Source organism: Pelobates fuscus, chromosome 1 (genome assembly GCF_036172605.1).
Source record: "Pelobates fuscus isolate aPelFus1 chromosome 1, aPelFus1.pri, whole genome shotgun sequence".
In the NCBI taxonomy this organism is placed as follows: domain Eukaryota; kingdom Metazoa; phylum Chordata; class Amphibia; order Anura; family Pelobatidae; genus Pelobates; species Pelobates fuscus.
The window spans coordinates 415,230,901-415,519,258 of record NC_086317.1 but is presented as its reverse complement, the minus strand read 5'-3'; the positions used below and the strand labels follow the sequence as shown (position 1 = coordinate 415,519,258).

At 42.6% G+C, this 288,358-nt stretch overlaps 2 protein-coding genes across 8 annotated transcripts; one reads left to right on the top strand and one right to left on the bottom strand.

Annotated features, from left to right (window-relative positions):
- The first annotated feature begins 60,533 nt into the window (after positions 1-60,533).
- PCBP2 (poly(rC) binding protein 2) lies at positions 60,534-91,800 on the top strand. Of its 4 annotated transcripts, XR_010084474.1 has the most exons (13): positions 60,534-60,817; positions 68,782-68,947; positions 70,178-70,234; positions 70,362-70,478; positions 70,574-70,705; positions 70,800-70,928; positions 72,722-72,796; positions 77,227-77,268; positions 77,585-77,660; positions 78,689-78,744; positions 79,964-80,133; positions 86,392-86,468; positions 91,386-91,800. XR_010084474.1 is itself a non-coding variant. In XM_063428460.1 (12 exons), the coding sequence occupies exons 2-12, from the start codon at positions 68,879-68,881 to the stop codon at positions 91,420-91,422; spliced, it is 960 nt and encodes a 319-aa protein (XP_063284530.1). In that variant the 5' UTR covers positions 60,534-60,817; positions 68,782-68,878; the 3' UTR covers positions 91,423-91,800. The 4 variants fall into 4 exon arrangements, 3 of the variants coding, with proteins under 3 accessions (XP_063284530.1, XP_063284529.1, XP_063284531.1); XM_063428460.1 differs by lacking the exon at positions 86,392-86,468; XM_063428459.1 differs by lacking the exons at positions 86,392-86,468; positions 91,386-91,800 and adding an exon at positions 83,841-84,553.
- A 41,043-nt stretch (positions 91,801-132,843) lies between these two features.
- MAP3K12 (mitogen-activated protein kinase kinase kinase 12) lies at positions 132,844-274,974 on the bottom strand. 4 transcript variants are annotated; one of them, XM_063428456.1, is made up of 14 exons: positions 274,709-274,974; positions 178,153-178,627; positions 177,429-177,612; positions 170,357-170,548; positions 169,834-169,992; positions 154,541-154,699; positions 153,220-153,328; positions 151,565-151,674; positions 145,085-145,201; positions 143,770-143,895; positions 141,496-141,928; positions 139,517-139,587; positions 137,612-137,885; positions 132,844-137,286 (listed from the first exon to the last, which is right to left on the bottom strand). In XM_063428456.1, exons 2-14 carry the CDS (start codon positions 178,568-178,570, stop codon positions 137,212-137,214), a joined length of 2,427 nt encoding a protein of 808 aa, XP_063284526.1. In that variant the 5' UTR covers positions 178,571-178,627; positions 274,709-274,974; the 3' UTR covers positions 132,844-137,211. The 4 variants fall into 4 exon arrangements, with proteins under 4 accessions (XP_063284526.1, XP_063284525.1, XP_063284528.1 ...); XM_063428455.1 differs by lacking the exon at positions 274,709-274,974 and adding an exon at positions 182,183-182,239; XM_063428458.1 differs by lacking the exon at positions 274,709-274,974 and adding an exon at positions 179,185-179,217.
- Positions 274,975-288,358: the final 13,384 nt, after the last annotated feature.

Here is a 288,358-nt window from a genome sequence, read left to right as displayed (position 1 = left end):
TACACATATGCATTTCAAACACAAGCGTGTTCTCCTGGCCTTTTAAAAAAAAAAAAAATGTATTCTTTCTTTATTTTATTTTTTCGTTAGAACGGGGGTAGGGGGCACAGAAAGGAAAAAGGGGATGTCATCCAGTACATTTTCATTTTACATTGCATCAATGAGGTACACGTATTTCATTTGTGGCGATGAAGTCTGTGGGTTTGTTTTAGTTCTTGTGGGCAATACAAAAAATAGTGTTACTAGTTATCCCTCGCTTTGCCCTGATATAGTGGCTCTCTTAGATTACATCTGTTATTCTCCTGGCTTTTTAAATGTCTGCCCCCTCCACCTCGTAAAACTGAAATAAAATCTTTCTTTCCACGTCGTGCCAGTCTCTTCATGGCCATCACTCCTCCCCTGGCTGAGGTCATCATTGACGATAATCTTACCCAAACCAATACTTCCCCATTGGGAGGCCACTCTGCGCCAATTAGCATCTCCTAACATCTCCTTAATCTACTTCTATAGGGAGCGTCTTCATGCAGAGTGTGCAGATGCTGAATGTCAGTCCTGCAAAAGATTTTAAGACTGTAATAGAAAGCACCTCTAGTAATGCTGTGAGTGACAGTGACCTTAGGGATAAAAGAAAAGTCAGTATTTACAAATGAAAGACTGCAGACAATCTCCTTGCATTAAAACCACTACATTAAGCTAGTGATTCTGGTGCATAGATTGTCCCTTGAAGAATGTAATCATATTTATATAAAGATTCTCCTTGGATATTGATACATTGATTATAGGTTAATATGGTTAAAGGAACGCTTTAAGCACCATAACCAGTACAGCATGTTGTGTCCCATATTATAAGTGGTCAAACCATTTTTACACAATTAGACTTCTCGTCTCACGTCTGCCAGGCACCCTTTTCCTGCACTGCTTAAATGGCTTAAAACCGTTTCAACTATTTTCAAGGGGCGTGAGAGAGTAGGGTGCCAGAGCACTCCTGACACCATAACTATGGTCTTTGGAGTGTTCCTTTAATGGGGCAACTGCCTTGTGCAGTTGGTGTGGTACAAAACCCTTAATGAGGAGGTGAAACTATAAATCTAAAGTGGGCTTATTAACCCTCTGAATACTCTTACCAGGAGCTGAATTCACAGGTTTGTATGGCTGTGAGTCTTGCGGAGTATCCAATAAAAATCTCAAGTTACAGAGAATCAGAATAAGAAAGAGCAGACAGGTAAAAGTGTATAACAAAGGTTAAAGTCCACTGAGGGACAGACAAATAAAACAAGTAATGGATCAAGAGGTCATGAGGATATGGGTAAATCTGTATCCATGCATTTTACCTGATGGATCCAAATGTAATTTGCAACATATAAAGTTATATATCACATCCTCCAGTAAATGTACAGCAGTGTGCTATAGCTCACTGATACACGTTAGAGCAAGAATGTCAAACTCGCGGCCCATGGGCCGCATGCGGCCCTGCGGCCCACAATAGGCATCTTTGCGGCCCGGTGAGCTCAGTGTTATAGCAGAGCAGGCACCTGCTTTCCCCACATGTGAGTGTGTCGGTGTGTGTTTGTGTCTGTCAGTGAGTGTGTTTGTCTGTTTGTGTCTGTCTGTGAGTGTGTGTCTGTCAGTGAGTGTGTGTGTGTCTGTCAGTGAGTGTGTCTGTCTGTGTGTCTGTCAGTGAGTGTGTGTCTCTCTGTTTGTGTCTGTCTGTGAGTGTCTGTCAGTGTCTGTGTGTGTCTGTCAGTGAGTGTGTGTCTGTCAGTGTTTGTGTATGTCTGTCAGTGAGTGTGTGTGTTGGTCAGTGTTGCATTGTCTGCAACTGACAGTGGAGTACACCACATTCTGACGTGACATCGACGTGCTCCACCTTCACAGGGTTTCAAAAAGTAGCGGGAGGATCATATTTGGCACAGGGTGTGGATGGCACCATTTGGGATATACCAGAGGCTGGACTCTGGAGTCGCATACTGGCAGCGGCAATGTGAGTGGAGTCTGCTTGTTGGCTAGTGGGGGGTACTGGTATTTAGTATATGGAGGGGACTCTGATTTAGTAGAGGGGGAGGGACTGGGAGTTAGTAGAGGGGGTGCTATGGTTTAGTAGAGGGGGATGCTGTTTTTTTTTTTATACTGTATTTTTCAAAATAAACCTACGTTTCTATGAAAATTTAAGTTAGCTTTTTTTTTTTGCAGCCCACATAAACTTAAACCTTGTTTATGTGGCCCATGCTAGACTTTGAGTTTGACATGTCTGCGTCAGACAGTTATCATGCATGTATAAATATATCGTTTTTCAGTGGTGACTAAAGCATATATGTTTCTCTTCAAAGAAGTGAAAAGTCAGGATGTTGAGTTGTGGGGTCCCACGGGTCTTTGAACTCAACCACAAATGTACTCTTTGGCTTCTATAATCATGTCTTTATTCAGAGCATCTACAACTGCCCCTTTTGTAAACCATTGCACTCTCTGAACATATGAGTGTCTTTGTAGAGAATCACCATTTTAAAAGATTGTGTCCTAATAAGAGGACCTGATGGTATGACAGCAAGTACCTTCTTCAAACTGTGCTGTCCATTTACTTCTCATTATTTTTCTGTACTCTGGTCTGATCAACTAAATAAAATATTGCAGCCAGGCAACAGAGCGGTCGTATTTCTTGGAGCTCCTGCTCTAACTCGCCCTAACGAAGCTTTTATGGTGGAACCCAAAACTCAAAGACACCTCAGACCTTGCCTACAACTGGCTGAAGCGTTATGGGACGCAAAACAAAAAAAGCGAAAGCAGACAAAGGCTCCCAGGGGAGAGACATCGGTGACATGCTGCGGAACTCGCAGCAGGACGCGTGGTCCAAAATGGCGCCGGCCGACGACTTAACCTCCTATTCCTCGGAGGACTTCACACCAGACCTCCTGGATGGACCACCTTATGGCTGCATACCAGACCGCAAAACGGCGCCTCAGAGGACCGGGGACCCGGTCACTGCAGACCAAATTAAAAAGATGCTGGCGATTCTCCGCAAAGACCTAGCAACAGATATAGCTGGATATAAAGAGGCCATAGCAGGGGCCACAGCCAAAATCTCCCAGCTGGAGACCCACTCTACCACCCAAGACACCAGGCTCACAGAGGTGGAAAAGCAAGTAGCAGACTTGGCACGGCAACAACTAGCCACATCAGACAGGCTGGACGCTATTGAAGATCAGAGGCGGCGGTACAATCTGAAGGTCAGGGGGATACCCGACTCGGTCGACATCGCTGACTTACCTCACTACGTGTGGCGCTTCATAGAAAGGTTGCTTCCACCAAGGCAGGCTAAATCCCTGAAGCTTGACGGCATGTTCCGGCTGCCTAAACCGGCCAGAGCGCCGGCAACAGCGACGGCTGACCTCATCCTCAGATTCCAAGCACTCTCCGACAAGGCCACACTCCTAACAGCCTTGCGAAATAAAATGCCCATCTCATTCGAGGGCTCCTCAATTACAGTCTTCCCAGACCTCACCAGGAGCACGCTTACCTGGAGGAAATCATTACAACCTCTCCTGCAACACCTTCGTGCCAAAGATATCCCCTATAAATGGGGTACACCACGAGCTATCATGTTTTTACACAACGGGACTATCCTCAGAGCACAGGAGTATAAGGAGCTAGAAGCACACCTACAATCCGCAGGCATCTGGCAGACATCACCGCCGAGTAAACCGGGACTGTCCCCGCTGAATCCGGCCACCATTCGGGTCTTTACCCCGAGAGGGCAACGAGGAGCCCCACCAAATAGCTCCATCACCTGAGTGAGCAGAAGCTGAAACACCCATGGGGACTTTTTGTGTTCCACCATTAATAACCTCCATGATTGCCACAGTTAGAGAATGTTTTTTTGTTAATATGCCTTGATGTTCTCCTTTATATTTGTTTATTCTCTTTATTTTAATTTTCTTTTCCTTTTTATTGCGCATCCTGTACCAAATTAACAAAGCCTCATAGTCCTATAAGCGACCAATCACACTGTACCATGAGAGAGTAACGAGCACATTGAGAGGACGCACTGACCTGTTCACTAGCGCCCTGCATACTGCACGGCTGAGTAACCACTGCCGCTCATCTACTACTACTACCATCCCCTCCTCCCAGAGAACCAACTTTTAAATGCCGTACACATAGCCTAGTGTAAGGAGGTACAAATTTATTGTAGGTACCATCAGGCTGCCCTCTACTTTTACCACACCCACAAGGGGTACCACAATCGATGTCACCTACTCTTGACTTGTTTAATGTATTTAAAATATAAAATGTGCTATGTCTTTAAATGCCATCGAATGTTTACTATTGTTGACTGCTACGCTAGCAATCGCTGTTGGGGCATTGCTTGCCTACTTGTACCCTAAATGCACAACTAAATAAAGAATAAAAAAAAAACCTAAATAAAATATTGAAAACTCACACAGTTGATTACTACATATACTATTTAATTAATGAATCATACCCTCTGGTGCATCACACCCAATGGTGATGACAAATCTTCCACAGATGTAGTGAACTTTGATATTATGAAATTTGTGTATACATTGTTATCTCTTGGAAGAACTGTTCCTTGTTAAACATTAAACGTGCATTTAAAAGGGAAGTTGTGAAGCTGCAAAAATTATTCAGTTGATTAATAGTGATGTCCCGAATGGTTCGCTGGCGAATAGTTCCTGGTGAACATAGTGTGTTCGCGTTCGCCACGGACAGCAAACATATGCGATGTTCGGTCCGCCCCCTATTTGTCATCATTGAGTAAACTTTGACCCTGTACCTCACAGTCAGCAGACACATTCCAGCCAATCAGCAGCAGACCCTCCCTCCCAGACTCTCCCACCTCCTAGACAGCATACAATTTAGATTAATTCTGAAGCTGCATTCTTTTTTTTTTTTGTATTTTTTTGTGTTTACTATACATTATGCTCCATAGCCAGAAACCTGTGTTTATTATACATTATCCTCCCCATAGCCAGTAACCTGTGTTTATTATACATTATCCCCCCATAGCCAGTAACCTGTGTTTATTATACATTATCCTCCCATAGCCAGTAACCTGTGTTTATTATACATTATCCCTCCATAGCCAGTAACCTGTGTTTATTATACATTATCCTCCCATAGCCAGTAACCTGTGTTTATTATACATTATCCCCCCATAGCCAGTAACCTGTGTTTATTATACATTATCCTCCCATAGCCAGTAACCTGTGTTTATTATACATTATCCCCCAAAGCCAGTAACCTGTGTTTATTATACATTATCCTCCCATAGCCAGTAACCTGTGTTTATTATACATTATCCCTCCATAGCCAGTAACATGTGTTTATTAGACATTATCCCCCCATAGCCAATAACCTGTGTTTATTATACATTATCCCCCATAGTCATTTATCGTTGGACCTAGGCAGCATGATGTCTTAGGCCGGCCGAGAGAGTGAGTGAGTGAATAATATAATATATATGTTCAGAAACCTAATAGTAATATATGTAAATCGGGTTCATGCAAAGAGGGTGAAAATGTATTAAAGAAAAACACACTTATTGCATCAAATTTACAAAGCTAAACTTTTAAAAGTTTTCCTCATTTCTTTCTCGGGATGAGGAATATATCGGTTGTAGACTGAGGATTTCCATCACGAGGCTTCCAAGACCCGAGAGCACCCACCTTCTTCCCAGCCAGAGGCAGAGCTTGGGGTTCCAGATACCCCCACAGTGGCGCTCCAAACAGACGTCCTTACGGTGAGTACCCCTTCTTCCCCTCCCGCTCAGGTTCAGGTAGCGGGGAGGTTAGCCTTGTTTTATCACAGGTGGGTGGCACTGACCTCAGGTGCTTGGGTACTACAGTGTGTAAGGGGATATCGCCTAGAGTTCGTTTCAATGCCTGTCCAGTTTTGTCCCCCCAGAGAACTGTCTCTTCCACCAGATCAGGACGAGATGATTTCCGCGGAAGTCGTGGAAATGTTGTCCAAGGGCGCAATAGAGGAACTGCCGTTCGCCGCGAGAGGCTTTACGAGCAACTTGTTCCTAGTACCAAAGAAAGGGGGTGGAGTTCGCCCCGTGATAAATCTTCGCCCTCTCAATGCTTTCCTGCGTTACCAACATTTCCAGATGGAAGGCATACACTGCCTCAGAGACCTTCTACGCCAGTCGGATTGGCTGGCCAAACTGGACCTGAAGGACGCTTACTTCACGGTTCCCATTGCTGCAGACTGCAGGGACTACCCACATTTCACTTGGCATGGCCGACGATGGCGCTTCACCTGCCTGCCTTTCGGTCTCTCTTCGGCTCCTTGGTGCTTCACCAAGCTCTTGAAGCCGGTGGTGGCATTCCTCCGAACCCGAGGGGTCCGCCTCATTATTTACCTGGACGACATTCTGATCTTGTCCCAGTCAAAGGCAGACCTCCTACTACACTTGGAATGGACGACCGACCTTTTACAAGGTTTGGGATTTCTGATCAATTGGGACAAATCGGTCCTGACCCCCGCCCAGTCGATAGAATTTCTGGGCTTCAAAGTGGATTCCGTCCAACAGTTTCTATTTCTACCGGATTCCAAGATGAAAGCCATCCAGAAGGAAATCCGGAGGGCTCTTCGTGTCTCGGACTTGTCAGTAAGACAATTGGCGAGAATTATTGGCCTCCTCGCAGCCTCTATTCAGGCGATCTTCCCGGGCCCACTACATTACAGAGCCCTTCAACGGCTCAAAGGGTCACACCTTTGACTGGGCCACTCCTACGAATCTCGGATACGCTTGGACGCGGAGTCCAGAGACGAGTTAGAATGGTGGTTGGCACACATGGAGGCGTGGAACGGGAGAGCCATTTTCGGTTCCGCCCCGGACGTGGTGATAGAGTCCGATGCCAGCTTGCACGGCTGGGGTGCTCGTTGTGGCGACGTTTCCACAGGCGGCAGATGGTCCGACACAGAGAAGTTGCTTCACATCAACTGCTTGGAACTCCTGGCGGGGGCCTTCGCGATCCGCAGCCTCACCCCAGAGCGGGCGAATTGCTGCGTTCTTCTCAAGATGGACAACGTGTCAGCGGTACGTTACATAAATCACCTCGGGGGGACCAAATCCAAGATGTTGGCGATTCTAGCGAAAGAATTCTGGCAGTTTTGCCTTTACAACAATGTCTCGGTGACGGCAGAGCACATCCCAGGTCTGGACAATTCGGGGGCAGATTGGAATTCCAGACACTTAAGAGACTCTGGAGATTGGCGTTTACACGCTTCTGTGTTCCGGAGCATAGCCGAGTTATGGGGAATGTTCAGGTTAGATCTGTTCGCTTCGAGACTGAACACGCAGCTCCCGAAATTCTTCAGTTGGAGGCCGGATCCGGCTGCCGTGGCGACGGATGCATTTCTCCAGGAATGGCCTCGGGGTCGCCTGTACGCATTTCCCCCATTCAACATGATCGCTCGCACGATCTCGAAGTTGGTTCGGCACGACTGCTGTCTGGCACTTGTCACCCCTCTATGGAGGTCTCGACCATGGTTCCCTCGGTTGATGGAATTGTCGATAGACTACCCTCGATTGATACCGGTCTTCCCGGGAACTCCTTCTGGATCCGGATGGGAACTCACACGAACTAGTGTTACGACACCAATTACCCCTGATGGCGTGGTTCCTTTCAGGGGACCCTGGGTTGTCCCAGACGTTCCGCGATCAACTCTCATGCTCCTCGATAACGCCTGGGCTCCGGGTACACGAGCAGCTTACCGAGCTTCATGGAGATCGTGGTCTGGTTGGTGCCTGGAACGGGCAATGGATCCCGTATCTGCCCCTCTACATTTGATCCTGGAATTCCTCACGTTCCTGTTCGACTCGGGCAAGGCTTATCGCACGATCAACCTCTTCAGATCGGCCATTTCGGCCGGTCATAAGGGTTTGAACGGTTCCCCTGTTGGCAGACATCCCTTTGTGTGTCGCCTTCTCAAGGGTATTCGCCTTGCTCGTCCCCCTCGACCTCGTTTCTCTGCCTTTTGGGATGTCAACATTATGTTGCAGTTTCTATCATCGTGGTATCCTAACCAAGATCTGACTCTTAAACAGTTGTCGTCCAAACTAGTGATGCTACTCTGTTTGATTTCTTGTAAGAGGGTCTCTGATGTCAGAGCCCTGGATTGGGACGCCATTGCCTTTACTCCGGAAGGCGTTACTTTTGACATATCCAGAAGGACTAAATCCACATCCAAGTCGTTTACTTACCCTAGGTTTTCTGGTTGTCCGGCGCTCTGCCCGGTGGACTGTATCAAAGTTTATCTGGATGTTACACGCCCCCTACGTTCATCAGAACTACATGCATTGTTCACATAAATCGTCCCACCGTCCGGTCTCGACACCTACCCTGGGACGCTGGTTACGATGGCTATTGTCTTCGGCAGGTATAGACACCTCGGTGTTCACACCTCAGGAACACCCTGTTCACACCTCAGGAACTACCCTGGGGCGCGATGGCTTCGAAGGCATCTACGGTCGGTTGTCGTATGGAAGACATTATGCGGGCAGCAGATTGGTCGCGGGAATCGACCTTTCGAGAATTCTATTTCAGACCAATTGAACACATCGCATCTCGGGTGATTGCACAGCTTTGAACTTGCATAATATGAGCCTCCGTGTCTTTAATAAAATTCCCAGATTTTACTAGTAACATGACGTAAAGTCATGATTTTATTAAAGACACGGAGGCGAGTATTATTCCCTCCCACCCTCCCGGTGTGGATTTGGGATAGGAGATGCTCCGATACTATTCAGGTATGTTTTCAATTAGGTCTGTTTTTATATCATGTTTATATCATGTTTTAGATGATTTTGTACGTTTTATGCTGGTTTCTAATTTTAATATATTCTCTATTCCAGAATCCAGTTCTTTTATTTGTGACTCCTCACAGTTAAGTTTGGTAAGTCTACAGTTTTGAGTTTGGAAATTACCATATTTTTCTATCTCTTTTAGCTTGAAGTTATCACATTGTTTCCCGTTTCCTGTTTGGATCAAGTGGGACATCGTTCATCTTACCTGGTCTTCGGTTTCGCAAGAAAGAGGGGGATTGTGGGAGACACAGGACTTATATAGCTACTTCCTCTACTATGTGATTGGTTGCCTGTTGTGCCTGTTCAGTTTTTTTTTTCACTTTTGATAATATTTATATTCCTCTATCTTTGCTGCTGAGGAAATAAAGAAAGAGTTATGCATAATACTCGCCTCCGTGTCTTTAATAAAATCATGACTTTACGGCATGTTACTAGTAAAATCTGGGAATTTCTGCTTACTGTTATGAGCTGAGCTTAAGCTTGCTTTCAAGAAATGACTGTGTAGGGCAGGGTATGACTCCCAAACTGCTTGTATAGCTCTCTGGCTTGAAGCAACCCATCTAACTGAAAAAACTTTTCCAATTTTAAGAATTTGCACTTCTAATTCTTTTGCACATTCTGAGAGCTCTGCCAGATTTTTTGGTGACTGATGATACACAGCATACAACTTCTCAAAAAATGATGTTACATGATGAAGACCAGGAATAGAATCAATTGTATCTGAAATGCACAATTCAAGCCTATGACACAAGCAGTGCCATTTCACAATCTTTGGATATTTTTGACTGAGTCGTTCCAGAACACCCGACTTTCTTCCAAGCATTACACTTGCACCATCACTGCAAGCCCCAATCCAGTTCTCGGTAAGAAAGTCATTACTGAACCCAAATTTAGAAAGACAACCTAGAAGAGTGGCTTCAATAGACTGTGCATCTGCTTTAGGCAGATCAAGCAAATCGAGAAAGGAAGTGACTGGGTCTTTTACGTTAACAGAGGCACGAATATAAACTATTAACACTGAATGGGTAGAAACGGTTGTAGACTAATCAATATAAACAGAAATTTTTGGAGTCTGCTCAACAATTGCTTTGCAAAGCTTTTTTCTCATTTCACTAGCAATGAAATCTATTATTTGTGCTGCTGTGTACTCACTATGGAGAATACATCCTAAGTCAGCTCCATTTGCAACCTGCAAGCTGATAAGATCTCTGAAGTCTGTGAACGGGCGATTTTTTTTCGCACAAAAGTAGGCAGTGCGAAATACCTTAGTAGTGGACGCAAACTTATGCTTCTGCTGTTCAGCAATACTGGATTGCAGAATCTCCTTTCTGGATACTGCTTGGATATCTCCTGCCTTTACATGTGCTTCTGAAATCTTATGTATGTGGATTTTTTTACGTAGTGAGGTCAACATATCTTTTTTTGTTTTGCCATATGGTGTAATTGTACCAGTGCTCCATTCTTTAGAAATGGATACACCCTGTGAAACAGACACTCCAAGGTGTTTAACCTCGCGACACACTTTGCACCCTAAAAGACCATTGTCTACAAACAGCCAAGGGTACTTTTTTTAAATTCTAGCCACTGATTCTGGTCCCAACATTCTGGAAGAATGTTATCACTGACATCGGCATCTTCAGCTACATCAGTAACCATGTCCACTACAGCCGATTCACTGACTGGTGTAGTTTCTGCAGCGGACACCACCTCCTGAAGCAAAGGCTCAGACTGAGTGGAGCAACTTGCAGAATCAGCATGTGATTTTTTATTGGATGCCTTCGTGAAGAAATCCGTAATGCTGCTTTTTCGTTTGCTCATTTATGTACAAATAAAAACAATTTAAAAAAAAAAATGGTGTTAAAAAAATGTATGATAAAAAGACCTCTTTAGGTAAAGAATTCCCCATCCGTTCTGTTATTACCTCTTTTTGAGAAAAACTCTTTCCTCTGTTGTCTCTGCTGGCAGTGGTGGGGTGGTCCGGTGACTGTGAGGTGCAGGGTAAGGCACAAATCAGCACAATTGGATGAAATAAAATGAATCATTATTCTAAAAATTATTTAAAAAAAAAAAAAAGGATCTAACAATTAGTCTCACATATTAGTCTCCAGTCCAGTGGATGGTACACAGATATCAGTTATTTTAAGGACTGAGCCAAATGTACACGTTGTGATCAAAACAAAACGTAAACAAAAACTGGAATTTGTGCTATATATGTCTGTTCAGGCGTAATTCGCCTCTTCATATTATGTGCACCTACACTTATTATATATAATTTTATTCAGGGGAGACAGGGCTTTCATTTAACATCAAATATTTAGGTATGAAACATAATTTAATATGAATAAAATATAAAAAAATTGGAAAAATAAGAATTTTAAAACAAATCTTAGTTCTACATGACATTTTAACTGTGAGTGTCATGATACTGTTTGCTTTTACTGCAATAATATACACATATTTGTATTCAGCGATGTCTCACGTGTAAAACAGTTCCCCCTATGTACAGGTTTTATGGTGTTTTTGGAAGTTACAAGGTCAAATATAGCGTGTTACATATTTCAGTGTTTTCACATTGAAATTCACAAGATTGGTTTTGTTGCCTTTGAGACCGTATGGTAGCCCAGGAATAAGAATTACCCCCATGATGGCATACCATTTGCAAAAGTAGACAACCCAAGGTATTGCAATGGGGTTTGTCCAGGCTTTTTTAGTAACTGTGACTAAGTGGCTACTAAATAAGACTGAACATACCACATTTGCAATACCTTGGGTTGTCTACTATTGCAAATGGTGTGCCATCATGGGGGTAATTTTCATTCCTGGGCTACCGTACAGTCTCAAAGGCAACATAACCAACCTGGCAAATTTCAATTAGAAAAAAAACTGAAAAGCAAGCCTTATATTTGACTCTGTAACTTTTAAAAAACCCATAAAACCTGTACATGAGTGGTACTGTTATACACGGGAGACTTCGATGAACACAAATATTAGTGTTTAAAAACAGTAAAACGTATCACAACAATTATATCGTCCGTGTAAGTGCCATTTGTGTGTGAAAAATGCAAAACAGGGGGGCGGGGCCGGGCCGCCAAGCCGCATGGAAGCAAAGCACCAGGGCTCCTCGCCCGAGCCCCGGAAAAAGGCGACAAACTCCCTTGCAGACTACTCCAAAACCGGATTACTCACCGCATTAACACTGGGAATTTCCCGAGCTTCTATTCGGTACCAGACCGGGGCCAGAAACATACCGGGAGCACCGGAGCTGTTAAGCCCGGCCTATACACCATCTACAGGCACGGACAGCCGCTGAGTATGAACCGGCAACTGATCACCCGACCAGATACACAAGCACACCAGCTCCACGGGTCCTGATGGGGGACCATATTGGCGAGAGACGCGGCCCCGCTCCGCCCCCCCCCCCGGCCGGTGGGGGCGAACCCGGTCCCATGGAGGCGCCATACTCCGAGGCAGGAAGCGCCGCCCGGAGACAATGCTGCTCTCCTGTACAGGCACAGGCTGCCTAGATGTGGCCCGCCTGGAAATGACACCCGAAATCGGAAGACTTGCTCACACAGCCAACCTCATGATGAGCTCCACTGCCTCTCCCTGAAAGGATCGCCTGCCTCGCCTTGAGAAGCTCTCATATTGATCCGGCACCCGCAGGACAGGTGGGGCGCTGGGGGAGATGCACGCAAGTGGTGGGGCCCGATGGGACGCTGCTGCGATGCCCGGGAGATGTGCTGGCCTGAGGTGGCGGCTCTGGGACTACGCCATGCCGGGGACGGGGAGCCGTTGCCCCTGGGTTTTGAGGGGGGCCTGGAGGCAGCTGTCCCCAGCGCTGTGAGCCCTGGGGATCTGGGACACTGCGACCTCCGGCAGACCGGTAGCTGAGAGGACAGTCGTCACATGCCCTGAGAGGCCGGTGTTGGGTGAGACAAGCGTCGGCCTTCGCCCCGCTGAGCTGGGACTCTGGTGGTGAGGTGGGGGTGCAGGAGCCGACTGACACGCAGACCCTAGGTGGGGGGGCCCTGTGGACTGGTGGGTCTCCGAGTGCCCGCCGCGCTATTGAGCTCTCGGCTGGTAATATGGCGGGGCCTGGAGAGATGCTGGCTGATGGCTGGCGCCCCCGCGGGCCTCCCGCGGCAGCGGCTACGGGTGGTTCCCCTGCACGTGTGTGTCTTACCTACGGCCCCCCTGTAACCAGTGGACTTGATCAAAAAGCAAAGAAGAAAAGGAAAGGGATAGAGGAAGGAAACCATTAGGAATTCCATATATAGCATGTTTGTTTCGTGTTTTTTTTTTTTTAATTATTTTTATTTATTTTATTCTGTTTTTATTTTATTTATTTCTTTTTATTTTATTTTATTTGTTTACATATCTATGCATTCCTCTCTACTTATCGCATATTCCGCATAATTGGATGTTCTTCTTCGGTTTGACATAGATGTTATACTTGTTAAAAATTCAATGACTGAACTTATGCATAATCTCCGCAAGATACCTATATGGATGCATGTATAGACCTGTAACCAAAAACCAGAGGCCCCAATCTGAAAGAATAGCTCAAATCTAGCAAACTATTATTATTATTTTTTCTTTCCTTTAATTTTTGCGTTCCCTTCCAGTCTCTTTACATAATACGGTGTAACTATGCGTCCACTATGCACCACTATACTGGGCGCTGCCACACAACAGACAGCGATGACTCCTCATTGCCTCCTGACAGCAGCCCAGTATAGTGCGTTAGTCAAGTACACGCTACCTATGCTGTAATACCTGCATGAGCTAAAGTTTTAGCATTTTTAATCAGGAGCCCAATTATTTATACATGCGCTTTTACTATAAGGATGCATAGGTGCAATTATCCAGACGCGCAGCACCACACTTTAGTTTTTCCCGGCATTCAGTCTGTCAATCCGCAACGCACATATCCGCTCCCTTTACATGTTGCGCCCATCTTGTGTACATGAGAGGTCACGCAAGCCTCAGCGAAGGCACCCAAGGGCTTCTCACGTTGACCTGCCCGATACATGTAGTGCATTCCACACTGCATAAAATTAGCAATAACATCACTAGACAAGGTGCATCGCAGGTCAGCGGCTCAGAATTTATAAGCATGGAACATACAGATGACTGATATTGTGTGGTACAACTGTATTTAGCCTCTGCGCAGGCACATATGCAACTATTATTTTCCTTCACTTAAGTGCTCACTAAGAATTGACCTGGACTATTGATTGCTTTACTTAAGGTAGGCCTGTTAGTGCCATAATATACATACCTCAGTCAAGACTTAGTCGATAATCATTCTTTTTTTTTTTTTTTTTTTTTTTTTTTTTATTATAAAAAATATTTTAATATATTTTTTTTTTCTTTTCATTTTTTTTTTTTTTTTTTTTCTCTTTCATGATGTGAAATCCCACACCAACTACCTTGCCCAAGAAATGAGCCAGATAAATGTTATCAATTGCCTTTATACTGCTATAACTGTTGGAACACAGCACTTAAACGCTGCTTTCTATGTTTGATTTAAGTTCAGATTTATAAATACCTGTAAAGTTTATGCACGTTTAATATACATTAGGACATGATAACTGAGCATTATTCGCTTCTGATATAATATAAAGTGATAATTGGCCTCTGCGCAGGCCCATGTACATTACTAATCCTTCTGAATAATATGCCTCTGCGCAGGCAACATTGCACTCAACTTCACCCTTGAGAGGTTTTTGACGTTATTTTGTGAGCACAATAAAAACCATTTAAAACAAAAATGCAAAACATGTCACTTTCACTGACGATATCATCGCTGTAATACATTTTACTGTTTTGAAACACTAATATTTGTGTTCAGCGAAGTCTTCCGAGTAAAACAGTAGCCCCCATGTACAGGTTTTAGGGTGTCTTGGAAAGTTACAGTTAAATATAATGCTAACAAATTAAATTCCCTGGACTTTCAGCCTGGGTTGTCAGGCAGGTCCCACAAATTTTAATTAATAAAAATACCTAATTATGTAAAATTATTACATAAATATATACCGTATATACTCGAGTATAAGCCGAGTTTTTCAGCCCATTTTTTGGGCTGAAAAACCCCAACTCGGCTTATACTCGAGTCAGAGTCTGTATTATGGCAATTTGCATTGCCATAATACAGACTGGGGGGAGAGGGGGGCTGGCAGAGCTGTACTTACCTTTCCTGCAGCTCCTGTCAGCTCTCTCCTCCTCCGCGCCGTCCGTTCAGCACCTCGGTCAGCTCCCAGTGTAAATCTCGCGAGAGCCGCGGCTCTCGCGAGACTTACAGTGTGAGCTGATAGAAGGAGCTGCACGGACGGCGCAGAGGAGGAGAGAGCTGACAGGAGCTGCAGAACAGGTAAGTTACAGCTCTGCCAGCCCCCCTCTCCCCCCCACTGAACTGCCACTTCACCACCAGGGAAGGAGAGCCCCCCTCCCTGCCATATATCAAGCAGGGAGGGGGGACGAAAAAAAAAAAAAAAAGAAATAAAATTATAAAAAAAAATTGAATAATAAAAAAAAAAGGGGTATAAGGACCACTATGGGAGGGGGGGGTATAAGGACCACTATGGGAGGGAGGGGGTGGGTTAAGGACCACTATGGGAGGGAGGGGGGTATAAGGACCGCTATGGGAGGGAGGGGGGGTATAAGGACCGCTATGGGAGGGAGGGGGGGTATAAGGACCACTATGGGAGGGAGGGGGGGGGGTAAGGACCACTATGGGAGGGAGGGGGGGGATAAGGACCACTATGGGAGGGAGGGGGGGGATAAGGACCACTATGGGAGGGAGGGGGGGGATAAGGACCACTATGGGAGGGAGGGGGGGATAAGGACCACTATGGGAGGGAGGGGGGGTATAAGGACCACTATGGGAGGGAGGGGGGTATAAGGACCACTATGGGAGGGAGGGGGGTATAAGGACCACTATGGGAGGGAGGGGGGGTATAAGGACCATTATGGGAGGGAGGGGGGTATAAGAACCACTATGGGAGGGAGGGGGGGTATAAGGACCATTATGGGAGGGAGGGGGGGGGTATATGGACCACTATGGGAGGGATGGGAGGGGGATAAGGAACACTATGGGAGGGAGAAGGGGGATAAGGACCACTATGAGAGGGAGGGGGTGGGATAAGGACCACTATGGGAGGGGAGGGGGAAGTAAGGACCACTAGGGGAGGGGAGGTTAAGGACCACTAGGGGAGGGGTGAGTCAGGACCACTGGGGGGGGGGAGTGAAGGAACACGGGGGTGGGGAGGTAAGGACCACTGAGGGAGGAGGAGGGGAAGTCAGGACATATGGGGGGGGGAGGGGGCGGCAAAAATTTTTTTGCCTACGGCGGCAAATATCCTTGCACCGGCCCTGCACACACTGCATTCACACACTGCATTCATGCACACACACACTGCACTCATACACACACTGCACTCATACACACACGCTGCACACTGCATTCATTATACACACACTGTAAATAAATATTAAATTAATATATTTTTTTTAGGATCTAATTTTATTTAGAAATTTACCAGTAGCTGCTGCATTTCCCACCCTAGTCTTATACTCGAGTCAATAAGTTTTCCCAGTTTTTTGGGATAAAATTAGGGGCCTCGGCTTATATTCGGGTCGGCTTATACTCGAGTATATACGGTATGTAGAATTATTATTTATATATATATATATTTTTATATATATATATATATATATATATATATATATATAGATAGATAGATAGATAGATATCTATATATATATATACAGGGAGTGCAGAATTATTAGGCAAGTTGTATTTTTGAGGATTAATTTTATCATTGAACAACAACCATGTTCTCAATGAACCCAAAAAACTCATTAATATCAAAGCTGAATATTTTTGGAAGTAGTTTTTAGTTTGTTTTTAGTTTTAGCTATTTTAGGGGGATATCTGTGTGTGCAGGTGACTATTACTGTGAATAATTATTAGGCAACTTAACAAAAACAAATATATACCCATTTCAATTATTTATTTTTACCAGTGAAACCAATATAACATCTCAACATTCACAAATATACATTTCTGACATTCAAAAACATAGCAAAAACAAATCAGTGACCAATATAGCCACCTTTCTTTGCAAGGACACTCAAAAGTCTGCCATCCATGGATTCTGACAGTGTTTTGATCTGTTCACCATCAACATTGCGTGCAGCAGCAACCACAGCCTCCCAGACACTGTTCAGAGAGCTGTACTGTTTTCCCTCCTTGTAAATCTCACATTTGATGATGGACCACAGGTTCTCAATGGGGTTCAGATCAGGTGAACAAGGAGGCCATGTCATTAGATTTTCTTCTTTTATACCCTTTCTTGCCAGCCACGCTGTGGAGTACTTGGACGCGTGTGATGGAGCATTGTCCTGCATGAAAATCATGTTTTTCTTGAAGGATGCAGACTTCTTCCTGTACCACTGCTTGAAGAAGGTGTCTTCCAGAAACTGGCAGTAGGACTGGGAGTTGAGCTTGACTCCATCCTCAACCCGAAAAGGCCCCACAAGCTCATCTTAGATGATACCAGCCCAAACCAGTATTCCACCTCCACCTTGCTGGCGTCTGAGTCGGACTGGAGCTCTCTGCCCTTTACCAATCCATCCATCTGGCCCATCAAGACTCACTCTCATTTCATCAGTCCATAAAACCTTAGAAAAATCAGTCTTGAGATATTTCTTGGCCCAGTCTTGACGTTTCAGCTTGTGTGTCTTGTTCAGTGGTGGTCGTCTTTCAGCGTTTCTTACCTTGGCCATGTCTCTGAGTATTGCACACCTTGTGCTTTTGGGCACTCCAGTGATGTTGCAGCTCTGAAATATGGCCAAACTGGTGGCAAGTGGCATCTTGGCAGCTGCACGCTTGACTTTTCTCAGTTCATGGGCAGTTATTTTGCGCCTTGGTTTCTCCACACGCTTCTTGCGACCCTGTTGACTATTTTGAATGAAACGCTTGATTGTTCGATGATCACGCTTCAGAAGCTTTGCAATTTTAAGAGTGCTGCATCCCTCTGCAAGATATCTCACTATTTTTGACTTTTCTGAGCCTGTCAAGTCCTTCTTTTGACCCATTTTGCCAAAGGAAAGGAAGTTGCCTAATAATTATGCACACCTGATATAGGGTGTTGATGTGATTAGACCACACCCCTTCTCATTACAGAGATGCACATCACCTATTATGCTTAATTGGTAGTAGGCTTTCGAGCCTATACAGCTTGGAGTAAGACAACATGCATAAAGAGGATGATGTGGTCAAAATACTAATTTGCCTAATAATTCTGCACTCCCTGTATATCTATATATATAATTTTTTCAAATTCTTTTTTATTTATATATAGGTATAGATAGTTATGTACATAACTATCTATACCTATATATAAATAAAAAAGAATTTGAAAAAATTATATATATAGATATATATATATAAATAATAATTCTACATATATATTTATGTAATAATTTTACATAATTAGGTATTTTTATTAATTAAAATTTCAAAATACACGTATAACTAAATAATATATATATATATTATTTAGTTATACGTGTATTTTGATAGCAATATATATATATATATTAATTTTAAAATACAGTTAGAACGAATTTACACACACATATATTTATTTATTTATTTTTATTTTATTTTTAACGTATTTACATACTTATTTTATATTATATATAAATATATATATAATGAAAATTATATATATATTTAATTAATATCATTGTACGTGTACTCCAACCCCCTCTCCAACCACCCAGCCCCCATCTGCATCCACCCAGCCTCCAAACAAGTAATAGTAGCTCCCCTTATAAAATGTACTTACAGTTCTGAAGACTCAGGGCTGGCTTGGCCTCAGGGGTGCTGGCTGGCTTGGCCTCAGGGGTGCTGGCTGGCTTGGCTTCTTCTCCCTCCTCACCGTCACGGTCTAAATATCAAAATACACTTAGTTAAAGGACTGTTTGGGCGTTCTATGCCGTCCTCCGGCATTTAGATCCGGTTCCCTAAGGACAGCATAGAACGCCCGCCGTCCTTAAGGGGTTAAACAAATGTGGTGATATTAGGGTTATTTGATTTATTTTTACACTAGCCCCCTGCCCCCTCCATTCACCCTTCCCCCTTCTCCATCTACCCTTCCCCAACCACCCAGCCCCCATCTCCATCCACCCTACCCCCCCTCTCCAACCACCCAGCCCCCATCTGCATCCACCCTACCCCCCTCTCCAACCACCCAGCCCCATCTGCATCCACCCTACCCCCTCTCCAACCACCCAGCCTCCATCTGCATCCATCTACCACCCCCCTCCAACCACCCAGCCCCCATCTGCATCCACCCAACCCCCCCCTCCAACCACCCAGCCCCCATCTGCATCCAACCACCACCCCCTCCAACCCCCCAGCCCCCATCTGCATCCACCCAAACCCCCCCTCTCCAACCACCCAGCCCCCATCTGCATCCACCCAAACCCCCCCTCTCCAACCACCCAGCCCCCATCTTCATCCACCCAAACCCCCCCTCTCCAACCACCCAACCGCCATCTGCATCCACCCAAACCCCCCCTCTCCAACCACCCAGCCCCCATCTGCATCCACCCACCACCCCCCTCCAACCACCCAGCCCCCATCTGCATCCACCCAAACCCCCCTCTCCAACCACCCAGCCCCCATCTGCATCCACCCAAACCCCCCCTCTCCAACCACCCAGCCCCATCTGCATCCACCCTACCCCCCCTCTCCAACCACCCAGCCCCCATCTGCATCCACCCAAACCCCCCTCTCCAACCACCCAGCCCCCATCTGCATCCACCCAAACCCCCCCTCTCCAACCACCCAGCCCCCATCTGCATCCACCCAAACTCCCCCCCTCTCCAACCACCCAGCCCCATCTGCATCCACCCAAACCCCCCCTCTCCAACCACCCAGCCCCCATCTGCATCCACCCAAACCCCCCTCTCCAACCACCCAGCCCCCATCTGCATCCACCCAAACCCCCCCTCTCCAACCACCCAGCCCCCATCTGCATCCACCCAAACTCCCCCCCTCTCCAACCACCCAGCCCCATCTACATCCACCCAAACCCCCCCTCTCCAACCACCCAGCCCCCATCTGCATCCACCCAAACCCCCCCTCTCCAACCACCCAGCCCCCATCTGCATCCACCCAAACCCCCCTCTCCAACCACCCAGCCCCCATCTGCATCCACCCAAACCCCCCCTCTCCGACCACCCAGCCCCCATCTGCATCCACCCAAACCGCTCCGCTTGCATAGTGAAGGCTCTGCTCAGGAGGAGGATGCCGCTCCGCTTGCATAGTGAAGGCTCTGCTCAGGAGGAGCACTGGCTGGGCTCAAGAGGCAGCTGCCCTTGTCCTGCAGGAGCAAAGGGAACGGCGTTCCTGCCATGAAAAAAGTGCAGGAACGCCGTTCCCACGCGTTCCTGCAGGACTCGAGCCCTGGATACAACCCAATCTTAGGAGTAGTGTTCTGATGTAGAAGATGAATTTAGCCGTAGTCAGAGGGATTCAGTGAGAGTAGTGGTGAAATGTGTGTGGCATGACTGAGTGTGGGTAAGTAAGAGTCAAGTATTTTAACTGGGCACGAGTTCTAGGTGGGATAAAGTGGTATAGCGGATGGATGAGTAGTTTGGTTCGTTTAAGAGGATTGTAGAGAAAGTATATAGTGATCATGATTTTTAGCGATATCCAATATTTTTAAGGTGGTCCCAGTGCCACCACTCATATCTGGTGTCACAATAGCTTGCATTTAAAAAAAACAAAAACTTTTTTGACTGTAATATAATAGCAGTCAGTTTCCTTCACACGTGTGCGTTTCAGGGCCTGCCAGGGCACAGTGTCACACCAGTGCAACTCATATCTGGTGTAACAGTAGTGTACATTAAAAAAAAAAATACAGGGGGCTTGTTCTCACCTTTCGGGGACCCTTGGTGTTGTACGTGGCTGGGTGGAGGAAGAGACCTTCAATGACATCAGTGAGGACAAGGAACGGGACATGGCTAGCTTGGTATCCAACCTTGTGCAAATGGGGAGTTTGCGGTTGTGCAAATGGAGTGTTTGCGGTTGTTTGCGGTGCGTTAAACGGGGAGTTTGGTCTGTCACTGTGAAGCGGGCGTAACCCTTACACTACCTGATCGATACAACATCATACCTGATGTTTTAAAGCACGTTATTCCAAACAATTTAGGAATGTTAGGTGATTTATGCCCTTTATGGATTAAAACCAGACTCTGCATCAACTATGTAATTTTCCATGGGAGTTTTGCCATGGATCCCCCTCCGGCATGCCACAGTCCAGGTGTTAGTCCCCTTGAAACAACTGTTCCATCACTATTGTGGCCAGAAAGAGTCCCTGTGGGTTTTAAAATTCGTCTGCCTATTGAAGTCTATGAAGGTTCGCCGGGTTCGCAAACATTTGCGGAAGTTTGCATTCGCCGTTCGCGAGCGGAAAATTTCATGTTCGCGACATCACTATTGATTAATTTTAACATACCTTCCTCAGCCATTGACAAAATTGCCCCATTCACCACCTGACACTATAACAATGATATGATCATAGTACCTTCAAAAAATCTCCTGCTTAGAATATCTGGCTATGAAATCCAAGTTCTCTATGCTGCACTCCTATATCTCTGCTATCTAACTTGCAATACAACTCTACTTCTCGAATAACCTCACTGTCATCCACCTCATCCAGCTCTTTGTGTTCTTCAATACCTCAATCAAGTTAAAAAATGTATGGTCAGTATATTGATTGTATTTGATAGTCTGCATTTAACAGAACAGACATATAAACAGGGCTCTAGAACAGGATGCTCCACCACCTCCACCTTTGGTATAAAGTACTAAAATGGAGGAATAGAGACAACTAGAGAAGCAGACACTCTCCACTCAAGGTTGATTGCAGATGTACACCGACACCTAGACACACTGGCTGAACCTTGGCCTACATGGCGGATAGCAAGCAACAGCTCATGTATCAGTAATACGCGATGAGCCCCTGCTGGAGATATGAACTCCTTTGAATTTACCTTACATACCCACTATCCCAGGTCATTTTGCTTTGATGGTGATGGTGGCCTTGGTGTCTGGCCCCCACCCGACAAGTTGATAAATAACCTATATTTTATAGGGACAACCTAGGGGCCATGTCAACCCGCAAGCATAGAGTCACTAGATGTCTATTTATGTGCTACTGTTTACTTAATTTATAAGCAGTATTTGACAATAACTTATTTTTTAGCCACATTAACAAGCTATTGTTTTCCAGGTATGCAAACTGATTGTGCTCCAACTCGTCTACCGCCTTCAAAGTAAGTATAAATTACAGTGCCTTATTGGATGTACACTGGTATGGTAAGGAAATGGCAGTGGAACAAACCTATAGCATAAGCACCAATACAACCTCAGTCCCAAAAAAACTATGAAACTAAAACATCACTCACAGGGGGTTATACAAATAAAATAACTAAAAAGATTAGTAAAATAAAAAAATCCACACAAGATAACCAACTTTAATTAAGCTATTCATTGCACTGTTAGGTATTTGATAGGACAGGTACCAATTAGGTATAAGACAATCTCGTAGTCAGGGTAAGCCAAGGTCGAGGGCAGGCAGCGCAAGTTCAGGAACGGTATAACAGGCAGATAGATCATCGGGCTGCATGGAGATCTTGACTCTGGCATGGTATATACTATATAAGGTGGGTTTTGCTTTTCTTTTACTTTTTACTTACCTTTTTTCAGTGCCAAGTCTGCCTCTGCTTACCTCTCCACCTCTTCTGACATCATCTACAAGGCATGGTTCTTCAGTGAGGCTTCAATCTAACGCTCCTCAAAGGAAAGCATTTGAATTTAATGCATTGTATTAAATATCACGGGAGCAGCAGAAGCGCCTCTAGTGGCTGTCTGCAACGTTTTACACCCAATCCACATAATTGGTATCATATGGTCTGGGTGACTGTAGTGGTCCTTTTGCACAAATAGAAAATGGATCAGAAAAGAGAGAGATTTTTATAGATAGAAATGTTTACAAGTAAAATACAATAAACATGCTTTGAAGTATTTTATTTTTGCCGAATGGGACAGCTGGTGCAGATAAATGATTTACAAGGTTGCTTACACTGAAAGCAGTGCAGCTGCACTAAGAATCTCTCATGTTATCGTTCTGTGACTGATAAGCAGTTTGAGATGTATCATAATCAGGACTGTCTATAATATGAAGTGGACCCTGGGCAAAACATTTGATTGGGCCCTGCACCTCCCCCCTCCCCAATTACACCCAATCACACTTTCCACTGCATTGCAGTGGGGGAACTAAAGTAGAGAGATTCAAAACATACTTACACTGCCATTTATACTGCCAGACATAGTGACACATACACACACAGACAGACATATTGACATATTCACAGATACATACTGACATACATAGACATACTGACACACAAATCTATACTGGCAGACATATTGACACACACACACAGACATACTGAGACACACACACACACACACACACAGACATACTGACACACACAGATGTATCTACCTGGCCTACAGTCCTAAAGTGCAGTGGCTTTATGTGGACACTTCTTTCCAATTTTTCTGTCTCTCTGGCAGGTGCCATAACTACGTGAACACCACCCAACAGAGCTGACACCCAGGAGCTGCTAGGGAGGGCAGGTGAACTATTGTTATTCTGTCTCCAAGAACGTTGTGAAGGAATGTGAGAGCTGAGCATTTCCCTACTCACTTCTTACATCTCTTCTCCCTCACTTTGATCTGGGTGCAAGACCTTGTAGTGGACACTAGTGGGACATGAATGAGTCCCTCATAGAGGCCTTGCAGCCCAGCTTATTATGAAGCAAAAGATACACCAAAACCTAATGGGACAAATGCTCAACTTTTGCACCTTCTCTCACCTAAATTCCCAAGTATGATCCCATTTGTTGAATGAAACAAGCAGGATGGAGTTAAAAATAATCATTTAATAAAATATATGGGTGTGGGGTGTGATAGGGGAGTAAAGCAGACAAGGTTAGGCGGATTGAATGAATGTATCTATCTATGTCTATATATGAACATACAGTATCTCACAAAAGTGAGTGAGTACACCCCTCACATTTTTGTAAATATTTCATTATATCTTTTTATGTGACAACACTAAAGAAATTACAAGTAGTAAGTGTACAGCCTGTATAACAGTGTACATTTGCTGTCCCCTCAAAATAATTCAACACACAGCCAATAATGTCTAAACTGTTGGCAACATAACTGAGTACACCCTAAGTGGAAATGTCCAAATTGGGCCCAATTAGCCATTTTCCCCTGGTGTCATGTGACTCGTTAGTGTTACAAGGTCTCAGGTGTGAATGGGGAGTAGGTGTGTTAAATTTGGTGTTATCGCTCTCACACTCTCTCATACTGGTCACTGGAAGTTCAACATGGCACCTCATGGCAAAGAACTCTCTGAGGATCTGAAAAAAAGAATTGTTGCTCTACATCAGGCATAGGCAACCTTCAGCACTCCAGATGTTTTGGACTACACCTCCCATGATGCTTTGTCAGCATTATGGATGTAAGAGCAATATGGGGAATGTAGTCCACAACATCTGGAGTGCCGAAGGTTGCTCATCCCTGGTCTACATAAAGATGACCTAGGCTATAAGAAGATTGCCAAGACCCTGAAACTTGCAGCACGGTGGACCATACAGCGGTTTCACAGGACAGGTTCCACTCAGAACAGGCCTCGCCATGGTCGACCAAATAAGTAGAGTGCAGGTGCTCAGCATCATATCCAGAGGTTGTCTTTGGGAAATAGACATATAAGTGCTGACAGCATTGCTGCAGAGGTTGAAGTGGGGTAGGGGGGTCAGCCTGTCAGTGCTCAGACCATACGCTGCACACTGCATCAAATTGGTCTGCATGGCTGTCTTCCCAGAAGGAACCCTTTTCTAAAGATAATGCACAAGAAAGCCCGCAAACAGTTTGCTGAAGACAAGCAGACTAAGGACATGGATTACTGGAACGATGTTGTGGTGACATTCTGTCATCAAACTAATATGGTGACCAGGGGTCATGTGACCAAGCTCATGTATGCCTTTCTCACACTGGGATAAGCTTTATCCTTTGATATGGTAATTCAATACCTTTACAGGTCAGGAAAGAGATAACCACTTCCCCCTATCCCCATTCCTTCCTGTTCCTTCTTGGCTGTGCTACTAAGCAGACCCTTAAGCAGACATGGGCTAGTTTTTATCATGGTGAACTGTGAGTGGGATCTGGTGATTTTATAAGATTTAGTTGTTATTGTTAGTTACGGTAGGTTGTTGTTGCTGTTGTTGCTGTTGTTGTTGTTGTTGGTATAGTTAGTTAGACTGTGTGTCATTATTTGTATGTTGTTGTTGTTTTGTCTCTGAATAAATATTTGTTAAAGTAGACGGACCAGAGTTTATATGTGTATGCGTACATAATAATTTATAGAGTTTGGTAATACACCCAGGGCCGGACTGGCCCACCGGGATACCGGGAAATTTCCCGGTGGGCCGTCGGCACCTGGGGCCGGGCAGACATGTGGGTGTGCTGGCGGCCGCTGGAGGTACTTTTCTGGCGGCCGCAGGGGAAGCTGTGCTGTGTCTGCTCTCCAGCGCGCTACTGAATGAGACCGGGGCCGGAATATGACGTCATATTCCGGCCCCGGTCTCATTCAGTAGCGTGTGAGGGCGGGGGAGCAGACACAGCACAGCTTCCCCTGCGGCCACCAGAAAAGTTCCTCCAGCGGCCGCCATCCCTGCACTGGCGGATCCAAGGGGGGGCAACGGGGCAATTGCCCCCCCCCGAGAATCCGAGGTTCTCCCTCTCCCTTGCCGGCTAATGCAAGGCTGGCCTGTCCAAGCACCAGCCCTGCAATGTGCCTTCATGGACCGGAGGGGAGATCAGAGATCTCCCTCTCCGGTCCGCAGGCACTGTTTGCTGGCCGCCGGCAGGGGAGGGAGAGAGAGAGGACCTGGGAGAGCTCAGTCTGCAGCACCTCCAGGTCCTTCTCTCGCGAGCACGGAGCGTTGCCATGGCAACGCTCCGGATCTCGCGAGAGTGAACTCTAGCCCTGGAGACAGGGGCTAGAGTTCACTCTCACCACATGGACCACCAGGGATTCCCCACCGGACCACCAGGGATCGAGAAATGTTCCCCCCTCCTCCCTAAACAAAGGTAAGAAGGGAGGGGGGACATTATGTATATTTAAAAAAAACAAAACATTTTATCAAATTTAAATAAAACCATTAAAAAAAGCCCCACATCCTTATCACACACATACCCTACAAACACACACATACACTGCCCCCCACACACACACATTGTCCCCCACATACATAGACTGCCCCCATACACACACATTGCCCCACATACATACACTGCCCCCATACACACATTGCCCACCATACACATACACTACTGATCCCACACACATACACTGCCCCCATACACACATTGCCCACCATACACATACACTACTGATCCCACACACATACACTGCCCACATACACACACATACACTTCCCCCATACTCACACCCTGATACTACTCTGCCCTTCCTACTCGAAGTTGACGCTTCTGAGACGGGGATAGGTGCTATCCTGTCCCAAAGGTTAGGTGTGGATAAACCATAACATCCATGTGGGTATTTTTCCAAAAAATTGTCCGGCACTGAGAGCAGATATGACATTGGTGACAGGGAACTTCTAGCGGTTATCATGGCCTTAAAGGAGTGGAGACATTTATTGGAGGGGACCTTGCATCCTGTTACTATCTTAACGGATCATAAGAACTTGTCCTATATTGGGGAGGCTAAGCGATTATCCTCAAGGCAGGCTCGTTGGTCTATTTTCCTCACTCACTTCAATTACATACTCACATATAGACCTGGTTCTAAGAATTCTAAAGCCGATGCCTTGTCTCGCCAATATGAACCTTCTGCTGTATTTGAGCCGGTTTTGTCCTCTATAGTACCTAAGTGTAATATTATCGCTAACACAAGTCTCAAAATCCATTCTCCGCTGCTTGCCCAGATCATGAAGTTGCAACATCTGGCACCTAGACAGACTCCTGCGTCAAGACACTTCGTTCCTCCTGAACTCCAACTGGAGCTCTTACAGTGTCTTCACGAGAGTAAGGTTGCTGGTCACCCGGGCATTCGCAAAACTTATTCCTTGATCTCTAAGGATTTCTGGTGGCCTTCTTTACGGAGGGATGTTAAGGATTTCATCGGAGCTTGTGAGGTCTGTACTAAGACCAAACTACCTCATTCACTTCCATATGGTCTCTTACATTCCTTGGAGATTCCAGAGAAACCTTGGTCCTGTTTGGCTATGGGCTTTATTGTGGATTTGCCTGTTTCTAAAAGACAGACTGTTATTCTCACGGTGGTTGATAGGTTTACCAAGATGGCACATTTCGTACCCTTACCTAAACTTCCGACTTCCCCTGAATTGGCGGAAATATTCGCAAGAGAAGTTTTTCGCTTACATGGGATACCTTCTGAAATTACTTCTGATAGAGGTTCCCAATTTGTTTCACGTTTCTGGAGATCATTCTGTTCTCAACTAGGCATCAAATTTAATTTTTCTTCTGCCTATCATCCTCAGTCTAACGGAGCTGCTGAACGTACCAATCAAAAAATTTAACAATATCTGCATTGTTTTGTTTCTGAACACCAGGACGACTGGGTCGGTCTGATTCCTTGGGCAGAGTTCGCACACAATAATCTCGTTTGCGATTCAACTCGCTCTAGCCCCTTTTTCATGAATTATGGCTTTCATCCTTCCATTCTTCCTTCGGTTTCTTCTTCCCAAGGGTTACCGTCGGTTGATGTTCATGTTGCCAATCTGAGGAAGTTGTGGGATCAGACTCGACAAATTCTCCTACATAATTCCTTACTCTACAAAAAACACGCTGATAAACGCAGAAGGGCGGCTCCAAGTTTTGTGCCTGGGGATAGGGTATGGTTGAGCACTAGAAACATTCGTTTGAAGGTACCTTCTATGAAATTCGCTCCTCGCTACATTGGGCCCTACAGGGTACTGACTCGAATTAATCCAGTTGCGTATCGCTTAGCGCTTCCATCTGCATTACGTATCCCTAATTCTTTTCATGTTTCATTGCTGAAACCGCTAATCTGTAACAGATTCTCCTCCAAGGCCTCATCTCCTCACTCTGTTCAGGTTGAGGGTCAGGAGGAGTACGAGATCAACTCCATCATCGATTCTCGTATCTCTCGGGGGAAGGTCCAATACCTGGTTGACTGGAAAGGATATGGTCCTGAGGAGAGGACTTGGGTACCCCAGGAGGATGTCCATGCTCCTCGTCTTCGCAGGTCTTTTCACTCCCGATTTCCGTCTCGTCCCGGTTCCTTCCGCCCGGTGGGCGTTTCTGAGAGGGGGGTACTGTCAGGGTACCTGTAGTCTCTACCTTTGAGAGGGGTAGAGACTTAGACGTTTTTCCTTCCAGAGACTCTATTTCTCCAGTTCCGCGAGGGAGCTACTTCCTTTTATGACGCGACGCTCAATAGCCGACGTCATGACGCTAATCCAGCCCGACCTGTCACTCAAGTCCGGAACACGAATCAGGGCTCATCGGAGGCGTGATTACTCTCTAGAGCCAGGGTATTTAATGGAGCTTTCCGCATTTGCTCATTGCCCTGTCGTGGTTCTAGCTAGTATAGTCACACAGTGCTCTTGTATCCTGATTGTCTTTTGGTTCTGACTCGGCTTTGTTATTACTTCCCTGCTTCTCTGTTATCCTTTGACCCGGCTTACCTATCGCTTACCTGTCTTCTCCTTCCCTCGACCTCGGCTTGTCTTTGACCATTCTATACGTAGTTCTTACGTTAGTCCGGCCATTCTAAGGCCCGGTATACGTATCTATCTACTCTTTGTACTCTGCGTGTTGGATCCCTGCCCCGATCCTGACACACTCCCCAAACTCCTGGAGTTCCCATACAATACTGAGAACTTCAGGAGGTGTTTAACAAGGCTCAATCTGATGTATTGCCTTCCCACAGAGCATTTGACTGTGCCATTAACCTGTTTCCAGGCGCTATGCCACCTAAGGGGCAGTTTATGCCTCATCTCCCCAGGAGAGTAAAATAATGGAGGAATACATCAAAGAATCCTTGAGCAAAGGACACATAAGAAAGTCATCCTCACCAGCTGGTGAAGGATTCTTTTTTGTTGAGAAGAAGGGTGGTGAGTTACGCCCTTGCATAGACTACAGGGCACTTAATAAAATCACTGTAAAAAATGCATACCCTATGCCACTCATTTGCGAATTGTTCGATAGACTTCAGGGAGCTAAAGTATTTACTAAGCTTGACCTTAGGAGCGCTTACAATTTGGTTAGAATTAAAGAGAATCATGAGTGGAAGACGCCCCAGCCGTATTCCAAGACTTTAGAAATTATGTACTCAGGGAATTCATTTACTCATTTGTCTTGGTTTATTTGGACGATATTTTGGTGTATTCCCCTGATCTTCAAACTCACCACTCCCATGTGAAACAGGTTCTGCAGACGTTGTTGAAAAATAAACTTTATTGTAAATTAGAAAAGTGCATATTTGACCAGCCTGAAGTCCACTTTTTGGGTTACAACATCTCTGCATCGGGATTTCAAATGGATCCTAAAAAACTAGAGGCTGTACTACACTGGCCATTACCCTCTGGTTTAAAAGCCATTCAAAGGTTTATTGGTTTTTCCAACTATTACAAAAGATTCATCAAGGGATTTTCTTCTGTAATAGCCCCCATCACTACTATGACTCGCAAAGGGGTTAGTAGCACGGTATGGACCAAAGAGGCTGTGAATGCTTTTGAGACTCTAAAACAAAGATTTGCCTCTGCGGACATACTAAAACATCCCGACATCAGTAAACCTTTTATATTGGAGGTTGATGCATCCGAGACAGGGATAGGGGCTGTTCTCTCTCAAAGAGAAAGCCAGGGAACACCATTGCATCCTTGTGGCTACTTCTCCAGAAAGATGTCTCCTGCTGAGCGCAACAACGATATTGGCAATAGAGAACTGTTGGCCATTATTCTTGCCATCAAGGCGTGGCGACATCTTTTGGAGCGTTCCAAGGATCCCTTGTTGATCATAACCGACCACAAAAATCTGGCATATATAGGGGATGCCAAACGTTTGTCTTCCAGACAGGCTAGATGGTCACTGTTCCTTTCACGTTTTAACTTCCTCATTACTTATAGACCTGGTTCTAAAAATACCAAGGCTGATGCCTTGTCCAGGCAATTTGATAATGAGTCAGCTCCAGAACAGGTGACATCTCCTATTATTCCACCAGAGTGTATTATTGCTACTACTGTCCTCTCACTGTCTTCTCCACTGCTTGGCACCATACTGGAGGCCCAGCCTCAGGCGCCCAGTGGTAAACCGTATGATAAACTGTTCGTTCCCCTATGTGAAAGGGTTAATATCATGAAAGTGTTCCATGACAATATAACTGCTGGACACCCGGGCATCAATAAGTCCACTGCCGCGATCACTAGATTATTTTGGTGGGATTCACTCAGGAAATATGTAAAGGAGTATGTGCAGGCATGTTCTGTGTGTGCAGTTTCTAAGGTGACTCATGCTCTTCCTTGTGGCGTATTGCAGCCTCTTCCTGTTCCTGAGATTCCATGGTCCCACTTATCCATGGACTTTATTGTTGAGCTTCCTAGCTCTGCTGGGTTCACTACTATTCTCATGGTTGTAGACCGATTTTCTAAGATGGCACACTTCATTCCTCTCAAGAAGTTGCCATCTTCGCAAGAATTGGTCCTAATTTTCATACGTGAAATTGTCCGTTTGCATGGCATCCCTCACAATATTGTGTCTGATAGGGGCTCTCAGTTTGTGTCCAGGTTCTGGAGGGCGTTCAGTAAACAATTGGGGATTGATCTCTCCTTCTCCTCCTCCTACCATCCACAGACCAATGGTACAGCTGAGAGGGCTAACCAGTCATTAGAAGTTTATTTGCGTTGTTTTATTAATAGCACACAGAACAATTGGTCCGAACTACTCCCGTGGTGCCGAGTTCGCTAGAAACAATGCTGTTCATGACTCCTCTGGACACAGTCCATTTTTTGTCAATAATGGTTGGCATCCTACGGTTCTCCCTGCGGTATTTTCTGATACTGCCATTCCTGCTCTGGATGAGCGTCTGGCCTCCATTCGGTATACCTGAGTTAAGGTTCAAACTGCTCTAGGAGCTGCTGCTGAACACTTCAAACATTTTGCTGATAAGCGTAGGAGTGCCAACCCGGTGTACCAAGTGGGGGACCGGGTTTGGTTGTCATCTCGCAACATCAAGCTTAAGGTCCCTAGCATGAAGTTTGCCCCCAGATTCCTTGGTCCCTATAGAGTGCTTCGTAGGATCAATCCAGTGTCTTACTCTCTGGCTCTTCCTGCATCTTTAGGGGTTCCCAACACTTTTCATGTGTCCTTACTCAAACCTCTTGTCTGCAATAGATATACTGTTCCTTGTGTTCCTCCCCCTCCAGTGGTGGTGGGTGGTCAGGAGGAGTATGAGGTATCTTTTATCGTAGATTCTAGGTTTTCTCGGGGCACTTTACAGTACTTGGTTGTTTGGAAAGGTTATGGTCCTGCTGATCGTTCTTGGGTTTCGGCTCCTGACCTGCATGCGGGCCGTAAGATCTGCACTTTTCACGCCAAATTTCCTCTCAAGCCTGGTCCTGCCCGCCCGGTGGGCGTTCTTCAGGTGGGGGGTAATGTCACGTATTCATCCGCATATAAAAATGTGGTTAATGACATTTAAGCAGCAACCTAATCCACAGAAGGGTTAATGCTGAGCAGCAATTATGCAAATGAAACCTGGTAACTGAATTTGGGGTCAAAGGCCGGTTACAGCCTATCAGATCTAGAGGAGTGGTATTTAGGCCCAGTTCTCATCCTGCTCAGTGCCCTGTTGTGGTTTCCCTTGTGGTTGTGCGAGAGCGCGTTCCTGTTTATAGTTTTCTATCTGTTTTTTTGACTTTGGCTTTGTTTATTGACTTCTCTATATTCTGGTATCCTGACTCATGGCTTTCCTCATCGCTGTGTCCCTTTCTGTGTTCCCTGACCTCGGCTAGTATTTTTGACTATTCTTTGTACGTTAAATCCGGCCATTCTAAGGACCGGTAATACGTTACTTATTTGTCATCCGTGCTATACAGTTCTACGTGCTGGATCAAACAGTAATCCTGACAAGTCACTAGGGTTCGACATCAACTTGACGCCTAGGTATCTGATAGAATGCGGACTGATCTTGAGACCGGTTACCGTTCCAAGCCATGCAGCCTCTGCTTCCGACATCATCAGTGGCATTTCCAGTTGATTTTATAGCTGGAGACCTGTTTATATGACTCCAGCAGCTCCAGTAGTCTAGGTACCGACACGTTTGGGTCTGTGAGTCATCCGCATACGCAGGTACTTTAAATTCCTCATTCACTACCTTCAGTCCTTTAATGTGTGGGTGTGTCCTAATGAGACGTAGCAGGGGCTCTAGGGCTATTATAAACAGAAGAGTGGATAAGGGACAACCCTGTCGTGTACCATTCTGCACCATTCTGCAGTACAAAATGCTGTTGTTGCTCCAGGCAGTATGGTCTGGGCTCCGGGGTTCGTGTAAAGAGCCTTGACTACTGTCATAAAGCCTGTCGGTAGTCCTATCCGGTGCAAGAGGGCAAATAAATAGTGCCATTGGATTCGGTAGAACGCCTTCTCTGCGTCCGCGTGTGTTTTCTTATAATTGTCTCGTGTGCACAAAGCCCACTTGGTCCGCATAAATATATTTGGTGAGAAGTGGGTTTAGGCGGGTGGCCAGCAATTTGGTGTATACCTTTAGATCAAAGTTTATGAGGGAAATGGGGCGGTAATTGGCAACGTTTGTTCCATCTCTCCCTGGTTTAGGGATGAGTGTAGCATCTGCTGTGGATAGGTCGGGATTTGGTCCCTCTCCCTCCATCCAAGCTCTGTACATTGTGTTTAGGTGTGGCACTAATTCCTTTCGCTATGTCTTGTAAAAGGTGCCGTCTAACCCATCTGGAGCCGGGGTCTTGTTCTCCTTTCGTCCCACAATGGCTCTATCCACATTGTCAGCCTCTATGGGTGCACCCAGGGGATCTACCAGCTCCCCATTCAGTCTCGGAAGTTGGACTTTGTCTAGGAAGTCCGTGACTGTGGCCTTGTAGGTCCCGTTTTCCTCTGTTCAGTGTGGGGGAGTTATTATATACTTCGGCGAAAAGGCATGTGAATTCCACGTTTATGTCTTGGGGATTGTTAAGGACTGTCCCATGTGCGTTTTTGAAGGCTGTTATCATGTGTGTTTTATGTTTAGGTCTAAGGGCCATTGTGAGCAGGGTGTCCATTTTATTGGACTTTACATAGAATAGTCTTTTTGATCGGACAACATCTCTGCTCACGTTATCTATCAGCAAGGCTCAGATCATTCTACGGATCTCGCTCAATTCTAGGGTCGCGGTCGGGGTTGCCGCCTGTTTGTGCTTCATTTCTGTTTTATGCAACTGCTTTTGCAGTTCTGTCAGTTTGTCATATTTTTTTGTTGGGTCACGATTTTTATCAGGAGCCCACAAAGGACTGCCTTGTAAGCTGCCCATAACGTTGTAGGTGATATATCAGGGGTTGTGCTTGTCTGAAAGTATCGTTGGATTTCCTGTTGGACTTGCTCTGTGTCTCTAAGGAGGGAGTTATTTAGTATCAATCGCCATGGAGGGTTCGTATAGTTGTATATATGCGTGGTCGGACCAGGATATGAGTTTGATCATGGATGTTTTGATCCACTGCATACCAATCTGGTTGGTGAGGAATAGATTGATGCAGGAGTAAGTGGTATGTGCTGCCGAGTAGAATGTAAGAGAAGGGGAGGCTCAGCCATCGGGCACCCTAGTGAAGCTAACATCGATATAGAACATTCCATTGTAACGTAACTGTGGGGGTAAGTGGTTTCTGCCTATTATGGTCTTGTACTCCTCTGTGGGGTCCGTGTCTCAGAGCTTGTTTTTGCTTATGGGGGTCTGGACTTGGTGCCCTTTGCTTTGTCTTTTTAGTTATCAGTGTTGTCTTGTTAGTTTTTTTGTTCATGGTGTCAGTGCTCTTATGTACTTTCATGGGGGAGCGGGGGCTATGAACTGTTACTTCCTGTATAGAGGGGGACTGGTTCCATGCTGGGGGTGCACCTCTCGACTTGTGGGAGCCAGCATTGTGTATGTTTCCCTGGAGAAGGGGTGCCGCCCATAACCATCGGGTATCTCTATTTGGTCTGTAACAGAGGCTCTTGGGGTACGGGTGTCCACCTAGGAGCACCCGAGGGCAACAGGGGCACCTGGAGCTGCCTGCTGGCCTCAGGGCAGTCCGCAGCCAGCCACTTCCTGAGGGGGGGGGAGGTCAGTGCGCATGAGGGCGGTTAAAGTGCCCATTCTGGTCTGTGTGTCGCCGGCAGTTGGACCCTCTCCCCAGCCCTGGGTCGGTCAGCAGAAATAGTCACATTATCTTTTGTCCCTGGTTTTCATTCCAGCCTGCGGAGGAGAGTGGATGGGGCGACATCTTGAAACAGCTGCATTTCCGTCCTGTTGTGTGTGTAGGCCTGTGTCCTGCTGTATTTCAATATGGCCTCCTTTGTCTTGAAGTAGTGCCATTTCATTATTACAACCCTGGGTGGGCTGTTTTTCAGGCCTCTGGCTCTGAGGACAACCCATAGATGGTCAGGGATATCTGGCAAGCTTTGTCAGAAGCAGATAACAAGGCCAGTTTCTATGTCTGTTTCTCCTACTGTTTCTGGCAGGCCTCTTACACAGAGATTGTTCTTCCGTGATCTGTTGGATCTATGCAGGAGCTTATTAGTGAGGGTTGCAGCACAGTTGTGGGCAGTGACCACGTGCTTCATGCGCCTCTCCATTGATGTAGTGCTTATTCCTATGGCATGGATGTCGGCCTTTACTTCTTTTGCAGTGTGGTGCGGTCCATGAACAAGTTATCCAGCCAAGTATGTAATTTTTCTACTCAAATGCAAACAATGTTTCAAGTTGATAAAATGACTCAAGAAAGATCTAGTACAGAAAATTTTGAAATGTTATTGATTAAAATACTTAATCCTTATAACTGCAAAATGAATACTAGATAAGAATTATTGCCTTGTATTTTTTGGATAAACTTTTATAATATATATATATATATAATAATTTTAATATTATATAATAATATTAATACAAAATATAATCATTATATTAATGTAATATTTTGAAAAAAATGTTTAATAGTTTTTGATAAATTGACATTTTTTTAAAATATATTTTTGCTATTTTAATATTTTTTAAACAAGTATTCTTAAGTTTACAGAAAACTATTAAAGTGACGATACGGCCCTGGCGTCTCTGGCCATGAAGGTGGACCAGTTGCGGCCTAGTATCATCTATGGGATTCTTCCCAGTCTCTCCGCGCTGGAGATTCAGTAAACACTGCTTCTCTCCTGCCAGTAAACACAGCTTCTCTGCACGCTGGAGATTCAGTTGGAAGCGATACAGTCTTGGCGTCTCTGTTACCAAAGGCGTAACAGTTCAGACCTTGCATCGGCTGTGCAAACTTCTACCTTAAGCACTAAGATGCTGTTACTTGAGTTGCTAATCCCTCAGCAAAGAAGGATACAATGCAGAGTTGCTCTGGGTATTACTGGAAACTCTAACTAAAAACATAATACATGGAGAAGTATGTAGGTACAGTAATTTTATGGCAGTAATTTTCTTTACTGTAACTCCCAGCAGCAAAGAAACAGTTAACAGCAGTGTAAAAAGTTTAACCAATCAGAATGCATTACAGTAATATAAGCTGTCATCAGGCTCCTCCCAATTCCTCTTTCTTTGCTGCTTAGCCTCCCAGGTGAGTCTATTCTAATTATACTCCTATTAATGCTCTATTTTAGCTGACTAATATATATTGTATATTATTTTAATATTTCTCATACAGTTTTCCTTATCTGTTTCTGTGCTTTTGCTTCTATTTACTTAGGTGACATGGGCTGACACTCCAGTCAACCTACAAACTCAGATTACCTCACATTTCTTCACTCTTTAATTTTATCGTACTGTCAGTTTAATTACTAACACTTTCCCCGCAGCGCCCGGCATTTTGCCGGTCCGCTCAACCGCTCAGTTTCCTCACACACTATGTGTGTTGCCCTGGCGTCTCCATAGAGACGCGTCCCGCCTTTTCTTTTTTTTCATGCCGCGGCCATTTCTATCATTTTTTTCCCGGGCTTCCCTCCCAGCGCCATCTTGTGGCAGGCTTATGCGCGGCAGTTCCCTCGCATTTCGGCTCTCACTGCAGAACGCGACCCAGCCGTTCGGTAAGTACATTTTTACCTCTTAAAGACCCTTTAGTTTAAAAAATTAAAGGTACATACCCAATACTCAAAATTTCCATTTTTTTCTTGACAGCTTTCCGCATAACTACCAACACAGCTTACACAAATCCTTGCTTAATTCTGAGGGTTACCCCCTCCAGCCTTTATTCTGAGGGTGACCCCCTCTAGCCTCTCCTTCAAGGGTGACCCCCTTTGCTGCCTCTATACAGGGTAATCCCTATATGATAACACAGGCACATACCTGTTATTAGATCTTGGACACTATATTGTCCTTCTCTCCCTGGGTGAACCCCAATGATAAATTGTGGACGAACCCCACTGTTACAGGATAATTGCTCTCAGTCTAAGTCCACCGCCTCATTGTAATTAGTTTGTCTGCAGAAAAAAAAAAAAACTATATATATATTGTAAATATAATAATTAATCTCTTTTGTGGTGACCCCACTGTTACTGACATTATGTCGGATGTGCCAGAACCAGCAGTTTCTGCCGAACTTAAGGCTTGGCTATTCAATTCCATTACTGAATCTATACCTAAAGCTTTAGCGGCTTTCCGAGGGCAGCCAATCCCAGCCCCTACGGCGACCATTGCCCAACTCTCAGACTCCGAGGATTCTCACGCTTCAGAGCAGGAAGAAGCCCCTCGCAAACGCCCTTGCAAGGGCGATAGTGCCACCGCCGGTAAAGGCAAAGCGCCTGCTAAACACCCTAAAGTGCCCTATTCTAAACCCAAGCATACCACCTCCCAACATGATTTTGACGCATTTGAGGGTTCAACCTCTAATTATAATCTCCAAGTATTAGACGAATACTACGCAGAACACTCGGATACTGAGGCTCTGCATCATAATACATTCCGCGACCTTTACCCTTCCGATTCTGCTACTAATGTACCCCCCCTCATACCTCTAGAGGAATTCCAATTGGAGTCTGATCTCACGGATACCTTATTTGACACCTCTGGCCGCCCTTTATTTGACCCCAGATGCATCAGGCACCCTAGATCGGCCGAATGGACGCCCCCGGACCACATTGCCAAATACTGTAGAATGTGGCTCCGTCGGCCTTTAGAAAAAGAGGTGAGAGCCAAATTAAGGGCAGAATGCCCACGCCCCACTATCCCAGACAAGGTGGCCAATACACCCGAATTCGACCCTTTCCTTTTGACCTTTCTAACCAAGTCAGGGAAAGACCCCCGTAAGGGTCTAGAACAGGGTCTGAAAGCCACTCAAGACAAGTTGATGGATGTGGCGGGCCCGTTCATACAAATCTTCATTATTGCAGACAAGGCTTTATCATGTGGCACATTTGATGCACATATGGTGCGAGAGTGGGCACAAAGGGCCTTATGCCTTTTAGGCAATGCCAATGTGGCAATATCAACTGAACGGCGGAAGGCCGTCCTTTATAAAATCGATGCCAAGCTTGCCGAATTGGGCACTAAAGAACTTGGTCCAGAGGCTCAAGGCATGTTATTTGGAGACAAGTTCATAACAGAACTAAGTAAGCACATCTCTGTTTTTACTATGCTGACAAAGGCACAATCCTCCATTCGCAAGGTATTTCGCACTCAGCGTTTTTCCGGAAGAGCTGGTCGCTATAGAGGCCGAGCGACTGGCAGAGCCGCCTTCACAGGCTACAGGCCTCGACCTTCAGACACCTGGAACTCGGGCAATACCCGATTCCACCACAGGCAATTTTTTTCCCTCTCGCGGAGCTATCCGAGGACGTGGATCCGCTTCCCTCCGCGGTCGCACTGCTACAGGTAATGGACCTTCCTTATTCTCATATTCCTATTGCAGGCCGGTTAACCCTTTTTTCCCAACAGTGGTCTCAACTCACTCAGGATCCTTGGATCCTTCAGACGGTGTCCGGGTTCCACCTGGATTTTTCAGTCGAACCAATACAAAATTCTCCTCCTACCCCAATCAAAATGTCACTGTTAGACGAGTCGACTCTACGGAGCGAACTCGACGATCTATTCACCAAGGGTGCGATCGAACGAGTTGTTGGCCCACAGATCTTCATAAGCAACATGTTTCTAGTAAAGAAAAAATCAGGAGGTCTACGACCTGTCATCAACCTGAGAGATCTGAACAGGTTCATCATATACCGTCAATTCAAAATGGAGGGGATCCATTTATTGAGAGACCTACTCTCCGAGGGAGATTGGTTCTCCCGCTTCGATCTAAAGGATGCATACCTCACGGTGCCGGTAACACCAGCACACCGCTGCCTCCTTCAGTTTCGTTGGGAACAAGCACTATGGCAGTTCACCTGCCTCCCCTTCGGCCTATCTTCTGCACCCTGGGGCTTTACCAAACTAATGAAACCAGTGATGGCCTTACTGCGCTCCCAAGGAATCCGCTCCATAATCTATCTGGACGATATCCTCCTCATGGCACAGGACCAAGAAACTCTCCACCTTCATACAAGCATGACCTCCGCCCTATTGCAGAATCTTGGCTTCGTGATCAATCACCAGAAATCATCTCTAACACCGTCCCAGACGATACAATTCCTGGGATTCCAGATAGACTCTGTTCAAGCAGTCCTTCAACTTACCGGGCACTGCAACGACTGAAGACCCAATACTTACATCAGTCGACGTCCTACGACCAACAGATCACACTCACGGATGAAGTCCGGCTCGAACTCCATTGGTGGCTACAACATATGGACGCTTGGAATGGAAGAGCCATTTTCGGATCCCAACTAGACTTCATCCTGGAATCGGATGCAAGTCTGCTCGGATGGGGCGCAACCTGCTCGGAAAGCTCTACAGGAGGCCTCTGGTCCCACTCGGAACGAGCACTTCATATCAACTGCCTCGAACTGATTGCAGGCTCATTCGCAATCCGCAGTTTCGCTAAAGATGTCTACAACTGTTCCGTGGTGCTGAAGATGGACAACGTGTCCGCAGTCCGTTACGTGAATCATCTAGGAGGTTCCAAATCGAAGATGCTCTCAGATCTGACCAAAGAATTATATCAGTTCTGCCTAGACAGGAATATCTCCCTGCGAGCGGAATATCTACCGGGATCAGACAACCTCGTTGCAGACTGGTTCTCCCGACACTGCAGCGATTGGCAACTGAATCCACAAATATTTCACCGTCTCCAGGTCTGCCGGGGACCATTCAACCTGGACCTCTTTGCATCTCGCCTCAACAGGCAGACGGACGCTTTTTACAGCTGGTTGCCGGATCCAGCGTGCCTTGCAGTCGATGCCTTCCTACAGACGTGGCCGATGTCCGGGGCATATGCGTTCCCTCCATTCTCCATGATTCCACGCACACTACAGCACCTCAAAACTCTGGGTGTCAAGATAACACTAGTGACCATAGGCGTGCGCAGCCTATTGCATTAGGGTGTGCACCCTAAAGCACAAGCACACGCCGCATATATATATATGTATATATATATATATATATATATACACATATACACATACACATATACACACACACACACACTGCTGTGTGTGAGCTGTGTGAGTGTGCTGTTAGTGTGATGTGTATGTGAGGGTGCTGGTAGTGTACTATGTGGGTGAGGGTGTTTGTGTGTGCGTGCTTGTGAGGGTGCTGTGAATGTGCTGTGTGTCAGGGTGCTGTTTGTGTGTGTGCACTTGTGAGGGTGCTGTAAATGTACTGTGTGTGAGGGTGCTGTTTGCGTGTGAGGGTACTGGTAGTGTGCTGTGTGTGTGTTTGTTAGGGTCCTGTTTGTGTTTGTGAGGGTACTGTTAGTGTGCTGTGTGAGTGTGAGGGTGCGGTTTGTGTAATGTGTGTGAGGGTGCTGTGTGTGTGTGTGTGTGCTGTATGTGTGTGGGTGCTGTGAATGTCTGTGGGTGCTGTGAATGTCTATGGGTGCTGTATGTCTGTGGGTGCTGTATGTCTGTGGGTGCAGTGTGTCTGTGGGTGCTGTATGTGTCTGTGAGTGCTGTATGTGTGTAGGTGCTGTGTATGTCTGTGGGTGCTGTATGTCTGTGGGTGCTGTGTATGTGTGTGGGTGCTTTATGTGTGTTGGTGCTGTGTATGTGTGTGGGTGCTGTATGTGTGTCAGTGCTGTATGTGTGTTGGTGCTGTGTATGTCTGTGGGTGCTGTGTATGTCTGTGGGTGCTCTGTATGTGTTTAGGTGCTGTGTATATGTGTAGGTACTGTGTATGTCTATGGGTGCTGTGTATTTGTGTGGGTGCTGTATGTGTGTTGGTGCTGTGTATGTGTGTGTGTGGGTTATTGTGGGGGGTGGAGGTGGGGGTACATTACTTAATATCCCCCCTCCCTTCTTACTTTATGTAGGGAGGGGGATCCTTCCTTGCTACATTCCCTGGTGGTCCAGTGGAGGTGTGGGCAGATCAGTTATCCCCCCTCCCTTGTTACCTTATGCCTGGGAGGGGGGATCCTGCTGCTGCCATCCTTCCCTGGTGGTCCAGTGGAGAGTGAACTCTAGCCCCGCAGGGCTAGAGTTCACTCACGCGAGATCTGAGCGTTGCCGCGGGCAACGCTCAGATCTCGCGAGAGGAACCCGGCGGAGCTGCTGGCAATAGCTCCGCCGGTCCTCTCCTGCCTCCCTCCCTGCATGTGGGTCGGTGGGGAGGGAGGCTGAGAGCAGAGCCGGCGCTCGGATAGCGCCGGCTCTGCATGGACCGACAGGGGGGATCCTGAGATCTCCCCTGCCGGTATCACTCCATAGGCGTGCCGCGGGGATTAGGGTGTGCCCAGGCACACCCGGCACACCCCGTGCGCACACCTATGCTAGTGACCCCGCTATGGCGGGCCCAACCATGGTATCCTTACCGTCTCCAGGTCTGCCGGGGACCATTCAACCTGGACCTCTTTGCATCTCGCCTCAACAGGCAGACGGACGCTTTTTACAGCTGGTTGCCGGACCCAGCGTGCCTTGCAGTCGATGCCTTCCTACAGACATGGCCGATGTCCGGGGCATATGCGTTTCCTCCATTCTCCATGATTCCACGCACACTACAGCACCTCAAAACTCAGGGTGTCAAGATAACACTAGTGGCCCCGCTATGGCGGGCCCAACCATGGTATCCTTACCTCCTGGAAATGTCAGTGGACTTCCCCCTGCTGCTACCCAACACCTGCGACCTCCTCAGAGACCCGACAGGCAACTTTCACCCATTGGCAATCCAGGATCATCTCCTCCTAGTGGCTTGGACCGTTTCAGGGGATCTTGGAATGTCTCAGGCCTTTCGACAACTGCTCAGGGACTCCTTTGGGATTCATGGGCCCCAGGAACCAGACGCTCTTACATCTCTGCATGGCGCCTATGGAGTTGCTGGTGCTTGGAAAGGGACCTTGATCCCTTTTCAACATCTATAATTAATATTATCAATTTCCTGTCGTCTCTGTTCGACCAGGGTAAATCCTACCGGACCATTAACGTGTTTCGGTCTGCTATTTCTGCAGCGCACGTTCCTATCGAAGGTTCTGCATTAGGCAAACACCCGTCTGTCTGTAGACTCTTGCGGGGCATCCGCATCGCTAGACCCCCGAATCCCAAATATAATCAATTCTGGGACGTGGCCATCATGCTCACGTTCTTGGAAGCTTGGCCGGACAACGAGGCGCTCTCCCTACGCCAATTGTCAGCCAAATTAGCTCTCCTCCTTTGCTTGGTCTCCTTCCGAAGAGTTTCCGACATCAGGGCTTTCGACTTTCATGCCCTCGATTTCATACCGGAGGGGGTACACTTTCATATCACTAGACGCACCAAGACCAACTCATCTACTGTGAGCTACCCTTACTTCTCGGAGAAACCCCTCCTCTGCGTAGCCCGGTGCATAAGACACTATATCGCTTGCACTACCCCTCTCAGAGCACCTACTGGGCCCCTCCTGGTATCTTATGTACGACCTCACAAACCAGTCTCGTGCCCTACCATTGCACATTGGATTAAATGGCTCCTAGCCCTGGCTGGCATTGATCCATCTTTCGGAGCTCGCTCGGTTAGAGGTGATGTAGAATTATTTAAAAATCTTTATTGAACTTGTACTGAATTATTGTACTAACTCCATTTTAACCTCACACTGTGACAAACCTCCATTTTGTCCTCATTACCTGACAGATCCTCCATTTTAATCCATTTTAAACTACATTACATGACAGAATTTCCCAGTACATTTAATACAATGAACAGAGACTGTATTTTCTATAAAGACATAGCTGACTCCGGAATTATTGAATCTCCTGTAACATGCAACAAAGTATAACCAAGGCCAGAGCCAAGGCCATGAGAACACTGTACTAATGAAATGTTCTATTCATAAAAGAACCTTGCACCTGACCACAAGATTGACATCACTGACTGTGTAAAATGACGCTCAAGCCCCCCTTTCCACCGAGTAAACCTCATGCTGGGAAAGATGGCGCTTGAGCCTTCTGTCCACACCCGTGTCCAGAACAATACCACCTCCCGGTGGGAGGACACCTAGCTAGTCACTCAAATCCCTGAGCCAATTAATAATATTGATGGGTGGACACTGATATAGTCACATAACATTTAATCCAATTAATGATGTTTATTTGTTATTATCTGATATTCAATGATGATGTCATTTTGCCTTTAAAAGGGTCTGCATACCCGTTTTCTAACCAGATGCCATTAAATTTTCTGAAGTGCTTTTAACCTGAACTCCATGTTTCAGTGTGAACTTACTTCTGCGTATACGCAATTTAATCATCTCAGATTTGGACAGGAACAGATAGACATTTAAACATATTTGTTTATTTCTAAATTAATCTACATCAATTTGGCGCATTCCAACGTGGGGCATCGGGCTATGTCTGGCCGGTGAGCCGTCCTAAGGAAGACGCTGTTGGACGGGGGAATCCGGGGGGAAGGAAGGGAGACTGATCACCTCCAAGTACACGGTAGAGACTTCTGCAGAGCCACCGGTATGTTCCGGCCCCTTTGATTGACCCGTCCACGTGTCTGTGACTGCTTCCCGGGAGGACATCAAAGACAGGTAATATCTTGCCCGGTGTCTCGTTACTCACTTGTTTACCTGCATTTAGTCTATCTGTTGCCTGGGTGTGTTTGAATTGGCCTGTTTTAGTTAAGTGCCCGGGTTGAGTGTTTATTTGTTTCCCCTTTTTGGGATAAAAGGGGGGTGGACCTGTGGAAGTTTGCCTGGGGGTCCTGTGTTTGTCTGTTGCCCCTTTTGGGATAAAGGGGGGGGTGGACCCGGGGGATTTGCCTGGAGTCCTGTTGCCTGTTTACTCCTTTTAGGAGCCACGTGGCTGTGGCTGTATGGAAAAAGGGGGGTTGACCTGTGGAAGTTTTCCTGGGGGTCTTCTTTGCCTGTTTACCTCTTTTAGGAGCCTCGTGGCTGTGGCTGTATGGAAAAAGAGGTGTGTTGGAACTGTGGAGATTGTGTAGACTCATAATTTCCTGTGATCCTTCTTGTGTCACTTTGATAGCCTAGCTAGCCTCATTGTGCACGTAGCTCTGCTGCAGAGCGGTGGTACCCTCCAGCTTTGAGCGCTGAGTTGGAGTCATTCCTGATTTTTTTATTTATGGCGGGCGGATTCAAGCAGGCATTGCTTGTCTCCCGCACCACGTGGTAGTGAGACTTATGAGTGGGTTCATAGGGGCACTACGGGAGTGAGGATAGAGGTGGCCACACTTTGTGGACTGCTATAACGAGGGAGGCTATACAGGATTCGGGTCGGAGATGGTTGCTGTTTCCTGTGGCCGCTGGTAGTGAGACTTACGAAAGAGCGGGGACACTACGAGGTTGAGGGAGGTGACTTTGGTCACACGAGTAAAGGAAAGGGATTACTGTTGATTTTATTTGAACTGTGATGCATGCACTGTATTTCAATTGAACTGTTGTGTTTTTTGTTTAATTGGGAGTCATTCAAACTCCTGTGTCTGTCTCTAAAATTCCACTTTACTTTTTTACCTTTTCTATACTTTCTTAGTTATATACACTATCCTCTCCTATTTCTATTGTGAGAGAAGTGATTGGTCACACACTTCTCACCTCGCTCCAATTAGTGACTAGTCTACGTTTTGGGAAGACGCACTTGGGGGGACCCACCCCTCTCGAGTGGCAGTCCACCATTGTAGACACTCTGTTTAAAACCTTTTTCCCCTATATCTGGGACGCCTGTATAGGAGGGGAATGGAACAGGGATTAGAAAAGCCCAATAAAGGGCTGGCTAGCGCGTGTGATCTAGTTGAAGATAGAGATTGCTAAAGTGTGTAAAATTGCTGTGCCTTCATGTGGTAGATTGCAGCCAGAAAGCTGGCGTAGATTACTGACAGAGTAGCAATGCTATTCAGCAGGAAGGTTGGGCTGAGGAAGAACTAGATCACAAAGGGTTAAGAATGTATGTATATCATAATAATTGGTTTTGTATTTTGTATTAGCCATTACCCTGGTAGAGGGTGGGGGTTTTGTATTGAGTTTCACTGAGAGTATTATTAAATGTTGTGTTTTTGTGTCTCTTTGCTTTTGCAATAACTGTAACGTGGCTATCCTTCTGTCTTGTTACTGTACAGCATTGACATGGTTAAAGAGATTCTGCTGGCAGTCTCTCTCTCCCACTTCCCCCGCCTTCCTCTCTCTCTTGCTTTCTGTGAGACGTGAGGGGGGTTTGCGTGAGGGGGGGGGTGCGTGCTTGCAGATTCAGATTTGTGTTCCGTAGAGTTACTACTGATAAGACTTAGCAATGGAATTTTTGCTAGAAAATATTCTAATTGTGTATTTTGCTACTTACATAGGAGTGATGTGTCGTATAGGAGGTTTCTAGGGTTTGTGTATTGTTGTTGTTGCCATTTGTGCGACGCCAGCAGGTTCCGTGGCGTTGTATATGTATTTGGACGTGTTGGGTGATTAATAGCTGGTGAATGATGGGGGAGGTTAGTTGCATCCCGTGAGTTTATTTTTGCACCATGTTATTTCAAAGCTTCACGGGCTGTTAAATGTATAATGTTTTCATTTGTCTTATTTAATCCGTCAAGTCTGTCCATAGTTTAGTATTTCATTTTGCCTAACAGAATGTTGCTTCTCTGATTTATTTTTATTAAGCTATAATTTAGTGTAAAGCTACTGCAAGCTGAAATGCCCTAAAAGAAAATGGCCCCTAGAAAGAGACACGTCAGTCCTGGCTCCTGCCCTCACTCTGCCCTTAGTGAGGTCATATCCGCCCATATATCGTGTCAATTCGAGATCTACTTCTACCGTGCTCATCTTATCCTAAGACATGCTGTCTTCCTTAATTCCCACATATTATGAACAAAAAGTTACAATTACTAAAATTATCCTACTCTTAGTTTCCCTATATCAGGAAAGTGTCTGTGACAAGTAATGGTTAATATGTAGATAGAATATATATATGTCTATCGATTCGCGTATAAGTAACAAGTGTGTTTGAACTTTGTAAAAAAAAAAATTGATAACATGCTGGAAGAGGGGTTATCTTAAAGAACATTTACTAAAAGAAGTTTCTAATAAACAAAGATTTCTTGAACAAATGGTAATACAATTAAGGATTGGTTTCAAAATGTTTTGATCTAATTGAAAAGGAACCAGTTAACATTCTAAGCATAACTATTAACAAATGAATAAGGTGGGAGTGTGTTCCAATCTGTTTTTTACTGGATAATGTTTGCCTCCAGATTAAAAGACTGACTAACATAATTTTTGTTGTAAGCCCAGATATTTTATTATTGCATATGCATAGGAATTGAGACTTTGGGCATTATAGTGTATTAATTCTAGATCTGTTACCAGCAGCAAGTGCTTAGCCTTATGCCTATCCCACGCATGCTTAAACACTTCTACTGAGTTAACCTCTACCACTCCAGTTGGAAGGCTATTCCATGCATCCACTACCCTCTCAGTAATGTAATACTTCCTGATACTATTTTTAAACCTTTGTCCCTCTATTTTTGAGACTATGTCCTCTTGTTATGGTAGTTTTCCTTCTTTTAAATATAGTCTCCACTTTTACTGTGTTGTTTCCCTTTATGTATTTAAAATGCTTTTATCATATTTCCCCTGTCTCGTCTTTTCACCAAGCTATACCTGTTAAGATCCTTTAACCTTTCCTGGTGAATTTTATCCTGCAATCCATGAACCAGTTTAGTAGCCCTTCTTTGAACTCTCTTTAAGGTATCCATGTCCTTCTGAAGATATGGTCTCCAGTACTGTATCCAGTACTCCAAGTGAGGTCTCACCAGTGTTCTGTACAATGGCATGAGCATTTCCCTCTTCCTACTGCTAATACCTCTCCCTATGCAACCAAGCATTCTGCTAGCATTTTCTGCTGCTCTATTACATTGTACATTGTCATTAACAGCCAGAAACTGGAGAACAAGAAATGTGAATTAATGTATAGCTATTTATAAGCTTAACAAAATCTCCATTATCTTTTCCATTTATTTTGCAGAAGACAATGTTATTTGTCTATTTTGGATGTTTTAAAAATACATTATCAGTGAAGAGTAGAATAAATTTTATCCAATTTGCGAGACATAAAATTGTGATAGTGTATATTTGTGATATAAGTAGGAATTACATTTTGAGATGTTGGATATAAATTAATAAAATAAAGAACGAGAGTCAGGGATAGCGTCTGTCTCCACGGGCACAAGTCTGGTGTGGGAGAAGTGGTGGGCTAGCCGCTGCGGGACACCCACGGAGTGAAACGTTCGAGGCCTGTGCAGACAAGATGAGCATGTTAGCCTTTTATTATTTTTCTCTAGGGAAAGCATATGGCCAGTTAATAGTTGTTGTACATGGGCTATTTGCAGCCTCCATTGCATTTCTACTGTCTGCTCCCTTACCTGCCCACCCCCGCTTACTCCTTCCACCGATCCCTCCCCTTCATCTACAGTCTCCCACTTTCTCCTCCTACTCCTCCCTCTACTCCACCTTCTCCTCTCTCCTCCTACTTCTCCTCTACTCCTCCTCCTACTCCTCCCTCTACTCCACCTTCTCCTCTTTCCTCCTACTTCTCCTCTACTCCTCCTACTCCTTCCTCCTGCTCTTACTCCTCCCTCCTCTTCCTACTCCTTCCTCTACTCCACTTTCTCCTCCTACTCCTCCCTCTACTCCACCTTCTCCTCTCTCCTCCTACTTCTCCTCTATTCCTCCTCCTACTCCTCCCTCTACTCCACCTTCTCCTCCTCTTACTCCTTCTTCCTCTTTCTACTCCTCCCTCTACTCCACTTTCTCCTTATCCTCCTCCTCTACTCCACCTTCTCCTCTCTCCTCCTACTTCTCTTCTATTCCTCCTTCTCCTCCTCCTACTCCTCCCTCTACTCCACCTTCTCCTCTCTCCTCCTACTTCTCTTCTATTCCTCCTTCTCCTCCTCCTACTCCTCCCTCTACTCCACTTTCTCCTTCTACTCCACCTTCTCCTCTCTCCTCCTACTTCTCCTCTATTCCTCCTTCTCCTCCTCCTACTCCTCCCTCTACTCCACCTTCTCCTCCTCCTACTCCTTCTTCCTGCTCTTACTCCTCCCTCCTCTTTCTACTCCTCCCTCTACTCCACCTTCTCCTCCTCCTACTCCACCTTCTCCTCTTCCTACTTCTCCTGTCCTTCCTACTCCACCTTCTTCCCCTCTCGCTCTATCCACTACTCATTCCTCCATCTCCCCACTACCATTTCTACATCAATCCTTTATATGCTTCCTCCCTTCTTATTTCTTACCAATTTCCTCCGCTCATAGACAACTCTGCCTCTACCTGACAACATTATACTTTGAAGAAAAGTTGCTCTGGCCACTCTTCCGCCACTTCCCAGGGGGGAATCCAACACTAACGAAAAATTATTCTAACGAAAAATTATTCAGACATGAAAGAACTGTATTGGGCACTCTCAAGGAAATAGTGCGGTCCTGACCCAGATTCCCATGGAAGTAAGACACCTGTAAGGGAGGTGGCTGTCCCTCATGTTTTTTCTTCACTAAGTCCCCAGAAATCTCATGAAAGGAACCTGACTCATTAGAACAAAACATGAACAATCAATTTACAACTCTCTACAGAGGGGGGTCAGCAAGAGAACTGTAAATAGAAAGACAAATACCCCCCAATCTCACACAGAAATAGGTGAGGAAACCTCTTCTACTGCTCCTCATGGTTGCTTTGAACAGATGAAAGAAGAAACAAGACACCTTTCAACAGAGCATGCAGTAGCTTTACCAGATCCTGACTCCACTCTGTTTGCGGATAAAGAGGAAAGGTACCATACTGGATTTGCTGTTGCTACAGAAGATCAGGTACGTCAAGCATCTTCACTTTCCTCACTCACATCTGCTCAAGACGCTGAATTGACAGCCTTCTCAGTGGCATACAAAATGCCTGAAGGAAGACATGCCAATACCTACACTGACTCAAGATATGCCCTGGGTGCAGCACATTATTTTGGATCAATCTGGAAGATAAGAAGCACCACTCAGCTGACTAAAAGCTGCCAACCAAGCCACAAGTGCACCAAGGGAAGTGGACAGAATGGTGTCCGCTAAAGAAACTTCTATACTCACCATGTAGATCCTACCTACAGATCTCAAGCTTCTGAAAGAATGACAAGCAGCTGCTGACCCTGAAGAAATACAAAGCTGGAAAAACAGAAAGGGGCAACCCTTGAAGACGGGCTGTACTCCAACACTCTCAAGCTCTGTTTACCCAAAAACATGTACTGGGCAGTGAGCCCATGGAACTTTATACCTATCCAAGACCCTCATGAACTCTTTGATCTCTAAATACTCTAAAGCACCTAGCTAACTCTCAATATCCCTTTCAAGAATCCAGGTGACAAAGAGCTGCTGGGTCAAATATGCACTAGTTATAATAGACATTTTGTCAGGATGGCCAGAAGCCTAGCCGGTCATCAATGTGACAACCAAGACCATATACCCAATAGTGCATTGTGAAAGTTGCAGAGATCACTCAGTGGATTCATTGTTCAGATTCAAGACTCTCTCTCTCTCTGCAACATGAGAAGTAACATTTGTTGATTTTGACACACTTTTGACTCTAAAGGATAAATGACTTGTTAAAAAAAAAAAAAAAGATACCAACAAGTAGGTGTTTGATGGCCATAATAATGCCTGACCACCTGCCATCGATGGAAAGCCGAGGACCCCAAAAGGAGACCTCGTGAAGCTAAAGAGATCCAAACGCCAAGCTTCCTCAGGATTATTTGCCCATCCTGAGTTTGTGGTGATATTAATATTGACTAAATGATCCGAGTCCACCTACGCTGATGTAGCGTGGGACAGGTTTAATACTACAATGCATAAGCGAATGTGCCCTAGCCAAGGTTATTATGTCCATACACATAATACATGACAAGGTACTCTTGACACACCACATTCATGCTTCAGAACATAAAGAGGAGCACCCCTCTAAAGGGAAAGTTTGACACATATATATATTGATGCCATAGGTGTGCCAAGGGGGGTACCAGATGATTTTGCAGTAAAAGGAAAAGTTTGAGTCCATTTTTCCCAACCGTCACTGCTAATAATAATATTTTGATTCGCATTTATTATATCTATTGCAACCAATAACGTTTACCTGTCACCATGACTTGTTGTGCCTATACTCCAGATAACACAGGTCCATATGGTAATGTAAGCTTGTCTATTTATGATGTCCCTCTGAAGAACTAAGTAGACTTTAAGAACCGTTACTTCAAAGGGTTTTGTGCCTTTGGGCTAACCTGTCTTCTGAAACTAACCAATAAAGTTTATCTTTTTTAGAATCTAACATTTCATAGGGGGGACTGATGTAGAATTATTTAAAAATCTTTATTGAACTTGTACTGAATTATTGTACTAACTCCATTTTAACCTCACACTGTGACAAACCCTCCATTTTGTCCTCATTACCTGACAGATCCTCCATTTTAATCCATTTTAAACTACATTACATGACAGAATTTCCCAGTACATTTAATACAATGAACAGAGACTGTATTTTCTATAAAGACATAGCTGACTCCGGAATTATTGAATCTCCTGTAACATGCAACAAAGTATAACCAAGGCCAGAGCCAAGGCCATGAGAACACTGTACTAATGAAATGTTCTATTCATAAAAGAACCTTGCACCTGACCACAAGATTGACATCACTGACTGTGTAAAATGACGCTCAAGCCCCCCTTTCCACCGAGTAAACCTCATGCTGGGAAAGATGGCGCTTGAGCCTTCTGTCCACACCCGTGTCCAGAACAATACCACCTCCCGGTGGGAGGACACCTAGCTAGTCACTCAAATCCCTGAGCCAATTAATAATATTGATGGGTGGACACTGATATAGTCACATAACATTTAATCCAATTAATGATGTTTATTTGTTATTATCTGATATTCAATGATGATGTCATTTTGCCTTTAAAAGGGTCTGCATACCCGTTTTCTAACCAGATGCCATTACATTTTCTGAAGTGCTTTTAACCTGAACTCCATGTGTCAGTGTGAACTTACTTCTGCGTATACGCAATTTAATCATCTCAGATTTGGACAGGAACAGATAGACATTTAAACATATTTGTTTATTTCTAAATTAATCTACATCAGAGGTGCAGCCGCCTCCTCGGCACTCATAGCTGGAGGTTCCTTAGCGGAAATTCTATCCTCCGCTGATTGGTCTAGAGCAGGCATAGGCAACCTTCGGCACTCCAGATGTTTTGGACTACACCTCCCATGATGCTTTGCCAGCATTATGGGTGTAAGAGCATTATGGGGGATGTAGTCCACAACATCTGCAGTGCCGAAGGTTGCCTATCCCTGGTCTAGACGAGGTGGCCGAGTGGTTAAGGCGATGGACTGCTAATCCATTGTGCTCTGCATGCATGGGTTCGAATCCCATCTTCGTCGACTTTTCTACAAAACTCTGTTCCTCAGAGAACTTTGTAAACTCACGATTCTGGAGATAAACTGGAGGTAATCCGAGGTATTCAGGAGGATAAATAAAAAGTTAAGGTTTGTTTGATTTAAATTATTCACCTCATTGGAATGGCAGACTTAGTTCATTGTAATAGTTGCTTTGCATTTGTTTCACGTTCCACTTTTTGGAGGTTTGGTTGTTGTCTAATCTGTAGACAGTTCTCTATTTTGCGGCAGGAGATTGTATTTTTGAAGTCTGAGATTTGTAAATTATCTGGTAAACAAACTCAGGCTGGAACTGCTGCAAAACCACTGCCGCAGAGACATACTAGGAATTGCAGATGGATTACTGTAGGATCTGGTAGACTTGGAGTTGTGGATAAAAGGCATATTGCACAGTCTGTTGCTCTACATAATTCATTTTCTGCACTTTCAGAGTGTAGTGGTGTCGTGGAGAGAGGCACTGAGGCTACAGGTGTTGTGCAGAGAGGCACTGAGGCTAGTGGTGTTGTGCAGAGAGGCACTGAGGCTAGTGGTGTTGTGCAGAGAGGCACTGAGGCTAGTGGTGTTATGCAGAGAGGCACTGAGGCTAGTGGTGTTGTGCAGAGAGGCACTGAGGCTAGTGGTGTTGTGCAGAGAGGCACTGAGGCTAGTGGTGTTGTGCAGAGAGGCACTGAGGCTAGTGGTGTTGTGCAGAGAGGTACTGAGGCTAGTGGTGTTGTGCAGAGAGGCACTGAGGCTAGTGGTGTTGTGAAGAGAGGCACTGAGGCTAGTGGTGTTGTGAAGAGAGGCACTGAGGCTAGTGGTGTTGTGAAGAGAGGCACTGAGGCTAGTGGTGTTGTGAAGAGAGGCACTGAGGCTAGTGGTGTTGTGAAGAGAGGCATTTAGGCTAGTGGTGTTGTGCAGAGAGGCACTGAGGCTAGTGGTGTTGTGCAGAGAGGCTTGAAGACTATGGTGAGGCCGAATAGAAAGCAGTTGTTGGTGGGGGATTCCATCATAAGAGGTGTGGAGATGGACAATGGTGGTCTTGTGAGGTGTCTTCCCGGAGCTACTGCTCACAGAGACAGGAGACGTATCTGTAATATTGTTAAGCAAGCAAAGCAGGAAGGGGAATTGGATGTACTTGTCCATTTAGGGACAAATGACTTGGCTTGCAATGAGGTTTCAGAGGTTAAGGAAGTTTTTAGTGTTTTTGCCAATGATATACGGCAGGTTGCTTCCACATTGTCATTCTCTGAAGTTCTGCCTGTGCATAACACTCAGAATGACAGGCGGATGCGTATTAGGGACTTTAACTTGTGGCTTGGTGAATGGTGTCGGGAGCAAGGATTTGGCTTTATTGCTCATGGTAGCTCTGTTTGGAATGGAAATAAACTGTACAAAAAAGATGGTTTGCATCTTTCTCAAAAGGGAACAAATGTTCTCAGTGAGCAGTTCAGAGGTTTTGCTAGGATGTATTTAAACTAGGAGGGGGGGGCAAAAGGGTGATAAAACATCAATCCAATTGTCCCCCAAAACAAGGACAGAAGGTGCCTGTAGCAAGTGTGTTAAAAAATGCTAAGCTTAGAGTCATGTCTACAAATGCTCGCAGTTTAGGGAATAAGATCCATGAACTTGTGGCAATAATGGCAACTGATAGTGTAGATTTAGTCGCTGTTACTGAGACATGGTATAATGAGAAAAATGACTGGGACATAGCAATACCAGGGTACTCTTTATATAGAAAAGACAGGGAAGGCAAGAAAGGGGGAGGGGTGGCCCTGTATGTAAAGAATAGCATAAAATCTAGCCTAATAAAGGTTAGTGAGGCGAACATAGAGTCAGTTTGGGTTACGTTAGAATTTGGTAATCACACAGTAACTCGTGTAGGTGTGATTTATAGGCCCCCAGGACAAATTGAAGAGTTAGATAATCTACTAGTTGAAGAAATAGCTAAAATGACAATGAAGGGGGAAGTTATCATCATGGGTGACTTTAATCTTCCTGATGTAAATTGGAAAACAAAAATAGCTACTTGTGCCAGGAGCACACATATTCTAAACTCCCTACTGGGATTGTCTCTAAAACAAGTCGTTGAGGAGCCAACTCGTAAAGAGGCCATACTAGATTTAGTGTTAACAAATGGAGATTTGGTATCAGATATTACTGTAGGTGAAAGTTTAGGATCCAGTGATCATCAGTCAGTGTGGTTTAATATAAGAACAGTGACTGAGTCACACCACACAAAAACAAAAGTTTTAGACTTTAGAAAAACAGACTTTTCCAAAATTAGAATATGTGTAAAGGAGTCATTATCAGACTGGAGCAATTTAAATGGAGTCCAAAAGAAATGGGATTATTTAAAAGTTGCACTACTGAAGGCAACAGAAAATTGCATTAGGCTTGTCAGTAAAAGCAAAAAATTCAAGAAACCACTGTGGTACTCCACAGATGTAGCCAAAATAGTAAAAAACAAAAAGTTAGCCTTTAGTAATTATAAAAAAACCCAGAGTGAGGAAGACAGAATGACCTATAAGATTAGGCAGAAAGAGGCTAAGCAAGTTATAAGAGCTTCCAAATCACACACAGAAGAGAAAATAGCACAGTCAGTAAAAAAGGGGGACAAAACCTTTTTTAGATACATAAATGAGAAAAGAAAAGTAAAACAAGGATTAGTTAGATTAAAAACAAAAGAAGGAAGGTATGTAGATGAGGATAAAGGTCTAGCTGACTGCCTCAATGAATATTTTTGTTCGGTATTTACAGATGAAAATGAAGGAAAGGGACCTCTGTTAAAAAAAAGGATAAATGAGTCATTTATTACACGTGAGTTTACAGAGGAAGAGGTTCTATTTCATCTGTCAAAAGTAAAGACAAATAAGTCAATGGGACCTGATGGAATACACCCAAAGCTATTAAAAGAGCTTAGTGGTGTACTAGCAAAACCATTAACAGATTTATTTAACCAATCATTGATAACAGGAGTAGTCCCAGAAGATTGGAAGTTAGCGAATGTTGTGCCCATTCACAAGAAAGGTAATAGGGAGGAGTCGGGCAACTATAGGCCAGTAAGCCTAACTTCAGTAGTGGGGAAAGTGATGGAAACCATGTTAAAGGATAGGATTGTTGAACATCTAAAAACACATGGATTTCAAGATCAGAGACAACATGGGTTTACTTCAGGGAGATCATGCCAAACTAATCTTATTGATTTTTTTGATTGGGTAACTAAAATTATAGATCAGGGTGGTGCAGTAGACATTGCTTACCTCGATTTCAGTAAGGCTTTTGACACTGTTGCACATAGAAGGCTTATCAACAAACTACAATCTTTGAGTTTGGATTCCAATATTGTTGAATGGGTAAGGCAGTGGCTGAGTGACAGGCAACAGAGGGTTGTAGTCAATGGAGTATATTCGAAGCTTGGGCTTGTCACCAGTGGGGTACCTCAGGGATCTGTACTTGGACCCATTCTCTTTAATATTTTTATTAGTGATATTGCAGAAGGTCTTGATGGTAAGGTGTGTCTTTTTGCGGATGATACTAAGATATGTAACAGGGTTGATGTTCCAGGAGGGATAAGCCAAATGGAAAATGATTTAGGTAAACTAGAAAAATGGTCAGAGTTGTGGCAACTGACATTTAATGTGGATAAGTGCAAGATAATGCATCTTGGACGTAAAAACCCAAGGGCAGAGTACAGAATATTTGATAGAGTCCTAACCTCAACATCTGAGGAAAGGGATTTAGGGGTGATTATTTCTGATGACTTAAAGGTAGGCAGACAATGTAATAGAGCAGCAGGAAATGCTAGCAGAATGCTTGGTTGTATAGGGAGAGGTATTAGCAGTAGAAAGAGGGAAGTGCTCATGCCATTGTACAGAACACTGGTGAGACCTCACTTGGAGTACTGTACACAGTACTGGAGACCCTATCTTCAGAAGGATATTGATACCTTAGAGAGAGTTCAAAGAAGGGCTACTAAACTGGTTCATGGATTGCAGGATAAAACTTACCAGGAAAGGTTAAAGGATCTTAACATGTATAGCATGGAGGAAAGACGAGACAGGGGGGATATGATAGAAACATTTAAATACATAAAGGGAATCAACACAGTAAAGGAGGAGACTATATTTAAAAGAAGAAAAACTACCACAACAAGAGGACATAGTCTTAAATTAGAGGGACAAAGGTTTAAAAATAATATCAGGAAGTATTACTTTACTGAGAGGGTAGTGGATGCATGGAATAGCCTTCCAGCTGAAGTGGTAGAGGTTAACACAGTAAAGGAGTTTAAGCATGCGTGGGATAGGCATAAGGCTATCCTAACTATAAGATAAGGCCAGGGACTAATGAAAGTATTTAGAAAACTGGGCAGACTAGATGGGCCGAATGGTTCTTATCTGCCGTCACATTCTATGTTTCTATGTTTCTATCCACCTTCTGTACCTTTTATTTTAGACATTCTCCACACGTTTCTCTGTCCTTGCTATCTGTGCGTTAAAATAGCAAATATGAAGCCTCCTGTCTTGCCATAAAATTTGGGATTATTCTAACTCCTAGTGACCGAATAATCTAAATTTTATTAAAGACAGGAGACGAATATTTTCCCACCCTGGATTCTTTTTACCCACCCTTCTAGGTAAGTATCCTGTACTATCTCCAGTTCTAACTATGACTAACATCCTCTCTTTTCTCTAGCCTATACTCATTAAGTCGTTATTATATGCTAAACCCGCTTTCAATTGTACATTGGTTCATTATATTCTAGGTGTGTCACTTATTCTACATACCACTCAGTTAATTATCATAAGTTAGAGCTTGCACTTAAATTGGAAGTCAGTTCACTGCATTTATTTGGCTTTTCTCTTGCCAAAGAGACCATACTTTCACGATGTTTCTCCTTCCTCCTAGTGTGAAGATCACTTGCCTTCTGTCTCGAATCTACCTGCGGGTTGATCACTACCTTCATCCTACCGGATACCTACACCGTTACCTGTTCATCGTTTTAATGGTTCTACATTTACATGGTTGACTCTACGACTGTTCGGCTACATCAAGAAAGAGGAATTGGGAGGAGCCTGATGACAGTTTATATTACTGTAATGCATTCTGATTGGTTAAACTTTTTTACACTGCTGTTAACTGTTTCTTTGCTGCTGGGAGTTACAGTAAAGAAAGATAAGCAAATATATATAAAATTTAGATTATTCGGTCACTAGGAGTTAGAATAATCCCGAATTCCAGTGGGAAAATGGCCAGAACCAGCTCTTGCAACACCATGGGGCTTCTTGATCATCTTACTTTACGCTTAGAATAGGCAGGATGTGACACAGTTGACTCAGTCCCACCTCCCACTGTGCTGGTTAAACATTGTACAATGGCTTGCAAGGTACATTTCCTAATCCCATCAGACAGAATGGCATCTAACTGAGGCCATCTGAGACAAAGAGTTACTGAACACATTACACATGCACTATTATTATTATTGGTATTTATGTAGAACCAACTTATTCTGCAGCACTTTACAATAACTAGCATAGCGGTTTCATTTCCCACTTGTAATCCTACATGTTACTATATGGTAGAACACGGATCTACAATATAACACTATCATGAGATTATCATGCGTCTGCCCTGGCATTATGAACTACATACACTCTAGTTCTTCGCCTGCATGCATTCCTTTGCTACCAAAGGTAGCAAAATGGGGATGCAAGTTCTAAAATGGAGAAAGGGAAATAGGGCAAATAAGCCATTTGTCCCAATTAAATAATTTAAAAGGCTTATCTAAAAATATTAAATCGATACTTATGTTTGATGACAGTATATCTTGATACACACCAAAACCATTTAAAAATGGCAAACATTTCTCAAAGCACATTCTGAAAATGAGAAAATGTCTTATTGTGGCCAGCCTAAGGCACACCTTTGCATTAAGTATGCGGTCTAATCAGCATCTTGATATGCCACACCTGTGAGGTGGATGGATTATCTCGGCAAAGTGCTCACTAACAGAGATTTAGACTGATTTGTGAACAATATTTGAGAGAAGTAGGCCTTTTGTGTACATAAAAAAAGTCTTAGATTTTGAGTTCAGCTCATGAAAAATGGGGGGCAAAAACAAGTGTTGCGTTTATAATTTTGTTCAGTGTAAGTACACATAGTTTGACTGGGCCCATACAGGTGGGTTTAGGCAGATTTTATAGGAAATTCATACAACGTTTCGACTCCCAGAAGAGCTTTTCTCAAGCTGGAGAAAGGCTCCCATGGGAGCCGAAACATTGTATGGATTTCCAATAAAATCTGTCTACCACTACCTGTATTTGCCCAGTCTGACTTTTTTCATGATTATTGATTCACTAGGAGTGTTCTGCCCTGGTCTAGAGGCACTATGGATAAGACATTTAAGCAAATGCCACTTTGTGCATATTGAATAGTAGTTGCCACACTACTACTAAGTAAAATGTATTTAGGGTGTCAAAGTAGGCAATCATTGGTGGTATGTCTGGGTTCCATTTATTTTTTTAATCAGGCACTGCACCCTGTTCAGTTAGTTAGTTTGATCCAAATCCTAACTAGAAAGAATGTAAAGATAGGAAAAGTGAATTCTGTAATGACAAGGTGAGGGAGAGAATGAATGGTAAAGTGAAAATGTTAGGATAGGTAGGGTATCTATCCTAACATTGGATGCCAGGGGGTTTATTTTTGTGACCAAACATGCATAACCATTTTATTGTGAGGCCACCTGTTGCCAGAGATCCCATAAAAGAAGCATAGTAATTACTGCAGTATGATTGTCCCATCTGTTGCCGTTTTCTAGCAGAAGGGGGAAATTGTGTAAATCAGAGACTCCGCTAATACAATAAGTACAGCAGGGAAGTATAAACGTGGAGTAATATTTTGGTAACCAAATGATATAGATGCAAAATGATGAACTATTACAATATTACGGCAGAACCTTTTTTTAATAGTGTAATCGTAGTTTGACAAGCATTTGCGTATTCTAACTTTGCATATTCTAACCTGTATGTAGAGGGGTACTTGCATACTGCTTTCTTTTTGCTTGTTTTGTTTCCTAAATTACATTCTATTGTTTCAGACACTGTAGAAAATATATGCCAAAATTATATTTAGTCGATGGTGTATCTCAGCTGTGACACCAGAAAAAAAATGCTTTTGATAAGAAAGAAACCAAAATACCAATCCACATTTACTGGATAGTGAAGCAGTTTTCCAAGTGTAAACAAAACCCATTTTGTCACAAGTCCTACACTTAGAGGGACCAGTAGTAGGATCCTACTAGACAGGCTATCTTAGTCTAACTGAGCATGTGGACCAAAGTATCTTTTTAGGGAAGACAACAGAAAGCATCAAGATTAAAATAAAAGTAGAAAAAATATCTGGGGTCTGAGAGATTACAAGTAACAAGAAACAGTCTTTGGCTCACTGGCTGATGTATGAGTTAAATGTATCACTTTCAGTGGATGTTTTTCCACAGCAACAAAGAAAGAAAATATGGTTTAAGTCATGGTAATGGCAAATAATACATTTAATTCATAAAGTTGCTGCATCTTCTGGATCCGCTTTTCCCCTCTTTCCTCTTAAAGCGGCCCTGTCATGGCCGAATCCCGTTCTTTTTTTTTAATCCTCTCCTGACTCCACTACATCTAATTGTCCCCCCAGTCACCCCCAAATGCCCCCCATCTTACCTAATTTTGCATCTTTATTTTGTGCCTGGACTTAGGTCCTGGGCACTACCATCTTTGTGTGGGTAGATGAAGTCTCTGTGGGACACGTCATCTACCCACACTATATAGCGCTGTGAAATTCCCGCGCATGCCCAGTTAAACACTTGGGCATGCGAACAGGAATTTAATCTATTCATTCATTCGTCAGAAAGGCAAATAAATAAATAGAAATTTCAAACGAATGAACAAAGACCTCTTTGTTCGGTTTATTACAAGGAGGAAGCTACCGGCATGCAGCTTCCTCCTTGGAATATGTAAAAATAGAAGCGGCAGAGAGCACTGCTCCCTGCCACTTCTTAAGTCGCCCATGTTCTCCCTCCCTCTATGGGGGCTAATATGACCCCATAATAGGATAAGGGAGATTAAAATCTCCCGAATGCCCCTACTCGCACATGTCTACTAAACAGTGAGCAGCCACTGTGCATGCCCCCAGACTTATTTGCTCTTTTTATGCCAGTTTCCCACCCAGTGTATGTTCCTGGCGATGTTAGCCATTATTGCGCCATTTTTTATGCCGCCGCGTCTTTCAAGCAGAGCAAGTCACATTATTATTATTTATATAGTGCCATCAGATTCCGTAGCGCTGTACAAAGCACATCTCCGTAGAATGCAATTCAGATAGTTTGGTTTGATGAAAGACCAGATTATGTCTAATTCATATGGATGTTCATTCACAACAAATTCCTATGTTATCCCTTAAAAGTCCTTCAAATAATTTCCCAATTTGTGATATTAATACATCAGATCTGTAAATGCTGAGCTGAGATCTAGGTTCTTACATTTACATATGATAATCCTAATTACAATTTAGCTTGCTCCCAAATATATTTTATCTCAGGGAAATATTAGTACTACTCGTTACTGGAGCTGGTGTGTCTTTTACTCCTCCAAAATCACGGTTAAAATAAAGCCATTCCCACAATGTATTTTTCAGCCTCGTTCCACCATCTTGAACCATCCTCCTATAGATGCTAATAGACGCCGGAAGTGTAGCGGCAGCCATTTTGTCCTATTGAGCGCGTCCTTCGCAGTCTCCTTACCCCCTTCCCGTCAGCCATCTTAGCACACTGTAAGCCGCGCGCCGCTACAAGAGTCCGCACGCTAAATACAACCGTTACTGCCTTTCAAAGATTGCAGAATAGGCTTGCTCTATTTGTTTCGCGGCAAAAAAACACAACAACAACAAAATCCGTTGTCATTATTAATCGTTTTATGTTATAACGTCGCCATATTTGTACACCCAACAATTGGCTTCTACGCCACTTCCTCCGAATGTCTGATTCAAAAATGGGTGTAGTAAAATGTCTGCCACTTTCCCGTTATTTTTCTGTTTGTGTGCAGATCGGCCTCGCGCTTTTCGGATTCTTAGTGCGACCCTCAGCGGCTGGTACACAAGTCCCGGCATGCTCAGCGTGCTGGGAGTGGCAGTCGATCGGCCGTTGAGGGAGCCCCATTTCTATGTCTCCCATAGTCTATAATAAGGCGCCTGTTATACACTCTACATACACATATATATATATATATATATATATATATATATAAAAAATGACCCCCCCCCGCGCTCAGTCTCTCTCTCTCAGAGCGCCCCCTGGCGGCCAGTGGTTCCGGCTTTGACTTCCGGTGAGGGCGGGTTGATAGCGGCCAGCGCCTCCTCTCCCCTCCCAGACCAGCAGAGGCAGCAGCAGAAGCCGCAGCTCCCGCCAGCCCCTCCCGCCGTCGCCATTCCTCGCCCGCCCGGCTCTCTCCTTCCCTCCCTCCCCGGGGCCTCTCGCCTCCGGATCGCTCCTTCCTCCCCATTCCTCCCTTGTTTTTCCTCCCCCCTTTCTCCTCCTCCCTTCCCCGTCTCTCTCTCCCCGATCACTCGGTGTTTCCCGCCCTCGCTCCTCACGGCGGTCATCTGTCGTCCTTTGTAACTTGGCAGGTAAGCGGCGGTCAACCTGCTCCGTGTGTCTGTGTCCCGCCCATCCGGCCCGCGCTGTCCGGTACCGGCCCCCGGTCAGTCAGGCTTTGTTTATTGCCGCAGCTGGCTAGGCCCGAGCTCATTGTATTGGGTGCTCCCACCATGTGAGTCGGTCATGGCAGCCCGTTAACCCCCTCCTCACTGGGATGGAGCCTGGCCACGTGACGAGCACGCTCCCAGCGATGATAAATATGGAGCACCTCGCTGAATGGAGCTCTCCTCCTCCTCCTCCATGGCAGCTCCATGTGGCTATCACACGCCCCTGAGTGCGGGCACCTCGGCCATGCCCTGCCCCTGGAAGGTGACTGGGCTGCCCTGCATGCATTACTGTGCGGGACATGGTGGGCTGTTTAAAGGGCACATTTCAGCACCTGGCTTGATGGAAACCAAAAAAAATAATCATAGAGAAATTGTGGATGTTCCCAATGACCTTTGAATGTTCTCTTTAAGAATAATGCAGCTTATTTCGCTTATTTTAGTGATCTTATTACCATGGCAACATGAGCCATTAAAAAAAAAAGTAATATATTGTGTGCATTATTTATATTTATATAAAAAATATTTTTTTCTTTGCATGTTTAACACTTGCGTCTAATCCGTTTGTTTTTATTTTTGTTGCTTTTCTGGCATAAGCATATCCTCACACCACAATTTATATTAACAGGCTTTGTAGACTCATATTTTTGGCCAAGGATGCTATGTTGGTATCTAAGATAAGCAGAAGTGGATTATGTTGCCAACCCCCCCTTTTTTTGCAATTTTTTTTTTTATTCCAAACGACCTAAAAAAGCCTACTTGGATGAACACTTAATGTTTTCTCCCCTTATGCCCCCCCCCCCCCCCCCCGATCTGTTAAAATGGAATTATTTAATAGAGCAAAACAGAGTTCATATCTGCCTAATATTGTGTGTTGCTCCAGTATTCTTTGTCTTGAGTCAGATGTTAGTAGCAAGTCCAAGATAGTAAGTTGATATGGAAGTAGACATCAGTTCGTGCTTTTTATAACGTCCGGTATTTTGACTTGCAGGCTATCTTCTATTGCCTATGCCAGTATGTTTGTGCATTAAAATGTTTCTGATGGAATTCACTACAGCAAGAAAAGTGTTGCGAAATCTGTTGGCACTATACACATGTTAAAGGGACACTATAGTCACCCAGACCACTTCAGCTCAATGAAGTGGTCTGGGTGCCAGGTCCCTCAGGTTTTAACCCTTCAGATGCAAACATAAGAAACTGCTATGTTTACATTTGGGGGTAATCCAGCCTCTAGTGGCTGTCTTCCGGACAGCCACTAGAGGCGCATCTGCGATGCTGGATGCAAATTTTGCATCCATCGCACAGAGCGTCCATGGGAAAGCATTGAGAAATGCTTTCCTATGGACACTGAATGCATTCGACTCCACTGACGGGGGACCTGACGTCAGACTGGGAGGAGAGGTCACAGACGCTGGAATAAGGTAAGCTGCTGAAGGGGTTTTAACTCCAATGCCACGTGTGGGGGCACCCTCAGGGCACTATAGTGTCAGGAAAACAGCTTTGTTTTCCAGAGACTATAGTGATCTTTTAATAGTGTTAATTTACTGTTAAAATACTTCCTTATAACATGGGTTCAGGGCTCAACACTTCCACTTGCTAATAAGCATTGGCAAATGAAAATTGTAGTCCTGGCATTTACACACTCGGTGAGCATACAGTGTGGGGTAAATTTTAGGCTTGGCAAGTAGCAAATAAATTAAAAATTTGCAGCCCTGATAAATTGATTTGGGTTTGTAAGTCAATGTATTTGCACAGTATACTTCTTACAGGGTTATTCACTAAACTGTTGGGAATTGATATTACATTTGAAATTAATGGCTGAAATAGCTGAACTGGTAAACTTCTGGCTAACATGCTTACATGTGTCTAATTTGGTCGTCATTGTAAAATATGAATTCCCAACAAAAGTGTTGCTCAGGCACTTTTACCTTTTGAGTTTCTCTAAAAAAAAAAAAAAAAAAAAATTCCCCCTTAAAACTCAAATGTTCGTTTGTTTTACAATTTTGTTCCTCCTTTGTCATTACTTTGCTTCCAACACTTATTAAAGTTGCCCTGTTCCTTTCACTACATATCGGCTGAGACACCATTTGATTCTTTCCTGGTGTGGTGTTAACTGGAATGTGGCGGTCACCTTAAACATTTCTCCTATTGTTTCATCTTCCTCTTTCAGAATCTTTTTGTTTCTGATCTAGTTCTTTAAAACATAACAAAGTAGGGACTATTTTGTCTTATATTTTTTTTTTGTTTTTCTATGCTTGACAAATGTGAGAAGGGTGGGGCCTAAAGCAAACTTAAAGGACCACTATAGTGCCAGGAAAACATTCGTTTTCCTGGCACTATAGTGTTAATAGGTCCCCCTCCCGCCGGGCTCTATGGACTCTGGTGTCTTCTCACAGTGCGAAGCGCCTCTAGCGGCTGTCAATGAGACGGGCACTAGAGGCTGGATTAACCCTAATGTAAACATAGCAGTTTCTCTGAAACTGCTATGTTTACAGCAGGCAGGGTTAACCCTAGATGGACTTGGCACCCAGAACACTTCATAAAGCTGAAGTTGTCTGGGTGCCTATAGTGGTCCTTTAATTTACCATGTCAAGATTGGCATTTTAAAAAGACACATGGCAGTCCCCACTTTGTCGGGATTTAAAGAGGACTAGATCAGAAATGAAGAGAAGACTAAAACAAATTCTGAAAGATGAAATGATAGTAGAAAGATAAGTTTGTGACTGAGCCACATTAAAGGACCACTCTAGTGCCAGGAAAACATACTCGTTTTCCTGGCACTAGAGTACCCTGAGGGTGCCCCCACCCTCAGGGACCCCCTCCCGCCGGGCTCTGGAGAGAGGAAGGGGTTAAACTTACCTCTTTTTCCAGCGCCGGGCGGGGAGCTTTCCTCCTCCTCTCCATCTTGATCGCGACGTCATCGGCTGAATGCGCATGCGCGGCAGGAGCCGCGCTCGCATTCAGCCGGTCGCATAGGAAAGCATTTACAATGCTTTCCTATGGACGCTTGCGTGCTCTCACTGTGATTTTCAGCCACTAGAGGATTTGGAGGCTGGATTAACCCTCATTATAAACATAGCAGTTTCTCTGAAACTGCTATGTTTATAAAAAAAGGGTTAATCCTAGAGGTACCTGGCACCCAGACCACTTCATTAAGCTGAAGTCGTCTGGGTGCCTAGAGTGGTCCTTTAAATGAAACTGGCATGTCATGTGTCCTCTGTCACGCTGAATAGAAAACTTAAGCATTTCCTAAAAATAAAATCTGTTTAGGAAACTCATAACGACTCTTGGGCTTCATTGAAGTTCATAAGCCATAAAGAAACAAGACAAAGTAGAGGCTACTTTGGCTTTTAGTAAGTGTGTGCCTTGACAAAAGACTGAGCTAGATCCATCAGGGTTTTGTCACTTCCCCCAGCCTTCACAGGCAGTGGCTGTGAAATAAAGTATTTTCTTGCATCGTGAAACCTTTTATGGAAGCTCTCATGGGATCTCTTGTAGACATCAGTGTTGTACTTTTGTGGATGTGCAAGAGTACCCTACTGATGTTGGCTCCTGGTTAATGAAGCTTAATATTGAAAATGGACAGAGCCCTGCAGGATTTCGGGGTTGGGAGACCGGCCGCATCTCCCGCTTCAAATACCATATAAACTTCTAAACACTGAAGTGGTTATTGTGTGATAAATAAGATGTTTGTCAAATTTTTTACATTAAAACGCTCTTGTATGTAGGACTAATTTCTTGCGCAACTGTAATGCCATCAAGACCTGTCGAACTACCTTAGCCGTGCGCTCCCTGAAAATAATGCTTACCTTAGAACGTTCGTCAACCAATCAGATTGAAGCCTTCAACGGCCCTGTAGTAAAAGGTGATATAAATAACCCACTAACTCCTTGCTGATAATTATAGACTCACCTGTTGGTGTCCTGAAAGCACACACATAAGATATAAGAAAACATGTGACGTGACAGTTCCTCTTTAAGTCTATTATCATAATTCTTGAGGAGCATTTGTGTTGTCCATGGACCAAATATAAACTGAGAAGTCCTATCGTAAAAAAATCTTGCAATATATCTTGGGTTTTGTTAAGAAAATAGGTTATAAAGTAAAATAAAAACTTATTTGGAATTGCAGATTGTAGGCCAGAATTATCGCAATAGGAAATTTTAGTCTCTGACCAAAAGAATAATTTCTGGTTTAAGTCCCCAAAAATATCTGTTTTTAAAATAGCATTGCTTATGTTGGAGGATTCAATTTTGTCTCTCCACTTGTGGTAGTGGACTGAAAGTGGTGTTTGGCATGATGTACTTATAGGATTAAGGTGGATTTGAGTTTACACCTTTTATTTTTTATTTTTTTAATATTTTTATGTGCGGTTTACAGAAAAAAAGTAAATCTGAGGGAGAAAAAGCCCAACACACTGAATGAAAAGTAGGAGCCACCACTTAATAGCACTATGATCACTTTGATTTGATGGGGTCATGGTGCTTGTTTGTACATACAAAGATAATGAACTTTGCTGTTAGTCCATCTCTGGCAGTTTTTTTTAGCAACCTGGAAATGCTGCTAGTAGGAAAGAAGTGAATTAAATGGTTAGTTTGAGCTGCAACATCATATGACAAAGTTCACTTGACTATTGCAGTGGAAGCGCCTCTAGTGCAAAACATGACAGCCACCAGACAAGTTTTTAACCCTTCAGGGTAAATATTCCATGAAGGGTTAAAATGGAGGACCACTGCCCCAGACATATTCATTGAGATTAAGTGGTCTGGTTGACTTTCATAGTCCTTTAAACTGTACAGATGTATCTGGGAAAATTTAAAGGGACACTACTGGCACCCAGACCACTTCATCTTTGTAGTCTGGGTGCAGTGTCCTTGTCTCCTTAACCCTTCAATGTAAAACATTGCTTGTTTACATTAAAGGGTTGACTGGCTTTTCATGCCGTTTAACTCTGTGAAATGACGCTGGGCATCCTTACACTTTGCATGAGGACGTCCAGTGTGTTGCAACCCCCCCTCCATCCCAAGGAATGTGTATTGGGTTCCCGCTCATGCTGATGATGAGGGAGCTTGGCGCTGGAATAAGGTGAGTGTTTAATGGATTGTTTAACCCGCTCATTGCCACAGCTTTGTATTCCCAACACTAGTGTTTGACTATCAAGTGTTAAGTCTGCATCTTCTCTAAATGCATAGTTTTTTTTTTTTTTTTTTTATATTTTAATATTGCTTCTGTTATTGACATTCAAATTGGAAGCAAGATGTGCAGGTTGATTTCTATAAGGGGCTGTTTACGATAAGCATGTCTGGTCTGCTCATAAGGTGGGTGGGGAATGCCTGACCAGGGATGTGCTAGCTACAGCAGGCTGATGGGTACTCGGGTCAGCCAGTGCACATAATGCTCCTAAATTGCTCTGGGATTAGCAAGTTTGATGTCCTCTTCCACCATTATGGTGCTGGTGGTGTCCCTTTAACCCCTTAAGGACCAAACTTCAGGAATAAAAGGGAATCGTGAGGGATGAGGCATGTCATGTGTCCTTAAGGGGTTAAAGCCAGCATCTAGCATGAACCTTCTCTACTGAATGTTACACTTGTAATTCTGCAGTTTCCTTAACTTCTTGGGCTATTCCCTGTCTGTAAGTTACGGTAATATGCTTCCTCACACTTCTGCCATACTGCTGGCCAGAGGATGGTGACATTTTTATAACGAGTGGCTTATTCTCTGTATCTAGAATTGCGTGAATAATAAAGAAAATATCTCTCTCTCTCTCTCTCTCTCTCTCTCTCTCTCTCTCTCTCTCTCTCTCTCAAAACTTGTAACGCTTTAGTGATAGCTTTGCCATAAGCCTAAACTTTGCGGTTTTTATAATTCACAATGACTTGGGGTCTAGTGAGTAAACTCCCTTATAGTTTTAGAGAAAACGTGTCAACACACCGTACGCATCGATAGTGTCGTTTTAAATAATGCTGCATTATAATTGGGGATTGACCGATACTGATTTAAAAAAAAAAAAATGTGTAAAAAATGTTAGAGCCGATAATCTGAACTTTTAGGCCGATAGCCGATGACTTACTGATGTTCTGTACATTTACCATTTTGAAAAAAATAAACTATTTCTAAAGGTAAATGCACAAAATATACATGCTGTGTGTAGTGGATGCAGTGTGTTTAGACGGAGCTGTGTTTGTGTAGTGTTTATATAACGAATGCCGGTGTGTAAAGTGAATGCACTGTTTGCATTTAGTATATACGCACACACTACACTGCATTCACTTAACACACGCTACATTCACTATACAAACACACACTTTGCATTTAGTATATACGTACCCACTACAGTGTTTGTGTATAGTGAATGCAGTGTTTGTGTAGTGTTTATATAATGTAGTGTTTCTTTAGGTATGGAATTTAGGGGGGAGGGGGCATTTTTTATGTCAAACATTTTTTTGGTCCCTCATCCCTGCTTGTTACCTGGCTAGGGCAGGGGGGGATGTGGCATGGACTGTGCAGTGGGGGCCCACAGCAAGCGCTAACTTACCTTCCCAGCAGCTCCCCTGTGTAAATCTGCAGTACTCGCAATATTTGCATTGGGAGCTGCTGGGAAGTTAAGTAAGCGCTTGCTGCGGGCCCCCCATAGACCGCCGGGCTTGTAATGGGCCTGGCAGTTCTGGTATGTATTTTCAGCAATATCTGTATCTCTGTTGGCTGATATTGCCAAAAATACAGAATATTGGCCAGACTGATTATCTGTCGATCCCTAATTATGGCATTTTAAGAGTGCTTGAAACTCGTAATGCACTTTGGCTTGCTGAAATGCTGAGTGAAGAGAATAGTGTGGCAGGAGCTCTGGGCATTTGCCTATCAAGTGGCAGGCAGTTGCTTAGAGCTCGTCTTGCAAGGACTTCTTATGCATTGGGAAGTCTCATTGTAAAGCCCAAAAGTCTGGGCTGGGTTAGAAGGGGTATAGTGCTCTGGAATTTGTTGGTGCTTTATAAATAATGGGAAGGTTCACAAAGACTGCAGCTTTTGTAAGCGGTTTTTACATTTATCCACAATGAAAAATGGATAATTAAAGGACCACTATAGGCACCCAGACCACTTCAGTTTAATGAAGTAGTTTGAGTGCCAGGCCCCCCGTAGTTCTAACCCTGCAGCTGTGCGCACTTGGTCACCAGTGCCGGAGCACGGCACTGGATTAAGGTAAGTGGCTAAAGGGGTTTTAACCTCTTCAGCCCAGCGGGAGGGGGGACTTAATAACCCTTTTGTGCCAGGAAAACAACTATTTTCCTGGCACTACAGGGCTCCTTTTAATGCATGTTTTCATTGGGGGTATGCTTACTAAAAAAAAGGTTTTTTCCCCCCCGCTCCTTCTCCTTACTACTATACCAAGTCTAGCCTTTTTGATTAGAAAAATGTCCTGCCTGGGGTGTACATTGGATAGCATGTTGAATTCTAGGAAAACTCTTTTAGGTGTGTAGGCACATCCAAGTTTAGCAATTTGATCAGCAAGGATTTGCCAGAAAACTTTACCTAGGATTGTAGATGTCTAACTACCCACAGGTCACATGCCTGTCTTTAACCCCTTAAGGACCAAACTTCTGGAATAAAAGGGAATCATGACATGTCAGACATGTCATGTGTCCTTAAGGGGTTAATAAATGTTCCATATCTCCCGACTTTAGTGCAAGAGCAACATCTAAAAGTGTTCCCTTGGATAAGCCCGAATAATTTGTTCTTGGAATGTAAATTCTTTCTAGCATGGCCCTCTTCTATCAATCCACATTACTTGGTGATTTGTCACCACTGTATACTTGTTGAGCACTGCAGGGTATGTTGGTGCTGATTGTCACACTAGAGTAATTTATTTGTGGAATTTGGTATTTCATTTACAGTTTGTGTGTTCTAGTCTCGTCTTATCCTGTGACCAAAGATCTGACTACTTTGTACATCTTCTGCGTATTACCTTGACCTGCAAGAACTCTTCTCACCATGGACACTGGTGTTATTGAAGGAGGATTAAATGTTACGTTGACAATCAGGCTGCTCATGCATGGCAAGGTAAGTGCTCAATCCAAGTGGCCAATGGAACACTTTAAAGGCAAGCTGCTTTATGTTTAAGGAACCTTGAGGCAGAGTGCAACTTGCTTATTTTGCTGCAGCACTAATTTAGCTTTGTCTTTGGCAAATGAGTGGGACATTCTGTGTTTCAATAGACTGCATATACAACAATTTCTTTCAAAGACTAAAGGAGCACTATTGGCACCAGAACCACTATAGTTTAATGGAATTGCTCGTGGGCATAGAGCCTGTCCTTTTATGAAAAGGCAGTGTTGGTACCGCTTTTGTTCAAGACTGCTTCTAATGACTCCCTCTCCTTGCTACTAGAGGGACTTTAAAGTAGGGATCGACCGATTATTGGTCTGGACGATATTCTGTATCGTCGACAAGATTGGTATCTGCCTATAGAAATACCGATATTGCTGATAATACGTACCAGGAGCGCTGGGCCCGCAGCAAGCTCTTGCATGCCTTCCCAGCAGCTCCCCTGTCTAAATCTCGAGTCCCATGGCCGTCAGAGCATTGCCACGGGTTACGCAGGCCCGCGAGAGTTAGACGGGGAGCTGTCGGCCTGAAAGTTCACAGATAATCAGTATCGGCTCTAAAAAAATCCATATCGGTCGATCCCTACTTTAAAGACTGAAGTTTACTGAATGTTCACCATAGAGATGCTGAAATGCTTTGTATGAAGAGTGCCTCCAGAACACCTGCATTGCAAAGACTTCTTATTGAGCTGCATTGGGAAGTCTGATTGGACAGTCACGAAATTTGGCTTCTGATGAGATCTGCAGCTTTTGCAAGCTGTTTTTAGAGGATACCCCCAATGGAATAATGTGTTTTTTTTTTTTTGTTTTTTTTTTTTGTTTTGTTTTTCTTCCACTGGGGGGGTATATCTTCTAATCAGAGGTATTTTAAAATGTAAAAAAAGTTCTCTCCAGCTTATTCACCTAAAGACCAAATGCAGCTGGGTGGCACAAGTAAATTGTCAACTATCTAAAATGGTTTGACTACTTATGGTTCGAAGGCACTCCTAGTGCGATAACCAGTATAGCTGTAATGCTTTGCATATCTAGGACATCTTTCTGCATCATTTCAAAATTAATAGATCAGATGAATGAAATCTAGTTAGAAACTGCTGAAATGGATTAATGTCTTATGCATGGCAACTAAATGCAATTTCTTTGATTTTTAAAGGTTAAAAATTATTTTTTTAAATCTTCATCTTTGTAGGAGGTTGGAAGTATAATTGGAAAGAAAGGAGAATCTGTGAAAAAGATGCGTGAGGAGGTAGGTTTAACCCTTCTAGTGAATGTGATAAGGCAACATTGATTTTGTGTTTTCCACCTCTTCCAGTGTGTTGCCTAAATGTTAAAGAAACAAGTGTCCGTTCTCCTAGATCTATTTTTCTTTTCAGAGTGGGGCCCGGATAAACATCTCAGAAGGTAATTGCCCTGAACGAATTATCACTCTTGCGGGACCTACAAACGCCATCTTCAAAGCATTCTCTATGATCATTGAAAAACTGGAAGAAGTGAGTTTTCTTGTGTATGTATATATGTGTTGTCAGTCAGACTTGTAATATTTACTTGATAAGCCATTTACTTCTGTTTCTTTTCCATTTTGTAGGATATTAGCAGCTCTATGACAAATAGTACTGCATCCAGCAAACCACCTGTGACGCTGCGTCTTGTGGTTCCTGCTAGTCAGTGTGGCTCCCTAATTGGGAAAGGCGGTTGTAAAATTAAAGAGATTAGAGAGGTATGTATTTCTGCCTGTGGATTTTACACTTTTGGGAAGTCTCTTGAACTGAAATGCTGGATTGACTTTTCATTTGTTCTTCCCTTGCCATCAGAGCACAGGGGCTCAGGTCCAAGTGGCTGGAGATATGCTTCCCAACTCAACAGAGCGTGCAATCACTATAGCTGGCATTCCTCAGTCCATCATTGAATGTGTCAAGCAGATATGCGTTGTCATGCTGGAGGTGAGACTTGATAGTACAGGTTTGAGGTTCCTAATTTTCTGAACAAAGTAATTGAAAAGATTCTGAGCCTTTACATTACTGGAAAGTAAGTGACTTGTTCATATGTGTAATACAAATATTTTATTAAATGTATAGACTGTCTGGCTTATAGGCTTTGTCCCTGCAGTCTCAAGCCTCTTACTTGACCTGACGGTGACACCCATGTTTTTAATTTATATAATTTTTTTTTATAACTTTCTGCTTTTATTGACCAATAGTACAGTATGTATATCTGTATACAAAAATAAAACCACAATCTCCACACTATTAAATGTGTATTGGTAAATTCAAAATGTGAGGCATGTAAATGGGAAGAAACCACAGCTCAACAACATGGATCAGAGTTCAGTGTCCAACAGCAGTATTGGACAGTTTGTAGCATGAGTTAGGCTGCCTGAACAATATTTTCCAAAAAGCTCCATGAATGAGGAAGAACACCTAAGGGAAGGACCGGGCAAAGATTGTGATAGAGTAACATAGCTGGCAATAAGACTTGGATCAGTGTAAGGTTGTGTAAAGCACCAAATGGCACAGGGCACGGAGGGGAAAAGGAGCCGGGAATGTGGATATATGGACATTGAGAGCAGCTCAGGTGAGGCATTATGTCCCAGGATATCCCGTGCATACCTGAATGGAATCTGTGCGCGCTAACACACATTCCCTTCTTCCCCAGAGGTTGCTGACATTTCAGAAAGCCAATTTATCCAGTGGAACCATGTATTAAAGTGATTGTCTGTCTGTGGCACCAAAACTGAGCTACTCATTAGAGCGGGGACTAATGTTTAAACGTCCTTTTATTACAAAGTATGTTTTACATTCATAATTTCTCCTCTAAGAGCTTGCAGGAGCCTCTGGTGTGTGATTTTTAAAGTTCAACTAACAGCAGAAAACATACTGTGCTCTATTGTCCTATTGGAAATTAAACACCCCATTCCCAAGGAGATTTAACTCCTAAATAACAGCTTGCTCAGTGAGACTGCAGGAGGGTAATATAGAAGCACCAAAAGAAATTTAGCTATTGAACTGAAGACTTTCCTGTGCCCTACCTACTTTATACTGCATAGCATCCCATGAATGGAAGCCTAGACTTGGGTGAACAGGAACGAATCTGACCCTTTCATAAATGTCCCCCAATCTGAGCTATGGCTACAGCATACGTTTTGCTGTTTTCTGAATAGACGTCTGAGAGAACCCTTTAATGGAAAGCCCAGACTGATGAGAAATTCTTACTAGATGCTTTATTTCCTGATAGTCAGCTTGGCTGGCAAGCTGTGATTGTGTTTCTTGCTGTCAGGATCACCTTCTTGGGCCATAGAACACTTGCTAATGTCTGTATCAGGCATAGAAAGTTGCTTTGTAAGCATTGACCAATAACCAAAGGCAAGACTACTGAGTAATCCAGGAACCATTGGACCTATAGGCTGAGATCCCACAGGGACCTAACATGCAATGTTGCCAGTCTGCCAAATGATTAGTTTATGCCTGCTAGTAGTGCAGTCTACTGTGTACGCTCATTTTAAGCTAAAATACTTGGCACTTAACTTTGAAGTCATTGTAAATGGTGATCACTCATTTCTCTGTTAGGCAGAAAAGTTGGGATTATAGTGGTTCCCTCATCTAATACTGTAGGGTTTTTACAAGTATTTATTTTAATGTCTATTGAGTGTGGCTTGTTTATAACTGTATCACACACTACCGCCTTGTTTACATTTTTTTTTTTTCTTCTTTTCCCTTAACTTCCTTACATTGACTAGTCTCCTCCAAAAGGAGTTACCATCCCATATCGACCTAAGCCTTCCAGCTCTCCGGTTATTTTTGCAGGTGGTCAGGTAAGAATACTTAGATCTGCACTCAGATTTTCCTGCATGTTTTATCTCCGCCTTAATATCAGCAGTTTGCGTGGCTTGCACGGGATCTGTGACAAAGCCTTTCTCTAGTATTCAAATATCAATGATGTTTTGAAAAGGAGTAAGCTGTAAATTTTAAATTCTGTCAGGTGGAATTCAATGACCATTACATTGTATCATTTGATTTATGGACTACAATACAAGCTCTTACAATTTTGCATATTGTGAATGTTTACACCATATCTAATACAGAAACCAGATGTCATGATTTTTAAAAGCTTGGTGGGTGCACATTTGATTTAATATGAGCCCCCAAGACATTAAAAGCTTTTTTTTTTGTTTTTTTATTTTGCAAGTGGCCACTATGAAAATCCTTCTGAGGAAGCGTAGCTGCTTGGCTTTCCACTGGATGCATGTGTAAATATTATACACATAAATGCAATTTTTGTTTTTACATTTTATTTTGCACCCTTCTTAGTCACTTTCTACAATTGTTTCTTAATTCTAGCAGTGATGCATCTTTTTGAACAAAGTGTAAGTGTCTCTGATGGAAGTGCCTGCCTTACAGTCTTCATTTTATTTTACCATGGGTTACAATCATGGATCCAAAATGAGTTAACTTGGTGCTCAATGAGCCCACCACAACTGAATGGGAAATAAGTTAAATACTTGACTAAAGCAGGAAATGTGACTGGCTGAATACATCTACTCTGGAATAAAACCAGTCTTCAATACCGTTTTTGTTCTGGAACTGTAGTGAGTCCTCCCTTTATGAGCTTGCTGTGAGACTCGTTTTGTAATGCTTTAATTCCATGGAACAAATGACTGTCCCGCTCAATGTTTGGTTTTATTTGTAGGATTATTTTTTTTTTTTTCTAATTGAATCTTTCATCTTACAATGATTTCCACATGACCCTATTGGCAAGCAATGCACAACAGTTTCTGAGATCTAAAATTGAAACTCCCGTGTAAAATTGTCCCTTCTGTTTTGTAGGAGTGTTTAATTTCAGCCATAAATCATGTGTATCTGCAAAGATATGGGGTAAATATAGTGCCTTAATCTCATAGTACACCTCCTGGCACTAGAACGGCTCCATCCCATAAAACCAAAAGTGTGTGTGCGCACACAGTAGAAAGGTTGTAGTTTAACCAAGTGCAATTAGTCTTTGTCAAAAGATGATCACTGTTTCAAACCGAAAGTAACACAACAACCTATTGATATCTCAGGGTAAAGAAGAAAATGCATAGCGGAATTACTTAATTTTATTCAAAAAAATATATATATAATAAATATAGGCGCCAAAGAATTATATAAACTTGGTGTTCTAGTCAAAAAGTTTGCAATGTAGTCTTAGTTCTTAAAAAATAGGATAATTGTAGCAAGGACAGATAACTTTGCAGACCAAGGATTCCTCATTTGGACCCCAATGTTAAATGGGCACTGGTGAAACCTTTTTTTTTTTTTCTTTGTCTTTTCCTGGCAGGGTCCAAATGAAGGATACTTTAGTTTGCAGAAAACAAATGCCTGTGTATTCTTCAGGTATCTTGTCTTAGGAATTGACCAACAGAATACTAGAGACAGAATTTTCTGGATTTTATTTTTAATAGCTCAGATGCCTGAATGCTGTGATTGTGTAATCTGACTTAGTTTTTTTATTATTTACTTTTGTATTCTATAGAATATGAAATTCTCATATTTTAATTTTGCCATTCAATTCCCAGAAATACCCATTTGATGCACTTCTGTTTTGTTACATTTTGTCACTTTTTTAAAATTTATTTTTGAAAGAATTCCTCCACCCCTCCCCCTTCTGGTATATGGATTTTAACTTTTAAAAACGTTTGTAACAACGTTTAGATTTTAAGCCATAATTATCTTGGAAAAGAGTCTGAGTCCATGCGGTGAAGCCTCATTAATGTAAACTAATAACTTTCTTTATTTTTACAGAACACATTAAGCTATACATTTATGGCATTGCTTGTATGGGTTTCTTGTAGATTTTTATACACTTTCAGTGCCTTCCAGATTATGCTTGAAATTAAGTTATAATCCTGAATTGGCTATGTCTTAAGGTTTAATTGAGCAAAGCATGCCCCCCCCATATAGAAACAAGGGAAAGTGTTGGTGAAGGAAGAGCTTTGGCCAGTGGTCTCATTTTGGATCTGTGACTACTCTCCTTTCCCATGGTTTGAAACTCTGGTGTCTGTCCTTTAACAATATAGTTGTGTAGGTTAAAGTTCCCATGATGCTCTGTCAGCCTTCTATCTGACTGAGCATCATGACCTACAGCTGTTCTAGTGTCGGACATCAGAGTATGTGATGGTGGGGTTACATTTTAACCAATGAGGACTGAGGCTTTTACTTTTATCAGAGATGACTGAATCCCATTTTCGCTTTGTTCAACAGGTTTCACGCCAGCCCGGAGGGCACGCATGTGAGACTGACCTGTGGGAGGGGCGAAGGTCCCACACAGGGGGGGTCTCCCTAGATGCTGTGGATCTCCATGGGGTAGGTCCTGATGTATTTATCTTGCTGTTTGACCCTTATGTATTGAGTTTTATGGGTGTAAAGTATTAACATTCTTGTTTTTGATTAGTGGGTGGCTTCCACCTGACAGTTTATGTAGTGCGAACTATATGCTATTAAGGTATTTGTCACAGATCATATGCAATGTAACAAGCTTCAAGTAAGAATATTTGCTTAATGCTTTTTGTTCGGATGGTTCCTAGTTATTACAAATATTAACTGGCCAAATGACCACTTTTACCAAGTCCTAATCTACACTGGTAACACTTTGAGAGATTTTCTTTTCCTTAATGGGGCATTATGCAAAATGAGCCCTTTATGGCACTGGATTTACCTCTTAAACACGTGTATTCCTGACGCTTTAGTATCCTTGTGGCCATTTAGGTGACTGATCCCCACCTGCAGGGAGGGAATAAAAGTACTTTTTAAATCATGTTTTCTCCCTCTCAGCGCTGTTCCTGCCTCTTTGTCTGAGATCATGATCTCAGACAATCCAATGCTGTGCCATAGGAAGACATTGGGATACTAGAGTGCAACATTGTGGTCTGTCTGAGACCATCTGATTCAAATAGTTTCATTCCTCAAATGCTTCTAGTGGCTTTCTGTGAAACCGCCAGTAGTGGCACTTAACACTATATCTGAAAACATTTCCTTTTCATTTATTTTTTACTGTACAGTGTTATCATTGCAGGGTTTAAGGATGGGAGGCATGGCACTCAGACAAGTTCCTAGAGATGAAGTGACCCAAGTACCTATAGGTTTTTAATTGGTGGCCTTTTATACCATCCTTTCAATCTGTTCCCAAAAGAAGTTTTTGAAGTGTTCTGTTTAACATCCGCAGTTTATAGCCCTGTGTGTAATATGAGCAAGATGTTAACATTATTCATGATGTAGTGGAATTTTAATGTTTATTTTAGGGGGTAAAATGCACTATTAAGTTATTACTGTGTCATGGTGTGCATAACATTGCATAATGTAAGCCATAAAACTATATCTATATAATAATCTAGCAAAATTTGACAACTGGGGAAGTGCTATCTAAAGTGTGTTCTTGCTGTCAGACCTCTGCCAATAATTGACTGGCCTTGAAGGACACTGCTATATGCAGTTGTCCTAACTTCCTGCACAGCAACTAGAGTGCATACATTATCTACACCAGTGCTAGCTACATAAGTATAGAAGCTGAATGGCTCATTCAAATTCCAGCCCACTGAGCCTTATTGGTAAAGTGTTTTCAAGCAGGACCCATCAATCAGAATTCCATTGTTGCCAGAGGTGGATGTTACAATGACGTAGCACACGTGTAGCTGTGGACATGCAACAGTGCTTTGTAATGTATTAACCGTATCGCTTCGATATATCTTACCCATAGGGGGAGGCCTTCAATTAAAGTGAACTTGCATGCCTGTATTTAATAATCATTTGATCTGTTAACTTGTGGAAATCATAATGCTACTGAAAAGCATAAAGAGAAATAAAAAACAAAACTATCCTATTAAAAAGAATGGGATTATCTCCTAAATGCTGCTCAAACTGTCCGTTTCCCAAAAAAGCACAATGTATGTAGAAAGCTGAAAAGCGCATTAAAAACCAGGAAAAGTAATCTTACAGAAATTTGCTCGGAAGAGTTAAATTGGTATAGAAATAAAAGGAGTAGACTTTAAATTTTGTGTGCGTGTGGTGTTTTGGTGTTCTTACTGCACAAATTTTCAAGAGATCTGAATTTTGCACAAATCACTGTTCCTCCGTGGTTGAAACGTTTTCGGCTTGCCGCTGTCTGGATGTTTAGCAGTATCTATGCTTGGCTGTCACTCAAACACAGCTAGCTGGCTGCCACTTAGTTTTAATAGTACTCCCTTTCCTCCTTTTTTTTTTTTTTTTATAGGCCTACACCATTCAAGGACAGTATGCCATTCCTCAGCCTGATGTAAGTTTGCTCTTTGCACTTGTCTGTTGGTGAAAGTGAGCACTGCCCACATTAACTTCTCATGTCCTTGCCTGTTTCAACCTTTAACCACCATCTTTTCTGTCTAGCTGTCTTTAGCTTTGGCCACAGCAATTTTTTTTTTAGAGATTTGTCAGATAATCCATATGTTAGTATAATTATCCAGTTGTGTTTTTTTTTTTTTCCTTAAAACAATCCTTTAGAATGTCATCCTATTATTGATCTACTTCTCTTAAACTTTGTATTTTACAGTGCACTGTTTACCATATCTGACTTTTACTTAAATTTTATTCTGCAGCTGACCAAGTTGCACCAGCTGGCAATGCAACAGTCTCACTTTCCTATGTCTCACAGTGGCAACACCGGATTCAGTGGTAAGGTGTATTTTTAAAGTTTGTCCTGCTTAGTTGTAGTTTCTTATGTTCCAAAACCTACAATTGCCGATTCCCCCCCCCCCCCCCCCAAACCGGCAAATTATAGAACCTAATAAGGGAGTCCTAAAATCTTGTGTAGAAAATGAATTTTCTCTCCCTGTTAAATGTCTTTTTAGATCTCCTGTAGCAGGGGTTGGCAACCTTTGGCACGTGTCATCCAGATTTAAGAGCACTATATGGTCAGGAATACAAACTTGTATTCCTGACCCCTATAGTGTTAAAATCACAATTTAGGTCCTTGCCCCTCTTAAAAGGTAAAGCTTGCCTTATTACTAGCTTGGGTCTGCTGACCCTACCTCTGATCCGCCTCCTTGGCTTACATCATCAGAATTGATGATCTCATCCGATCGACTGAGATCGTCAAGGGGGCTGAGCCAAATGCAAGCTTGGCCAATCAGAATCTCCTCATAGAGATGCTTTGAGTCAATGCATCTCTATGGGGAAAGTTCAGTGTATCCATGCAGAGTGTATGCAGCACCGCCACAGGAAATGCCTCCAGTGGCCATCTGAGGTTTGACCACTGAAGGTGTCCTAGGGAGCAATGTAAACACAGCATTTTCTATGAAAAGGCATTGTTTACAGCTAAAAAGCTGCAGGTGCTCACTATACTCAACAGAACTACATTAAGCTGTAGTTGTTCTGGTAAATCTATAGTGTCCCTTTAATTGGACAGATTAAGAGATCCCTTATCGCAGATCAATTGTACCACTCATGATCTATGGCGACATCAAATCACCTCTATTTAAAATAGTGGTAAAACAATATTGCCTTTCCTGTCCTACAGCATAATATGAACATTAAAGGGTACATGGAGTTGTTGCTTGCTAATCGATCTCTCAGGATGGTATATATAACTGCCATTTAATGGCTCCCCCAACCCCTGCCCCCTGTATGAGATTTAGCTGACCTGTATTAAGTATTTATTTTTGTTCTGTGATGTGCAGTAATCGAAGCATGTTATTTTACAGGAGGCATTGATGCATCGGCTCAAACCACTTCTCACGAACTCACCATTCCAAATGATGTACGTATATATATATATATATATTTTTTTTTTTGTACATTTCATTCTCCCGTCTTGTTACAAAGGCTCTTATCCTTCCTTACTGCTTTATTCACTTTACTAGTTTTACCTTGAAGTAAATTTGGTTGGAAGAAGTGGGAACATGCTAAAGTAAACTGCTTACACAGGTTTCATAAGCCACTTGTCTAAAAAAATTTTTAATGATATCCAAAGTTGAACTGAAAGATTGTATATAACAGTTTAGTGTGTTGGTTAAAACTAGACCTGTGCAGTTCGGCCCGAATGGAAATTCAAATGAATTTCGGACATTTGGATGCGTCTGACGTGCCGAACTCCTATATCAATCCAACCGTCCTCTTATCTCAACCCTACCCTTGCCCGAATTGCCCTGAATTTTTTTGCCCAGGCACATAACTTTTTAAAACCTTAAACTGTCTGGATGGTGAGGTGTTGTGTAAAATTAAACAGTTAAAAGATGCAAGCTGGTTGTGAGATCAGCTTGTATAAGATGCCACTGGGGTTGTTTTAGAGATGGGGGTAACCCTGTGCCTTACTCCCCTCCCCCCTACTTGTAGTTTTATTGCCACTCTTGACGGTTAGTGTGCTTCCTTAGCAGCTATATATCTATATCATCTGAATTGGAGGGGATGGGACATATGTTGGCAACATATGTCTGATCTGTTGCAGATCTAATTGCCAGTTATGCTAGCTGAATTTGACTCTGTAATAGAGTACATCTTCTATGATCAGCCTTGTCTGTCTAAGCAACCCCGCAAGTGACCTACAAAACAAATATAGTGAAAAGTATAGTTAACAGCCTGTGGCTTACAAATTCCAAAATGAGTGTGCTTTACATAGTTGCTCTAATGGACTCTTATCTTTCCTGCTGGTTTCCTTGATCTTTACCGAAGACAGTTTGACTTCATAGATGTCTACCGATGACATTCCTTTTATGTCCTAGAGAGGGCAGACAAGATGGCTGGGCAGTTCAGTCGTATAGTAATTTTTGTTGTGTCAACAGATGAGGCCACCCCCCTATGCATGACGTGTAGAATATTGCTATATAAATAGTCATCACTCTTTAAACAATTTAGTTAGTGTAAGCACTGCAAATTATTATGCAAATTTGAGAAAATGAAATTTCAGCCCATAAGACACCATGAAATAAAAGCTCTACTATAATCTCTCTACTGATTTTTTTTTTTTTCTCTCCTTTTAGTTGATCGGTTGTATCATTGGACGTCAAGGAGCTAAAATAAACGAGATTCGTCAGATGTCTGGGGCACAGATTAAAATTGCTAATCCTGTGGAAGGTTCTACTGATCGACAAGTGACTATCACTGGATCTACAGCCAGCATCAGCTTGGCCCAATACCTTATCAATGTCAGGTAAGTTCCCTACATTAGTGTGGGGAAACTAAGGCTTGTTTTATTAGTTGTCATGGTGGTATGCTTTTCTTTAAAGCCTCTTTTGAGCAGACATTGTTCTAATCTTATTGTTCAATAGAAACGTAAAATTCTATTTTTTATTTTTTTTTAATAAGAGTAAGTCATACATAGAACACTTATGCCTGAAGGGATTGTTACCCAGAACGGCGTGATTTCATTTAGTAACCATTATTTTACCATATTTCCCAGGCCATGTACAAAGTATTGATAGGCAGGGAACGGGTGGAATTAATGGGATTCACCAAGAAAACTAATGACAACCAAAATTCTGGTGTTCCTATCTCCCATCACACCTCATGATACATTTCATCAATAAAATACTTTGTATATTGATGATTTTCTACTGTAACCCTAACCTTTGTGCTTTTGCTAGTCTGACAAAGATTGGCTTATCTGCCTACCTCGTTTTAGCAGTGACTGATATCTCCATAGGCTTTATAGCAACTGGTCCCCAGTTGTATTAAATTTCCTGTTTCTCAACTATCTGAGCTGTAATCCTAAAAAAAAAAGTAACTGCATAGTTCTATAAATTGACTATCCCATAAGCAGTGCATCCACGAGCCACACTATTTGAGGGGGGAGGAACTAAAATAAAAATCCTTGTTCTAGTAAAAATATGCCTCTGGCTGCTTTGCATTAATTTGTGTGAATGTTTTCCATTTAGAACTTAATTCTCAAATGAGATGCTACTGTGCTCCATTGTGCACAAGTACTCAATTCGGTCCTGCTTACATTTATAGAACAAACACAGTAATTCAGTACTCCATACTCCCTCAAGGCCTGGCAGTGGATTTTGGATGCATGAACTTTGTTTTTAAATGAAGTGGGATTTTTGTTTTATTTCCTCCCTGCCCACAACCACACTGTGCATCTACTTTTTTTTTTTTAAAAAAGTCTGTCGTTTAAAATTGGCATTATAATAACTGAACTGGCATGGCTAAGATCCCATCCAGTTGGGTTTTATTCTAAACCCAATTTTTGTAGGGAACACTTCTGTAGGCGACCCCCTCTTTTTTTTTTTTAATCACATGGCTTCCCGTAGGGTCACCGCATTAAGAGCTGTGCTTGAGTTGCTATGGGGAATACACTCAGAATCTGCTAAACTATTTAAAGCATGTAACACAGATCTTCATTAAAGGAACACTATTGCATTATGTATACAAACCTGTATTCCCAATGCTATAATCTCTAACAATACTAATGTTCCATTTCCCTGTGAGAGCTCAAAGGGTATAAATCTTGCTTGCCTTTTTTTTTTTGCCCTTTTTGTGCCAGTCTGTCCTACTGGCTTGCCCCTTGGCGTTCATGGGTGACCAGTGCGCATGTACTGCAAAACACCACACTGCACCAATCTGATGGTCTCTGAGACCATACCTATAGTGTTAAACTTGCCCCCCTTATATAAATAAAAAAAAGGCACCTTATTTCTAGCACAACGCAGGTCTGCTGGCATTGGCTCTGCCCCATATGTCTCCTTGGCGAAGAAGGTGGGGCATAGCTAAAAGCAGCCCTGGCCAATCTGCATCTTCTGAGATAAATTTAATCAATGCATTTCTATGGAGAAAGTTCAGAACTGACCCAGGTAGCACCTCTAGTGGCTGTCTGAAGAGTGGCCACAAAAGATGTTACTAGGCAGCATTAACCCCTTAAGGACCAAACTTCTGGAATAAAAGAAGAATCATGACATGTCACACATGTCATGTGTCCTTAAGGGGTTAAAAAGCCTAGAGGGACAGACTATACTCTACGGAACTACATTAAGCTGTAGTTCTGGTGACTATAGTTTCCTTTTAACAAAAACTAACGTGTATCAGAATCCTTCCATCTGAAGGCACAGTAGATATGCAGAGGCAGTTTCCTTTGTTCTGAAATGATAAACTCACACAGAGGAGGAAACAACTAGGTAACTTTTTTTTTCCATTTTATATTTATGTGGGTTTTCCCTCTTCCCAGCAGCAGTGTAGATTAGAATTGAGTTTGCTTGGAACTTATTAACATATAATGTGGATGACCAAGTTCACACAGACTTTTAATGGAACAGTCCATAGGGAAAATCGTATTTATTAAATATGCCCAATAAACACACAAGTGCACCTTTTTGCTTTTTAATTTTCTCCTTGTACCGCTTTTCCCCTTTGGGGGGTATATCTGTAAAAAATAACTCTCAAAAGCTGCAGATCAATGGCCTGCAGCCTTTGCAAGCTCTCTCCTCTTTTCCAGTACAGACTTTGTCTTTGCTGGGAAAAACTCAAATCCATCTTTTCGTTGAGAAGCCTCTGCTGGAGCAATAGTGGCTTTACGATGCATGGCGCTCTGACAGATGCCCAGACATATAAACTACTTCCGCAAGCTAAAGTGCTTTGTGTGTGGGGAGTGGTCCTTTTTACATTTCTGTAATGAAAGTAAGCTTTCCAAATCATCTTAGTAGTGATCTAAAATAACATACAAATTGCATGCATTTTAAATTGCATTTCCTGCAGTGAACAGATTTATTTTGCTAAGCAGACTCTTATAAACTGCTGCCACTTGTTATTGGTTAGGGAATACCTTTAATCTGCCGAGCATGTCTCCAGCCATATCGGGTGCTGGTGTAAAATCACATATATAGAATGCATGTTTTTGTAACCCTATTTTGTTGCTGCTTCCGTCCTACATATTTGTCCCTCTTTGGCAGCACTTTCCCGAAATAGGACACCAATCATTATGCCAACACACTGGCTTCACACTATGCGGATCCCAGAACTGAGTGGTCACTTTTTTTTTTCTCTCTGAACCTATCTTGCAAAGTGTGATGCCGATTCACTAGAACAGGGTTGTCCAAACTCTGGCCCTCCAGATGTTGAACTACAACCCCACCCCCCCTGATTCTTTGAATGAAATAGCCAAAAAAATCATGGGAGTTGTAGTTCAGAAACATTTAGCAAACCAGAGTTTAGAGAACACTGTAGTAACTAGAGGTTAAACACAACTACAGCACATGTGCTGTAGTTGCTATGATCTAGAAATGCTGGCTGCATAGTTGTATATGCAGAATACCAATGGACCACAAATTGTGTAGATGGAATTGCATATTAAGTTAACTATTGTGTGTATCGTAACGGTCCACATTAGAATAAATATATATATATATTTTTTAAACCTTGTTTAAACAGTCTTGGTGGGTTTGATCTACCTGATTGAAAAGCTGCTGGCACACTGTAATGTTGGCGATCACAGCCATATATCTCCAGTAATATGAACCAACTAACAGAGTAGAAGAAATGCTGTTTGATTTGTCTTATTCTGTGATGTTAGAAGTTATTTTCAGGAAGATTAAATATTCCATCATAAAACTGTTCAGTGAGGTTGTTTATGATAATGGCTTGGCAGCATTTAATTTTAATGTACTGAGTGATTTGCTTTAATTCCAAGAAAGTTCTAAGTAACTTTTTAATAAAACAGTGGAACGTCCACATTTAGACATGTGGAACTTTACAAATTGCTATAGTCTCCCCTGGCATATAGTGTAAGTAGTACACTTGAATACTCAGTACCACTTTGCTTGCACACAGCTTCCATTGTTATCCTCCTGTGCGCCTCCGTTTGTTCCTACCCTCCCACCCACCCGTTTTTGTTTTGTTCCCTTTTTTCTTTTTCCTCTGTTACAGTCTAGAAACCGCTAAACCCTCCTCCTCCCAGAGCGCCACGACCCCTGACCTTCTCAGCATCTCTCAACCCTCCACCCCTTCTGCCCCCATCTCTCTGCTGGCTGCCACCTCAGCGGGGGGTGGTGAACCCACCTCAGTCTCCACCTCCTCTTCCTCCTCCTCGGATACACCTCCCAATCCCTCGACTGCCCCCTGTGTCTCCAATCTGCTTGACATGAAACCTGTCCCGCTCCTGGCTCTAAATGTCGTGTCCACAGCCTCATCCTCTGCTGTTCCTGCCTCTGCCGCCCAGATGTATTCTAAAGTGAAATCGGAAAAGCAGCGATTTTCTCCCTACTGAGTTGCCTGTCGTATGAATTATAATTGACAGAACATACAAGTTTATTTTAACGAATTGTCAGATTAAATTGTTTATGCTGTTGATCCACTGTAATTCATTTAGTGCTAGATATCAGAAGAGTATATATATTTTTTGTTTCCCCTCCTTTTGAAGATGGCTTAGGGACATAGGAGGTTGGTACAGATAAGGGAGGCTTGCTTCCTGCCTCTCATATTTTTTTTTTCATTTTATTTGTAAACCTACACGTAGTGTTAGCTGTGTTTTTATTGCTTAAATCAACAAATTTAAATGTGTTTAGCATTTACTGTGAGGTATTGTTTTAATAAAAACAGCCATTGGTTTGTTAACCATACAAGGCTCTAGTTGTAATATTTATGCTGTTTTGAGTGTTGGGTGAAGTCCTTTACGATAAAGCACTTTGCACAATGTAGGTTTGATCAGCAAATTAAACTCATTAACGTGTCATCCACAAATTATGTGGACCAGAAATTCACATTTGGGTAGGTATAGATTTAATATGGACAATGTGTTGGTGAAACTGCTGCAAATGTATAATAGTATCATTTCCTGAAAATGTCTCTCCCTCTGATGTCTTTGCCTACATGGCCTTCAGGTTGGTCTCCCACATTAAATTTTGCTATGGCACTGACAGACTCCCCATTTAAAGTTGCTTAACAAAAGATTTTGGTATTGGATATGATTTGACCAAATACCATATTAGTAATGGATATTTTGGTCTCCCTAGATGCTTTAAAGTTCCCATGATGCTCTAGGTTGTAACCTCGTGGCACTTAGTGGAAAAACTGAATTTAAAAACCTAGTTTTCCAAGGCTAGATAAAGGTCACTTCCCAGCGCTTGGAAGTATTACTTATAGCTCATAATGTGGGGGTGTCAACATTATATAATTGTGGTGTATCAGTCGGGAGGGAGGTGATGGAGCTAAACTGCCTACTTATGATCAAAAATCCTTAGTGCAGTGTAATAGTGATTAAAATGTTCTTTCTGAAACTCAATCACTCATCGTAGATATTTTTCTGCCTGCTAACCCACATAAACTAGTATACCTATTGGGGATCAACAGATATTGGTCTGGCCAATATCCTGTATTCTCAGCAATATCTGTACCTGCCAATAAAGATACTGATATTGTCGATTATGCAGGCCAGGGCTGCCATCAGGGTCCGGGGGGGGGGGACCAGTACACTCTTACTTCCCTTCCCCGCAGCTCCCTTCAGTACCCCTGACTAAAACTCTCGCGAGTCCTGCAAACGTCAGAGCACTGGCACAGGTTAACGTGGCACGCAGGCCGCAAAAGTTAGAATGGGGAGCTGCTGGGAAGAGAAGTAAGAATGTAGCTGGGTCCCCCAGGACCACCGCGGACCCCCCAGGGAGCACCATATCCCCCCCTCCCTGGCCAGGTAAGAAGCAGGGTGGGGGGGACTAAAACAAAATGTAAAAAAAAAAGCGCCCCCCTCTATTTTACACACATTACATAACTACACAGTCTGCATTCATTATATACGCACTGCACACACTGCCTTAGCTATGCGCACTGCACACACTGCCTTAGCTATGCGCACTGCACACACTGCCTTAGCTATGCGCACTGCACACACTGCCTTAGCTATGCGCACTGCACACACTGCCTTAGCTATGCGCACTGCACACACTGCCTTAGCTATGCGCACTGCACACACTGCCTTAGCTATGCGCACTGCACACACTGCCTTAGCTATGCGCACTGCACACACTGCATTAGCTATGGGCACTGCACACACTGCATTAGCTATGCGCACTGCACGCAGTGCACACATTCTTGAAAACATAAATTCTGACTGGCATGTACATTTTATGCATTTACCTTAATTAAAAACAAAAAAATTGGCCAAAAAATAAACATGTTCAGTTAACAGACTTGTATAGAAAGTTTATTTTTTCAAAATGGTAAATGTACAGATTATCGGTAAGTTATCTGCCTGAAAGTTCAGATTGGTCAATCCCCAATTCCTATCACATAAATTGTATTTATTTTTTACACTTTTGTACAATCTTAACACTATACAGTCCCACAGATGTTTGAACGCTTTTATAGGGGATCTGTCACTTCTCAGGATATTTTTAAATTGTTTACTTATTCCCTCGATTGAACAAATTTGTGGTGGGATAAAAAAATGGATATCCTATTTATTTTTATTTTTTTCATCCTGCAGCTGTATACCTCCATCATAGCAAACAAATAAAAAAGGATAAATCAGACTCCATTCACCAAATTGCTGCTGCTGGCCAGGTAAAAGTCTCAAGACAAAGAAAACAATGGGTCAGTTATCACAAAGTTGCTTTGGCTCTCTCCTGTGGCGCAATTCCTCATGCCATGGTTATTTATACTAATAAAGCTGCAATGACTTGTGTACTCTGCTGGAGCATGGTGTTTTTGTGGTAACCAGCTTAGTGTTTTCTACCTCCACTGTAGCCCCATGTCAGTCATTGTTATAAGCTATATATTTTTGTTATAAGCAATCTTTGCAGTCAACATAGAGAAAGCGTACAGAGAAATAAACGGTTTATATTTCTCTTCCTCTGCTATGCGTGTCCTGATAGTTTTATTTAATAGAATGTGTTTCAGAAAAGTGACAATTCCCCTTTAAAGGCCCAAACTTTATTCAAATCTACATTGAGACAATACCGCTTTGTCAGGTTGCCTCAATCCATATTGATATTGACTTTGCTGAGAATTCTAAAAAATTATCTGCCATAGACCAGCAGTTACATTTTTTTTTTTAAACCCCTTAAGGACCGAGGACGGTTCAGGACCGTCATCGGCATTTTTGCCTTGCCGACGGTCCTGAACCGTCCTAACGGTCCAATGTACTTACCCGATCGCCGTCGTTCCCCCGGCGGTGATCGGCATTGGTCACAGTGTGGGGAGACTGTCTGCAGCCCAGACAGTCTCCCCATGGCGGATTAGGACCCCTGTGGCCATGTGATCGCCCAACAGTCCATGTGTCTGCCTGCAGGGGGACTGTCTGTGCTGACAGGCAGTCTCCCTGCAAGTGTAAAATCCTAAAAAATATTAAAGTTAAAGTTAATAAATAAAAATAATAATTATATATGTGTGTATATATGATATATAGACATATATTATACCTATATAATATACGTCTATATATCATATATATGTCATACTAAGTGTATTTTTATATTAATATGTACATATATTAATATAAAAATACACTTATAATTAAATTACACACGTGTATATATAATATATATAAACTATATATTGTGTATATATAATTATAAAATACAAATAAGAAGTAAATTAAATTAATTAAAAAAAATGTAAATACAAATTACAAAAAAATTCTATATGAAATTTTATTCTAACTGTATTTTGATATTAATATATATTTATATCAAAATACACTTAGAATGAAATTGTATATATCTATGTATATATAAATAAAAATATGGAATATACATATGTCCATATACAAAATTACATAATTATATAAATATACACGTAGACTTCAAATATATAAATATGCATATATATTTAAATTCTACATGTGTATTTATGTAATATTTTTTACATAATTAAGTAATTTTATTGATTGCAATTTAAGGGACCTGCCTGCCAACCCAGGTCGAAAGTCCAGAGAATTTAATTTGTTAGCACTGTATTTTACCCTGTAACGTTCTACGACACCCTAAAACCTGTACATGGGGGGTACTGTCTCACTCGTGAGACTTCGCTGAACACAAATATTAGTGATTCAAAACAGTAAATCATATCACAGCGATGATATTGTCAGTGAAAGTGACTTTTTTTTAATTTTTCACACACAAACAGCACTTTTACTGATATAATTTTATAAACACTAATATTTGTGTTCAGCAAAGTCTCCTGAGTATAACAGTACCCCCCCATGTACAGGTTTTATAGCGTTTTTGAAAAGTTACAGGGTCAAATATATGGGTCAAATATTTTTACATGGAAGACATTTGCAAAAGAAGACAACCCATTGTATTGCAAATGGTGTATGTCCAGTCTTTTTTAGTAGCCACTTAGTCACAAACACTGGCCAAAATTAGCGTTCAATTTAGTTTTACTTTTTTCACACACAAACAAATATGAACGCTAACTTTGGCCAGTGTTTGCACCTAAGTGGCTACCAAAAAAGTCTGGACATACCCCATATTGAATACCTTGGATTGTCTACTTTAAAAAAAAAAATATGTACATGTGGGGTGGTATTCAGAGATTTATGACAGATAATAGTGTTACAATGTCACTATTGATACATTTTAAAAATGTATGTTTTGAAACCGCAATATCCTACTTGTACTTATAGCCCTATAACATGCAAAAAATAGCAAAAAGCATGTAAACACTGGGTATTTTTAAACTCAGGACAACATTTTGAATCTATTTAGCAGTTTTTTTTCACTAGCTTTTGTAGATGAGTAAAAGATTTTTCACATAAAAGTCAAACATGTATTTTTTTAAATTTTTCATCATATTTTTTCTAAATTAAATTACATGAGATTATATAAATAATGGTATGTAAAGAAAGCCCCTTTTGTCCTGAAAAAAACAATATATAATTTGTATGGGAACCGTAAATGAGAGAGCGGAAAACTACAGCTAAACACAAACACCACAAAAGTGTCAAAAAGATGCCTGGTCGCAAATGTACAACATCGCAAAAACAGTCCGGTCCTTAAGGGGTTAAACTACTAAAGATCAAAACAAACGCTCCACATAGGTTTAGAATTTTTGTTTGCTGGTATGGTAAGGGTTGAGTCATACTACAAACATTCAGGTCTTAAACAATGGAGTGCCCCAACACAGCCTGGCAAGCCACATGCGGCGAGAAGAAATGGATTTTGGAACTAGACTAACTGAACATTTAGTTGGGCACTAAAAAGAGAAATCTAGACAGACCAACAAACTGGTGCATTTAATACAAATTTCTCAACTCCTGTAGTACAATCTAAAAATGTCACGAATCCAAAAGTTAGATTTTACCGATCAGCACCACTAAAGTGTGAACAGTTACAGAAAGTTATTAGCTAAATTTGTAGATTAATTACTTTAACCTAGAAATTTGTCAACATGAACAATGAATTTTTAAAATTGTATATCTAGGAGAGAAACGTAAACCTGTTTGTTAAAGCCAACCTTATTCCCCATATTTAAAGCACAAATAAAGCTCTTGTAAATGATGGGTGAATCACTTGAGGAAACCCAACTGTCCTGTTAAGTTCCTTGCACTGCATCATTACCCTTTCCCTTTGTGTAGCAAGACTACTCTAGGAAAAAAAGACCTATACTGTGTCTAAACTGAGCAATTACTGTAGATTGCAACTGAATGTGGTAGCAAAACCTCTGGCCTCTTGTTGTCCCCAGTCTTATTTTGGGACATCTGCTTAACCCCTTAAGGACCAAACGTCTGGAATAAAACGGAATCATGACATGTCACACATGTCATGTGTCCTTAAGGGGTTAAAAGTGGATGTCTAAGCAGCTTCAGTAATCTTGATCTAAATCCTTGCTGGTTTTGTCTGTGCTCGGTAAGTATTCTGCAGTTTGAAGTGTTTAAGATCTGACTGCGATTTTTGATTTAACACCTCATTGTTTAGAGCCCTTCAGTATCATTCACTAGAGGGTGAATTCAAGGTGAATGTCAAACTTAATGCCAAAACAGCAGACTTGGAAAAATTTCTATACGTCAGCTATGATTTGTGTTCGGCTTATTTGGCGTAAAAATTTAAAATTCATTTTGAATAAACTGATACCCTGCCTGTGAATTTGAATATGCTAAGGGACCCGTGTTGAATTTGTAGCCACTGATCATTTTTGGAACATAGTGCATGCCATCTAAAATGTGTAAAGAAGGTAAGTTAACTTAATTGATATGTGCAGACATAAGACTTTAAAAAAAAAAAAAAAAAAAAAAAAGCATATTGCATAACTTACAACTCTGAAAATGTTTTCATATATTTGAGATATATATTAATATATATTACACACAGTGTAAAATGATTTGGTGAAGTGATGCAGGGAAAATTAAAATAACCGTTTTTTAAATGTACATCTCTAACTGCCTTTAGTTGTTCGCTGTGTTTCAGTCTTTTTAGCATTGTGCATCTTGTAGTATTCTCCTCTTGGCCAACCCTGGTTTAGTTTCTAAAATCTCCCTTGTTAGGCCTTTATACATTAAGTTATGAAATAGACAGTATCAATTTTCATTTTATTCACCTGTTTAAGCCGTTGATCTGGTGCTGGAGACCCTTTTCCTCCCGCTCTTAGGAACCACAATCAATGTGTGTGGTTTGTGCTCCTGAAACTGGCTGTTTTGTTGGCTTCATTAATTGATAAAGTTGGTTTCAAGGACATCTGGCATAATTATAGCATAACCTTCACGGCTTTAAAAGAGCACTGCACACACAGCACTTCAGCTTGCTGAAGTCATTTGTGTCGGCACTGTCTCCTTTTTATTTGCAGCTTAAAAAAAATTAAAATAAAGAAATTTCATAAAGTCACTTTTATGAATCATTGCAGAAACTCCTCCTTTGTTAGACAGCTACAGATGTTCTATTCACTTTCTTTTCTATAGAGCTAACAGAAGATGACAGCATGTGCACATGCTTTCTCCCCCAAATCACAATGTACCTATGAGCATGCACATCCAGAGAGCTAGTTTTACCCTTTCTTACCAGTGGCCTCCCTGGAAAGCTTTGTGCCTGTGGCTCAAAATCTGTTTTCTGTGTAACAGGCGAGCGGGAGGTACAGTTAATTGAATAATTGCAAGCAGTTTTAAGATGTACAATTATTGGGGAAAATGTCTAAAATGTGTTTTTTTTTTTTTTTTTTTGTAGTGCCTAAACCCCCCCCACCCAAATCCCATATGGAGTGTTCCTTTTGAGCTGTTACAGCTCACATTTAAAGATTGCTTCCCATTTCTGGGGGTTATTTTCATGCTTTGCATTAGAAAATGACATTTAATGTGTAATCAACATGATCCTGACTGCTTGTGAACAGGTTACTGTTACCTTTAGTCTCTTAAAATCTTTTTAATTCCTATTCTGTATTTCCCTACTAATGGTTACCATGTGTTGAAGGTTTTATTTATTTTTATGTAAGCCAGAAATTGATGTTCGTCAAGCTTATGTTATATATTTTTTTTCCCCCTCCTTATAGGCTTTCCTCAGAAGCTGGTGGCATGGGAAGCAGTTAAACATCTTCCAACATCACTCTCCTGTATAGATCACTGTCAGTCTGCATAGCCCTGCAAACTTTTTTTTTCTTTCCCAGGTTTTAACTAGTTTGCAAACTTTTCAGTTCCCTTGTGCTTTCCCTCATCCACTCGACCACTCAATGTTTTTTTTTTCAGTTTTTTTCTTTTTTTAACAAAATGACAATTTTTAAATTGTTTTGGTTTTCCTCCAGCTGTTAAAACCTGCTGATACAGATTTTAGTTTTATAAAAGTTTGTCCTGTTACTTTATTTTTTTGGTCAAAATGTAAAGAGTGGGGTATTAAATGCATTTCAATTTAGTTCTGTAACGTCAGGATTTTTTCAGAAAACAATTAAATAAAGACGGACTGGAATTTGATTTTTGTGCTTTCCCTTCCACACAGTCTGCTACAGAAAACTGCACGTCCTCTTATAACCTTTTTACTAAACTTGAAGTTTACAGTGAAGACCTGGTAATATGTTCTATGCCACTGAAGTGGGATAATCATAGTGTAGAGCTCTAGGTTCTTAGGTGAATTGTATAGAGAAGTGACTGATTTTTGGTTTACCTTGTTAATTAGCGTTTTCTCCTAAACATCTGTTAGTTGGCAATGATTTTATTAAATTTGTTATGGGAGTCACACATTTCAGGAACAAACTTTATCGCACATGTCAGAATATCTACAGGAAATATAAATTGCCATATGGATTTATACATTATTGTAACTGCCAATACAGTGTGTTGAAGAGGGAAAACCCTCTAAATATTTCAACACGGTTGAGTTGGGTACATAGCTCCATATGTATATTGCACCCATTGAAATTAACTGTAAAACTGAATAGATTACCGTATAAGCAGAGTTTTTCAGCACATTTTTTGTGCTGAAAAACCCAACTCGGCTTATACTCGAGTTAATGTCTATTATGGCAATTTACATTGCCATAATACAGACTGGGGGCTGCAGAGATCTTGCTTACCTCTCCTGCAGCTCCTGTCGGCTCTCTCCTCCTCCGCGGCGGTCCGTTCAGCATCTCGGTCAGCTCCCAGTGTAAGTCTCGCGAGAGCCGCGGGGTCATAGTGCGGCTCTCGCGAGACTTACACTGTGAGCTGACAGAGTAGCTGCACGGACCAGCGCGGAGGAGAAGGGAGCTGCAGGAGAGGTAAGTGCTCTCCGCCAGCCCCCATCCCCCCCACTGAACTGCCAATGCCACTGGACCACCAGGGAAGGAGAGAGCCCCCCCCCCTGCCTTGTATCAAGCAGGGAGGGGGACGAAAAATAAATAAATATTAATATAATAAAATAAAAAAATATTAAAATAATAATAATTAATTAATAAAAACAATCAAAATGCCCACATACACATACACAAACACACTGCATCAAACACACTGCGTTCGCACGCATACACACACTGCGTTCGCACGCATACACACACTGCGTTCGCACGCATACACACACTGCGTTCGCGCGCATACACACACTGCGTTCGCGCGCATACACACACTGCGTTCGCGCGCATACACACACTGCGTTCGCGCGCATACACACACTGCGTTCGCGCGCATACACACACTGCGTTCGCGCGCATACACACACTGCGTTCGCGCGCATACACACACTGCGTTCGCGCGCATACACACACTGCGTTCGCGCGCATACACACACTGCGTTCGCGCGCATACACACACTGCGTTCGCGCGCATACACACACTGCGTTCGCGCGCATACACACACTGCGTTCGCGCGCATACACACACTGCGTTCGCGCGCATACACACACTGCGTTCGCGCGCATACACACACTGCGTTCGCGCGCATACACACACTGCGTTCGCGCGCATACACACACTGCGTTCGCGCGCATACACACACTGCGTTCGCGCGCATACACACACTGCGTTCGCGCGCATACACACACTGCGTTCGCGCGCATACACACACTGCGTTCGCGCGCATACACACACTGCGTTCGCGCGCATACACACACTGCGTTCGCGCGCATACACACACTGCGTTCGCGCGCATACACACACTGCGTTCGCGCGCATACACACACTGCGTTCGCGCGCATACACACACTGCGTTCGCGCGCATACACACACTGCGTTCGCGCGCATACACACACTGCGTTCGCGCGCATACACACACTGCGTTCGCGCGCATACACACACTGCGTTTGCGCGCATACACACTGCGTTCGCGCGCATACACACTGCGTTCGCGCGCATACACACTGCGTTCGCGCGCATACACACTGCGTTCGCGCGCATACACACTGCGTTCGCGCGCATACACACTGCGTTCGCGCGCATACACACTGCGTTCGCGCGCATACACACTGCGTTCGCACGCACGCACACACCCTGCGTTCGCACGCACGCACACACATCCTGCGTTCGCACGCACGCACGCCCTGCGTTCGCACGCACGCACGCCCTGCGTTCGCACGCACGCACACCCTGCGTTCGCACGCACGCACACCCTGCGTTTGCACGCATACACACACCCTGCGTTTGCACGCACGCACACACACCCTGCGTTTGCACGCACGCACACACACCCTGCGTTTGCACGCACGCACACACACCCTGCGTTTGCACGCACGCACACACACCCTGCGTTTGCACGCACGCACACACACCCTGCGTTTGCACGCATACACACACACCCTGCGTTTGCACGCATACACACCCTGCGTTTGCACGCATACACACCCTGCGTTTGCACGCATACACACCCTGCGTTCGCACGCATACACACACACTGCGTTCGCACGCATACACACACACTGCGTTCGCACGCATACACACACACTGCGTTCGCACGCATACACACACACTGCGTTCGCACGCATACACACACACTGCGTTCGCACGCATACACACACACTGCGTTCGCACGCATACACACACACTGCGTTCGCACGCATACACACACACTGCGTTCGCACGCATACACACACACTGCGTTCGCACGCATACACACACACTGCGTTCGCACGCATACACACACACTGCGTTCGCACGCATACACACACACTGCGTTCGCACGCATACACACACACTGCGTTCGCACGCATACACACACACTGCGTTCGCACGCATACACACACACTGCGTTCGCACGCATACACACACACTGCGTTCGCACGCATACACACACACTGCGTTCGCACGCATACACACACTGCGTTCGCACGCATACACACACTGCGTTCGCACGCATACACACACTGCGTTCGCACGCATACACACACTGCGTTCGCACGCATACACACACTGCGTTCGCACGCATACACACACTGCATTCGCACGCATACACACACAGCATTCGCACGCATACACACACACTGCATTCGCACGCATACACACCCTGCATTCGCACGCATACACACACACACCCTGCATTCGCACGCATACACACCCTGCATTCGCACGCATACACACACACCCTGCATTCGCACGCATACACACACACACCCTGCATTCGCACGCATACACACACCCTGCATTCGCACGCATACACACACCCTGCATTCGCACGCATACACACACACCCTGCATTCGCACGCATTCACACACACCCTGCATTCGCACGCATTCACACACACACACACACACACACCCTGCATTCGCACGCATACACACACACACACACACACACCCTGCATTCGCACGCATACACACACACACACCCTGCATTCGCACGCATACACACACACACACACACACACCCTGCATTCGCACGCATACACACACACACACACACACACACCCTGCATTCGCACGCATACACACACACACACACACACACACACCCTGCATTCGCACGCATACACACACACACACACACACCCTGCATTCGCACGCATACACACACACACACACACACCCTGCATTCGCACGCATACACACACACACACACACACCCTGCATTCGCACGCATACACACACACACACACACACACACCCTGCATTCGCACGCATACACACACACACACACACACACACCCTGCATTCGCACGCATACACACACACACACACACCCTGCATTCGCACGCATACACACACACACACACACACACACACCCTGCATTCGCACGCATACACACACACACACACACACACACACCCTGCATTCGCACGCATACACACACACACACCCTGCATTCGCACGCATACACACACACACACCCTGCATTCGCACGCATACACATACACACACCCACACACACACACTGCATTCGCACGCATACACACAATTAACAATTTCTTTAGGATCTAATTTTATTTAGAAATGTACAAGCTGCTGCATTTCCCACCCTAGTCTTATACTCAAGTCAATAAGTTTTCCCAGTTTTTTGGGGTAAAATTAGGGGCCTCGGCTTATATTCAGGTCGGCTTATACTCGAGTATATACGGTAACTAGGTAAACTACTTTATCCACTTTTTCTTATCCGTTAAAGGGAAGTTAACCTGTCTGCCTATAAATTGCGCTCTACCTTGCCATGTATTTCACAATTTACATTGGTAGAGGAGTTGCCATTTCTCAAATTTGGAGTTTGCTCCTAAGTTGGTATTGCCTGAAAGATCGTTGGAGCAAGGCTCAACACTTCTACTTGCTATATGACTTGGGTACGTGAAAATTTGTTTTCAGTGAGTAGGCATTCTTCACCCCTGGTGAAGTGCGTGTGTCATGCATACATACATGGTGTGGGGATTTTCAGGCCTGACTAGTAGTTCACAGCTTGAAATTTTAAGCCCTAAAGATTGTTTTTCCTACTTTATTAACTGAATAATGCAATCTGTTAAGGATGTTGCTGCAATTTCATCAGGTTGTGGAAATTGACACTGGTGTTCATAGAAGTGATGTGCCATTACACGTAGAGCATCTGAATCTGTTTATTTGGTGATTTATCTTAATGGAGTACTCATGTTTGAACAAAGTTTTGCAGTTACCTGTATTCTTTTGGACAATGATCTACAACGGTAATACACAGTACTTAAGGGTTTGGTTAGTGTTTATCATTATGAAGAAATGTTGGTAGCTTTTTATTTTATGGGGATTTTTATTTTATTTTTTATAAATTGCTACTTTAAACATAAGTTGACATGATACTTAGACATACATCACATTAAGGGGTTAGTACTGCTTCTTAATGATTGGTCTACCAGGTGTCCCATCTTTGTCAGTGACCAACTGGTACTTTTGTCACTGGTTCAGTACTAAGCAAACTGAGCATTGTTTGCAACGAGAATATAGATAGACCTGAACCACTCCATCTGTTCTGTGGGAAACTTAAAGTTCTGCCTATTAAACTCAAAACTGCTAGTCAGAAACGAATGAGCTTTTGTGCAAGTGTAGATAATTATGGTGTGGGTTTGTTTTCCAGAACGTATTCTGCAGCAGTACAATTGACTGTGTGAGATTATACTGTGACCTAGATTCACATTGGTTCAAGAGAAGCCAATTGAACAAATTGTTTAAAGCAAGTTAAGGTATTTGTACCAAAACTGCATAAACTTTAAATATTTATGCATGTACTACATCCATGTTTTTGTGCTTGGCTGCCAGGTTCACATGTAATCTGGGAATTTCGTCTGAAAACCACTGGTACACTGTGCTGCACATGCTTTAGATCTGCAGCTTCCTGTCAAGTTGTGAGCAAAGAAAATCTTGGCACATTTCCCAGCTAGGTAATTTACTATAGTTATTCAGAGTTCATATGTCTGTTTGTCTGTTACAATTTATTACAGCTTCTAATAAGATTGTAACAAACTATATTAAAACTTGTCAAATGATTAACAAATAGCACATTTGTTAAGGGTAACATGGGATTGGTCACAAAGGTAATCAGCCATTTTTAGAGCAATAGTTGTAGTCAACTTATTTTGTCGTCCATACTCTTATCTTTCTCCACATCGTATGGTCACGGTCATGTGGTATGAAAGCCAATTTTTAAAATATCACTCATAGGTGGGGAAATAAGGTAAATTTGGCACCAAAAGTCATGAGCCCCCTCTTGAATTGATGTACAGGTAGTTCCTGACTTTACAAACTAATTGGTTCCGAAGCGTAGTTCATAAAGTGAGAACGAATTTCCCATCGACACAATGTAATAAACACGGGTTCCGTTCCTGACAACAAATTTTACCATTGAAAACCTAAATTAAGTACAAATACAACATGAAAGCATAGCAAATATGTGTATGTTGGAGGAATTTTAAAGGCATGCATACCATCTTGAAATCTTTAAATTATCAATCCTCATACTATTCAATGAAGAGACATGCTGCACTTGTTGAATGAGGAACCTCTCTTGAGTCCTCCTACTTAATTATCAGCTTCCCCCTCTCCTATATCACTTTTCTTTTACTAATTTTTTTTTTAGAACTTTTCGGTTACTCTTTTTTTACAGCTCCCAAACTTTCTTCCTTCTCACCCTTTTCAGGCTTTTCAACCCTCCTCCTGCTCCTTACTATTGATCCCATTTGAATGAGGAATTGATGAGTACAAGGCCTCAATGTCCAAGCTACAAAGTTTAGCCAGAGGTGGTACCTCAAGATTGGCTAGAAGGGCAAGAGTCTGTTTCGTATCTTGGAGGTAAGATGGAAGTTTTTCGACAAACGGTCTTAAGATTTTGTCTATGTAGATACTCCCATTCTGTGTCAGGTTCTCTACTTACTGCTCTAGAAGACGAAAACACCTATAAAGTCAGATCCCACCAATGACTTTCTTACAAAGTACAAGGAGATTTTGGACAATGGCCGCAGTGGAAGGTTGCTATCAGGGGATGAATACGAATTCATCCTCAACCGGTACCCTAAGAGCAACTTTCTACTGCCTGCCCAAAGTGCAAAAAAGCATGACTTCACCCCCGGGTTGTCCTATAGTCTCGGGCATAGAGAACCTGACACAGAATGGGAGTATCTACATAGACAAAATCTTAAGACCGTTTGTCGAAAAACTTCCATCTTACCTCCAAGATACGAAACACTCTTGCCCTTCTAGCCAATCTTAAGGTACCACCTCTGGCTAAACTTTGTAGCTTGGACATTGAGGCCTTGTACTCATCAATTCCTCATTCAAATGGGATCAGTCACATTAACCACTTTCTAGGACAAAGAAGCGTTTCTGCGAGTTCACACACCACATTTTGTCTTGAACTACTCGAATTTATACTCACACAATTATATTTCTTTCAAGAACAAATTTTACCACCAAATTAGGGGGACTGTGATGGGGACAGCTTGTGCCCCATCGTATGCCAACCTCCATTTAGAGTGGTGGGAAGAACACCTATCCCAACATACAGGGATTTCCAAATACCTCTCCTTTATTTATCTTTGGCGGCGCTATATAGATCTTAATATCTTAATTGTGTGGTTGGGTAACATTGAGGACTTTAATGAGCTCGTTCGGGTTTTCAATATCAATGGTGAAAATTTACAGTTTACGAATGAGTTTGGGGGCTCAAGCCTAAATTTCTTGGACCTAATGATCTCCATTACGTCAGAAAACAAGATACACACTACTCTTTATCGTAAGCCATCTGCATCCAATAATCTCCTGAGATGGGACAGCTTCCACCCGACACCCCTGAAAAAGGGTATTCTTACTGGCCAGTACCTCAGCATTCGACGTAACTGTAGCACCATCAAGGAGTTCAAGATTAAGGCCAGAACACTAAGGGAACATTTCAGGGCAAAAGGGTATCCCAATAGATGCCTCAAAAGAGCATATAAGAGAGCCCTTGATTCAGACCGCAAGAACCTGATCTGTGAGAACACCCAGAAACCACTTGATGAACCTAAGGGGCCTATACGTCTGATTGCCACCTATGACGCAGGCTGGGAGAACTTTAAAAATTCCCTAAGTCGCTTCTGGCCTCTGCTAACAAGTGACTTACACCTACAGGAGGTGCTAGCTCCAAATGTCACCATCACAGCCCATAGGGGAAAGAACCTACGAGACCTGTTAGCCCCCAGCCACCTGAAAACTACAGTATCTCCCAGAACTTGGCTCCAGACCCCCCTAGTGGGAACCTTTGGCTGTGGAAGATGTATCTCTTGTAAATTTATAAAAAAGGACTCTAAAAAAGTGAAAGCCTAGAGAAGGTGGAATTTAATTTAACTTCCTTCTTTAACTGCAATACAGCGGGTATTGTGTATCTTCTGACTTGTGAATGCAACAAAAAATATGTGGGCAAGACATTCCGTCCCTTTAAGAAACGGATACAGGAGCATATCAGATCATGTAAGAACTTGACAGCCCTATTTCAAGACATATTCGTGAATACCACGACAGCAACCCAAAAGGGTTGCGTTTCTGTGGCTTGGAACTAGTCAAAAGAAACCCCAGACGAGGAGATTACGACAAATTCCTTAGACAGAGGGAATGTTTCTGGATTTACCAACTAAAGACCCTGAGCCCTCAAGGCCTGAATGAAGGGTTTTCCTTTACTCCTTTTCTTTAAACACCCTCTTTACATATTTTCTTACCTGGAAATTTCTTTGAAAACAATACTCACTAAACATCTCTATTAATAACTCTGTAAATATCTGGAATTAGCCAACAAATGATAACTGAGTACACAATCTTTGACTGTTAATATCTATTAAGCAGGATCTAATAAAGATCATCTGGAAATATGGAACCCTTTTGTAAATACTACCCACTGAATATCTCTGTAAATAGCTAATATTATGACTGTAAATATCCAGAAAACAGGATCTACTAAATATCTCATTCTGTGTAATTATGATCCTACCTTATATGACTGTAAATATTTGATAAATAGGATCTAATAAATATCCCATTTTTGTAAATAGGATCCTACCTCACTGCAAATATCTAGTAAACAGGATTTATAAAATCTTTCACCTTCATGAATACGCTTTACCATTGATGCATACATATTTCTATTGGTAGGCTATTTAGCTCATTAAACCTCTCATGTTTTTTAATATGTACAGCTTTATTTTCTTAGAAAACGTAATACCAGCCCATCTTTAGGGCGCCACAAATACCCCATTGCCCTCTCCTTCCATACCTATTTAGGTTAGGAGACTGTGTTTTGTCTTATGTTTATCCCTATCTGGCCACTAAGTATACACTTGCTTAAACACAATATAGATACATTTCCTGTATCTTTCGTTACTTTAATATGTACCTGGTACTGCCCAGAACTAGGGATTTCAGGGGTTAACATAAGCAACTATCTGGTCACTATAGTACATACTTATATACAATATAGATACATGCTCTGTATCTGCTATATGTACTGCCTGCTACTCACAGTCAGGGACCTCAGGGGTTAACTTAAGCCACTGCTTGATACAGCGATCTGGCTCGCTGCTACAAGCCCCTTTCGGACACATCATCCAATCCGATTTCATTGGACGATAGCCCCTCCCCTCCCCTCCTCTCTCCGTGGCGGCTCCTGATTGGCCGTATGACGTACACGGAGAGGCGGGGCTCCGTTTTAAAAGTCTGGCGGGGTCCAGGCACTCTTCTGCTTCTGACAAAGGCGCCACATAGTGCCGAAACGCGCGTCAGCAAGGACGCCAGATTTAGGCTTCTAGGCGACTACTATGCCAGATTTAAGCTCTTAGCTTTTTTTATTTTTCACCACTGGGTTTTGTTCACGGGTTGTGGGTCATGTTGGATAGTCTAGTCAGCTCCTATTTCGGGAGGACTGGTGTCTAGTAAGGCTCAGTATTCTCTCATCTTTAGATAGGTGATTTAGGGTGGTCTATTGCCCTAGTACCTAACTATGTTGTGAGACAGGAGATTTAGGGACTCCTTACAAGTCTACCCACCCTTTGACTATCTTAATTAGGTCTCTCTAAGCTGTAATTCAGGTTTTTTTTACACTGCCTAGCCACTTCTGATAAGGGTGGCTTTTTGGGTGTCAACAACCGGTTGTCACTGTGGCTACTATATATAATTATTATATATTTTTCTCAGGTATAAGATACTTGGCACTTCTAATTGAGAGTTAATTTCAACTATTAACATTCTATCCATTTGGAGTTGCCTCCTTTACCTGATTCTATTATATGGTCTAATGTCTACAAACTAAACAGTTGTTTCTCACTACCTTTAGACCTAGCGCCATGGTGGCCACAGGTACACGTACCTCAGGTGTAAGATATTTGGCACTTCAGGTTGAGAGTTAATTTGTTTATTAACACATCTATCAATCTGGGGTTGTCCCCCTTTACCTGACTCTACTATACGGACTAATGTTTATAAGCAAACAGCTTAGATTATAGGCTCAGGAAGGTGCATCGTTACTCATATATGATTTCAGGGTTGCTCCTACTATTAGTAGCACCTGTTTATATCATATGCACTCATTCCATAGGTAGACATTTCTTACTGTCCCTATCATCTCCAATACCTAGAGGAGTGACTTCCTCCTCCATTATCTAGATAATTTCTATCTTGATAACCACCTGACACCAGGCACTGACCTTAAGTTGTTCCCATATATATTTGCACTATTTAGACTCCATCTACGACCTAGACCCTTAGAGGGTAGCACTGTCTGCCCCTGTCTTTTGTTGTCTTTATGTATTTCTATATTAAAGTTTTTTTATTTTCTTCCCAACACTGTATAAATCATGACAATTGAGCTATATACCTCTCTATATGGGCACACCTCTGGTTAATGTGTGTTGGAAGTTGAATCTGTTCTCCTTTCCAGCTACCTTTGACATCTGGGGATCCTTTTTTGATTCATTACTCTGGGTTATGCCCATTCTGTTGCCCATTTAGTCCTATTTTGACTTTAGAGCTGGACTTTGTCTAACCCTCTATAGCCATTTTCTTCTAAACTTCTTGACATAAGCCTCACCACAGCTAGCTGAATATGTTGTGACAGTCTTTCATCTTTTGTTTTTTGCTTGACATAAAGAGCTATTATTACTTCTATTCACACATCCCATAGCAGCTCGATCAAAAGGCCATGGTCATGTTATAGTTTGTATAACATATACCTAGGACGATACCACGGGTGGCACTTTCTAAATATACTAGTACCCACCATATCCACTACTCTACCCTAGTTGGCACTAGACCTGACGCTAGATATATATACTGTTTTATATCTTTGTTTTTAAAATAAAAAAATGTGCTGATTTCTCCTTTGCCAAACCTGTTATATTTTGTTTGACAGATGTGCCTGCCTGGGCTGGTGTGGCAACACAGGCATCTTTGTAATATTGTGCACATTTTAAAGCACTTCGGAATCTGTTGCCGCTATATAATTCGCGATAATAATAAAAACAAACGGTGATATCACACTTATTTATAAAGTGCCAGCAAATTCCATAGCACGATGGACTAACAGATGCATAGTTTTTCCTGTCTGTCCAACTTGTCTGGTTACAGATGGGTTGAGGGCCTTGCTCAATGAGCTTATATGCTAGACTCCGCTAGAGCGAGTGGGGTATAATGACACAAAGGATAAAAGTAGTGGGTATCAAAGTAGGTTGCTAGAAACCTATTTACTTTTTAAGGAATAGTGACTGGGTAAAAGTTTAACTGAGAAGGGAAGGGAGTTCTGCAGCCCTGGAGAAGTCTTGAGGGAGAACATCAAAGGTGGGAGTATGGTCAGAGGATGGACTTCAAATCTTTGGCAGAGTGCTGGGGCCTAGACAGGACATACTTGTGTATTGGGGGAAAGGTAGGAGCAGCATTATATAGAGACTTGTATGCATGCATCAGAATCTTAAATTGAACCCTATTTCTTACTGGAAGCCAATGTAGGGATTGACTGAAGGGGTTGGGGTGGGATTGCAATGGTGTAAGATCGGAACACGTAAGGGGCCTCCCCCACTGTGAAGGGAATTGCAGTAGTCAAGGTGATAGAACTGCATGGACCAGCACCTTAGATGCGTCCGGTGTTAAACAGGGGCGTATGAATGTTATGTTTTTTGAGATGGAAGTAGCAGGATTTGACTATCGACTGGATGCGAGGGGTGAAGGAGAGGTCGGAGTCAAAGAGAACAGCTGGGCAGCGAGCCTGCGAGGTAGAGGAGATGGTAGCTTTGTTGACTTAGAAGATGACTGACACAGCAGTAGCAACACACCAGTTGAGGGATGAAAGACCAGAGATTTTGTTTTGGACAGGTTAAGTTTAGGGAAATGAGCAGCCATCCAGTTTGAAATAGCTGAGAGGCAGTCTGACACGAGTCAAGATGGCAGAGAGGACAGGTAGATTTGCGTGTTATCCGCATGTAAATGATCACTGAAGCCATAGGAACTGATAAGTTTACCAAGGAAGGCAGTAGCGATAGACTACGGTAGGTAACATTCGCATCTCATGCCATGTTATAAAAGGCACAGGACGTTGTAAAAGTTCTCTTAATGTGTAATTGAACTATAGGTTTAAATTTAAGAAATTCAACAGCAAATGGAACAGAAAGGAATCCTTATTCTATTATTCTTCATCAGGAATAATCCAATGCAAAAGTAGAAAAAGAACAAACACACAATCAACAGTATTTGATGGAGTATTGTACACAGTACTGGAGACCGTTTCTCCAGAAGGATATTGATACTCTAGAAAGAGTTCAGAGAAGGGCTACTAAACTGGTTCATGGATTGCAGGATAAAACTTGCAAGGAAAGGTTAAAGGATCTTAACATGTATAGCATGGAGGAAAGACGAGACAGGGGGGATATGATAGATACAGTTAAATACATAAAGGGAATCAACACAGTAAAGAAGGAGATATATTTAAAAGAAGAACAACTACCACAACCAGAGGACCTAGTCTTAAATTAGAGGGGCAAAGACTTATAAATATCAGGAAGTGTTACTTTACTGAGGGTAGTGGAATAGTCTTCCAGCTGAAGTAGTAGAGGTTAACACAGTGAGGGTGTTTAAGCATGCGTGGGATAGGCATAAGACTATTCTAGCTATAAGATGAGGCCAGGGACTGATGAACTTATTTAGAACATTGGGCAGACTTATCTACTGTCACATTCTATGTTTAACAGGGAGGGCAATTAACTCAAAAGCAATATCATAAAAATGGGAGGGATAACTTTTATAATAAAAAACCCAAAACAGATCTAAAGTTCACGTGTGCTGGGGGTACAACTTTTACCCCAGGGCATTATTAAAAACAAAAAACACCACTCTGGATCTGCAGTGTTTCAAGATTGATTCCTACCACCATGCTTCCTTCAAAATGCAGAAGTGGTTGGAGTAACCCTTTTAATCCATTTCAGATCCACTTCAGGGGTTTCACAAACTTTCCCTAGAACTGAGTGCATTCAGCCCGTAACTTAACCCCAGGACATTTTGTCCAAAGGACAGTGCCCCCTTTGTAGCAAATATGTCACCATATTATTTGCATTTATATAGTGGTAACTTATTCTGCAGCGCTTTACAATATAAAAAAAAAGGGAGACATTTAACAATAAATGAGACAATTACAAAATGTTGCAGGAAAAGGACCCTGCTGAAATTAGCTTAGAATCTAGTAGAGATCGTGTATAGAAACACAACAGGAAGTACTTTAAGGCGGATAGCCACCAAACAACAAGGTGAGTGGTGGCAGAACTGAAAGGTGAGAGTGAAGATTAGGGGGGAGTCTTATGGGGGTAGGCAGTCTGCTCTTCAGTAGTCCTGCAAGTGTGAGCGGTAAGGCTGCGAGCAACGGACAAAAGAAGGTAATCGGCTTAGCAGAGAGACAGAGAAGGGACGTACCTACGAATTCGTGAAGAAATGGAAGAGGCTAATGTTTAGAGCTTTATAGGTAAGGGTTAGTGTTTTGAATTGACTCCTATAGGACACAGGAAGTTAATATAAGGATTGATGTGAGAAAAATCAGCATGACGCCAGCATTCCTTATGGACTGTAGTAAGGCAGTATAGTTTCTGGGGAGACCAATTAGGAGAGAATTACATTAAGCAATGCAAGAAATTACTAGAGCATGAACATGCTTCTTGGCATGTTGCGTAAGAAAGGGTCAGACGTGGGCAATGTGTTTAAGGTGGAATCGGCAGTTTCTAGCAACAGCCTGGACATGAGGCCAGAATAAAAGTTACCAAGGCAGCTTGCTGGGAATGGCTGATGCGGGGATCATCAACTTGCAGGGAGAGCTAAAGCAGATTAGTATTATCAGGAGGAAAAATAAGCTCATATTTAGAGAGATTGAGTTTCAGAACGCAGGAGGATATCCAGGCAGAGATGGAATAAAGACAAGTGGTGACTCATTCTAGAACCGCGCAAGAGAAATATATCTGGGCGTCATTGGCATACAGGTGTTAGCGGAGTCCAAGGGAATTAAGTTTGCCAAGAGAGGCAGTATAAAGAGACAACAAAAGGGGACTCAAACCGAGATAGGATGAGGGTATGAGGTGTTATTAGAAAAGGAGACACTGCAGGAAACTTGGGAGAGATGGAACGTGAACCTCAAGATTACAGTGTCACAGAGCGAGGGATTGTAGAGTTTCAAGAAAAAGGACATGATCAACCGTGTTAAAGGCAGCAGAGTGGTCAAGATGTATTTCTCTTAAGTAGTGGCCCTTGGATTAAGCTGCTCTTTGATTAGTTACTTTAATCAAAGCTGTCGCCGTAGAGTGAATGGGGCGGAAGCCAAATTGAAGAGGGTCTAAGACAGAGTTTGAATTGAGAGTTTCAGAAGCTGGGAGGATTATGAGCTTAGAGATATAGGCCGATAGTTGGAAAGGAAAGAAGATGGATCAAGAGATGGCTTTTTTAAGACAGGTTGTGGCGGAACCAGCCCCGCCACTTGTGCCTGGAGAGGACTGCTTGCCAGCCTCTTGCCATGTGATTATGGTCCCTGGGAGGTTTTGCCCTTGAAATAACAGATTTGGGCATAATGGATTTTTGTTGTGCTGCTGCTGGCCCTTTAACGCCCAGAGAAAAGGATTTGTACTTTTAAATTGGCACTTCGGATGCCGTTGAAGTGCCGAAGTAGTCGAAGTGGCCGCCATTCGAAAACCGAACACGTGGCGGCGGGCATTTTAATTTAGTCGAACGCGGTCAGCGGTGTGTGCCACTGAATCTATGGAACTAAAATCGGCTACCCATTTGCACGAACACCGCTGACTGTTACCTTCTCAGGAACTTCAACGCTTCGACTGGAATCGACAATTCGATTGCACTGTTAGACTGGGCTATTTGCACGAACGGCCCCGTTCGTGAATTCGAATGGGACTTAGACATTTTTCTGTGTGAAATTGACCGACCTCATAGCCCAAATCTATGGAACTGTTTTGGGCATGAAAATGTGCTTGCGGTCGGTCAAAAAGGGACTTCCAGCTAACTTTTTAAACCCTGGATGGAATTGGCTGAATTTTGACTATGTTTATAATTGAAGTGTGCTGAGTTTGAATATGTGATCTTTATGTTTGTGGCATGTATATTTTGGAAGTTAATATTTTGTAAAAACTGTATTTCTCTGCCTGTGATAATTATATTACCCATTGGGTTCAGTAATCATATCACAGGCAGAGGGGATGATTTTGTGTGGGAGTGTCTGTGTGTATGGTACGGATTGATTGGTTGTATTTCAAAACCCTGTGGGTAGTACTAGGTTTGTGGATTGGGAATAAAAGAGGCTGTATGTGCCAGTACAGTCAGTTCTGCTTGACCTCAAAACGAAGTGTCGTCTCGTTATTGGGGGAATTGGATTGTATGCTGATTGCCAGGAGTGTAAGCTGATTGTATGCTTTTCCTGTTTAGCGGTTTACAGCATTTATATGCTTGAGAGCATTCGTATGCTTCTCCGGTTCGGTGGTTGTGGTGTCTGCTGCAGTGCTTGGAGTCCTCAGGAAGCGCTAGGAGCATCCTTCAACGGAGGTACCCAGTCGGGGTGCCCGTCGATCCGTTACACAGGTATGATGGTAGCATGCTTAAGGGGGTGGGGATTCCAGAAGAAAGAGAGCAGTAGAAGATGTGCATTAGGGACAGTATAAGGGGAAAGAGATCTGATAATATGAAACAGGACGGGATCTAGCGGACAATTAGTGTGGCAAGAGGAAAGTGGAAGCGCAGCCACCTCCTGTTCAGTAGCCAGGGTGAAGGCCTGAATGGTAGGAAAGGCATGGTCCAAGTGTGTTTGAGAGAGAGAGAGGAGCGAAAGGGGGATGAATTCTTTCCTTAACTGGTCAATCTTGTCTGTAAAATAGCATGCAAAGCTGTTGGCTGAAAAGTTAGTTTGAGGAGTGGCCACAGGGTGAAGAAGAGTGTTTAACGTATCAAAAAGTGTCCTGGGATTGCAAGAGTATGAACTAATGAGAGAGGAAAAGTGCAACTGTTCAGCAAGAGTGAGGGTTGCGCTGTACAAACGCAAAATAAATAAATATAGAATTTAAAAAAAAGTCTGGTGCTGAACTTCCTCTAGCAGCGTTGAGCTGAACTGCTTATTCTAGCCTTTGGCATAGCAAAATAAAGGAGTTCAAATTAGTTGGGGAAAAGAACCCAGGAAATTAAAAGGAGATAAAATTTAATTCTGACAGAAAATATGTCCAAATGGAGCCAACAAAAGCCCAAAGAGCTTAAAATTGGAAGTGCTAACTGAACAAACTTCTGTCAGGTAGAGACTCTACAACACCCACAGCTGTTGCCTAGCAATACACTATATCCTGAGGTGATTTATGTGCTCCTTCAATCAAAACAAGTCTTAAGAGGCTCCTAGGATAATGAACAGCTATTGGGCTGCAATAAAATGGTGGTGAACAGCATTACAATGTTCACTGCGCCAGTGAACAGCATTGACACAACGAACGACTGTTCTCTAGTGCTACTGATAGTTACGAGAACAAAGAGGCTCACAAAGCAAAATAAAAGCAAACCAATGCACAAAAAGGCACTCAAAATGACAGAGAGGGAAGCAGATCGTAAGAGGAGACGAAAGCTAAGGAAATTAAGATGACTAAAATAAAATATTACAGGAGAGTAGTATAGCAATAAACAGAAAACAAGTTAAAGGAAATAACAAAATGTATGCAAGAAGCAAATAATAGTAAGACATATGACACTTATGGAGAGGAATAATAAAAGGCAGTACCTTGATTGACACTCTGAGGAGAGGCAAAAAGAGGACCTTTTAGACATGAGATGTCATTGGTTACTGTCTGTGATGTCACTGTTTATAATTCTTTTTTTTTATTATGAAATTTCAGTTCACATACATATTCAAAAGATTGCATTGTTATACAAATGTAACTCGCAGTAACAATTTGTATACAGTTGTTTTAAACATTTTGAACTATTTGTACATTGTTGTAACAATAAAGGCTTTGGAATGTGAACCTTGGTTTTAAGCGCTATAGAGAAAAGGAGTCTGATGGGGGGTGCAGATAATGATAAACTTAAGGATAGAGTGGGAGGGGGGAATAGAGATAAGGATCGAGTTACGCACGTTTCAATACAGAAATAGATAGATACTTTGAAGAGTTGTTAGATTGTCTGTTGTTTATATCGCTTTCTCTGAACATACCAGGGAATCCCTCATTCTTATAGTATCAGTTGCTATTGCTATTCGGGCTCGTGGTTACTGTCTTTGGTCAGTTTTCCCCTTTCAATCATACAGACCCTTGTTTGCGCGGCTGTCGAGGCTTCCGAGATTCTCTACAGTGGTTTGTTTATCTCAATGGCTTTTTCCCATGTGTCCCATGCTAATTTAGTTTTTTTGGTGCGCTGCTAGTCTGGCTGCTTTTTCTGAGGTTTTGTTTTGTTCCACCAGGTGAATGCATTCCGCCAGAGCGGGGATGTTGTCTGTTCCCCATTTCCTGTTAATCACTGTCAATGCCGCAATGTTAATTTGGAATATTAAGTAGCGTAGTGCCTTCAGCAGCCCCCCCCCCCCCCCCCCCCGGCTAGTTATGCAGCAAGTAGGTATCTGGGTTGTGTGGGAGGTGTATACCAGTTGTGTTTCTTACCAGCTGTGACACTTGTAGCCAGTATTGTGCCACAGATGGGCATTCCCATCATATGTGGAGCATGTCGCCTGAGCCGTCAGGGCATCTCTGTAGCGTTACTTACCTTATCCGGGGGCTGGCCGCGGTTCCCTCTTCAAGCCGCGCGCGGTCCTGCGGCTGTATGAGCCGCGCGCGGCTCATCCGACTCTCCGAACAGGAAGACGGCAGTGACCGCGAGATGCGGTCACGTGTCCCGCCTGCAGCTAAGAGCGCGCCGCGAGTCTCGGGCGCGCTCTTAAAGAGACAGTGGGAGCCTAAATTGCAAAAAGGCTCCCATTGGCTCCTGTCATGCCAATCACCCCATACACTTACCTTTTGGGGGTGTGGAAGTGACAGGAGCCAATCACATTAGTTTGAAGGCTACTTATACTTACCCTTTTCCCTTAGTTCCTTGCCCTATCGTGGTTTCTGCTACAGTTCCCTTTAGTGCTTGTTGTGTTTCTCCGTATTTGACCTTGGCTTTGTATTCTGACTTCGTTTTCGCTTTATCCTTGTCTGTACTGTTTGCCGGCTTGCTGATTCCTGTGTACCAGACCCCGGCTAGTTCTCGTTTACGCTGTCTGTTTGTGCCCTTGACCTCGGATCGTTCCTGGCTCTGTACTTCTCCTATTACGTCGAGTCCGGCCACTCTAAGGTCCGGTAGACGTATCTCTCCTCTGTGCTGTCTTCTGTTTGGCTGGATCCTGCGTGTAGGGGTATATTCTCGTTACATTACGATAGGGCCATGGACCCCGCAGATTTAGCTCAACAGATGGCGTCCCATGAGGCTAGATTTGTAGAGCAGGATCACTGTATGGATCAGATAGCTCAGGCTCTCCAGACGCTCTTAGCTAGAACCATTCCAGCAACCGCACCTAACCCTCCTACACCCCTGCTTCCTGAAGTATCCACTTTGCCTACTACTTCGGCCCATTTAACACCTCCTCCTAGGTATGGAGGGGATTCTAAGACTTGCAGAGGGTTCATTAACCAAATAGTTTCATTTTGAGATGTATCCACATTCATTTCCGACAGAGAGGTCTAAAGTTGGGTTCTTTATGCACCAACTTACCGACAAAGCACTTGAATGGGCAAACCCTATTTGGGAGGCTAATGGACCTATGGTGCATGCCTTTCACAGTTTTCTTACAGCTTTTCGCAGAACTTTTGACACTATGAAAAGGTCTAAGAATGCCGCAAGAGCATTAATGAGAGTTAAACAGGGTTCTAGGTCTGTGGCTGATTTCACTATTTCAGTTTCGTACCCTTGCCTCACAGGTAGATTGGACCAACAATGGGTTAACTACTGCCTTCATGGAAGGCTTATCAGACTCTATATTGGATGAGGTAGCAGCTAAGGAGCTTCCTGTTGCCTTAGAGGACCTTATTGACTACCTCATTGATATAGATAATAGGATTCGTGACAGGCTCTATACTAAGAACAGAAATAGACGTTTTGTTACACCTATTCACCCCAGAGTTAATACACCGGAGAGTGTAAAAGTATCTGAAGAGGAACCTATGCAATTAGGGGTTGCCAAACTCTCTGATAATGAAAAATTACATAGGTGAAGGGAGGGACCTTGCCTATATTGTGGTAAGAGAGACCATATGGTAAAGGAGTGTCCTTTGCTCCCGGAAAACTCTCGCACCTAAGACCTTATAGGGGACTGGCCTTGGGTGTGATTTCTAAGTCTCCTACATTGCCTCCTAACCGACTGCTTCTCCCTGTTTCTTTACATATGGGAGAGAGTTGTATAGTTGAAAATATATACGCCCTGGTTGACTCTGGGGCAGCTGAGAATTTTATAGACTCTGGTTTTGTAAAGAAAAACAATATTCCCATCAGGGAGAAGGAGATACCCTTGGCCGTTGAGGCCATAGATGGTAGACCATTGATATCTCCAGTTGTTACTCATGAGACTGCACCGCTACACATGTACACAGGGGTTTTACACTATGAAACCATTCGGTTCCAGGTCATCACCTCTCCCTCTTCACAGTTGGTGTTAGGGTATCCATGGTTACGTGCCCACAATCCCATTTTTGACTGGGAGACAGGGCAGATAAAATCATGGAGTGAAGCCTGCCATGAGTCATGTACTATTGAAGTCACGCCTGTGAATTCTATCAATGTTCCTACCATTCCTCCTTTGTCTACGGCTATACCCTCTCAGTATTTATCTTTAAAGACTGTCTTTGATAAAAGAGAGGCTGACAAATTACCGCCTCACAGACCCTACGATTGTGCTATTGACTTGTTGCCTGGCACTATACCTCCAAAGGGCAGGGTGTACCCCTTATCGGTTCAAGAAAACCGTGTCATGGAGGAATATATTAAAGAATCATTAGACAAGGGATTTATTAGGAGATCCTCTTCTCCGGCTGGAGCGGTGTTCTTCTTTGTATCAAAGAAAGAAGGTGATTTAAGACCTTGTATTGATTATAGAGGTCTGAATAAGATCACCATCAAAAATGCTTACCCTATACCTTTAATAACAGAATTGTTTGACAGGCTCAAACATGCTACGGTATTCACCAAACTAGACCTTAGAGGAGCGTACAATTTAATACGTATAAAAAAGGACCACGAATGGAAGACAGCATTCAACACTAGGTCAGGTCATTATGAGTATACCGTCATGCCATTTGGGCTTTGCAATGCCCCAGCCGTATTCCAAGAATTTATCAATGATGTCTTAAGAGACTTTATTCACTCATTCGTTATTGTGTACTTGGACGACATTTTAATATATTCTACAGATCTACATACTCATCACAGACATGTTACGATAGTTTTAAAGACCCTTCTTGCTAATGGCCTTTATTGTAAACTAGAAAAATGTCTGTTCGACCAATCCGAGGTCCAGTTTTTGGGGTATTTGATTTCCGCTAAGGGTTTTCGTATGGATCCCCGGAAGCTCGCTGCGGTCATAGAATGGCCTCTGCCGCAAGGTCTGAAAGCCATCCAGCGTTTTCTGGGTTTCTCTAATTATTATAGACGTTTTATCAAAGGTTTTTCGTCTATTGTAGCACCTATTACCCGTATGACAAAATAGGATGGCAATACTAGTGTCTGGTCTACCGAGGCACTTCAAGCTTTTGACTTTCTTAAGACTGCGTTCGCCTCTGCACCTATTTTACAGCATCCTGTCCCCTCATTGCCCTATATACTTGAGGTTGATGCTTCCGATATAGGGGTAGGTGCTGTCTTATCCCAAAGAGAGTCTCCTGACAAGCCATTGCATCCTTGTGGTTTCTTTTCTAAACAAATGTCCAAAGCAGAAAAGAATTATGATGTAGGTAATCGCAAACTCCTTGCTATCATTTTAGCACTCAAAGAATGGAGACATTTGTTAGAAGGCACTAAGGATCCCATCCTCATATTTACGGATCATAAGAACCTGTCCTACCTTAGCGAAGCTAAAAGATTGTCTTCCAGGCAGGCTAGGTGGTCACTGTTCTTGTCTCATTTTAATTATATAATCACCTATAGGCCAGGTGATCGGAACACTAAAGCGGACGCTCTGTCCAGACAGTTTGAAACTATTGACAAACAAGAGATTGATGTTACTCCTGTCATCCCCCCAGACAGGATAATAGCAACTACGATATTGTCTATTTCCTCGTCCCTCTTGCAGGCCATACAAGCGAAACAAAGCATGGCACCCAGCGAGAGGCCTAACGATAAATTGTTCGTTGACGTTCCCGAGAGAAGGGATATTCTGTCACTGTATCATGATACCAAGACTGCTGGACATCCTGGTATATCCAAAACGGTGTCAGCTGTTTCTCGGTATTTTTGGTGGGATACCTTACGCAAGGATGTCACTGATTATATAAGTGCTTGTACTACTTGTGCATGTATGAAATCCTCTCGTAGAGTTCCTTGTGGGCTGTTGCATCCGTTACCCGTTCCCGAGAGACCTTGGTCTAATCTATCAATAGATTTTATTGTTGAATTACCCCCTTCGAATGGTAACACAGTCATCCTAATGATAGTAGATCGGTTTTCCAAAATGGCTCACTTTGTATCTCTTCGCAAGTTGCCCACTTCCAAGGAACTGGCTCTTATCTTCGCTAGAGAAGTGTTTCGGTTACATGGTATTCCCGTATCTATTGTATCCGATAGGGGTATACCATTTATTTCCAGGTTCTGGAAAGCCTTTTGTTCGGAAATGGGTATTTCTCTCTCATTTTCTTCCGCTTACCATCCCCAGTCTAATGGAGCTGCTGAACGTGCCAACCAGTCTCTGGAGCAGTACCTCCGTTGTTTTGTGTCTCACCATCAGGACAATTGGTCTGACCTGCTTCCTTGGGCTGAGTTTGCTCGGAATAACGCCACTCATGATTCTTCCGGCAAAAGCCCTTTTTACGTTGTCTATGGCCAGCATCCCGTTGTTCTTCCGGCTGCATTCTCCTCACAGGGCATGCCAGTTCTGGACGAGCATTTGGCTGGTTTGCGTAATACTTGGGAGCAGGTTCAGCGTTCTTTGGTGGACTCTGCTGCCCGCCAGAAGGCTCAGGCTGACAAGCATCGCAGAGCGGCTCCTTCCTATGTTGTGGGGGACAGGGTTTTGCTTTCCACACGGAATATTCGCCTCCGGGTGCCTTCTATGAAATTGGCTCCCCGCTTCATTGGTCCTTTTCGCATTATACATAAGGTTAATCCTGTTTCTTATGCCTTGGGTCTGCCTAAGAATCTGCGTATACCTAATGTCTTTCACACCTCGTTGTTGAAGCCTTACGTACGCAACCGCTATACCCGGCATACTCCCCCTCCCCCTCCTGTCTCTGTGGAGGGTCATGAGGAGTTCGAAGTGTCTGCTGTTCTTGACTCTCGTTTCCTTAGGGGTCGGCTTCAGTACTTGGTACATTGGAAGGGTTATGGGCCTGAGGAGCGCAGTTGGATTTCTGCGGATGCTGTTCATGCTCCCCGCCTTGTGCGTTCTTTCCATTCGCGTTTTCCTGCCAGGCCTGGTCCTGCCCGCCCGGAGGGCGTGTACTCTGGGGGGGGTACTGTAGCGTTACCTTATCCGGGGGCCGGCCGCGGTCCTCTCTTCAAGCCGCGCGCGGTCCTGCAGCTGCACGAGCCGCGTGCGGCTCATCCGACTCTCCGAACAGGAAGACGGGCAGTGACCGCGAGATGCGGTCACGTGTCCCGCCTGCAGCTAAGAGCGCGCCGCGAATCTCGGGCGCGCTCTTAAAGAGACAGTGGGAGCCTAAATTGCAAAAAGGCTCCCATTGGCTCCTGTCATGCCAATCACCCCATACACTTACCTTTTGGGGGTGTGGAAGTGACAGGAGCCAATCACATTAGTTTGAAGGCTACTTATACTTACCCTTTTCCCTTAGTTCCTTGCCCTATCATGGTTTCTGCTACAGTTCCCTTTAGTGCTTGTTGTGTTCAGTTGTGTTTCTCCGTATTTGACCTTGGCTTTGTATTCTGACTTCATTTTCGCTTTATCCTTGTCTGTACTGTTTGCCGGCTTGCTGATTCCTGTGTACCAGCCCCCGGCTAGTTCTCGTTTACACTGTCTCTTTGTGCCCTTGACCTCGGATCATTCCTGACTCTGTACTTCTCCTATTACGTCGAGTCCGGCCACTCTAAGGTCCGGTAGACGTATCTCTCCTCTGTGCTGTCTTCTGTTTGGCTGGATCCTGCGTGTAGGGGTATATTCTCGTTACAATCTCCAGCATTTGTTGGGCACTTTGGGGTTTATATGGTGGAGTCTCTTTGGTACGAAGTACCACCTATATAGTAGTTTTCTGGCTAGTTCTACATGATTTGAGCATAGGGTTAGTTTTGTAGGGGCCCCAAATAGTGTTTTCCATGTTTCTTCACGCCCGGACGTCAGGCATATACCAGGGATATCGTTTTCTTTGCCGGGGTTAATTTCATTATCATCCTCTCAAAGCTCATCAGCCACTGCCCATTTACAAGTTTTGTCGCTGGAATGTAGAGTTTTAGGAGCCACGCTCGTATTTGGAGGTAAGAGAACATAGCTGTATTTGGTAACATGAACTCTTGTTTAAATAATTCTTTATTTTAATTTCCTTTAGACAATAGAAAATATGAAGTAAAAAATACAATAAGACAATGACCAAGTAAGCATCATATTTAGGATACGCAGATATTTTAGATATTGTATGCAACTCCATTCTTTTATTGGGGATTCTTGGTTCTAGCCATAAACATAAAAGACAAATACAAAGAATAACAGAATCCCAATTTTAAATCAAAACACCAGAGAATAATAATAGGTCAATCCTCTTCAATATATCTCCACAAATAGTATAATTATCAGTTTTATTTTGATTATTTCTACTTAAATTACATTCCATCTTACACTGACCTTATTTCAATCTGGGGTTCTTCCCTTATACACAAGTATGTCCCGTCTAGGCCCTTACGATCTGCTGAAGACTTATGTCTATCTTCTGCCCGTAATCCCTCCTCTGATGCTCGCCTTTCAAGATTTCTCGAGGGCTGCACCGTTCCTGTGGAACTCGCTTCCCTCCTCCGTTTGATGCTCACCCAGTCTCCACTCCTTCAAAAAATCATTAAAAACTTGCTTCTTCCTAAAAGCGTATCAATTAAACTGTTAATAGCTCCCGACTGATTCCTCTTCTGCAACTGTCACTAGTCTAATACTATCCTTACCTTTTTGTGTCATTTTACCCCACTCCCTCTAGCATGTAAGCTCATTGAGCAGGGCCCTCAACCCCTCTGTTCCTGTGTGTCCAACTTGTCTGGTTACAACTACATGTCTGTTCGTCCACCCATTGTAAAGCGCTGCGGAATTTGATGGGGCTCTATAAATAACATGATAATAATAGAGTATAGGTTTCTTCCAGTCCTGAGCTATTATCAGTGTGGATAGAACTGAACATAAGTGGCTAAATATCTATCTTCTTTTGGCATCTGTGGCAACCTATATGTAGTAAGAAAGCTTCTGGGGAGAAGATGATGGGGTACAAGCCAAGACTTCTTAATCGTCTATGGATTGTATCCCAGAATTTCTTAATTATAGTGCAATTCTACCAAATATGTATAGAATCGGACCCAGGTTGGCCACATCTCCAGCAGAATGAATCCCATGGGGAATACATTTTGGCTAACTTACTTGGAGTTAAATACCCTCTAACACTTTATAAACCTTTTCTGTGATACTTGGTGTACCCAGGAAGTAACATTCCTAATTGATTTATGTATGTCTGCCCCGGAGATAGCTTTATATTAATGATATTCTTACTTTTGGTAGATACTCCTGTTTTTCTTTGGTTTAAGGGATCAAATAAGCTGTCTAGACTTTGAAATTATTAATGTAAACGGTATTTGTGCCAGACATTTATCAAAAGATCTATTAAATTAAAAATTTAGATTTCTAAGTGTTTATTGAGAAAATGTTTAACTTGAAGATAAGAAAAAAAAAAAAATCTTTATTAGAGAGTGAGAAATCTTCTTGCAATTTGTTAAAGGATTTAGTATATCTATCTACAAGGAGATCTTTTAGTATTTCTATACCCATGGTTTCCCAATGATTTATGTTCAGGTCTTGTACATTAGTCATAACTATTTGCAGCAGTAGGTAAATCCGTACCCTTTCTTGGATTTTGAGCATACATTTAGCTGAGTTCCAAAAGTGCTGTAAATTGTTTATTACAATAGATTTCTCCCTAAAGTCTTTATAGTTTGTAACCTGAACGAACGGGTCAAAAAAAGGGGCAAAATGGTAGGTATCTCCAAATGATCTGATTTGATTTGGCTCCAGTATTATGTATTATTTGTATATTGAGATCTTAAAACATGGGTCAGTGTACATGCGTGATGATGATCACTCATGTTTGGGACTACCAAACCTCCCCTGTTAATATAATCAGATAAGTACTGTAAGCTAATTCTAGTTTTTTCTTTACCCAGATAAAGCTATTGAAATCAGTTTGAATCATTTTAAGCCAGTAATATGCCCTTATTGTATTAATCCTGACAGTCCAAGAGATATCTAATTTTAATAGCAGAAGAAAATGTGCTTCTATAATTCTCTCTGGATCTGCCATTATTTTTATACCTAAATAATCAAGAGGACTTCCTGCCCAAATTAAATTATACTTTTCCATTATATCATTTTGTTATGGGCAAATGCAAATATTACAAGTTTTAGAATGAAATATTGTATTCCTCAAACTGTGTACTTTGTGTTTAAGAGATATTGCAAACTGACAAGGTGTTAGAAATGGAACATATTGTTTTTCATGCATGTCTCTTTAAGCAATAACTTCCTACTTACCTTCAGTGCATAATATGTTTACACCATTTTGTCCCAGACGAATTACAATAACAATAATGCATAAACAAGCTTCAAGGCTATGCTACGACTCTTTCAGTACATAAAATACTGTGGTAACCCTAAGTAGAGAAAGATGTTCAGACTTTAAGATACCATCTTGACCTAAGTCAGAAAAATGTCCATGACATTTACACCCTTTAGTTATGGCCTTGTATTTTTGCCAAGTTAAGGGAGGTCCTAAAATGAATAAAAGTAAAAGAAGTTACTTTTTCATATATGAACTACGGTGACCCTAAAATGAAGACACCGAAGGTATAAATAGGTGTACTTTTAAATGTTAGGGAACATTTTTTACATTGTTCTTACATTGTTACCATATTATTATGTTATAATTTATATAGAGCCAACAAATTCTGCAGCGCTCTACAGTGGATAGACGAACAAACATGTTGTTGTAACCAGACAAGTTGGACCCACAGGAACAGAGGGGTTGAGGGCCCTGCTCAATGAGCTTACATGCTAGAGGGAGTGGGGTAAAGTGACACAAAAGGTAAGGATAGTATTAGACTAATGACAGTTGCAAGAGAGGAATCAGTCTGGAGCTATTAACAGTTTAATTAATACACTTTTATGAAGAAGTGGGTTTTTAATGATTTTTTTTTAAGGAGTTGGAGACTGGGTGAACATCTAACGGAGGATGGAAGTGAGTTCCACAGGAACGGTGCAGCACTCCAGAAGTCTTGAAGGCGAGCATCAGAGATGGGAGTACGGACAGAAGATAGACGTAAGTCTTCAGCAGAGCGTAAGGGCCTAGACGGGACATACTTGTGTATTAGGGAGGATAGATAGGTGGGAGCAGCATTATGTGGAGATTTGAAAGCAAGAACCAGAATTTTAAATTGAGCCCTATATCTTAGAGGAAGCCAGGAAGATGAGCCTCGCCGCCGCATTCATTATGGACGGTAACGGTGCAAGTTGGGAGTATGTAAGACCACTGAGAAGCAGATTACAGTAGTCAAGGCGAGAAAGGACAGTGGAATGAACCAGCACCTTTGTCGCATCTTAAGTAGGGTTGGATGCGCGCAATGTTTTTCAGATGGAAGCGGCAGGATTTGGCAATAAGATTGAACATGAGGCGTGAAGGAGAGGTCGGAGTCAAAGAGAACACCTAGGCACAGTGGCGGATCCGGGAGGGGGCAACGGGGCACTTGCCCAGAACCCGAAATTATAAGGTAGGCCGAGGCTCACCCATGCTGCCTAATGCAGGGCTGGCACTGTCCAAGCGCCAGCACTGCAATGTGCCTTCAAGGACTGGAGGGGAGATCAGAGATCTCCCTCCCCTGTCCGCAGGCACTGTGCTTGCAGCTGGCAGCGGAGGGAGAGAAGACCCAAGAGCTCAGCCTGCAGCTCCTCCGGGTCCTTCTCTCGTGAGCACGGTTACCAAGGCAACGCTCTGGATCTCGCAAGAGTGAAGAGTTTATTCTCACCACTGGGACCACCGGATTCCCCACCGGACCACCAGGGACATAATATATATTTATTTTATTAAATGAATAAAAAACATCATTAAAAGCCTCCCTACCCTCCTTCCCCCCATACACACATTGCCCCCCACACACACACACTGCCCCCTATACACACATTGCCCCACAAACATACACTGCCCCACAAACACACACTGCTCCCCCATACACACACACACTGCTCTCCCATACACACACACTGCCCCACAAACACACACTGCTCCCTCATACCCATACACACACATTGCTCCCCCATACACACACACAGCCCCCCATACTCACACACTCTGCCCCACAAAAATACTTTGCCCCCATACACACACACACACTGCCCCACAATCATACACTGCTCCCCCATTCACACACACACTGCCCCACATACGCAAACACTGCCCCACAAACATGCACTGCCCCCCCATACACACACTGCTCCACAAACCTACACTGCACCCCATACACACACTGCCCCACAAACATACACTGCCCCACAAACATATACTGCCCCATACACAAATTGCCCCACACTGCCCCACAAACACACATTGCCCCACACACACTGCTCCACACACACTGCCCCCCCATACACACACAGCCCCACACACACTGCTCCACACACACTGCCCCATATACACACTAGATGGAGGAAAGACCCGAATTTCAGTTTTCGTCAAGTTGAGTTTAAGAAATTAGGCAGCCCATCTAGTTAGAAATAGCAGAGCGGCAGTCAGAGACACTAGTCAAGATGGACGGGGAGAGATCAGGAGAGGACAGATAGATTTGCGTGTCATCCGCATAGAAATGATATTGGAAGCCTAAGGAGCTAATGAGTTTACCAAGCAAGGCAGTATAGATGGAGGCAACAGTTTTGCAAAGGATCAGAGAGCACATAAACTCTGGAAGCAAAGATAAGGAGCTACCCACAATGTTGTGGCACAGAAAAGCAAATGCTATGGCTACTCTTGGCAATGATTCCCCTATCTCCCTAACAGACGTGGGGCACTCTCCATAACTGAGCCCACTGATCCTGTTAACATTTAATAAAGACCCTCCGAGTGCTTGGACCTTCGTTGCAAAGGAGAAATGTATCCCTATAAAGATGGTGCTTGGCAATGCGGCTGTGAAGGATCTTAGGGAACTATTGGAAGATGCTGCACCAACCCCTATGCAGGTACTTCGATATTCCCAACTGAAACATTTTCACTGTAATCTGCCAAATAAAACCCAAGTGCACCTTGAATTTCCCTGGTTTGAAGACCTCTGTGTCGGAACTGTGACCTTTGAAGTTCCGTTTTCGACAAGTTGAGGTTAAGAAAGTGGGCAGCAATCCAGTTAGAAATACAGAGAGGCAGTCAGAGAAATTAGTCAAGAGGGGCGGGGAAAGATCAGGGGAGGACAGATAGACTTGCGTGTTATCTTCATAGAAGTAATATTGGAAGCCAAAGGAGCTGATGAGTTTACCAAGGGAGGCAGTATAGATTGAGAACAGTTGGGGACCAAGGACTGAACCTTGGGGGACACCAACAGAGTGAGGATGGGAGGAATAGGCAGAGCCAGAGAATAAAACCCTAAAAGAGCACTGGGTGAGGTAGGAGGAGCACCAGGAAAGAGCAATATCTTGTAGACCGAGATTACGGAGGATGAGAAGAAGCTGTTGACGATCAACAGTATCAAAAGCAGTGGAAGGTCAAGGAAAATTAGGATTGCGTAGTGACCATGAGATTTTGCAGCAAATGGATCATTTGATACTTTGGTCAGAGCTGTTTCCACAGAGTGCTTAGCGCAGAAGCCAGACTGAACTGGGTCGAGCAGAGAATTGGACTTGAGGACGTCTGTGAATCTCACATACACAAGTCTTTCAAGGATCTTGGACGCAAAATGCAGTAGCGACATAGGGCAGTAGTTGGATGGGGAGTTAGGGTCAAGGTTGGGCATTTTTAGAATTGCATGTTTGAAGGGTAATGGAAATATGCCAGAGGAGTGGGAGCTGGCTTTACCAGTCGTATTGTTCCTTTTCGGTGGGAGGTGAGTGGGGGAGTAGGGGGTGGGACGGTGTCGGGAGGGAGGTACATTGGAGGGGGGGTTGTTGTCGCTGCCCCCCCTGGGATCCTCCATCTCTTGGGAGGGGTGGTGGGTGGGGAGGGAGTGGGTATGCGGACTTTGTTGTTGTGGTTTGTTCTGGGGTGAAGTTGTGGTTGCGGTGGCGCGGGATTGTTGTAGTGTTACCACGGTAGGGAAGCATGTCCTTCTATCCAAGGGTCCCAAATTTTATGGAAGGAGTTCGGTGTGTCATGCGTTTGTGCTGTTAGTTTGTCCATGTCAATACTGTCCGATATTTTGTAGTGGATCTGTGTTTGTGTGGGATGGACCATGTTTCGGCTATCGCCCTGCGAGTGGCTAGGGCTATTCGGGCGATGAGTTTGTTTTCGTTGCGGTGAAGGGTTCAATGAGTTTTGAGAGTAGGAGAGCCCAGGAGTTTAGGGGGACTGGTCTGTTTAGTAGTCTGGTTAGGAGGGACGTATGGTTTTCCATAGGGGGACTAGCTGCGGGCAGTTCCACCAGCAGTGGAGAAAGGTGCCGGTTTCACCGCATTGTTTCCAGCAGAAGTTAGAGGAAGTGCGTTTCATTGCCGTGAGGCGTAGGGGGGTGAGGTACCATCTGAAAAGCATTTTGTATGCTTGTTCTTTATGGGTGACACAGATCGATATTGATTTAATTGATGTCCAAATTTCAGACCAGTCAGTGGGGTTGTCGGGGGGTCCAAGATCCTTTTCCCAGGCTGAGAAGTATGGCAGAATAACTTGGGAGTGGTGTGTGGTTAGTGTTATGTATAGATTGGATATCTGGCTTTTTCGTTTGAACTCGGTGAGAGGTGAGGTAGCTGCCAAGCGGATTGTGTCTGATGTGGCGAAGCTGCAGAGTTGGAGGAATCGGAAATGGTCAAAGGAGGTTAGGGTGTCAGAGTTGGGGATTTCAGTGTATTGTAGCAGTTTGCCGTTGGGGTACAGATGTCCTAGCCTGACTATGTCTCTTTCCTCATAGTGTGCGTAGTGTTGTGGGGTTAGTCCTGGTGGGAATAGCTTGTTGCAAAGGATAGGGGTAAGCGGTGAGAGACCTGTGGATATGTCGAATTTGTTGCTGAGTCAGTCCCAGAGGTCTAGGGAGTAGGTGATGGCAGGTGAGGTGGGGGTGGCAGTGGTCTGTGCTGTTTGGGGAGCCACATATATTGGGAGGGATGGTCTCTAGGTCCACCCATTGTTTGTGAGTTGGACAGAGGTGCCAGTATTGGATTTGTGCGAGGTGGGAGGCGTGTTGGTAAAGCAAAAAGTTGGGAAGGCCCAGGCCACCTGAGGGCTTGGGTACATATAGGGTTGAGCATCGTACCTGGGGTTTTCGTGCCATTCCATATAAATTGATCTATAGCAGTCTGTAGGTGTTTGAGGTTGGTTTTCTTGCAGGGAATGGCTAAAGCTTGGAAGGCGTATAAGAATTTGGGGAGGAGGTTCATTTTTACAGAGGCCACTCTTCCTAGCCAGGAGATGTTCATGGTTTTCCAGCGTTGGAGGTCTTTGTGTGCTTTACGAAATGGGGGGGGTAGTTGGCCGTGTATAGGGAGGCCGTGTCGTTGGTGAGTTGAAGGCCTAGGTATCTGATGGCTGTTGGGTTGATGTGGAAGGGGAATTTGCTTTTTAGGGCGTTAAGGACGTTGTCGGGTAGGTTGAGGGGTAATAAGTCAGATTTGGTTGCATTAATGAGGTATTCCGAGATTGTTGAGTATTCTTGTAGTGTCGTCTGGAGAGCTGTTATGGACGGTTCGGGGTTGGTTAAGGTTAGGAGTATGTCGTTTGAATGTTTCGTCCCTGACCTGTAACCCTTTGATATGTGGGTTCTTTCGTATGGTCTCTAGAAGGGGCTCCAGGGATAGGGCGAATAAGAGAGGGGAGAGAGGGCACCCTTGACTTGTGCCGTTTAGGATTGGGAAGGAAGGGGGGGTTGTGTTGGGATATAGTAGTTGAGCGGTGGGTTTGTGGTACATTGCTTGTACAAATTGGAGAAGTTCGGATGGGAATCCGAACTTGTTGAGGATTTTGAAGAGGTATGGCCAGAGGAGGCGGTCAAACGCCTTCTCTGCGTCCAGGGAGAGTATTATTGTTGGGAGGCATCTGTGGTTGGCGTACCATATTAGGTCTATTGTTCTTCTTGTGATGTCTGGTGCTTGTCTGTGTGGGATGAAGCCTACTTGATCTGAGTTGATTAGTTGTCGTAGAAGGGGGTTCAGTCTATTGGTCATGACTTTAGTCATTATTTTTAAGTCCACGTTTAGTAGGGAGATGGGGCGATAGTGGCCTGGGTCATCATGTGTTTTTCCTGGTTTTGGTAGTAGTGTGATGTTGGCTTGGGTCATGTCTGGGGGTAGCGGCTCACCACACAGCATGGCGTTGAAGACCCTTTTGAGTCTGGGGATGAGTATGTTGCTAAAGGTTTTGTAGTAGATGGCTGTAAGTCGATCTGGTCCCGGGCATTTGTTAGGTTTTAGGGGATATATTGCTGTTAGTTCTTCCGGCTCGATTTCTGCGGAGATGAGGGCTCTGGCTTCGATGTTAAGTGAGGGGAGGGAGAGTTTTTGGAGAAAGTCGTCTGTAAGTGAGTGGATGAGTTCAGAGGGGGGGTCGGGTGTGTGATTGTATAGTTTTATGAAGTATTGCTGAAAGGTTTTGCCTATCTTATGTGGGATTTCGCTGATTGTGCCATCTGAAGTGCGGATTTGTTTTGTTTCAGTCAGGGTTTTGAGTTTCTTGGCTAACATAGAGTCTGCCTTGTTGCTTTTTTCATAGTATTTTTGTTTTGTCCATGTGAGTGCGTTAGTGGTTGCTGAGAGGGAAAGGCTTTTGAGTAGAGCTCTAACTGCTGTTAGTGGGGGTTTTTTTTGTGGAGATTTTCTAGGCTGAGATTTTCTAGGCTAGGCGGCCAATTTCAGTTATTGTTTCCATTAGCCGCTTGTTGTGTTGTTTTGGCTATGAGTTTACCTCTGATAACGGGTTTATGGGCGGCCCAAAGGGTGATCGGCGAGGCGACCGAGGGCTCGTACAGGCTGAAATATTCAGTTAGGTCTTTTGTAAGGGTTGTAGTCACTAGTTTGTCGTGAAGGCGTTGCGGGTTTAGTTTCCAGGTCCATGGTCTGGTCATGTTGGGGATTGAGAGGGTTAGGGATATGTCGGCGTGGTCCGACCATGTGATGTTGCCTATGGAGGTGTGTGTGACTCTGGTGGTGAGGTTGGGGGAAATTAGGAAGTAGTCAATACGGGAGTAAGAGTTGTGGGGGTGGGAATAGAATGTGTAGTCTAGGGTCGAGGGGTGTTGAGCCCTCCAGATGTCCAGGAGGTTATGTGTGTTCCGGAAATGGGAAAAGAGGGTGTCGTTAGTAAAGGGTCTGGTTCCTCCAGTGGGTCTAGTGGAGCGGTCTAGTATTGGCGTGTTGGTTGCGTTGCAATCGCCGCCTATTATGGTGAATGTTGTGGTGAATGTCTGGTCTGGGGTTGTGGGTGCGTATAGGGAGGTGATGGAGTAGGCCGATTTTGCCTGTGATCGTCAGGAATCTCCCTGATTTGTCTGGAAATGCCTGTATGTCAGAGAGGGGGCAGGAGGATTTGAATACTATTGCTACTTCCTTGGTTTTCATGTCCGGTGAGTGTGCTGAAAAGAGCGGATGTAGTGTTTACTCTTGAGTGGGAAGTGCTTATGAGAGGTCTTGGATCAAGAGAATATCTGCTTTCTGGCTGTGGGCCCAGCGTAGTATGGAGTGGCGTTTCTTGGGGTTGTGGTGTCCTCCCCCCTGGCCCCCACCCCTCAGCGGCGGGTGGGGGCCCTAAATACTAATAAGTACACCTACACAGTCAGATGATGACAATATTGCAATGTATTAAGGGAAATGCAGTGACATAACATATCTTGAGTATTCAATTTGTAAACTAGTTTTCTCGTGGTGATCAGACACTGATATTGAAATAAATCTGTAACCTGCTTTATGGCTATTAGCTATATGAATACCATAAAGCTATACGAAAAGATGTATGCTGTGATATTTGGAGAGCATTGGAAGTCAAATGCCTAATTATGTAGGTAATGCCAAACATAAATTAAATGTTCTTTTTCTAACTCAGTTAATTAGCAAAAATATGTAAAGGATCAACCACCTTTACAGCTAATGTTTTTTGTTATTGTTAAAAGAAAATTCTATGTTCTTCTGGTCCTAATTAATTCTAATCAGGTAATTATAGTTGTTCCCACTTGTCTTTAGATGGTGGTGGCAACATAATTAGATTGAAGTAAATTGCTTTGGAGAATTTTGTTTACATGGATAACTGCACTTCTGCCAGAAATTTTAACTATTTGCATGATTGCTCAATACTGATTTCTGGCAGTGAACAGGTCATTATATAAAGTATCACTCATTGCATTCTATTCTTTTATTTATTAGGATAAAAATAGTCCACATTGCTGTGCACAACATACAGAAATTGATGAGAAATTAAAGAGACACTATAGTTACCAAAACAACTTTAGCTTAATGAAGCAGTTTTGGTGTATAGATCATGCCCCTGCAGCCTCACTGTTCAATTCTCTGCCATTTAGGAGTTAAATCCCTTTGTTTATAAACCCTAGTCACACCTCCCTGCATGTGACTTGCACAGCCTTCCTAAACACTACCTGTAAAAAGTAATCTAACATATCCTTTCTTTATTGCAAGTTCTGTTTAATTTAGATTTTCTTATCCCCTGCTATGTCAAAAGCTTGCTAGACCCTGCAAGAACCTCCTGTATGTGATTAAAGTTCAATTTACAGAGCAGGAGATAAAAGTGTTTAAGGTAAATTACCGTATATACTCGAGTATAAGCCGAGTTTTTCAGCACATTTTTTGTGCTGAAAAACCCCAACTCGGCTTATACTCGAGTCAATAGTCTGTATTATGGCAATTTGCATTGCCATAATACAGACAGGGGCTGTCAGAGATGTTACTTACCTCTCCTGCAGCTCCTGTCAGCTCTCTCCTCCTCTGCGCCGTCCGTTCAGCACCTCGGTCAGCTCCCAGTGTAAATCTCGCGAGAGCCGCGGCTCTCGCGAGACTTACAGTGTGAGCTGATAGAGGGAGCTGCACAGACCGCGCGGAGGAGGAGAGAGCTGTCAGGAGCTGCAGGAAAGGTAAGTACAGCTCTGCCAGCACCCCTCTCCCCCCCCCACTGAACTACCAATCCCACTGGACCACCAGGGAAGGAGCCCCCCTCCCTGGCACGCTAGCAAGCAGGGAGGGGGGACAAAAAAATGTCTAATTGTAATAAAAATAAATACATTAATAATATACCAAAAAAATTAAAATAATAATAATACAACAATAATAAAAATAGTAATAAAAAAAAAATAATATAACAAAAAAAATTAAAATAATAATAATAAAAAATATATTAAAATGCCCACCCCCCACCAAGGCTCTGCATCTCACACACACACACACACTGCATTCACACACACACACACACACTGCATTCATATACACACTGCATTCATACACGCACTCATATACACACTGCATTCACACACACACACACACTGCACTCATATACACACTGCATTCACACACACGCACTGCACTCACACTGCATTCATATACACACTGCATTCATATACACACTGCATTCATATACACACTGCATTCATATACACACACTGCACTCATACACACACACTGCAAATAAAAATTCAATTAATATAATTTTTTTAGGATCTAATTTTATTTAGCAATTTACCAGTAGCTGCTGCATTTCCCACCCTAGTCTTATACTCGAGTCAATAAGTTTTCCCAGTTTTTGGGGGTAAAATTAGGGGCCTCGGCTTATATTCGGGTCGGCTTATACTCGAGTATATACGGTACATCTGATTGAAAGTTAAACCAATTTTTGTTTCATGCAGGCTCTGTCAATCACAGCCAGGGGAGGTGTGGCTAGGGCTGCATAAACAGAAACAAAGTGATTTAACTCCTAAATGGCAGTAAATTGAGCAGTGAAACCTGAGAGGCATGATCTATACACTAAAACTGCTTCATTAGGCTAAAGTTGTTTAGGAGACTATAGTGTTCCTTTAAGGCAAACTGGTTGCAATGGTTCTCTAAACTCAATTATCTCGCTGGCTCAGAGGAGGAGTTATACACTGTATGAATTGAATGCCTGTGTTCTCATTAAACCAATGTTGTCCCAGCATTAAGCTTTGTCTCATGTGTGGGTTATTATGCGACACCAGCGATATTGGAACCTGTGGATTATTGGCGTATTATTTTATGGGAAAAGGATATGCAAGACGGTGATACCTTCTCAGACCGTCACAGAAACAAAGCTGTTTTCCTGGCACTGTAGTTCCCTATAGTGCCCCCCTCGGCACTGAAGGGTTTAAAACCCCTTTGGTCACTTACCTGAATCCAGTGCTGATGTCCTTCGGCGCTGGGTCAAGCTCCTTCTCTGCGCTTGCATTAGGCATCCCCATAGGAAAACATTGTATTAATTCTTTCCAATGGGGATTTAGCAGACGCCTGATATCCTCATGCACAGCGTGATGACGTCCAGCATCAATTAGACGACTTTTGGTCGCCTAACCACCCTGAAGTCCCTCTAGTGGCTGTCTGGCAGACAGTCACTAGAGGTGGAGCTAACCCCTCAAGGTAATTATTGCAGTTTCTGAGAAAATGCAATAATTACACTTGCAGGGTTAAAGAAATTGGGATACTGCATCAAGACCACTTCACTGAGCTGAAGTGGTCTGGGATTCTGTGGTGTTCCTTTAAAAAGCGCACACTCTGACACATACATTCACTGACAGACACACACTGGCAGATACACACTGACAGTCACACACACAATGACAGACACACAGATGTCATTGACAGACACACACTGGCAGATACACACTTACAGTCACACACATACACTCAATGACAAACACAGACTCACTGATTTGACACACACACATTCACTGACACACTCATACATTCATTGACAGACACACGCACACTGACACACACACTGACACTCATTGTCAGACACACTGATAGTCACACAATCAGAGACTCTCACTGATTTGACACACACAAACACACATGCATTAACAGACACACGCATGCACTAACAGACACTCACAGGCACACACACAGACATATAAACTCACATTTACACTCAAAGACATACACACACACACACTCACAGACACATACACACACTCACATTTACACTCGAAGAAACACACTCACAGACACACACGCTAGCAGACACATACACACTCATACACACACATAAATACTCACAGACATACACACACACATTCACAGACATATGCACACTCACAACTACATAATGTAATTAAAACATTTCCACCCAGCCTCCCTACCTGGAGGATCCAGTCCAGTGGAGCTGCTGTGAGGCGGGCAGCTACCCATACGAGGCGGCAAGGGAGCTGTGATCTCTCTGCTCTGCTCCCTCGCGCCGCTCAGGCTGTCTACTGATGCTGGGAGCCGGAATGACGTCATATTCCGGCTCCCAGCATCAGTAAACGGTGCGCGAGGGAGCAGAGCAGAGCGATCACAGCTCCCTCGCTGCCTCAGATGGGAAGCCGCCCACCGGAGGGAGGGTCTCTATTAGCATTTTTCCTGTGTGCCCGATGGCCAGTGCGGGCATGAATAAGAGTATTGCCAGAAGACTCGATGGATAGAATATTGTATAGCAACCAGATATCAGCTCAGTATATCCTGCATCTGTTACCAAAGAGGAGTCCTAGCATTTAATGGAGCAATTTAGTGGTGCAAGTTATGTAAAAAGAATACCCATGGACAATATTTAAGCTGTATCGTCACAGCCGTGTGTGCCCAGTTCTAAGCCCAGTTTACCAACAAATCAGTATTTAACCAATTCTTTAAATGTTACTTTCCAGACTTCTTGTCAGATTGATGTAGATTGGACTTACTTCAATTTTCTGTCTTACATTCAGAACAACATATACCATACCGCTGAAGCGTCCCTATTTTGGACACAAATCCTTCTGTCCTGCTTTCTTTTCTACTTTCTAATGTCAATAAAAGTGTTTAGAAATCAGTCTATGGAAACACATTGTTCTTGTTCTGAATTAAAGCGCACCTCTCATGCCCCAAACAACTCATGCTCATTAGATCAAGCATGAGATTTCATCTATATATTGTGCTAGCAAATGTATAAATTATGAGACAAACCTATTAAAAATAGTTTTTTCTCCCAGCTGTCAGTCAATGCCTCGAGGTGCCACAGAAGGTCCCTCTGCTTTCCTCCCATAGCAATCGCATGCACTGCGGTTGCTGTTAAAACACCCTAGCCGAAGCTTCTAGAGCTGGCTAGGAAGCATAGGAACGGGATGCCGTGATGTCACTCTGTTCTGTTACTGGCTTCGAAGTCAGTGTGCCGACGTCAGTAATGAGATTTGCCCTGCTTGGGGATGTGTCCCAAGCAGGGCAAATCAAAGAAGAACAGTGGTGGAGTGGAGCAGCAGTGGAGGATGGTCTGGAGGTGGGTGTTACGTGAAGAGTAACACCCGCTAAGCATGAAGATGGCAGCCCTGGAACAGAGGAAAACTGAGAAAATCGTTATATTTTACATTGAATATGCCATGTATCTTTGTGATATATGGTGTTTTCAATGTATATGGGAGTGATTTAAAAGGATACTATAGTCACCAAAACAACTTTATTTTATTGAAGCAGTTTGGCTGTATAGATCACGTCCCTGCAGTCTCACTGCTCAATTCTCTGCCATTTAGGCGTTAAATCACTTTGTTTATACAGCCCTAGTCACACCTCCCTGCATGTGACTTACGTAGCCTTCCTAAACACTTCCTGTAAAGCGTAATCTAATGTTTACATCTCCTTTATTGCACAGTGTGTTTGATTTAGAATTTCGGCACTGTTAATAGTTTGCTAGACATTGCAGTAGCCTTCTGTAAGTGATTAAAGTTAAATTTACAGAGCAGTAGATAAAAAAATTTAAAGTTAACATGTGATTGAAAATGAAACCAGTTTGTTTTCATGCAGGCTGTGCCAGTTACAGCCACGGGAAATGTGGCTAGGGCTGCATAAACAGAGACAAAAGTAATTTAACTCCTAAATGACAGAGAACTGAGCAGTGAGACTTCAGAGGCATTTAATCTTTCAAGATTATTTTCTTTCAGGAAGTGTTCCGGAGGATGGCAGATGTGGTTCCTATATTCAAAAAGGGTTCAAAATCCTTGCCTGGAAATTATAGACCTGTGAGCTTAACTTCTGTGGCTGGTAAAATCTTTGAAAGGTTATTACGGGATAATATTCAAGAATTCCTTGAAAAGAACATGGTTATCAGCAAAAATCGGCACGGTTTTATGAAGCACAGGTCATGTCAAACTTACTTGATTGCGTTCTACGAAGAAGTAAGTAGAAGTATAGATCAGGGTGTTGCAGTGGATGTGATCTATTTAGATTTTGCCAAGGCATTTGATACAGTTCCACACAATAGATTAGTGTTCAAACTCAAGGAAATCGGTCTAGATGAAAATGCTTGTTCTTGGGTAGAACATTGGCTTAAAAACAGAGTACAAAGAGTTGTCATTAATGGTAAATTTTCAAGCTGGACAGAGGTGGCAAGTGATGTCCCTCAGGGGTCTGTTCTGGGACCCCTTCTATTTAACATGTTTATAAATGATCTTGAAGACAGCATTGAAAGTCATGTTTCAGTGTTTGCAGATGACACAAAACTTTGTAAAATAATACAATGTGAGCAAGATATTACTTTGCTGCAGAGGGATTTAGATGGAATGGGGGACTGGGCACTCAAATGGCGGATGAAATTTAATGTTGAAAAATGCAAAGTTATGCACTTCGGCGTAAAGAATACACAAGCAACGTATACCCTTAATGGAAGCGAATTAGGGATAAGAACACACGAAAAGGACTTGGGAATTGTTATAGACAACAAACTATGCAACAATGTGCAATGTCAATCAGCAGTGGCCAAGTCCAGTAAGGTATTGTCATGCATGAAAAAGGGCATTCATTCTCGGGACGAGAATATCATTTTGGCTCTTTATAAATTACTGGTAAGACCACATATTGAATATGCTGTGCATTTTTGGGCACCTGTTCTAAAGAAGGATATTATGGCACTAGTAAAGGTGCAGAGGCGGGCTACAAAATTAATAAAAGGAATGGAACATATCAGCTATGACGAAAGGTTAACAAATTTAAACCTATTTAGTTTAAAAAAACGTCGCCTGAGAGGGGATATGATAACATTATACAAATATATTTGGGGCCAATACAAACCATTGTATGGAAATCTATTCACAAACCGGACCTTACATAGGACACGAGGCCATGCGTTTAGACTGGAAGAAAGAAGATTTTGTCTAAGGCAAAGGAAAGGGTTTTTTACTGTAAGAACAATCAGGATGTGGAATTCTGAAGAGGTGGTTTTATCAGAGTCCATACAGATGTTCAAACAGCTACTGGATGCATACTTGCAAAAACAGAATATTCAAGGATATAATCTTTCAATGTAGGGTAATAACTGCTTGATCCAAAGATTAATCTGACTGCCATTCTGGGGTCAAGAAGGAATTTTTTTCCTAGCTTGTTGCAAAATTGTGCTTCAAACTGGGTTTTTTTTGCCTTCTTTTGGATCAACAGCAAAAAACAAATGTGAGGAAGTCTGAACTTGATGGACGCAAGTCTCTTTTCAACTATGTAACTATGTAACTATGATCTATACACCATTACTGCTTCATTAAGTGGTTTTGGTGACTATAGTGTAATGGGTTCAGTTTAAATTTTAGTTGCATAAATTGTTAATACAACATATTTCAGAACAGCACACTCCTGGCAACACCCCTAAAATGAAAGTGTACTTCTTTTTCTATTTGAAATGTTGGAATTATGACACACTCTAAGCAGTTTTCCCTTTTCTATCTTTTTAAAATCACCGTAATCGTTGAAAAGTTGTTACAGAAATAAGAAAGGATTAAATGCTTTAAAAGTCATACATGGGAGGCCTAAATGTGAACCTTTTAAGGTCTTTATTTACATAAGGATTTCATGTCTGTTATAGAGAAGAGAGTCTCACAGAATGCCACAAGATCTCCCAGTGGTCAATGGAAGAAAGACATATGTCATGGAATCCATCAAGCGAAGCAGAAACAGACACCACATATTGGGAGGCATTGGGAAAAATGGATGTTTGGAAGACCCGGATATTCCTTCTTGTAACCAATAAATTCACTTGGAATTTTTATAAACAGTCATACTTGTAGCAATAAGCCTCCCATCAATATGTTTTAAAACAAACAGGGAGATTTAGAAATGTGTTGCCAAAGGTAAGTGGGGCACAGCTCTAAAAATTAAAACCAAGGAATGTTCCAGCTAATTCCATTGGTTGCCATTGGTGACTGTTCCGCTTTTAGAATTATGCCCCACTTTTCTGACTGTAACACTTTTATAAATATCTTCCAGTGTATTCAGCTCCAGGAGTATTGACTGCGCAAACTCTTCAAATATCATCACGTAAATGAATGTATAACACACAAAGGGAATATAGAAAAATAAATAGAAATAAAACACAAGAGCCTTTATTATTTTAAATACAAAATCTTTGTTTTTTTTAATAGGTGATGTGCAGGGTCAGTTGCCAGCAGCACCAAAGTCCTGCCATTATCGCAATACATACACACTACAATGCACCAGAATGGTAGGTATGGAATAGCACTGTGAGTGAAAGGTGTCAGGAGGTCAGCCGTATGGGCAGTGTGTAACAATTACTTAAATTGGAATAAACTTGTTGGAAACTCCTCAAGCAGCAAAAAAATGTTTGACTAGTGCAAGACAAGGTGCAGCAGACAGGCAGCAAGTTATAAGATGCAGTTGGCGAATACTCACTACCAGTAAATTCATTGCCTCGGTTCCTTACTGCACCCCACTGCAAAAGCTAGAATTGGGAAGAGTTATGGCTCTGGTGCTTATAGCTCGAATTTGTAGTTTTATTACTGGTCGAATTCATGACCCTCTCTACCCATTTGGTATAACAGATTGGTGGTGCATTTGTACTAATGAAAGTGATAACTTTTACTTTTGTGACTTGCAGCTAAAGAAAAATAAAATAAAATTAATTCTTTCCATATTATACACTATAATCTGTCAATGTTTCAATGTCAATGTTTCAAGCGTGGTAAAGTTAGGTAAATCAAGGGTGTCATATTTTTGGATCAATCTATGTACTATGTAACAATGAGACCAGCTAGATTTTTGTAACATCTGTTAAACCTCTGATATATCAAGCGTTGAAACCTTAAATTTTTATTCTACAGCTTTTGTATAGTGTTAAATATAAATATATATAGTCTTTGGTCTGATTATTTCATGGAAAAGGGTACTATGACCTAAAGATTAAGGAGAACTATCTAGCTGAAAATGGTAAAGTTACAGAAGACGGATTCATTCTGTTTATTGGATAACTTCAGAGTTATATAGCTGCAGGCATCCAATTAACAGGCTTCATTATCTTTAATGTCAATTCTAGCTATTGTATCATGGTTGTTTTTTTAAACGAAAGAGGCCGGATTATACTGTGGAAAAAAGGAAACAGGTTTCCAATGCAAAATTTAATTCTGCAGTTAATCGAATTGGCAGCCATCACGAGAATCAGTCACAGCATACACCCACCTTTATGTACCAGAAAAATGGGCTCCCAATAAGTAAATCAGCAAGATAAGTCCCCTTATTCTGTAAATCTGTAGCTTCCCTTAATGCACATTCTTTTTAACCCTGAAACCACCAGTTTATCTTGTCTCGAAAATGGAGAGACAAGCAATGCTACTCTGGCAGCTAAAGATTTAACGGAAGATTATTTGTTAAAGTAAACTATGTTGATGGCAATAGTTGCATTTGTTCTGGAAATAAAGAGACATGGGCTATCTTCCAATGGGCTCCCATGTCTTGAACATCAGTCTGTACCGGTATGATAATTTCTTAATCTGATGAGCTGATAGATGGATTATATCTGTGAAAATATATTTTAACTAAACATATCCAATCAACGTTTGTTTAGGCATAATAGATACTACAGTGAAACAAGAAAGAGGGAGATTGTTTAGTTACAACAGGATAAGTGGGTATTGGGAGGTTTGGAATAGTAACAAGAGGGACAAGATACATTGATGAGTATTATTTCTAAGGGTATTCTAGTACTAGACACAAACGGACGGATTCTATTAACATGGATATACACACCCTGGTTTGTTGTTATATCAACCAGTGATGATTATGCTCCCATAGTGAATACAACCCCGTCCGTAATGTGCAGACAACAATTCTACCTTTCATGCAGCTCCTATCAGAGTAAGGCATCTGCTAAAACGAAATTACCCTGCATAAGCCACCCGTGGGTCAAGGTATCAATGCTGTTGTGACAACTGCACCATTTACTGTGTGCTCTTTCTTTAAGATCTGTTTCCAGGGAAGGGTCATGCAACCTACTGCCCTCTAGGCATTGTCAAACTGCAACTCCCATCAATGGTAGCAAACGGCAGTCTGGCTTAGGGTGATGGGAGTTCCACTGTAACAACTTTTAAGGCTGAGTGATTAATTGATGTAAATATATATATACATGTGTGTGTATATATATATATATGTATATATATATAACATTTTCAAAGGGAAGACATATATTTTACTCAGGTTACGGACACTTTCAAGTGTGTTTTAATTTGAGCCATAGCATAGCACACTGTAGGGTATATGGAGACGCACCTTCCCTGAAACCCTTTGTAGAAAATTTCTCTGATAACCTGTTCTGTGCACGAAAAGAACTGCAGAACATTGCTCTATTTTAACATCTGCTTTTTTTAAAGCAACAATATCCAGGGGTTCAATGTGCAACCAGTACTTTGTACTGAATCTGCTGTTTAACATGTTCAGAAGAGTGCTCTTTAAACCCCATAATGGAAATATTTTATGGATTCCAGTTGGACCTTCCATGCAGGCCAGATCTACAGAGCGTAGCACCATTAATACATTTCCTAACGACCTCCACTGCGAATGGTTATAGAGGAGCATTATTCCTGTAAACCCTTTCATGCAAACACAAACCTCAAAGGATTGCTATATTTACATTTTTGTGCAGGGAAAGCGTTCGGTAGTGGGCACCTTAAAATAATTAGCACCCTGGTTGTCAGAAGGGATTTTATAGGAAATATTTACAAAGGTGGAAACATTCCGGGTTTAAACGGGTCACTTGTCTGGGTCAGTAAACTCAGAAAGTTTCAAATTCGTAAAAAGTTCTTAAGACAGCATTTTGCTGAGACAGAATTGTATAATAAATATATGTGTAAATGTCACCTTGAAGCAATATAGCCTAGTTTACATGCAATGCTCTGTTTTCCATGTTAATTGTTAATGTTCTTCTCCAGTGTTCAAGAGAGTAAATGTAAAGACATTTTCTTTTATCACAAACAGCCCAAAATGTGAGGTATTCTTAAAATGTTATTTGAATCTAAGTATTAAGTATCAAGTAATCACAACATTTACACATATATTTGGGAATACTTCATAATTAGCTTTTTTGTTAGTTGAAGTCTCACTATTACTGCAAAGTTACTGTAGCCCAGATATGGCTTACAAGTTGGTTTTGACTGCATGAAAATGTTATTACATACACGGCTATTCAACTGCAGCTCATCGGCTGCAGTTTGACTACACCTCCCATGTTCCTTTGCAGAGGTGATGTAAGATGACTATATCACCTATGTATCCTGGAATGCCTAAAAGAAAACACATACAACAGGGCTGTAAGCAGCAAAATGTAAAATGGCAATTTACAGGCTTCAGTTTATCCAATACAGCCCTGAAGCATGCATTTAAAAAACAAAAAACAAAACACATGCTTGCATAAATAGGCAGTAGGATTAACCTGCGCTGAAAATTAAGGATTATGGAAGATGTAGTCCATGACATCTTGAGGCCTTAAGCTGAATAGCTGTGTTGCTAGACCTGTAGTATACTACATTATTGATTTAACAATAGATATACAGTCCTCAGTATTAAGACATTGGACATTACCCAGAATGCATTGTTAAAGCCCTTCTAGCAGTCTAAATGGACAAGAAAAATGTAACTTGAATAGCCAGCCTGGCCATGTTTCCCCTGACAGAGCTAAGATCCATGTACTGTTAGGAGGTTCGTGAATAGTGCTGCCTGGCTGTATGTCAAATTCTCACTCTGCCAGAGGATCTACAGCAGGGGTGTCTAAAAGGTAGATCCCCATTAAAACTACAGCTTCCATGATGCTTTGTTATTCTAAAGGCATGCAAAGCATCATGGGTGTTGTAGTTCTATAACATCTGGGCATCTACGTCTGGGCACCCCTGATCTTCATTAATTATTATTCCCTGAAGGTCACTCACAAATCCCTGTGGTTTCTATGCACCTCCTAACCACATATGGAACAAAAATCTGCCCCGGTAGACGTGATGAAGGGGGGCACATTTAATTGCAGCTCTGCAACGGTTAATATTGTAACATGTGCCTTTAGCAGCTGCACTGGTTTCCAATTCCCTGTCTGTATTATAAAGATGAACCTTTCCCTGCACAATGAGATTAAACAGTAATGTGTTATGTAGACTTACTCAGAAAGGGGTTAACAGTCCACTTCATACCCATTAACTCCTTTACGGCCAGTGCAAACATTTCCCTGTAGCAGCCAGAATGTTGTCTTCTCGACACTGGCTGCCTTAAGGTAACAATTGTTTTTTTTGCTATCATTCCAGTGCTTCTAAACTTTGATCCTCTGCTAGATGTGAGGGGATTGTGTGTGTGTGTGCGCGCTGGATGTGTTGGGACCATAGGAATAGGTGTGGCTCAGTCTATTCACATATTATGTATTATATTTATAGATAATATTTATATAAATATTTCCTTTATATACAAGGGAGGTATCTCTGCACTGGCATCATGAGGTTGTTGCGGCCAGCGAATGGTCAAGTTCGGTGCTGTCGCAGTCAGAGTCATCGTAGAGGCCGACGTTCTGTGGAAGAAACAATAATCAGGTTAATATTACAAAGAGAATGGTAGAGTATATAGAATCGGTCCCAAGAGGCCCTCTTTTTGATGTACATTTATTAGAGTTCTAGAGATCTAGAAGGAACCCCAAGATCTAAAGGAACCTAGCTGGGCAGAGCTTGGTTTGTATTAACTTTGTTACAGAAGAATTATGAAAATTCAGAGTAAACACGGCATACTTTGAAAAATGACAGATGTACATTTAATAAATTATGATATATTTTCAAAATACATGTATGAACTGTTTTGTTACTGCAACATTCTACAAATCTCTCCAACCCAAACCTCACCTCTCCTGCGGTTTGCTCGTTGCTAAGCTGAGTTTTCACCTTCTGGACCACAGCTTCTTTTTCAGAGAGGCCATCAGATTGGGTCAAGAGGTCCAGTGGAGGTTCAGAACTCTGAGACACGAGATCCTCGGATCGGTCATCTTGGCGCTCATCAGTGTTGGTGCTCAGCACATCAGGGGTCACACTATGTGAGGGATCAGTAGTATTTCCTTCTTCACCATCTGATAAATTTTCTGAGCTGGGGGACTGATGCTGAGACATATTCGTCTGCCATCTGCATGGGTGAAAGCACAAAGTTAATTGGACCTGCTCTAAAACTGAACATTGGAATTACAGTCAAAAAGGCAGGGCACCTCATCGCAAAAGATATGTAAGAAAACCAGCCGATATAGGCACCTAGTGATAGTAAAAGTCAAATGAGTGGCAATGTTTGGACTGTACAATAACTTCATAAGGACTGACTTGATGGCTCTGAAGAGTTGAAAAATTGTTACTCCTTTGAAAAAGAATAAAAGCAAGTAGGGTTTATGGCTGACAAAGCTTGATAGAGATGGAGCATTATATGAGCTTCTGCTATCAACTTTTGCAATATCTCAGCAGCTATCGATAGTGACAGAGTTTGGAAAAGAATCATGAGAAGTTCTATGGAGGATCCCATAGTCTCAAAGAATTTTCCAAAGAATTCTGATTTGTATTTTAACATGGGCCCCTAGAGAATGAAACGCCAGACAATAAAGCAGTGTCCCTATAAGGTAGATAGAAATGTCGATGATTGGAGACCCAGGTGAGTATATCTCCCATTAGCCTTTCATCCATGGCTGTCACACATCAAGTAGGCATATTGCCTTATGTGTTCTTTGCAAAGCCTCTGAAAGTGGCAGAACTGCTTTAAGACATGGTATACTTTTAAAGACTTAAGAAAAAAAAATACTAAATGGAAATGTTCATTAATAACCATTAAAGGCACCTTCAAAACATGTGGATGACATAAGTCATGTTCAATATCACAGTCACAATGATGAGCTTAAAATATTGGCTGGTTAGAGGAGTGGTAACATCAGGTCAGACCACCTCACCAGTAAGTGTCCTTGGATAAGACACCTAAATTAATATATCTGCCTAACTCCAAGTTCTCATTTGCTTGACAAGGAGCCTTCTCCGCCTCTAAATATCCCTTTCTTTAATTGTAAAGTGCTGAGGAATATCTCAGAGCTAAATAAATGTTAATAGTAAAATCACACTGACAGCATACTGTCATTAAACTACATTTCAGAATGGTGCTATTTTAAATGTCACCACTAGGGGTAAGGGAGGCATAGATTCAGATAGGAGCTGGGGCAAGAAGTGTGGATATGCAATAAATGAATAATATAATAACCATGGATACTCCTATATTTGTCAGTACTACTGTGCATCCCAAACAGTTTATTGGACGTGTTTCAGAACAGTTAGGGAACACGAACCATGCCGTAGGTGTAATTCATAAAAGGAGAATTTAAGGTTTAAAAATAATAATTAAAAATATATATTTATACTCGAAGAGCTCTTTTACCTTCTCTTAGATTACCATTATATATGGATAGACATGGCTGCATATGTATATGCCCATCCACTATTGCTGCCCACGTCAGTTGGCACAACAGCATGTAGAGATGATTTATTTAGTTATACAGTCACCAACAGACTAGTACTATCACGGTGCCAAAGACAGGACATGTAGTGTAAGTACATTTAATGTTAAGTCTCTTTCCATATATACATTTGCTCACTGTTTGGAGAGTGCAATGTGAAGATGACAATTTGAGCACTTTAAAACAGGACTATTCCATGACAGAAATGACAAAGTATTTATTACCAAGATATATGGTTAGCATTATTCTACAGAGACACACAGAACAGCCTTACCTCTGTCTCCTTTCCACCTCCAGTTCACTGTCGACCTCACCTTCTTCTTCCTCCGAGGACTGACCTCGCTTCTAAAAGACAAAGAGAAAGCCTTTATCTGCATGACTGGTCTTTCTGAGTCAATATTCAAACCAATACACAGGTGACCTTGTTCATTAAAGCCTTTCGTTCTAGATTATGGGCATTGTAATATACAGCTATCGTATCAGAGATTTATTATGGTAGGATTATAGTGTGCAGAGCTCACCATTTAGATACAATTTCCCTAAAATATTATTCAATCAATCACAATATATTTCAACATGGACATATTAAAAAAAGGAGAAAGGGAACATTATTGCACCCTGTATAAAATGATAAAGGAACACCTGCTTAATTTAGGAATAAACATCTCATATTCATAAGGAGGACTTTGGTGCTACATTTCTACCCTGGTACGTTTCTTCTTGACCAGGGAATACAAGAGATCAAATTGATAAAAAAAAATAAGAATGTGTTATTTAATAAAAAAATTGAAAAAAAGAATGCTCACAATGTTAAAGGAAGACTATAGTCACCCAGACCACTTCAGCTCAATGAAGTGGTCTGGGTGCCAGGTCCCTCAGGTTTTAATCCTTTAGATACAAATATAGCATTTTCAGAGAAACTGCTATGTTTACATTTGGGGTTTAGCCAGCCTCTAGTGGCTGACTTCCGGACAGCCACTAGAGGCGCATCTGCGACGCTGGAGGCACATTTCGCCTCCATCGCGCAGAGCGTCCATAGGAAAGCATTAAGAATGCTTTCCTATGGACACTTTGAATGCGCGCGGCACTTGCCACGCATGCGCATTCGGCTCCGCTGACGTCGGCGGGGGAGGAGAGGTCACCAGCGCCGAGGGAGCCCGGCGCTGGATTAAGGTAAGTTGCTGAAGGGGTTTTAACCCCTTCAGCGCCACGGGAGGGGGACCCTGAGGGTGGGGGCACCCTCAGGGCACTATAGTGTTAGGAAAACCGCTTTGTTTTCCTGACACTATAGTTATCCTTTAAGTGCTTAAAATTGATCACTTCTGGTCAAGGGTTTTCTGTGGCTTCTAATCACACTAGGATGGAAGGACATGCACTGACATCATCAAAAACCTGGGACTAGACGTGTCGCGGTGGAATAAATGTTGTGTTCCAGTACACAAAAATCACAGTGGACTTTGGATTCTTTTCTATGTCAAACTGAATTAACCATTTTATTCTACTTTTTTTATTAATAAATATTGTGATTTTTATAATCTTATCAGTTTGTTTTTGCTGGTCAAGAAGAAAAAGTACTAGAAGTGGTAACGGATATTGCTGTGGAACTGCTAAAGATTGACCTTGATTCAATAAAATTGTGGGGGAATTGTATCATTTTGTTGAGTACTGTACACTATATTGTCACTGCTCTACTTGTTTGTTTGTAGGTTACTAGGGACCCTATAGTGTATATAGCAGCTACTCTATCGTTATATACCTGTCTATTACTTTTGTTTCTTTTTAATTTGAATCCGAGGGAATGCCTATGTCTGACACTTCATTCTATCTGCCAAATGTCATTCATTCTCCTGGTGGCTAATAATAAGAAATATGAAGTCAGTTAGTGGAGCTGTGTTAGGGTTCCATTTAGCAAAATGAGCAAATACTGTCACAAGCAAATAGGCTCTCAGCATCCCTAGTTGATTTAATTAATCAATCAATCAATCAATCGTGAAAATATTATCCATCAGTTATCCTGCATATGTCTTGTTAGACTTTAAAAATGTCAAGAAATAAGGAAAATTAAATAATTATAAAGTATATTTACTGAGGTGCTTATTTAATATGAGCTGCAAGGTATTTGAACAATTCGACAAAGAATGGGTTGGTGGCTTACGTTTGTTGATGTCATTTCTAATAGCCTTAACAGCTACGTGTTCATTATTATCATTTAGAACATTATGTATCTTTCTTGAGAATGTTGTGTATTCCAACCTGGCTCCTGGTGACGGCTGCTCTGTACAGCATTGCTGCAGGTGTCAGGTGCTGCCCCCCTCTAGATGCTCTGCTCCCTGCTGCCCGTCCTGAAGGAGAGTCTGGGCTAGGAGGTCCAGGAAGAGAACGAACAGGAGAGCATTCTGCACTCTGACTTCCCCTACGAGCTTCTGCCTCCAGAGGGGTACATAACAGATCAGGGCTGGAAGAAGACAGAGGGTGAGGGTCTCGTGGTGGGGTCTGGCTTGGTGGAGTGGGATCTGTGGTCACTGCCGCTCTCAAATTAACCATGTCTTTTGCTTTGCGGTAACGTGGCTTTCCACGCCGGCCACGTCCAGGTGAAGGAGGGAGTTTCTGGCAACCAGAAGGGGTTGATGGAGACAGAACAGATTCCACTTTCGGGAGGAGAACTTCAGACTTCAAAATGTCTGGCCTAAAATCAAGATTGAGGATAATAAACGTAATTATTTGAAATTTCTATTGAAATAATGTTGGATGCACAAAACACTACATAATGATAACTTACGTCTTTTCTTGGTGATAAAACCACCAACATAACTGACATACAATACAAACAGCTTCCAAATAGTACATTCACATTTTTGGCAGTTTGACGGAAATGCTTTATCAAGCTCTCCTTGTTCTGTTATGGAACCCAGCATGGCATCAAATACTTTTTTTATCACAGCAAATGGCACAGCAGAAATAAAATATACCCAGTAATTTCTATAAATCGGTGTAATAGTTGTAGGTATATATTTGACTCACAGTTCGTTGTAGTATCGACCAATTTAGGCGCAGAACATAATGATATGAATGAAATAGCTCTTACTCATAGCACGCCATCAGAGACTCGAAAACCAATCAAAGCACATAAAATGAATTACTCAGACATAACATAAAGCCAAACATCTTGAATTAAAACGTAATATTAATTTCCAGTGCATTATTAAAATCACAGAATCCCCAAAAGGCAGCAAAAAGAAACAGGTGTAACTTACTGACAGCAAACTAGAATATTAAGTTTGATGTGTATTGTACCAGGCAGGGCGCTACATCATAAACAATGTCTGCCCATAGGCGTTAAGCTTAACATTATAATAGCTGCCTATGAGTTGCCTTTGTGTATTTTTGCTGTCTTTTGGCGGTACTATAATTTCTTATTGCACTGGAAAATAAATGATAAGCTTTAACATAAGATCATTGGCTTTCTATTACCTTTGGATTCATCTTATCAATGTGCTTTATTCAATTTGAATAGTACCATAGAACCACCCAATGTAAACATCTATGGTTGTAGGAAGTGCAGGAAAGGTGCTTACAGAATTACTAGGGGTAATAAATCCCTTTGTCGAATATTGGTAGAGGTTCAATTTAGTTTAGTTGCAGGGGAGAATTTGGAGAAAAATGATGTTTCTTATTGAATGGAGCCTATTTATCAGCTTGAACCTGAGAAGGCTAATGGTTTTGTATACTGACTAAACAGAGAACTCCGGTGAACTGAAAATAGAGTTTGCTACATTTAAACCAATATTTCCAAGTTGGAAACATATCGGAGCTAAAAAAGATTTCCACGTTTGACTATTATCATCTTTACTCAAATTTACTGTTCTATTCACCTGCTCTCAGTATTGATCAAATTAATGGGTGATAGTGAAATATTGTAAACCCTGGATTCAACGCATGATGGAGGCTGTTTTTTGGACAAGTTTAGAGTTACACTCAGTGTTAAAATGACCAGAAATGTAAAAAATAATAAACCTTTAAGGAAATCGTATGTTATTGGTGAGTGTTGCCCAACATATTGTTGCTATAATGAGTCTTAATGGCCTGGAACAGTCCACCACTAGACCGAGGGGGTTTTAGACCTCAATTTACTAAATAATAGAATAAAAATAGCAGAGTTACAGAGATTTACACATTAAACACTACATTTAAATGAAATAAAAAGTGAATTGCAAAATCTAGGCCAAAATAGTTTATTTAGAAAAAAATCTTCAACTAAGGTATAGTCACAAATGAACTATTTTAGCCTAAGTTTTGCATTTTGGTTTTCAACTTAATAAGATTTCTTGGTGTTTAGGGATTAATTTGTAATTGAGTACGTTTATCAATTACAAATACGGTATAAGCATTCTGAGAAACGTGCAGGAAGAAAGCGATGTGCGTAGCATTTCTTTAAAACGTTATAGTTAGAGCTATTACCCAGGAGTGAGTCCACCGCCTTGAACATATGAAATTCCCGTAACAATAAAAAAAAAAACATGTTGTCACCTTTTTCCATGTGGGGACAGTTTCTGAGGCACGTTCCGCTTTTTGATTAATTTTTCCACTGTACTCGATGGGCGAGGCTGCTTGTGAAGGAGGGCTGGACATTTCTTCTCCAGGATCTGCTCCCTCCTAAAGAAAATGTAATAAGCCTTAATTAATACAAATCTCAGTCACCGACTCCATGCCAAAAATATACATAATATTGCACAATATAAAAATTCTGTATATAATAACAACTGAACCGATAACCCTTTTGTGATTGTATATGTGCAATAGAAAAGACCCGCTCTTATGCTTATCCGTCTATCTGTCTATCTACATAATGTGTCAATCCTCTCTACCTAGGTAGTACTTCCGTTGGTGGCAGAGCTCCTGGATCAAGGTTAAATTATACAGATTTCTACTCAAGTGCACTGAGTATAAATTGTGCATTACACCATGCAGGAGGCTGCAATGAGTTCTCATATGCACATGATATGAATTCTAGCAGTATTCTGATTGGCCGATAACATCCAGTTAGAATAACGCTATGATTCCAAATGTGTCAGTTGCAAATATGTGTGTGCACAAGCTCGAGGATCAAAATCTCAAATTCTCAATGGTCAATTTCCTGTCACAGACTGAAATGCTGCATACAAGAGACCCGCAACTTTTGCAAATGTTTTTTTAGATATACCCCCAATGAAAAATGTGCATAAATAAATGCCTGCAAGTTTTCATTGTGAATATATCTACAAAATAATGATACAATTTTTTTTTTTTTATTTAAATGCTTTTTTTGCTTGTTCCTTTAAAGGACCACTATAGTGCCACGAAAACAAACTCGTTGTCCTGGCACTATAGTGCCCTGAGGGTGCCCCAACCCTCAGGGTCCCACTCACGCCGAGTTGAAGGGGGGTTAAACACTCACCTTTCTCCAGCGCCTGGCTCCCTCGGCGCTGGGGACTCTCCTCCTCCTTCGGTCGTCATCGGCTGAATGCGCATGCTCAATGCTTTCCTATGGACGCTGGCGTCTTCTCACTGTGAAAATCACGGTGAGAAGCGCGGAAGCGCCTCTAGCGCCTGTCAATGAGACAGCCACTAGAGGCTGGATTAACTGAAACTGCTATGTTTACAGCAGGCAGGGTTAATCCTAGATGGACCTGGCACCCAGACCACTTCATTGAGCTGAAGTGGTCTGGGTGCCTATAGTGGTCCTTTAACCCCTTAAGGACCAAACTTCTGGAATAAAAGGGAATCATGACGTGTCAGACACGTCATGTGTCCTTAAGGGGTTAAGGCAATGCGGGTACGTGAATTATAAAACAATGGTTCTGACCTGAGTAACTCCCTTTCTTTCAGTTCCAGCTGAAGCATGAGAGAATTGAGTTCCACATATAGTGTGTTGGCTCTCTGTAACTTGCGCTCATAGTGCTCTCGTATATCCAAAGCATGCCTGTGGAGGAGACAAAATGGGGCATGAGGACAGTATTAGCCATAGCTGGGAATATTTTGGACCTTCATTATAAATTCAAACCTCAAGTTAAAATGCCAGATTCCTATTATCTAAAGCACCAAATGTTTCCTTGGATTTGCCTTGCACCCTGGCTGTGCTGCAGTGCCATTTGAATGCACTTGGGGTCCTTTTTTGAAGAGTCCCATTACCCATACTGTACCTGAAGAGTCCAGACATGATAAAGATTTACGTGAGATCTACTAGTGTGCGAACAAGGCAGTGTAATGTTAAAAATGGACATTCACAGATATTTGGTCAAAAACTTTATGGGGAAAACATTTACTAGTTTGACTCGTGGTGAAAAGAACTAGCATAACTTGAGGGTTCCAACTTCCAGCCTAAATGATTTCCTTCGGCTAATGCCTTCTTATGTTAAATATTATTATAAGCATTTACATAGCTCTAATCAGCAGCTCTTAACAATTATAGAAAGGGGAGATTTAGAGGGTAAGAAGGCACAGCTCACAGCTCAAAGCTATGAGGATTTGAGGTAACCGGATATATATCAAAAGGTGTCTACAGGTTATACTAGTAACACTCTCTGCCATCACATACAAATTCCTCTGCTACCTCTTGTCTCATCTCCCAAGTTAAAACTTTAAATTGTAAGCTCATGGGCAGGTTAAAAACGGTTAATATTTGCAAGTCTGCCTCATTAAATGGCAACCACCAATCCGCCATCATAAGTTTCAAACAAAGAACAACAAGGAATCGTTAATGTAACTGATACTGTTAGTGTTAGTTATTGCCTAAATGTACATGAACACATACACAAACAGACCCATTCATACATTCACTTCAAACAACTTCTATCCACACATATTGCAAACAGCTCCCATCTACACACACGCTGTCACAAACAGACCCGTATTCAGACACACACAATGAAAATAGCCCCTATCCACAGAAAACCAGCCCCTATCCAGACACACACAATGCAAATAACCCCTATCCACTGACAAAGTACAATACAAACATCCCATCCACACATACACTACATAATAAACTGCCACTGCACACACACACACACACATACTAATATCTCAAACAATGCACTACAGACAAAAGCACGTTTTTGTAGTCTCTCCCCTCCCCCCCCCCCCCCCCCACATGTATCAACACAAGCAACCTCCTTACACTCACACAACACCATAAGGAGCCATGAACCACACATATGCAAAAACTGCTAAACTGCTACACTGCAAGTAGCTTCCCCCGACAGCATGTCACACATATACAAAACCCTTTCTCGGCCCTCACCTGCTTTTGTCCTCTAGTATCCTACCAGACACCAGGGACACGTCACCAGGAAACACAGCACAGACATATAATTACAGGAGCTTGCACTGCGCTAATAAAAAACACAGCATTTAACCCATATGAGAGCACTTCAGTAGGGCTCTGCACACGGGCAGCCCTGCAGAGACAGCAAAACAACATGCCCACTTTCCATGTGTATGCCTAGTGCCAGCCTCTTCTATTGGGCTGCTCAGCCTTTACATGGTCAGGCTAAGTACTTGTGCTAATCTGACCCGGTATATCACTTCGCATATATATATGTGTGTGTGTGTGTATGTGTGTTTGTGTGTGTGTGTAAAATAACTTTCAATGCTTTTGCAAATATAGGAAAAACTGTATTTTAAGTGAATTCTAATGGTGAAAATATTTGTACATGCAAATGCAGCCTTTTAATGCTGTCAATTAATCTAAACCACATAACTCCTACTCTCATCATGCTTTACCAATAACCAGTAAAATGTATGGATTTTAATATAGAGGTTTTACTTGGTGTGCTGCATTTCATAGACAACGTACTGCAACACGCAATACTCTTATTGTAATTATAAAGAATAAGATTTATTTGAGGTCTATGATGTGTGTTCTTGTAAAATGTAATGTAAAGCGTTTATGTGCTAAACTCAGATTTTGCATGCTTAGAAATCAATTTGGTGAGACATAGTGACTCTTGAGGGAGAAAACCAAAGTTATGGATATTATGGAACTGGAAAAAGTGCAGAGGCAGGGTACAAAATTAATAAAAGGAATGGAACATTTTAGCAATGAAAAAAGGTTAACAAATTTAAACCTCTTTAGTTTAGAAAAACGCCTGAGAAGGGATATTCTAACATTATGCAAATATATTCGGGGCCAGTACAAACCATTGTGTGGAAATTTATTCACAAACAGGACTATACATAGGACACGAGTTCATGCGTTTAGACGGGAAGAAAGGCAAAGGAAAGTTTTTTTTTCAGTAAGTACAATAAGGATGTGGAATTATCTGCCTGAAGAAGTGGTTTTATCAGAGTCCATACAGATGTTTAAAAGCAATTAGATGTATATTTGCAAAAACGTGATATTTAACCCCTTAAGGACCAACCCTTCTGGAATAAAAGGGAATCATGACATGTCACACATGTCATGTGTCCTTAAGGGGTTAAGGATATAATTTTTAACCCCTTAAGGACACAACTTCAGAAATAAAAGGGAATCATGACGGAATATTTCCGTCATATGTTCTTAAGGGGTTAAATTGTGTGGTAATAGCTTCTTGATCCAAGGATAAATCTGACTGCCATTCTGCAGTTAAAGGACCACTATAGTGCCAGGAAAACATATTCGTTTTCCTGGCACTATAGTGCCCTGAGGGTGCCCCCACCCTCAGGGTCCCACTCCTGCCGGGCTCTAGGGGGTGGAAGGGGTTAAACTTACCTCTTTCTCCAGCGCCGGGCGGGGGACTCTACTCCTCCTCTCCTCCTCCATAGCGACGTCATTGGCTGAATGCGCATGCGCGGCAGGAGCCGCAAGCGCATTCAGCCAGTCCATAGGAAAGCATTCTCAATGCTTTCCTATGGACGCTGGCGTCTTCTCACTGTGAAAATCACAGTGAGAAGCGCGGAAGCGCCTCTAGCAGCTGTCAATGAGACAGCCACTAGAGGCTGGATTAACCCTATTATAAACATAGCAGTTTCTCTGAAACTGCTATGTTTATAGAAAAAAGGGTAAATCCTGGCTGGACCTGGCACCCAGACCACTTAATTAAGCTGAAGTGGTCTGGGTGCCTATAGTGGTCCTTTAAGAAGAAATTTTTCCTAGTTTGTTGCAAAATTGGAAGTGCTTCAAACTGTTTTTTGTGTTTTCTTTTGGATCAACAGCAAAAAACAAATGTGAGGAAGGTTGAACTTGATGAACGCGTGTCTCTTTTCAGCCAATGTAACTATGTTTGAGCTTTTTTGCCATTTGGTTTTCAAATTGCTATTTAGTGAATAAACACTGTATGAGTTTTATCTTTTTTAAATGCGTATTTCAGTGGTGCTTTAATTTCACTTATACATTTCACCTATACATTGTATAGATACTTACCTCCCCTGTATGAAAAAAACAATTCTTCGTCATGGAGGTCTATAGAGTTGACTGACCGGGAGAGCAGGAGAGAGCTCCAACAGACTGTCATTATAGTCTATGCCGGCAAAGCATCCACCGCGCATGCCAGACCAACGCTCAGATGTTGGTTTGCTGTGTTTAGGAAAGTGTCCCCAAGCAGGGCAAATCAAAAAAGAGCAGCGGGACAATGGCAGGCTGCATCAAAGATGAGTATTATAGTAATGTAATACCCACTGAACTGGTGTCATGGTAACAATTGTTCTTCCTTAAAAATGTAAAAATAATATATTGTTTATCTCCATGATGACAGGATGAAATTTTGCCACCTGTTTCACAATTGATTAAAATCTACTTGCATAATCCAATGCCTGCCTATAGGGAGCGTAGGTTTACTTTGTAATTGTTTCATTTTTCAACTTATAACCAATAGCTCTTATATTAACTACAAAATGGCATTCTACGTTCAGTTAATCTCTATAGGAGTTGTTGCTCAGCAAGTTGTTGTTGTTTTTTTAACTGGTGGATATATCCACTGTTACAAATGTTACATATAACGTTTTATAACTTTTCTCAACAATTTTTTTTGGTTCTATAAAGCAGAATGCTGGATCTACTCAGTAACAATCTATTTGAAGATGAATTGCATATTTAAGAAGGTTATTCACTGTACAGTGATTTATTTAGTTGACAGCTGACCTGCAAATATAAGCAAAATATCTTCACCTCCTGACTCTGTTATATTCTGTATGTAAATTACTTGTCAAATATCCCCATCTTATAATCGTAAAGCACTTCAGAATGTGTTTGCGCTATATAACTGCTAATAATAATGTTTGGCTGCTGATACATGATACTGATGAAGGGGCTTGCTTGCTGATAGAGAGAATGGTGGGATTTGCTTGATAATACAGGTGAGTGTGTGGGGGGTAGGGGGTATGGTTGGTTGTATAGGTAAAGGGAGGGCTTTAATTGCTGATATAGAGAGGGGGATGTATCTAATTGCTGGCAGATGTCGAGGATGGGGTTTGACTGTTGGTAAAAGTAAAGGGAGGACTTTGCGTACTGAGACAGGTGGAAGGAGGGCTTTAATTGTTGATGCCAGTAGAGGGAGAGCTTTAGTTGTTGGTACAGATAGAGGGAGGACTTTGGTTGTTGGTACAGGTAGAGAGAGAGCTTTAGTTGTTGGTAAAGGTAGAGGAAGGGCTTTGGTTGTTGGTACAGGTAGAGGGAGAGCTTTAGTTGCCGGTACAGGTAGAGGGTGGACTTCGGTTGTTTGTACTGATAGAGGGAGAGATTTAGTTGTTGGTACAGGTTTAGAGAGGACTTTGGTTGTTGGTACAGGTAGAGGGAGAGCTTTGGTTGTTGGTACAGGTAGAAAGAGGACTTTGGTTGTTGATACAGATAGAGGGAGAGCTTTGGTTGTTGATACAGATAGAGGGAGAGCTTTGGTTGTTGGTACAGGTAGAGGGAAGACTTTGCTTGCTGGTACAGATAGAGGGAGAGATTTAGTTATTGATACAGGTAGAGAGAGGACTTTGGTTGTTGGTACAGGTAGAGGGAGATCTTTAGTTGCCGGTACAGGTAGAGGGTGGACTTCGGTTGTTTGTACTGATAGAGGGAGAGATTTGGTTGTTGGTACAGGTTTAGATAGGACTTTGGTTGTTGGTACAGGTATAGGGAGATCTTTGGTTGTTGGTACAGGTAGAGGGAAGACTTTGCTTGCTGGTACAGATAGAGGGAGAGATTTAGTTATTGATACAGGTAGAGAGAGGACTTTGGTTGTTGGTACAGGTAGAGGATGAGCTTTAGTTGTTGGTACAGGTAGAGGAAGTATGTTGATTGTTGGTACAGATAGAGGGAGAGCTCTGGTTGTTGGTACTGATAGATGGAGGGCTTTAGTTGTTGGTACAGGTAGAGAGAGGACTTTGGTTGTTGGTACAGGTAGAGGGCAAGCTTTAGTTGTTGGTACAGATAGAGGGAGAGCTCTGGTTGTTGGTACAGGTAGAGGGAGGGCTTTGGTTGTTAATACAGATAGAGAGATGGCTTTGGCTGCTGATTTTCAGATAGAAAACACTAAATACAATACCGTTTGTGTTTCCTGCCTAAATACATAGCCAAAGTAATGCCCTGGTAGTTAAAAAGCCTGTATGTCTGGATGGTCCTGAAAAAAAAAAAATCAAGCACAAAATTCCACCAAACCTCGTCTGGGACATTAGACAAAAATACAGCATTGAGGTGTTTTTCACCAAAACAAAAGTCTTGGCTTAGTTAGCAGGGGTTCTATGTTAGCATCTATGGACCTGCTACCCGTGGATATTAGGGTAGGTGACTGAGGGGCTGTTAGCTTAGCTGTATTCAAAAAATGTCTAACCCAGTCAAGCACAGTTCTGCTGATGGCATAATAGTGACCAATGACAATATAGTAAGTGATAAATCCTGGAAATCTCAAGGACACAGTTTATTTTTAACCATTGGATACTGCACTATTAATGGGATGTATGGTATACTATGATTTTAATCATAGCATTAGATGTGGCTCATATATGAAACCCATATTGAAATTAAAATACTACAGAACATAATTAATAAATGAATAAATAAATGTTTCCTTGGCCTAGGACTGTACCTAGCATTTATTGTAAACTGGCTATTTTAGAGATAAGATCACTATGATTGAATATAACTCACTACTACTCAGCATGGTGTATTTTTCATTAGGAAAAAATATAATTTCAACTTCAGGGTAAATTTCTACAATTGTAATATTTATAACAATTTAGATGCAGAATGGGGCCCTTGGAATCTATGTTATGTTATTTCTTTTAGCTAATGTAGACTCTTTCTGTTGCTATAAACACCCTTGAAAATTATTAGATATTGGCCTTATGCAGCAAGCATCACTAGCCCCTAAAATCTCACCGGAGCTCCTCACGACGTCTTGAGATCAGCTCTTCTTCAAGGCGTTGCAAACATGTCCCTTCTGATTTAATTTTCTCAAAATGTAGTCTCACCTCATCACGCCATTCCACCTAAAACAAGAGTTACAAGACATTTTTAAGGAGAAATAGCACGTAAGGAGCTTGTGTTGGAACTGGTCAATAAATATCTATTAATAATACTTAGAAATATATAACTTTTCAAGTTCCAAGAGAACAATACAATTTGCTATTTAATCATCATAACTAATGTCCCAACCTTATTCCCCCTATCACATGCTACTGAACAAAAAACAGACACTGTATATGACAGGTTATGACAGTCCGTAATTGCTGGTTGCAACAATACTTTTTGATCGGCGCCAGCAATTCCATCCTCCTCCCCTTCGATCCTTGTGTGTGTTGAATGCACCATTCAGACACCTGACATGCTTCCATACAGCATGCTCTAAGTGCACGTCCTTAAGTGCCGACAACATCACTTCCAGTTATGAATTGGTCTCATCACCTGGGTAACCTCATTCAACACATTTTGGGATCGAGGTGGTGACATGGACCAATCAAAACCTAGGTAACACCATTTAGTCCTATTATGTCCCTGGTTCTGTGTCTTATCATGGTTTCTACCTTAGTTCCCATCATCTTGTCATCTTGTGACATTCGATAGGGCCATGAACCCTGCAGGGATGGGACCACAAAAGAACAGGTTTCATCATTATATGGATACATTTGCTCAGGCTCTCCAGACATTGTTAAACAGGACTGCTTGTCTATCCTCAGGCAACAGAGCGCCTTTACTCCCACAGGCCATCCCTGTTGTTTTGGAGGGTTCCAAAAATAATAAAAATTTACACACATCTGACAACACCTCCTAGATATGAAGGAGAGCTGAGGAGATCATAAGGTGATCGACACACCTGGTTGGGTTAACAATGCAGCCAAGGCTTTGATGAGAGTCAAACAAAGAAATAGATCAGTTGCTGACAATCCAATTTAGTTCCACACACTAGCATCCAAGGTCGATTGGACCAACAGTACGTTGATGTCTGCTTTTATGGAGGATGTTAATGACAACATCTTAGACAAAGTGTCAGAAAGAAACTTACCTGAGAACTTAGAGGATCTTATTGATTATCTTATAGACATTGACAATCGTATGAAAGAGAGACATAATGCTAGAAATAGACCGAAACGCCCTGATTTAGCTGTTACACCCAGAGTCACTGATAATGATTTCCCTACACCGTCTGAGACAGAATCTATGTAGTTAGAGGAAACCAAACTGTTGGAGGCAGAGAAACAATACAGAAGGAAGGATGGTCTCTGTTTATATTGTGGAAGGAAAGGACATCTAAGGAATAATTGTCCGGTTCATCCGGAAAACACTTGCCCCTAAGGTCGCTCTGGAGATCAACCTTGGGTGTGACATCTAAGTCCCCTTTCTTTACTCTGAACCAATTTCGTCTCTATTACTTTGAAGTTGGCTGACAAATCATTTTTTATTCAGGCTCTTATTAATTCTGGAACAGCTGACAATTTTATAGACAACCAATTTGTCAGATTACTTGCTATAATACATTTGTTTTGTTTAAATGAAGCAGATTCTTCTTATTAGTATTTTTTAATCCCTGTACTCACCTGTGACTTGAAATATGTCTCCTGGGCTGTGGACAAGACATCAGCAGAGGCAATATCCAGATGTAGAAGAATCTGTCGGAAAGAGGGTCTGTTTCTTGGCTTGCTATTCCTAAGATGGCAAGAAGAACAACGATCCATAAAGACATATTTAGGATCAGCTAGGCTGTGTTTTATTAAAAAAAAAAAAACCCACACTAAATTCCAGTGAGTGAAGAGTAAACACAATTGCAAAAACAAATTTTTTTTTAAAAAGTCTACTTGGCTATAGTAACAGCGTGGCTACTTTGATCTGAATTTTGCAATCTGGGTTTCAAATCACTACAATTTGGTGTGTGCCAATAAATCACTAAGAAAAAATATTATGAGGGAAGGAGAAATCCACTTTTTTTAGTGGAGTGGAAAGTGTTTATCACAAAAACGTTCTGAAGTGCGTGATTTTAGACAACTTAGAGCAGATTAACTCGAGGAAAAATTTAACTGATGCCCACATTTTTCACATGTTGTTATAGAATACCCACTTGATGAGACTGACTTTTTTCACCAACATAAGGGGCCAAAGCATAGTCTGAGTTGTATTCAATACTCAATACTTGAGATCTACCTTTTGGCCACCCCTTCTCAGAGGCATATCTACTGAAAATATTGCCTATGGTGGCCAAGCACTGAAATTGCATCCCTTGTGGCCAGTGTCCAAATATTTGACACCTTTTAGATAATTTGGACTAACTTTTTTTTTGTTTAAAAATAACAAACTGTATGAAATGTGTGTGTTTGTTTTGTTTATGTCTGTGATGTGTGGCGTGTGCTGACTGTATGCGGTGTGTGTGGGGTGACCTGGTTGTGTGTAATGTGTGTGTGGTGTGTGCTGGCTGTATGTGATGTGTGGTCCAGCTGCGGATAGCTCTGCCTGGTGGTCCAGCAGGCAAGCATGAGGTTTGCACCAATGCAATTGGTCCCTTGCAGTCTGGCACTTAGTAAGTAAGATTGCAAGTTGGAAACATTGGCAGCTGCATTCTGACTCACTAGATACGGCCGTGCCACATAAGAGCCATTAATGAGGTCTGCATTCGCCGGAGGTGTAACTCTAACGTTGCTGGCCTGAATCCCCCACCAATGCAGTAAAATATTAAAACAAACTGTTTGCCTGGCCGCTGCTCAGTGGCGCCACCTTAAAGTGGTGCCCAGAGCAAGTGTCATAACTGCCATACCAGAGGTACACAAGTGGCTCCTGTTTTATGGGGGTGGCAATTATTATTTTTTGCACCAGGGCCCTCTCTAAATTAGTTCCATCACTGCAATGAAATGAGAAGTGGACACTAACCAGCACTGTCGCAAAAGGAGCTTGAATCCATCAGGACAACTTGATGGGACTGGGAGGTGCAGGCTATTGCTTCCAACACCCCAGATGATGGCTGAGGAATCCACATCCTTGTATGGGATTTCGCCAGTCAGAAGCTCCCAAAGAACGACCCCAAAAGACCTGAGAGACAGAAAGGTAAAAATTAACATTATTTAATAATACAGAATGGCTAAGTATCATGAAGATACATGCATACTGCTTTCTTATTAATATTATTATTACAGTGCTTTGCAATTACAGAGCGGTAACAGAAGGTAATTGACGAATAAAATAGTGTTGGCTGATACAAGAGGTGACGAGGACTCTGCTCAATGATTTTATAATCTGCCTATTTTCTGGTTCAATTTGGATTTTTAAACCAACTCACAATAACTGTAACACTAATGTATGTAGGTTCTGATATGCCAGTAGATTAAAGGGGAATTCCAGTAATCCGCTTTACTGTAATGAGTGTTTATATTTAAAACTAAGAGTTCAATGCATCAAGGTATTCTAGCCCGGTGGAAGCTAACTGCAGAAGCTGCAGGAATTCAAAATAGCTGCATAGGAAATATTCTCCAAGTCAGCAATACTTCTAATTCAGCTATTTTGGTCTAAAATGTGAAATTCCCTTTGAATTCAATTCTCACTTTAGCAAAACTCTATTGCTGTTAAATGCATTAGAGAATTGGTCCCTTTAAACTGATGTACTTAGATGAGTTTGAATCCATAATTGACTTAACATAACTAAGGACAACATGAGGTTTAGTGAATAGGCCTGCAATCTGCATTGTAACACCACTTGTTTTCATTGTTGTTAGTTACGCTGTGCTGGATGCAATGCAAAATATCACCTGAAGGGTGCGCTTCAGCTATCGTAAAACATTCATAGTAAAACAAATGAATTCTTGAGTTGGTATAAAAACAAACACAGATGGTTAGATGATGTTCTAAGATATAAACCTTGATTTATTATTTTTCGATAAGCTTTCAGATTATTTAATATTTTAGGTAAATTTTTATATTGTTTTAATATTTTGAAAACAATTTTAATAATTTAATATTTTGATATTTTTTTTTTATTTATTGATATATATTTTTATATGTGACATATATTTTTTTTAGATTCATGTTTTTATAATCATGTTGAAATGTATGTAAAAATATGAAATCACTTACGCCCCCAAGTCACTAAGATGAATTAACACAAACTAAAATTTACTGATTGGTGAGTTTTGTAAAAACAAACAAACAAACAAACATATAATTGATTGCCTCACTCTAACTTATTAAGATATCATTGCTGCATAGTGGATTCTAGATCACAACTCTCTGATTTGACTTTCATACCCTTTGATGTACCTTCTAATGAAAATCAAGTCAAAGAATTATGCATACCATAACAATAGTCCTACAGGATGTGGGGGATCAATTAAGCCCACAGAACCTCAGAATATATGTAAAAAACAAAACAAAACATGTGATTGCAGTAAAACCTCCTAAAGACCATATTATTATGTATTTAATATTTATATTATTTACTTCTAAAATGCCAATATATTCTCTAAGTCTGTTACATGAGCAAAAAATGCTTGAGATTTTGAGTGTATACACATACATATAAGTAGAACTTTTTCCTGGTGTAAAATCCTCATTCAATGCAATATTACATTATTTACAGAGTAAATCACAGACTGCAGGTCTAACACATACTGTGAGGGGACAATGTGTGCAATATGAAGCGGAAGCAAACTTCTGCAGAGAAATGGTTAATTGGCAGATAGCTAGGCTTCCTTATGAAAGTGACTTTTTATATATTTTTTAAAGGAATGGGTTGAGGCCATTTTTTCTGAGACTGATAAATATAGAGTTGCAATGGTCATAACTAATAGTTCAGTTTGAATGTCACACCACCAGCTTCCAGTATGAGTACTGTACCAGTGGTCGGGGGAATAGGGAAAATGAAGGAGATGGGTTCATTTAGTTTAATAAAGGATTACACTCCATCACTTAGGAAAAAAAAGTGGCCCATATGTTTTCTTTATCCCCCAAAGTCTTTATGAATGGCTAGCATCACGTTAAAATTAGACATTCTCCAGATATCAAGAAGGCTCCCCTGGTTCCTAACCAGTGGAAGAAAGCATTGACCAACGTACCTAGAGTCCCTACAGCCCTGTAATTTATTCTAACTTAGGCTCTTTATTTTATTTATTTATTTATTATTTTTCCCTACCTCTCGCAGTAAGTAATGGTAGGGCCAGCACAGATCCCACAAATGTCATATGTACCTATTAATGGTCATAGACCATAGGTAATTTATTATAATGAAGCTTTTCAACCCGCCAAAGGCCGAACTATCATTTCTCTCAATGCTTACAAAGGGACAGAAGCCTTTAATCCATATTTAACCAAAGATAACATCATACATTGTCTCCTTGTTTATTTCATGCATATATCAATGTAGTTTTTTCTAACAGTAGAACACAGCAGTGCAGGGCAAGGGCAAAGATCAGTGAATATAAAAATCTATATATATAATATTTGACATGAGGAATGAGCACAGTTTACATGAGATGATATTTCTGTCCCTTTATGTACTCTCAGTTAGGAGGGTTAGCAAGGACTAATCTCATGGGGATAGGGCTGGTGCAGCTGGTGCATTCATTAATTCCTTGTCTCTGCTTCTGCTTATAACCCTTAACCTCGTATAATGCTGTCACCATCAGATATGAGGAGGAGTAAATGACTGTCAATCAATCTCCCCCTTTATGCTAACAGAAGGGATGGCGAGAACAAGGGAGGAGAGCGAAGATGGGAGCATATGGGAATAGAAGAAACTGCAGCAAGAGAGCAGAGAAAGGGAGAATGTAATTAACACACTTAAAAGGGTCAAAGGATACACAAAAATCAGAGGGTGTTAAAAAACAAAAAGGCAGATGATGGATCGCCCAATGAATAGTTGTGTGCGTTGCTCTGCCGGCACAGTTGACATACTCATTATAAAATGGACATGAAGGCATTAAGCCGTAACAGACTCTGCCACCATCGCCTGTCGTCTCCCTAGAAGCACTCTCACCTGGCATTTTAGAATGTTAGTTAGAGATTACCAAAGCTGCTGCGTTCTTAAATGGAACCAGCAGGCTAGTTCGACATCTCATCAATAATTCACATATTACATTTGAGCGTCAAATGGCTCTATTTACAAAGAATTCTCGGAAGGACAACAGTCAAAAATGTTAATTTTTTTTAATAATTTTAAATGATTCTGTTAAAATCACTCCACTGCACATTTAATTTAATATGTATTATTAAAATGTGGTTACAGTTATTTTAGCAGTGTTGATGTACCTTAAAGGAACACTATAATCACCTAAATTACTTTAGCTAAATAAAGCAGTTTTAGTGTATATATCATTCCCCTGCAATTTCACTGCTCAATTCGCTGTCATTTAGGATTTAAATCACTTTGTTTCTGTTTATGCAGCCCTAGCCACACCTCCCCTGGCTATGATTGACAGAGCCTGCATGAAAAAAAAAAACGGTTTCACTTTCAAACAGATGTAATTTACCTTAAATAATTGTATCTCAATCTCTAAATTGAACTTTAATCACATACAGGAGGCTCTTGCAGGGTGTAGCAAGCTATTAACATAGCAGGGGATAAGAAAATCTTAATTAAACAGAACTTGCAATAAAGAAAGCCTAAATAGGGCTCTCTTTACAGGAAGTGTTTATGGAAGGCTGTGCAAGTCACATGCAGGGAGGTGTGACTAGGGTTCATAAACAAAGGGATTTAACTCCTAAATGGCAGAGGATTGAGCAGTGAGGCTGCAGGGGCATGTTCTATACACCAAAACTGCTTCATTAAGCTAAAGTTGTTCAGGTGACTATAGTGTCCCTTTAAATAAGGAAAAGGTCACGGAGAAGCATCTTAGTGCAGCATGTTTTCCATGATGCTCTGATATGGGAAATGTTGTTGTACTAAATATTGACAATGTTAGCTATCACTGGTATAGTCATTTAAAATACATGAATTTGCTTCATGCTAATTATTTCTCTGTTGTGTTTGATAATTTTAAGGTGTCCCTGTTTTTTTTGTTATTTTTTATTGTTTCGTTATCCTTGGAGCGGAAGATATTATCTATACAATTAAGCTTGTCCAGTATAATAATAACCTGTTTGGGGGCTATCGTCTATGAGGTTTTTCTACTGAAGGTTAAAATCAGTCAAAACTATTTGGAAAAAAAATGGTTTACGTCAGTTTCATTTAACTTAAGTCAAATTCAGAGGAACTTCACATGTGAATACAATTTTGCTAAACAAGTCGGTTTAGTCTTAAATAAATCAGAATTGGGACTAAATAACCCAAAACAGCACAGAATTTAAGGACGAATACCCTTGAAACTGATTTCTGAACAACTATAGAAAAATCCGCAAAAATAAATAAATGCATAAATGCATAAATAAATAAATCAGAAGGCACAATTACAATAAAACATACATAACTAACAGTTGTATGTCCCACAATCCTGTGAGTAATGCAATGATTTATAGACATTGTAGCTTTCAATAGTTCAGAGTTCCTCTGTTAAAGAGACACTGTTGGTACTGTCTCTTTAACTGAGGAGCTGTGAGTCTGAACCACTGTTCCCTGTCATACGTGTTTTTTAGAATAAAATGTTTATCTTGTAAATTCCTGCGGAATATATTGGAGCTATATACATAATTGCAGTTGTAACTAATTGCTATGATTGCAGTGGATATAGTGTCTGGAGACCCCAATCCTTTCATTTAGAGGTAAACTGCTTTTAATAATTTCATGAAACACTGGCGTTAGGAATACATGTATGTATTCCTAACTCTATTGTTTTAATCTATCTATAAACTAAAAATATATGTGAAAAAGCACAAAAAGAAATGCATTTACTTATTCCTTCTTAATACAATTTAATCAGCTCCTCAAAATGCGTTCTCATGCTCCCTAAATACCACGTGTAGAACAAAAATATCAATGTAAAAGGAACACAATCTATCCTAAACTCATCCTTCCAATCCATAAAAACAAAAGTGATACCAAAAAACACATGCTCACAATTACATGTGATTAGCCCTTTTGTATTTGCACTTTGTGTACATGATATATAACCCATGAACATGGGCTTTTTGGTAGAACTTTTGCTTAGATGTATTGGAAGTGTTGGTTTAAGATATACTGTATTCTGTTTGGGATAAGCACTCAACCTGTTACATTATTATTTTTATTCTATCTACATTAGTGTCCTTCCCCCCATGTGTGGGTTTGAATGGTGAGTTTTACTTACCTTTCAGCTCTCGCCTAACTAGTCCCCATCCTGCCGCTTCCCCTCCTTGGCTTAATAGTCCTGATGTTCTCAGCCAATCCAATGCCTTCCTCAGCATGGCTAAACTCTGTGCTGTGCCAATCATTTGGTCGAGTTTCACAAACATGTCAGTGTCAGCTGACCGCTTTCAGCATCACACAGCACCCACTCCTGGTATGAATTGGTATGACTAAGGAAGTGTAAAATCTTTGCTTTAGCCATACCTCCAGTGGGGGCCAGGCTGTGGGTGACAAGGGATGTTTATTTAGTGTTAAACTGCTCAAAAATGGTTTACCACTAAATGGAGAGACACCACCAGGAGGGATTCTAATCCAGAGCTAATTTAGTTGAATTTGGGTTGCTCCATTCTATTAGTCGTTTTTTATATGTTATTAAGTCTAGAGAACTCCATAAGAGTTTAATCCTCCAGATTTGTATTGCTCATTTTTTTATTTTATAAATAAACCACTTTGCTTAGTTTAGAAGCATTCTGTATGCTCTTAAAAACTAATCCTACCCACCCCCAATTTCATTTCACATCTCCAACATGTCAAGTCTACGTTAGCGTGACACCTAGTTTTACCCAATACCTTCTGTTGTGTATCTTGTATTGAACCTCTCTCAAATTCAGGAAATTAGTATATTTATAAGTTGTTGATAAAGATGATTCCCATTCTTGATGTTTAAACTCTATACCCAAGTCACAAATCCCACCTTTGTTTTAGCCCTGCAGATTGTTTTTGAATTCATTTTATACATATCTTGTGCACATCTTTTAAATAAATCCTTTATAATTGATCTCGTTAATAATAAAAAAACAAAAGACAAACCCCCCCAAGTTTTTAAGATGGAAAAAAAAAACCCACTGAGTCTATTTGTAAATCCTGACTTTCCCGTAGTCAGCAAACAGTAAAACCTATTTAAGTAATGTCTACCAAACAGGGGTAATTGAAGAGAGCTCTACTCATATAATGCTGACTGGTACTGCAGGCTGTCCCCTGAAAAATCTCTGAAAAAATAAATTAAGCTGTTATGTAGAAATCCATTAAGCATTAATTTCAGTAGGTTTATTTACAGCTCCTAATAAAATGAGTCATCTCTGTCTTGATTATAATGAGTCTGCAGGAGATGAGGTCCCATCTGCAACATGTCCTCGGGAAGCTTATTTAGTACAGATGAGTAGTGTGTGCGTGTAAGTATGTTTGTAAGTGTGTGCCAGCAGTGTAGGGCATAATGTGATGCTGGCCTTTTAGGAGAGGTCATCTGCCGACAGATGGACACTAATCTCCCACCCATCTTGTGGTCCATCTCCATAGTAACACAGCCTGCCCCAATGTATCAGTGATAAAGCCCACCCCTCCCTCTTCCAAGATTAAAGTGAATTAGTGACGGTAAGACAAAGAGGATAAAAATGTATATGAGGGAGAGGAAGGCATAGAAAGGAAATAGCACTTTACACACAAAGGACAATAAACAAACAGTGTTGATAAAGACATACAGAAGGGAGGTTGAAAAGAAGTGAAATAATTAGATACACAGATAATAAATGTACTGATGTTTATCAGTGTGAATAGATATACACGCTAATAGTACAGATAAAATAGGGTTGGCATGCTGCTTTCTGGCTGCTAAGTGACTACAAGACCCATCATCCTCAGTCAGTTGTTGTTATGAAAGAAGTTATACAAACTAGAAGAATTCTTTTTAACCAGTGAAAAACTACATTTATCTTCTGTTTATGGCATTAACTACACACAAATGTTTTTACATAATGTTGTAGTTCAGGGGTAAGCAACCTTCGAAATTCCAGACGTTGTAATCTTCCATAATGCTCTTACAGCCACAATGCTGGCAAAGCTTCAGGGCAGATGTAGTTCACAACATCTGGAGTACAGTTCCAAAGTTATCTAGATTTTTACATTTTTGAATACAATCTACACATTATTGCACTTGTGCTGTTTGTTGCACACCTTTATACACACTAATCCTCTATTCCTCTTTCTCCTTTATGGGAAACATTCCTTTGTGTTGTAATATGTTAATAAAGATTCTATCAATAAAATTTGGGGAGAAAAATTAGGCAGATAAAAGCCCAGCCTTTCCATTAGGTAACTTGGGAGCCCACCCTGGGCACCACCAGATTTTGATTGACACTCTTGGTCTATGGGTTGGGTGAGGAGGAAAGAGGGAGTTAAATGTGTGTTTTAGGTACCCTGCAGGAAAAGGAAAAAAGGGATTTGGTTTTAGCAGACTGGGGTAATTGAAATGGCAGAGAGAAACAAACTGTCAAGTTTTCAGGTTGCTCTTGGGATCAATCTAACACCCAGTGTTGCACCCACCTGCGGTCATATCCCGCGTCAATATCATTGCAAACTGAAAATACTTAGTCAAAATCCCTCTTCCGCTGGGGTTGCAGGCTGCCGCTGGAGGGGGAGACCGTTTGTCTCCGCTCCCTGTAACACACTCTGCCACTGGGGAGGAAGGGCGACACGCTTCTCTCCCTGGACTGCACACTGTTTTGTCAAAATTCCCATGTTGTGACATTCACACATCAATATGGACGCCAGGCGAAAGGACAAATTCCAACCTCGCATCAGTTGTGTGACAATATAGGCATGAGAATTAGGGACTTTGAACATATTCTCACCTCAAGAGAATACTGTATCAATAGTGATGCGAATAATGACCACTCTAAACCTGTAGACAAAAGTGACACAAGTTCAGTTTTATTTCGGCATCACAAATCTATGATATTTTGGAGTCTGTCTGGTGACGTCAAATGCCAGGGATATTTAATTTGTTCCACTAGCAGACCTGCACCCTATTGTGGTCTGTAGTACACAGGAGTGCGTTCCTTCTGTGTTGATTGTTCTGGCTTTTAACCTTGTCTTGTTTATTGACTATTCTGACCTTTTGTGCTCCTTGACTTTTAGCTTGTGTTTACGTCCTGTTGTCTCCCTGTATTCCTTTACCTTGTATTATATTCTGATCATTCTCACTTTTGTGAAGACGTTAAGCCGGGCTACCTCTAAGGACTAGTAATATGTTGTGTCTTTCTCACTTTCCTAGATTAGAATGTTAATCTATCCTGACAGAGACAAAATAAATATGTACAACAACTGCTACAAAAAGTCACAAAATGCTGTTTCCTTGAAGTGAAATATTGTTATCACTGGTAGCAAATTCTTGACATGTGACCACTTCTTGGCTAAAGGAAAAATCTTTTTTTTCTCTAAACAAGTTCAATGGCTGCCATGGTAACACGGATGCAAAAGATAGGCCATGACATGTTCTGTACCAAACACCCAACCATAGGGATCTATAAATGTCTTCATCTTCTCTTTATCAAGCTTTTATCTTTAAAGAACTCTTTTATTTTTTTTTTCTGTTAGAAAAGAACAGCTTCAGAAAAAGGAAATAGTGCAATTACCTATCTGGACTACTTCAAGTGCAATAGAAATTGGCTTCAGAAATTTCAAAAGGTCTTCTGCTTTTAGCTTTAGTCCCACGTTGGCAACCTTGATAATATGGTCTCAATTTTCTTCAAATATCAAAATTGCCCCTTTTAGTATAGTCATACAATCAGCAGTTTTATTCCAAAACACATCTCTCATCATGTTCTCTCTGTAACTGTGTCCACGTGTACCTCACATTGCTGGTGTTCCCTGTTTCATTGCATGGTACTTACATTCATTTTCACACATTGCAAACTTCAAGTGAATAGTCAGATGTACGAGAGTGACTAGATGTGTCTATATCTATTATGTCTGTTTCACTTGCTCCTTCTGGTACAGCCACACATATAATTGGCTCGTTGTGAAAATTAGACCATCCATCTAAACTCACAATGACAGTCTGTCCATCAGGGTCTGTCCAACATTTTTTTCCTTTGAAATATTTTTTGGGACGTGCTCCACCAGCTACTGCTTTGATTCGAGGAGCACAGCGAGGGTGCACTAAAGAGACTTTCTTTATGTGTAATCTGATGCTGAATCTGATGCTGAAAAGAGCAGCATACGTGTCACATTGATCTGTTTACTGTCTGATATTTTAATAGTTTTTGAGCTAATCAAGCTAGCTGAATGACAATGTTCCTGTACCTCTTGAGCATAAGGTGAAATATTGAGTTTTGGTTAAATGGACACTATAGGCATCAAAACAACTTTATCGTAATTAAGCCGTTTTAGTGTATAGAACATGCCCCTGCAGATTCACTGCTTAATTCTCTGCCATTTAGGAGTTAAATCTAACTTTCTGTTCTATTTCTGTCCATGCAGCCCAAGCCACAACTCCCAAGACGGTGACTAACACATCTGCATTTAAAAAAAAATGCTTTCATTTTCAGTCAGATGTTAACTTGCTTTTGAAGTTTTTATCTCCTTGTCAATAAATTGAACTTTAATTGCACACAGTAGGCTCCTGTGAGGTCTAGAGGTCTATTAACAGAGCAGGCAATAAGAAATTCTAAATTAAACAGAATGTGCAATAATGGAATTTTAAACATTAGATGTCTCCATACAGGTTATGAAGTCATCTGCAGGGTGGTGTGGTTAGGGATGTAAAAAAAAAGTTATTTAACTCGTAAATTGCAGATAATTGAGCAGTGAGACTACATGGGCATGATCTGTAGACCAAAACTGCTTCATTAAGCTGAAGTTGTTTTAGTGCATATAGTGTCCCTATAAATGTATGTGTGCGTCCAGGTGGTAGATGCACAACACTCTAAACCTAATTGCTAAGTGCACTCCGGGTACTATTCAGTGTTCTGCATTAAGAGTGCAACAGAACAGCAAGATCTGTGCAAACATTAACTGCCATGACACTACGCCTGACCTTAAATCCTAACTATATCTACAGGATAAACATAGCTAGCACACTCGCAAAGAATATCAGTAAAATACTGCTGCGTTCAAATGAGCATAGCAACCTTTTATGGTCAATTAAAACATGGTGTTTTCATTGGTACCATATGGAGGGAGACATCTGAAAAGGGTAAAATTGCAGCTAATTTCTGTTTGCAAAGTATATATAGTTACATAGGCTGAAAAAAAAAAAAGACTTCCATCCAACACGTTAAGCCTTTCACACATCTGGTTTTGCTGTTTAACAAAAAGAAGGCAAAAAAAAAAAAATCTACTTTGAAACACTTTTACAGCAAATTAAAAAAAAAAAAAATATCCTTCTCAACCCGAGTAAGGCAGTCAGATCTCTCCTAGGATCAAGAAGCTATTATCCAAAAAATGAAAAACGATATCCCTGAATACGAGAAGAATTCATCCAGCTGCTGTTTAATTCGATGCAATATTTGAAGTAGGTTTGTCCTGTATTATACAACAGTACGTGATGGAACCTGAATTATACAGCTTAGTAGTGTGTATAAGCATGTCATGAAATACCGCGTGTAATATAATATACCTGAAATGCCAATAAAGTTAATGTTGATCTTTAGAACTTTATTTTTGTATTATTTTTTATTTTTGTAGTGCATAGTGTAACTGTAGAACTTTTTTTAAAATTCTTTATTTTTGTAGTGCATAGTGTAACTGTAGAACTTTTTTTTAAATTCTTTATTTTTGTAGTGCATAGTGTAACTGTAGAACTTTTTTTTAAATTCTTTATTTTTGTAGTGCATAGTGTAACTTTAGAACTTTTTTTTAAATTCTTTATTTTTGTAGTGCATAGTGTAACTTTAGAACTTTTTAATCCATTCCTATCACGGCCTGGAATGTTCATTCCTATGTGTTTTTCATTCTTGTCAGCAACCTCATCATTTGTCATCATCCACAAAAAGTAAGCTTGGCGTTATTCCCTTTTTTTCTAACAAAGTTTCCTCTTTGAGTAAATGCAGCTATACTGGAGGTTTCTTAATACCAGTCATTACTGTTTGTATAATAATTTTCAGAGGTTACAGCGTGTGACTTGACACATGTTTCTAGCACAGGTTACACTATCTCTCCAATCACTTAACAAGTCAAAACTGTATAGTTAAATCGCCTTGAGCCACAAAGGTTTATGCTTTTTTTTTTATATAGTTAAGTGCTATATTTTCAAATGTTGATATAAATAAATTATTTAAAAATTAGAATACGACTTAAAATATGATTATTTAAACCAACTTGATTTACTGCAGAACTGTCACTTGTCTAATTTTCACACACCCAACAACTAACTAAAAGCTACTTAATTGCTACTCTTTATTTCTTTATTTTTAAATCACCTGCTTGGGCCAGTGTTAAGCAACTTTAGACACTCCAGATGTGATGAACTACATCTCCCATGATGCTTTGCCAGCATTATGGCTGTACACGCATTATGGGCGATGTAGTCCACACCATCTGGGATGCTGAAGGTTGCCTATGCCTGTCCTAGGTTGTCTTAGCACAGCCTCAGCATACAATGTAAATTGTACAATGTAAATAACCATAAGGATGCCTTGTGTAAAAAGTTTCTATCAAAATGTGCATGCACTAATGCAGCACTTTCCAAGCAGATGCCTCAAGTTGCATGATTGCACCCAGAACATCATGGAGCCATGATGCCTCCAACTCCGGAGAAATTAACTTACCTGTGCTGCATTATTCCTTCCTGTAAGTGCAAACAGATAAAAATGGACCGCAGTATTCCTTTCTCTTTTGAGTCCCTAACCCTAACTTAACCGTAACATCCTTAAATGCCTGGCACTAACTTTTTATGTAATATTATATTATTGTACAGTTTTGGTATAGTAATTATTCTGACAGAAAACCAGCATGAAAACAAGAACTTTTATTTCTAAAAACAAAATGAATTCCATGGCAAACCATTAACTAGGCAGTGAATAGTACTAGCCTAGTAGCATTTCACAGAGCCCAACACACTGTGCTGTCAAAAGTCTACATTTCAAACACATTATTTAGCTTTCACTGGTCCACAATCCCACTATTACACTGGAAACGTATCATACTTGGGAGGTCTGATCCAATTTCTGACCAGGGCTGCATGTATAGAATGTATAGCACAGGATCGCGTTACATAATGCTGTGATTTTATACTGAGTATAACTTTGTCTGCCTGAGTACACACATTTGCATTTTAAGAATTTCCTCATTTTTAGAAATTTGAATTTTATTGTGTAACTTTAAGGCATTCTCTTCTTTTTATTGTAAAAGCTCCTGGATAAATTGTATCTTTTCTACGTTAATCCTTGGGATTTGGTGAAACCCCACTCACTCCAGTTTTCGAGCTTCCACTTATTACTCTGTCTTGTTCCCTCTTATTTTCTGATAGCCATTACTTTTGTCTTTCAGTTTTGTTTATTTAGTGAATAGTACTAGCCTAGTAGCAATTCACAGAGCCCAACACACTGTGCTGTCAAAAGTCTACATTTCAAACACATTATTTAGCTTTCACTGGTCCACAATCCCACTATTACACTGGAAACGTATCATACTTGGGAGGTCTGATCCAATTTTTGACCAGGGCTGCATGTATAGAATGTATAGCACAGGATCACGTTAGGATGGTTTCAGGAAACTGGTTATGAGTGCATTGTGGCGTATGAAAACTAAAAGCACACTATTTAAAATCATTGCACGTATCTGGATGCTTATCCACATTTACAGGGTTATTCATTATAGCAAACTGTCATAAAATCATAATTAACTCACATTTCACATTTTAGACTAAAATTGTTGGATTGGAAAAATGTTATCAAAGTCTGCTATGTTTTCATTTCCCCAATTCTGTTGTCATTTAGTTCAACTATTTTGGCATAAAAGACTACTTAATTGAGATGAAGTGGCCTGGGTACAGTGGCCCTGTCGTTTTGTTCATGCAATGTAAAATGTTGTTTAGTAGATATGACATTGTTTTGTTCCTGACAGCCACTAGAGGGTGCTTTTGCTGCTACGACCGAGTCAGACTCAGCTATGTATGACTGATGTCCCCGTGCACTGTATAGTGACGACCTTGAACGTCTACAAACGCATATCATTCATTCACTGGATTCAATGCTTCCCTATGAGAAGCATTTGATTTGACAAGCACGTCATTTGCAGTGTATGCGTTTCTCGTCCCCAGTGCTACACTATGAGAGGAGACTGCCTGCAGGACGACGTCACCGGCGACTATAGGGACCGAATCTCGGAGCTGGAAAAAAGGCGAGTAATGTCCTTCACCCCTACCATTTTCATTGAAGGGGCCCCTGAATCTAAATTGGTCAATAAAACACCAAAACATTTGGAATACTCTATAGTGTTCCTTTAAAATTCAAACTATAGTTAATAACCCAGCTAAGCATAAAAGAAAATCCCTAAAATGAGAAACGAAAGTAGAAAACAGTCAAGAGATTATTCACTAAAGTCTAGATTTCACAGAAGGGTTTCCATGTCACCACTATTAACTGTTTAGTGAATAATCCCCATAGAGAGAGCGAGTCAGGTCTTCTTGAGGCACTTACCAGGCACTGTGCCAGTTGTCTGACATTTTATTTCTCACCAAGAATTGGTTTTCTAAGACTGTTGCCTGCAGAGAATCTGCCAGTTTAGTGTTCAGCAGAACTTGCAACTTGTCAGATTCATGGGATGAAATGTCACTATTTGAACAAGGTAAACACAATTCCTTCAGCGCTGAAGAAGCAAAATCATAATGATTATTTACTGGATCAACCACCGCTCTACTGCAAATAAAATTACGTTCAATAGTGCCATTAATTCCCAGACACTGACTGTAGGTTGTCAGTGACGGGAACACTGGGGAGCTGTAACCAATCTAATATTTCCATGGATTTCTAATTACTAAATGCATAAGGATTTCATACTATTGAGTGGAATTTTGCAGAAGTTTCTAAATTAATCCTTCGAGAGGTGTAAATATATAAAAAAAGGAAAGTGCTTTTAATACACATTTGTTTGTTTGTTTTATAGACATTTCACAAACCTGTGAAATGGGGTGAAATTAACAATTCAATTGCAAAACGTTCACTAAAATATTCATATTGCAAATATAGCTCAATTGGAGATTTTTTCTGACTCAAATATGGCTGAACATTCACTAGAATTCACAGTTTAGAGAATAAGCCCCTGTGTATCTCAATGAATAGAAATGAATAAAAGGTTTTTAGAAGTCTTTTTTTATAGGACTGGGAAAGTAAGTGAGCTGAGCCCTCTGCACCTCTTGCCTCCGTTTACTCAAGTTTGTTATAATGTAATGGTCCATCTACCGTATAGTGCTGCAGAGTATAAATTAAAATAATTAAGACTTGCATATTTTCTAGTCAAACTACATTCGTGATAAGCACTTAATGGAGTGCACACTGTGATGCCACGAACTTTGCTTAAACACTATGCTGATGTCACAACTGCTCTGGCTAAATTGGTATGCCACATCCTGCGTGGAAACCAGCCTATTTCACAGGAGTTAACTGCTGTTTCCTTCTGGGAATAGTCCAGCATGCACTGGTGTCTTGCACTACAGAGATGCCCCTTGGTGGCTCCCATTTTGTCTGCTTTCCAAGATCGTGCAGACTTGCATAATATAGCATCCTTTTCTATTGTCTAACTTTCCTGTTTGTCATTTCTGCAGGTGAGTAGTTCTACGTCTTTTATCTTTCCAAATCTTTCTCTGAAACTGCTATGTTTACAGCTGCAGTGTCAAAACCTGGGGGGACCTGGCACCCAGAACACTTTATTGAGCTGAAGTGGTCTGGGTGACTATAGTGGCCCTTTAACACCATCCATGTCTGTAGTATATAATAAACTGATTATCACTTTGCCCAATGCTGCTCAGTGTGTTGACATGTTACATATAAGTAATAATGTATCACATGTTGAACATTCTAGAGCTGTGCAATGCAATGTTTTGTATACCTTTCTGTAAAAATAGTCAAGTTTAATTAACAGTTTAATCATGCAACTACTGAGATATGTGATAGGTATTTACAACCTATTACTCACTCACCAAATATCCACCTTTTCAGAAACAGGCTCATTGCGTATCACCTCTGGGGCCATCCAGGCCACTGTACCTGCAAAGGACATCTTGGTACTCTTGTCACTCAGCTCCTTGGAGGTGCCAAAGTCTGATATTTTCACCAAATCATCATATGTGATCAACATACTGTGAATAGACAATATTCAATAGGAGTCGTTCAAACTTCAAAAGTTCATATTCATTAAAATACATAAAATGTCAGTCGACTGTCATATTTACAGCACAGAACTAATGGTCCACAAAATTGTTAGCATTAAAGTTAAGTTATTGATGCCTAGGGTGGTTTGAGCCTGTGTTAGGTATACAGATAAACTACCTTAGTTTTTTTTTATTTATTTTTTTATACATGAATGATGTCATCACCTGAAATGTAATCTTCAGCCATTATATCAAACAGAGAAAGAGTTAAACAGCCCAGCTGGAATAGAATAAAGTTGTATATGTAATGACATGCAAAACTTGTATTGTGAATATCACAAACAATACTCACTTAGGTGATTTCAGATCACGATGGATGATTTTGTGCAGATGGAGATAATTCATTCCGCCTGCAATACCCATGGACCAATCCACAAGCAGAGACGGGGTGACTTTTCTGCCTGCACGGAGAACCTCATACAGCTGCCCCTGGGCACAGAACTCCATTAGGATACAGTAACAAGGAGCTTGCGTGCACACACCCCTAAGAAGGAGAATATAGGGAGTGTAGTTAGAGCTTGCACGGCAACATCTATTAGCTCTATACCTAAATATTATACTGACAAACGCCAAATAAATTATAATATTTGTATAATTCACGAACGAATTACCATATTATATTTTAGTTAGATACATTAGTATTCTTAAAGGGGTACTTCAAGCACCGTGGCGTCCAGTGATTTTAAGTGGTCATGGTGCCTGGAGTCTGTATGTGCAGTGTTTCACTTTGAAATGCTCCACATACAGAGCTTTACCTGTCTGCAAGATCCTCCAAAAGCGTCACTGGGGTGTCAGCAGCCAGCCTTGAACTAGAGTTCTGGGTTGGCTAATATCAGTCATTGGCTGAGAGTGATCTGATGACACTTTCAGCCAATGAATGGTGACGGCCACGTCTTCCTGCTTCTGTGGCTCTGCAGCAGCCGGGAACATGTAACTAGACCACCAGAGAGCATCAGTGCCAGGGAGGGACCTAGGTAAGGAGGCAAACCGGGGGAACCGGGCCAAGGTATTCCTGGCATCATAACGACTACAGCAGGATATAGTAGTAACCCTTTAACCTACTGCTCTTCGAGTACCCCTTTAACCTCCTGATCTTCTCTCCTAACAAGCAAGTACTTTCCATTAATATTATAATATACCCCATGTGCTGTCATTGCCTATGGCTAAGCAAGTACGTTATATCCCTTCCAACCATACTGAGAACTAAAATGTGAAATGTTTAGTCCGCTTTCTTACAGAATGTCATAAATTATTGTCACTGCTTACGTTCATTGAATTTTTGGAACTTTTTAAGAGACAATAAATGAAAAATTATAAAACCATGAAATGACCATGTAAAACACGGCCACAAAGCGTTGGTGAGTTAATATTTAGCCCTGATAGTATTATTATTAGCATTTATCTACTTGCAGTGGTGAGTGACGTTTAGGCATGTCTGGCAGCGTAAGACAGTTTGAGCCTTGATAAAATCTAAATATCCACTTATTTTACATGAGTTCTACTTGTCTGCTACATTTCAAAGCTGAGATATGAAATCTTTTTTTTTAGCACTAAAAGAGAATGCAGCCTAATAATTAATTCTGAGTCCTACAGCGATACTTTGGGTCCTGCTTTAAAGGAGACATTCACAAGGCCAATATACTGAGTGATATCTTCAATGCCACATAGAGGGAAGACCACAGATTATCGGATAATTAAAGCCTAAATCTTCTTGATACTTGTAATGTTAATTTTATTCTTCTGCCTATTGATCTAACATGTGGATCAACAAAATCCTGTAATGAGAAGAGAATTAGTCAAAAGGAAGTAACATGAACTGCTATTGTTTTAAAATTTAAATCACGGCTCTCAGGACCCACACGTTATCTCTTTGGGCCCTGTGTCATAGTGGATCTGTACATTATGAAGCAAATGTGTTGCCTTTAACAACGCCTGTAGCTGGCAAACTTAATGATAAAGAAGTTCCTTATTTAAATTCCGTGATCTCAGTGTGACACAATATTGCTTCCCCGCGCGGGCAGCTGATGGGGAGACAAGGGCTCGATTTACTAGTAGGTGTAGAAAGCAGTAAAAATCATTGGATGAGCCACATTAGGGAGTCAGAAAGAAACTCTGTGATTTATTCGTTTCGTTCATGGGCTTGCTTCTTGTACAACTCAACATTTCCTGTGTATGTTGATGTTCTGGCATAAATGCTGGGTTAGTGCAACACGGGGGGGGGGGGGGGAGGGGGAACTGCATAATTGGCTAATTACAGCTTTAAAAAATGTCATAGTCTCTGTTTGCTACTATAACCCCCTACCATTTTAACCCCTTAATGACACAACTTCTGGAATAAAAGGGAATCATGACGGAATATATCCGTCGTCTGTCCTTAAAGGGTTAAATATATGAATAAACACACGTATAAAACACATAAATGACAGTAACTAGGTGGTGGTTTAAAGAAGACATCTGGGACAATTGAGGGGAAAGTCTAAGTGATGAGCCCTGACTTCCATCCCACTTGTGCACAGGGCGGAAGCATGGAAATATGGAGTGGGTACAAGCCCTGCAAAGTACATTTCTTCATGCTGAATGCAGTGGGGTGTAGGGCACTAAATAAGGCATATAGATATGGCCATCAGTATTTATATATAGTTAAGAGGGTGTATGACAGTATATACATATTTATTAAAACCATACTGAGAAAGTGGCAAATCATGTTAACAAGGCTAACTAAAAAATTAGAACTCATGTCTCTAAACCTTAGCCTCACCGGGTCTAAATGTAATGAGTTGGAAAGTTTAGGAAAGCTATTTTGGCTTCTAAATGCATTACCCTAATCAAAATTAATTTACTTTATATATTTATAAAAACAAAGAATGGCTCCATGTTCTTCTGTTGCTATGGGAATTTCATGTATCTTGGTTGCAAATGCGGTATTCTGTATATTTTTTACCATTATTATTAGAGATACAATACAAACGAAAATAAGGCATATGTGTGCACCACACTTGTAAACAGCTAAAACAATGTGTAATAAGCAAGAACTACATGAAATTACGTAAATAAAATGTAAAAATTCGGCTTCCAGATTTAGATTTCCTATAGATGGCATGGTCCCTATGCATATGAATTATACAAATGGGTTATTCATGTGAAAAGAGTTTACAAAACATTTTAGTGAATTAAAATCTAAATCGTAAAATTCAGGCTTTAATATTAAAACAGTGGCTATAGCTGAGTTGAATATTTCTTTTCTTTTCAGATCAGCTATTTTTGCCTACTTTTGCCATTTGGATAACCTTGAAAAGGTTTTATTTCTAACTGTCTGTCTGTCTGTCGGTCTCTCTCTCCCTAGCTTTCTGTCTATCTATCTATCTATCTATCTATCTATCTATCTATCTATCTATCATCTATCTATATATCTATCTATCATCTATCTATCTATCATCTATCTATCTGTCTCTTTCTCTCTAGCTTTCTATCTGTCATCTATCTGTCTGTCTATCTATCTATCTATCTATCTGTCTGTCTGTCTGTCTATTTCTCTCTAGCTCTTTATCAATCTGTCTCTCTATCTCGATTGATCAATCAATCAATCAATCAACCAATCTCTCTCTCCACCTGTTACAAATTAATGAATCTATTATCTATCTGTCTGTCTATATATCTATTTCTCTCTCTCTCTATCTATCTAATATCAGAATAAGGGTAAATTATACATTTTTAAGGGATGCATATTTGCATTGTTTTAAATATGACTGTTGGCATAAATATATTGTATTTTTCATGATTTTCTGTGATCCAAGTCTATTTTTTTCATATAATTAATGCTTAATGTGTATTTCATAAAATGATATGAAGCCGGATATAAGTTATATAATGTGTCACTCATACATAACATCGTTAAGGTGACAATGCATGTACCTTCATCCAACAATCTAGTGCCACATTAGTTTCCATCTCTGCTTATTATTCCTGTACATGGCTGCAGTGTACTTACTGTTTTATGATCATCAGCATTGCCATTGCCATGTGCAGGTTATTCCGTGCATCCTTTATACCTGCTTACTACAACCGTTTAAATTATTAAACATTTCTTGCTTAGTTCACACACCCAAGTGTTTATTTTGTGTTTGAATAATACTGCATGATATGTCATATTCGTCTATATAGTTTAATGTCTTTAAGCTCTACTTCACACTTCAACCCTTGAAAGACCTACTATATTTAATGCGTCATGACAATCTTGTCGCTAAAAACCCTATATATGTCCTATTTATTGAGCATGTGTAGCTCTGTAGAGCTCTGCTACAGTTAAGCGAATGGACATCCATTTTGATACAGTTCTTTAACGGTTGGTTAGTTCTGATGAAATGATGCTGTCATTGGTCCTTAGGGGATTAAAAGTCCTATGTGCAGGTGCCCCATTATTACCTCACTGTAGTTTTACCTATTCTATCTATTTTTTCTCTAAACCTCAACTTTCATGTTTATCATACGTCCAATGCCTCATTTAATATATTATTCACATTTCACAACTTATCTCTTGAACCTAAGTCTGTCCTATCTGTTTAGAAGACTTCATTATGCATTACATTACAAAGCTCTGTTAACTCCAAATTCCCATCCCAAATAACTGCTGCTGAATATTTCCATATATATCTACTTAATAAGACCATACCAAACTTTTAAAAAGTTTAACCGCTTGGGCCAATATAATATCCACAGCATTTCTTTCAGATTTTGCTAGCCATTGCTGATATCTTACTAATTAAAGGGACACTATAGTCACCAGAACAGCTTATTGATTTTTTTCTGGTGTGTAGAATCATCATGCTGGCTCTGCCCCTGATCTGCCTCTTTGTCAGTCTCAGCCAATCCTATGGGGAAGCATTGTGATTGGATCAGGCTACTACTTCTGATGATGTCAGCAGACTGCTTGTTTTTTTTAGGCAAATATCATGCAGATCTTCAGCTCCTGGCTTGAATACAGTAAGATTTTGCTATATTTATGGAGGCATGAGGGGCACAGGGGGGCTAGATGGTGGTTTTAACACTGTAGGGTCAGGAATACATGTTTGTGTTCCTGACCCTATAGTGATCCTTTAACTTATAATACAAATAGGCCTGCCTTAATTAAAACAAACAAAAAAAGATTTATATAAAAAATATGTTTGCAGATAACACAATTTCAATTTGAAAATATGCAAATGTTGAGAGAATAATGTATTTTTTTTCCCAGAACAAAACGGAACTTAAGGAGGAAAGTGAATGTGCATTATTGTAATGAGAGAGTAGTGGCCACTATGAACGACTGACCAGAAAATATGGTGTTCACAACATTTGGCGCTAGCACTGTGCTCAATTATTATATTAATGATTGTGGCATTCCTTTTCTCATGTTATGTGTAAATTGACATTAGAGTATATATATTTGTAATAGAGTATCAATTTGATAATTAGGAATAGCTGATTTGTTTTATGATAGTTTGCACGGTGCGCCTTTTGTGTAATTTTTATTAATTATTTAATAAGATAACATTATTTACATTTTTCTCAGAGTGTCAGATTGTTGTTGCTTGCCATGGATGTATTGCTCCTTTAAATTGTATGGCAATATCATCTTAAAGACTCTAAAACGGCTTTAAACTTTAAATATTTAAAGCTTGGAATCTTGGTTGATAAGTTATAACTTTGCCTCTATATGATAACATTGTTCTATATCATATACATTACCAAACCTAACTGCTGCATGATCTTAATTCTAGTTCCATTTTAACATTCCTATTAGAGATTAACCCCTTAACCCCTTAAGGACCAAACCTCTGGAATAAAAGGGAATCATGACATGTCACACATGTCATGTGTCCTTAAGGGGTTAAGGACACATGACGTGTCTGACACGTCATGATTCCCTTTTATTCCAGAAGTTTGGTCCTTAAGGGGTTAAACAAAAAGGGATATAAAGACTCTATGGAGCTAAAACATTGCCACTTTGTGGTGTGGATTGAAGCTCCCTCATTCACCTATTTGACTGTCTTCTGTTTAGTGACATGCTGTTTGGAGATGGTAGTCTAGACCATTTGGCACCAAGTGAGCTGTCTAGTTACAAGTGCAGTTCATTACTGTTGCATGGAAGAGGTCTGAGCATGAATACTTTTGGTTCTGTTGGATCTCTCCCACTGATACTAACGTACAATATTCCTAGCTCCTGTTAGAAATGGGAAGAGGCTTTCAGCTATCAGTGATCTATAAGGAAGCAGGAGATATGTGACCATATTTGCACATTTATCTCTGGTGTGCTACACCTTATTGATTACTGAAGGTTCTGAGATATTACATCATATCGCTGTCTGTCTGTAACACAGGACTTTAGTGAGTAAGCCAGAAACCGAGATCTAACCTCATGTTTCATGATCCCAACCCTTCCCTCCTGAATGAACTAGTAAAGATTGATTTTGCATGTCGTGCATGGCCACGTGGCGTTTAGGGAACCATTTACACATCCTGTGACTCTTCGGTATGTATTAATGCATCAAGTACTCTAACAAATATATTTTCCAATGGGTCTATTCTCTAAACTGTGAATCGTGGTAAGTCGCCAATCGTCTTTTAACATTTTTTTCTTTTGAATTCTTTATTTTTGGAGCGCAGTGTCAGATACATGGTTAAGTAATGACATATGACAGGTGACAAAAGGTATAACAATGACTTATACGTATACGGAGAGTTGGTACGCTTTTTTTTTTTTGTACCAGAAGTAAGCAGACTTAACATTCTCGTCTAGGCACATAAAACCATTAAGATAACATCTACTGAAAAATACTAGACATGGTGAGAGCCAATCGTCTTTTAGACTATAAGTCTGTGGACAGCCCCTACTCTGATGGCTTATTTCTATCTGTGACACTAACACGTTTGTTATGATATCCTTTACTCAGTCTACTCAGCATAATTTGTGGGTCATTCACAAATAAATGCAATAATTATAATAATAACGTGTAAAAGAAAAAAGACAAAAATGAATTGCGAAGTTGGGATGGAACCTTCAATTCAGCATAACCTGTGATTAATCTAACATGGCTACTTTTGTGTAAATATTTGGAATCTTTTATAGCTTATCATAACTCAATGTTAACTCAATGTGAAAATCCTGAAATTCAATTATATTTATAGTTTGCCTGTTTTTTTGTCTGTATTTTGAAATTCAGGTTTAAATTCTACAAAATTCATTGTTTAGTAAATTAGCTTTTCATTTTTCATCATTTGTTCAGACCTATTTGAACAAATAGTGGATTAAAAAGAAACTTGGATAAAGAAGAATAAGGTTGATTTGACGTTTTATAAGTAGAAATTAAATGGCAGTAACTGCTTACTTGAAGGTTATGATATTGGGGTGCTTCAGCTTCCGAAGATGTTTGATGTCAGTCTCCTTAATATCTCTCACTTTCTTCACTGCCACTTCTTCTCCATGAAACTTTCCAAGAAACACAGCACCTTGTGCTCCGCTGCCCACCCACTGCAGGTCCTGGATCTCCTCAAATGGGACCTCCCAAGAATCTACACAATGCAAACAAAAACCCAGAGACAAATAGGTACAGATAGAATTCCACAACAACTATAGTTAATAATAACCTCAAAGTACCAGATGGCTATCATATATCCCGGGATGAGGTTATTTAATGGCTCTTTTCACATATTAATATTTCTTATGTTCCCTATATCACTCTTCCTTTCCTTCCTCTTTTTGATTCCATTTGGGGTTGTTTATTAATTGAAAAGGGTATTACAAATTTTAGGGTAAAGCTATATTGGCCTAAAATCTACAATTACCTGGCAATTACACATAATTCCTAATTTAGAAAATGTCCCTCACATTGATTTTCTTAGTATATCCCATGGAGTTCCCAGATCAACAGTCAGTTGATAGCCATCGTACAAGCTAGTCTTGACCATCTTCTACTTGGTCCATGTCTTCTAAACATCTTTGTCATTACATCACCTATGGTTATTAACTCTTTTTACCATTTTGACTGCATCTGATTCACTGTCTTAGCTATCTCTCTGACATTTCTGTAATATTTTCGTCATCTCACTTACCTTCTTGGTGCTTGTGTTCAGTGGAATATGTCTTTCCAATCATGGCCCAGACTGGCCTCAGGCACCCAAACAGTCCCCCAAGAAACCCAACTCCTGCTTGACATTGCATGCGTCCTTCTCCTAATGCCCGACAAGGTCTATCGTCACCTGGACCTCCTGCAGCTCCCCCACCACCTCGGTCCTCTGGCTCTTGTGGGTCTTGAGGCACACTTTGAGTGAGAGGGGTTAAAAGATCCTCATTGGGAGTTGACACCAGTTCATTTCGTACCATATCTCGCAATACACACTGGGTGGGGGTCAACTCTTGTTCGGGGGTACAGCCAGGAGGGGTATCAGGGTCCAGTCGCCGAATTGGTCCATCAGACAAGAGACTGGCGAATGAGGGGGATGGAGTGCGAGTATCATGTAAGCAAGCCATCGCAGTTCATGTGAGTACTCAAGGCAAACAGCAATGTCTAGTGTCCCAGAGTGAGTCCTGTAAAGAAATCACACAGTAAGCAACATTAAAGATATATTAAACATACATCTTAAAATATCATAATGACTTACACTGTTTTATAATGGTGCTCTGAAAATGCACACATTCTATTATTGTATTTGCCAATTATACCTTTTAATTATAAGCCACACTGAGATGGAATTTCACTTTACAGGATTAGACAATGCTCTCACTCTCACTATTTACTAATGTATTAAGAGATATAGATGGTTCAAGACTCAGGTATCAAATCAAAAGACTAGATGCAGCCAGATCAATATTCTACTAAATAACCTAGAAAGAAAAAAGTGAAAATCTCACAAGATTGGCACAGGCTTCAGACTGCAGCTTCTAGCCCATAGCAATGAATGCTACATAAGGCTAATCCTTGTAATTCCACAGACAGGAATGCATTATCAGTGTAATTAAGCCGCGTTAAAGCTCTCTCCTTAGATTAGGAAAGTGGAGTCAATGCAGGAGGTGCAGGGGGCCAGTCAGGACACAGGCAGATGGGAGAATTCTGTAGGCGCTGTCCGAGGTGCTGAAATACTCACTACACATTACAACAGCCATGGACAGCGTGAGGGGGGCTCGGAGGAGAGAAAGGACGGACAGGAGGAGGAGGGATAACGAGAGGGAAAGTAACCCCTCGGCTGCCGGAACTGTCTTGCAAACCATATACAGCTCAATGGAGCTCCCCCTCTGTTACAACTGGAGGTAACAATGAGGTAATGAGCAGGAGATGTTACATGTCACAGCGGATACTAACTCACAAAGAACACCGACAAAATAATAATAATAAAATAACAATAATGATTGTTATATAATAATATTAATAATAAGGCAACGTCAGAAACTCTCATCATGCTCAGCCAATTTTAAGGTCAGATGTTACCTATCCTTACAAACGGAGCAGAGCTCAATCTGACTCAATGGGACACATGTTTAAAGAGCAATTCTAGGGCAACGTTCCAAATGTGTAGCTATCACTATGGAAACCAATGGAATGTTTTGATAGCACCATAGTTAGAACGTTGCTTTAAAATTGCTCTTGCAGATAAAATGTATTTTCTTCCAGTACAAAGGCATTGGGATCTACACCTTTTCAATCGCCAAACCGACTCATTTTAGAAATACTCATATTAAGAGCGTTATGGTGTATATGATTATATTGTTACACATATTAAATATTAATTTGCGATGCTCTCATTACAAATCCCTCCAGAAAATCATGCAAGCCTGCCATTACAGGAAGCACATGGACAGTACAACCACTACGTGTTATAAATGAAACAAATACACAAATAAACATACAACTTCAACAACACACAAACACAGGGGCACAATATAAAACGTGTGAATAAAGAGTCGTTCCATTGTCATTGCTATTATTTGTCTCCAATACATGCAGTGTAAACATAGGGGGTATAGGAGGGCTGCCATCCCATGGGCAATGAATATAGGTCAGTAGATGCTTTTTGGGACCAACAGCGGACACTTCATCATAATGATAGAAAAGCCCAGCCACTCCACAACAGTGAACAAATAAACAACAAGGCGAGAACGATAAACATATACAACATAATCACATAAACACACAATGCTATATAAACATAGCAGTACATACTGTACACTTCCACTGTTTATATAAACGTATAAATGCAACATCGTGTATTCAGTAGCACAAAATACAGCCTCATACGCTGCCCCCATATACTGCTCCTTATGTAAATATATATACTGCTCCCTATCTGAATATATATACACTGCTTCCATATACTGCTCCCTATGTTAATATATATACACTGCTTCCATATACTGCTCCCTATGTGAATATATATACACTGCTTCCATATACTGCTCCCTGTGTGAATATATATACACTGCTTCCATATACTGCTTCCTATGTGAATATATATACACTGCCCCATATACTGTTCCCTATGTGAATATATATACAGTGCATCCATATACTGCTCCCTATGTGAATATATAAACACTGCTTCCAAATACTGCTCCCTATGTGAATATACATTTTGCAAACTGGTCGTTCTCTGCAGACTGATGCCTTATATAAAATCAAACATCGCACATACATAATATACAATGTTATACCTATAGGCATACTGCTTATGTTACGTAAACCACACATCTTTAACAAACGGTATCCACTGCAAACACAAAACAAATGTGTACTCTGATTCTGCCACACACATGACAAAGATACAATGGCACATCCATGCACACACAGTGTTGAGTTCATTGCCCCCTTCTCCACACATTACATACAGCATTGCATACACTGTCACATGATGTAAACAACACACATGGGCATATGTCATACCTAGATGGATAGAGTACCGTGCTCTTTGTCTGCTATTTCATGCCATCACACCGCACACACTCACACAACACTGTGTGCCCCTTGTACATATAAATCCATAAAACATGTACACTTTTTCCCCTTTGTACACATACATCCATGTAGCATAAAATACCCTGCCCAGAGAAATATATATATATAAAACATTATAGCAAGTATACTGCCCTCAATGTATCAATATTTAGAACGATACATACTCACTGCGTGGAGTACATTATCCAGTGATAAAAACACCGGTTAGACCTCATTAGATAAAAATATAAACACATGTAGCATTCTGTTCTCCATATATAGCACATACATGTCAAAGTTTGTCCCTGTTACAATACCATCATTCTGTGGTATTTCCTAATTCTGTGTAATTGCTTTATTTAGTTCTGTTTATTATTTGCTGTAAAAGTGGATACCAACACCTGAGAATAAAGACACTGCATTACCGAAACAACAAACAAACCTGAACACTTTGTACATGCGGATCCTAGGTATTATTAAACACCACTCTCTGTGTGTGTCCCACGGTTTATTAAACATTAGGCTGACTGCCTACCAAGCAGCATCGTGTAAATATACACCAAAGAGACATCCCGAACCACTAATAAACACTGCTTCATCGAAGGATGCAATTATTTATCATTTACAACACTCAAACATTCATACACAGCGAAACACACACACACACACACACACACACACTGATTCAGGTATTTCTTTATACAATTCTACAGACACCTTCCAAAATATATGCAAGCACTACTCCCATACACGTGCATATGATTCTTATTTAATTTTATTAGATCACACTTTGCACTTTAAACTCACATATTCGGTGAGATCTATTATTTTTTTCATGACAAGAGGTTATTGAAATCCTGACATACATAGCACGTAAGGGTCAATAATACACCGAGTGTGTATATACCTAAGAATATACTGTGCCCTGTATAAATACAAAACACATAAATGCATAGATACAAACCCCATGCACACACGTGTAAACAATTTACACACACAAACATACACACATGCAGACAGACCTAACACACACCACAGTAGGGAATGATGTACTTTCCCTCCGGTGTGTCCCTGTAAACATAGTCTATCATTGTGTGAATAAAAGCTGCACACACTGCATGCTGTCACTGCCGGCACATCGAAGCCAGAACACATACCGATCCAGCCGCACCGTGTGCCCCAGTCCTCCTCACCCTGCAGCCGTCTAGTTCCTGTGCAGAAGCTGCTTCATCGCCACATGCCCCCCCCCTACACTAATACACCACCACCACCTATAATCTGCTTACAGGCTGCTTCCTTGCCAAAATACCAGCCCAGACCACAGAACTCCCTCCTCCTGCTCTGTGCTGTCTGCCCTGTATAGTTTTGCCAGTGTATGTCCTGTGTGTATATATTGCACTATATATATCTCTCTCTGTCAGTGTATGTCCTGTGTGTATATATTGCACTGTATATCTCTCTCTGTCAGTGTATGTCCTGTGTGTATATATTGCACTGTATATCTATCTCTGTCAGTGTATGTGCTGTGTGTATATATTGCACTGTATATCTCTCTCTGTCAGTGTATGTCATGTGTGTATATATTGCACTGTATATCTCTCTCTGTCAGTGTATGTCCTGTGTGTATATATTGCACTGTATATCTCTCTCTGTCAGTGTATGTGCTGCATGTATATACTGCACTGTATATCTCTCTCTGTCAGTGTATGTGCTGTGTGTATATATTGCACTGTATATCTCTCTCTGTCAGTGTATGTCCTGTGTGTATATATTGCGCTGTATATCTCTCTCTGTCAGTGTATGTGCTGCATGTATATACTGCACTGTATATCTCTCTCTGTCAGTGTATGTCCTGTGTGTATATATTGCACTGTATTTCTCTCTCTGTCAGTGTATGTCCTGTGTGTATATATTGCACTGTATATCTATCTCTGTCAGTGTATGTCATGTGTGTGTATATATTGCACTGTATATCTATCTCTGTCAGTGTATGTGCTGTGTGTATATATTGCACTGTATATCTCTCTCTGTCAGTGTATGTCATGTGTGTATATATTGCACTGTATATCTCTCTCTGTCAGTGTATGTCCTGTGTGTATATATTGCACTGTATATCTCTCTCTGTCAGTGTATGTGCTGCATGTATATACTGCACTGTATATCTCTCTCTGTCAGTGTATGTGCTGTGTGCAGGGGCGTACCTAGAGCATTTGGCACCCGGGGCAGATCCTGGGCTTGGCACCCCCCCCCCCCCCCCCCCCAAAAAAAAAAACCAAAAAAAACAACCTGTAACATCTTTTAAATGTTTTTTTTTTTTTTTATGTATTGAACAAATTTGGAAACTTTGCAAAACCGCTGTCAGCCCCTTCTACAAAACCCTTGTGTGCCCCACCCCCTCCTACAAAACCCCTGTCCCGCCCCGTCTACAAATCCTGTACTGCCCCCCCGTCTACAAAACCCCTGCAACCCCCATCTACAAATCCCCTTATAAAGACTCCTGTCCAATATAAAACCCCTGCCTCTTCTACAAAATCCCTGCAGCCCCACACACACATTTACAGGCAGACAGTCACACACACACACAGTTACAGGCAGACAGTCACACATACAGTCAGAGACAGTCATGCACACAGTTACAGGCAGACAATCATCATATACATTTACACACACACACACGCTCACAGGCAGACAGTCACACACACACACACAGTAAAAGGCAGCAGTCACACACACACACACACACACACACACACACAGTCAGTTACAGGTAGTCACACAGAGTCATAGCCTGGCAGTCACACACAGTTATTGGCAGACAGTCACATATACAGTCACACACACACACACACACACACACACAGTCACAGGCAGAGAGTCACACACACATACACAGTTACAGTCACAGACACAGTTACAGGCAACATCACACAGTCACAGACAGACACACACACACACCGCTACAGGCAGACAGACAGACACACACACAGATACAGGCATGCAGTCACACACACACACACACACACACATACACAGTTACAGGCAGACAGACACACACACACAGTTACAGGCATGCAGTCACACACACAGACACACACAGTTACAGGCATGCAGACACACACAAACGGTTACAGGCATGCAGACACACACACACACACACACACACACAGTTAAAAGAAGTTTTACAGACACAGTCACACACACACTATTACTTACAGACAGGAGCTGGAGGAGGAGTGGATTCACTGGAGTCCTCCTGGAGCCTGTTAGGTGGAGAGGCAGGGATGTCTTCTTGCTGCACCTCCATGTGCAGCAGTAACAGCAGCGGGTAAGGGCCGTATTAAGCCCCGCCCCCGCTGTCGGTTTGGCTCTGCCCTCTATTCTGCTTAGCCCCGCTCCCACTTTCCATCCGTGCGACCAGTTTAGCAGCTCTTATTGTGTGAGCTGTTCTGGCCGCACGGCACCCTAACTAACATAGCAGCAGACAGTCACATGCACACAGTCACAGACAGTCACACACGGTTACAGGCAACATCAAACAGTCACAGGCAGACAGTCACACATACATAGTCACATGCAGACAGTTACACAGTCACACACACAGTTATAGGCAGACAGTTACACACACAGTCAGTTACAGGTAGTCACACAGAGTCATAGCCAGGCAGTCACACACACAGTTATTGGCAGACAGTCACATATACAGTCACACACACACACACAGTCACAGGCAGAGAGTCACACACACATACACAGTTACAGTCACACACACAGTTACAGGCAACATCACACAGTCACAGACAGACACACACACACCGCTACAGGCAGACAGACAGACACACACACAGATACAGGCATGCAGTCACACACACACACACATACACAGTTACAGGCAGACAGACACACACACACACACAGTTACAGGCATGCAGTCACACACACAGACACACACACACATACATACACAGTTACAGGCATGCAGACACACACACAAACACAGTTACAGGCATGCAGACACACACAAACGGTTACAGGCATGCAGACACACACACACACACAGTTAAAGGACGTTTTACAGACACAGTCACACACACACTATTACTTACAGACAGGAGCTGGAGGAGGAGTGGATTCACTGGAGTCCTCCTGGAGCCTGTTAGGTGGAGAGGCAGGGATGTCTTCTTGCTGCACCTCCATGTGCAGCAGTAACAGCAGCGGGTAAGGGCCGTATTAAGCCCCGCCCCCGCTGTCGGTTTGGCTCCGCCCTCTATTCTGCTTAGCCCCGCTCCCACTTTCCATCCGTGCGACCAGTTTAGCAGCTCTTAGTGTGTGAGCTGTTCTGGCCGCACGGCACCCTAACTAACATAGGGCACTGTGCAGCCATAGCTCACACAGTCCCCTCCAGCTCTCAGACCAGGGTCATGGCACCACCCACCCTGGTGGCACCCGGGGCGGACCGCCCCCTCCGCCCCCCCCCTTAGTACGCCACTGGCTGTGTGTATATATTGCACTGTATATCTCTCTCTGTCAGTGTATGTCCTGTGTGTATATATTGCGCTGCATATCTCTCTCTGTCAGTGTATGTGCTGCATGTATATACTGCACTGTATATCTCTCTCTGTCAGTGTATGTCCTGTGTGTATATATTGCACTGTATTTCTCTCTCTGTCAGTGTATGTCCTGTGTGTATATATTGCACTGTATATCTCTCTGTCAGTGTATGTGCTGTGTGTATATATTGCACTGTATTTCTCTCTCTGTCAGTGTATGTCCTGTGTGTATATATTGCACTGTATATCTCTCTCTGTCAGTGTATGTGCTGTGTGTGTATATATTGCACTGTATATCTCTCTCTGTCAGTGTATGTCCTGTGTGTATATATTGCGCTGTATATCTCTCTCTGTCAGTGTATGTGCTGCATGTATATACTGCACTGTATATCTCTCTCTGTCAGTGTATGTGCTGTGTGTATATATTGCACTGTATTTCTCTCTCTGTCAGTGTATGTCCTGTGTGTATATATTGCACTGTATATCTCTCTCTCTGTCAGTGTATGTCCTGTGTGTATATATTGCACTGTATATCTCTCTGTGTCAGTGTATGTCCTGTGTGTATATATTGCACTGTATATCTCTCTCTCTGTCAGTGTATGTCCTGTGTGTATATATTGCACTGTATATCTCTCACTGTCAGTGTATGTCCTGTGTGTATATATTGCACTATATATCTATCTCTGTCAGTGTATGTCCTGTGTGTATATATTGCACTGTATATCTCTCTGTGTCAGTGTATGTCCTGTGTGCATATATTGCACTGTATATCTCTCTCTGTCAGTGTATGTCCTGTGTGTGTGTATATTGCACTGTATCTCTCTCTCTCTGTCAGTGTATGTCCTGTGTGTGTATATTGCACGGTATCTCTCTCTCTCTGTGTCAGTGTATGTCCTGTGTGTATATATTGCACTGTATATCTCTCACTGTCAGTGTATGTCCTGTGTGTATATATTGCACTATATATCTATCTCTGTCAGTGTATGTCCTGTGTGTATATATTGCACTGTATATCTCTCTGTGTCAGTGTATGTCCTGTGTGCATATATTGCACTGTATATCTCTCTCTGTCAGTGTATGTCCTGTGTGTGTGTATATTGCACTGTATCTCTCTCTCTCTGTCAGTGTATGTCTTGTGTGTATAATTGCCCTTTTAACTGAACTGGGAATACATTTTTACTGTGGGCAAAACAATATGATCGGAGAAAGATCCGTCCCACAGTTTATACGTCACGGCGTTACGACGCAGGTAGCGTCGTGACGTCATCGAAAAGAGACGGAAGCCGCAAGAATGCACGCCGAATTGGATGATGCGGCCACGCCGTCGGGATTCAGAACGGAAGCTCCATGACGTCAGGACGGACGAAAAAAGGGCGCCAAATTTGAAGACATTTAAACCGAAGAAGGAAAGGTGAAAGTAGGACTTTTGAAAAAGGCTTTAGCCGAAACGCGTTAAGTCTGATTTGCACAAAGTGGACTTTTTAGACAGAATTGCATTTTAATTGTTTTTTACCAACTGCTTTAGAAAGTGTGTTTAATAAATTGTTTGCAATATTTTTCCTGCATCCTGTAAAAAAAGCAACAACACCCTGAAAGACCTCGAAGAAGGAACAGTTTGGAGTCTGATTTCCACGTGTATTCACCTATTATACGTCTAGTCTGAGCCAGCTTTTACTAAGTGGCTCAAGACCATGTGAGTGTAACCTTTACTCAATTAAGTTACACTGCTAATTTGTACGTTATTACCCTATGTTGTGGTTTTCTATGTTTTAACCTACAGGATTTTAAAGCAAGTGTACAAAAGGGTAAAGTGTCATTTTCATTAAGAGTGCTCTCACCATTTAAGTTTTTTCACTGTATGGTATATGTTTTATGTGAATAAGTGACTCACATAGGTGATAGTAGCACCATTGTTTTTAATCTTTTAACTTTATTTTATCTTATATTTGCATATATTGCACTGTATATCTCTCTGTGTCAGTGTATGTCCTGTGTGTATATATTGCACTGTATATCTCTCTCTCTGTCAGTGTATGTGCTGTTTGTATATATTGCACTGTATATCTCTCTCTGTCAGTGTATGTCCTGTGTGTATATATTGCACTGTATATCTCTCTCTGTCAGTGTATGTCCTGTGTGTATATATTGCACTGTATATCTCCCTCTGTCAGTGTATGTGCTTTGTGTATATATTGCATTGTATATCTCTTTTAGTGTATGTTCAGTATATGCTCACCTTGTGCTCTAGCTGTTCAGTATATGCTCACCTTGTGCTCTAGCTGTCCATTCTGTAAGTTGAGTGCCTCATGCCCTGCATTAAATGCTTTATGTTTCTTGGCATCCCTGTCTGTCTGTGCTGTATACCTGTCCCTTTCTCATGGGCTGTCTCTCACGTGTGATTGTCTAATTCCACTATGATGCCTGTCCTGTGTATCTGTTCCTTTCCTTTGTGTTATGTGTCCTGTATACATGTCCCTTTACTTTTTATATTCTATCCTCCATTCACTATTTTCGTTGAATTGTAAATGTCATATCAGCTTTGTAATGGTACTGCATAAAGTAGAGCACAGGGTCATTATAGCGCATGTTATGAAAGCACTCGTATTGATACCATGACATACAATGGTGTGCCCCAAATTTTAAAGGAACACTACAGCTCTTGGAATACAAACATGTGTTCCTTACAGTCACTATAATGCCTCCATACCTATGTTGGTGTCCATCTCCCCTTGCAGGAATTTAAAAGGTAAGCTTTACTTACCTTACATCTCACGGCAGACTGGTCTGTACTGCCGCTCTACCTCCCTGTCTGAGGGTATCAAGATTGATGTTGGGAGGCTAGTGCGCATGTGCAGCAAAACACTGCCCCAATCAAATGCTCTCTATGAAAATACTTTGTGGTGTAACCAAGCTTAACTCAGGCTCCTTTTTATAGCCCAACTTGAGGCCAAACCAGTGCAATTTCTCGGCACACTCCACTCCCATTACCCAGCGAGGGATAAAACTCAAGTAATATGCTGAGTGTATGCACTTTAATTTCATTTAACTCTACAGAGGTATAACTAGGGTAACAAGGGTAGCTGGCATCTGGGATGGATTTCATGTTGGCATCAACCTTATCCAGAAGATAAAATGCAAATATGACACCCTAAGCATCAGAGCATATGATAGTGGTTAGGGGCCAGGGAAGGCCACAGGTTCAGTAAACGTTTTTTGTCAAACTATTTTAACGTTTCTACATGAGTAAACTATAAGCTTCCCTTCAACAAAAGTCAGAGTTCAGAAATTAGCATTCTACAGCACTAAACCTCATGGTAACTTGTGAGATACCAATAAGGCTGTGACAAGGATATGACCAGGATAAACATAAAACTCACACATATGAAAGAGTTGATTGATCAGCAAAATAAGTGGCTTAACTTGAGGCCAAACCAGTACATTCTCTCGCCACCTTCTCATAACATGACATTAAATATGTATACTCACACAGCAATAGCTGAGCTACAGTAATAAGAATAAAATACTACAGGTGATACTTGAAAAATTAGAATATCGTGCAAAAGTTCATTTATTTCAGTAATGCAACGTAAAAGGGGAAACTAATATATGAGATAGAAGCATTACATGCAAAGCAAGATAGTTCAAGCCGTGATTTGTCATAAGTGCGATGATTATGGTTTACAGCTCATGAAAACCCCAAATCCACAATCTCAGTAAATTAGAATATCGTGAAAAGGTGCAATATTCTAGGCTCACAGTGTCCCACTCTACTCAGCTAAGTAAACCATAACACCTGCAAAGGGTTTCTGAGCCTTTAAATGGTCTCTCAGTCTGGTTCAGAAGGAATCACAATCACGGGGAAGACTGCTGACCTGACAGTTGTGCAGAAAACCATCATTGACACCCTCAATAAGGAGGGAAAGCCTCAAAAGGTAATTGCAAAGGAAGTCGGATGTTCCCAAAGTGCTGTATCAAAGCACATTAATAGAAAGTTTTGAGGAAGGGAAAAGTGTGGAAGAAAAAGGTGCACAAGCAGCAGGGATGACCGCAGCCTGGAGAGGATTGTCAGGAAAAGGCCATTCAAAAGTGTTGGGGACTTTCACAAGGAGTGGACTGAGGCTGGAGTCAGTGCATCAAGAGCCACCACACACAGACAGATCCTGGACATGGGCTTCAGATGTCGTATTCCTCTTGTCAAGCCGCTCCTGAACAACAAACAACGTCAGAAGCGTCTTACCTGGGCTAAAGAAAAACAGACCTGGTCTGTTGCTCAGTGGTCCAAAGTCCTCTTTTCTGATGAGAACAATTTTTGCATCTCATTTGGAAACCAAGGACAAAGAGTCTGGAGGAAGAATGGAGAGGCACACACTGAAAGATGCTTGAAGTCCAGTGTGAAGCTTCCACAGTCTATGTTGATTTGGGGAGCTATGTCATCTGCTGGTGTTGGTCCACTGTGCTTCATTAAGTCCAGGGTCAACACAGCCGTATACTAGGAGATTTTGGAGCACTTCATGCTTCCTTCCGCAGACGAGCTTTATGGGGATGCTGACTTAATTTTCCAGCAAAACTTGGCACTTGCCCACACTGCCAAAAGCACCAAAGCCTGGTTCAATGACTGTGGGATTACTGTGCTTGATTGGCCAGCAAACTCTCCTGACTTGAACCCCATAGAGAATCTAAAGATGAGAGACATGAGACCGAAAATGCAGAAGAGCTGAAGGCCGCTATTGAAGCATCCTGGTCTTTCATAACACCTCAGCAGTGCCACAGGCTGATAGCTTCCATGCCATGCTGCCAGGGCCGGATTAACATAGGGGCTGATGGAGCTGCAGCTCCAGGCCCAGGTCCAGGCCCATGGAATAGGCCCATTGATTTAAAAAAAAAAAAAAATTTTTTTTTTTTTTTTACACACTACTTTTTGGGTTGCCAGGTATTTCTCATGTATTTCTTATGGTTGCCAGGTATTTCTCAAAAGTATTTCCCAGGTATTTTAGGCTGCCTAGCCGGTGCCGGTATTGCAGTAATACCGGCAATACAAATGTCTGTCTCAGTATAAACAGAGATTATTCTGCAATACCAGCGGCGGCCAGTATGGAGAGAGGCAGGGATAAGAAGTTACAGCATCTCCCTCCCTGCCTCTCTCTACTCACTGATCCGCAGGGGAGCAGCTCTGCACAGAGAGTCCAGACAGCAGGTTCAAACCTGCGAGACATGGGGGCAGTGAGAGACTTGGGGACGCTGAGACATTGGGACACTGGGAGACATAGGGACACTGGGGAACATGGGGACCCTGAGACACAATGGCCCCATGTCTCACAGTGGCCCCTAGTCTCTCAGTGTCCATATGTCTCCCAGCCAGTGTCTCTCATTGTCCCCGTGTCTCCCAGTGTCCCTGGTGTCTCTCAGTGTCCCATGTCTCCCAGTATACCTGGTGTCTCTCAGTGTCCCTAGTGTCTGTGTCCCTAGTCTCCCAGAGTGCCCTAGTCTCTAAGTGTCCCCATGTATCTCAGTGTCCCCAATGTCTCCCAGTGCCTCAGTGTTCCCAAGTCTCACAGTGTCCCAATGTCTCTAAGTGTCCCCTAGTGTCCTAGTGATATCGGGACACTGGGCGACATGGGGACACAGAGACATGGAGACACTGGGGGACACAGGGAGACATGGGGACACTGGGCGACTTTAAGACTTGGGAGATATGGGGCACTCCCAGTGTCCCCGTGTCTCCCAGCCAGTGTCCTTAGTATCTCAGTATCTCCATGTCCCCCAGTATCTCCATGTCTCTCAGTGTCAGTATTGTGCCACTGTCCCTAGTCTCCCAGTGTCTAAGTGTCCCAATGTCTCCCAGTGTCCCCATGTCTCCTAGTGTCTCAGTGTCCCCTAGTATAAAATAAAAAATCTCAGGCACTCACTGTGATAGATTTAAGCAGGTTTATTGGACACCGCAACGTTTTGACCTGTACCCAGGTCTCCAGTGTCCCCTATATATCACAGTGTCCCCTATGTATCAGAGTTTCTCAGTGCCCCATGTCTCCCAGTGTCTCTGGTGTCTCCCAGTGTCCAGTGTCTCAGTAGCCCTAGTCTCTCAGAATCCCCTAGTATCCCAGTGTCCACATGTCTCACAGTGCCCCCAAGTGTCTCAGTGTCTCCTAGTATAAAAGAAAAAAATCTCAAGCACTCACTGTGATAGATTTAAGCAGGTTTATTGCAATGTTTTGACCTGTACCCAGTTCTTTATTGAGTCTCCTGTGTCCCCTGTATATCACAGTGTCCCCTATGTATCACAGTGTCTCAGTGCCCCATGTCTCCCAGTGTCCCCTCACGTCTCATAGTCATCCAGTGTCCCCAAGAGTCTCAGTGTCCCTAGGTCTCCCAGTGTCCCAATGTATCTCAATGTCCCCTAGTGTCCTAGTGACATGGGGACACTGGGAGACATAGGGACGCAGACACTGAGGGACTGGGAGACATGGGGACACAGACATGTCCCCTTTTTGTGTATGTTCGCCCTTTTTGGCAGTTCTGGTTATGTGATTTGTGTCAGTGGCCCACCCTTTTATCCCATCCATAGACTTACTGCTTTACTGGACACTGCTGTTAGGGGGTATGGTATAGGACGGGTTTGCTTGAAAGATGAAAGCATGAGATTAGCATAGGGTATGTGTTTTCTCATAGCTGCATCCTATGAGTTTCCCTCCAGCACCATCTCCATCAGATACATGATGCTTAGCAGGTAGGGCTGTTTTAGTGTTGTTGGTCAATAAGATTTTGTAATTAGGCCCATCATAATTGTCAGCACCAGGCCCACTGGGCTCTTAATCTGGCCCTGCACGCCGCATTGAGGCAGTAATTGCTGCAAAAGGGGCCCAAACAAAGTACTGAGTCCATATGCATGCTTATACTTTTCAGACCTCCAATATTGTTCTATGTACACTCCTTGTTTTATTGATTGCATGTAATATTCTAATTTACTTAGATTGTGGATTTGGGGTTTTCATGAGCTGTAAGCCATAATCATTGCACTTATGACCAATCACGGCTTAAACTATCTTGCTTTGCATGTAATGCTTCTATCTCATATATTAGTTTCCCCTTTTACGTTGCATTACTGAAATAAATGAACTTTTGCACGATATTCAAATTTTTCGAGTATCACCTGTATAGTTAATTCATAAAATTGGTATTTTGTAACCAAAAACCTCTCTATTGCTATGGTCCAGAGGCCTCCTTGCCATCGCTCTGCTGTGAGTGAAGATATGCCAGGACTGAGGGTATTCTAGGGTCACTGTAATGTGAATTTATCCCTCCAGAACCCTGTGATACCCTCGATCACACTTCATATTCAGTATTAATGTTGTGGTGCCCTCACCTAATATTCAGGATTAATACTTCCATTAAGGGCTATGTAAGGGAAAGCCAAAGTTAAGGTAGCCAGAAAGCAGATAAAATAACCCAAAGCCAAGTCAGGGATACGAGACACCAGAGTCAATGTAAAACTAGCAATGGTCTATAACTGACATATTTAAGGGAAGGAAACCACAACAGGACATTATATTGAGGCTAAAATGGCCTTTTATAGTTTTTACCAAGTGTCAGAAACTTCACAGAATAATGGTCGTGTGAAGTTTCCATTATCAGTTTTCGATTATAAAACTGAATGTCGTTGGAAAAGCTGCGGGCTACAAGGTGAGAACTTGTGATGGTTGTATGTCCTGTGTTCTCAGCATTTGTTTTGTCTACATAGTATCTGTATCTCTCTGCGCTGCCTACCCAGGACCTTACCTTCACTGTGCTGTCTATCCATATACCTATCTATTTGTGCTGTCAGCTCAGCATATGTCCATATCAGTGCAGCCTGCACTTCCTCCTGAAGCTGTCCTTTAGCCCCCTGTCTGTGCTGGTTGTCCTGCTTCCCCGGTCTGTGCTGTCTGTCCTGCTTCCCCTCTATGTGCTGTCTGTCCTGCATCCTCTCTCTGTGCTGTCTGTCCTGCATCCCCTCTCCACGTTGTCTGTCCTGCATCTTCTCTCTGTGCTGTCTGTCCTGCATTCCCTCTCCATGTTGTCTGTCCTGCATTCCCTCTCTATGCTGTATGTCCTGCGTCCCCTGTCCATGTTGTCTGTCCTGTGTCCCCTCTCTATGCTGTATGTCCTGCGTCCCCTGTCCATGTTGTCTGTCCTGTGTCCCCTCTCTGCTTTGTCAGTTTTGCATCCCCCTTTCTGTGCTATATGTCTTGCGTCACCTCTCCTTGCTGTCTGTCATGCATCCACTCTCTGCATTGTCTGTCGTGTATTCCCTCTCTGTGAGGCATCTCCTCTCTTTGCTGCCTGTCCTGAACCCCCTCTCTGTGCTGTCCACTGCGTTCCCTTGTCGCACGGTCTGTCCTGCATCCCCTCTCTGTGCTGTCTGTCTGCATCGCCTTTCTGTGCTGTTTTGCTTGTGTTCCCTCTCTTTGCTTTCTGTCCTGCGTTCCCTCTTTGCACTGTTTGTCCTGTATTTCCTCTCTGTGCTGTTTGTCCTGCATCCCCTCTCTGCATTGTCTATCATGTATTCCCTCTCTTTGCAGCATTTCCTCTATTTGCTGTCTGTCCTGAATCCTCTCTATTCTGTCTGTCTTGCATCCTGTATCTGTGCTGTCTGCCCTGCATCCTCTATCTGTTCTGTCTGTCCTGCAGCCCCTCTGTGCTGTCTGTCCATCATCCTTTACCTGTGCTGTTTGTCTTGCATTCCATCTTTCTGCTGTCTGTCCTGCGTTCCCTCTCTATTCTGTCTGTCCTGCATCCCATCTTTGTGCTGTCTGTCCTGTGTTCCCTCTCTGTGCTGTCTCTCCTGCATCCTCTACCTGCGCTGTCTGTCCTGCATCCCCTCTGTGCTGTCTGTCCTGCATCCTCTATCTGTGCTGTCTGTCCTGCATCCCATCTCTGTGCTGTCTGTCCTGCATTCCCTCTTTGTGCTGTCTGTCCTGCGTTCCCTTTCTATTCTGTCTGTCCTGCATCCCATCTCCGCGCTGTCTGTCCTGCATCCTCTCTGCTGTCTGTCCTGCATCCTCTCTGTGCTGTCTGTCCTGCAAACTCTATCTGTGCTGTCTGTCCTGCATCCTCTCTGTGCTGTCTGTCCTGCATACTCTATCTGTGCTTAATGTCCTGCATCCCATCTCTGTCCTGCGTTCCCTCTCTGTGCTGTCTGTCCTGCATTCTCTATATGTGCTATCTGTCCTGCATTCCCTCTTTGTGCTGTCTGTCCTGCGTTCCCTTTCTATTCTGTCTGTCCTGCATCCCATGTCCGCGCTGTCTTTCCTGCATCCTCTCTGCTGTCTGTCCTGCATCCTCTCTGTGCTGGTCTATCTTGCATACTCTATCTGTGCTGTCTGTCCTGCATTCCCTCTTTGTGCTGTCTGTCCTGCGTTCCCTTTCTATTCTGTCTGTCCTACATCCCATCTCCGCGCTGTGTGTCCTGCATCCTCTCTGCTTTCTGTCCTGCATCCTCTCTGTGCTGGTCTATCCTGCATACTGTTTTTGTGCTGTCTGTCCTGCATTCCCTCTTTGTGCTGTCTGTCCTGCATTCCCTTTCTATTCTGTCTGTCCTGCATCCCATCTCCGCGCTGTCTGTCCTGCATCCTCTCTGCTGTCTGTCCTGCATCCTCTCTGCTGTCTGTCCTGCATCCTCTCTGTGCTGGTCTATCTTGCATACTCTATCTGTGCTCTCTGTCCTGCATTCCCTCTTTGTGCTGTCTGTCCTGCGTTCCCTTTCTATTCTGTCTGTCCTGCATCCCATCTCCGCGCTGTGTGTCCTGCATCCTCTCTGCTTTCTGTCTTGCATCCTCTCTGTGCTGGTCTATCCTGCATACTGTTTTTGTGCTGTCTGTCCTGCATTCCCTCTTTGTGCTGTCTGTCCTGCGTTCCCTTTCTATTCTGTCTGTCCTGCATCCCATCTCCGCGCTGTCTGTCCTGCATCCTCTCTGCTGTCTGTCCTGCATCCTCTCTGTGCTGTTCTATCCTGCATACTCTATCTGTGCTGTCTGTCCTGCATCCCATCTCTATCCTGCATTCCCTCTCTGTGCTGTCTGTCCTGCATCCTCTCTGTGCTGTCTTTCCTGCATACTCTATCTGTGCTGTCTGTCCTGCATTCCCTCTCTGTGCTGTCTGTCCTGCATTCCCTCTCTGTGCTGTCTGTCCTGCATTCCCTCTCTGTGCTGTCTGTCCTGCATCTTCTCTGTGCTGTCTTTCCTGCATACTCTATCTGTGCTGTCTGTCCTGCATCCATCTCCGCACTGTCTGTCCTGCATCCTCTCTGCTGTCTGTCCTGCATCCTCTCTGTGCTGGTCTTTCCTGCATACTCTATATGTGCTGTCTGTCCTGCATTCCCTCTTTGTGCTGTCTGTCCTGCGTTCCCTTTCTATTCTGTCTGTCCAGCATCCCATCTCCGCGCTGTCTGTCCTGCATCCTCTCTGCTGTCTGTCCTGCATCCTCTCTGTGCTGTCTGTCCTGCATTCCCCTTTCTATGCTCTCTGTCCTGCATTCCCTCTTTGTGCTGTCTGTCCTGCATCCTCTCTGTGCTGTCTGTCCTGCGTTCCCTTTCTATTCTGTCTGTCCTGCATCCCATCTCCGCGCTGTCTGTCCTGCATCCTCTCTGCTGTCTGTCCTGCATCCTCTCTGCTGTCTGTCCTGCATCCTCTCTGTGCTGTCTGTCCTGCATTCCCCTTTCTATGCTCTCTGTCATACAGGCAGTGTAGACTGTAAAGCACGTACATTCATTAAAACACCAAATTGCAGAAAAAGGAAAAATGAATTGTAGCACGATAAAGGCCAAATTAAAAATTTTAGGCAAAAAGTGCTAAAAAAAATCACAGTCTCAGCTATACTCACATTTTTTTCTGTTAGAGCCTAAAGATTTGATTGTATTAACTGTTACACAGCTACCTCTCTGCCATCCCACTGTCACTCAGTGCTGTTTACCTGATTTATTTTTCCTTCTTCGCCTCATGCAAACCTGCACCAGTTTTTATTTTGTCTGTATATTTACTATATTCCTTAATGCAGCTATAACACTATCTCCTCCTCTATCCCTCTCCATATCTTCACCCGGTCTCAATCACTAATTTACTAATAAAAACCGTGTGCACCCCATTAACTGCTAAGAAGGGGGGGAACGGAGAAGAAAGAAAAGAGGACTTTGTTTTCTGGTCTCGATATCGGATATCACAGCATCGCTGAAGGTGAACCTAGCGAATCTGTCTGCACCCTTCTGACATCATCATACCAACATCAAGGGGGAAGGAACACAGACGGAAAAAAGAGGAGGACGGCGAAAAGAATGAAGATGTGGAGAGAGAAGGAGGAGAAGATGAGCTAAAGCCATACAGAAGACAGAGAGGTGGTAAGATTGTGTGGAAAGGGGAGTACAGGAGTGTGGGGATAGGAGTGAATGGACATGGCTGGGAGAATGGAAGGGGTGAATATTTCATTAGATTTAGTACAAGTAGGAGAGGGCTAGGCAGAAATCATCACTGGGCTATGGGCTTTGAGCTGCAGAGAGTTGCAGATTTGGGCTCTCGTTGCAATTTAATTCATGCTCAGTCGTTTTGTCTTTAGTTTACTGAGCATGATGGGAAATGAAGTCCAAAGCCGCAGGAGTCTGATGAATTTGTGACGGTCACTGTATTCCGTGGCAAACCCAAACCGTATGGTTAAATCGTTCACCATCAGGTTTATTCACCGACAGGGTTTTTCACTAAAGTGTGAATTGTCAGGAATGCAAAGGGATTTAAAAAAAAAAATATAGGCAGAAATAGCCAAATTAGAATAAAAGTCAGCTACTTTTTAAATTCAGCTATTTTGGCCTGAAATTTGCAATTCACAGTTTAGTGACTAGCCAGGTATTTTGCTACATAGTTACATAGGCTGAAAAGAGACAGGTGTCCATAAAGTTTAGCCTTCCCCACATCTGGTTTTTGTTGAATTATGGTAATAAGATAAAATGAAAATATGCTTGTACGGTATGGAAAACCACAACCAAAATTTCTTTTGCTTGTCCACTTTATTTAAATATTTGCTAAATATATGAAAAATGGTCCTTTTTACCTGTAGGTCTTTCAGCAAATGAAATATAATTCCCGATATCCATCAAAATCAACTGGTAAAAATTGAATTAGAAATAAGTGAAATTATGTAAAACGCCATTCAATGCAACAAGCCTGCTTAAATATGATTTTGCACTTTAACCCCTTAAGGACGGAGGCAATTGTCCAAGTTCAGACCAAATCCAAGACAAAACGTAGACGTTTAACTATATGTCTGTTCAACCATAATTTACATATTTCATATTAAGTGCACCTACACTTATTATATATCATTTTGTTCAGGAGAATCAGGACTTTCATTTCACATCAAATATTTATATATGAAACATAATTTAATCTAAATAAAAAAAATGAAAATGTGAGAAATTTAGAAATGTTGTTATTTTTCAACTTTTGCATAGCATTTTAACTGTGGAAGTCATAGTATTGTTAGCATCAGCGTTTAACAGACAATCCCTTGTATACCAAGTAAATGGACAGAGGTGTTCAGCCTCTATGTCTGATTTTTTTATGAAGTATATTCAATGTCCTGAAGTAAAAGTCAGAGTAGAGGTGAAACCCAGAAGATAAAAAAATAAGGATATTTCCAGACAGTTCAAAGTGGTACAGATCTTCCTTAGTAATTTTTCTTTCGTCTGGTGTGTAATTGTATCCAACCTTAAAAAAGGCATACAGACATAGTGTGAAAAAGTAACAATTTATTGAATACACTTAAAAATCCCCCCTTCATAAAAACTCGTGGGCTGCCCAAGAATCATCATACCGACGAGTACACCGTATTGTACTTCTGCTTTCTTTGTGATACTTAGAAATAAGTCTCACAATATTATCTTGTAAGAGTTTTTATGAAGGGGAGATTTTTAAGTGTATTCAATAAATTGTTACTTTTTCACACTATGTCTGTTATTCTTGTTTGAATTTTGAATACTTGGGAAGGTATTTAAGTATCTGGCAGTTTGTTGTTATATTAGAGCATTTACACTGATGCGGTGCCGTTGTCCTGTCGCCTTAGCAGAAACTCCCCCCCAAAGCATAATGTTTCCACCTCAATGTTTGACGGTGGTGATGGTGTTCTTGAGGTCATAGGCAGCATTCTTCCTCCTATAAACAGGGCGAGGTGAGTTGATGCCAAAGAGCTCGATTTTGGTCTCATCTGACCACAACACTTTCACCCAGTTCTCCTCTCAATCATTCAGATGTTCATTGGCAAACTTTAGATGGGCCTGTACCTGTGCTTCCTTGAGCAGGGGGACCTTGCGGGCGCTGCAGGATTTCAGTCCTTCACAGCGTAGTGTGTTAACAATTGTTTTCTTGGTGACTATGGTCCCAGCTTCCTTGAGATCAATAACAAGGTCCTCCCATGTAGTTCTGGGCTGATTCCTCACCGTTCTCATAATCAGTGAAACTCCACGAGGTGAGATCTTGCATGGAGCACCAAACCGAGGGAGACTGACAGTTATTTTCTGTTTCTTCCATTTGCGAATAATCACACCAACTGTTGTCACCTTCTCACCAAGCTGCTTGGCGATGGTCTTGTAGCCCATTCCAGCCTTGTGTAGGTCTGCAATCTTGTCTCTGACATCCTTGGACAGCTCTTTGGTCTTGGCCATGGTGGAGAGTTTGGAATCTGATTGATTGATTGCTTCTGTGGACAAGTGTCTTTTATACAGGTAACGAGCTGAGATTAGGAGCACTCCCTCTCCTAATCTCAGCTTGTTACCTGTATAAAAGACACCTGGGAGACAGAAATCTTGCTGATTGATAGGGGATCAAATACTTATTTTTCCCTCATTGACATGCAAATCAATTTATAACTTTTTTGACATGCTTTTTTCAGATTTTTTGTTTGTCATTATGTCTCTCACTGTTAAAATACACCTACCATTAAAATTATAGACTGATCATTTCTTTGTCAGTAGCCAAACGTTCAAAATCAGCAGGGGATCAAGTACTTCCCCCCTCACTCTACATATAGCCAAACGTTCAAAATCAGCAGGGGATCAAGTACTTCCCCCCTCACTCTACATATAGCTCACCTGTCAGTCTGCAGCCACTAAAGATCGCCCCAGGTTGTGAGTAATACCTGGTCTCCACGATGTAAACTGGGCTTTAACCTTCCATGAAAATGCATGGACGTTCCATGCTGTCTTAACATCACTAATGCCCACTATTTCATTTATTTATGGAACGTCCTACTGTTGTCCTTAATAGTTTTTGCAAAATAAATGTATACGTTAACACAGGTAGCTAATGTCACCACCCCATAGCTCTACCCTTTATGTCCCTCCCTTCCAAACTGTGTTTCCCCAATAATATAATTGTACATATAATCAGAAAACACATTTTCTGGGAGCTGTAACTCAGCTATCAACTTTCAAAAGTATAAAGCTGATAACTTAAAGGAACACTATAGGGTCAGGAACACAAACATGTATTCCTGACCCTATAGTGCTAAACCCACCATTTAGGTGTCATGCCCCCCACTTAGCCCCCTTAAAAGCAATTAAAACTCACCTTATTTCCAGCACCGCGCGGGTCTGCTGGCACTGGCCCCGCCCCCTTGGTGACATCCTCAGAATTGCTGAAGATGGCAAATGCAGTTTGGCCAATCAGCACCTCCTCATAGAGATGCGTTAAATCAATGCATCTCCATGAGGAAAATGCAGCGTAGAGATGCTGAACGGCAGTGCTGCCTACTGTGCAGCACTGCCACAGGAAGCACCTCCAGTGGCTATCTGAGGAGTGGCCACTTGGAGGTGTCCCTAGGAACAATAGGAAGTTGTTATAGATTTAAACTTAACCATAATAGATTTAGACGTAACTTAAGATCCAAAAACTAAATAAGCAAATTAGAAATGTATTTGATAAAACAAAATTACACTGAATGTTCTATGCCAACACTAGACATTTTGGAACTGGTAATGTAATAGAATAGCCTGCATCCAGAAAATGAACTTATTTTTGTAGTATTGTGAGCATCTAAGGACTTACATTTCAGTCTCTCTCACTCTTTTTATCCTTATCTCTAGGGAGGGTAGTATTTAATAAGGGCTTTGGATGCCCCACTTAATGAAACATCATGCATTAAACCAAACACTTTAATAACGCCAAACGTGGTAGAATAGCACTAAGGAGGCTGTGTCAAGCATTCTAAGTGCTACATCACTGGACCTGCTGTGAATCAGAACTATGCAATGCCGACTTTTGATGCCGACCATGATTTTAATCTTCATTTTTAGGTTTAATTTCCAGCATTTGAAGCAGCATGACAAACACCCAAAGAAATGCTCCACAGTGGGGATTATTTACTAAATGGTGTATAGTAGTCTCACTTCACTAACCTGCATTACACAAAGTTTACCCAACTCTACCTGCAGGACAGACTTGCTGGAGTCTACCTTCTATTTAACATGTAATGACATAAGAGTTTTCACCCACACGTCAGGAATTAGTATATATATTATAACATGGAGTTTCATCACTGACACAGGAGCAAGAGGATGTAAATATCCAGTTGACAGCCAGTCCTCCGTGAAAATACCTTAAAGGGACACTATAGACACCCAGACCACTTCATTCATTGAAGTGGTGTGGATGAAGTGCCCCTGTCTGTTTTACACTGCAATGTGAAAAATTGAGTTTCTGCAGAGTTAATTGCACCAGCCAAAAGACAACGACTAGAGGTGCTTTTGGGTCCCTATGGACGTTTTACCCTACTTTCTGATGTTGGACGTCCTCGCGCATTGCATGAGGACATCTAACATCATCTATATTCTCGACAGGAAAGTATTGATGCATGTATATTAGGTCCCACCATCGCCATGATGTCGCAGGAGGAGGAAACCTAGTCAGCGCCAAGAGGTACGGTGAGTGAAGGTTTTTAACCCTATAATCATTGAACGGCAAGGGACACCTTCAAAACTAGGGACAGGGACAGGTTTGTATTCCTAAATCTTTAGTCTTCCTTTAACTATTGCACCATATGCGATCTAGGAGGAATCTACTCTCACCCACCTAATATATTCCTGCTTCTTCTTACACCTATGGATAGGGGTACTCTCCCATATATAAAGTTTGAAAAGGTTCAATTATTTTGTTTTGTTGGTGAGGTTATGGAAAGTCAGCGAGGTATTTAATTTACTGCAGTACACCTAGATACAAACATCATCTAACCTTATATCTACACTGTTCTCATTTACACATGTTCCTAATAGACATTCATGTAATGTTTGTGTTTCTGCAATGTGTGAATATTGTACGACTGCATTTGGTTTCAAACAAATTGTGATTCATCAGAATTTTAGACAATCTGCGGTTTATCTGAATACCAGAGGTCTGGAATGTTACATGGGCAAATCACAAAAGAAATGATTCGGACAGTGATCAAAACCATTTAGTTTGTTTTGAAATTTGCGGTTCCATCCATGGCGGCAAAAAAAGATGACTGATGTTTAGGGGACAGCCACTAAATAATTTTTTTCACAGATCAAGTGAGAAATGACCAATAGAGGGAAAAAAGAAGAAATCAAAAAAGACTATATTTACATATGTATATATAATACCTAAAAATATAAATATAAATTTTTCCACTGCTCCTCCTCTTTTTCCCTCTATTGGTGACTTCTTCTCACTTGCTATGAGAACAATATGGTGTGTAAATGCCCCTATCAGTGTACTGAACAATATGAATTTGTTTTCCCGAATTCCAAATTGCCCAAAACTATTTTTTTTTTACAATTTTATTTATTTATTTATTTATTTTTTGGAAGAAATGAATTTTACCACTGTGCACAAGTCTAATAGTGTGGCATTTCTGTTAGATGCACCAGTGCTCATGTGCACCCAAGGCACCATGGGGTGAAGAAGTCTCTACAACACAGAAGTGCAGTGGTAAGTTTTTTGTTGCTGTTTTTTTTTTTAACTTACTTTTGATGATCCAGTAAGTAACAAAAAATTCTCACTTTTTAGGAAGTGACAATTTATTTTTATCAAACACATTTAGATATATTTTTGATGTTTACGTGAGAACAGTCCTTGAACCATTATATTTGTCCCTCTACCCATACTCCCTTCAACACTTTATAACATACTTTCAATACCATTTACACTGATCATCCACAACATTAAAACCACCACATGTGACATGTAGCCCCATGTAGCTAGAGCGCAGCTAAGCGGAAAAAGGCCTTGACAGGGGTTAGGAGGCGGGCTTAGGAGGAAGTAAGCAAGGGTTGGAATTATGGGTAAGTAGGATTGGCTATTTAAATGAGCAGCCATTTTAGGTGAGTCATTCTAACTTTCTACCTGGTTGAGTTTTTGTTCACCTCGGTGTGCGCGGACTTGCTTGGTCGGATTTCTTTTGTCTCCTCTGCAGGGCCAATGAACGACGTGGAGCGTTTGCTGGAGGGGATCAGGTCGGCAGCACGGCATCAGGGTGTGGACTGGCTACGGGCACAGCTAGGCCCTGCCCTGGCGGAGGCGGCGGATCGGGACGGCGATGGCGGGAGACCGGTCCGGGCCCGGAGGCCCCCGAGGAGGCTAAGCCCGGGCGCGGGGCCCAGTGAAGTTGTCCCCGGAAGCAGTGGAGTTTCGGTTGCGACCGGCAGCAGGCCCGGGAGCCGCGTGGTCGAGGCCTTGCCTCCCCGCGTGCGGCCGGAGCCTCGGATGAGCACTCGGCGGCAGAAGGATGTCGTGGACGGGGGCGCTGCTGCTTTCGGGTCAGAGGTGGCCGGGCGGCCCCCTGGTGGTGCGGGATCCACGGAGGGGAGGTCTAGGAGGGCTTCCCCCCCATCGGAGTGTGACGATGATGATGAGGCTGGATCCGGGAGACCGCATGGCCGGCCTAGGAGGCAACAGGCAAGTGCAGAGGGCTCCGGCCGGGGCCCTCTTGGCGGGAAGGTCGCTAGGGGGAGCTCTGCCACAGAGGGGGGCGGGAGTAGGCCGGTGGAGGGCGCCCAGGCCATAGTCGTAAGGGGGGAGGGTCCTGGGGCCCCTAAGCGTAAATGTGGTTCGAAAGGAGTGAGTTCCAAGGGCGGTGGGGGTTCTCGGGATGCGGCCAGGTCAGAGAGCGGGTCCCCCGAAGGGGTGGTGGGTAGGTCTGGGCCGACGGGGTCTGGTAAGCATGGGGGAAAAGGTAAGGGGGCAGTGGCGGTGGGTGCGGGAAAGGGGGTTCCGGAGGTAGTTAGGCAGAGGAATAGGGGAGGCCGGGGACTGGGATCCTCCGTAGTGGTTGGGCGGCGGGGGGGCCCGGGTTCTGGGAGTAGTAGCGGCAGTCCCTCGCCCGTTAGATCTCTGGGGTCCCGGGATGCGCGGGGGAGGTCGGGTCGGCACTGCTCCCCCTCGGACAGCTCGGCAGGGGAAGGTGCGGCAGCCCCTAGGTATGGTCGGCAGGGGCGGCCTGCTGGTAGAGACGGGAGGAGTCGTAGCCCCAGGGGTTTCCAGGTGCCACGTGGTGGTAGAGGTCAGCGGGAGGCTTCGGTGCAGAGCAGGCGCTCCCGGGGTCGTGACAGGAGGGGTATTGATGTCCGTTACACCCTACCCAGGACTTCTTCTCCTTGTCCTAGATCTCGGAGCCGTTCTGCCTCCTCGCAGGCTGGTCACCGGGTGGGCTCCCCGGTCGGCGAGACAGCGGCGGAAGTTCCTCTTCCTGGGCGTCGGGCGATCTGCACTGCAGCCCCCACTGTTCCGGTGTCGGGGGGCTTGGCCGGTGAGTCCAGTGGGTCACTACACTCTAGCGCTTTAGTTACCACACTTCAGGCACTACTCCACTCATTGGGGGCGGGGGGTGACACTAGCGGCATTGGTCAGGTGTGGGCTCCGGGTGCTGTGGCTACGGGCTCTCGGGTCGGGAATTCCACAGGGCCTAGTTCGGGCGGGGACATGGTGGTGCCGCAGGAAGTAGGGGAGGCTGGGAGTGAGCGGGCTGAGTTGACTGGGGGTATCCCCGACGCGGCTAGACAGCACGCGTATGTATCTTTTGCGGGCCCGCTGGGGGTTCATTTGAAACTGTAACGTGTATATACCCCTACACGCAGGATCCAGCAAAACAGAAGACAGCACAGAGGAGAGATACGTCTACCGGACCTTAGAGTGGCCGGACTCGACGTAAAGGAGAAGTACAGAGTCAGGAGCGATCCGAGGTCAAGGACACAAAGAGACAGCGTAAACGAGAACTAGCCGGGGTCTGGTACACAGGAATCAGCAAGCCGGCAAACAGTACAGACAAGGATAAAGCGAAAACGAAGTCAGAATACAAAGCCAAGGTCAAATACGGAGAAACACAACTGAATACAACAAGCACTAAAGGGAACTGTAGCAGAAACCACGATAGGGCAAGGAACTAAGGGAAAAGGGTAAGTATAAGTAGCCTTCAAACTAACGTGATTGGCTCCTGTCTCTTCCACTCCCCCAACAGGTAAGTGTATGGGGTGATTGGCGTGACAGGAGCCAATGGGAGCCTTTTTGCAATTTAGGCTCCCACTGTCTCTTTAAGAGCGCGCCCGAGATTCGCGGCGCGCTCTTAGCTGCAGGCGGGACACGTGACCGCTTCTCGCGGTCACTGCCCGCCTTCCTGTTTGAGCAGTCGGATGAGCCGCGCGCGGCTCGTGCAGCCGCAGGACCGCGCGCGGCTTGAAGAGAGGACCGCGGCCGGCCCCCGGATAAGGTAAGTACCGCTACAGTACCCCCCCCTGAGGACACGCCCTCCGGGCGGGCAGGACCAGGTCTGGCAGGAAAACGCGAATGGAAAGAACGTACAAGGCGGGGAGCATGAACAGCATCCGCAGAAATCCAACTGCGCTCCTCAGGCCCATAACCCTTCCAATGTACCAAGTACTGAAGCCGACCCCTGAGGAAACGAGAGTCAATAACAGCAGACACTTCGAACTCCTCATGACCCTCCACAGAGACAGGAGGGGGAGGGGGTGTACTCCGGGTATAGCGGTTGCGTACGTAAGGCTTCAACAACGAGGTGTGAAATACATTGGGTATACGCAGATTTTTAGGCAGACCCAAGGCATAAGAAACGGGATTAACCTTATGTATAATGCGATAAGGACCAATGAAGCGGGGAGCCAATTTCATAGAAGGCACCCGGAGGCGAATATTCCGTGTGGAAAGCAAAACCCTGTCCCCCACAACATAGGAAGGAGCCGCTCTGCGATGCTTGTCAGCCTGAGCCTTCTGGCGGGCAGCAGAGTCCACCAAAGAACGCTGAACCTGCTCCCAAGTATTACGCAAACCAGCCAAATGCTCATCCAGAACTGGCATGCCCTGTGAGGAGAATGCAGCCGGAAGAACAACGGGATGCTGGCCATAGACAACGTAAAAAGGGCTTTTGCCGGAAGAATCATGAGTGGCGTTATTCCGAGCAAATTCAGCCCAAGGAAGCAGGTCAGACCAATTGTCCTGATGGTGAGACACAAAACAACGGAGGTACTGCTCCAGAGACTGGTTGGCACGTTCAGCAGCTCCATTAGACTGGGGATGGTAAGCGGAAGAAAATGAGAGGGAAATACCCATCTCCGAACAAAAGGCTTTCCAGAACCTGGAAATAAATTGGCTACCCCTATCGGATACAATAGATAAGGGAATACCATGTAATCGAAACACTTCTTTAGCGAAGATAAGAGCCAGTTCCTTGGAAGTGGGCAACTTGCGAAGAGACACAAAGTGAGCCATTTTGGAAAACCGATCTACTATCATTAGGATGACTGTGTTACCATTCGAAGGGGGTAATTCAACAATAAAATCCATTGATAGATTAGACCAAGGTCTCTCGGGAACGGGTAACGGATGCAACAGCCCACAAGGAACTCTACGAGAGGTTTTCATACATGCACAAGTAGAACAAGCACTTATATAGTCAGTAACATCCTTACGTAAGGTATCCCACCAGAAATACCGAGAAACGGCTGACACTGTTTTGGAAATACCAGGATGTCCAGCAGTCTTAGTATCGTGATACAGTGACAGAATATCCCGTCTCTCGGGAACGTCAACGAACAATTTATCATTAGGCCTCTCGCCAGGTGCCATGCTCTGTTTCGCTTGTATGGCCTGCAAGAGGGACGAGGAAATAGACAATATAGTAGTTGCTATTATCCTGTCTGGGGGAATGACAGGAGTGACATCAATCTCCTGTTTGTCAATAGTCTCGAATTGTCTGGACAGAGCGTCCGCTTTAGTGTTCCGGTCGCCTGGCCTATAGGTTATTATATAATTAAAATGAGACAAGAACAGTGACCACCTAGCCTGCCTGGAAGACAATCTTTTAGCTTCGCTAAGGTAGGACAGGTTCTTATGATCCGTAAATATGAGGATGGGATCCTTAGTGCCTTCTAACAAATGTCTCCATTCTTTAAGTGCTAAAATGATAGCAAGGAGTTCGCGATTACCCACATCATAATTCCTTTCTGCTTTGGACATTTGTTTAGAAAAGAAGCCACAAGGATGCAATGGCTTGTCAGGAGACTCTCTTTGGGATAAGACAGCACCTACCCCTATATCGGAAGCATCAACCTCAAGTATATATGGCAATGAGGGGACAGGATGCTGTAAAATAGGGGCAGAGGCGAACGTAGTCTTAAGAAAGTCAAAAGCCTGAAGTGCCTCAGTAGACCAGACACGTGTATTGCCATCCTTTTTAGTCATACGAGTAATAGGCGCTACTATAGACGAAAAACCTTTGATAAAACGTCTATAATAATTAGAGAAACCCAGAAAACGCTGGATGGCTTTCAGACCTTGTGGCAGAGGCCATTCTATGACCGCAGCGAGCTTCTGGGGATCCATCCGAAAACCCTCAGCGGAAATCAAATACCCTAAAAACTGGACCTCGGATTGGTCGAATAGACATTTTTCTAATTTGCAATAAAGACCATTAGCAAGAAGGGTCTTCAGAACTGTCGTAACATGTCTGTGATGAGTGTGAATGTCTGTAGAATATATTAAAATGTCATCCAAGTACACAATAACAAATGAGTGAATAAAGTCCCTTAAGACATCATTAATAAATTCTTGGAACACTGCTGGGGCATTGCAAAGCCCAAATGGCATGACGGTATACTCATAATGACCTGACCGAGTGTTAAAGGCTGTTTTCCATTCGTGGTCCTTTTTTATACGTATCAAATTGTATGCTCCTCTAAGATCTAATTTGGTGAATACCGTAGCATGTTTGAGCCTGTCAAACAATTCTGTTATTAACGGTATAGGGTAAGCATTTTTGATGGTGATTTTATTAAGACCTCTATAATCAATGCAAGGTCTTAAATCACCTTCTTTCTTCGATACAAAGAAGAACCCCGCTCCAGCCGGAGAAGAGGATCTCCTAATAAATCCCTTTTCTAATGATTCTTTAATGTACTCCTCCATGACACGGTTTTCTTGAACCGATAGGGGGTACACCCTGCCCTTGGGAGGTATAGTACCAGGCAACAAATCAATAGCACAATCGTAGGGTCTGTGAGGCGGTAATTTGTCAGCCTCTCTTTTATCAAAGACAGTCTTTAAAGTTAAATACTGAGAGGGTATAGCCGTAGATAAAGGAGGAACAGTAGGAACGTTAATAGAATTCACAGGCGTGACTTCAATAGTACATGACTCATGGCAGGCTTCACTCCATGATTTTATCTGCCCTGTCTCCCAGTCAAAAATGGGATTGTGGGCACGTAACCATGGATACCCTAATACCAACTGTGAAGAGGGAGAGGTGATGACCTGGAACCGAATGGTTTCATAGTGTAGAACCCCTGTGTACATGTGTAGCGGTGCAGTCTCGTGAGTAACAACTGGAGATATCAATGGTCTACCATCTATGGCCTCAACGGCCAAGGGTATCTCCTTCTCCCTGATGGGAATATTGTTTTTCTTTACAAAACCAGAGTCTATAAAATTCTCAGCTGCCCCAGAATCAACCAGGGCGTCTATGTTTTCAACTATACAACTCTCTCCCATATGTAAAGAAACAGGGAGAAGCAGTCGGTTAGGAGGCAAAGTAGGAGACTTAGAAATCACACCCAAGGCCAGTCCCCTATAAGGTCTTAGGTGCGAGAGTTTTCCGGGAGCAGAGGACACTCCTTTACCATATGGTCTCTCTTACCACAATATAGGCAGAGTCCCTCCCTTCTCCTATGTAATTTCTCAGTATCTGAGAGTTTGGCAACCCCTAATTGCATAGGTTCCTCTTCAGGTACTTTAACACTCTCCGGTATATTAACTCTGGGTTGAATAGGTGTAACAAAACGTCTATTCCTGTTCTTAGTATAGAGCCTGTCACGAATCCTATTATCTATATCGATGAGGTAGTCAATAAGGTCCTCTAAGGCAATAGGAAGCTCCTTAGCTGCTACCTCATCCAATATAGAGTCTGATAAACCTTCCATGAAGGCCGTAGTTAACCCATTATTGGTCCAATCGACCTGTGAGGCAAGGGTACGAAACTGTATAGCGTAATCAGCCACAGACCTAGAACCCTGTTTAACCCTCATTAATGCTCTAGCGGCATTCTTAGACCTTTTCATAGTATCAAAAGTTCTACGAAAAGCTGTTAGGAAACTGTGAAAGTTATGCACCATAGGTCCATTAGCCTCCCAAATAGGGTTTGCCCATTCAAGTGCTTTGTCGGTAAGTTGGTGCATAAAGAACCCAACTTTAGACCTCTCTGTGGGAAATGAACGTGGATACATTTCAAAATGAAACTCTATTTGGTTAATGAACCCTCTGCATGTCTTAGAATCCCCTCCATACCTAGGAGGAGGCGTTAAATGTGCTGTAGCGTTAGGCATAGTCGATACTTCAGGAAGCAGGGGTGCAGGAGGGTTAGGTGCGGTTGCTGGAATGGTTCTAGCTAAGAGCGTCTGGAGAGCCTGAGCTATTTGATCCATACGGTGATCCTGCTCTACAAATCTAGCCTCATGGGTCGCCATCTGTTGAGCTAAATCTGCGGGGTCCATGGCCCTATCGTAATGTAACGTGTATATACCCCTACACGCAGGATCCAGCAAAACAGAAGACAGCACAGAGGAGAGATACGTCTACCGGACCTTAGAGTGGCCGGACTCGACGTAAAGGAGAAGTACAGAGTCAGGAGCGATCCGAGGTCAAGGACACAAAGAGACAGCGTAAACGAGAACTAGCCGGGGTCTGGTACACAGGAATCAGCAAGCCGGCAAACAGTACAGACAAGGATAAAGCGAAAACGAAGTCAGAATACAAAGCCAAGGTCAAATACGGAGAAACACAACTGAATACAACAAGCACTAAAGGGAACTGTAGCAGAAACCACGATAGGGCAAGGAACTAAGGGAAAAGGGTAAGTATAAGTAGCCTTCAAACTAACGTGATTGGCTCCTGTCTCTTCCACTCCCCCAACAGGTAAGTGTATGGGGTGATTGGCGTGACAGGAGCCAATGGGAGCCTTTTTGCAATTTAGGCTCCCACTGTCTCTTTAAGAGCGCGCCCGAGATTCGCGGCGCGCTCTTAGCTGCAGGCGGGACACGTGACCGCTTCTCGCGGTCACTGCCCGCCTTCCTGTTTGAGCAGTCGGATGAGCCGCGCGCGGCTCGTGCAGCCGCAGGACCGCGCGCGGCTTGAAGAGAGGACCGCGGCCGGCCCCCGGATAAGGTAAGTACCGCTACAGAAACAGGACGTAAAGGATAAGATATGGAAGGGTGAGTTCTGTGAGATCTTCTCCCTCCTCCCATTAGAGGACTTTATAGACCTCAAAGAGGAGGATAAGAAGGACGAGAAGAAGGAGGAGGAGGAGAAGAGGAAGCGGTATCGCAAGATTCTGAAGTCCTTTGGTAATTGGTTGAGGGCCTTTTGCGTGCTGGCTAGCGTGCTCGGCGAGAAATCGCCGGGGTTATGCTCATCTCTGTTTTGCTATTTGGATGGCATTTGGGAAGCGTATTGGACTTACGGGGGGTTGGCGTGGTGGCGGTATGACGAGCAGTTTAGGCAGCGGCTGGCGGCTAACCCGGGTATGCGGTGGGACCAAATGGACCTGCCGCTCTGGATGAAGCTGATGATGGCGCAAAAGGCGCAGCCCTTTCAGAACTCGGCCGGCGCTAGGGGGCAGTCCGCCTCGTCGGCCACCTTACCAAAGGGCTTATGTTGGCTCTATAATGAGGGCCAATGCAAATGGGGGGCCACCTGTCGTTTCAAGCACGAGAGCTCCGGCTGCGGAGGCGCTCATGGGCTCAACCGCTGCTTCAAGAAGGGTAAGTCCGGTGTCGCCGGTGCGGCTGTCGCGGCCGGGGGAGGGGGTGCATCCGCTTCCCCTGGTCTTAACCCCAGTGAGGCTAAGCGCGATGGAGCCGTGGCTAAGCCGCTACGATAACAGGGCGGATGCTGCTGTGCTCCTGGCGGGTTTTGCGACGGGGTTTTTTATTCCGTTTCAGGAGCGGGAGGGGGGATCGGGGAGGCTGCGCAACCTGAAGTCTGTGGCTGACTTCCCGGACGTGGTTAGGGAGAAGCTGGGCAAAGAAGTCGGGCTGGGCCGCATGGCGGGCCCGTTCGCAGTGCCTCCGCTGGAAGGCCTGCGGATTTCCCCACTTGGGGTGGTTCCCAAGAAGGAGCCGGGTAAATTTAGACTCATTCACCATCTCTCGTACCCGAAAGGGGAGTCGGTGAATGACGGTATTCATAAGGACTTGTGCTCGGTGTCATATGCATCTTTCGACCGGGCGGTCGATCTGGTCCGGCGGGCCGGGCGTGGGGCTCTGATGGCGAAAGGGGACATTGAGGCCGCGTTTCGGCTGCTGCCGGTCCACCGGGACTGTCATCACCTACTGGGGTGTTTCTTCGAAGGGGCCTACTTCGTGGACTTGTGCCTGCCCATGGGTTGTTCCATTTCGTGCTCCTATTTTGAGAAATGTAGCACTTTTCTCGAATGGGTGGTACGGGTGGAAGCGGGGAATCGTTTTATTGTGCATTATCTGGATGATTTTCTGTGTGTGGGGCCGGCTGCTTCCTTGGATTGCCTGCGCCTGCTGCGGACGGTTGAGTGGGTGGCGGGCCACTTTGGGGTTCCGCTGGCGGCGGATAAAACTGAAGGCCCGACCACGTGTCTGAGTTTCCTGGGTCTGGAGATTGACTCTGGGTTGGGCGAATGTCGGCTGCCCCGGGATAAGCTGGACAGGCTTCGAGGGGCGGTGGCTGCTGTGGCCGGGGCGCGCAAGGTTACTCTGCGGCAGCTCCAGTCTTTGATTGGGCTGCTCAATTTTGCGTGTCGGGTCATTCCAATGGGAAGGGTCTTCAGTCGCAGTTTGTCGGCCACTACCGCGGGGGTTCGGTCCCCGCACCATTTCATCCGGGTGTCGGCGGCCATGAGAGCGGACTTGGGCATCTGGGATGCCTTCTTGCGGGACTTTAATGGGACGGTGTTGTTCCGACAGGAGGGCCAGTCGTCGGCCGAGCTTGAGCTTTTCACGGATGCATCGGGCAGTGTGGGGTTTGGGGCATATTTTGGTGGCTGCTGGTGTGCGGAGAGGTGGCCGGACTCTTGGGGTTCGAGCCCTCTTATGCGCAACTTGGCTTTCCTTGAGTTGTTCCCGTTGGTCGTTGCGATGGCACTGTGGGGCGACGGGCTGCGCGATCGGAAAGTGGTCTTTTTCTCGGATAACATGGCAGTGGTTCACGCGGTGAATCGTCAGTCTGCGGCCTCGAGGCCGGTGGTTAAGCTGCTTAGGCGACTGGTATTGCTGTGTATGTTTCGGAGTGTTGTTTTTCGCGCGCACCATGTTCCCGGCTATTTGAATGAGGTGGCTGATGCTCTGTCTCGTTTTCAGTGGTCCCGATTCTGGCTGGTGGCGCCGGGGGCATCGAAGGAAGGGCAGGCTTGCCCGGACGAGATTTGGCAGCTGGGAGCATCCTGCTTGGAGGACTTGTGAAGGCTTCTCTGGCACCGGCCACTTGGGCCTCGTACAGTAAGGTTTGGGGCTTGTGGGAGCGGTCGCTGGACGGGTTGGCCATGGACGACGGGGATGCCCTGCGGGATGCTTTCCTGTGGTACACCTGTCAGTTGCTGGTGAAAGGGGCGTCGCCTGCCATGGTGGACAGGTCCATGGCGGCGATGGCGTTTTGGTTTAGGTGGCATGGGAAGGAGGACTTTACCAAGACCTTCGTCATCAGGCAAGCCCTGAAGGGTTATCGCAAGGGACGCAGGTCGCCGGATACCAGGCGCCCGGTGTCGGTTCAGCTACTGGGGGATTTGGTGGGTCTATTGCCTGAGATCTGTTTCGATGGGTTCGAGGCTTCGTTGTTCAAGGTGGCGTTTATTTTGGCGTTTTTTGGGGCATTCCGAATTCGGGAATTGGTGAGCGCTAATAAGATGGCGCAGGGGGGCCTGCAATTTTCGGGGGTTCGTGTCTTGGATGGGAAGGTGGTGGTGCACCTTGGCAGATCCAAAACGGACGTCCGCGGCGTGGGCTGGGACATGGCACTGGGGGCCTTGCCGGGCTCGGCTTTGTGCCCGTTGGCTGCTACGGCGGAGTACCTGGCGCGGAGGCCAGCGATGGGGGTTCCTTGTTGGTGCATGCCGACGGATCGTCCCTTTCTCGGTTCCAGTTCACGAAAGTTTTTCGGTTGGGCTTGGGCAGATTAGGGCTTCGTGCTGAACGATTTGGAACGCACTCGTTCCGTATTGGGGCGGCCACGGAGGCGGCTCGGTTGGGATTGGGGGATGAGGTGGTGAAGCGGATCGGGAGGTGGGAATCGGTAAGATTCCGTTCCTATGTCCGGTTGGGTCTGTTGGAGTAATGGACTTGGGGACCGTTTTATGTAAAAATAAATAAATAAATAAATAAATAAATAGACTTGTAACTGGCTATATTGAAATGGTTCACTGTGTTGTTTGGGCCTGGGTAGGGGTCTCTGTCGGACTTCCCTCATCATTTGTTTTTTCCCCCCCAGGGCGTGAGGCATGGATCGTGGGCCATTCGTTTGTCTTCTGGGCCGAGAGGAGGGCCGCAGCTCGAGTGCGAGGCCAGCAGCTGGGTTTTCCGAGAGGCCAGTTGGCAGTTCGTTGGTTTGGGTATCGGGGATTTTGCTGGGGGGATGTTTGTGGTACACTGTTTGGGTTGCTGGCTGCAGGTTACACGCCAGACTTGCTGGTCCTGCATATTGGGGGTAATGACCTGGGCCTTACGCCGCAACGCCGGCTGGTGAAGTGGATGAAGCAGGACATCAATAAGTTGAGGGGCCTGCTTCCGGGGGTCATGTTGGTGTGGTCGGAGATTGTCCCGCGGCGCCGGTGGCGGCACGCTCGGGATCCGGTGGCTATGGATAGGTGCAGAAAGAAAGTGAATAGCTTGATGGCAAGCTTTGTCCGGAAGGTAGGGGGTGTGGTGGTAAGGCACCTTGAGCTGGAGGAAGGGTTGCCAGGATACTACCACTCGGATGGTGTTCACCTCTCGGATGTGGGTTTGGACCTGCTCAACTTGGGTTGGCAGGATGGTATACGGATGGCTCTGTTTCTTCGGGGTGGCGGAGCTCAGACAGCTTAAGGGGTCAAGGTCTGAGCTTGTGGCGGGACGGGGAGCTGAAGGAGAGGAAATAGGCTCCCCTGGATGAACGTGAGGTGGAATAAACAGATTGTGGTCATCGGTGGTTGAGAGGTTTCGAGTCCTGGAGGTGGCTCAGAACCTGGTGGGGCAGGGGTATCCGGGTATACCCCTGCCGTGGTTAATGGATGGTTGGCACTTTGGAATGTTGGTGTATGTTATAAATATGTATATGTGTTATTATATGGGGGTCATTGCCTTTTGTATGGTAGCCGAAGGAACAGGATGCGAGGGGGCGGAGTATGGGGGGCAATGACCCATGTTTATCTGTTAATTTATTATCGTTATTATTATCGTTATTATTATTATTATTAATATTATTATTAATTATTGGTTAATAAAGCTGTGGACAAATTTCCCCATATTACTTAGTGTCTGTGTGTTATTGGGTTAGGATATGGGGGTGGTTTGTCCTGGATTCCGACTGCCCAAATGGCGACTATACACCTGTCATGTAGCCCCATGTAGCTAGAGCGCAGCTAAGCGGAAAAAGGCCTTGACAGGGGTTAGGAGGCGGGCTTAGGAGGAAGTAAGCAAGGGTTGGAATTATGGGTAAGTAGGATTGGCTATTTAAATGAGCAGCCATTTTAGGTGAGTCATTCTAACTTTCTACCTGGTTGAGTTTGTCCCACCCACCCTCCCTTTGTTTGTTATGTGTTTATTTAACCCGTTTCTTTCACAGCGGCGGGACGGGGAGCTGAAGGAGAGGAAATAGGCTCCCCTGGATGAACGTGAGGTGGAATAAACAGATTGTGGTCATCGGTGGTTGAGAGGTTTCGAGTCCTGGAGGTGGCTCAGAACCTGGTGGGGCAGGGGTATCCGGGTATACCCCTGCCGTGGTTAATGGATGGTTGGCACTTTTACAATTGGTGGATTGGAATAATGTTGGTGTATGTTATAAGTATGTATATGTGTTATTATATGGGGGTCATTGCCTTTTGTATGGTAGCCGAAGGAACAGGATGCGAGGGGGCGGAGTATGGGGGGCAATGACCCATGTTTATCTGTTAATTTATTATCATTATTATCGTTATTATTATTATTATTATTATTAATATTATTATTAATTATTGGTTAATAAAGCTGTGGACAAATTTCCCCATATTACTTAGTGTCTGTGTGTTATTGGGTTAGGATATGGGGGTGGTTTGTCCTGGATTCCGACTGCCCAAATGGCGACTATACACCTGTCATGAATAACATTGAATATATAGTTACAATGGCACCTGTCAAGGGTGGGACATATTAGGCAGCAAGTGAACAGTCAGTTTGTGAATTTCATGTGCTGGAAGCAGAAAGATCTGAGTCACTTTGACAAGGGCCAAATAGTAATGGCATGACGACTGGGTCAGAGCATCTCCAAAACGGCATGTCTTGTGCTGTGTTCCCGGTATGCAGTGGTTAGTACCTACTAAAAGTGGTGCAAGGAAGGACAACCGGTGAACTTGCGTCACACCAAAGAGCTACTGTTGCTCAAATTGCTGAAAAACGTAATCCTGGCCAGGATAAAAGTGTAAGAACACACAGTGCTTCGCAGTTTTGCTCCATATGGTGCAGCGCAGCCACAAACTAGTCAGAGTGCCCAAGATAACCCATGTCTACTGCCGAAAGCACCTTCAGTCGGGACAGTCAGAGCTGGGTCATTGACCGATGGATGAAGGTTGCCTGGTCTGATGAATCATGTTTTTTTTGGATCAGGTACATGGCCAAGTGTGCATCGTTTACATGGGTAAGAGATGTCTTTTGAGCAGTGAGATTGCAAGTGCTATAATCTATAAAACTTCATTAAGCTAAGGTTATTTTGGTGGTTAGAGTATCCCTTCAAACTACAATAAATGTGTTTAGAAATCAGCCTGTGTAAATAATATACATTGCTCTTGTTCTAAATTACATTTTATTTGTATATTTTTTTTTAATGGGAAGCCTCTGATTGTTTATTTCCCTGTGAACAGACTGAAATTCTCTTACTGAGAAAGTATGGGAGAGCTTTCATAGGCTGCAGTTCATATGATCCTCAGCCTTTGCAAGCTCTTTTAAGATATACCTCCAATGTATACATGCCTGAAAAATGCATGCATGTATTTGCTGGAGGTTTATCTACTGGTTTGTTTTTTTTGTTGCCATTTGTGCAGTGGAGTTTCCCTTTAATGTAACTTTTACATTACATAACGTTTAGTGCCAGAGTGAGAGTTATTGTGTTATGGCTCGTTCTAGTGTTAATGCTAGGGATCCTTTTTTAGGTTGATACTGGGGTGCCTCTAATCCTAGAGAAGCAGCAGGTATGTCCTGGTTTGGCCAAGATAAGTGGGAGTTACAAACCGTGTATAACGGAAATAATGCACAAATGGCATCACCCAACATGCAGCCTTGAATTCTAAAAATTATCTGCATGCAAATCATCTTTTTATTTATATTTATTTATAATATTGGACACAATTATTCATGCAGAATCTTTTAAATTAAATATTCTAAATAGGGGTAGCCATCTGACTACTTTGTTGGAATCGAGCTGGAAATAATCCATCTCACAAAAACTCTCTGAGCCAGCAAACTGATCCAATTAAGGGCTCGTCTATAAACCAAGGGAGGACCATGCATGGAGCAGGGGGTTAGCATAGCACAAGCGCGTCTAATGATGCTCTCGGACTATGCTTGTTGGGGACACCAAGGAACAAAGTGGGACTGTCCTGAAGAAATTGGGCCGGTAGGGAGGCCTGAATTCAGCTAAGTTGCAACAATGGATGATTAAAGGAGTGCACCACAACAACTACTGTAGTTATTATGGTCCCAGAACTGCTTTGGTGCCCCTCCAATGTAAACTCCTACATGGAACCTCTGTTAGCTCTCCTGAGTTAGAACCTGATGTGCAGGGCCAGCTGATGAGTTAAGCCTCAGCAAATCCTGCTCTCATAGAGGGGGTGACTGACACCTTGCCATCCCCAGGTAAGTTGTCAAACTGTTAGCAAACCCCATCTGAAATATATCTGATGCAATAGAATCTCTAAAACCTATTATCCACTTTACCTGATCAGCTTTATATGTCTGAAATTGCTGTATTGTGTTATCCTGCCACCAGGGCACCCTGTTTGATATCATGTCTTTTAATGAAAAGGGGTTGGTTGTGACGGGGTTAACTTAGAAAGAACACATAATGCCTGAACTCATACTGCCTTGTAATAATACAATTTTAGAACTTTTGCTTTTCAATAACTTTTCATTGTCCATCTTGCTCCTCGTTCCCTTTTCATTTCTCTTCCACGCTCCCCAATCCACTTCATTATGTTGTCACTCGCCAGCCACCTGTCACTTTCCATGAATTAATTTGTCCACTGTATTCTTTTCTCTTACATGCATAATGACCTCTTTAATTCCAGTCAATATCAAACCAGCTTTATTTCCAATTAAAATAATGTATTCCCGAGCAGGCACAGCTCTGTGGAAATAATATAAATGTTTATTGATGATCCCAATGATGATGATTGTGTTAGCCATGTATTTCAGTCTGTTTGTGTGTGTATCTGGATGTATTGCGTAGGTCCCTGGTATATGATGATTTGTAAGTAGAGGCTATGGAAGCACCGTCCCTCGGGACACGTTGTCTCCTGCGCTTGTTTCCTGTAGATCACATGATTACCTAACAGCAAGAGCAGGGAGGTATTATGGGATAGTGCACGCTGCGGCGTTGCCAGGGAGATGCATCCTGGCAGCAATGCATGAAGTCAGATCTAAAGATAGCACTGACAGCACAGAGACGTTGTGTTGGACCATGTGTGTGCGTGCGTGTGTATTTATACATCATTATTTTGCTGTGCGTTACAATATATCGCAGTGTTACTGTGTGCTGCAATATAAAACAACTTTTCTGCTTGCTCTCTTTAAGTATTTCACAAACTTTTAATGTTTGATAGCGTGTACCTGCATGTCAGTGTTAGTGGATATCTGGATATGATATACAAGGCTCATTTTAAGTTCTTCCATTCTATACAGGTCTAAATGTTACTCACTGCTACAAGCCTAAAGGATCCATGACAAACTCACCATTGCTGATTCTCTACTTGCCAAGGTAGAAATTTTAATCGCCAATTGCTAGCGGGCGAGTAGATTTTTTTTTTTAGCAATGTTACCAGTATTAAAGGGACAATACAGGCAGCTAGACCATTTCATATCAATGAAGTGGTCTGGGTACAGTGCCCTGTTTGTTTAGCCCTTAAATGTAAAACATTACAGTTCACCTCTAGTAGCTGTCTTCCAGCCAGTCACTAGAGGTGCTTCCTGGTCATTAACGGACTCTGTTAAATGACATTGGACGTCCTCACACTATGCATAAAAACGTTTAACGTCGGGGGCGGGGCCGGACCGCCGACGGGATCAGACGCCTCTGTCTGAGCTCCCGCTTTGGAGCCGAAAAACGTGGCAAACCGGGGGTACTACCTACCTAACTACCCGCAACAGCACCCACCTTGATCCTCAGATCCCGAGGTACACGGGGATACCCCTCAAGCGGCAAGTAGTAACCCGACTAAGGCCCCGAGGCGCGAGGAGCTTGAGCCGGGACGAGACGGCCGCTCTCCCGGGTCTCCGGCCAGGGTCCGGCGCCCCCCCCCCTCTGGACCGGGGGGGTCATCCTGGTCTGCACACACACGAGCAGAGACCCTGATCATGCCATGACACGAGGGGCTGGAAACTGCTACCCTGCCACACATCCACCGCAACAGGGCGATAGCTCACCGCATGGTACAACCAAGATGGCGGCGGTGAGAAATCCTTACAGATCAACCTGCCTAACTGAAACTGTGGATCTCGGCAGCATTCACCTGCACATAGATGCAGCCATTGCAGGGTATGGGCGCAAACGGGAGCGAAGGCTTCAAGCATCACCAGCAGGCCAGTCACTCCAGCCAGCAGCGAACAGGCTGAACAGACCTCAAGGCAAGCGGAGTAAAGCAACATCGCAAACTAAGCTACGCCACAAGTTTGAAGCGGGGAACGCGGGGACGGGACGTCCCACTCCGGACACAGCAATCACCCACAGAATAACCGAGCCAGCAAGCAGCCCGCCCAGGCCGGGTGCCAGGAGGGATTTACCTCCACAGCATCGACCACCCTGCAGGAGGAACGCCCGCCGCTGGCGGCGAAAAAGAACTGGCACCGACTGCACCCATAACGGGAATGCCTCGACCTCACAGAGCCATCGAGCCAGTGGTCAGACGATGCCACCCTCAAAGTGGGCCTGGGGCTGGAGGAGACCCGCGCCCTACAATAGCCGCTCCGACACTTGGGACATTTCGACATGGGCCTCACCAATATCGGCTGCAGGCATGGGATGACTCTCCTGCACGGTCACTACCGCATAGCGACATGGTCAGCCGCCTCGTCATCACAGCTACGTGATCACAGTGGACTATGCCCTGCTAAATTCTTGAGCCTAAACCCTCTGAGACAGACAACCGAAGTCCATGTAATGATATGTCTACTATGTTATGTTTATTACTCAGCAAATTTGCTTGCATAATACTTGAATACCATATGCCTTACTGTCGAACTAGGTTGTCCTCCTATACAAATGGTTATGACGCCGATTAGCATTATTATTATTGTTTCTCATACCCATTTGCCCAATAGGCCCTTAAGATGTGTCTGCACCATTTAAAATGGCTGCCTCTCTGCTCCCCTTCCCAAGCCTTTACCACATCAAATAGGTTTATGACTGAAACTAACAAGTGGAGCACATATTACGTCTGCTTGCCGAGAGTTAACATAGTCAGCCAGTTGGCAGCAAATGCCTGCTGATTAATCTTCCTTCCATGCTCACATGTACCTAGCGGGGTCTTTAATGTTAACCGTCCTATGTCTGCAGTTAGGGTAGCCTTTGTGTCTTCTAACTAGTTAAACACTACTAACCTGTATCTTAACAAATGCTAAGCAGAAGACTGTAACTCATGTTTAACCTCCCTGACACAGCACTGCTGATTGGGTTAAATGTTAATGCCAGATCACGACAGTATTTTGTGTACCCAACCCTGAGAGCCAAAACTACCCTATAGCTGCAATCAGGGTCACTTTCAAACAGAATGTTTTTGCATGGACAAATCTGCCTACTATATCAGCTCTGTTAAGCCTGCATAGCCCTCTGTGTGTTCATATGGTTCACAAATGTCATCAAGCTTGTATTACTATGTGGTTCCTATGACGTTATAAAACATAAAAATATGGCAATCTTTCTTAGGAGTGCACAACGCTTGAACCTGTTATTATTAACTCATGTAATCCAAAATGCCTCCTTTTTCACTTCTGTATCCCATAACGCATGTGCCATAATAAAAGAAAGATTTACACAAAAAAAAAAAAAAACGTTTAACGTCTTCAAATTCTCCATAGGAAAGCACTGATTCAATGCTTTCCTATGCGGAAGCTGTCATGCACGCACACTGATCACAGCGCATGCCTATTAAGTTCTACAATTTCCATACTGTCATGGGAGGGTTAGACCTAGCAAGCGCTGAAGGAGCCTCGCTACTGGAAAGAGGTAAGCAGAAAAGTGTTTTCAACCCTTTACACATCGGACGGTGGGGACCTGATAACCTAACACTGTAGTGTTTCTTTAAAGGAACACTATAGTCACCTACACAACTTTAGCTTAAAGGAACACTATAGTCACCTAAATTGCTTTAGCTAAATAAAGCAGTTTTAATGTATAGATCATTCCCCTGCAATTTCACTGTCATTTAGGAGTTAAATCACTTTGTTTCTGTTTATGCAGCCCTAGCCACACCTCCCCTGGGTATGATTGACAGAGCCTGCATGAAAAAAAAAACTGGTTTCACTTTCAAACAGATGTAATTTACCTTAAATAATTGTATCTCAATCTCTAAATTGAACTTTAATCACATACAGGAGGCTCTTGCAGGGTCTAGCAAGCTATTAACATAGCAGAGGATAAGAAAATCTTAATTAAACAGAACTTGCAATAAAGAAAGCCTAAATAGGGCTCTCTTTACAGGAAGTGTTTATGGAAGGCTGTGCAAGTCACATGCAGGGAGGTGTGACTAGGGTTCATAAACAAAGGGATTTAACTCCTAAATGAGGATTGAGCAGTGAGGCTGCAGGGGCATGTTCTATACACCAAAACTGCTTCATTAAGCTAAAGTTGTTCAGGTGACTATAGTGTCCCTTTAATAATTTACAGCCTGGCTAATGAATATATTTCAAAGAAACCAAAAATATAAGTGATGATTTATTTTCTCTTTGAACACAAACATGTATTTCGGACCCTATAGTGTTATAACTATTTAGGTGGCTTGCCCCCCCCCCAACCCTGTTAATAGGTAATAAAACATACCTTATTTCCAGCGCTGGCCCCCACCTGATCCGCCTCCTTGATGACATAATCAGAATTTAGCCGATTTAGATTTTTAGCCGATTCAAGGCTTTCCCATAGGGAAAGCATTGGACTGGTGGCCGAAATCGGCAAGGAGGCGGGACAGAGGTGGGGCCAAACATCGGCTTGGACAATCAGCACCTCCTCATATAGATGCATTGAATCAGAGCGTGGAGATGCTGACCGGCAGTGCTGAACACTGTGCAGCACTGCCCCAGGAAGCCACTGGAGGTGTCCCTAGGAGGCAATGTAAACACTGCCTTTTCTTTAAAAAGGCAGTGTTTACATGAAAATGCCTGTAGGGACTGATTATACTCACCAGAACAACTATATTAAGCTGCAGTTGTTCTGGTGACTATAGCGTTCCTTTAAATTAATTGACAAGTGAATAGCACATATTAGGCCAAAATAGCTAACCTGGAAAATAGATTTTACATTTTTCTAAGTTGGCTATTATGTTTAATATTTGCACTTCTCTTTTTCATTCTCCATAATCTATGGCTTATTGAGTAAATACCCCTCTCTCTGTTTTTGTGTATCAGATTAAAAAACATTGAAGGTACATCTTATGGAACAAAACAAGCACAAGATAAAAATCTTCATTAAATAATATAAAAGCTAATTTTGATAATTAACCATTATATTTCCAGATGTGAATGTGACGCACTGCAATACAGTGTGTCGGATACATATCTCTCTGTAACCCTTAAGGGGAAAACTATTTGAGGAGTAAGCAGATCTCTGCTTTCACCTGATCATACTAATTAATGTTAAGCAGTCTCAATGGCATAACATTGGCATGTACTTACAGACCAGATGTCAGTCTAAGTACCCTAAGAGCCCCTTACTTTGATTTCTTACCTGGGATCTGCAGGACACCAGTTTCAATATGAATTTGACTACATACTTACTGGTGATTTACAGGTCACTCCTGGCAATATAATCACTACAGCTTGCTGTGGTGGTTATGGTGTTTGGAGAGTTCATTTAAAGATCTTTACTCTGATTTCTGATTAGATTGTAAATGTGTGTTTGTAAGATAGGTGTGCAACCTTCTCCTTTTGTTATGTATTGTCAAACACAAGCTAAGTGTCGTGCTCTACAATGTGCTACATGAACCTAACAACCTGCTGGTCTTAATAAATGCATATCATCGACATCTTTTCACGGTTGAGTTTTAAACCGGTTTGCTTTCCCAAGCAGTTTTATCCAGACATGGAACCTGTAAGGTTACAGGATGCAAATATATTCTTTTCTTTACATTATAATTGTCTTCATTGCTATTTAGTTTTTTTTTTTTTTTTCATTTGCAGAGGGAGGGAGCGAGTAAGGGAAAGATGTACATCCAACTCATGTGCATCCTCTAAATCAGGTAGCAAGCAACACAGAACTTCATTTTTTTGGCATATGGTAGGGATAACTAGATGCAAATTTGTCTATCTCATCAAAACTCTGTGTTGGAACTCTGAGTAGCACATCCCGTCGCATTCCACAAATGCTCTGCCGGATTGTCATGAGGTGAGTGAGCAGGTCACTTCACTAACCTGAATTCACTGTGGTGCACACAGAGCCATTTCTTGTATATTACACTGGTGCAATCATCTCTATGGAGACTGATCACTGCTGCATGGTTTGCAGTTATGTACAAATACCCTACAGCATTCCAACATTGCTCAATGGAGGGGTCCAAATTCTGTCATTAAAATGCAACCCGTGCTAATTACACCAACACCCACTTACAATATGGAGAAATATGGACTCAACAATATGGAAATATGGATTCTCCTGTGTTTTCTCCAAATTGATAGAAATCATATCCCAGCAATTTCAGTGAGCGATGTTGGAATGGATGGACAGAGGCTTTGCCTGTCTGTCTACAGACCACCTGGGTACTAACCCCAATGCAGAAATAATGATTTATCAAGACAGCCAGTAAAGTAAAGGTGATGTATAGTGACTGCTGGAGGAGCAATATGTTGTTTATGATAAACACTGCCCAATATGTTATGTTTGTGACAATAGATGCAATACATTATGGGGCATACATAATCAGCTTAGTAAAAAGTGCTATAACATATTGTATCACAAATTACACAAATAATTAAAGTGAAACAAACACATATTATCCTCCTCTTGTTACCATCCCTTTTCTTTTTTTTTTAATTCTTTTTCCTTGCTTCACTCATTGACATGCAAATCAATCACCTTCATTGGCGCTATACATGTACTCATGGTCAATGGGGGGAGGGGAGGGAGCGATAAGGTTGCTGCAAATCAAGGGTATGTTGGTAGAGCGTGCTGGAACGCCATGATCTGTTTCTCTTTTCATGGTCAGTCATGTTATAGATGAACATATGAGCCATACATTATCACTGTATTTCATTCTTTATAACACTGTAATTGTTTTGGTTGTTTACTTGGACTTTGTTTACACATGTGTTGTTCTATGTTTTCTGCAGTCCTTAATAGAAAATCAACAAATGAAGAATATAAAAAAGAGTGACACAAAAATGTACATTTAAATTGCATCCTAGTTAGTACAAGTGACTTCTTACTGAGGGGAAAAAAGTATTTGATCCCCTGCTAATTTTGTATGTTTGCCCACTGACAAACAAATGATCAATCTATAATTTTAACGGTAGGTGTATTTTAACAGTGAGAGACAGAATAACCCAAAAAAAAAAAATCCAGAAAAACGCATGTCAAAAAAGTTATAAATTGATTTGCATGTCAATGAGTGAAATAAGTATTTGACCCAGTTCGACTTAGTGCTTGGTGGCAAAACCCTTGTTGGCAATCACAGAGGTCAGACGTTTCTTGTAGTTGGCTATTAGGTTTGCACACATCTCAGCAGGGATTTTGTCCCACTCCTCTTTGCAGATTCTCTTCAAGTCGTTATGGTTTGGAGGCTGACGTTTGGCTCCCTTCTGCTCCCTCCACAGATTTTTTTTATGGGATTAAGGTCTGGAGACTGGCTAGGCTATTCCAGGACCTTAATGTGCTTCTTCTTGAGCCACTCCTTTGTTGCCTTGGCTGTGTGTTTTGGGTCATTGTCATGCTGGACTACCCATCCACGACCCATTTTCAATGCCCTGGCTGAGGGAAGGATGTTCTCACCCAAGATTTGATGGTACATGGCCCCGTCCATCGTCCCTTTAATGCGGTGCAGTTGTCCTGTCCCCTTAGCAGAAAAAACACCCCCAAAGCATAATGTTTCCACCTGCATGTTTGATTGTGTTCTTGGGGACATAGGCAGCATTCCTCCTCCTCTAAACACGGCGAGTTGAGTTGATACCAAAGAGCTCGATTTTGGTCTAATCTGACCACAACACTTTCAAACCGTTCTCCTCTGAATTATTCAGATGTTCATTGGCAAACTTCAGACGTGCCTGTACATGTGCTTTCTTGAGCAGGGGGACCTTGCAGGCGCTGCAGGATTTCAGTCCTTCACGGCGTAGTGTGTTACCAATTTTTCTTTTGGTGACTATGGTCCCAGCTGCCTCAAGATCATTAACAAGATCCTCCCATGTAGTTCTGGGCTGATTCCTCACCGTTCTCATGATGGTTGAAACTCCATGAGATGAGAGCTTGCATGGAGCACCAGACCGAGGGAGACTCACAGTTATTTTGTGTTTGTTACATTTGCGAATAATCGCACCAACTGTTGTAACCTTCTCACCAAAGTGCTTGGCGATGGTCTTGTAGCCCATTCCAGCCTTGAGTAGATCTACAATCTTGACCCTGGCATCCTTGGACAGCATTTTGGTCTTGGCCATGTTGGAGAGTTTGGAATCTGATTGATTGCTTCTGTGGACAGGTGGACAGGTGTCTTTTATACAGGTAACGAGCTGAGATTAAGAGCACTCCCTTTAAGAGAGTGCTCCTAATCTCAACTCGTTACCTGTATAAAAGACACATGGTAGACAAAAATCTTGCTGACTGATAGGGGTTCAAATGCTAATTTCACTCATTGAGATGCAAATCAATTTATAACTTTTTTGACATGCTTTTTTTTGGGGGGATTTTTGTTTTTGATATTCTGTCTCTTGATGTGGAATTATTAAAAATCTTTATTGTACTTGTATTGAATTATTGTACTAACTCCATTTTAACTTTATACTGTGACTTCGTCCTCCATTTTGTCCTCCTAACCTGACTTCTTCAATCCTCCATTTTGTCCTCATGACTTAACTTGTTCATTTTAAAACTACATTACGTGACTGAACTTCTCAACCCAATTAATACAGTAGACAAAGACCGTGTTTCCTTCAAGGACAAGTACCAGGAGGTGCTGGCTACTCCTTAAGACTTGCTGGCTACTCCTTAAGAGCTTGTAAGATAGTACAGTTTGAAGGCCACAGAACACAGTAGTAATGAAATGTTCTATTCATAAGAGACCTTGCACCTGGACATAAAGCCTGATATCACTGACCGTGTAAAATGACGCTTAGGACCCCCTTGTCCCCCACCCGTGTCCAGAATAATCCCACCTCTGATGGGTGGGCACGGGACTAACCTCTTAATTTTACTAACCAATAGGTAAGACACTAACTCCGTCACTTAACAATTAATCCAATTGATGATGTTTATTTGCTGATATTCTAATAATCAATGATGACGCAAAATGCCTCTTAAAAGGGCCTGCGCGCCCGCTTTTACTTCACTTGCCAATAAACTTTCTCGAAGTTATTTTAACCTGAACCTCGTGTGTCAGACTTAATTACTTCAGCGTATATACGCAATTTAATTTTATTGATTTGGACAGGAACAGATAGACTTTGAACATTTTGGTTTACTTTCAAAAAGTACCATAACAACTTGGCGCCCAACGTGGGGCATCGGGCTATGTCTGGCCGGTGAGCCGTCCTAAGGAAGACAAGGGTGGACGGAGAAATCCAGGGGGAAGGAAGGGAGACTGATCACCTCCAGATACACGGTAGAGACTTCTGCAGAGCCACCGGTACGTTCCGGCCCCTTTGATTGACCCGTCCACGTGTCTGTGACTGCTTCCCGGGAGGACATCAAAGACAGGTAATATCTTGCCCGGTGTCTCGTTACTCATTTGTTTACCTGCATTTTAGTCTATCTGTTGCCTGGGTGTGTTTGAATTGTTTGCCTGTTTCCCCATTTTGAGATAAAGGGGGGGTGGACCTGAGGGGATTTGCCTGGGTCTTCAGTGTGTCTGTCTATCTGTTTGTACTTTACCCCTTTTGGGATAAAGGGGGGTGGACCTGTGGATTCGTTCCTGGGGGTCTTCTGTTGCCTGTTTTACCTCTTTTAGGAACCACGGTGCTGTGGTTGTAAGGAAAAAGGGGGGTTGACCTGTGGATGTGTTCCTGGGGGTCATCTTTTCCTGTTTAACTCTTTTAGGAGCCTCGTGGCTGGGGCTGTAGGGAAAAAGAGGTGTGTTGGATCTGTGGAGATTGTGTAGACTCATAGTTTCCTGGGGATCCTTCTTGTGCCACTTTGATAGCCTAGCTAGCTTCTCTGTGCACGTTACTCTGCTTGCAGAGTGGTGGTACCCTCCAGCTTTGAGCGCTGAGCTGGAGCCATTCCAATTTTTATTTTGTGGTGTGTGAATTCGGGCAGGCATTGCTGTCTTCATCACCACGGAGTAGTGGGACTTATAAAGTGGGTCTTTATGGGGGCACTACAAGAGTGAGGGTAGCGCAGACACTACGAGTGGGCTGCTGTGACGAGGGAGGCATATGGATTTCGGACCGGTGTTAGCTGTTATCCTTGGCCGTTGGTAGTAAGATACTACGGGATTGAGGGAGGTGACTTTGGAGTAAGCACACGAGTAAAGGAAAGGAATTATTGTTGATTTCATTTGAATTGTGATGCATGCACTGTATTTCAACTGTATTGTTGTCTTGTTTGTTTAATAGGAGTCTCATGAACTCCTGTGTCTGTCTCTAAGGATTTTCCTTGCCTTTCATCTTTTCTGTACTTCCTATATTATTATACTATCCACTCCCATTCCTCTTGAAGGAGAAGTGATTGGTCACACACTTCTCACCTCGCTCCAATCCGTGTCTACCACCCCGGGTAGGCGGATTCAGTGACTAGTCTACGTTTTGGGAAGACGCACCTGAGAAAGTTTTACGGTTCTCGGGTGGCAGTCGAGCATTGTAGACGTTCTTGTTCCGTTTTCCTTCTCTCTCCCTATATCTAGGACGCTGGTATAGGGGTAAAGGGATTATGGGGCAGGATTTAAGCAAGCCCAATAAGGGCTGGTTAGCATGTGATTTGGTAGAAAACAGAGAGGGTGAGGAGATGGTTAAAGGTGTTGTAAAGATTGCAAAAGTATGTAAAATTACTGTACCAACGGGTGGAAGATTGCAACCAGAAAGTTGGCGTAAGTTACTGGCAGAAATGAAAGGCAAGCTTACAGATAATGGTTTATTAAAGACTGCTGAAGCATGGTACAGAGTAGCGAAGGCTATTCAGCTAGAAGGTTGGGTTGAGGAAGAAATAAATCACAAGGGTGTGAAATTGTTTGTGTATCATCAGAATTGTGTTGCTGGGGTCTACCCTCAGCCAGCGCCCCAAAGTGGCGCCCAGGGGACGTCTATCCCCAAGGTTCAGTCAGCAGTAGGTGATAGCCAGCTGACTATGTTCCCCGCTCCCAATCCTCCTAACACTCATCCCGCCACCTCCCCTGTTTGCCCGGTCCTGAATTCTGATGGATCTTTCTTTTCCCCCTCCCCGTCCCTAACATTCCCATCATCCTCGTCCATCCCTACGCTACCTGCTGTACCTTCCCCTAACATTTCATCTGCCATTCCTTCCCTACGCTCCCTCTCCGTTCATGACCCCCTCCCCTCCTCATCCGCCCAACTAACCACCTCTTCCACCCTCGCCCCGACTCCTCCCCCTCCCATCTCCACCCCAGTCCAATACCCCACCTCCTTCCCCTCCCCAGCCTGGCCCTACCCCTTCCCGTATCCCATGACTCTGCCCTATCCCGGATATCCACTACCCCTTCCCCAAGCCACTCCCCAGGTCCCGGTCATGCCCAGTCCGACACAGTCTGCCCCGGATGTGCCCTCTTCCAACATGGCCGCCGCTTCTTCCCTTAACCCTAATGTAGCACCTTCTCCGGCCACCAATATGGCGGCCCCCAGTTCGGCCCTGATGCCGGTAATCCCCGGTGACTACCTATCCCCAGGTTATGACTCACTAGCCACCCCCGCATCTGGGGCTCGTTCCCAACCACCGATCCTTTCACCTCATTCGGGCCCTGCACCACGCAAAAGAGCCAATATCATAGAATTCGATGATGACGAGATGGACAGGGTGTCCCATGTCTCATCGGAGCTTGCCGCGGGAGCCCCAACTCACCGTTCTATCGATGACCCTTTTGGCCACAAGGGTCGGGGAGAACAGGCCCCTTCTAAATATGTTGCCTTTAACCCCACTCAAGCTAGCGCATTAATGAAATCGCTCCCCGACCCAGAAAAACAGCCTATGCCTTTTTACCGAGGGATAGTTCAAATTCAAAAGACTTATTCCGCCGCATGGCGTGATCTACTCAGCATTTGTGCTATTAAAGCAGGGGATGCCTATTGGCCAAGTATGGCCCGTCACCTCAGTACAGATCTGCTTTCCAGTGATGTTGATTACCCCTCCGGGGTAACCTTTTGCACCCAATTAAGAGAATGGGCTAAGGACAAACTTGCAGATCAGGCTGCTGGCCTTACTGATGTTGTTCAAGAAAAAGGAGAATCAGTGGAAAAGTTTCATGCAAGACTGTATCAAATGTTCACAGATTTGGGGTTTGATCTTACTGACAAAATTCATTCACAAATGCTGTCAGGTGCGTTTGTCCAAGGCGTTAAAGACTCTATACGCAAGGGAATTATTGCTGCACGCCCTGAATATAAGGTTGTTCCCCTGGATACCCTGCTTTTAGTCGCTAGGGGCCTAGAATCTGCCCAGACCCCCAAAAGGCCAAGCTCTGCTCCTCTTATGGTATCACGCAGTATCCCTGTTCCCAGGGGCACCAGACCAGAGGATAGCTTCTGCTTTAATTGCAAAGCTAAAGGTCATTTTAAAAGTGATTGCCCGGAACCCAAAAGAGAGATAAGGAAGCCATCCAGACCTGCCCCGGTCACTAAGACCGAAAAAGGGGTCCCAATAGTTGAGGAACCCGATGAATAGGAAACTGGCAAGCCTGTGTCGGTAACCCCTGTAATGGCAGTGTCTACAGGGGATAAGGGGGGACCACTTGCCACAGTGACTTTACCCATTGAAGGCCACCCCACCACATTTCTAGTTGACACAGGTGCAGCCCGTAGTGTTCTACGAGAACAAGACTTGCCAGACCCATCTTTTCTGTCAAATATTGATGTCTCTTGTGTTGGAGTGGATGGCCAACCGAGACATAGCCCTCTAACCACTCCACTACGAGTTGGTTCTAGCCTGCTCGCTCGCTTTGTAGTATCCTCCACATGCCCAATTAACCTGTTAGGTGCTGATGTTCTCTCACGCCTGCAAGCATCCATCACCTTTACCCCGGATGGGCAGGTAGAAATGTTTACACCTCTGTCTGTATCAGACACTTCAGCCCTATGCTCTTTGCCTCTGATGCTGCATTTAGAAAAGCCCCGTGAGGAGACAGCAGAATTAAGGTCCAATTTCCCAGAGGAATTAAAAACACAGGTGCCCGCAAAGTTATGGTCCTCAGGCCCAGAGGACATAGGTCACCTAAATGTTCCCCCTGTGGTGGTAAAGCTTATTTCAGGAGCTAAATTACCAAGAAAACCACAATATCCATTAAAACCAGCACAGTCTGCTGCAATTTCTGTCCACATTAAGGCACTCTTGGAGAAGGGTGCCCTTGTCAAATGTAAATCTGAATGCAACACCCCGTTATTTCCTGTGAAAAAGAAAACTCCGAAGGGTGAGCCAGAGAAGTACAGGATGGTTCAGGATCTCCGTGCTGTTAATGAAGCTACAGTCCTGGACACCCCTCTTGTACCAAATCCTCATACTCTGCTCTCTGGAGTCCCACCATCTGCAAAATTCTTCACAGTTATTGACCTAGCAAATGCTTTTTTCAGTGTCCCACTGGACCCATCCTGCCAATATCTGTTTGCTTTCACTCATGAGATGCAACAGTATACCTGGACTGTCATGCCCCAAGGGGCACAAAATTCACCAAGTCAATTTGCAAAGGCCATGGCCACCATCCTTGACCCATGGCAAGCCGAGCACCCAGAAGTTGTTCTGCTTCAGTATGTGGATGATTTGTTGCTCTGTGGAGATGACATACCCACTACCGAAGAGTGCTCAATTAGTCTGCTTTGTTATTTGGCAGAACAAGGATGCAAAGCTTCGCTCATCAAGCTACAGTTCTGCCAACCTTCAGTAATTTTCCTTGGACACTGCCTATCTCAAGGTACCAGACATCTTACTCGGGACCGGGTAAGAGCTGTGCTGGATATTCCGCCTCCAAGGACTTCTAAGTCTCTTCATGCCTTCCTAGGCCTCATTTCCTACTGCAGAGCATGGATCCCAGAAGCCTCTCTGCTCATGCAACCTCTCTATGACGCACTTAAGTCTGACCCTTTCTGTTTAACTAAAGAAGCTATGGACAATTTTACTGCTCTCAAACGGGCCATTGCTTCTGCTCCTGCCTTGGGCCTACCTGACTACTCCAAACCCTTTAAATTGTTTGTCTCTGAAAGACAGGGCCACGCAACAGGAGTACTCACCCAAACTAATGACCTAAGAGGCCGCCAGAGGCCTATTGGATATTTCTCATGTCAACTGGACATTGTGGCCAGAGGGACTCCTTCCTGTCTCAGGGCTGTTTTTGCTGCAAGAGAACTCATAGAGAGGACCTCAGACCTGGTCCTTGGCCACCCTCTGGTTGTTTTGGCCCCTCATGACATCTCTGCCATCGTCAACCAAGTCCAGCTCAAGCACGTGTCTCCAGCCAGACACCTGCGCCTACAGTGTCATCTTCTTTTGCCTGACAACATTTCCATCCAAAGATGTCAAGTGCTTAATCCGTCCACTCTTCTTCCACTCCCTGAGGGGGGTATCTATTATGGATTTATCACAGATGAAACCTACATCTACCTGCTCTGTGGATGTATCAAGAAAGTCATGCATCCACATTTGTCATTTCATGAAGATGAGACACCTCTTTGTGAAGGCCCGGATTACGCCTTCTGTACCATGTGGTACAAGCCAAATATTACTCCCGAACCTTGCTATGAAGATGAGCTTTACCACTGGACCGATGTAAAGCTCACTGCACAAGACTTTTATTGCGACTCTGAAGGTAATAGCATGGTCTTGGTCCAACTACCTCAACAACTTAACTACCTCTACCGCCATTGGGATACCGCTATCCCACATATTCCTGTTACCAAGTTGAAGACAAAGTCATGGAATGACCTTGGGCCCATGGCAAAACTATGGGCCACCATGAACGAAGAACAGCTACAGGAAAATGGTATTGTCAAATACCCAACAACTGACCTTCTAGAAGCATGGCCACGCCATTTCCTGGAAAAGGAATTTCAAGATCTGGTCATAAAGAATGATTATGACCCAGAAACACCTCATGACTGTTTTGAACAGATGAAAATGGAAACAGTGCACTTACCAACTGTGCATGAGAACCCATTACCAGATCCGGATTTTACCCTGTTTGTGGACGGATCGAGATATGCCGATGAAGGAGGAACATATCATACAGGATATGCCGTAACCACAACAGATGAAGTTATTAAATCATCATCCTTACCACCAGCAATGTCTGCACAAGAAGCTGAATTACAGGCTCTGACTTCAGCCTGCAAAATTTCCGAAGGAAAACGTGCCAACATCTATACAGATTCAAGATATGCTCTAGGCGTGGCACATGACTTCGGCCTAATTTGGAAGACTAGAGGATTTCTTACCACCGCCGGTACACCAGTCAAACACAGCACTGCAATCAAGGAGCTAATGGATGCCCTCCTACTCCCCAAAGAAGTGGCCGTTTTGAAAGTAAAGGCCCATGGGAAATTGGATACAGATGAAGCAAAGGGCAACCATTTGGCTGATCAGGCTGCTAAGTTAGCGGCCAGGGATTTGCAGGAAGTGGATGAAGAAGTGTCCGGACAAGAAGAAGAAGTCCCTATTTTTGCCCTGCAAACTCTTCCTACTGATTTGCGAATTTTACAAGAACAGCAAGCTGCAGTCACTCCTGAAGAAGTCCAGAAATGGAAAAAGAAAGGAGCTGTCCAAAAGGACGGAATATATTACAACAACTTCAAATTTTGTCTTCCCAGAAATTTGTATCCAGCAGTTGTCCAATGGGCACATGGGCCTGCACACCTGTCAAAAGAATTGATGGCCGCCCTCATACAGAAGTATTATGAAGCACCTGGAATCACAACATTGATCAATAGCTTCTGCAAGGCCTGTGTCATTTGTGCAAAATGCAACCCAGGAAGACCAGTTAAAGTACCTGCGAAACACCTGGCAAAGCCCATGTACCCCTTCCAGCGGATTCAAATTGACCACATCCAAATGCCCAAGAGTGGGCCCCATGAATATGCACTAGTAATAGTGGACATGTTCTCAGGCTGGCCAGAAGCCTACCCAGTGGCCAATATCACTGCAAAGACAACCGCAAAGCGCCTAATTACAGATATTGTATGCAGATTCGGACTCCCAGAAGTCATTGAGAGTGATCAAGGCCCAGCCTTTACAGCAACTGTGACTAAAGAAATTTGGACTGCTCTAGGGGTGACTCTGGCCTTCCATACCCCTTACCACCCACAAAGTAGTGGTAAAGTGGAGCGCATGAATGGCACCCTAAAAACCAGAATGTTAAAAATGTCACAAGAAACAAAGATGCCCTGGCCAGAAAGCCTGCCAATAGCTTTATTTAGTGTTAGGCACACACCTAGAGGGAAGCATTCACTGTCCCCATATGAGGTTCTATTTGGGACAGCACCCAGACTAGGTTGTTATTATCCACAGCAGTTACAGCTCCAATCAGATGTTTTAGTAGATTATGTAACTGAACTTGCAAATGTCCTAAACAAAATACATGCCCAAGTTTTCTCTTCAATTCCAGATCCCGAATTGGATACAGGTTCCCATAACCTACTTCCCGGAGATTGGGTCCTGGTCAAGAAGTTTGTGCGGAAAAATACCCTGGAACCAAGATTTGACGGTCCATTCCAAGTTCTCCTGATTACCGCAACCTCCGTCAAATTGGCCGGTAGGCCAAATTGGATCCACGCTTCCCACTGCAAGAAATCTCCTGCCCCAGAGGAAGCGAATATCGCACAAACATGTATCTCTGGTACATCTTCTCCTTAATTAGCCTTATGAAGGCCCAGCAAGTAGCCATTACCAAAGACATTAGTGGGTACACCTTCTGGTATAATTCATCATGCACCCAGGTGGCTACCTATACCTTTGACTACTGTGATATTGTAGAATGCCCATTTCCCACACCACAAATCCAGAGCATCTATAGAGATATCCCTCATTCGAAAGACCCATATGTTTGTGTAGTTGACAAACAATGGGGGCACAATTGTGATCACTGGGGGGCGGCGGGATGGAATGCCGGGCCTGCCTGGGGTTACAAACCAAAAAGTGCCGTAGCTAAAGTAGATGATCATGGTAGATCGCTTCTCCAGAGAATGACTTTGAGAAAGCCTGGGGGGAGCACACCAATGAAATTAATCCTTAACATTGAGCGCCCAAGCCCAACAGATGCAGACCAGTATGTGATGGGAATGTACTGGAAAAAGGGTTCCTACCAGAAATTAGGGCATTTCTACCTCAAAGATATGTGCAACTCTTCTGAGTGGCAAGGGGCCACCCATATGGTCCCTAACCCATTAAAACCCCATATCCAGACCTTTCAGGACATGATGGCCATTGCTAACCCCACTTTTGAAGATACCATGGCCGCTGAAACAGGTTTTAATGATGTAAATTTATGGTTAGAATGGATGAAATATAATGCTAATAAGCATAATAGAACCGCATGTTATGTGTGTGGAGGTGCCCGGCCTCACCTGGGTACCGTACCTTTAATCCTACCCGTAGATATAGAAGAATGTGTTTTAAGCCTTTTCGCCTATCACTATAATTTTAACAGGTCCATATGTATTGCATGGACAAAGGAGTATCCTCTTCTAGCCAAAGACGTCAAACCCCCTGATGGTATTACCGTATATAAAGGTAATTACACTTGCTATGCCATGTACGATGGTATTGGTAAATTTGTAGGTAACTTTTCCAAAGGCTATTGTGCTACATACAGAACTGTCCCTGTACGTTTGCTGCAACATCACACTAGGTCACTAGGAGACATTTATTGGTTGTGTGGGGATTTACAGCTAAGATCCAGAATGGACACAGAATGGTGGGGAGAGTGTACTTTGACTAAGGCCATTATGCCTATACATATTATTTCTGACACACACCTCAACACCCATGAATTCAGCCACACTAAGGTTAAACGTGACGCCCCAGTGAAAGGAAGTTTTGATCCTCATGTATATATTGATGCCATTGGAGTGCCCAGGGGGGTGCCCAATGAGTTTAAAGCTAGGGATGAAGTTGCTGCAGGATTTGAATCAATTTTTACCATAGTTACCGCAAACAAGAATCTAAATTGGATAAATTACATTTATTATAATCAACAGCGTTTTGTCAATTACACCAGAGACGCCCTCCAGGGATTGGCCGAACAGTTACAGGCCACATCCCAAATGACTTTTCAGAATAGGATGGCCCTAGATATGATCTTAGCCGAAAAAGGAGGGGTTTGTAAGATTTTGCCCGACACTATGACATGTTGTACCTACATCCCAGAAAACACAGGCCCTAATGGTAAAGTCACACTAGCTATAGAAAAATTAAATGACTTGTCTGAAGAGTTAAAAAGGAATTCTGGGATAAAAGATCCCTGGGAAAGATGGTTTGGTTGGATGACAGGATGGCAAAAGGCTTTAATGCAGATTGGTATGGCTATATTAATTTTTCTTTTTATTTTTGCTCTTCTCTTTTGTTGTGTCCTCCCATGTCTGAGAAAATCCCTCATGAAGACTGTTGACCAAGCAGCACCCACTTTGACCCATCTCGAAGTTGATGACCAAGAATTTCAAGACATCAACTCACCCTGTCTGCCGCTGCAACTTATCCCCTTTGTTGATAAAGTGCAGGAATTCTAGGAAGGGACTAGATTAGGGACAGCATCTGTCAGTGAATGGTAAAGGCCCCATGTGGAGAAGTGGTGGGTTAGCTGCCATGGGATACCCTTGGGTGTGAAGCGTTCGAGAGCCATACTGACGGATGGTTAGCCTATTAGGGTCAGATCTAGGGACAGCCTTGCACTTTGCATTAACATCTAGCTAGCAGCCACGGGGTTTCTATGCCTTTGGGTTAACACGTCTTCTGATACTAACATAATAAAGTTTTATCTCTTAGAATCTAACATTTCATAGGGGGGACTGATGTGGAATTATTAAAAATCTTTATTGTACTTGTATTGAATTATTGTACTAACTCCATTTTAACTTTATACTGTGACTTCGTCCTCCATTTTGTCCTCCTAACCTGACTTCTTCAATCCTCCATTTTGTCCTCATGACTTAACTTGTTCATTTTAAAACTACATTACGTGACTGAACTTCTCAACCCAATTAATACAGTAGACAAAGACCGTGTTTCCTTCAAGGACAAGTACCAGGAGGTGCTGGCTACTCCTTAAGACTTGCTGGCTACTCCTTAAGAGCTTGTAAGATAGTACAGTTTGAAGGCCACAGAACACAGTAGTAATGAAATGTTCTATTCATAAGAGACCTTGCACCTGGACATAAAGCCTGATATCACTGACCGTGTAAAATGACGCTTAGGACCCCCTTGTCCCCCACCCGTGTCCAGAATAATCCCACCTCTGATGGGTGGGCACGGGACTAACCTCTTAATTTTACTAACCAATAGGTAAGACACTAACTCCGTCACTTAACAATTAATCCAATTGATGATGTTTATTTGCTGATATTCTAATAATCAATGATGACGCAAAATGCCTCTTAAAAGGGCCTGCGCGCCCGCTTTTACTTCACTTGCCAATAAACTTTCTCGAAGTTATTTTAACCTGAACCTCGTGTGTCAGACTTAATTACTTCAGCGTATATACGCAATTTAATTTTATTGATTTGGACAGGAACAGATAGACTTTGAACATTTTGGTTTACTTTCAAAAAGTACCATAACACTCTCACTGTTAAAATACACCTACCATTAATTATAATTATAGACTGATAATTTCTTTCTCAGTGGACAAACATTCAAAATCAACAGGGGATCGAGTACTTTTTTCCCTCGCTGTATATTTAATTTTATTAATTCTGTCATGGGTCATGTTGAAATTTTGTATTTCGTTAATGACATGATTAAATCAAGTGCCATAGCGGGTTAGTAGTAATGACAGTGAATCTACGGCACAGTGCCACCAGTGGCCCTTCGCTGGCTTTCAATATCAGATTATAGTGAAGCTATCAATCCAGGAGACTGCAGTAAATGCTGGGTTTTCAAACAGTAACCCATCACGACTAGGCACTCATCCAGTGTTCGAATGTACAGCTAGGAAATGAGTGGAGAAATGCCACTTAGGAAGGGCTTGCTAATCTGTAAGAGGGAGAGATCTCAGTGGCATTTAATTTTGATCAGCTACTTGATAATGGCAGCAGACTGTGTACTCTGGTTTAACTATGCATCGCAAACTCTGGCCACCCAGATAATGTTGAACTACAAATCCCATGATTCTCTAGCCATTTGGTGCATTCACAGAATCCTGGGAGTAATAGGCCATTAAAATCTAGAGGGACAGAACTTGAAATTCCTGCTCTTAACAATGTTCACCATCACTGTCATGTCGCAGCCCACAATGGTGCTTGATAACTAATTTGCAGACCGTGTAGAGTACAGTATGTGCCTTGTTTACTGAGTCGAACCGTGTTAGTAATAATTACAACATTGATTTCTTTATTTTTTACTGCATTTATACTATCAGAGCTTAGCAAAATGACTAGCTTAACAAGGATCCTCAAACCCAATCCAAGTAGCAGACTAAACACCCCTCCTTTGATATGCATATAAAAGCATTTTGTTTCTTTGTGCTATCCTGGTTGAAAGGGTTAATATTAACAGGGTGCTCTGTTCTGCACTCAGGCTGGCTGTCGGCACACGGAAGCCCTGCAAATTTCCCCCCTACACAGCCAGCAGCCAATCCCTTGCCAGCCCCGGCCCACTACAACCAATCAGAGAGCACATGACGGATACACAGCCAATTCTACCATGGCCTGATTCCTGGGCACAGGGGGGTACTGCAGGCTGATTGGACGAAGAGAAGCTTGGCACAGGTGTTGCTGGGAGACGTTGGGAGGCAGAGCGATATCCGATGCTCACTCAGACAAGAAAAGCAAGTTTGTAAAAAAAAAAAAAAAAAAGATAAACTTCTTACTGTTTAATGCCCGTCCCTGAATCTCCGCTACTGGATGCTATTCATGAAAATGATCCATGCAAATACTGCAGCAGTACTATGTTCCCCTCCTGGTAAGAGCTATTTCACTTTATTCATGTGTGAACTAGAATAGCACTGTAATAGGACCACGTTATAAGGAACATTCCTTTTAAAAATCCCTTTTCCTTATTTTACTTTCAATTTACAATTGATTCTCCACATCTGGAATGTTTGACTCCCATAATGTTGCAAACACTGGTGGAGAGTACTTAACATTCTAGATCTGTGACCTATGGCACGTGGGGAAGCTGGACTTGATACCAGTTATCTGCATGTGGTACCACTGAGACAGCTCTGCCAACTCCTTCACTCAAACTCCACATCTAATTCATCATTATACCCCATGATGCTGCAGTGCTCAGTTCTGCCCCACAACATGCAGTGCTGTCCAATGAGATTGCTAAGCAAACTGCTGTCCTGGCTTGTACACCCTCTGTGGGCTTGGATGTGAGCATTAACTCTATAAGAACCCTTCATCACTCACTTTCTGCTGAGATTTACATATTTTTGTGAAGATAAGTCACTCAAATGATTCCTCTCATTCTGCAGTTTCTGCACTTTTCCTTGCAGAGGCATAAAACAATGTGTGCTGTGTGTGAGGAGGGGGCACTACTGAAATACCATCATTCTCTCGCACTTGTCCTGTGATTATTCTGTGTACACACAGAGCAGTGCGATGTAATGAACACAGTATCTATTTTATCTTTGGAACATAGTCAGCAGATAAGTTCACCCTGAACCACAGGGTCCAATGTTACAGCCTTGGTGCTAATGATGTTCTAATAGCAGTGGTAATGGTCGCCAAGGAAGACTCATTTAGCCACAACTAGACTGGTCGCATCGGAATATTAGTAGACAGTCTCCTCATCTGAGAACCAATGGTCTAGCACAGGCATAGGCAACCTTCGGCACCCCAGATGTTTTGGACTACACCTCCCATGATGCTTTGCCAGCATTATGGGTGTAAGAGCATTATGGGGGCTGTACTCCACAACATCTGGAGGTTGCCTATCCCTAGTCTAGCAGACTATTGAGCACACCACCACTGTTATTTTACTAAAATAAGAAGTGTCAGGAATTCAAAGTGAATTCAATGTGAATTTCAAAAGACCGAATAAATGAACTTGAAAAATTCTCCAAGTAAGGTATGAGTCTAGTTTGACAATTTCTGCCTTAAATTTGAAATTCACTCTGAATTCCCAGCAAATCCTCACTTTTTAGTGAATAACCTAGCATGTTTAAAATTCATTAATTTGAAACATAACATTGCATATGTCTACTATACAACACTCTGTTTGTAGACTTTATACATTCTTTGTTTGAAAGCTTAATATCAATTGAATAGATATCCCCAGCTTTTCTTATTTGACTCAATCATAAGAGAAATATGAGAGAAGCATCACCATTTATCAGCATACCGTCTGAAATGTATTATTTTCTCAACACTTATAGCCAGACATCTAATCAGCAGAAATGTGCTTCATGTATATCATTAACTATATGACTCCCAAATGAGCAATGTATTATACAGGTAGTAAAAATTCTTAGTAGATAAAATAAATGCTGCTCCCAAAGGTATACCGGAGAACTTTCAGGATTTGACCTTGAGTCTAGAGTTTGAACAAAGTTTCTGAATCTCAAGGTCATGCAGGTAAATGTATTGACTATATGGGCAGTTACCCAATGCTACAGGGCCCTAACTGATTACTAATACAAAGAAAAGGGATTTTCTAAACCGAGGTGTGCCATAAGGGGATGCCTCAAGACCCAATTTTTTATATAAAGGCCTGCCTCAATAATTAGTCTGAAGCATTAGAATTAAAATTGGTAGCAAGCCTCTATGTAGAATTGATGTATTAGATTCTACATAGAGAGTATTAGATCCATGGCATACACCCAAGGTCAATCCTGTCAAAAAGTTTAAATGCAAAAGATATGTTGAACAATATGCTACATGGTGTACTTCACCCGTGCAATCGTCATACGTTGCTAATGGAAGTAAACAAGCTAATCGCAGCTGAATCCAAAGGCCACTACTCCATACTAATTCTTCTTGACCTCTCTGCTGGCCTCCCAGAGTAACCTCTACCTCACATACCTGTCCCTTGCTCTCTCCTACAGGGAAAGAGTCGAATGGCCATCATTTGTGCCAGCTTTCTGCTATTACAAAATAAGTCCGGCACAACAGACTAATCAGTGGGCTGTACTGAGCCCCTGAAGTGTGGTTCTGTATTCGTGTTGTCTTCCTGAGACAGAATATTAACCCGTTCACAGTTGTCCATTTTGCAAATGCCTATAGATTACCTGTCATGTATAAATGTGGAGTGGCAGCCAGACAAACGTGGCCAATGTAGGGCTGTTATACATAGGAAACAGTGGCTGTCCCCGACAAAGATTAACCGGCAAATCGGCAAGGCTATCATATGTTACATGGAGCAGTTACGGGTGGCAGCAATCAGACCATTGTGGAGCGAGGAGATATGAGTCTAGTATTGGGGTAGGCGACCTTTGGCACACCAGATGTTGTGGACTACAACACCCATAATGCTTTTACAGTCATACTGCTGGCAAAGCATCAGGGGAAATTCATTAGATGTGGAGTGCCGAAGGTTACCTACCCCTGCTCTAGTATATGGACTGTATGTAGAGTACAGTACACACAAGACTGAGATAGATCGTGTTCAGTTTATCTGCATTATGGGAGCAGCAGGTACAGTTCTGGAGTAATAGATGTGCCATTCACCTCTAGAAATGAGGTTCAGGAAGATGTACTGTACATGGCCGGGGCAGTGAAGTTACTGTAGTGTATTAGAATGCTGTGGTCTTGCACTAAAACATGTAGAAGGAGTTAAGTCTGAAGATCTTTAAGATCCCTGTTTAAGGAATAGGAGCAAAAGAAGAATGTCATTAGAGGATCGGGTCATTATTTCACAATCGAGGACTGTGTCACTCTGGAAACAGACATAACATGTAAACACAAGATACAGTAGAACATATCCAGAGGTAGGCGTCAAAGAACAAGATTTTTTTTTATTTATTTTTTACGAATTTGCTTTACTTGTCAGACTGAAAAAAATTGCTCTGCCTCCCAACAACTCCCAGCAACACCCATACTAAGCTTCCTTTTATCCAATCAGCACCAACGGAGCTGTAGTATAACTGTCTGTTTAGCCATGTCCCCTCTTACTGGCTGGAGTGGAGTGATGCTGGGACTGTATTGGCTGCTATGCGAGAGGGGGGAAATTTGCAGTTTCTGTGAGGAGAGAGGCCGATCACAGAGCAACAGAGAGCACCCAAACAATATAAATAAATTATGCTTGCTAGCTGCCTCCCCCCGGGCTGACCTCGCTCTGAGAGGCACCGGACAGAGACGCAACAACCCTGCCTCTCAACAACATTCTGCAACCGAGCCGGACGCACCATCCAATAACAGCACATGGGGCCTCCGATTACCCAATCATTGGTTCTTGCGACTATTCTTGTGCCAGCCAATCACAGGTTGACGCTGGGCAGTACTGTGTACCTATCACAGAGGCTTAAGCCGGTTATTGGAGGAGTGAGGAGGGAGTTGTCCTGGAGTGGGGGAAAGAAATGCAACAATTGGTGCATGGGATGTCATAAATATCCTGTGTGCCAGAGCACGTGTATGTGAGTGTTACCATGCTGTGTCAGCAGTTCCCACTATCTGCATTTGTGACACTGTGCTATGAATCTGAGCTAGCAGGGTATCTGCGAGACCGACCTATGCAAGACACGAGTTTTGTGTAAAGAGGTATTGATTAGTATGCGTGCTGGCTTTGTGTGCTGGAGTGCGGGGCCCCTTGTTTGCAACTCTTGTGTGAATCATTGCAGAAGAATGCCGTACATTAACCCCTTAAAGACCAAATAAATTCAATGATGTCATCACTGTCTGGTCCCTAAAGGTCCCACACCAAATGTTGTGTACTACATCTCCCCTGATGTTTTGCCAGCATTATGAATGTAAGAGCATTATGGGGGATGTAGTCCAAAACACCTGGAGTGCCAAAGATCGTCTACCCCTGACTTAGCATTAGCAGTTGCATACAGAGCCATTAGCATTGATGAAGGTGGCATTAAATTCTGATATAGGATCTTTAAAGGGTTCACTATTGACAGATACATGTGCATTAACATGTGGGATATGATCACATCCAGTATATATAGTCCACAGCTGACAGATTTGTACCATAATATTACTGCCACACTATGTGCATACTATGAGGCTTATTTACTAAATAGGGAGTAAATAAATTACAAAGGACTTGCAAAGCTTAGACGAAAACAGCCAAGCTGAATGTATAGCTGAGCTTGAGAATTTCTCCAAATCATCTACTTTGGCCTGCAATTTGCAATCACTACTCAGTAATTCTTGGTTAAACCTCACAGTGTTGGGCACAAGCTGCCATGAATCATAATTCCCTCCTTAGCTGGCTAAGCATTTTAGGAGTGAAGTGCACAGTGGTGATACTGCTTTGACTGCTAAGTGGTGCAGTATCTCTGTGCTGAACAATGAATCAAGCTGCAACGATACATTGTATCTGCATTTTAAATAGCAACTCTGATCTGTACATTTTTCAAACATATACCTTATTAATAGTGTGTTAGGTAGGGGTGGGGAAACATTTATGCAAAAAGAAAGACAAATAAATAAATAAATAGCATTTCCAGCCTTGCAGGGTTTTCGCAAAAAATGGACTATTCTTGCCAAAAAATTCACATGACGAATGCATGATGTATTAATTAATTTCTATGAGCAATACTCACAGGTAATCTCTCAGCCTGCTGCGACTGTTTGATTCTTCTTTGTGTTACTGTCCCTTCCCTTGTGCAATATATACTGGGACGGTAGTCCTGACACCTTAACCACTACAGCAGGCTACAGTGGTTATGGTGTTTGGTGTATTCCTTTAATATTCATGTAAAAACCTGATTTTGCATACAAACCATAGAATGTCCCAATAACACATAAACAATAAAAGCAGTTCTAATCATAGTGGTGCCAATGTCTGCATTCATATAAGATAGACTACACATAGGCAGCATACTGGATCTAATTTTTAAATTTATTTTGAGTTCTTGCAATACTAACGTTTAATCTAGTCACTCAGGGTTATTCATTGAAGTGTTAATTATCAGAAATTCAAAGTAAATTAACATTTTAAGTCAAAATAGCTCAATTAAAAGGATATCTGACAGTTATACATAGCTAGTTTAGCACATAATTTGACATTCACTTTATTGAATAACCCTACTACTAATGTAATGGAGCACTGAAACCGTTAAAGAGAGAATTGTGTGATAAATGCACTTGATATTTTTTTCTTAAGGAGCCAAATGTTCCATAGAATTAGACCTGGAGGTGTTTTTCTTTTGTCTACCTTTTCAAATTATTTGAGTGTTGGATTAACTACTTTAGAAGAAACACAAATAATGTGGAAGGGGTAAATTGAAATCTGAACCCCAATACTAAAGGAACATGCATCAAACACGCATTCAAAAGCTTTAGCTTTAAATAAGATAGTTGTCTCACTCAGGAGCATATTTGTTTTTCATATTTACCTGTTTCTTCATTCTTATGTTTTCCACACCCACTCCAGGGAGACACTGATTTAACCAATCAGTGTCCTATCCCTAGGAATGCTAGAAGAGTGCATTGGGCATGCTTGACAGATTTAAATATTTGCAGTTGCTGGTCAGCGCTGCTGATAAACTGCTAACCATGTCAAACTGATCACAATCCCACAAATTCTGATACTTTTTGCATTTGTTTTTAAAGACAAAATAGGTAGAAAGAGAGATTGTCAGCAGCCATCGTGACAAGTAGCACTTCCTGTGAGCTCCAGGAGATACGCTGGTTTAAGCCCACTTCAAGCCGACCAGAGAGCCCAAACCGGAGCCCGGTCGATACCTAGTGCCTCTGGTCAGCATGGGGAAGAAAACCCAAGAATCCCAGCCGGATAGGCGTGAGGGATCTCGTAATATTGGGGATCTGCTCTGCACTAGGTCACAGCCTAAGATGGCGGCCCCACCGCAAAGGTCGCCTTCCTGCTCCTCGAAAGAACTGGAGTATGATGCTCCGGACCCAGTTCCAGAAGCCAGGGCATCAACTACAAAGGTGGATAAAAGACCTTCCAAGGTGGATGACAATTGTGCCCCGACCACCAAAGATAATCTTAAACACCTCCTGCATGAACTGCGCACAATGTTCCAAGCAGATTGTGCACTGATACAGGAGGATATGATACCCTCTCTGGTCGCATGAAGTCTGTGGCGGATTAATCGGTGACGGCCCGCCAGGCCCAATTTAACGCTGCCACACTCACCCAGCAGCTTACACAGCAACAATTAGCTTTCACCCGCCGTGTGGTAGGCCTGAAAGATACCTTGCGCCGGTGAAACCTGAAGATCAGAGGGGTGAGCAGCTACATTGCCACTGAAGAATTGCCTCAGTACACCTGACGCTTATTCTCCGCCCTTCTGCCATTTAAGCAGGTGAAATATATGCTCATTGAAGGGGTGTTCTGAGTGGGCCGTCCCCTCGATCCCATGGCAGTGCCTCTGCGAGACGTGATTGTGACATTCCCATCAATTGCCAACAAGAGGGCAGTGGTGTCTGCCGTTTGAGACAGACAACCGCTGGACTTTGAAGGCTCCCAACTGTCTTTTTAAGAGGATCTCAGCAGAGCCACTGTCACATGGAGAGCATCCCTCCATCCCTGTGACTCAATGCCTACAAGTGGCTGGGATTCGATATAGATGGGGCTTCCCACGCATGCTGTGCGTCACCCGAGAGGGCAAGGAACACAGATCGGAAGATATAACGAGAGTACCCAGCTTCTACCAGGCTATCGGCCGGCAAGACCAACCAGCCTCAGAGGCTGTCTCCACCTCATCTAACGTAGTGCCATTCACGCCCAGGAAAGCACCTGGCGATGGATAAAGAGTATCCAGACAGCCCCACGTTGTACAGTTCCTGCATTTCTACAGGTCTCACATGGACTCTAGTTAAAGACTCTGTATTGTTTGCTACGTTCCTATATTAGCTTAACTATCATTGTTTTACTCAGTTACATGATCTCCACTTATGATGCGATGATATCCCCCACATCAGCAACTCACGGTGACTCTGTGCACCTTTAATACAACCCCACCACCCCAGGGTAATACATATAATATAATCACATATCTGTACTTAAGCTTTTATACATGCTTTTATGTTGTATTGCACAATCTACCTCAATAAAAAACAGATTGACAAACGAATAAGAGACTGTCTGTGAGACAGCATTATACCGTTCTCTGTCTTCATGTTGAATGTGAAGACGCCGAACGTTGGTCTCTCAATCTTTTGCAGGACCACAAAAGAAAGCTCCTCTAGAGGCTGTCTAAGCAACTAGAGGAAGCCCAGGGCAGCAGTGTAAATACAGCCTTTTCTCATAAAATGCAATGTTTACACTTGCACCAGAGACTGCACTAGAACCACTACATTAAACTGTAACAGTCGTGGTGTTTAGAGTGTTCTTAAAGTAAACCAGGAGTGTCATGCATGCCCCTTATAAAGATCATATGTGGCTGGTCTGATATAGTGCAATTGGTAATAATGAAGTGTAAAATATATCCTATACTACCAAACACATATATAGCCATATTTGCTTCTATGTGTATAACTGAACAAACCTTACCTAGGGCTGTAGAAGGAGTGCCAGGACCTACAAGATCCATATCACGTGTTACATGGCCTAGAGCAGGGGTAGGCAACCTTTGGCACTCAAGATGTTGTGGACTACATCTCCCATAATGCTTTGCCAGCATTATGGATGTAAGAGAATTATGAGAGGTACAGTCCACAGTATATGTAGTGCTGCTGATTGCCTACCGCTGCCTTAGAGGAATCCCCTGGAAAAGCCTGTGCCTACTCATGTTTATTACTGTAAAAATAATCATCTAATTGAAACTAATTACAATTTATGTTCTTAATATTGTTAGCAATATGATATCTTGTAATTATAGTCTTGATATGTTGCTCTTGTTACGAGAAGTTTTAGTAAAGTATTGCCTTGTATTACAACGCTCTCTGGGTATTTATTTATTAAATAATGGAAGACTGTACATCATATACAGAGTGTATGGAAATGAAAATGTTTTATTGTTCTTAAAGGGATACTGTAGTGCGAGGAATACAAAGCTGGTAGACAGCCACTAGAGGCTGACCTAGTGCTGCAATGTAAACATTGCATTTTCTCTGGAACTGCAATGTTTAACATTGCAGCACTGAGTACAAAAGGGAAACTGTACCCAGACCACTTCAATGAGCTGAAGTGGTCTGGGTGCCTACAGTGTCCCTTCAATGTTCCCTTTTCACTTTTCATTAAAGAGTTACTCCAAGCACCATGACTGGTCCAGTGATTTGAAGTGGTTATGGTGCCCTAAGTCTCTATGTTTAGTGTTTTGCTATGAAACACTGCACATACAGAGTTTAACCCCTCTGCTGCTGGAGGTAATTCCACCAATGGCAGTGTCATTGGGGCATCATTAGCCGGCTTGGTACAGGAGCGGCTGAAGTCAATTCTGTGCATATTTGATATCAGACAAACGATGGCGCACCCCTCCTCCTTGTGCTGTCCATGTCTTACCCTCAGATCCTTCCTCTACATCCCTCCCGTGGCAGGGAGGGGGAGTGATGTCAGCGGAGGAGAATCAGGCCGAGGGAGAAATTAACTTTGTTACTGGAAAAGTTTTAGCTATTTTCTCTTTTTTTCTGCTTATTTGGAAGTGTGTCCAGTATAGGAAGGGTTAGGTTAACCAAAAACAGTGTTTTCTTAAAACAGAGAATTTTTGGGGTTGGAATAAGCATTTAGCAGGACAGATTAGTACAACACTAAGAACACTAACACTAAGAACGAAGACACTATAAAAGCAGTGTATGTGTGTTTAAGTAATTGTGTTGTTTTATGTATCCGTCCGTGAGAGATAACTGGAGTGTGTACAAGTGGATAATATACATTCATACATTATTATTATTATTTTTAAAATGCTGACGTTTTCTGCACTGTGTGTAATGGGTAGGCAAACATATATACGTAAATGATGAGAAAAAAAAATCAGGGTTATATTTAAAGGGGGTAGCTTACAGTCAAACATGGTTATTTAATAAAGTAAATTAAGTCGGTATACTGACACAAAGGATTAAAGGTAAATACAGAAGGAAAGACAACCTGTCAGGTATAATGTCTGAATAAATATATATCTAACAGGGTTATTCATTCAAGTGAAAATTCAAGGTGAATTTCAAATTTAAAGGACCACTCTAGGCACCCAGACCACTTCAGCTTAATGAGGTGGTCTGGGTGCCAGGTCCTTCTAGGGTTAACCCATTTTTTCATAAACATAGCAGTTTCAGAGAAACTGCTATGTTTATGAATGGGTTAAGCCTTCCCCCTATGTCCTCTAGTGGCTGTCTCATTGACAGCCGCTAGAGGCGCTTGCGTGCTTCTCACTGTGATTTTCACAGTGAGAGCACGCCAGCGTCCATAGAAAAGCATTATGAATGCTTTCCTATGTGACCGGCTGAATGCGCGTGCAGCTCTTGCCGCGCGTGCGCATTCAGCCGACGGGGAGGAGAAGAGGCGGATCGGAGGAGGAGAGCAGGAGGAGAGCTCTCCGCCCAGCGCTGGAAAAAGGTAAGATTTAACCCCTTTCCCCTTTCCAGAGCCGGGCGGGAGGGGGTCCCTGAGGGTGGGGGCACCCTCAGGGCACTCTAGTGCCAGGAAAACGAGTATGCTTTCCTGGCACTAGAGTGGTCCTTTAAGGGCAAAATAGCTGAACTGGGAAAATGATCTAATTCCACAATGTTTTCAGTTTGTCTACTCTGGCCTTAAATTAAAAAAATCTCTTTGTATTCTCCCTTTAGTGAATAACCCAGTAAGTGTTTGCATATAGCTCGTACCTGTTAGATTACCATGAAATTTGGTATAAAATAGAAAACAATAAACATGATCCACAACCAAATCTTGAGACAGACCAACTAGACGAGATAGAGATGAGATGATAATGGAGTGCTACAAAGGAATACAGCAAACCAGATAAAACATTGCTAAGGGAAAGAATGTAGAGTAAAGAAGAACAAGACGAAAATGTTTCACAGTGTCAAAAGCAGCAGAAAGGCATAATGACCAGTAGTAATATAATCAGTAACGCAATCACTGGATACTTTAGTTTGAGAAATTTCATTAGAGCGCAGAGAGAAGAGATACCAGATTCAAGTAGAGCGTTGGAATTGAGAAAGTAATTGGGTTATGTGAAATCTATTTAAGAGGGTTGAGGTTCACGAGAATAACTTAAAGGGACACTATAGTCACCAGAACCAAAACAGCTTAATGCAGTACTGCTGGTGTCTAGAGTGAGCAAAAGGGGGGGGGGGGGGGGGGGGCAGCTCAACAAGGTAAGATAAAGCTATCATCTGATGAGCCAGAGTGTACTTTAGAACTGGTTTCATTTGTAAGAGGGACTAATAAGCACTTGATAGAGAATTCTGTTATTCACTTTTGCTAAATATAATATTATATGTTATATAAGGAATGTCAGCATGATTGCTATGATGGGTACTTGTCTGAGAAACAATGAGGTAGAGAAATTGTTCCCTATAGAGAGTGGAGGTTGTGGCTGCATTAATTCAGTGACAATCTTGAACGGGCAGTCCTAGATTATGGCTATATTATTATTTTAACTTGGACACATTACTCAAACGAGAAATACATTCATCAACATATCATAAATAAACTTTTTTCACAGGTTACAGTTCATAGCAAAGCATTGAATTCACATTTCTAACGATCCTCTCAATGCTCCTTTCCAGAGCTGGATGACGTCATGGGAGGTGGAGCGGCCAACAAAGCTAAAGAAGTCTCAGCACTGGAGAAAAGGCAATTAACTTTTTTTCTGGGAGGAGGGTTGTTACGAACTCTGTTATAGTTTATACCCTGTTCGCCTATTCCTGCCGAACTGCCAAGCCTGAGTGATTATAGCTACAGTTCGGGTGTAGATATGAATAGTTTCAGACGAATGCAGCTTCCAAGTAGTTTCTCCCCAGCAAGTAGATGGTTACCCAAACATGAGCCTAAACTTCATGAAGGGTACAACAGGAATGAATCTTTATTGATGCCACACTGGCTTTTATGCAAGTCCCCATGCAAGGGGTACTCCCACATGGACCTTGTGGGGGACAGGGACACAAAGGTTACAGTCAATCATATTTCAGTGACAAAGATGAACACTCCCAATGCAAACAGACAATCCCCTCCTCTCTTCCTGTGAGATAATTGAGTCAGCTAACTGGTAACTCAATTATCTCCAGGCAGTAAAACCATATTCTCCCCAAAACTTAGAAAGTACCCTAAAACACATAGTATCCCCATAACAGACAAATCCCCCGATAGTCCTAATCTGGGTGACCAACATATCCAAAAATCACCCAGATCGGTTCAGGGGTTTTCGAATTCTATGGAAGTCTTATTTGACCGACCGCACACTAGGCTCCTGCCCAAAACAGTTCTATGAGTTTAGGCTGTGTGGTCGGTCTATTTAAAAAATGTCATAAAAATGAACAAATACACGAACGGGGCACCCTGGCTCATAGGATCAATTGTTCCCGAACAGCGCTCTCCTGGCTGTTTGGGAAAAGGAAGCAGGCGTTCGTATGTCTGACCGGTGTTCGGGAAGTTGAGTGTCTGATTTTAGTTCCAGACACTCAACGACCAAGTCCCACTGCCTCCTTCATGCAAACAAGATGGCACCCAGAGAGAGCGCTCAATCGACAGTTCTCTTTGAAGATAATGAGATAGGGGGGTGGTCGGTGTTCGGTAGTTACAGCTACTGAACCAATAAAACATAAAAAGTCACGAATGGCAATAAAAGTCTCGAATAAAAGGGGGTACCTAAAACGCATCAGCAACTAGGGCACGATAGCATTAGGAATATAGGTTTGTATTTCCAACTCTGTAGTAATCCTTTAAAAGAACACTATAGGCACCCAGACCACTTTATCTCATTAAAGTGGTCTAGGTGTCGTGTCCCTGTTCCCTTAGCCCTGCAATGTAAACCACTGCTGTTTCAGAGAAACTGCAGTGTTTATTTTGCAGGATTAAGACTGTCCCTAGTGGCTGTTTACCTGACAGCCACTAGAGGTTGTTCATGAAGTTTCACCGAATTTAACTCTTTGAAATTACACTGGACGTCCTCACCCTTTGCATGAATACGTCCAGTGTCTTTAAATACCCCATAGGCAAACATTCAATGCGTTCCTATGGGAAAGGCCTAATGCACAAACAACACTTGCTGCACATGCACATTAAGTTACCCCTCAGTGCTGAAGTCCGAGAAGGCAGAGATAGAGCCAGGTAAGTGTTTTTAAAGGGTTTTTAACACTTTTACGTCCGGAGGGAACCAAAGGGAAATTATAGTGTTAAGAATACAGCTTTGTAATACTAAATCAGTTATAAATCAATTAAAGTAAACGTTTGTCATTATTTGCATGAGAATGATCAAAAGAGGATAAGCATTGAATAGCTAAAAATCCACTGAATCAAATATATATGGAATGGCTATCGCTCAATAGGCAGTTCCAGGCAGTTCCAGGCTTTATCCCTGTTGTGGGTGAGCGGCAGGGCTGATATAGGGGCACAAGGCCCGGCCAGGGATCATGTGATTTGAACCCAATGGAGATGTAAACCACATACTCCCACACAAGGGTTTCTGGACCAATGCACCTCCTGCCAAGGCAATCTCTTCCTGTCAGCTGAAGGGCGGCATCAGTCTCAGTAGCATCATTTGCAATCTGGGATTCCTGCTGCCCCCTCAGACAACTAGGGAATTTTAATCAATGCTGGACCACCAGGGCATTTTAATTCCTGCTTCACCACTAGGTATCCTTGCCCCCTCCCTGCAGGAAAGGGAGAGGGGTAAAGGGTATCCTTGCACACACACACACACACACACACACAATAATCCCCCACATTACACACAGTCCACACCCCACACAACCATTATGCACAGCCTACACCACCCACATTACACACAGCCAACGAACCCCCCACACATTACACACAGCCAGCACACATCACACACACACATCCAACAAACCCCCTACACATTACACACAGCAGATGGACAACAGACACACAATGCACACTAAACACAGCAAGCGCGCATGCACACAAAAGACACACTATACATGGGCAAATGTTCTAGGTAGGTGCCCCAGAATTTCTAATCTAAATTATTTTGTCTGTCAGGACAAGTAGCTTATCATGGATGGAGTGGATTGCGTTCCCACTTTAGTCAAGTAGATTTAAAAAAATGTCAACACCCCTGTATATATATATATATATATATATATATATATATATATATATATATATATATATATATATATATATATATATTGCAAAATATCAGCACTCCAGTCAATTTTTCAGTTCCTTATAGGAACTTCCATCAGGAAACAAAGATTGGCTGAAAACTCTGGCGTGCTGGTAATTTGCTTTCCTATGCTGAGTGGTCACAAATGCAACACTTGTTTGACCAAAGACATGCTTACCGGGACACTATACTCACCAGAACAACTACAGCTTATTGTATTTGTTCTGGTGAGTACAATCAGTCCCTTCAGGCTTTTCAGAGAAAATGCAGTGTTTACATTACAGCCTAGGGATACCTCTACTGGCCACTCCTCAGATGGCTGCTATAGGTGCTTCCTGGGGCAGTGCTGAACAGTGTGCAGTACTGCCATTCAGTGTCTCCACTTTCTGCATGGAGACACTGAACTTTCCTCATAGAGATGCATTCATTTAATGCATCTCGATGAGGAGATGCTGATTGGCCAGGGCTGTGTTTGGCATGTGCTGGCTCTGCCCCTGATCTTCCTCATTGACAAGCTCAGCCAATCCTATGGGAATGCATTGTTTTTGGCTCAGAGAATGCCTTCTGATGATGTCAGCCATGCAGGCAGATCAGGGGCAGAGCCATCAGCAGCATACCGACATCATGCCAAAGCTACCGCCCTATCTCAGTCCTTGAAGTCGACATCAAACTGTTGGTCAGTGTCTTGGCCAACCGCCTGGCTTCAATATTGCCGAACCTGATACACCCTGACCAAACAGGGTTCCTCCCGGGCCGGGAGGTCTGAGATAACACCATCCGGGGGATGAACCTGATCTCAGTGGCCAGGCAGGCCAAACACCAGACCCTGCTCCTCTCAACAGATGCCGAGAAGGCTTTCGACCAGGTGGACTGGGGACTCATGTTCGAAAACACTCTGGGGCACGGGCATCGGGTCAAAATACATCACATGGGTGGAGGCGTTATACACCTACCCAATGGCACAACTGCAGATCAACGGGGCTCTCTCAGACCCATTCCAAATACACACTGGGACACGCCAGGGCAAGACCCGGCCACATCTCTACAAGCGATCACAACAGAAGTCGAGACATACGGCGCATATCCAACTTACGAATCAACTACTCCAAATCCGAAATCCTGGGCCTTACCATCAGGCATTCCCAACGGCAGACTCTACAACACCGCTTTCCCTTCCGCTGGTGCGAAACCAAGATGCGCTACCTGGGGATATGACAAACGTCGGACCCGGTGGACATCTATGCTCACAACTTCGCACCTATCGTCAAAACCGCAGTGGAGGAATTACATGCCTGGAATTCATACTACATTTCTTGGCTTGGCCGAGTGAACGCGGTCAAGATGACCATGCTCCCCAAACTTCTCTTTATCTTCCAAACAGTACCAGTCACGGCTCCGAAGAGCTTCTTCACCACCATTCAAGCGGCAGTCCGCAAATTCATCTGGAAAGGCAAATCCCCCCGCATAGCCCATTCCCAACTGACACTACCCAAACTCAAAGGCGGCCTAACCTTACCAGATCTCAGAAAGTACTACCTTGCAGCTCACCTCATGAGAATTATCAGTTGGTCCATGACACCATGCGACAAACCTTGGGTGCAATAAGAGGACTTCAGGACTCTGCCATGGACCACGAAGGAAGCGAGCAAACACTTTAACCACACAAACCCATTCATGAAAGCCACATTCCATATCTGGCACCAAATACTACCTTATGACAGATCCCATGGGCCTCTCCCATGCCTGACGAACAGTAACACACTACTCCGTATAGCCAATGTGCTATTAAAACCATTTGCAATATGCTCGACAACCGCCCTCTTCACAGAACAACGGCACACATTTTTACACACTATGGTGAGAGAACAAATATCGCACTAAGCCCGCTTAAGCCCCAAAGAGCGTGCCTACTTCGAAACCGAACGGTTTTCGAATCCCTCTGCCTGCAGGATGCGGTACCACCAAGAGCAATCTCCCTGATCTATGCCACACTAGCAACGGGCCGGTACCATCTTGCACCGCCATGCATCAGATGGTGGGACGAGGATCTCGGCGAAACATTCTCGGAAGCAGAATGGGACAAGATCATCACTCATTCCAAAAGACTCCAGTTTCAGCAAGACTGCAGAAAAACGCATATAAAGTCTTCACAAGATGGTACATCATCCCCGCCGCCTTCCACGCCTGGGATTACACAACGCCTGACACCTGCTGGCTATGTGGAGAGGAGGGGGGAACCTTCATCCACCTGTGGTGGGACTGTGTCCTCATTAGACAATTTTGGGAAACGATCGACCAAGTGATTCAAGAAGTGACTGATGAAATTCTACCACGGAATCAGGCCCCATATCTCCTCCATCACACCACAATGCCAACGCTGGCCTATAAAAGATCATTGACTCCAAGACTCCTCAACGCATATATTATCCACATATACTGGAGACAACCACGCCCCCCCCTCCCCCCCCCCACTCAGGAGATGGGTGGAGGAGGATACGAGGAAATTCGAAGACCTGAAGGCGACCTTGGCAAAAGATAAAGAAAGGTACACGAATAGATGGTTCCACTGGCTGAGATCATATCTCCTTATACGAGTTCGTACAACTCCTGGCTAGTACTTGAACAGCCGGAGGGCAGACGGGGGACATCCAGAGAGATACCCCTGAGAGGGCCCTTGTGGCACGGAGAGCTGGGGCAGTGACCGGGGGCAGTGTTTAAGCAAGAAAGAAGGGGTCTTCTCTCTTTTTTTTTCTTTATTCTTCTTCTCTTTCTCTTCTTCTTGTTTTCCCCCTCTCTCCCTCCCTCCCTTTCCCATCCACCCTTTCATACCTGACCCTCCAACAAGGGCCCGGCCCACTACCCTGACACAGAACCAGATCAATAATAGACGACCCCTGACGGGAGCTCTCCGACATACTCCACTGAAGTGGACCCACACCTCCCATACTACACAATCCCTGGAAACGGATGCAAAGCCGCAGACATACAACCAACCCCAAGCTACATATCACAATCATAGGCAGCCACAACGCTTATAAACACCTATACTCATTGCCAGTATGAATAACCCACATTAACCGCGGTAACCATGTCCCATGCTACCCGCACCACAGTCCTCTCCTAAGGGGGCAACCAGTTTATTTTGTTGACAATTGCCATAACTGCTCTACCAAATCGTAAGCCTCTGCATAGGCAAATGTTACTCTAATACTGCTAAACTGTCACTGCTACATACACCGTTTATTGCATAGCTACTGCATCCCCTGTGTGGGAAAACGGTTTCCTGAATTGTTATCAATAAAAACTGATTTAACACAAAATCCCCCCGTTTACCATGTAATATGCTCCTGCACAGCTACCGCAGGTTTGGGATTATCCCACTATACTCCCGCCCTTACATATGGCGACTACGAGCTGCGAAGCTCCAAGTAAACCACCCTCCTGAAGCCCTGCTTTCTGATGCGGAAAAGGTAATGGGGCCAATGGAAAAATCCTGACCACATAATAATGCGGCATCAGTGATAGAGGTCGGCCCGCTCACATATACCAATGACCGTTTCAGTCGTTACGTTTCATGCTCTATACCTGTCTCCCCTCAATGGTAAAACTTATGAAAGTTACTCACATTGATGAATCACTTGGAAGTACCATAATTTGTTATAAGAGTTCAACAATTTAAAAATTTAAAATTGTGCATGCATGTCTGATACACCCCAATGTTATACTTGTTGCAAAATGGCCTGAGGATTGCCGTCGGGGTACCTCAGGTTTATGTTATACTTTTCCTTCCTTGAAATGCACTACAAAAATAAAGAATTTAAAAAAAAAAAAAAAAAAAAAAAAAAACACAAAATCCCACGGGTTTAACAGATAGGATGCATTTGTGCAATTTATTGAAGAAAGGAACACAAGAAAACTATACAAAGTTTCAGCCCAATGACCCCTCAAAGGACCACTCCACACCCCAAAAGCACTTCAGCTTACCCTAGTTAAATCCCAGTTTATAAAAGTGCTGATTTCAATGAGAAATCAGCACTTCTATCAAAAAACTAGGGAACTCCCCCCTGGCTGTCAATCAAACTAAAGAGTATAAAAATAAATTACTATCTGGCAGTGAAGTGCTCCTTTAATCATGAATTTAATACATGATTTTATACATGATTAAGGCCATTGGACTGAAAAATCCTATAGTTTTTTTTTTTTACTTTCTTCAATAAATTGCACAAACACATCCTACCTGTTGAACCCGTGGACTTTGTATTGGCTACTGGTTATTGGAGGTTGCAGACTTCTACCAAGGAGTATCAGGAGGTACACCAGTTTCCTCACTACTTTCCCAAAAAGTGCAACACCATTTAATTTACTGCACAATCTTGACGAAGAAAAAAAAGAGAGTACGCACAAAGGGATAAATTTACTAAAAAATAGATTCAGGTGTACTGATGTCCAGATTATAAAACGGTGTTAAAAACAAGTTAGAAAATGTAGGTAAAAAAAATGTTCAATTCAGTTTTCAAATACAATTGTTTGTTTATTGAGTACTCCCTAACACTTACAGCCATCATAAAACACGCACACACATAAGCATTTTTTTTTGTTGGGGAGACTCCAGATTCTTTTTTAAATTTGCTGCAATTTTATAAAAGCAAGCAGAGATCGCTGTTCTTTGCTATATTATTGTGTTCACAGAAAATTGCAGAGAAGTCACAAAGAAACTAATTTAAAACCTAAACTGTTTAACAAGCAATTTCTTTATGCAATGTATTATATTTCTAATTACAGGAAAAAAACAAAAAACACAATTCCGGGAACGAATCTACAAATCTAAGTGTTTTGTTATCCCATGGAAGTAGTTTTCTGTTTTTTTTTACACTTCCTGGAATGTGTACAGAATGAAAGTTTTCTAATTATAATTCCTAGCATACACTGTCTCAGTAACATTATTACTGTTAGAAAGTAAACGGGGAATGTGGACCCCTACAGGTTGTACAAGGTAAGTGCAAAATATGGGACATTTACAGAAGTGGTGCGGAAGTTCTTATAGTAGAGCAAGCTCAATGAAATGCAATATGGAATGTTAATAGTGATTTTACTGATTTTCATGGTAATAGCTTTACTTTGATAAACCTGTAGCCCTTTGCTATTTGGAACACTTTTATAAAACTCACCATTCGTCTGTCACGTAGTCGAACGGTACCCATATTAGTATTCCTAATACAACTATCTTAAATGTGTTAGAAACATAGAATGTATTGCTATAAGGTTCCAAGCACCTGAACCGAACGTTATGAGTTATTGTTAGTTAACTGTTGTCTAAAATACATAACAAATCTTTGGCGGAAAGAGAGGACGATATCACACAGGTTGACCATGAAATGTCGTTGATTTGCATGTTATCTAACAACTGTACAACTGTATGACATGATACATGGCTTTTGCACAAACCACTAGGCTATATGAGGCACTGCTATGTCTGTCAAGATGGAAAAATAAAGAATTATAAAAAAAAAAAAAACATAGAATGTAACGGCAGATAAGAACCATTCGGCCCATCTAGTCTGACCAATTTTCTAAATTCTTTCATTAGTCCCTGGCCTTATCTTACAGCTAGGATACTCTTATGCCTATCCCACGCATGCTTAAACTCCTTTACTGTGTTAACCTCTACCACAATATTACTTTCAATATTTCCAGCCCAGTACTCCTTGCCTATTACTGCTCTCCAGGTTGGACATAATTTATTTTGTGGGAATGACACCATTGAATAAAACATAATTAAAAAATCGCCTATTTCTTGTGTGAACATTTTTTTTTTCATGTGATGCTCCACCTCAACCGATCACTCCTCAGATGGATACTAGAGGTGCCTCCTTGGGCAGTGCTGAATGGTGTGCAATACTGCCATTCAGTGTCTCCACCCTCTGCATGGAGACACTGAACTTTCCTCACAGAGATATATTGATTCAATATATCTCTATGAACAGATGCTGATTGGCCAGGGCTGTGTTTGGCATGTACTGGCTCTGACCCTGATCTGCCTCCTTGACAAGCTCAGCCAATCCAATGTTTTCCTATCGGAAAGCATTGTGATTGGCTCAGCGAATCTCTTCTGATGATGTCAGCCTAGCAGGCAGATCAGGGGCAGAGCCAGCAGTAGCAGACTGCAATTGTGTTTTTATCTAGCAGGGTTAGATTGTGTTTTTAACACTATAGGGTCAGGAATACATGTTTGTGTTCCTGGCCCTATACCGTTCCTTTACCTTTAGTTTTTAGACCTCACACACACATATTTGCTAAATATAGTGGATTTATTTACATATTACACAGGCCACAAATTGATAGTTTCCTTTTAACAAGGAAATGTAAATTCCACAAACCCAAGTCAGCTGAAGAAGGGTAGGTCTCAGAATAAGGGTGGGTCAAACTGTTGCCAGTAAGTTTGACCTCAAAAATCCCCCCAAAACTGGAGAATGCACTCACACTCTCTTGGCAGCAGAGCGTATCCTGCAGTACAGTGGCTATATTGCTTAGAGTGCCTCTTTAATTCAAATTACAGAATGGTTTCAGATGCACTTTGTCTTCTTAGATACATAAAACATTTGTACTTCAATATGGGCAGCATGTGAAAAGTTCTACCCTGCACAGGTTTTGCTAGGGGGGGTTGACAGGGGCTGGGATCTGAGTGTGATCCAGAAAAGACCCAGGTCTAATTTTGCTACAATTTCATTGTTAGCCCTGAGTCCCCTGTAGTACTGAGAGCAATGATAGAATATGTGACAGTGCCACTTTAATGCACCATTTTTTGAGTTAATTATACAGCACAGTGTAGGGGTATTGCTGTGGGTGCAGGATTTTAATTCAATGGCGAAAAGGGTTAATACAGCAAGGCTTGGCGTTAATACAGCAGGTGTGGAGTATATAAATATAGGTTCATGTAATGCTCTAAAGTCAATGAAAGAGATTTATTGTCAATCACAATGTGATTTATGTAACACAGGCTTCCCCAAGCTCCAGCCCTCCAGATGTTGCTGAACTACAACTCCCATGATTCTCAGCCTATCTTTTTCATTCGTAGAATCATGGGAGTTGTAGTTCAGCAACATCTGGAGGGCCGGAGTTTGGGGAAGCCTGATATAACACATTAGGGTTTAGGATTGGATTTAGGGCTGGTTTTAGGACGGTGTTCATCCATAAACCATACCCTTAGTCTGACGTCCGTGGTCTTTCTGCCAATACATAAATCAGTTCATTATTCAAGGAAGGACCCTGCAAGATTTGATTAGTTAATTGCTTTGAACGCCAGTGATCTGTTTCCTGGAAAACCTGTTGTATTTGGCAAACAGAAATGGAATCTTTACAGGACTCCTGCAGCAAGCCTTTGAATTCTCACTAATAGATCAACAAGGCTGGTAATAAAAAATATTTATTAACCCTTTAACTGGTCAGTTAAAATTCTCCGAGCTTGGGTCTACCATTCTGAACCTTTGCTTTGCACCTATTTTCTGCTGTGTTAAATGTAATTACCATTTATTGAATATTTAATTTTCTTTCACCTATTCCATATCTCCACTGCTTTTGCCAGGATCATTTGGATTTCCAACTTCCTCAACAGACGCTCAGTTTCCATTGCAACAACGTGATGTAAAGAAGAGGATACATAGAAATGAGATACTCAGCTCACATAAGCTGTGCTACGCAGAGGATTCCCACAAAGAATGACAATATGCAGTCAGTAGCTGGACATTGGTCAGTCCATAACCTAAGCATTGACATAAATGTCCTACAAAAATACTGCCCGTTGAAAAGGAAGTCTTCAGAAATGTGAGTTAGAAATCTGAAAAAAAAATGCAGATTCTCTCTGTGCATATTTAAATATGTTGCATTCTGGGAAACAATCTTTCAGAGCTGCTGTGTCTGGGGCTGTTGATTTCATTTTTTATTTTTTTTTTTTAATAAAAATTTGCCTTAGGATATGCATATGATTTTCAACAGCATATATGAGAATTTATTTAAATCAGCGGGGAGTTTGTGTCACTTTTGATCTCACCACAACCTTAGGAGCACCCTGCCAACTACACAGCATTCACACTGTGATAAAAGAAAATGTAAAAGCCTAAACTCTACCTGACCTGGGGAACAGGTTATTATAGTCATTAGTCTGAAAATTATTGAAGATGACACCCAATCACAGCTCACCCCGCATCATCACAAGCCCTAAGCAAGTGCGTTTGAGACTTGAAGTCATTAATATGTTAAAACCAAAGTGTGCACACTGTATAATGCTACAAAAATATAAATTTCTTCCAAAGCCCTGGTTGCCAGTTAGACCAGAACTCATATATGGTGTCATTACAATGATTAATGATGATCAAAGTTAATGATGATCATGTATGCAGTTGTTAACTGCAGATAAATATCACCGTCTGATCATGTGTAACTGTACATTTTTACTGAAAATCAGAGGGCAATCTTACATTTGCCATATATGGTTGATCTTCCTGAAACTTGGACTGCCTGATAAATATCCTTGATCTAGACATTGTTGCTGGTAATGACATTTACTAGAGGGCATCGAGAGCCTCGGACGAGAACGGCAGTAAATTTAATCTGTGATGTCACCTGATCTCCTGGTATTACACTCTTTGATTCCATCCTAAAGTAAAAACAAGTTGATTGGTTTGTGACTCAGCAAGAGTGACACATACTTGCCATCCAAAGCAAGTGTCCCTTATAGTCCAAGAAACCACAAGAAAATCCACGGGATTAAACAAAATTAAAAATTATAAAGGCCCTAAAATACAACCAATCTGTGATTTAACAGTGGTTTGATATGCTCATTCGAATGATTTCCGTATTTTTATAATCCTTAAATACCACATTCATTAAAGCCACTAAGCAGTATAACTACTAGCATATTGTAGTTGTTATGGTATAAGTGTTATATGTGTAAAATCATGTTCATTTTTTATTATTATTTTCAAATAGAGATAGGATTCCATGGACACCAATGTTGAACCCCTCTGCCCGAAGGTATCAAGAAGATTTATTTTCCTTTATATGCTTCCAAAATATTTGTACGGTGAGTGGGCCTATGCTACCCTAAATCGGCATGGCTCGTTTGGCGCTGCAAAGTAGCAGCAGACTGCTGTGTCAATTTTACCTATTATTGGAAAAAGTCCACAAGCACTAAACTTCATTTATTTTCACAAGGACAGCACTCGATCTTTTATAAAATACCAACAACAGACTATTTTATAACTTTGCAACTTTTTCTTAAAAAATAAAAATTATTTCCTCGCACCTTTAAATCATAGCAATTTTTTTTTTAATTAAAAGCATCCTATTTTTTTTATATGTGTGTGTTATCATCTGGGAAGAAAGTTATAAAAGTTATACTTAGGACAAAGTAAGAACTGTTAGAAAAGCATAAGAAGATTTGACAAACATATCTACTTGAAAACCGTCCGTTTTTTGAGGTTACGTCTACTAAATTGTTAAAAATAAAATCAGTAAAGTGTTTCTTTAATGAGTTTATAACTAGGACATTGCAGGCATATAAACCATCTAAAATATAATCAAATTTGACAACTGTACATGTTGATCTGTTTGTATGTTCATATTTCTACTTGAAATGTTTGTGGTCGAATATTTATATTATAAAATAATGTTAGAAGTGGTTAGGGTAAAGGGGGGACTAAGATTAGAGACGGGTTAACATCAGAGTTAGACTATAAAGGGTGTATAGTGTTAAGAAAATGAACAGTTTGCAAAGGGTTATCGCTGTGTTATAAGCATACCTACCAGATTTAGGAACGACAGTCCCTATTTTGGATCCAAATTCCTCTGTTCCTCTTTTCTATCCTAATGTCCCTTTTTTCTAGGAGCTTTCATATTGTTGGTGTGTCTGAGTGTATAACAGAGTTCCACAATAATACTCCCGGTAATGTCTTTAAACTACAGTAAATGAACTGCAGAATTCAGTCTGTGTTCTAAATCACATTTTAGTGTGAGAAATTGTTAGTAGTAAGTCACCTAAAACTTCTTAGAACAGCCCCGCCTCTAGCCATACCCCTAACTTAAAGAGTCCCTCTTTAACCATTTGAAATGTTGTGAAGTGTGTATATATAAAGGCTGCATAGAATTATTGGGTGTATACATGGCCACCATCAGAAATTTGGGGGCACCTAACACAGCTCAGGGTCTGGGCACAGACACAAACACACGCACTGATAAAAAGGACACAGATACACACATACTGAAACAGACAGATACACATATAGGCATACATACTGACACACACATATGCAGACACACATACATAGTGACATACATACACATACATACATACATACATAAAGACATTCAGCCACCCTCCTGTTTTTTACCTTTTCGTTGCAAGAGGGTGGCTGTGGCTGATGGGAGTGCCTCTTGCCTCCTTGCGGTCGCAACTCTGTTGCTTCCTTCCTGCGCGGAGTTTGCTGGGGGGAGGTGACGGCAGTACTTGCAGCTGCAGTTTTTTAAAGAAGCCTGGTCGCGCTATTACATGGCCACAGCGCTGACTGGGTCCCTGAAGATATAGGGCCCATCGGGATCCGATGGGGCCTATCAGCGTGCAGGCTCCGGTGCAGTTCTGCTGCCACACTCCAGGCCCGTGACAACATTCATGGTTGTCACCCCCTAACGGCGGCCCTGGGTGTACAGTATTAGTGCAGAGGCATGTGAAGTTCGAAGAGTTATTTGCAAAGTGCTCACCCTCCTATGATTGATAGTAGAAGTGCTGTCCCATGCTATACAGGATGCATCACTCAATGCTGTCCCTGCTCCTCCTGCAAGGTATTTCCTGTGAGAGGCAGATGGGAAGTGATCCCTGCCACTTTGTGTCCAGCCTCACATACAGACACTGGAGGCACTGGGACAGCAATTAATTTACACCCTCTATAACTGTTCCTCCAGCTCTGCTATCAAACATAGGAGTCTGACTGGGCTACAGGGGACAGTGGCCAAAACCCCTCGTACTTATATTCCCTTAATAACCCACCTATGCTCCAAAAAGGCACTTTATAAGTGCTGTAAATGGGCACCGCTTACAGGACAGGTGCCTATAGACAGGTACTTAGTCTAACAGGAAGTCTGCCTCTGCCTGATTCTACATTCCCCCTAATACATAAATAGGCTGATCTTACCTTATCTGTGGCCGGGTGCAGACCATAAGCTTAGTAATGTTTGCTTTTGTTTATTTTGCTTTGTTCTATTTTTATAAGTCTGGTTTCTTGCATTCATTGTGCTCATACCAGTCTCTTGATTTTTATATTGTGGTCTAATCTCTACCAGTCAGTGGTATTTTCCTTTATCTGCGTGCATTTGCTTCTGTTATCTCCATATGCTTATAAAATGAGGTACTGGCATATTTTGTGCAACCGAGAAATGTCTAACATTTGCTCTGATTTATATCAGTATTGCTTTCTTTGTATGTTATGCCTTTACTTCAATAAAAACAGATCGTCAAAAAAAATTTGAATTTTATTCATGTTCATATCCTAGGGTAGATGCTTATTTTGTCTAGACATCCAAAAATAGTGACAATCTAAATGTATCGAGTTTAATGAGTAACAGAAGGAATAATAATTCAGAGAAAAGCAGCAAATGAAAAGCTAACAGAAATGTCTGGAATTGGAGCCTGTTGTCCTGGTGGTGTTCTCAAGTAAATCTTGAAAATAAAGGAGGCCGCGCAACACTGTTCTATTCTGATTGGCAACACACTGTTTTATGTATGCTGTTTTCTTGATATTTCAATACAAATTAAAGGGTCACAAGAGTCACCAAAACAACTTTGGCTTAATAAAGCAGTTTTTGTGTATAAATCATGCCCCTGCAGTCTCACTGTTCAATTATCTGCCATTTAGGAGTTAAATCACTTTGTTTATGCAGCCCTAATCACACCACCCTGCATGTAACACACTCAGCCTTCCAAAACACTTCCTGTAAAGTGAAATATAAAATATAAAGTTTATACTTCCTTTATTGCACAGTCTGTTTAATTTTGAATTTCTTATTTCCTGCACGGTTAATAGCTTGATAGACGTTGCATGAGCATCCTGTATGTGATTAAAGTTTGATTTAAAACTTTCTAAAGTTAATATCTGATTGAAAATGAAACCATTTTTACATGTAGACTGTGTGAGTCACAGCCAAGGGAGGTGTGGCTAGGGCTGCATGGACAGAAACAAAAGAGATTTAACTCGTGATTGGCTATGTATTCAGCAGCGAGACTACAGGGTCATGATCTATACACCAAAACGGCTTCATTAACCTAAAGTTGTTTTGGTGACTAGAGTGTCCCTTTAATTAATACAAAAATGAAAGGTGCCTCTTTTGCATTATGGCTATATGAATGTACACAGTTTAAAAAAACAGATTTATTACAGATTTCATTTAAATTTAAGGGTGAATGCAATAATGCTAATATGAATATAAGCACTCAGAAGAATAGTTTAATTATACATTTTAACAAATATCAGTAAAAAAAGAGCGGAGCTTACATAACCATTGGCATCACTGGGACACAGGGGATATTTATGAATAATTTATATTTCTCCAAATAGAGTCAGATGTGCCAGGAACATATTGTTCAACTGACCTCCAGCTTGCAATAATCCACATGCAGAAATCAGTGTAAGGTACACATTATGTTTAGTAGTACATTTCACAAACATTAAAGGGGCAATCGGAGCAACCTCATCACTAGAGGTCACTGTAGAGAGTCTAGATTTTCTGAGGGCCACCCTCTGGTTTAATATTGGTTAAGAATAGTTTGATGTAAACCGGGGCTATTCACTGTTCCCAGAGAATATCCCCATCTAAACCAAATAAATAACGCAGAATTAACATGTCTGCATAATAATCTCTTTGAATCTGGACAGTAATGATTGGCTGAGAGTTAAACTGCTCCCAATAATCTCAGCCAATCACCAATGTCCAGGTTGGGCGGAGATTACATTGAAAATGCCCAAGTGTTAATTCTGCAATTTCGGCATGGGCGAGATGGGGTCCCAAACCGCTCCTAAAAGGTTTAATAATAAACCCTGGGACAGCGCCAGTTCTTATGTGGTTCTGAGCTGTAGGAAATGTAGTGTTTCTGTTGTTTAGTGCCTCTTCTACTATGAAAATTTAAATGGAACAATATAAGCAGAGTTGTGTGCAGTACCTCCATGCATATAAGCAGTGGCGTACATACCAGGGTCGCAGGGGTCGCGGCTGCGACCGGGCCCGGCCCACCAGGGGGCCCGGCCGCCCCTGCGACCCTGTATGTAGCCACTGGGCCAGCCTCTTCTCCTGGGGGGCCCAGGAGCCGGCCACCTCCGGGCCCCCCTCGGCTGGCCCTGCTTACACCCGGCGGGCAGTCAGGCTGGCCGGTGCGCGAGGGAGCACTCTCCCCTGAGTGCTTCCTCTTCAGCTCCCTCGCGCACCGCACTGATACCGGAGCCGGAAGATGACGTCATCTTCCGGCGCCGGTATCATTACGCGGCGCGCGAGGGAGCTGAAGAGGAAGCACTCAGGGGAGAGTGCTCCCTCGCGCACCGGCCAGCCTGACTGCCCGCCGGGTGACCGCCCCCCCAGGAGCCCAGCAGCACCACTGGACCCCAGGGAATCCCCTCAGCACTCCAAAAGGTAAGGAGGCTGGGGGGATTAAATTAAAAAAAAAACATGTGTAAGTGTGTGTGAGTGTTAGTGTGTGTGTGAGTGTTAGTGTGTGTGTGAGTGTTAGTGTGTGTGTGAGTGTTAGTGTGTGTGTGAGTGTTAGTGTGTGTGTGAGTGTTAGTGTGTGTGTGAGGGTTAGTGTGTGTGTGAGGGTTAGTGTGTGTGTGAGGTTAGTGTGTGTGTGAGTGTTAGTGTGTGTGTGAGTGTTAGTGTGTGTGTGTGTTAGTGTGAGTGTGTTAGTGTGAGTGTTGGTGTTTGTGTTAGAGTGTGTGTGTCTGCTAGTGAGTGTCAGTGAGTGTGTTACTGTGTGTCTGTTACTGAGTGTGTTTGTGTGTGTGTGTTAGTGAGTCTGTTTGATGTCTGTTAGTGAGTGTGTGTTTGTCAGTGAGAGTGTATGTTTTGTGAGTGTGTATGTATGTCTGCCGCTGAGTGTGTCTCTGTCAGTAAATGTGTGTGTCTGTTAGCTAGTGTGTATGCATTTGTTCGTGAGAGTGTGTGTCTTCAGCACTTACCTTTCTCCAGCGCCGGACTCCCATGGCGCTGGGGATCTCTCCGCCTTTCAGCTCCGAATGCGCGTGCACGTCAAGAGCCGCGCACGCATTCAAACCGCCCATAGGAAAGCATTACTCAATGCTTACCAATGGACGTTCAGTGTCTTAAAATGGCGGAAGCGCCTCTAGCGGCTGTCAGTGAGACAGCCACTAGAGGCTGGATTAACCCTCAGTGAAACATAACAGTTTCTCTGAAACTGCTATGCTTTCAGCTGCAGGGTTAAAACTAGAGGGACCTGACACCCAGACCACTTCATTGAGCTGATGTGATCTGGGTGTCTGTAGTGGTCCTTTAAGTGTGTGTGCATCTGCATGCACTGGCGTAAATACCGCGGTCGCAGCCCTGCAACCCCTGCGACCAGGTGCCCGCCGCCATGTGTTGCTGCCCTGGCCCGCGCAGAGTAAGCGCGAAGGGGGGGGGGGCCCACGGATCAATGTTCGCACCGGGGCCCCATGGGTCATGTGTACGCCACTGCATATAAGCATGCAGACGCAGTCACACATCACATAGGTAGGAACAGTGTTCTGCAGTAAGGGTATTTATGAACTCATAGTATATGAAACCTTTTAGTGGGCTATAGTAGCACTGGGTTCACCTCCTGTCAGCTTAAAACAGGAAATCGAAGGCAAGAGTACAATACTGGAACAATGTTAATGTTGATGAACCTCCGTTTCTGGTGTGGCATGCAGAGCGTAGGGTCAGAACAACCTGAGTCCAGGGCTCCATCCTTCCTTGTGTATAGTGTAAGGGGAGGTGGTGGTTGCATTATAGTTTTGGTAATATTTTCTTCACTTGCATTATGTTTCTTATTATGTTCCACCTATAATTTCTCTTTGTAAGATACCCCACCTATTATTTATCTGTGTGAGATACACCACCTATTATTTATCTGTGTGAGATACACCACCTATTATTTATCTATGTGAGATACCCCACCTATTATTTATCTATGTGAGATACACCACCTATTATTTACCTGTGTGAGATACACCACCTATTATTTATCTATGTGAGATACCCCACCTATTATTTATCAATGTGAGATACTCCACCTATTATTTATCTATGTGAGATACACCACCTATTATTTATCTATGTGAGATACACCACCTATTATTTATCTGTGTGAGATACACCACCTATTATTTATCTATGTGAGATACCCCACCTATTATTTATCAATGTGAGATACTCCACCTATTATTTATCTATGTGAGATACTCCACCTATTATTTCTATGTGTGAGATACACCACCTATTATTTATCTATTTGAGATACCCCACCTATTATTTATCTGTGTGAGATACACCACCTATTATTTATCTGTGTGAGATACCCCACCTATTATTTATCTATGTGAGATACCCCACCTATTATTTATCTATGTGAGATACTCCACCTATTATTTCTATGTGTGAGATACACCACCTATTATTTATCTATTTGAGATACCCCACCTATTATTTATCTGTGTGAGATACACCACCTATTATTTATCTGTGTGAGATACCCCACCTATTATTTATCTATGTGAGATACCCCACCTATTATTTATCTGTGTGAGATACCCCACCTATTATTTCTCTTTGTGAGATACCCCACCTATTATTTATCTGTGTGAGATACACCACCTATTATTTATCTGTGTGAGATACCCCACCTATTATTTATCTATGTGAGATACCCCACCTATTATTTATCTGTGTGAGATACCCCACCTATTATTTATATATGTGAGATACCCCACCTATAATTTCTCTTTGTGAGATACCCCACCTAATATTTATCTGTGTGAGATACCCCACCTATTATTTATCTGTGTGAGATACCCCACCTATTATTTCTCTTTGTGAGATACACCACCTATTATTTCTCTTTGTGAGATACACCACCTATTATTTCTCTTTGTGAGATACCCCACCTATTATTTATCTATGTGAGATACCCCACCTATTATTTATCTATCTGAGATACCCCACCTATAATTTCTCTTTGTGAGATGCCCCACCTAATATTTATCTGTGTGAGATACACCACCTATTATTTATCTGTGTGAGATACCCCACCTATTATTTCTCTTTGTGAGATACACCACCTATTATTTCTCTTTGTGAGATACACCACCTATTATTTCTCTTTGTGAGATACCCCACCTATTATTTATCTATGTGAGATACCCCACCTATTATTTATCTATCTGAGATACCCCACCTATAATTTCTCTTTGTGAGATACCCCACCTAATATTTATCTGTGTGAGATACACCACCTATTATTTATCTGTGTGAGATATCCCACCTATAATTTCTCTTTGTGAGATACCCCACCTAATATTTATCTGTGTGAGATACACCACCTATTATTTCTCTTTGTGAGATACCCCACCTAATATTTATCTGTGTGAGATACACCACCTATTATTTATCTGTGTGAGATACCCCACCTATAATTTCTCTTTGTGAGATACCCCACCTAATATTTATCTGTGTGAGATACACCACCTATTATTTATCTGTGCGAGATAGTCAGGGACAAAATATGCAATATAATTAAGCCACCTAATTACAAACGTTAAAATGTAAACACACACTCGATATTTACTAAAAGCCTTACAGTGAATGTATAACCAAATACACAAACCTTAAAGGGACACTATAGTCACCTGAACAACTTTAGCTTAATGAAGCAGTTTTGGTGTATAGAACATGCCCCTGCAGCCTCACTGCTCAATCCTCTGCCATTTAGTTGTTAAATCCCTTTGTTTATGAACCCTAGTCACACCTCCCTGCATGTGACTTGCACAGCCTTCCATAAACACTTCCTGTAAAGAGAGCCCTATTTAGGCTTTCTTTATTGCAAGTTCTGTTTAATTAAAGGACCACTCTAGGCACCCAGACCACTTCAGCTTAATGAGGTGGTCTGGGTGCCAGGTCCTTCTAGGGTTAACCCATTTTTTCCATAAACATAGCAGTTTCAGAGAAACTGCTCTGTTTATGAATGGGTTAAGCCTTCCCCCTATGTCCTCTAGTGGCTGTCTCATTGACAGCCGCTAGAGGCGCTTGCGTGCTTCTCACTGTGATTTTCACAGTGAGAGCACGCCAGCGTCCATAGGAAAGCATTATGAATGCTTTCCTATGTGACCGGCTGAATGCGCGCGCAGCTCTTGCCGCGCGTGCGCATTCAGCCGACGGGGAGGAGAAGAGGCGGATCGGAGGAGGAGAGCAGGAGGAGAGCTCTCCGCCCAGCGCTGGAAAAAGGTAAGATTTAACCACTTTCCCCTTTCCAGAGCCGGGCGGGAGGGGGTCCCTGAGGGTGGGGGCACCCTCAGGGCACTCTAGTGCCAGGAAAACGGGTATGTTTTCCTGGCACTAGAGTGGTCCTTTAAGATTTTCTTATCCCCTGCTATGTTAATAGCTTGCTAGATCATGCAAGAGCCGCCTGTATGTGATTAAAGTTAAATTTAGAGATTGAGATACAATTATTTAAGGTAAATTACATCTGTTTGAAAGTGAAACCATTTTTTTTTTCATGCAGGCTCTGTCAATCATAGCCAGGGGAGGTGTGGATAGGGCTGCATAAACAGAAACAAAGTGATTTAATTCCTGCAGGGGAATGATCTATCGACTAAAACTGCTTTATTTAGCTAAAGTAATTTAGGTGACTATAGTGTTCCTTTAACAAAAATAGCAGGTTTGGGACTAGTGGGGTATAATGTTTCCAATGTATCTCTTTTAGACTAAATGTGGTTTGAATTTCCCCCTTCACCCTGATTAATGTTCTTTTATGATAAAAAAAAAAAAAAAATACAGTCTAATTATAAAGGGTGTGAATTGCTATGGATAAAAAGGTTATTCACCAAAGTGAGACTTCAAATTAAATGTCAACTTTAAGGTCAAAATAGCCAAACTGGAAACATTCTCTCAGTAAGCAATGCTTTCAGCTCAGCTACTCTGGCCTTAAATTTGAAATTCACTTTAAATTCATTTTAGTTAATAACCCTGTAAGTGTTATGGACACACACAAAAAAACATTTAAAGGACAACTTTCACCTAAAAACTATTTTTTTTATTATAATAATCCTTCCATTAAGTAAAATAAAAAAATGAGAAACCCATCCCTACCTTTAGTATATGACAGGATCCTTTGGCCATGTACATACACCTTGGATTCGGGCAGTGTTTGGATACTGACAGCCTCCATAGTCTTCTCTGCTTCTATGCATGGAGTAAATCGGGTAAGGCCTCCGAGACTGTCGGTTTCCAAACATTGACTGACCCAAGGTGTAAGTATATGGCTGAAGGATCCTGTCATATACTAAAGGGAGGGCTGGTTTATTTTCTCATTTTTTACATATACTTCATTTAAAAAAAAACAAATTCCTCTCAAAACGTGATGAAAAGAATATAACTTTAAAACGGTTTTGAGGATCATATAGTGGTTAAAAAGAAGATTTGTATAATTAAATGATTAGACAGGATATTTTGAATCTGTTTAACTCATTCTCAGAACTGTTGTACTGCACTGCAGAATATGTTGGCACTCTATCAATAATAAAAATCACTGAAGTCTTTTTTTTATCTTTTAATAAACACATGTAGAGGTTGTACAATCACAGATGTGTAAAAGCAATATGACAACCAAGTTGCCAAATAATTTAGGGAAAAGATTGCAGAACTCTGCGAATTGCTGCTTTGTTGTATTCTTTTAAATGACAGAACTCAGTCAGTAATACCCCGCAATCCATTGTTTAGTGAATAAGCCCCTCAGACTATACAACAGTATATGATACAGTCAACAACCAGTAATGGAATTTGCATGTAATACATGCTATAAGAAAGGATCACCTAGTACCCAATTTCAAACTAATCATTCTATATAACATAGAGACACTTTTTAATCTATTCAACAACTCTCTTCTAAGTGGAAGAAATGTGGCTTTGTAAATAGGTTTACCCATATTTTATTCTGTACAAATTGCATAACAAATAAGTTCCTACGCAGCATTCATTTACCATCCACAATATTCACCGGGCACACAGAAATACACATTCACACACACGAAACGTACAAAGAAACAGATATGCATCCACATGCACTGGAAACAGGTAAGCGAAAAAAATATATATATATATTTTTCAACCCTTTACTCGCTGGGGGGAGGTGCACAGGGGCAGAATATAAATGGTGGATTGCAAATTACAAACACAAGTTTAGACCAAAACAGTCACGTGGGACAAACCCCCAATGTAGATTAATTAGGTGTTTTTTTTACTATCAGGGTTATTTTCTAAAGTGAGAATTAAAGGTGAATTTCAAATTTAAGGTCTAAATAGCTGAACTGAATTCTTTACGTCACCTGTGCTTTCAGTTTGCCTATTCTGGCCTTAAATTTGACATTTACTTTGCTTTCTCACCTTTGTACATAGCCGTACTTGTCTTTTGTCTACTAACTGATCCTTTCAACCTGCATTTTGAACGTCAAAAAGCAGAGATGCGGCAAGCTCCACAAGCGCCACCACCCACCTTCACACACCACCGAGCGAAACCGCCAAACGAACCCGACCCACTTACCACTCAGCAGCACTACCAACCTCTGAACGTCGCAGCCTGCAAGCCACGACATGCCCGGAGCTGTCTACGGCCCGCAACCGCACCGACCGCCGGAAAACAAACGCCTCAACTCTCATCTCAACCTGGGGCAAACCGCACGGCGAGAAACGGAGGGGACGCTGCCTGTTCACGGACTCCCGGGACCGCTACTCCCATCAACACCATTTGGCTGAACTAAGTTCCAAAAGCCCACAACATCCTGCCACAACTCGGGTCCCCATCATGGATGTCCGGATTAAAGGCAATATATGTCACTGCACGGACTACCTGCTCCAGCACACCAGTGGAGTAGGGTGAAGGTTTGCAGTAGCCTCTCTCCCTGCCACCACTCCGGTCAGCAGAGCAGATCTACATAAGTACCTCTTTGCTTATTATTCTATAGTCATCGATCTCCAAAATATAAATTAAACTACATACATTAGCTTGCTTTTTCCGCTGTCTAGAGATGACAGGAACTGTCTGTATATAACTGCTGGACCAGGCTCATTACACCCATACCTTTTGCATATAAAGAGTCACAAGCGTCCGCATTATCTTGATTATTTAAAAATGCTACATATAGGCAATCCTGGGCACATCCTCACATATATCCTAGCCTCTATGTTCACATTGCCCACATGATGCTCTCTTGTTTTAGCGAGAAATGTATGTACAGCGCTTTAGTTAAGAGTTCGAGAAACCTGTTACTGTTAAACATGTTAAGCCTTTGCTTTGCTTTACTTTAGTCCAGATAATCGGAATGATAGCCATAGAATTTAACCCCTACTGACCTGCACAGCTACAATTTTAACAGGTCTCAGGGACCCATTGTTTGCCACTGTAAGACAATCTTGTGTGACAGTCTTGATGCATAACTTTACATGACTTTACTTAGCTCTCCTCTGTCTCAAGCGTTGAACACTCCTCTCAGCTACTGACCATAAAGCCGACCTCTCATACAGATAAAAAAAAAAAATGTGCAAGTTTACCTGTATACCCCAATGTTCTAAATGTCATTAATGAAAAGTGTGTGGAATGCCGTTGGGGTACCACATATACATTGTTATACCTTCATGCACTACAAAAATAAAGAATTTAAAAAAAAAAAAAAAAAAGCAGAGATGCAAGAATTAAAATTGTATTTTTTAATACAAAACGTGCAGGTTGTCACATTTTCTAGTAAATCCCAAAGCTGAATTTTGATATTGATAGAAGGCAACAGGTCTAAATATAGCCTCGTGCTATTCACACAGTGCAATGTGCAAGCTAGAAAAAAGCTACCATCACTCTCAGACAAGGAACAGAAATATTAATTACTTGTGGTTCACACTAAGAGCTACTGCAAAATCTTGGTTTTGAAGTTGCAAAAGTAAAAATGTTACTAACATGGATGTGAAAATGATGTGTTTTTTACAGGAGAATCTGGTATTTGTAATTCAATGAAGGGTCTCCCCTCCAGACAGCCTTTCTAGACTTTCACTTGATGTGTCATTTAATGTTTTCTTACTAATAATCATTTAACATTGATCCGAGACTGTAAGTGCTCTGCATTTCTGCCTTTACACAAATAAAGACGCATACATTACCAGCTCCACAGAGACCAAAAATGTGGATGACTACACATGCCAATATCTATAAGAAAAGATATACAGTGCTAGACACAGCACCATTACACATTAACCCAAAGCCCACAGTCAGCAATGCTGTGTGCATAAAGGTCAAGTGCACACATGAATCTATTTAAAAATTCACATGACAGCTATGCATCTTGCAAATAATCAGAACAAAAGCTGTGTGAGTATTAATGGAAACTGTAGCACAACATATACATATCTAAACAGAGTACATTTCTAGCACAAAAATGGCAGTGTAGTGTGTGTGTGTGTGTGTGTGTGTGTGTGTCTGTCTATAAATATATCTCAAGCACTGTTGAGTACTTGCACACACACAATTTGCTAACCATGCCTTGGAGATTTTATGGAGAGAGAGAAAAAGCGATAGATACCATAGATACCACCCTGACTTCAGAAACAAACATAAACACTCACAAAAAAACCCACACAGACACAATCATGTGCATATGCATGTTAAGATATAGAAATTGATGGAATGCTATAACATGGAAGACCCACATACCTAATGTCAGATATGTTTACATTATTTAATTCACATGGATCTAGCACATATTATATGTGCACAGACCACACACATGTACAAACCACACGTTAACACTAACAAATTGGGAGAAATACATACAGGTATGATCATGTGCAGACCACGTGACTTACCACACCCCCTCCAAATATTACGAACCTCTGCTGCCCCTCAATGCCCAATCTTGGTATTGCAACATGAACCAGAGGGGATGGAGACGAAAAGATACAGGTTTATAGATCATCCTCAACTGTAAATTCAATAATCTCGCTGCTGGCTTAATTTCTGCCTGCTGACCTTGCATTATACACAGCGATTAATTATGCATTAATAAGCAGTGTTCTAGCTTGTCATACTGTATGGACACATTCCTAGATGCTACAATGCTTGTTTATTATTATTCCTCACCCCCCCCTCCCCCCAGATTAGCTCTGCATGTATCCAAAATGTGTGTAGAATCTTCATCGATCTACTCTTTATTCCTCAAACTCCATCTGTTTAGATGCATGCAACTGTCCAGCCATTTTGGTGCATCTCTAGGAAGCTTGGGTCCATTTCATGGTGTCACTACATATGTTCATTTTATGAAATGAATCCTTTTGCATCTCTAGGTTGATATTGATGAGAAAATTGTCCCTTAATCTTTTTTTTCTTCTTAGTTACTTCCCATGTCTGTATATTACACCTGTTATTTAAATGTTGCAGTGGCTCATTTTCTGCATTTAAAGGCTACCATTTTCTGATTTCTCTATAAACCTTGCCCATTTCTTTACTTCCTATATCACCCATACACCGAGCACAATCTATTGTAAAACATAATCATATCATTGTTCAGATGGCAAAAACAGATGAACAGAAGAAGAGTGTGTGTGTGTGTCTTGCACTGATATACAGAGTCATCTCTGAAAAAAAAAAGGCCTAGACTCTAGAGCTCAGCTTGACACTGACACACTGTATCTCAAGACAGCAAACAGCAAAACATGTTGATGACATGTTTAGGAAAATCACCCAGATTAAACAAGCACCATGCCATCATCCAACCTGCCCTTGCCTGACATAGATATCTAGGAAATATAACACAAGGAGTCAGACAGACACTCCAGCAGCTGCAGCATTTCCAGCATAGGCTCTCTCACCTCAATCACTGCTGTCTACCAGCGACGTCTCAGTCTGTCTCTCCTGGTCCTTACAGTGTCTCTTAGCTTCACACAATAGTGCAGGAGTCTACTGTCCCCTGGGCCTCCTGGTCCCCAGTCCCCATCTGGCTAATTGTAGTCTTTGGGAAGGATGGAGCGAGGTGTAAGGGGGGTGGGGGATGAAGAGCCTGGTAGACCCTGGATTCTGCCCCCCTCCCGGTGGGACTGGCAGAGCTCTGTGGTGCACTGCTCTTATGTTGTGGGGGTTGATGGATGAAGGAGGCTGTTTCTTGCGATGATGGGAGATAGAGGAGGGACACACTCACAGATCCTCCCTCTCTTATTCTCATCCCAACGGAGGTCAGGCACGCCCTGAGCTTGTCTCCACACTGGTCCTGGCATCTGATTAACCCTGTTCAGCACCATGGACAAGAACACAACAGAAAAGAGGATGGTCATAGAGAAGACACCCTCACCTTACGTAGACCAAAGGAAATCTAACTAGGTTACCATCTCTCTGAGTCTGCTAGCTCATAAGATTTACATTGTGTGAAAGATTTTAACAATTGTGCAAAACAAACATCCCATTGCACCAATTCAACTCAAATAACACTAAAATAAACAAAAGAATCCTATCATAGTAGATGGACAAGAAGTCTTCTCCCGGTCTTCAGGATGAAGCTACACTCCCCAGAACACTGACCTGCTGGTGTTAGTGTAAGGATGATATGATAGGATTCTTTCAGCAACGTTTTAAGGACAAGTAACAGACTATTCATGTTTAATCCATTGGATTAAACATGAATAGTCTGTTACTTGTCCTTAAAACGTTGCTGAAAGAATCCTATCATAGGAGATACTCCCACTGGTAAGGGAGATGGTTAATGTGGTAATGATGATGCCCCCAAAGGTCTTAGCCATTTGTAACTTGAGCAGGACAAGGGATATCTCTAATGGTCTAACTGGTTGGGAGCCAGATGTGCCCAGGGTAAAAGACAAGAGGGGGCTGGGAATGTGTCTGGCAATATCGTTAAAAGATTAGGTAACAGGGTGATTTCTTCAAAACATCACACACATCTCTATAGGAAAATGGCAAAAGGATGACCAATAACATTGCTAAGTAAAACAAAAATACGAAAAATAAATGCACATGTTAAGAATGTATAGAAGAGCAGAATCACATAGAACTGCTGAAACATTTTTAACAATGAACTTAACAAATAGAGACACATGGCACGTTATTAGAAATTAAATTATAAATTGGGGTAAAGGGGTTGGCGGGGGGGGGGATTCACTTAGGTATCAATTTGTTTTATACCCCACCTCTTATAGACTGTAAGCTCATTTGAGCAGGGCCCTCTTCAACCTATCATTGCTGTAAGTTTTCTTGTAATTGTCCTATTTATAGTTAAATCCCCTCTCATAATATTGTAAAGCGCTACGGAATCTGTTGGCGCTATATAAATGGCGATAATAATAATAATAATTTAAAGGAACAAATGTCCAGAGAATAATTCAGTGTCATTTTTGGAAACAAAACGTCTGATGAAGTATTTGCCACAGGGTTTATTCACTAAACAGTGAATTAACATGAACTGGAAACTGCAAAATTCAATCTAAGATTTTTTTTAATCTGAGGCTTTAGGTAAATTACATGTTTTCCAAATCAGCTATTTTGGTTTAAAGTTTTCCCTACTATATGGTTTTAGTGAATGTACCTGTGCGGTGACTAAAAGGGATTATTCACTAAAGTGTGAATTGTCAGGCATTCAAATTAATTTGTAAGGCCAATATAGCTGAACTGAGAAGCAAAGCTAACTTGAAGGATGTTTACATTTCAGCTATATTTAATTAAACTGGATTAAACTTTAGGACATTTCATTTTGTGTTCATATATTTCCAGTTTTGTGAACACATCAGTCGGAGTATTTACACATGGTTTCTGAGCTGAATTTCACAAACAAATACAGTGAATAATAGGGGAGATGGGGGAAGGTTTATTAGAATTGAAACCGCTAATTTTAGGCAAAAATTACAGACTAGAAAGAAAAGTACACATGGCTGTTTTGGTCTAAAAAATGAAATGAAAACTGGTACCGTATTAACAAATGTATTTATAGTGTAGGATTTATTCACAAAAACCCAATTGTATTGAATTAGAAAACAAATTCTGGGGGACAGAGCTTGATGCCAAGACAGACTAGATTCAATTTCTGGCTGCTCCAATGACATGCACCAGCCAAGATGGCAGCCATGGAGGTCCTATTTACTCCAACAACTCCTTACTCATCATCTCAGGCTGCTCTCCAGAAGCAGGCTACACAGGTGATCACCAAGACACCGACAATGGTAGCTAACGGGGCTCCAACCCTGCAACAAGGCAGGAACTGCAAAACCTGCAAGAGATCTGTCTGCCCTCAAAATAAACATACAACAAGTTATGGAGACAGTGACATCTACTGAGGGGGAGGTCAAGGAGTTCCGAGGTGACGTGTCTAACACAAAGGATTCCATAACTCAGCAGCAAATTGCTCAACAGGCTCTCTCACTGCAATTATTAGCGCAGGAAGATCGGTGTTCCCGCAAACATGTTAAGATCCAAGGCATACCCTCTACGATTGAAAGGGAGGTATTACCACACTACGTGAGACAGCTCCTGGCCTCTATATTACCACCTGCGGTAACAAAAAAAAATCATAATTGCTGGGATATATCGCATTCCTCACACCAACCTAGTCTCCCTCACCTGTCATCGGAGATGTTATCCTCTGTTTTTCCCTGCCTCAAGACACAGGACATATCATGGTGGTGGTGAGGTGTAATGGTTCATTCAGTTTTGAAGACTCTCTATTGACTCTCTACCAAGACTTGACTAAAGCTACATTACAATGGACAAAAAAGGCTAAACTCATTCTCTAGTTGCCTACGCTCAGCAGGGGTAACCTATAGGTGGGGGACACCAAAATTCCTCCTCTTCACTAAGAATCGACAGGACACAAACTTACCTCAGAGGCTGGATCACCCCCGTTTCTCTAAGCACTGGCCTCATGGACTTGACGGCTGTCACATCTGCCCAACACACCAGTCCAACACGGGACCCAGCAAACATAACACCATTTGTGCCAAGAATGGAGAACCCAATGGCTATTCGCCATCTGAGTAGCCCTGATGATACCGTTACCCTTTTAAGTTTGGCTGGAGGCCCCACAGATTCATTGTTTTTATATTGTATTGTTTCTACTTTTGAGTGATTCCTGTTGCATTAATACTAAGTTCAATATGCTCTGGATAAACCTGAGACCCTGAGGAAGACCTCTCAGGCTCCAATTGTTGAGAAGTACCTTCAACCCTATTATATGCGGCACTGGTCCAGTTTCACACAAGTACTTAGTGTAATATTATTCAACACAAGAATAATGGGTAGGGGTACTACCTCTCTAGAGTAATCTAGAATATGCTGTACACATGTATGCCGCTCTTTCTATCAAAGGGATCAGAAGCTGACTACTATAATCCTATTGTCGGGTTAAGCAACTATACCCATACTCTCCCACCCTGTGAGGGGTATTAAGCCTCTATTTTACTTGAGTGCCAGCATGTATGGCCTCCCACAGTATTGCCCACTTCGGATCACTCTTCTAACACCACCACTCAACCTAGACTAGGACTTTAGAGATCGCTATAAAAATGTTTCCATATATTATTGTTCGCTTATGTCCTCTAGGATTATGGTCATGAAATATATACTTACAAAAAGTGCAAATCTTAGATGTATTATATGTTCCAAGTATACTGTAAATTGCTGTACTTTATGCTGTTGTGTTTTGCATGGATGTCTCTTACCGATTGCGCATCAAATATAAAGAATTAAAAAATATATATTTCAAGGTTTCGAAAATTTGGGTTATTCCCCAAAGTTAGTATTGTCAGGAATTCCAAGTGAATTCCATGTGAATTTAAAATTTAAGGCCAAACTGATAGCCCATTTTATATGAAGAATGTTTCTAGTTTGACAATCTTGTCATTGAGTTTGAAATTCACTTTGAACTCCCAATATTCCTTAATTTAGTGAATAACCCTGGCTGAGTTTGAAAGCTTTATATGGTAGCCATTATGGCGTATAAAAACAACTTGATAAAAAGAGTTTGTGAAGGATAAGTACAGGATAGGCCAAAATTCAGAGTTAGATCTGACAGGTAAACAACTTATTTGTTAGTAGTTACCATTTTGTGTTGCAGGCACATATAATAGCTGAGTCTTAGGAGATTCATCATGGGTAATTTCACAAAGGAACAAGTTAAAATAGTAAAGTTTTATTTTCAAAATGGCAGGTTCATTATTTTGATGCAAAGAACTATATGCCATCAGTTTGACCTGAAATGTCCACAATGGACCTCCTGAGACAACTTTTCGTCAAGCGGATAATTTCAAGAAATTTCCAGATTAATTGGACACCATGTTCGCCTGGCCTTAGGCTCCTGATTACTACCTGTCTGGCAATGTAATTGAAAGAGGACAACTTTGCAAGGCGGCAAATAGAGCTCATTTAAAAGATGTCATCTTCCCTATCTGGTCAAGCATTCATTGTATGAAATATCATTGAAATTGGTTCATTAATGAAAATGTTATCGACTCCTCAAACCCTGCTCTGAGTTTTGTCCTACCCTGTACAAGTACATATAGAGAAGGCCTATATTTGGAATATTACACTGCCTGAATATTATATCCTACATTGCAACAGTTATTTATAAAAAAAAAATGTGCACTGTCCTATGAAAAAAAAGCTATTTCATTCTTGATTTTATACATGGGATTTCTCATTAGTGATTAATATCTTAAAACAACATTGCAGATTGATCATGTGGGAGGGACTTTTTAGAAGGACAAGGATACATTTTCCAAATATAATTCCAAAATTTGCAAAAAAAAATTAAATAAGAAATATAGTATCTTTTTATGAGGCTTCACCCCATTTGCTTATGTTTGAAGAAGATAAGACTTCATCCATTGCGTCTATTGGAGCACAAGGCAATACAATGCCTCTGCTAGTCCTGATAAGCCCAGGTCCCTTAGAACTCACACTGTAATCAGGCATGAAGCAGGAACATTTACTGAATGTTCCTCCCATGTAAAGTTTTCCAGATTTTAATGAAGTTAGACCAGTGGTAGTCAACCTTTTTCTACCTACCGCCCACTAATGCATCTTTCTTGATGGAAAAATGTCCTTACCGCCCACCAGTTTTCGCGCAAGTGCAGAATATTTTTTAGAAAGGAGGGTGTTCTTAAAAAAGAAATGAATGTATGTACATTTATCTTTTTATTTCTACTTAATGCATGTTTATAATGTTTTTAACTTTATAAAGTTTAATGAGAAAACAATAAAGTAAATTAAAATTACCTTGAGGTTGATGCTGCGAGACTAAATATTTGATATCTGGTTCGATTTTCGTAAGGAACAATCGAAGGTCTCCTCTTTCGGTGATATTCAGACGACTTCTCTGTTTGTGCATAATATGATTTCTCATCTGTGCGTCAGCTCCCCTCCTCTCCCTCCTCAATTCCCCTCCCCACTTTTTTTCCCCTTTTTTCTATTTTTTAACCTTACTTATAGCAATGCCCAGTAGGAAGGCTGAGCTAGGTAGCCCACTTACTATTACTTACTATAGTCCACTATAACAGACAGGCATACATACATACAGACACACACACAAGACACACATACACATACACATACAGACACACACACACACACACACATACAAAGACACATACATACATACAAACAGACAGGCACACACGACACATGCAGACACACACACACAGACATGCACACATACACACACATAAGACATACATACAAAGACACACACATAAGACACACATACATACAAAGACACATACACACACAACACATACATACAAAGACAAGACACACATACATACATACAGACACACACACACACACGACATACATACAAAGACACATACATACATAAGACACACATACATACAAAGACACATACAGACACATACATACAAAGACACACACACACACACACAAGACATACATACAAAGACACATGCACACAAACAAACACACACAAAATATTTTAGTCACCCTTCCTAACTTTTAGGTGCAGGAGGGTGACTTTCCCTGGGGTCCAGTGGTGGCTCAGGTAGATGGGAGTTCCCACTCTGACTCCCTCTGCTTCCTCCCACACAGTCTATGTGTTAGCTGGGAGGAGTGACGTGCAGTCACTTCCTCCCAGCTTGTGATGTAATCACAGGGGGCCCGGTCGCGCTGCTAAAGCGCCCAGCGCTGACCAGGCCCCCTTACAATCCACATCCATTGCGTGGCCCTGACATCATGGGCCACCCGATGGACCCCTTTGACGGCGGCCCCAGTGGTTTGCCGCGTGGGCCGGGGCCGCAAATGATGATGGCGGTACCCGGTCGCAGGGGTACCGCCGGCTCGCACCCGCCCTCCCAATCTCTGAAATTGAGGAAATCCCTACCGCCCACCTGGAATCCTGAAACGCCCACTAGTGGGCGGTAGGGACCAGGTTGATGACCCATGAGTTAAGCAGTCAACATTAAGGTGCCCATATCAGCTTAAAAATTTGGAATGCTGACAAGTTGATTGCTGAGTTAGTGTAAAATTTTAACAGTCAACTGATTTACATTAGCAATATAAAACTACACTTTTTGTTGTTGTTGTGAGTGTATTCAGTCCTAGAACTTGAGACTGAAGAAAAGAATAGCATGCAATGTCAACACTGAAATGTACCTTTAAAAGATTGTACAACAATCATCCATAATTTATCACTGTAGCATTTAGATCTTTTATAACACATCGGGGAATCCAGGATACCCCTAAATAAGAACCAAACTGTCTGAGAGTCTAGTCTGAACAACAAGAAAATGTGAATCTTACCTACTGCACAATTCCTGGGGGAGTGACAGTTGGCATTCTATCAGACAGTGCAGACAGAACTTTTGAAAGCAGCAAAATTTTAAGACAGACAGCATTTATATTAAATTACTTTCTGTGTACAAACAAGATACTGACCAGCAGAATTACATTAGGATGCCGAGTGAACTAGTGTATGATAATAACAAAAAAAACAATGTTGCAACAATAGGGGATCCATATACATTATTGCTCAATTTAATTATGTAATAATTGGATAAACAGAGCTGTGACAAACTGGCTTTTGGAGGGGCCTGATTGCCAGCCTCCTGCCCTGTGACTATGGCCCATGGCTAAAGCTTTGTTCCAAGACTGTAAAAAGGCATGTTCGTGCCTTTTTCTCTATGTGGTTCGGTAAATGGAGTTTACCGAACAAACCGTTGAACAGCTGACCACCCTGCATTAGGAGTGTGCTGCTCGTTAACCACCCAGAAGCTGTGGTTAATTGGCGAACGGCTGGGTGGTTGTCGTTTGTATGAACGAACACTTGGTGGCGGCCATCTTTAACTGCCGAACGCGCAGCGGTGTTTGTCATCGACCACGTGGAACTGTTTTCGGCTACTATTTCCTATGAACACCGCTGGGACATCCAGACTTTTCATTAGTTCGTCTATATGCATCCGAATGCCGCATTGTTCGGTAGTTTCACACTCACGAACTAGACCAATCCTATGACTAAAAACTGTGGAACTAATCCTGGGTTGAATTCTGCCGAACGGCATGGCGATCCAACTGTATTTGTGAGATTTGAGCACTTTTCGGACATATTGAGCAGTCAGATCCAAGCTATCTGGGGATATGTTGGACATATAGGTTAAACATTGTATTATACAAGTTATGTATTTTTATGTGGTTTTTGTAACAGTTTTTGACTTAGAGATATTTCCTGTACCTGGATATAATTAAGTTACCACAGCCACTTAATTATCTTAATAGAGGAGAAGATAGACCAGCCGCACAGCCTAAATCTGTGTAACTATTTTGGGCATGAAAGCCATGCTTGCGGTCGATCAAATGTGACTTCCATAGAATTCGGGAACCCCTACTCTGATCTGGGTAATTTTTTGATATGTTATTCGCGCAGATCAGAGATATACAGGGATGTATAATTCATGGGGATATGTTGTTGTTGTGGGGTGTTTCTGGACTTTGGGTAAAATTGGATATTTTCTGCCTGTGGATAATTAGGTTATTCCATTAGCTAGCTTAATTATATCAGAGGCAGAGGGGAGGGATTGCTGACTGTATGTGGGAGTGTTGCTGTACTAATTATTGTCCCTATTGGTTTGTGTCCCTTTTGTCTCAGTTTACCATCAGGTCCAGGGGATGTGCCTCTGGCCTGAAAATGTTTATATAAGAAATGCCTTTGTGCTCATTAAACCAGTTCTACTTGACCCTCAACTCGCAGCCTTGACTCGTGTTTGGAGGGGACAACTATAATCACTAAAGGGATTGCTATGCTCTTCATACTCCCTTAGCTTCACTGAGTTCTTGTAAGAGCTTGTTCCTGTTCCTGCTTCACTCTCTGTGGAAAGAGAGGTTCACCCACTGGAACCTGGATCCTTGTTGTAGGTCCACGGTGGGTAGGAGACGGCGAGACCCCAACCAAACTGTGGCGGTTTGTGGCGTATGCGGTGGTTATGGTGTCTAGTGTGGTGCTGATGGTCCTTGGTGAGCGCTTGGAGGATCCTTCTACGGTCCAACCCTCAGCTAGCCTGGGGCAACCGTAACAAAAGCATTCAATTTTATGTGTTGTGTTGAAAATGATTCACCTAAAAATCTTAAGGGTTTAAATGCCTAGGGATGGAATATAAAATACAGGAAAGGTAACAAGTGTAAAAGAAGTCCTAAGGTTTGTTGTGTTTACTGCTGTCATGCATTGAACTCTGTGGACCAGTTTCTCAATATGAGCCTAGGAAAGTGACTAAAGTGATTCTCAGAACGTAATTCTCTGAACTAGACAAACACATGTTGAACTTTATGGCACTGTCTGCAATGAGGACACATGAGCCATTCACTCAGAACCTAGCCAGACCATCCTAATGTGTGCCAGAGAATGTACCAGTTTGAATGGGGGAGCCTCTGAAAGCCCATCTTTCTTAAATATATAATGATTATTAGGAGTAAACAGGACATTCAGCTGCAGATTCCCCAGCTGGCCAGACCTAAAGTACTTAGTGTAAGGACCCTAACAGCTTATGAGCCTTTTCTTCATACAGTTGAATAGTGTCCATACTGTCAATCACGGATTGCACAGATAGAGGTTTGGCTATTTAGTTTTTTCTATAACTTTTCAAGTCATCGCTGCACAGATCAATCTTAACAAAGTTGGTTGATGGTATCCACAACAGTTTTGGCAGCATTTTTAGCAAAATATGATGATGGATATGAATTGTACTGGCAATCAGAGAGTGAAAGCTCCTTACACATGAGCAATTCCGGATGATATGCAGCACATTCCCTGAGGCTTTATCACATCGCCAGAAAGAATTAGAAAAGTTTGGACAGCTATAAGCGAGCCATTGCAGGTCTAGATTGAAGCAGAAAATTAACTTTTTGATGGTTTCTCAGTATGGGTTCAGCACCCATGGCTTTAAACCAATTAAGGAGAGATAATTATGCTTTATGTTCTGTTTCCCAACCTTCATGTAGGATAGCTTTTCAGAAGGGATCAGATTCATGATGGATCTGTAATATTTCAATAGAAGATTAGATGTAGATCTCCGTAGTTGGCTCAACTTGAGAAAATACATGTAGCAAGTCCATTGCAGAGCTACAGAACTTAATCCTAAAATATGTGAACAGTTCCTTGAAGCACAAATTATTTCAAACTTTCACCCTTGACCCGGCCTCCCTGTGCCTTTTCATAAGGCCAGACCCTAAAGTGGCCATACCAGTCTTCATTGATACTGGAGGAAAAAAAAGATTATTCATAAGTTACGCTTCAAAGGCTCTGTCCTTGTGTGCACGGCTGTTTAGGGTAATACCGTGGGACTTGGATTCATTTTCCATAAGGCTACTCCATAAAAATTACTAACGAGAGTCCTTCACAGTAACCAAACATTCTAGATGTGATTGTCATCTAGGATTACTTGTTCACTATGGAAGATGTCTCTACAACCATCAGTATCCCTTTCTTTGAAGAGAATTTTATGAAGGACCAGTTCACTGGGAATTTTTGCAGTCAGTTCTGAGAGTTGCCATTAAGAAACAGCAGACTGCAGGCGAGAATCCCCATCTAATAGAAATAGAAAATATGATATGGGTGGTTTTCCATCAGAATCTGTTTATTTCTTTCCTCCAACTGGCTTGCGAGTTACTGGTTCTTATAAGATTAGATCACATGGCACATCAACCTTCCTATGTCCATCCCTGCTTTTGAATGAGGATGCCCAAGAATTATCTTCTACCTTTTCTGAAACCCATAACGATCAATGCTTTCTCCTCTAACAATGCTCCTGGTTTGTCAACATACAACAAAGAGAACTATAAGGTTCACAAGATCCTAGATTCTAATTTTGTGAAATAAATCTTTCAGTAACTAGTGGATTTGAATACATACTGTAAAGAAGATAGAAGCTGTGGATGAGGCAGAGACAAGGTATGACAGGTATGGGACATCCTTAAATGAAACACGTCAGCGCAGACCTCTAGTGGTAATAGAAGATATAATAGAGGGAACCACATCATGGAGTAGATTGCATGACAGTCAACATACTTTATCTTTGAATATTACTGGAATTCATCCTTGTTAAATGAAGCTCTTTAATACTGCATAAAGATATAATATTTATATTTGTGTGCTTGTGTGTATTGTGCATTGTAATGTTTCATAGCAGAGCGGCCAAGTAATGTCAATGCAGATTCTGGTGATTAATTTGTATAGGGTTCCTAGCACAGACAACCCACACGTGTCCTATTTACGGAATATTTAAATATGCATAATGATACATTTATCACAAAACACACCATTTCAATACAAACCTCACCAATTTTACCATTTGATGTAGGATAAAATAGCACAGTGCAAGATGTTAATCAGACCAGACAGTGAGACATTGTGAGCAGTTTCATTCTGCCCCATTAAACCACAAGCAGTAATTAAATATTAACAGCGTAGCAGAGGCTGAACACAAAATCATAAGGTCTCCCTACTGATATGAATGATAATATCCCCCACCCCATGCCACTGGCATCTGTGTATTACACACTGGCAATGCCTCCATGCATACAACTATACTATATCAGGCCAACCGTACAAAAACCAAGGTCAAGGAAAAGCTGATGGCTGGGGAACAGGTAAACACATTTGTCAATTTTATCCAGGTCAGGGCTACCAGAATATAGAACCAAAGTAAAACAAGTTGGTAAATACAGAATTCATGGCAACTGTATGGCATGCGATCACAATAATACAAAGAACAGAAGGTGAATTGAACTTATATAACTTGATATTCAGTTGAGTGTAGTCATCATTCACTGTGCCAAAATACTCTTTAGCATATGAGTGGAATTATCACAGAACATTCATTATGACTAATAGAGATCACAGAGATGTGGATAAGAAATGCCAATGTTACAGGCAGTGTCCAGCTGGCAGTGGATAGAAGCCGGACACCGATATTGCATTGTTCATTGTTACTATGTCCCTTTAAATAGAAAGTTAGTTATTTTGCAATTTTTCATCAAGAAGTAAAACAAGGCATATATTGGCAAACATCAACGTGGGACATCTTGGGTGTGACTTAAACTCCAAGTCTGACAGATAACAGCTGGACAAGAACAAGTTCTTCTTCGTTGGGCAAGGCATACCATCTGACTTTGCCCACTTTTGAGGAGATCCTACTATCAAATGGAACTTTGCTCCAAATATTCTGCTACCCACTTGTACCTTATTCTTAAAAAAGAAAAAAAATAATAATATATATGTAAAGGCTTGGCCTGGAGTTGTGGGAGGGGCATGTTTGACTTGTATAAGGGACTCCCCCCTTACCTGCCCTACCGTAGTAGGCCTGACGATCTGCATGTGAGTTCCAGCGTTATGGCCGGGTCACTTCCGGTTGGCGTCTGCTGAACTTCCAGGTCACAGCTGCGGGAGATCACTGGTGGGTAGCACAGCACAGATACCCGCTCTTCCCCGGCTGTCAGCAAAATTCCCAGCCACCAGGTCCAGTATCCGACTGGGCCAAGCGTCCCCTCTACCGGAAGCATACTCGCGTCCCCACGTTCCCGGGTATGGGCTTCAAACCGTAAATCACGCTCCGGTATCGTCCCCCCAGCTTGGTATTCATGTCCAGGGTCGGGTACACAGTATATACCTACCTGGTTCTCCCTACACCGTGTCACTATATACCTACCTGGTTCCCCCTACACCGTGTCACTACCGGCTGCGTGTCGCTCACGGCAGGAATCACCACGTGGAGAACCGGTTAAGTAAATTCACACTTGCCACGCTCGCAATTCGGTTACGCGAACGAGTCACACGTTGAAGGGGAGGCAGTTTATAAAAAATTAGGTTATACGTACAGTTAAAATAGAAGGAATTTGGGCGCTTATTAGTTGACGAAGTGCATGTCACAAAGTTTCCTTTCTTTGTACTGACTTATTCTTTCATCATTTAGGAAAGGTTTAAACTCTGCACCCTTGATCACCCTGTACACATGTTATTAGAGATAGAGCCAGGCTAACAGTTCTTTACCTATAAAATATGCTGCCCGAACAAACTGGCAACTCTTCATAGCCAAATTACACGTGCAGCTGTCCCTCTGTTCACATCATAGGCTTTCTTCATAACCTCTATACTGACAGTTTCAGTTACAGCTATGGTTGTCGCCATCTGGTGGCTTTGGGTTATTATTATTATTATTATTATTATGAATTGCTTAAGTTGTGATTACTATGCTAGCATGTCATTCTGCAATTTGGTGCATGGGTATTTGAATACAGGTTTTTTTTACATTATTGTTGGGCGGGGAGAGGGGGTTAGAATAAATTTACTGAATCAGTTTAGGTCTACAATATTATATCTCGGCACTAGCTGATTCCCTTAAATTGCTATGGTAAGATATACTGTTCATGATGTCACATATATATTTCTGCACATTCTACGTTGGAATATTTGCGTATCATGGTTAATCATATTGTTACAGATTCGAGGTTGCAATTAAGGCAGCATTTTGCCCTTTAGACCTCAAAAGTCCTGTTCCAGTAAGTAGGTGGGGATTTTAGGGGAATAATTATTTAGGAGTACCTTGGCTTGTATACATTCTAATACATATACTCATGTTTGGTATAGGCCTCTCCTCCCCCATATACATTCCTTAGTGGGAGTCACAGAGTCTGTGTCAAGTAACGACTATATTTCTGACTTAAACCCACACGGAAGTGGGTTTCAGGTATGTTTTGTCTATTTATCCCCACAATGTTCCCCCTCCCCCATTATTAGGTCCATTCAAGGAGCCTCCGTTCTCCAACTGGAGGACTAACCCATTAGGTTTGGTTGCTGGGAAGTCCACAGCCAAACAGAGATTGATCATTGATCTCTCTGCACCTCACTTATCAGGAAACCCTAGCCTTAACGCCTTAATTCCATCGGAGGAGTTTTCACTACAGTATGCCCCATTAGATAATGCAATTAACACCATTATTACATCAGGGGTTGGAGCCTGGCTCAATAAAAC

Excerpts from the sequence above, each read along its gene's own strand:
- MAP3K12 (XM_063428456.1), bottom strand. The coding sequence starts at position 178,570 with ATGGCTTGCTTACATGATACTCGCACTCCATCCCCCTCATTCGCCAGT. Across the intron at positions 170,549-177,428 it reads CCCAATATCATAACCTTCAA|GGGTGTGTGCACGCAAGCTC; the intron begins GTAAGCAGTTAC and ends TCTCCTTCTTAG. Across the intron at positions 137,886-139,516 it reads GAGGTGGAAAGGAGACAGAG|ATGGCAGACGAATATGTCTC; the intron begins GTAAGGCTGTTC and ends TCACCCATGCAG.
- PCBP2 (XM_063428459.1), top strand. The coding sequence starts at position 68,879 with ATGGACACTGGTGTTATTGAAGGAGGATTAAATGTTACGTTGACAATC. Across the intron at positions 70,479-70,573 it reads TCATTGAAAAACTGGAAGAA|GATATTAGCAGCTCTATGAC; the intron begins GTGAGTTTTCTT and ends TCCATTTTGTAG. Across the intron at positions 78,745-79,963 it reads AACTCACCATTCCAAATGAT|TTGATCGGTTGTATCATTGG; the intron begins GTACGTATATAT and ends CTCTCCTTTTAG.